This window comes from Microtus pennsylvanicus, chromosome X, assembly GCF_037038515.1.
Source record: "Microtus pennsylvanicus isolate mMicPen1 chromosome X, mMicPen1.hap1, whole genome shotgun sequence".
NCBI lineage: Eukaryota > Metazoa > Chordata > Mammalia > Rodentia > Cricetidae > Microtus > Microtus pennsylvanicus.
In genome coordinates this window covers 131968885-132257242 of record NC_134601.1, presented here as the reverse complement: position 1 = coordinate 132257242, position 288358 = coordinate 131968885, and the positions used below count along the sequence as shown (strand labels likewise).

At 43.0% G+C, this 288358-nt stretch overlaps 3 protein-coding genes across 3 annotated transcripts in view; 1 reads left to right on the top strand and 2 right to left on the bottom strand.

Moving 5' to 3' along the window:
* Nucleotides 1-6161, bottom strand: part of Akap4 (A-kinase anchoring protein 4) — a 13514-nt gene extending 7353 nt beyond the window's left edge. The window contains exons 1-2 of the mRNA XM_075958083.1: nt 6135-6161; nt 3309-3404 (exon numbers count right to left, since the gene is read on the bottom strand). Coding sequence (XP_075814198.1) covers nt 3309-3404; nt 6135-6161 — 123 coding nt within the window. The remainder of the gene's footprint in view (nt 1-3308; nt 3405-6134) is intronic.
* Nucleotides 6162-68960: 62799 nt separating this feature from the next.
* On the top strand, nt 68961-93203 carry Ccnb3 (cyclin B3). The gene is made up of 9 exons (XM_075957014.1): nt 68961-69338; nt 69455-72028; nt 74413-74526; nt 80667-80759; nt 83322-83459; nt 87269-87424; nt 88779-88928; nt 92763-92893; nt 93128-93203. The coding sequence occupies exons 1-9, from the start codon at nt 68961-68963 to the stop codon at nt 93201-93203; spliced, it is 3810 nt and encodes a 1269-aa protein (XP_075813129.1).
* Nucleotides 93204-127257: 34054 nt separating this feature from the next.
* Nucleotides 127258-284707, bottom strand: Dgkk (diacylglycerol kinase kappa). The gene is made up of 28 exons (XM_075958021.1): nt 283879-284707; nt 200205-200315; nt 198326-198406; nt 196360-196464; nt 178874-179009; nt 178323-178429; nt 177896-178021; nt 176269-176371; nt 168979-169162; nt 168286-168394; nt 167780-167919; nt 166921-167002; nt 164286-164377; nt 151504-151603; nt 150055-150283; nt 147478-147585; nt 146933-147029; nt 145359-145466; nt 143796-143892; nt 143420-143527; nt 142653-142766; nt 142190-142324; nt 140950-141110; nt 140051-140192; nt 138391-138477; nt 134606-134716; nt 131953-132076; nt 127258-131061 (listed from the first exon to the last, which is right to left on the bottom strand). Exons 1-28 carry the CDS (start codon nt 284557-284559, stop codon nt 130982-130984), a joined length of 3858 nt encoding a protein of 1285 aa, XP_075814136.1. The 5' UTR covers nt 284560-284707; the 3' UTR covers nt 127258-130981.
* Nucleotides 284708-288358: the final 3651 nt, after the last annotated feature.

The following is a 288358-nucleotide window of genomic DNA, read 5'->3' as shown; positions in this document are numbered from 1 at the left end:
ACGCTCCCACTTAGGTTCCACCCCTTGGACCCCCTCTCCTCTTGGGCTCCTCTATCTTAGGCCCCTCCCACTGAGGTTCCACCTTTTAGGCCCCTCCCACTTAGCCTCCACCCCCTTTGCTCCTCCCCTTTTGGACTCCTCCTCTTAGTCCACTTCCTCCTCTTAGGCCCCTCCTACTTAGGTTCCACCCTTTAGACCCCTCCCACTTAGGCTCCACATCTTGAGCCCCCTCTCCTCTTGGGCTCCTCCATCTTAGGCTCCTCCCACTTAGGCTCTGCCCTTAGGTCCCCACTCCCCTTGGTCTCCCTCTCTCTTGACCCTCCCTCCTCTCAGGCCCCTCCCTCCTCTTAGATCTCCCCACTTAGGCTCTGTCCCTTTGGCTTCTCCCCTCTTGGGTTCCTCCCCCTTAGGCCACTCTTTCCTTTTGAGCGCCTCCCTTAGGCCCCTCCCACTTAGGCTCCACCCATTAGGCCCCCTTCTCCTTTTGGGCTCTTCCCTTTTAGGACCCTCCCTCCTCTTTGGCCCCTCCCACTTAGGCTCCATCCCTTGATACCCTCTCCTCTTGGGCTCCTCCCTCTTAGGCCCCTCCCACTTAGGATCTGCCCTTAGGTTCTCTCTCCCCTTGGTCACCCTCTCTGAGGCCTCTCACTACTCTCAGGCCCCTCCCTCCTCCAAGGTCCCCCCACTTAGGCTCTGCCCCTTTGGCCCCTCCCTTCTTGGGCTCCTCCCCAATAGGCCCCTTCACTCCTCTTAGGCCCCACCCTACTCTCAGGCCCCTCCCACTTAGACTCTACCCCTTAGGCCCTTCTCTTGGTCTCCTCCCTCTTAGGCCCCTCCTTCCTCTCAGGCCCCTCCCACTCATGTTCTACCCTTTAGACCCCTCCCACTTAGGCTCCACCACTTGGATCCCCTCTCCTCTTGGCCTCCTCCCTCTTAGGCCGCTCCCACCTTGGCCCCACCCCTTAGGTCCCCTTTCTCTTTGGCTCCACCCTCTTAGGCCCCTCCCACTTAGGCCCCCTTTTGACTCCTCCCTCTTAGGCCCCTCCCTTCTCTCAGGCCCTTCCCACTTAGGTTCTACCCTTTAGGACCCTCCCACTTAGGCTCCTCCCCTTAGGCCCCTCCCCTTTGGACATCTCCCTCTTAGGCCCCTCCCTCCTCTCAGGCCCCTCCCTCTTAGGTTCCATGCTTTAGGACCCTCCCACTTAGGCCCTGCCCCCTCAGGCCCCTCCCATTTAGATGCCTCCCTCTTAGGCCCCTCCCTCCTCTCAGGCCCCTCACACCTGGTTTCCACCCTTTAGAACCCTCCCACTTAGGTTTTACCCCTTGGACCCCCATCTCCTCTTGGGCTCCTCCCTCTTAGGCCCCTCCCACCTAGGCCCCACCCCTTAGGTCTACTTTCTCTTGGGCTCCTCCCTATTAGGCCCCCTCCCACTTAGGTCCCTCCCCTTTGGACTCTTCCCTCTTAGGCCCCTCCCTCCTCTCAGGCCCCTCCCACCTGGTTTCCACCTTTTAGAACCCTCCCACTTAGGTTTTACCCCTTGGACCCCCCCTCTCCTCTTGGGCTCCTCCCTCTTAGGCCCCTCCCACCTAGGCCCCACCCCTTAGGTCCACTTTCTCTTGGGCTCCTCCCTATTAGGCCCCCTCCCGCTTAGGTCCCTCCCCTTTTGACTCCTCCCTCTTAGGCCCCTCCCTTCTCTCAGGCCCCTCCCACTTAGGTTCTACCCTTTAGGACCCTCCTACTTAGGCTCCCCCCTTAGGCCCCTCCCCTTTGGACCCTTTCCTCTGGGCCCCTTCCTCCTCTCAGGCCCCCCCACTTAGGTTCTACCCTTTAGGACCCTCCCATTTAGGCTCCCCCTTAGGCCCCTCCTCTTTGGATACCTCCCTCTTAGGCCCCTCCCTCCTTTCAGGCCCCACCCACTTAGGTTCCACCCTTTAGGACCCTCCCACTTAGGCCCTGCCCCCTCTGGCCCCTCCCATTTAGATGCCTCCCTCTTAGGCCCCTCCCTCCTCTCAGGCCCCTCCCACCTGGTTTCTACCCTTTAGAACCCTCCCACTTAGGTTTCACCCCTTGGACCTCCCTCTCCTCTTGGGCTCCTCCCTCTTAGGCCCCTCCCACTTAGGCTCTGCCCTTAGATCCCCTCTCCTGTTGGTCTCCCTTTCTCAGCCCCTTCCACCTCTCAGGCCCCTCCCTTCTCTTAGATCTCCCCTCTTAGGTGTCTCCCCCTTGGGCCACTGTCTTTTTTTGGGCTCCTCCCTCTTAGGTCCCTCTCACTTAGGCTCTACCTCTTTAGCCCCCCTCCTCTTGGACTCTTCCCTCTTAGGCCCCTCCCACTTAGGCTCTGCCCCTTAGGCCCCTCCCCTCTTGGCCTCCTCTCTGAGGCCTCTCACTCCTCTCAGGCCCCTCCCTCCTCCTAGGTACCCCCACTTAGGCTCTGCCGCTTTGGCCCCTCCTCTCTTGGGCTCCTCCCTACTCAGGCCTCACCCCCTAAGGCCCCTCCCATTTGGATGCCTCCCTCTTAGGCCCCTCCCTCCTCTCAGGCCCCTCCCACATAGGTTCCACCCTTTAGAACCCTCCCACTTAGGCTCCACCCTCTAGGTGCCCCCTTTAGATGCCTCCCTCTTAAGCCCCTCCCTCCTCTCAGGCCCCTCCCACTTATGCTCCACCCTTTAAGCCCCTCCCACTTAGGCTCTGCCCCCTTGGCCACTCCCCTTTGGCCTCCTCCCTCTCAGGCCCCTTCCACTTAGGTTCCACCTTTTATGACCCTCCCACTTAGGCTCCACCCCTAGCCCCTTCCCCTTGATTCCACCCTTTAGGCCCCTCCCACTTAGGCTTCGCCCCTTGAACCACCTCCCTCGTAGGCCCCTCCCTCCTCTCAGGCCCTCCCACTTAGGTGCCACCCTTTAGAACCCTCCCACTTAGGCTCCACCCCTTGGACCTCCTCCCTCTTCAGCTCATCCACTTAAGACTCTACCCCTTTGGTCTTTCCCCTCTTAGGCCCCTCCCACTTAGGTTCTGCCCCTTTGCCTCCCTCTCCTCTTGGGCTCCTCCCTCTTAGGCCCCTCCCTCTCTTAGGCTCCTTCCCTCTTAGGCTCTCCTCCCTCCCCACTCCTCCCTCTCTCCAGTTGACTTACATCACTCCTCACTCTGCCCCTCCTCTGATTCACCCCTGTGTGATGTATACTTGTTCTGGACCCTGCAAGCCCTTACTGTGCTCAGATGCTTAGAGAAGCCACATATCAGCTTCCATGAGTTTATCTTGGGCTCCAGTATATACCCATATACTCCTTGAAGTCAGTTTGTATCTTACCACTTTTCGTTCTTGATCTTGTTGTCCTTTTGGGCTGTAAAGATCTACCTTGCACACGCCCCTGCGGCTGTGTAACCAGTCAATATCGTCAGACATCTTTAGAAAGAAGCAAAAGAATGTGAAATTCTTGTATGTGGTTTATAAAATGAAGTCAATTTAAACAAAACTCCTGGGGGTGGGGTGACTGATCCCATTTGCTTCATAGAGATTCAAGCTAAGAATCACAGAGAAGGAAGGATGTGAACGTGGGGAATGGTGCTAAAATTTTTAAGGCACAGGATCAATAACTTTTGTCTAAATATGTGGTACTAAGTATCGTGATCCATGGTAATATCACGTTGACATAAGACACCAGCAGGAAAAGTGGTGCATGAGGAAGCAAATTTAAGTTTAGAGACTAGGGGTTATATGTTGTAATCTATGTCTACCCAACTGAATGAGAGTTTTGGTGTCTGGGACTTGTATTTTCTCCAGAATTTAGTGAGATAAATTTCTTCTCCTAAGTATTAGAGGGCTGTGAAATTCATTTTTACACATATAAAAAATTTATTTTCTTCTTCAGTTTACTAGATTATTAGATCTTTCCTCTTCCCTCTAGCTCTTCAAACTAGTCTCACATTCTGTTCTTTCCCTCTGTCTCCTATTTCTTTCCCTCCTCCTGGCTCTCCTCTTTTCCCCTCCTCCCCCCTTCTTTCTCTGGTCTCCCTCCATGCTCCTGCCTCCCTCCTCTTCTCCCCTCCCCCTTCTCCCTCCTCCTTCTTTTCTCTGTCTTCCCCCATCTCCCTCCTGCCTCCTTTCCTCATCAATCCACCCTCCCTCCTTCTGCCTCTCTTGTCCTATTTCCCTCCCTCCCTCCCTCCCCCACTTCATCTTTCCATCCTAACTCCATTCCCTGTCCCTTGTTCCTCCCTCTTTCCCTCCTTTGAAATTCTCTCCCTCCCTCCTATCCTCACTCCTCCCCTTCCATTACTCATCATTATCCCTAGTCCCTCTCCTCCTCTCCACTTCCTCCCTCTCTCTCCTTCATCTCTTGCTTTTCTTCCCTCCAGTTCCCTCTCTCCTGCCCCTATCTTTCCTTTTCCCCCTCTCTTCTCCATTCTCCCTCCCCTTCTTTCTCTCCTTCACCCTCCATCTCTCTCCCTTCCTCCTTCTTCCCATTCTCCCCTCCCTCCTTTCTTCCCCTGAACATTCTCTGTACTTCCTCCCTCCTCCTTCCTTCCATTCTCCCTCCTCCCTATCTCTCCTCCCTCCACTCCCTCCTCCACTCCCTCCTCCCTCCCTTTATTCCCCATCCTCCACTCCCTCCTCCCTCCCTTTATTCCCCATCCTCCCTCCCTCCTCCCTCTCTTCAGCTCTCCTCCCTCTCTCCATCCCTCCTCTCTCCTCTCCATCTTTCCCTTCCTCCTCTCTTCCCTCCCTTTATTCTCTATCCTTCCTTCCTCTTCTCTGCTTCATCCCCTTTCCCTCCCCTCCCTCCCCTTTACCCTTCCTTCCCCATCCACCTTCCCTCCCACCTCCCTTCCTTTACTCTTTATCCTCCTTGGTTCCCCCTCTCTTCAACCTCTCTCCCCTTCCTCCTGTTCCCTCTCTATTTTCTCTTCCCTCCCTTCCCCATCCTCTGTGCCTTTCCACTCCTTTCTCCATCTAACCTACTTCCTCTAACTCCCTCCCTCCTCTATTTTCCTTCCTCTCTCAGGCCTCTTTCCCCTTCTCTCCCTTTTCTGCCCTCTTGCCTCCCTCCTTCCTTCTCCCCCATCTACAACTCTCCCTCTTCCATCTCCCTTCTTTTCCTCCCTCTTCTTTCTCCCTTCCTCTTTTCCTATCCTCTTTCCTCCTCCTTCTCTTCTTTCCCCATCTTTCCTTCCTCCCTCTTTCTCCCTGTGTCCCTTGACCTCTTTTTTTTAGTAAAAGTTATCATCTAGTGACAATCTTCTTATAAGGTACTTACTTTGATTGCTTCCCTAGAGATTTGGGGATGTTCCAATTAAGAAACTCTACAAAACTTTGAAAAGCTCTTAGAAAAGGGCTTCCTGTACCCTCAGATGAGAGGGTTTCTTTTTTGAAGAGCTAGTGAACAAGTACTAGCTTCAAAAAAGCCAGAGGCTAAGAGATCCCTTATGGGATTTGGATCTTAGAAAATTTGTAAAAGATAAAAGGTATAAACTCAGTACCTTGATGATGGAGTTCTTTTGGACCTTTGGCTGGATATGTGCCACCCAGAAGGGAGATGTGCCCCTTTAGATGGAAGTGGGCAGTGCCAAGTTCTTAGGCACTTGCAGCTGCCTGCCACCCCGGTCAGCTGTTGGACCAGACTGATGGCTCTGGCTGGCTCTGGCCCTGGGGTATGCTGAGGGGGCTTTGTTGGGTCACAATACCCAGTATGTTGCAACCTGAGCAAAGGCATGGCACACCCGGAAAGCTTAGTAACCATTTCATATCCAAAGTATGCTAACCTGCCTGCTGTAGGCCACATTTTCACTATGTCTTGTTGGGCACATGTGTTTCATAATATTTTACACAGTTCACAACCTCTCAGTATCAAGCATCCCGTTCCTTTCCCTACTAGACTTTGAGAATAATTTACACATACAGAACTGCTCCCAGGCTTTGTAAATGAAAGTTTTCCCAGTTCAGTGTACCTCTCTTTGAATTTCTCACTACAGTACCAGAGTTATATAGCAAGAGATCTGTAGATTTGTGTTGAAAGAGAGGAATTTTAACCAAAGTCACTCTTAGTTATCCCAAATAAAATGAAGAGTAAAAACTCAAGGCTGTTTTAGATACTAACAAGACACCTCCTATTCTAGCCAAAAAGGAAGCTTCTACCTTTACAGTTCCGAAGTAGGCAATCATTTGGGACGGTTGGGTGGTTCTTTTCTGGAGAATTCGGATGCTGCGATGACTCTTCCAGTCTGCCTCAAGATGGTATGGCTTTCCTCAACCCTCCATACTCTCCTAAAGCCTTACTTGCCAGCTGGTACTAGAACTTCAATTTCATGACATCACTGTTTCTATAGAGAACAATGGCAGTATAAAATGATGGCCTTTATTCTTAGGATTCTACTTACTCTAAGAGGTCCAGGAAACTTTGATATTCACGTTTATATCTTCAAACCATGAAAAACACTTAAGCACCACTTACTGTTCCCCATTCTGGCCAGGGTTTCATTACTGGCTACAGTATGTTTAGAGAATTAACCATTATCCATTAAGATACCTCCTGTTTAAACCAGTTTAAAAATATTAGCACCCACCAAAGGACTCTCTTTTGTGTCCAAATCATACTTTATATTAATTTGTCCTTTCTCCGTGTGTCCCTTATTTCACCAATTGAATGTGAATCCACTTAATGTCATTTGAGATGCTCCCCTAGATAGTAGAGTTGCCTATTGCAGTCGTGTCTTTACTTTTTTCTTATTGCATGATTTTTTTTTTCCCTGAAAAGAATCAAGCAAAGTTCTATTCAGTGCAGAGAGGGCACCCATGACAGATTAGGGAAATGATCTCGACAAAGTCTAGTTCAGTGAACCAATGAGTTTATTGGGGTTACATGTAGGAGCATAGATGAGAGGTTGCATGCAGGAGCAGAGATGGCTGCTTAGTGGCAGTTGTGTCGCCAGCATGTAACATGACGAGTGGGCATTGTGTTCCTGGAGCACCCTGAACAAAATTTGCAGATATTTTGGACAGCTGGACAGTACCCTCTTCTCAGAAATTGTGTCCCGGGTTTTCAATCTTGGGGGTGGGGTGAGTGTCCTTATAAATCTTGGAACTTTCGTGGGATTTCCTGAGGCTTCTAAATTTTGTTAGCATCCTGACTCATAGGTGCTTCCCTCCAAGAAGGTGTGTTTCAATGTGGTGAAAAGAGATGTGCACTGGTCAGTTGGGTTCTCTGACTTTTACATTTGTCACACCCTCTCCTGTGATGTTTTCTGAGCCTTGGAGAGGGCGATGGAGATGTCTGACGCCATTTGTTCATGTTTGTCTGAGCACTGGACACTATTTCACAGCAACACTCACTTCCATCTCGGGAATGTAACTGGTTATGAGTGTCTGTAAGACACAGCCTATTTCAAAACAAAGAAGTTTCTTTCTATGACAGACTAAACCTGACAATAATAGTAATATTATAGTACCTGGAAGTAGCTTTTTAAAAACCTATATGTAGCTGGGTGGTGGTGGCGCACGCCTTTAATCCCAGCACTTGGGAGGCAGAGGCAGGCGGATCTCTGTGAGTTCAAGACCAGCCTGGTCTACAAGAGCTAGTTCCAGGACAGACTCCAACGCTACAGAGAAACCCTGTCTCGAAACAAAACAAAACAAAAACCTACACGGTATCTTTGTTTAACATCAACTGATGTTTTCATTGTCCTTCCAAATGTTTCTATAGATATATAAGACACTCAAGAGTTACTAGCATTTAAGGAAACATTTTTACAAAGGGTGATTAGGATAGCTAAAGGCCCAAGATGATGGGTCGCTAAAAGTATGTACCAGTCAGAACTGGGCAGTTAGGAACGTACAAAAAGGAACTGTTTAAAATGTCAGATACAGCAGAAAATGCTCCCATACTGGTTACATTTGAACAGCTTGAAACAAACCTAGACATATCTGGGAAAAAGAAGGCTTGGTCAAGGTATTGCCTCCATCAGATCTACCAAGAGGCCTGTCTTAGTTCTTGTTCTATTGCTGTGAAGAGGCACCATTGCCAAGGCAGCTTCGAAAGGAAAACATTTCATTGGGAGCTTGCTTTCAGTTTTTTTTTTAGGTTGCTCTGCAGTTTTTTGCTTTTATTTTATTTCTTTGATTACTTAAAAAAATACCAATCCAAATTCTCACTCCCTCCCCTTTTCCACTCCCCTTCCTATCCCTCCACAAACCCTCTCACCCACCCCCTCAAATCCTAAGAGAAGGCCATGCACCCTGCCCTGTGGAAAGTCCAAGGCCCTCCCTACTATATCTAGGTTGAGCAAGGTTTACATCCAAAGAGAATAGGATCCCAAAAAGCCAGTGCATGCAGTAGAGACACATCCCAGTATGAGACACATCCCAGTGTCACTATCAGTGGCCCCTCAGTCAGCCCCAAATGTCAACCACATTCAGAGGCCTTGGTTGTTCCCATGCTCGTTCACTCCCAGTCCAGTTGGAGTTGATGAGCTATCATTAGCTCAAGTAAACTGTCTCAGTGGATGACCCCCTCATGGTCTTGACCTCTTTGCTCATACTCTTACTCCTTCCACTCTTCAACTGGATCTTGGGAGCTCAGTCCAGTGCTCTGATTTTCAGTTTTACAGGGTTTTTTTTTTTGTCTATCATGGTGGGGAGTATGGCAGCAGACATGGTGCCTGAGTGGCAGCTGTAAGTTTACATTTTATCAGCAAGTTGGAGGTGGGGGTGGCCAGAGTACAGCAAAGGAAGAAAAGAGGGATGGGGAGGGAGAGAGAAACTGGCATTGGCATTTGAAACCTCAAGCCCAGCCCTAGTGACACATCACCTCCAACAAAGCCACACCTCCTAAGCCTTCCCAACAGTCCACCAACTGTCAGCCAAATATTCAAATACATGAGCCTATGTGGGCCATGTTTATTCAAACCTCCACAATAAGTCCATAATTTTAATGATTTTCTTGGTTAATAATTGATGTGGGAGGGCCTAGCCTATCACCGCTGGTTCCACTTCTGGGTAGGAGGTCTTGGGAAAAGCAAAAAATGTAGCTGAACATGAGCCCAGGAAGAAAGCCAATAATCAGTATTCTTTCTGATTCAGTTCATGCCTCCAGGTTCCTGACTTGGCTTTTTTCGACGATGGGCTGTGTTGGGATGTATAAGTCAAACTATCCCCTTCTCCTCAAGTTGCTTTTGGTCATCATCTATCACAGTAAATGGAAAGCAAGCTAGGACACCTCCCACCACTTTTATCAATTATTTTGTCAAAAATCCTGTTTTGTGTAGTCTCATGGCTAGGAGACACTATTCCAAATAGCCAACAGTCGTTTTCTATGCACTATCCAGTCTCCTCATTCTGGGGTGCTACCGCTGCTCTAGGCTCCCTATAGGTTTGCCTACCCTGACAGTTGCTATTGAGCTAGCATTTGCTATTCAACCCAACTCAGGCTCAAGGGAAAGCAGGGCCACAGTCTAGCCTGACATACTCGCTTCTGGGACTAGCATTTTGGTTTTGACAGGCTTTGAGCCAGTACCATGGCCCTTCCCTTTTCAACAGTCCTAACTGCCCACTGAAAAGGCCTCAGACTGAGTCAACAGTGCTCACCTCAAGTATACTTTCTTTCAGGGGTGAAAATGTACACATATTATTCTAGGGATAGTAACAACCCAATCCTAGGACAAGTTTAATATTTACTTACAGTGTTTTGTTGTTTATGTCCTCTGTGAACCGTCACTCATCTTCTAAGCCTTTCAGAAACGCACCAATGTAGCATTTAGCTTTCTATCAGTTTTGTTCCCCAGAAATTCTACCTCAACACAAATCCTGCCACATTTGTCTGTGAGTGGCATAGAAAACTGATTGCTTTATAGCTTTAGGAATCCAATTTACATGTGTTTTAAACCATTTAGATGTGTCTATAGCCACACTTCCTTGTGAAGATCTCATCCCACTATGGGGCTCAGCAATACCACTCAGCCAAACCTCATGCCAGATTCATGGTATCTGCTCAATCAACACGAGTCTTTCAAAACCATTCATTTTTAATGAGGTCTACATATGTGTGCCTATGTGTAGGCTTGTGTACATATGAGTGCAGTGTCTCCAGAGCTCACATGAAGTACGCTATTCCCTGCGGCTAGATTCAGAGGTGGGTGTAAGCTACCTGATTCAGGTCCTCTGAATGGGACACAAGCTTTCTTAGTTATGAAGCTGTCTCTCCACTTCTCACCCTTTTTCTTAACTCTCCTGGGAAGACAGTTCTATCAGGCCTGGTGACATAAGCTTTAAGCACTATGTCTATTGTACCCAGGTCTCTCAGTAATGCCACTTTCCCATTTACTGTCATTTAATTCCTGATGAGGACCTCAACCCGAGAAAGCCAAGTACCCCTAAACAGTTTGTATAGCCAGTCTGTCAGAAACATCGGGGAGTATGATTTCTCTCCTATTTGCCTCAAATTATGCAGCCTTTGTCTCAAGGGACATTACTCCATTTCAATGGCATCCGAACTGGATCCACCCATCCCCACACCCTACAACCTTTTAAACTAAGCTAAGCTGTAAAGGGCTTTTGGCTTAAAAATTGTACCTTGTTCAAGCAGTTCGGATGCTATTTCTCCTGTTAACACAGTTTCCTGTGCTGAGCCAGTAAGCCCTCTATCTACATGCCAAACCATGGATTTTATTAAAAGTTTGGCCTGAGGAATATCTTCTAACACTTCTACTTCACTTTCTCTCCTTCATTGCTGCCCAATTCTTCTCACAGATTTCAGATTTTTGGATCGCAGGAAGGCTCTAACAAATATCCAACGTATCCCCTCTTTCTCTTGCATCCCTCCAGTGGTAAGAAATGCCACCGCCTGTTTATATGAACCCACTCCGTGTATGAAATTTTAAGGTTGGAATGTATTACTAAACCCGTCAGTTATTTGGGAGCATCACTGTGCTCACAAGGTGGACCTCACTCATCAAGGAGGCTTGTCTTTCCACCTTCCTTCCATAGAGGAAGACGGCCACTCTGTGATTCCCACCAAAGGATGCTCCACTCTGCGATGTAACTAAACTGAGCTACTCCACGGGCAGAAATAAATGTTTATCGGGGGCCAAAATGCCAAAGTTATCTTCCAGGAGGGAAGAGAGAAGCAATATGTTGAAAAGGCAAGCAGATTTTGTATGACAGTCAGTAAGGCGGAAGTCTTTGAACTGTTTGGATTTATTAGGAACTAGATGTCCTTGCCTGAGGAAGTTGAAATTTGGCGGTTGATTAAGGGAAGTCCTTGTAAACAGAAACCTGTCTTTAGCAGAACTGCTTTCATGGTAAGCAGAAACCCATCTTTCAAAAGATCACTGAGGGTGCTGAATTTAGGCTTCTGTTTATCCAATATCAATCCTTCTGTTTACCTGACCAAAGAACTGCCATTTTAGGGGCCCACTTTGGACCTAACATCCAGCCTTTTGTTGATGATAAAGAGTAATGATAGTCCTCTGGCTACTTCCTGCTGATTGGGGTCTTAAAAGGGGGGGTCTGGAATGTTGGTCCAAGGGGTTTAAGCTGGCAGGAGACCCCATGAAATACCATTAGAAGCATCTGGTTTACTGATTGTTGGATTATTTCATTAATCCTCTCCTAAAGGAACCAGGAGAGAAAAGGGGCAATCATTATGAGAAGATAAACAAAAATGGGCTGAGTAGGGGTAGAAGCCAAGACCCAGAGAGGACCATGGCAGTTGGTCCTGGAAGGCTGTAGTTTGTAAGCCAGTTTGTGTAAGCTTTTAATCCTGTATTCCACCGGGCAGATTGATCCACATAGTAGCAACATCATTGGCAGTTGCAGCTTGGTGAAAATCTGTTGAGCCAGATATAGGCTATGGAAAGAAGATAAAGTTAAGGAGCTTAAGAGGATCTTTGTCTTGAAACAGTTTGGGTGATAGGATCAGTAGAGGGTCGAGGGAGGACAAGATCAGCATGTTCCCAGAGAAGATGTTTACGCAGTGAGAGAAGGTACACAGTCATGGAGTGGGGCTGGCTCCAGAGGAGGTCACTTTCCCCAAAGAAGAGAATGGCTATACAGTAACCCAGGTGGGCTTGGATGTTCTGTGTGTGGTCTGAATGCAAATTAGGGCTAGAGGTAGGCTGTTAAGTCCAAGGAAGTTAAGGTTCAGAAGACAATTTAGATAGATGTGTCTTAATAAATCCACTAGCTCTTTCTACCTTTCCTGAAGATGAATAGAGATGGGTAGGCCATTATCCAACTGTATTGATTTAGGAAGTTCAGAGCTGATAAAAAAATATATTATTCATGAGATGGAAATGTTGCGAGGTATCCCCTAGAGAAGATTCAGACATGGGTTTAAGCCAATAGAAAGTCTTTATTAGCTGGCCAGCGGCTACGCTGGGTGTTCAGGATCCCAATGTAACCCCAAGCCTTCCTCAGGGTGAGATTTCAAGCATAAAAACCATGTTCTGGCTTGACATACTTCAGTTAACAAGACAGCTAGCTAGAAGCCAAAAAGCAAGTTAGTACATTTAGAGACTTTCCTAGAACTAAGGACTTTGATGGATTAGTCTTTGTTTTAGTTTTGGCAGATGGTTCTGTCTACATGATGCGTTTTATGGCCTGAATGACACGTCCATCATGGAGTTAGTTATGCTAAAGTCTGGGGGCCTTCTAAAGTCTGAGGCCCTGCTACATTCTACTCCGGTCTTAGTGGATGAGTCAAATCATGAACTCATAAAAAGGTGTATTTGGTTCTAAGGACCACCAATTTTACTGAACGCATACATAATTGTACATGTAGTTCAGGGGCCTTCTGTTGAACCAATCAGAATGAGAATTAAAGTCACAGTCAGTACTGACAGAGGAGCCAGGGGGAACAAGGGAACAGAGACTGGCATCTGATTTCTGGCTGGGAGTGATAAACTCTCTCCCCAGGGTCCCTTCCTGTGGCATGGAGTCTGTTTCCCCAGGTTTTTCCTGTTTCCCAAAGGTCAGAATCTTTTTAAAGGAATTTTCAGGAAGCCTCAGTTTTACAACCCCAGTTTTTACAATGGAAACTGCCTTGTTTCTGGAAACTAGGGAGCCCAGCCACAGGGCCTGCAGAGATTTGTAAACTTTGTATTCCTAGCTCAAAAGATAAATTCCCACATCGTCTCTTTCTCCAATACAACCAAACAGTTAAAGTGGGCATCAGTAAGTAAAGATCAAGATGGAATATGGGTTTCTGGTCTGTAATCACACCAGCTAATACCTTCCCTGTATCTGTCTTCTTTAGTTTCCAGTCCAGGCCCGAGGATGGACCATTCCCCTGTATTCATACCCACAGGGCAAAGCACAAGACTCAGGAAGAGGTAGAAGGGCAGGGAGTGGAAGGGCCTGGGCCCAGTGAAACCTTAATTTCAATGGGTCCAGAGTCCAGAGACAGTCCATTTGGCATAGTGGTCTATGACCTCTGCTCTCTTGACCTGAGTGTCCTGAGTGTGTTAGAACCTTGGTGTAATGCCAGTTACCTTCACAGCCATAGGAGTGGAGAGAGTCACTGTGTAGAATCCTTTCCAATTTGTACTTTGACTGCCTTTTTGACCCAGAAGGATTATTCGACTCAAACAAAAGGAAACTAGCAGTGGACTCTGAGGTTTGTTAGGTCTCTCAAATAGTCCAGTGAATAGTTTTTATGGAGGACTGGAGGTCCTTTAGTGACTTGAGAAAGGAATGATTAAGAAAGTTCTACCAACTGCTGCTCTCTGAGCCTGGGAAGCAGTTGGGGAGGTCTTTAAAATCTCTCATAGGAGATAGATCCCTCACAAAATGGGGTGCAGCTGGTTAAGCAAAGCAAAGGAAGGAGGCCTATCCATCCTTTGCTGAACTCTAATAAGAATTTTGTTCAAGTTTGTTTTAATGTCCTGTTTACTTTTTCTACCTGCCCAGAACTGTGAGGTCTAGATACACAATGTTTTTAATCTATGTCTAAAGCTTTAGCCATTGAGAGGTTTTAGCTATGAAAGCTGGGCTGTTGTTGGACCTCATTGCTAGGGGGAGGCCAAATCGGGGGACCAGTTTCTGGAGGAGCTTTTAAGCTACTATTTGAGCAGTTTCACTCCAGGTGGGTGACAGTTATAACTACCCAGGAAGGCTATAAAAACTATCAAGTATTTTATCTTCCCCCAGCCGGCCAGATCTAGGTGAAGTCAGTTTTACCAGTGTTTGCCCGGGTGTTGATGTCTCATTTGGGCCTTTCCTGGGTAAGGACTCTCTGTTTTCAGTTCACATGACCACAGACCTGGCATCGGCCTGAGACATCCACACTAGGCTGTCCAGTCTAGGAGTAACATACCTTGGTCTGAGCAACTCGGAAAGTTTTGTGGGCCCCAGTTGAGTAGGTTAAAGTCAGTTACCAGAATCCTGACACTTGTTTTGGGGAGAATCATCTTTCCCTCTGGTGTCCTCCATCACCCTGTGGGTTTGAGCTGTTCATTTCTTCTTTACCATGGAATCTCAGGCAGCTCTGGGTTGGGGAATATCATCAAAATATCAATAGGTCTCATTGGTCTTAGGGCTGTTATTGGGCAACCAGATCAGTGGCCTGGCAGTGAAGGACAGCAATTTGTAGGGGAAGCCAAATAACCTCTAAGAGGACCAAGATTTTTTTCTTTGTTTTTAATGTCCTTTCTACCATGGGTGAAAAACCCTCTTTCTCTAGTGGTCATACCATGGACTTGCACAGTAGTAAAAGCATAGTGATTGTCTGTGTATGTGGTGGTGGACTTTCCTTTTCCCTATATAAGAGCATGGGTCAGTTGATAAGTTCTGTTCTCTGGGCTGGAATACCTGGTTGGGGCCCAAATTTACTTTAGTTAAAGTAGCTACTGTAGCTTTCACGTGGCTGGTTCCACCTTTCATCTCGTGACAGTCATGGATAAGCACCTGTGGGTTATCATCAGGCAAAAGAGTAGAAGGATTGATGGAGGTGGGTTTCTCAAACTGGCCTGGAGGGTGGTTCTGGAGTATGGCCTGGTACTGGGTCACACCGTCATTAGACAGCCGGTGTTCTGGTGCTCGGAGAAGGAGGAGGGCCTCAGCCATGTCATGGGGTGTTGTGACTATAAGATACTGACCCAGAGCTAACGTGTTAGTTTCTTTCGTTAGACTAGCAGTAGCTGCCACAGCTCTCAGACAGGTCGGCCACCCTGTGGCTACAGAGTCAAATCGTTTGGACAGGTATGTTCCAGGATGATTCCAAGGTCCCAAAGTTTGGGCTAAAGCCCCCGTTGTCTTTTGTTTTGTGGACAAATAGATGAAAAGGGTTTGAGACATCTGGAAGTGCTAGGTCGGGAGCTGAAGTCAAAGCTGTTTTTCAAGCCTCAAATAAATGTCTTTTGTGTAGTGTATAGAGGCTTGGTGCCCCTCTTTGTGTTAGTGTGTAGAGGCCTTGCTATTTGCAGAAACTCTGGTATCCAGAGGCAGCAATATCCAGGGGCACCTAGGAACTCTTGACCCTGTCTCAGTCATTGGAGTTGGGATCTGAAGGATGGCAGCAATCCTACTCTGAGACAGGCTCCTTTTGCCCCCCCCCCTTGTTGGGTCCACAGGGGTTGTGCAAAGATGGGGACAGACTACCAAAGTCTAATAAATCAGAAGCAAACTTCATTCCAGGAAAAAAATAAAAATTAAAAAAAAATCTCCATGGACCACAAAAAGCTTATCAGCTAACGGAGACCACAACCAGAGATGGCTGTAGCCAAGCATTAGGCAATAACAAAAGAATTTTTACAATCTCAAGGTAAAACTCAGATACAAACTGTCCTTCCTTGCAATTTCAATTAACAGAGTTTTTCAGTTAGTGTTTGTATTCAGTCCATTGTCGTGCCCCCCCCCCCCCCCCGGCGTTCCCTGACAGTGTTTACCAAGGCTCTGCACCTCCCCTGACACTGTCAGTTTTACACAGCAGGGAAGGGTAGGGGACAATATAAAACCAAAAGGTCAAAAGTCACGTGCATCCCATCATTGAAAAGTTAGCTCACATCAATGTCTGATCATGAGTGGCCAGGGGAGGGGGGTATCTAAAAGCTGATCCTCAGTTTGCAGAGCCACCCTAAGTTTGCAGAAGGCTGCTTCAACCTTGCAAATAGAGCAATGGGTTGTAAAGTGGAGTACCCCACTGTTAATAGTTAACCCTTAAGCTGCTGAGAAAGCTGCTGACAGCCTGCTCTCATTCTCCTCGGTTTACAACAATCCCTCAGTGGCCCTTTCTCCCACCCCTGGAAAACCTCTGACAGAAGGCCTGGAGGTCAGCATTTAGTATCTCATTAGATAGGGTTAGAGAACTTCTAAATCCTCGTGGCAACCTGGTCCATGTAGACTGCCCATTGTAACCTCCTTCTGGGTCTGTACATTTAAAAGCAAAGATGGGTTGACTCACTTTGCCAATGGGAGAATGAAGAATGTGTTTTCTAGGTCCAAGACAATGTACATCCTTTTCTCTGGGAGAATCAGACTCGTGAGAAGCAGAGGTTCCAGATTTCTTCACAGGCAGAAGAGGAACTGGCAGGGCACCCAGGATGCCTGTCTCTTCAAGCCAGGCAGTTTGGAATCAGTTTCCCTCTCTGAGTTCAGGATCAATGGGTATTGTTTAATATGGACAGGGATAGCTGAACTGGTTAGATGAACAATTATAAGAAGTTGGTGTTGGGCCAGTCCTGAAGGCTTGATTTCTGTCTACACCCCCAGGAATCTTTGTTGTCAGTCTGAGAGGTAGTCCAGTTGTATTATATGATTGTAGGCAGAACTTTCAGCTAGGAGATATTCTTCTGACAAAGGGGAAGACACCAAAATTTTGCTGGGTATCTGTATGTCTAACTGTGTCTCATCAGCAGATGAAAACAGAACTGACAGAGACACATAGAAAGACACATAGGGACACACATACGCACAGAGACACATAGAAAGACACATAGAGACACACATACGCACAGAGACACATAGAAAGACACATAGAGACACACATACGCACACAGACACACAGGAAAGACACATAGACACACACATATGCACACACACACACACACAGGAAAGACACATAGACACACACATACGCACACAGACACATAGAACGACACATAGAGACACACATACGCACACAGACACACAGGAAAGACAACCAGGAGTGGCCACCACCGTACATCCATACAACTGAACGTGCAGAAGGATTCTGGTGACACTCACACAGGTTTCAGATACTGGATCAGGGGCTATGTCTGACCACTCTTATGTGTCCAAACAGAAGGTGCCTTAACCAGACTTACCTTCAGAGGTGACAGACCAGGTGACTTTCTAATTTGTTTCCTTTCGGGGTGGAGGTGTCAGATTCCTCTGAAATATTAGCTAGCAATTGATCAAAGGGAGTCTTGGGGACCTGGATCATCTGAGGTTATGAACCCCCTAGAAGATCCTTGTCAACCACACTGTGCTCTGAGGGGCTCTGAGACCCCTGATGTCTTGAGGTCTGGTCTCTAGGGATCTTGCCAGGGCCTTCAGAAATGTTGTGGGGTAACCACCAGAGAAGGTACTCAGACACAGGTTTAAGCCAATATCAAGTTGTTGTTAACCAGCTAGCAACTACACTGGGTGTTTGGGATCCTAGTGTAGCCCTGAGCCTTTTGTATGGTGAGTTTTTAAACAGCCTGTGTTGCCATACTTCAGTTAGCAAAAGCAGTTAGCCAGAAACAGAACTACGGGAGCCAAAAAGCAAGACTGGTACATTTAGACACTTTCCTAGAACTATGGGCTTTGATGAATTAGGGCTTTGTTTTAGTTTTGTCAGGTGGTGGTGTCAATCTGCTGAGTTTTACAGCCTGAATGGCACTTTCATCATGGAGTCAGTTGTGCTAAGGTCTGGGATAGAGTAAGGTCTGGGACCCTATTACTAAATCAGATCACTTCTAAAGTATCAGCAATAGTAGGAAAAGCATCTCCACTTCCTGAGAATGTGTCTACCACATTAAGAAGATATTTATGTTTCTTGTTCGGAGGCAAATGTGAAAATCTGTCAGTCTTCCCTCAGAAGATAATCCTGAAATTGATATTGGTTGAAGGAAGGAAGGAGTCCTGGTGTGGGGAGGTTTTTGTGCAGGTGGAACATTTCTGGGTGATAGCCTTAGGAAGGGCAGAAAGGATGTGATAGAAGAATAGATATTGAAGAAAGTGGGAAAGAGGTTGAGACTCAGTGTGAAAGGACGTGCGAATAACTGTCAGAAAGAGCTTTGCTTTAGCTTCAGGTAGACAGCTCCTGTCCCATAATAATCCAACCCTGACAGCTCATAAGGACTCCCGTAGCCTAGAGGGCCTGTCTCTGGGACTCAGAGTTAAGAGTGGAGGAGCTGCCCCAAAAGAAGAATAGAATGAGGGTAGGGTTTTTGGCTGGCCGCTTAAGCAGTCTCGACAGTAAAAGTATTTTCTAAGGCTATATTATTTGTTCAGGCCTGGTGACCTGACAGTGAATAACTGCCATCTGCTTGGGAAGATAAGAGGCTTCTAGCAGCTTTAATATTAGAAGCCCATTGGCAATCTGCGTGCCTTTGGTAGTAAGAAAGCCCCTTTTCTGTCAAATGGAAGTGTAGCGGCATAAGATGTGGAATGAATGTTTAGTATCTGTGTATATGTTGGCAGGTTCATACTGTGCTAAGGGGAGGGCTCTAGTGAAAGCTATGAGCTCTGCCTTCTGAGAAGCAGAGCCTGGTGGTAAAGGGGCAGACTCTACAACATATTCAGGGGAGAGCCAGAGCAGGAGCCAGGAGAGTTGGGTGATGAGCTTCCATCCACAAACTAAGTATCATCAGGCTGTGCCAGATGGGAAATGGAAAGCTTCAGATTTTTGTAGGGTTTCAAGCGACTGTAGGCAGGAATGGGTGAGGGTTGTGGCTTTGGCGAGGTGTCAGCATAGCTGGGTTGAGAAGAGGAAGGCAATCAAGTGAGATAGCAAGGATGTCCTCAGAAGGTGATGTGAAAAAGTTGCAGCTTAGAAGGGGACAAAGTCGAGAGGCTCTCGCTTGATAGAAGATCCTTGAGCCAATGCGAAGAAAGGGCACCAGGAGAAGCAAAGGCGGACTCAGGACTCCTCAGCCAGCAGGGAGGCTGCCATCGCCTAACTGTTCTAACTGTCTGGAAGGATTGGCAACAGGGGCAATGGTGGCTCCCCTCATTTGTCCCCAAGCCCCATTTTTAATAGTATACAGGATAAAGGGTTGGTCAAAGTCTGGGAGAGCAAGAACAGGGGTCTGTAGGAATGCCTCTCAGAGGTGAGAGAAAGCAGGTATGAGGAGTGAGTCTCAATTCTGTGGGTCATAACCCCTTTGGAGGTCAAACAATCCTTTCCCAGGGGTCATATATCAGATAGCCTTCATATCAGGTATTTACATTACAATTCGTAACAGTAGCAAAATGACAGTTATGAAGTAGCAACGAAAATCATTTTACGGTTAGGGTCACCACAGCATGAGGGACTGTATTAAAGGGTCACAGCATTGGGAAGGTTGGGGGCTACTGCTCTATAGGCTCAGTTACTGGGCCTTTGGCCGCTTTATAGATGTAATGAGCATGACGAGCGAAGTTCCTTGGTGGTTGGGGGTATGGGGGCCCACAGTTACTGTCTGGAGTTAAGAGTCAGTTCATAATTGCTAGACACAGCAGAAAACCTAGGTACTTGTCGGGAAAGGCAGAATGTTGAGCTTGGGGGGGGACCTCCCTATCATTTGTTTCCCAGAAAGTTAAGAGGCTAAGCAGTAAATTGTGAGAGCGAGAATGAGGGGCTGCATAACAGACAACCATTTACACATCAGATTAAGCAGATGGGAGACAGGTCAAAAGAAAGGTCAGTGCCCAGGAATGAGGGCTATCTCAGAACCCCTGGGTGAGGGGAACAATCCAAGTAAGTCAAGACATTGTTCTGGTGTCCGGGTCCTCCCAGATGAAGGCAAAGAGGTCATGTGGATCTGGATGTGAAGGAATGATGGACAAATTGTACTTGAGTCTGTAGCAGTGAAGTGAGAAACAGAGAAGGGAATCCGAGAATACAGAGCATAAGGGTTGGGTACTATCAGGAATATAGGAAGGAAAGCCACATCCATAATCCTGAGGGACCAAACTAGGGGATAGGAGTCAGTACATTTGAGGACATGCAAGATAGAGGTGTTACAGGATGAGGGAGTGGCCTTGAGAACACCTTTATTAAAAAGGCATTGTTTAACAGTTTTTAGGTCATGTCTATGTTTTAAGGAGATGTGGTATTGAGAATGACAGGAGTGGGACATGGAGAACCAGTGTAGGATATTAATGGGGCATGACGAGAAGCCACCAAAGGAGAGGTGTCCCATACGTTCGGGTCAACAAGGGGGTCTGGAAGAGAATATGGTAAAACATTAGTGTCAGCTGGTGGATAAGAAGGCTCTTGAGAGGCTAGAAGGCGAGTGAACATTCTGGAAGGAGTTGGATGAAAAGACAAAAAGGAAAAGTGTCGTGTAGCCATGATGTCCCTGTCAATAATGGAGTTGGGCAATTAGACATAATGAGGAAGGAATGAGCAGGTGACCCCAGAGGGACCAGAGGAGTGGACCTGTAGCCCTGGGCTTCTGAGGCAGGGTGATAGCACCCATCATGGTGATCTGAGTACGTACGTTTTACCAGAGTAAGCAGGAACTACAAACAGTGTAACTCGCAAATCTATTCAAAATAACAGACTTACCCCTTACTAAGACAGTCACCCTAGGCTCCTCTGAGGTTGTTGAGGCAACATCAGTCTTTGGCCACCATGCCAGGAAATTTAAAAAGTTTTTCTGTGGAGGAGGAACTTGAGGGCCTGGCCTATCTTGATCTAAAGCAGGAAGGGACAGTTGCTCCTCCAGGGTCTTGCCTGTCCATAGTTTGTGCAGGGTCCTGGTGGCAGGTAAGGTGGTTGTCACACTCAAAGCAAGCTCCAGATGGAGTCTGTTGATGCCTCTCTTTGTTTTTTTTATATTTTATTTTTTTTAATTGAGAAAAGGAAAAAAAAGTTTCCCCCTTCTCCCAGCCTCCCATTTCCCTCCCGCTCCTCCCATCCTTCTCCCCCTCCCCCCACTCCTCTCCCCCTCCCTCTCCAGTCCAAAGAGCTTGCTCATCTTCTCCCTCCTTCTGCTCCTCATTGGGACCTACGCTGCAGTAAAAAACAATGACTTCTCAAATTTTGCATGCAAATGGATGGAAATAGAAAACACTATATTGAGTGAGGTAACCCAGACCCAAAAAGATGAACATGGGATGTACTCACTCATAATTGGTTTCTAGCCATAAATAAGGGTCACGGAGTCTACAATTGGTGAACCTAAAGAAGCTAAATAAGAAGGTGAACCCAAGGAAAAACATATAGTTATCCTCTTGCCTATGGGAAGTAGACAAAACTGCCGGGGAGAAAAGTGGGATCTTGGGTGGGGTGGGTTGGGGGTAAGGGGAGATGGGGAGAGAAAAGTGAGAAGGGGAGGATGGGGGTAACTTGGGGAAACAGGATGATTGGGATAAAGGAAGGCTAGACAGGGGAGCACGGAAGCACAATTCTTAGTTAAGGGAGCCACCTTAGGGCTGGCAAGAGACTTGAACCTAGAGTGGCTCCCAGGAGCCCAAGGCGATGTCCCCAGTTAGTTCCTTGGGCAGATGAGGATAGGGAACCTGAAACGACCCTATCCTATAGCATTTCTGACGAATATCTTGCATATCACCATAGAACCTTCATCTGGTGATGGATGGAGATAGAGACAGAGACCCACACTGGAGCACTGGATGCCTCTCTTTGTAAGTGGCCTCACAGTTGCTGCCCGTGGCTAGTGTCTGTATCTATTATAGGAAACCCCTTCCAACTTTTTTCTGCTCCTCCCGTCCATGCCATATTCAACAGATCTCACTAGCGAATTTGTGACCCATCATCCAGTCTCTTAAGTTTTTTTATATACCTAATTTTGAAAATTCTTTTACATTAAATGAACTTTAAGTTTATTATAAACTTGTTTTCAGTTACTCGCAAGCTTAACCTTGTCAGTGTATACAGAAGACTATATGATGCGAGATACAAATTAGAGTCTTCCTCCAGCCTTGCTTCTGTAAATGAATTTCATTTGTACTTGGCATGACTACAGACATAGTTCTGAGCACTTTAAATAATCTGATCATTTGTAAGGTGACTTACCATTAACTTTTATATCTTCAAATAAACTTTAAACCGTAAATACAGTTCATAGAGAGATGGAAAACCTCATTTTTCTGATCCTTTTATACTGTACTTTTACAAAATATTACAGCTTTTAAAAATGCCTTACCTTTCCCAAAGAACTAAAGCTTAACAACATTAGCGAAGACATACGTAGTTAGAGATGTATCTTTAAGTAAAGTCAGTTTCTATTAGCTTGAATATGACATTATAGACTTAGGAGTTCATCACCTTTAATCAAACCTATTTTGTCAGTTAGTGAACCTTACCTTGTTCATGGTTTTGTCCTTTTCTGTTGTTTTTCACTCTTAGGACAAAAATCATCAAACAAAAATTATCCTTATCTGAAATATCTTAGAGTTCTGATGTTGCCTAATTAGTCTAGGGAAATAAAACCAAACCATCTTATAAAAATATCATTTTTAAACAAAAGTTGAATCCAAGTTATCTAAACATATGGTATACCACAGCATTAAGATTACTATACAGAGATTTTTAACTACCAACCCTTCACTGCAAGTTTTAAACTACCTTCTTCTCTGCTTGAGATTTTACAGATTTTTTTAACCACCCTCTCACAGTCTTACAAATCCTGAGATAAGAAAGTTTGTGTTTTTAACAAAAGCTTTAGAGGTATCTATGACCTTTAATGGACAGACTTTAGTAGACAAAACCAAGAAAGGGGACCCTAAGATAAGCAGTTCTGTTGGAAAGCACTGCTCAGCGCTCCCAAGTTCAAAGTGTCTTTTTTTTCTGGGATGTTTTGTTTTGTTCTCCTCCCTTTTTACAGAATCCGGTGGCCATCATGACGCAAAACAGAAGCTTTGGAGGAAACCTTTAAACAAGCATGCTAGGGTCTAGGGTAAGCCAAAAGCCCATCTCCAGGGCCGGCTGTTTAGTCGAGTAAAGGAACGTGAGACAAATTATCAATCTTATCCATACCCAAGACACATTTGTATAGTTAGTGGAAGACTGAATCCAGTGATCAGAGCGAGGGATGGGAGTGGAAAGTAAAGAAGTCAGAAGCACAAAATGAAACAAAGAAACAAAAAGCTTAGAAATAGTGGGGTTTTCGGTTATTTGCTTATACACTGGAAGTTCTCACAATATGTGAGAATTTGGAAATTGGGTGTGCCGTGTTTGGCCATGAAGGTATTATCAAATTTGTACTGAGGCTAAGTCATACTATTGCAAAACTTAAGGTGGCAAGACTTGATGGAATTCCTAAGCCTGAGAAAAGAAAGAGACTTAAGAAGACAGGATAAGGGGGATTGAAGACTTCAGTTTTCAGTGGGAAAAGCCCATGGTTAATTTGAGGAAGGAATGGAGACACCCTTAAGAGGATTGCAATCAAGAATTTCCAGGAACAGAACCAGAAGAAGGAGGGAGAGACTTAGGAAAGGGATTCAGAAATAGGAATGTCACCAGAGGGAGGATTGCAATGGCATAGGAGTAGAGATACAGGAAGGGAAATATTTGGTGTCATGGACATAGACTCTTAATCCAAGGACAACCCCAAAGGGAAATAAACTTATCAGAGAGATGCCCAGGATCTACTCTTTGTTGAGGCCCCAGCAAGCAGGAGGGACCAAGAAGAAAACTCCAAGAGGCAAAGAGAGAGATGAGTGGGTACACCAGGTGGAGGAGAGAAATGGCTGAAGAGACGAGCCCTAAAATTTTTATTATCCAATATGGTGTGTGGAAATGTTGTGCGGTATCCACCAGAGAAGACTGCTAGGACATGGGTTTAAGCCAGTAGAAAGTCTTTATGAGCTGGCTAACAACTACACTGGGTGTTCAGGAACCCAGTGTAACCCTGGGCCATTCTCAGGGTGAGCTTTAAAACACAAAAGCCATGTCCTAGACTGACATACTTCAGTTAACAAGAACAGTTAGCCAGAAGCAGAACTACAGAAGCCAAAAGCAAGGTTAGTACATTTAGAGGCTTCCCAGAACTATGGGCTTTGATAGATTAGGTCTTTGTTCTTTATTTTGCAACTGGTGTTGCTGTTGTGCTGAATTTTACAGCTTGAATGGCACTTCCATCATGGAGTCAGTTGTGCTACGATCTGGGGCTATGATACCATTCTCCATTAGTCTTAGAGAATGAGTCAAATCGTGGACTCATCCTGCTCTAAAGAGCTGGAGTTGGTTCTAAGGACCATTAATTTTACTGAGCTCATACATAATAATTAGACATATAGTTTGCGATTCAGGGGCCCTCTGTTGAACCAATCAGAATGAGAATTAAAGACACAGTGCTGACAGAGAAGCCAGGAGGACCAAGGGAACAGAGACTGGTATTAATTATTTGATTTATGCCTTTGGGGTTTTTTTTGAGATTTTCCTTAACTATGATAAGCTTTTTAAAATTACTTCTGACCAAGTGGAAATGCCTGGGTTAAAGATTTTGGCTATTAGACAAGTTTCAGCCCCTTGTAAGTCCTCAAACTTTAATTTGGGCTGAACCCAGTCACAGTGAGTTTTGTCAGTCAAAGGGTTGACAATAAAGGGGCCAGTTGTCTAAGCATAAGCAACAGTTCTGCCCGATTTTTGGCTATGAGTGATTAACTCTATTCTAAGGATGCCTTCCTGTGGCATGGAGTCTGATTTACCAGGTTTTTCCTGTTTCCCAAAGGCCAGAATATTTTCTAAGGAATTTTCAGGAAGCCTCAGTTTTACAACCCCAGTTTTTACAATGGAAACTCATTTGTTTCTGGAAATTAGGGGGCATGCATAGAATTGTAAACTCTGTATTCCTATCTCAGAAGATAATCTCCAACATCATTCATTTCTCCAACACAACCAGACACTTAAAGTGATCATCAGTAAGTAAAGGCCAAGATGGAATATGGGTTGTTGGTCGGTAGTCACACTAACTAATACCTTCCCTGTATCTGTCTTCTTCACTTTCCAGTTCAGGCCTGAGGGCAGTGGGGAGTTGGACCATTATCCTATATTCATATCCATAGTTTAGAACATAAGACTCTGAGGAGGTAGAGGGGCAGGGATTGGGAGGACCTGGGGCCCAATGAAACCTTAATTTCCATGCGTCCATAGTCCAGAGACAGTCCATTTGGCAGCAGCATCTGTGACTTCTGCTTTCTTGACCTGGGTGTGGTGGATCCATGGTGCGATGCCAGCTTCCTTCACTGCCATGGAGTTGGGGGAGTCACTGTGTAGGGTCCTTTTCAGGTTAGTTTTTGTGCCCCTTTGGCTACTCGCTTGACCTAGACAATCAGAGATGGCTGGATCTCTCAGGTATCCTGTGTGGAGGACTGGAGGGCCTGTAGTGACTTGAGAATGGAATGGTTAGAGAGTTCCACCAACTGCTGCTCTCTGAGCCTGGGAAGCAGTGGGGAAGTCTTCCAAACATAGTCTCATAGTGGGTAAATCCCTCCGTATATGGGGTGCAGCAGGCTTAGCAAAGCAAAGGAAGGAGGCCTATCGTTCCTTTGCTGGACTCTAATGAGAGTTTTGTTAGGGTTTCCTTTAATGTCCTGTTTATTTTTATTAACGTGCCCAGAACTATGAGGTCTATATATGCAGTGTTTTTAATCTATGTCTAAAGCTTTAGCCGTTAAGTGAGAGGTTTTGGCTATAAAATCTGGGCCATTGTTGCTAGGAGGAGTCCAAATCAGGGACCAGTTCCTGGATGATCTTTTAAGCTTCTATTTGGGCAGTTTCAGTCTGCATGGGGAATGCTTTCACCTACCCTGAAAACTTATCTTTAAAAACTGGCAAGTACCCCAGCAGGCCGGATCATGGTGAAGTCTGTTTTCCCAATGTTTGCTTGGATGTTTGTCTCTTATTTGGGCCTTTCCTCAGTAAGGGCTCTCTGATTGGATTCACTTGAGCACAAACCTGGTATCTGACTGAGACATCCACACTAGGCTGTCTAGTCTAAGTATAATATACCTTAGTCTGAGCACCAAAGAAAGTTTTATGGGCCCCAGATGAGTAGCCTAGGGAAGGTCGGTTACCAGAGTCCTGCCAGTTGTTTCTGGAGAATGATCTTTCTCTCTGCTGTCCTCCATTCACCTGTGGGTTTGAGCTGTCCATTTCTTCTTTACCACGGAGTCTCAGGCAGCACTGAGTTAGGGGTATGTCATCAGAATAGCAATAGGCCCCACTGATCTTAGGGCCCTTTGTTTAGCATCCAAGACAGAAGCCCTATAGTGGAGGACATCAGTTTGTAGGGGAAGCCAAACAGCATCTAGGAAGGCCGATATTTTTTAAAGTCCCCCTTTCCTGTAGTGAGAAACCCTCTTTTTCTACAGACATGCCCAGTAGTAAAAACATACTGACTAAAAGTCCGTGTATATGGTAGCAGACTTCTCTTTTCCCCATCTGAGATCCAGTGTCAGATCAATTCGTTTTGCTGTCTGGGCTGAGCTACCTTGCTTGGGTCCAAATTATTTCAGTTGAAGTAGCTACTATAGTTTCCTACATACCTGATTTCATCTTTTATCTCCTGATAGTCGTGGAGGAGCACCTGTGTCATCAGATGGGGGAGGGGTAGCCAAACTGATGGCGGTGGCAGTTGGTTTCTCAAATCAGACTCAATGAAGTGCTAGGAGTAGGGCCTAGTAGTGGGTCATGCAGTCAGTGAAACAGCCATTAAACAGCCAGTGTTCTGGGGCTCCTCGGAGGAGGGTCTCGATCATGTCATGGGGTGCTGTGACTATAGGATCCTGACCCAGAGCTAACTTGTTTATTAAACTAGTAGTAGCCACCACAGTTCTTACGTTGGGCCATCCTGTGGTGACAGGGTCCAGTCATGTGGATAGGTATATCCCACAGTGTTTCCCTGGCCCCAAAGTTTGAGTTAAAACCCCATTTATGTTTTGTTTCATGAACAAACAGATGAAAAAGCTTTAAAGATATTTGGAAGTGTTAGGGCTAGAGCCAAAGTCAGCTGTTTTAAAATCTTGAATGCTTTGGTTTAGTCTCAGGCCAGATTAGGAGCTTAGTACCCCGCTTTGTGCTAATATATAGAAGTCACGCTATTTCCATACAAACTCTGGTGTTCAGAGGCAGCAATATCCAGCTGAACCTAGGAATGCTTGACCCTCTCTCTTAGTCTTTGGAGTTGGGATCTGAAGGATGGCAGCAATCCTACTCTGAGACAGGCTCCTTTTGCCTCCCCTCAGCTGGTAGCCGAGACCCTCAGTGGCCCTTTTATAATTTATTTTTCTAGGAAACATGTGATAGAAGGGCAGGAAGCCTGCATTTAGTGTCTTTAAATCCAGGGACAACCTGGTCCAGGTATATTACCCACTGTAACTTACCTCTGGGTCTGTCCATTTAAAAGTGAAGATGGATTGACTCGCATTTGCCAATGGGAGACTGAAAAATGCATCTTTCTGGTCCAAGACAGTGTACACCTGTTTCTCTGGGAGACTCAGACCCACGAGAATCAGAGGTCCCAGGTGTCTTCAGAGGCAGGAGAGCTGTATTCCAGGGTTACTGGCAGTGCACCAGGATCCCTGACTCTTCAAGCCAGGCAATATAGATTGTCATTTCCCCTTTTGCGTCGATGGTCACTGGGTATTGTTTAATCTGGACAGGGATAGTTTAACTGGTTAGTTGAACAATTATAGGAGCCTGGTGTTTGGCCAGCCCTGGGGGTCTTGGTTTTCTGCCCATACCCCTGGGAATTATTGTTGTCAATTTAGGAAATAGCTTAACTGTATCTTTTGAATGGAGGCAGAACTTTCAGCTAGGAGGTATTCTCCTGATAGAGGGCAGGACACCAACATTTTCCTGGGTATCTGTAAGTCTGTGTCTCATCAGAGAAGGGGATGATGACTTTCAATTTATGCAAAATATCTTGTCCTAATCAGTTCTCTGTTGTTAAACACCCTTTTTAGGTACCTCTACCAACTGGGACCTAATTATTCCTTTAAAAATTTTAAATTTTTATAACTTTTTTTCTAATATCTGTGGCTGAGTCTCAAAAGAGATATTTTTGGCAGCTGCCTTTTAATTTCTTAAAAAGGACCTAGAAAAAGTTGCTTTTTTGGTCAGTGTTCAACAGAAGGGACAATCTATCCTGTCTGGGCTGCATTGCCTGGCAGTGGCTGCCCTGCTCCACCCCTAAGGGAGCTTATTTTGAAACTTTTTTCAGAGAATGGTGGGTTGTTACAAGGAGAGGCTGCTTGTTCATCCTCGCCACCTGGCTAGCTTAGCCCCAAAATAACAACACAGAATCTGTATTAATTAAATCACTGCTTGGCCCATTAGTTCTAGTTTCTTCTTGGCTAATTCTTACATCTAAATTTAACCCATTTCAATTAATCTGCATATTGCCACATGGCAGTGGCTTACTGGGTAAAATTCCCAGTGTCTGTCTCTGGTGGAGCCATGGCATCTCTCTGACTCTGCTTTCTTCCCCCCAGAGTTCAGTTCTGTCTTCCCCACCTACCTAAGTTCTGTCCTATCAGGTCAAGGCAGTTTCTTTATTTATTAACCAATGAAAGCAACACATAAAACAGAGGGCCTGCTACACCAGTGGGTTTCATGGATCATTGTTTAAAAGGAAGATATAACTCATGAATGAAAAAGACATGGAATTTTCTTCTTTCCTTCAGGCTCAGCCAAGCAGAACTTTTTCCCTTCCTCTGGTCTGTTTAGAGCAGGCCCAGAGCGAAAAGAATGCTTACCTAGGAGAACTATTTCTCCCTTCCTGTATGTATTCCACTAAGATGAAAGTGGCCTTGGATGAGAGGCCTGATCTCTCCCCACCAACCCTGTTCATGAGCAGGAGCCGAACAACAAAACTCCTGCTCCCAGAATGAGACAGGTGGAGATTTTTTTTTTAGATTTCTCTAAGAGACCTGACATAGCCGAACGGAAGCTGGGTCTGGGGGAGGGTTTCTTACCAAAGAAAACCACTGGCCAACACAGAAAAACAAAACTAACAGAAACACACGCGCACACACACACATACTAAAAACAACCACTGGTAGCTACTATACATTCATACACTTGAACAGACATGGGAAGCTCAGGATGTCTCAAATGGAGCCATGATATGGGATCAGTAGCCATGATACGGGATCAGCAGCCATGTCCAATCTCTCTCTAAACAGAGGGCACCTTAGCCAGACTTACCTCCAGAGGTGACAGACCAGGAGACTTTCTAATTTGTTTCCTTTTGGGGTGGAGGTATCAGACCCTTCTGAAGCGTTATGCAGCTATAGATCAAAGGGAGCCCTGGGACCTGGAACATCTCAGGCTGTTCACCCCCAGGAGTCCCCTGATCATTGCACTCTTCCTCACTCCAAGGGGCTCTGAGACCCCAGTGTCTTGAGATCTGGTCTCTGGGACCTCGGTGGAACCTCCTGAAATGCTGTGGGGTATTCACCAGAGAAGACTGCTCAGACATGGGTTTAAGTCAATAGAAAGTCTTTATTAGGGCGCCAACTACACTGGGTGTTCAGGATCCCAGTGTAGCCCTGATCCTTTCTCAGGGTGAGCTTTCAAGCACAAAAGCCATGTCCTGGGTTGACATACTTCAGCTAACAAGAACAATTAGCCAGAAGCGGAACTACAGAAGTCAAAAGCAAGGTTAGTACATTTTGAGTCTTTCCCAGAACTATATGGACCTTGATGGATTAAGTTTTTGCTTTCATTTTGGCAGGTGGTGCTGTCTATGTGCTGACTTTTATGACCTGACTGGTACTTCCATCATGGAGCCACTTGTGCTAAAGTCTTGGGGCCTATTAAGTCTGGGACCCTGTTACAGCAGGAGCCAGTATAACTAAATGATCTGCACCTGGAAAGGCCAAATCAGCAGTTTGGCGAGGAGGGGCCCTTTGGAAAGGGTCCTCGTGTTCTGATCTGAGTTTCAGCATCAACTGTGAGGGCGTATTGAAACCACCAAACTGAACTACTAAGTAAAAAGAAAGGTTTATTGGGGACCCAAACTGCCAAGGCTATCTCTTGAGGGGAGGCAAATGGTGGAAAATCAAGCAGGCTTTGATGATAATTAGCAGGGTTGGGGTCTTTGAGCTCATACAGGCTGTTTACATTGACCAGGAACTAGATGTTCTTGCCCAAGGTAGTTGAACCATGGGAGTGGATTAAAGGAAGTCCTGGTAAACAGAAACCCGAACTTTGGATTCCTCGGGAATGTTGTATTTAGGCTTCTGTTTCCTCAGTAACAATCTTTCCATTTCCCTGGCCAGAGTATTTCTGCTTAGAATATTGTTGTCAGCACTGCCATTTTGCGGGCTCACATTGGACCTTACAGTTCTATGTTTTACCATTTATTGAGGGAACAAACCACTGCTATTGTAACAAATAAAGCTATCACCTAATTAACACTCATTAGGAGGAGAGGTAGCTATATCAGAATGGCTCCTACAGACCTCTCACCCTTAGACATATTAGCTCCGATGGAGAGCCCAAGCAACTGCTCTTTTTCTCTTAAATTCTTCTTTAGTTCTGCTAGTTTCTGTTCAACTGCCAATCATGTTGTGTGATTTTCTAAAGAGATGTGGAACCGCTATTTATCATACCAAGACAGGGTACCAATGATAGACCAAAGAAATAATTCCATCTAAGTATAGCTTGCTGCGTGGTATGTTTATTTTGGTTACTTACAGGAGCATGGGTGACCACCAGTTGCTTACAGAAACATTGTTGACACAAAGGCATCTGTATCACCCCCAAACAAAATCTTCAACCCTGGTGTGCCCTGCAGGACATGAGACAGCTTGGCTAGCCAGAGAGCCCCCGGATTCAACAATTAATACTGCTTATGTTACCTTGTGAATCTTAAAATTTTTACCTCGGGTGCTTTTTAGTTGTTGTAGATTTCATTTGCTTCCTGAGCCTTGAAAGGTTTGTTGTCCTTCTTGACTTGCTTCCTCTTTTAAACCTCTCTCTTTGATATTGAGGTGGATGTTTCAATTTGGGGGAAAGAACTACATAATATCCTGGTTGCCCTCTCAGACTCCATGTCTGAACGAGTTTTTATCTTGTTAGTTCACAGTGTCAACGTGAATTATAGCCAGATGTTTGATCCAGGGTAGAAAGACAGATTTTATTCAGGCTAGCACAGCAGAGGAGAGATTTTAGACGAATGAATAGAGCACAGCATCACCAAGACAAAAGCCGGCCCATCTTAAAAGTACTAAGTAACTTTGTAGGTGAGATCAACCAATATGATTAGCACGTCTTTGTTTACTGACTGGGGATAATGAGTTTGGCTTTTCCCATCTGTCTTAGTTTAGGTTTCCATTGCTGTGAAGAGACGCCATGACCACAGCAACTCTTACAAGAAAAAAATTTATGTGGGGTGGCTCGCTTACAATTTCAGAGGTTCAGTCCATTATCCTCATGGCAGGGAGCATAGTGGCATGCGTGCATGCAGACATGGTGCTGGAGCCGAGAGTCTGTACATTTTGACTGAAGGGCAACAGGAAGTTGACTGACTGTCACATTGAGGGAAGCTTGAGTGAAAGAGGCCTCAAAGTCTGTACCCACAGTAACACAATTTCTCCAACAAGGCCACACCTCCTAATAGTGCCACTCCCTTTGGGGGCCATTTTCTTTCAAACCACTACACTTTTTCAAGGAGTCGGGGAGACACTGACTTTACCTTTTTCAATGATTACAGTTCAAAGGCACGACTCTCAGGTCCTTGAGAAAGATTTTGCTATATTGTAGAAGATAACATCTCAATGAGATAGAGAAAGATTTTATAACTGTAGTTTTTTAAAGTATATATTCTTGGGAAAGGGAGTTAGTGTCTGTAGTAAGATACAGAAGGAAAAAACAGTAAATTCCTTTGGCAGCATTAAGCTTTCTTAGGCAGAATTTTAGGGGACTTTGGTTTTCATTAAATTAGGAACGTAGTCTTGTACTTATATAACCAAATTATTTGTTCAAGCATCTGTGTATGTGTGCAGTGTGGTAGTGAAATAATTTGTCCTGAAAGTTTCAGTTCTTATATATCAATGTTGAGGCCTACTTGAGGAGAGGCCTCAAAGGAGCCTGACTAAAAATTTGATCATGAAGAGAATCAGTATTGGTCAGTCAACATTCACAAACAGGACTGCTCCACCCCCGTGGCATTCTTTTCTTAGAGGGATTATTTTCTTACTCATCATTTCTTTATGCTAAAAGTATTTAAATATTTTCTTCTAGTTTATTGAAATATATAATGTATTGTTGCTATCCATAGCCATTCTGTTGTACAATGGCATATCAGAACATTTTACTCCTGTTTAACTCTAACTTACTCCCCTTTAGTCAATCTTCTTTATCCTTACCTCCTCTAGTCTCTATGGTCTCTACCCTGAACCTCTATGAGAACAATTTTTCGGATTCCACATTAATGGGATTAAAAGGTACTTGTATTTCTATGCTTGGATTAGTTCCCTTAAATTAATATTCCACAGTCCTATCCATATCATACCAAATGACAGGATTTCATCTTTTCATGACTAAGTAGTATCTCACGATATATATGTACTTCTCATTTCTTTATTCATTCATTTACCTGATAGACAAAGGTTTGTTTTCCATATCTTGGCTACTGTGATTAATGTTGCATCTAAGAGGGAAGTACAGACTCCTCTTAAACATGATGAATCCATTTCCTGTGGATATATACCCAGTAGTGGAATATCTGGGTCATAGAGTAGTTCAATTTTTTATTTTCGAAAGACCCCCCATATAAATTTCCATAGAGACTAAATTATTTTACTTTCTTATTAGCCATGTGCTCTTCACCAGCACTTTAGATTTTTGTATTAATTATGATAACTATTTTGATTTGTATTTCTTTGGTGAATACTGATGTGCATTTTTATATGCTTGTTGGCCATTTATATATCTTGTTTTGAGAAATGTCTGTTTTAACCAATGGTGATGGTAAAATTGCCTGTGTTGTGCAGAAGAATGAAATAAGAACATTATCTCTCACCAACTAGAAGAATATATTACAAATTGATTAAATAACTAAATATAAGTCTGAAAAAATGAAGTTAGATATATAACTGTTTCACGATATTGGAGTGGGTAGGGACTTTCTTAGAGAAAGCTCAGAAAAGAAAAGCAAACATCTGATTTAAAGGTTTAATGTGTAAGAGGTAAAGATACAAGCTACATAATAGGAGGAAATATTTAAATTACATATATAACAAGAGTTTAATATGTAGATATACAAGTGACTCCAAACAGAGAACTTTTGGTGATTAAACACAAAATTGGGTCTCCTATGTCTGTTATTCTTTGTGGAATAAGAAACAAAGGCAGAAAATATTTATATGTTCTCTACATACAGCTATATATACATACACACACATATCCCTAAGAATAAAACTTGATGTCTTTTGGACCAGAAGGAGGGAACCACCAGTATCTTTGTGTGGGCAATGTCTTATCAATTCCCCAAGTGACAAAGAGAACTGTAGACAATAGAACACTTTCCAATGATATCCTGAATCTGTCATCCTGGAGTCTAACTAGAAACAGACAGTAACAGTATTTGAATATGAGACCAATAATGAAAGGGTAGGAAAAGAATCAATGCAACTACTGCTTCTTCTTTGTCTGAGTTGCTCAAGTTCTCAAAATGGCTTTTACTGACGATGGGGTGGGTACAGAAGGAGAGGAGATCTATTCAAAGACTAAAAATAAAGACTATGCTGTGTTAATGAATGAATACCTGTGGGTAATATATACTTAAATAATACATCTATATTGCAAGTCTGGAAATCAAATTGTTTGTGTTGTCTTCCTTGTATGTACCACAATTATAGGCATACAATTGAGGGTCAAGAAATAAACACCAGTTTTGAAATTTAGTCAGGAAGCATAATTGAGAAGCCACAGAGTCATGGGATTTGCAAAAAGTTATAAAATAAAGTTTGTTCATTTACCCAAGTGGGAAAAATTGTTCCCAAAACACTGAATGTCATACTTTAGGGCATATGCGAGTCATCTGGCAGCCACTTAGAACAAGATATTTGAGCTCCATTCCTGGCTTTCTAATTTTTAAAAATAGGCTTGTAACATCTACAAAACATTCATGCACCTAAGGTTCAGGAAACACTGTGGAAGAGAGTCTGGAAAGATTGCAAGAGCTGAAAGGTCAGGAAGTTTGCTGTGAGAAGCTACATCTATAGAGTCTCACCAACATGAGCGCCAAATGTGGGCTGAATAAGGATGCCACCAATGAGCATGGCAAACTGGATGAGGAAAAGCCCAGGAGGCCTCAACCATACACAAAGAACTCTAGGCAACTGAGGAGCTGGGAGCAGGAGAAGTGGTCTTCCCCAGGGAAGAGTAGCACACCGATTGGTTATCAAGTACCAGACCATCAGCCCTGAAAACATGCATTCAGGCAGAACTATAGGTATCGAACAAGTTTCTATTTAGAAATATATATATGTATACACAAATACTTATATGTATGCAATAACAATTAGTAAAAAAGAATGTATGTTATTATGTTATATATTATATACACATGTCCTTTTCCATGATCAAGAGTTGAAGGAAAAAATAAAGACTTAAATACTGAAGTGACTAAGGTATTACCACTGTGTTCTGACTTTATTTTGTGTCTACTTAGACACATCTAGGTCTCCCATCCCCCAGTAGCCACATCCACCTTGGCAAGGATTTTGAGACTGTCTAGGACCCTGGTTATGGTCCCTCCATGTTAACCAAAGTAATTAATGCTTGTGTGAGCTAAAACAGAAAATAAAAATAATTAGAGAAAACGTAAATCAAAAATAATTGTCATGCTGTGTCTGGAAAATACTGCTAATCTCTGCAAAAAGACAGATGTCACAAGGTTGCTCCAGTCCCCTGGAACACTAATGTAATTGTGCTCTTAAAGTTTTTGTTTTGTTTTTGTCTTTTCAAGTGCTCCGAGCATTAACCTACTCTTGGTCTGGTCATTATTAAAGGGCTCTTATACTCTTAATTGACTTAATTAGCATGGTTGTCAGTAACTATCCAGCATGGGTCATTTCAATATCTCTAAACATTCTCATTTATTGTTTCAATTTTATAGGGAAACTGTTAAAGATAAACATAAATTCTCCACAGTCAGAGGCTCAATTAAACAACTAAGGACTGCTGTATTCCCTTAAGAGGCAGGTTTGGTTTGGCAGTAGAATTTGAAAAAGAGTGGCGAGGAGTATATGACAAGGTTTGCAGGGAGGAAAGGCAAAGGAAAAATGTTGTAATTATATTATAATCTCAAATAAATTAAGGTTTAGACCATTAATAAAGTAATAAACTCCTTATAAGAAAGAAAAAAGAAAAGTCTTCTGCTAGGCTAAGGTTATGGGCTAGTTGCAGACCATCCTGAGATATTTAGGAAGACCTTGCCTTGAAAAAAGGTCCAAATCAGGAGCAGAAGGAGACGGAGCACGAGCAAGGAACTCAGGACCGTGAGGGGTGCACCCACACACTGAGACAATGGGGATGTTCTATCGGGAACTCACCAAGGCCAGCTGGCCTGGGTCTGAAAAAGCCTGAGATAAAACCGGACTCGCTGAACATAGCAGACAATGAGGACTACTGAGAAGTCAAGAACAATGGCACTGGGTTTTGATCCTATTGCACGTACTGGCTTTGGGGGAGCCTAGGCAGTTTGGATGTCCACCTTAGGAGACCTGGATAGAGGTGGGCGGTCCTTGGGCTTCCCACAGGTCAAGGAACCCTGACTGCTCTTCGGGCTGATGAGGGAGGGTGACTTGATCGGGGGAGGGGGAGGGAAATGGGAGGCGGTTGCTGGGAGGAGGCAGAAATCCTTAATAAATAAATAAATTTAATAAAAAAAAAGAAATGGAAAAAAAAACCCACTCCAGAACGGTCTTGACAAGCTATCTCATCTAGTCATGCAATTGTCCTGAAAAATCATCTCTTCTAGTCGCCCTCTTACTCAATATCATGCTATGATTCATATTCTTCCTAATTGTAAATTGGCTAAAACAGGTATTATTTTATTCTGAAATATAGTCTTTTGGTAATGTTGGAATTCGAACCCACATCTCTCCTGGAGTTACGTCATCAGAACCTTAACCTCCATTTTAAAACTCGAGGGCTAACACGTCGACGGGGTGTGGGGGGCGTGGTTTGTTTCTGGACGCGTCCATTGTGTTGAAGCTGGCAGGGGTGTACTGGTGCGTTTGGAGATTCGTAAGTCTTTTATTTCCTCTAGACTTTGGAGATTCGGGCCAGAAATAATTTGACCAAACTTTAAAAACTCACTGCTGCGATCTTTTGACCCCATCGCTTGGTTTAAAGCCCTGTGAGGGGAGCGCGGACTCCGCGTCTCCCCCACCCCCGCGTCCCGGGCGCTGAAAATGGCGGGTAGTCGGCAGTTGTTCTTCCCGCCTTTTAGCAGTTGCTGACAGTTGGTAGCGGTTTGCCGGTGCCGCCATTGGTACCGGAAGGTCTTCGAGGCAGTGATTCTCCCTGTCCAGGTAGGCCCCCAACGTATTTTTATTTTAATTCCGGTTGAGGCTCCCGCCATTTTCAATTTGTAGATGACGTGGGTTCCCCCCCACACAGATTGGAACGTTCCCAGCGTTCCAGCGATTTATGGTTCTTTACCTTAGTACAAATACTTGTTTTATTGTCTGTTAAAATCCCCTTTGCCTCACATTTTTATGAGTATATTTTGGTATGAGGAATAAAGATGCTGGAGGAGATTTTGGCTGACAGAACTAGCGATTTCATGGATACGTTTTTTCTGTCAAACCATCAAATTTGAACACTGATAGGAGAAAAAGGTTTTAAAAGTACTTAGATGTGCTATTACTTGGTGTTAAAACCTTTATTTTCAGTTTATATAATGTCATCTTTGTTAGCCGTAAGCGACGGTAAAGCGTTTCGCGCCCCCCCCCCCCCCCCAGTACTTTGGCCAGGCTCCATGGAACGTAGGCCCGGAAGATGGCCTCCAGCTTGCCCCAGGCCTTGACTGGCACTCCAACGGCGAGGTGACCTGTCAGCCACAGACCGCCAGTGTTTGGCACCCACAAATCAGGGTCCTGACTAGAGACCTATATGGTTACTAGAGATAGCAGCTTTTAGAAAAATGTTTCCTCAAAGAGTACATTTTGAGGAGTTGCTCCTTGACAGGGAATTTGGTAATTCCTTCCTAATAGTATTCCCCATTCAGAAAACCGTAAATGTTGTATTTGACAGGGAATTTGGTAATTCCTTCCTAATAGTATTCCCCATTCAGAAAACCGTAAATGTTGTATTTGACAGGGAATTTGGTAATTCCTTCCTAATAGTATTCCCCATTCAGAAAACCGTAAATGTTGTATTTGACAGGGAATTTGGTAATTCCTTCCTAATAGTATTCCCCATTCAGAAAACCGTAAATGTTGTATTTGACAGGGAATTTGGTAATTCCTTCCTAATAGTATTCCCCATTCAGAAAACCGTAAATGTTGTATTTGACAGGGAATTTGGTAATTCCTTCCTAATAGTATTCCCCATTCAAAAAACCGTAAATGTTGTATTTGTTAAATTTTCTTAGTTTTCATTTTTTAAAAATACAGATGGTTGAGTGAAGGCATAACGTATCCAGCTTTGTAATAGAATTTAGCGCACCCTTAGTCCCCCAGCGATTCCTTATGGTAAGCTTTGAATGCACTTCTTTGGCTAAGTTGATTCTTAATGATGCCATTGTAAATAGAATTTTTTTCTTAATTTAATTTTCAGATAATTCCCTGTAAGGGTATAGACGTTTAATTGATGTGTTTGTTGTTATTGTATCCCAAAACCTTAAACTTTAGCGCTAATCATCCTTTCTGTAGGTTTCTTTTTAACTTATCTGTATATGTAATAGTTTATATATATTTAATTTTTGGAATAAGTCTCATGTCCTTGCAATAAGCTCATTTGTTAGTGGTATTTTTGTTCTTGTATTTTTTGAGACAGGGTTTCTCTGTGTAACAGTCCTGGCTGTCCTGGAACTCACTTTGCAGACCAGGCCGGCCTGAACTCACAGAGATCCGCCTGCCTCTGCCTCTGCCTCCAGAGTGCTGGGATTAAAGGTGAGTGCCACCACTGCCTGGCCAGTGGTATTTTTTAAATATATTGCTAAAATATATTTGCTAGTATCTTAGGGATTTTTCTTCAATCACATGTTGGCCTGTAATTTTTTTGTGTGTTGTCTTTGAATTGTTTCAGTATCACCAAGTTGGGGTGTTACCTCCTGAGGTTTTGTTGTTTTTTTTTTTTTTGAGATAAGCATAGAACTAACATTAAATATTCTTTAAATGCTTAGTTTACCTCTCAATTTAAAGTACCTGAGTCTGAAGATTAATTTTATGAGTAATTATAAATTAAAATTTTAATTTTTAACTGGGGCTTACAGCCCTGTGTATACATTAAATATTTGCTTCTATTGTATGAGTGATGTTGGCCTGAAGTTTTCCTATTTTGTGCTTGTCTTTGGGTGGTTTTTGTATCGCTGAATTGCCATGTTACTTCCTGAGGGTGTTTTTTCTTTTAGATAGGCATAGAACTAATGTTAACATAGGCAGCAGTAATTGGACTCAGGGAGTTATTAATAATAAAATTTAAAAACAGGATTTGGAACTTGGAGGGATAAGAGATAGAAAGACACTGGGGAGAGTTGGAAGGAGGTAGTGACAGGTTGATCTGATCAGTAAACATTGTATAAATGTATTGAAATTTTCAAAAGGAAAATTGTTTTTAAAACTTCATTCAAATTGTTTCATATTGGGTATACTATGGATATTTGTTATTTCCAAGGAATTGCTATGTTTTATTTAAGTTGACAGATTGTTTGCAAGTATTCACGGATACTTTTGATGTCAGTAGAGACTGTGGTGATATGCTCTGTTTGGTATCCCATTTTAAATAGTTTTATTAAAACATAATTAAAATGTAGAACCTTTAAATATTTAATATGCATTATTTGATGATTTTAGTTATATGTAATATCTGTGATAACATCCCTGCAGCTTAGGTATTCTTTTTATTCTTGATGTTTTTATTTATTTTGTCTTTATCTCTTTCCCCCAACCCCTTGTTTATTTTTTGAGACAGGGGGCTGTATATGTAGCCCAGGCTGGCTTTGAACTAACTATTCATTATAAGTGTATGCCACCATACCCCGGGCCACTGAGATCTACTTTGTTGAATTTGGAAGTTAGCAATATCTACCACATTATTGAGTCTAGTCACTGTTGTATAGAATACCTCTATAATTTATGCCTGTCTCTTATTTTTATTAAGTGTGAGAGTGCACACGTGTGCATTGCATGTATGCCATGTGAATACCCTGGAGTCCAAAAGAGGGATGAATCCCTTGTAACTGGAATTACAGGCGTTGTGAGTAGGGGCTGGAAACTGAGTGTGAGTTCTCTGTGAGAGCAACAGGTGCTTCTAACTTCTGCACCATCTCTCTAGCTTGCCTCTGTGTCTTTTTAAATACTAATTCCCCTTTTTTCCTTGTCTGTCTTGCTAGAGCTTGTCAAATGTTTCAGCTATTGAAGTTCAGCTTTTTGCTTTATATTTTTGCTAATTTGTTTTTGTTTTCCTTCTCATTGTCAGGCGCCCTGGAACTGGAGTTGCAAGCAGCTGTGAACTGCCATGAGCCCGTGTGCTAGGAACTGAACCCAGGTCCTTTGCGAGAATAGTAAGCGCCCTTAACCGCCAAGCTAGCTCCCTAGCCCTGCATTAGTGCTCACTCTTATCATTGTTTTTCTTGGTGTTCCAGTACTCTCACTATTACCTTTCTTGTTTTAAAAATTGTTTGTTTATTTGTTTTGCTATTCTATGAACACTCTGTTTGTAGATTATTGGTTTCCCATACTCTGAGAAACACTTGATTTCTTCCCTTACTCCTAAAGTAGATTGTCTCTGCCTATATATTTCTAAATTGGCAGACCTCTACCTTCAGTTATTGGAAAATGCTGTGCTACTCCTTCTGGCCTCGTGGTACCTGATGAGAAATCCATGGTCATTCACAAATTTTTACTCCAACTTGGAGGGTGCTATTTCTCCTTTGCAGCTCTCAAGGGGATTCTTTGCTGTTAATTTTCGAATTTTTCTCTAAAGTTATAAAAATATTCTTTCATTTTTATCTATACTCCCCTGGCTTCATTTTCACATTTAAGTCGTGGATCCATCCAGAATACATTTTAATGTGAGATAGATAATAGCTTTTTCTACTGGGGTTTAATATAGGGTGTAGGGAGGGAAAGAAAGGATAGTTCATATTGTGTGCCTGGGAGTGGTCTATTGGAAGACAAGGAAGTTAAGGGATATCGCCTCTTCCTACATGTTCTTTTTGCTTACTCCCCTAAGGGAAGGTTAAATGAACTTGAGGCATGAGGCTAAGAGAAAAATTAATTTTTAAGTTTCAGAAAGAGTCAATCTTGGTGGTTCATTCCATTTTCGTTGGAAAATGAGGTATAACTATCTTGAATTTGAAGCCAGCTCAGGCTTTATAGTGAAGTTTTATATCAAAACCAAAATGATATTTTTAAAAACACCTTTTACTAAGTTACTGTTTGTTTTGTTTTGTCTTATGATGAGCTAGAAGGCAATAGGTAAACCTGAATTACTTCTTTTGTGATTTTTATGTTGCTTTTGATTGGTGAGCCTTTTCTTCCGGTGACTGAAGAACAGTGACTCATATGAATTTTTAATCCTTGTGAGACACGGTTATGCACAGTGATGACGCTTGCGATCTGTCATATGGATGGGAGATTATGAAAAGGAGAGGACCTGGGATCATATTGATATCTCTAATGTGGACATTGAGAGAGACTGTCAGGAATACCAATGAGGGTAGGGATGGGGTTCTGTGGTAGTGTACTTCCTGTATGCAGGTGAAGTCAAGATTTGACCCTAGCATCCCTGTTTTCTCTTTGTCTCCTCAGAGGATTAGGCAGATGATAAATTCCATAAACTTTCTGTCAATTTTTCCTCCATACTTTCCAGTTTGGGGAACTAAGTCCCTGCTCTTTAAGTAATTTGTTAAACAACTACATTAATATATAAATGAAATAAATGAGAACATCTGTATTATAGAGTTGCCATGCCTCAGTGTAGCTTTGTGATACTGGGCACTTAGCAAGCTGCATTTTGTCATCTGTAAAATGGGAATAATAAAAGGACCTATCTTTTTGTCCAGTATTTAAAGCAATTAAAATTTTTCTAGCTGGTATAGCACTAGGACTGAATTAATTTTAATTTCTATTAGCTTTCTGCACTTCAGGTGCTCGTTCATAAAATAGGGGATGCACTTTATGTCCTGTTTCTCCTACAGAGTCATTTGTAAAGCCTTAGGACTTTAATACTGCACTCTGTAAGGCTTGTTAAGTGTTTGAATTGCCATGACACTACACTATTCAGTAGTTCTTTCTCCATCATCCAGGAGGACTGAAATATGTCTTTGCAGAGACACATTACTACTCCCCAAGCTTGATCTAACACAAAACCACAACCCAATGACAGGTCCATTAGCCCAGGCCCAGGAGTTCTTGTTTCCAGGGAATCATAGTAGCTGAGTATGCTGATTGGCACCCTGTTAACCAATCAGCATTTTCTTTCCTCCTGACGCAAACTCTAGGTAGGCCCTATAAAGGGAAAGCTCAGGACTGGTTGAGACAGGCTGGGTAGGTAAGGACACTTATCTTTATTCTTTCTAGTCTTCTTTTGTTTTATTTTTTATCTTGTTTTTTTTTGAGACAGGGTTTCTCTGTAGCTTTGAAGCCTGTCCTGGAACTTGCTCTGTAGACAAGGTTGGTCTCAAACTCAGAGATATGCCTGCCTCTGCCTCCTCTGCCTCCTGAGTGCTGGGATCAAAGGTTTGCACCACTACTGCCTGGCTCTTTATTATTTTTTCGTGGTCCTTCTTGCTCTGTCTTAATCTTTGTGTGAGATAGATACCTTTGGTTTCCACTGTCAACTCAAGTATCTCGCACTGTTACCTGCTACTCTACTTGTTACACCCTGTCTTCTCTTGTTGGAATGTACAGTATCCCTGCAAGGAAATATTGGTCTCCTGTCAGTTAAAACTCTTTGGAGTGAACCCTGCACAAAGTTGGGTAAGGAATGTTTAATGGGGAAGTAGGTAGAAAAGCTAATGGTAGTGGGTTCCAATTCGGATGATCCATTACACATGGCCGCAGCCAGAGTATTTTCACATGGGGCCTTTCCCAAGTGAGGTTGATTTCATGCACAAGTGCCGTGAGATCTACTGGATTCCTAAGACAGAATGATTCTTGAAAATGTGTTTGGAATTACAGATTACAGGGCAGAACTTGCCTGGTACTGCCTCTTCCTCAGCCTTCTTCAACACTGGTTTTCCTATGGATATCTTCTGCTGAGATTCACTTAGGAGTCTTTGAAAGTGAGAGGCCCAGGAACTGCAGAGTAGTAGCTCTTAAACTTTAAAATGCATGCACAACACCTGGAGATGCTTAGTTGCATACTGGGATTTTGTAACTCTCCCAGGTTTTATTAATGCTGCATGCCATCGATGACACTTTGAATAAGGAGATAGCCGTGGTCATGTTACCTTATTTTATGAGTTGGAAAATCAAAGTTCAGATTGCCCAGTGTCATCCGAACAGATACTGACAGGGTCAAAGCTACATTCAGCATTTTTCTACCCCAGTGCTGCTTTCACTGGTACTATGCTGTGCCCTTTTCAGTGTTTTGCTGCATCCAGCCACCTTTTATGTGAAATGATGCTGATACTCATTCCTGTAATCTGTTTAGATCAGATTAATTCTGCTCCCCTGTGTAGGTTAGAATGTACTGTATAGAACCCAACAATTAGCAGCATAAATTGGGGAGATGGAAAATCTGGAAAGGGGAAAGTATTCGATTTTATTTTCCTCTAAAGAAGGTTTGAGGTTTTGTAGGTGGTAGAAATCAAGAGTACCCTTTCATGGTTTTTTATTTTATTTTCTGTACACACACACACACACACACACACACACACACACACACACACACACACGAGTAAGAACAGAGATCAACGTGCAAGTGCCTTCCTTAAGTGATCTCCGCTTTATTTTTTGCAACAAGCTACTGAACGTGGAACTCACAGACTGTTTAGACTGAATGGCCAAGGAGTGCCTAGGCTCTATCTGTCTCCACCCTTCTCTTCCAGTTATGGGGTTATGGGCACGTGCCATTATGCCAGGCTTTTTCATGAGTAATGTGGATCCAAACTCAGGTCTTGATACTTGTAGAGCAAGCCCTTTACCCACTGAAGTATCTCCCTAGCCCCAAAGCATCCATTTATAAAAGAATGTTTTAGAGAGTGTTGGTCCCTCCTTCTCTGTCTCTTGTGGCTGGGGAATTAGTTTACTTAAGTGCATGTATGTAGCCCTCAAAGCAGATGCTTTGTATTCAGATAATGAATAGTTTTATTTTCCCCGGGGTTTAGTGTGTACTCATCAACTGAGAATTTTTTAGTCTCTTGACTCCCTGTGTCTTCTTTCCTTTTGAAGGGTAAAGGTTTCATATCATAGGTCTCTTCTACGTGATAAATAATGTATTTGAAACAAGAATGATGATAGTGGTATAAGTGATTTCATACAGCATACTGAATAATAGGTGCATCCAATATAACTTTATTGCTGCTTGGCTGAGTATTTTGGGGGGGGTGAGATAAAAAATTGATTTAGATTTGAGAAGAGAGTAGGATTTAACATTTATCGAGCACCTACGATTCATGCTTTATACGTATGGATTTCTATTTGAGCTGCATGACTCCCCTTTATGTAAGTAGCATTATAGATGTTTTGCAAACGAGGTCCCTGAGACCCACGGATGGTAAATTAGCTGATTTAGAAGCCTGATTACTCAAACTCTAAAACCTGTGTCTGTTCTCCCTCTTTAATACTGCAACCTTTCAATTTTAGAAATGTTTTTTAAACATGATCAGAAAGACTATATAGTACTTTTAGAAAGTGCTTGGTAATCTGTGTTACTTAATATTTTCCTTGGGGGTAGTAATTCACTTAACTCATTTGGTACTGTAAAATGGAAATTGAATGTGAGTGGGTTTGCTAGGGCAGCTCTGTCAGTCGAAAAGATCTCTTGTGTAGCAAAGTAACAATTAATTTTAATAATAATGAAGCCACTTGTAAGGTTCATATGTGTATCTATTTTTTAAAATTGATACAGGGTTTCTCTGTGTAGCCCTGGCTGTTCTGGAACTCACTTTGTAGACCAGGCTGGCCTTGAACTCAGAGATTTGCCTGCCTCTGCCTCCCTAGTACTGAGATTAAAGATGTGTGCCACCATTGCCCAGCTTATGTGTATCATAACTACTGAGGATTCACAAACTAAAAGAACCTTCTAGACTATAAACTAAAATCCCATACTGATATTGGCAAAGCTAGAACTCTCCTAAGGGACTGTTAAATTCTTATCACATATTATTTCCAATAATCCATTTCCTTTTGCTCTTATCTTTTCTATTTATTTTCTCACCTAGGTTCTAGACAAGATACCTAGATACAGAGTTAGATTATTGTCTCTTCTAATTAAATGCCAGCTTTGGCTACAGTCCTGCCTGTCATGCATACATGGCTATATGTAGTCATTCTCCTGTATTTTTGAGTAGTGTCATAATTTCTGTGGCCAGGACTTTAAAAATATCATCAAGTCCACCAGGTAGTAACTATGCTGTATGAGCTGTCATGTATTTGATTGTTTCAGTGTGCAACTCTTATGTAAATTTGTGTATAGTATTTCTGAATCTAAATTAGGGACTAAGCCACAGCTGTGGCACTTATAGAGGGTGGCATGTCTCAGTTAAAAGATCCTGTAGCTAGAAATAAGTATAACTGCATCTTTTATAAGCAAGGCAGCTGAAGCCCAGGTTAAGTCATTTCCTCAGGGTTAATTGCGGTAGAACCAAGCTTTCTACCCAGATCTACTCAATCGTAAGGTATACGTTTTCCTGGAGATGGCTATAGAAAAAAAACAAAGTTTTCTTACGAGTATCTACAAAATTTTGTGGTACTCTGGTGAGTGATATAAAGAATTTTTTCTTCTGATTGCAGCTCTGCCGTGGATGAAACACTGCTGAATCTGCACTAAGATGCCACGACCACCACTACCCAAAAGCTCCAGACTGGAGACTAAGAAAGCCCAGGCTAGCATGATCATGCCCAGCAAGGAAGACCAACCTGAAGAGGTTAAAGCAAATTATCTCTTCCAATTGTGTCTTATGTAGTCTCTTTAGGCATTGCTTTGGTGCTTATCCTGACCTCTGAATATTTATGGTGCTTGTATTATTCTGAGAAAGTGGGTATTTCTATCAATCTTTGTAGCTGAAGAATACCAGAAGTTGGAACATGGGGCTAGGAATTAAAATTTGGTTCAGGGTTGAGCCCTTGTCTAACGTGTGCAAGGCCTTAGGTTCTGTCCCAGCCATCAACCCTAAGTAACTTGAACAAAAGGTATAGATTCTACTCATACTTCAATATGTATGGATGAAGTCAAGGCCATTTTCTACATCTTTCAAAGCCAAACAATAGTGAGTTCTCATTAATGATCATGTCTATACTTTTATATTCTTTTAGAAAGCTCCAGGAGGCTGTAGTACATTCTTGGTAGTACATTTTGTCAGTAAGAATATCATCATACTTTTTAAATATTCAGATTGAGTATCCCTAATTTGAAAATCCAATATTAAAAATTTTCAAAGTCTTTAAATTCTTTGAGTGCTGACCTAATTCTGCAAGCAGAAAGTCCCATATTTAGTCTCAATCAATGGAGTTTACAGTCAGACTGCAGGCATACTAATGGCAGCGAGATTGTGCAGTGATGGAAGGAGTTACAAGCACAAGGACCAGTTTGAAGACCTAGCATTCATATAAATGCTGAGTGGGTATGACAGCTTGCCAGTAATTCTAGTGCTCAGAAGGCAAAAACAGGATCCATGGAGCAGGCTGGCTAGTCACACCGGCTGTATAGGCAAACTCTAGATTCAGCTGAGTAACACTGCCTCAGTGAATAATGTGAGAGCAAAGAAAGAGATCTCTGATATCAGCCTTAGACTTCCACATGCAAGGCACACATTTGCACATGTACACACTTGCACACATATGTATACATACGCATATGCAAACCTGCATATATATGCATGCATGCAAACAACATACATACAAAAATTCAGATCCACTAAAAATATTGTATAAATTGCCTTCAAGGTATTTTTTTTTTTGGTTTTTCGAGACAGGGTTTCTTTGTGTAGCTCTGAGCCTGTTCTGGTACTCACTCTGTAGCCCAGGCTGGCCTCGAACTCAATATCTGTAAGCCACCCATATTTGTGGTTGAGAGCTTTTGCTGCTCTTCGAGAGGATTGAAGTTCAGTCCAGAACCCATATCTGGTGGCTTCCAACAGCTTGAAGCTCCAGCTCCAGCTCCAGGGTATCTGAAGCCCTCTTCTGGCTTCTGTGGGTACCCACATTTACGTGCACATACCCACATGCAGCAGCACACACATGCACATAATTAAAATAAATTTTGATGCTGAAAAGATTGCTTGGATTTTTAGAGGGTGTGTTGCTTTTCCAGATGATCCATGTTCAATTTACAGCACCCGAGTGGGTCCGGGTGGGACAGGGTGGGACAGGGTGGGACGTATATCTGTGTGAATGGAGATGACCGTGACTTTGTCACTTGTGTGGGTGAGACCACAGGGGGTTGTCCTCCCAGGGCACACATCTGAGCCTCAGCCTCCTTGTGCATGTTTCATGGTCACATCTCCTCCTGCCTCTTGCTCATCCTCGCCTGAGCAACTTGCTTCGTGGAATCCCATGCCTCTGGTCTCCATGGGCACATGTAGTCATGTGCCCATACCAAAGCATATGCAATACATATACATAATTAAAGTAGTAATAAATGTTTCAAAAAAGAATTAAAAAGATATATCCCTGGGTCCCATCCTGAAGATATTTAATTACGTATATGTCAATATTTCAAATGTGAAAAAACTGAAAACCAAGAAACAGCTAGTCCCAAACATGTTAGATATAGAATACTCAACCAGTATTAAATTTTCCTGATTTAACATTGACATTCTGACCCTATTGTGTGCTATATTCATCACCATATATTTTAACAAGAGTTATATTAACAGTCATAAATTTTCATTGAGAGAGTTTCTTGAAGCAGACAACATTAGGCCTTATGCTTTCTTTGACTGTGCCTGCGCTTTTCTGTGTTCAAACTCTAGCACTGCAGACTCTGGTGTTCTATATGTGCAGTGTTGGGAGCAGTGAACCCCCAGATCCTGAAACAACTTGTTTTCCCCTGATCTGAGTGCCTACAGCTGCTCTGAGCACGAGGCCCTCAGAAGTTCCTGATGGCAGGAGAGTGATTGCTGGTGGGTTTGGCTGGGGCGTGGCTATCAGTTAAGGATCCCTATATAAGCTGCCCTGGAACACAATAAAGGGGGCATTCTTGGGGCATTCCTGTTTCAAGGATGATCCGTGTCTCTGTCTGTGTGTGTTTGTGTGTTTCAATCTCCAGCCCCTTGCCCAGCTCGGGAACTGTATGACGGTGCATAGATGGGCATCGTTTCTATTAATTTTTACTTTGAGTAAAATGATTTTCATGGAGGGAATCATGGATTTTTCTCATGTTAACTTATCAGGAAAGATTTAATACCTTGATTGAGCTTTCATTTGTATCAAATGTTCTGATTGTAGTTATGACATTGTATGTTTTCTTTTATGGCTATTATTTTTTCCAACCCCAACTTTCTTTGGCCACAGTTTGTAAGGATGAGTTTTATTGAGTTCAGTTTCCATTGTTAATTTTATATGGAGGAGATTATTTCTAACAGTAATACTAAGTAAGAACTAGAAGATAAACTGACAATTTAAAAAAAAAAGCTTGAAAGAAAAGTACTGTTTTATTATTTGCTAATTATTTGTACTAGGATTATTTATCACAAATAAGATAAAGATGAATGGTTTACTTTTTAACTGAAGTAATTCTTAGTTCCCCTAGACTTGCAGTCTTTTTCTGGAATAGTGTGTTGTGTCATGAATACAATTCTCCAAGATTTTGAGCACTTATAGCATCATATACTGTTAATGATGTAGCTAGCACAAAGCAAGTGGTCCTATCCCAGTGTTCTGTTTAATAATTGTAAGAAATTTCTTTTATGGGTAAGACGGAGTTTGTTCTTAGAATTTTAAGAGAGAAATCTGACATTTGATAGATATTCACCAAATAGGAACTGTTAAAGGAGAGAAAAAATTGCTACAAGAGTAATTTCTCTCAACTTCTAACTCCATATTTAAGGGGACACCCACACAACAGGGGCTTCCTCCTGGACCCTGGATTAGGCACAAACCACACCCAAACAAACACCTGTTTTCACAGAGCGATCCCTTATTAAGCAGGGAAGAGAAGTTAAAAAGTGGCTGCTTTCTGACTCAGGCAGAAAAGAGCAGCAAATGGCCTTGCAGGTGGAATTTTAAGAGAAGAAGAAGGGGAGGTCTGTGTTACAAGGGCCAGGACACTGTGGTAAAGGAGATAGGAATGAGGGAGAAGGGGAAGGGCACAAGGGAAAGGGAGAAGGAGTATTTGTCTCAGAGGACAAAGGACTGCCTCTGGACAGAGGGGAGACAGACATGGCACATAGGCAAAAGGTGGTTTATAAAGGTAAAGGGGGAAAGCCCATGTTAGGATGAGGTATTTAATTGAGCGTGTTAATTAGGTGAGCCAAAGGGGGCTTTTGATTGCTGTACTTTGGTAGGCCTCAGGAGGAGGAAGTGGCCAAATAAGGGAATAGACCTCGGTGGCTAGCTTTAGGAAAATAATCGAATAGATATAGCAAGGTAGAGGGAATGGGGAGTAGGGCAAGGCCTGCAGAGTCACACGTTCAAGTGGGCTGGCGCCCCTTCACTGTAGTCTTAATCGCTTTGGAGTGGGGTAAGGCATGTACAGATGTATGTATCTAGAAAGAAAACCCTTGTTGCTTAAAGTATGCAGCTCCCTCCTCTCCGTAGTCACATCCCTTCTCCCCCCATAAGTCTCACAGATCAGATAAGAGAGGTAATCTGGATTAACAAACTGTTTTCCTATAATAAAAGTTCTCTTGGTATGTTTACAAGCTTTCAGGATTACATAGTTGTGTCTCTGTGTGTGTGTTTTCCGAGACAGGGTTTCTCTGTGGTTTTGGAGCCTGTCCTGGAACTAGCTCTTGTAGACCAGGCTGACCTCAAACTCACAGATAGCCGCCTGCCTCTGCCTCCCGAGTGCTGGGATTAAAGGCGTGCGCCACCACCACCTGACTAGAACTACATGGTTATAAAGTGATATTTCTTTCTATTTACAATTTATACAGACTGAAAAATGTATTTTATTATAGAAAATTTACTTATGATATACAGGACTCTGGGTTTCATCTTTAGCACAGTTACAGCAAAATAACTTTCAAAAGTATGTTCTCTTTTGTAATCCATAAAGTCTCTGTAATTTGGGTTATCATTCTAATTTCATTGATAAGAAAATTGAGTCTCACAGATTGAATGACTCTTCCAAGGTCAATATGTAGTAGAGAGCTGATTGTACACTATTGTCCTTATTGAATAAATATTAAACAAGTGCATTTAGTATAAGAGGCACTTACTTGGTTTATTTAACTAACTTACTTGGAGGTAGCCCTTTTGAAAGAATCACTTAGTAGTGTTGATAGTTAAACTTGAATTGTATAACCATAACTTCGGGAAGAGAAAGAGAATAAATTAGCTTCACCAAGCTGTTTTACCCATTTTGAAATTTTTGCTGAGGCTCATCTAGTCTCTTCGTCGTTTGTCCCTGTCATCAAAGACTATATTCTTCAGTGACTGTAAACATCTTCAGGTACCCAAAATAAACTTTCATTGTACATCATAAGATTTAGTATACATATTTTGGAGTTTATTCAAGCCCTGAATATGACCTAAAGTTCCAAAGGGATTATATACACTTGGCCATGCTCTTTTGCCTCTTATTTTTACAGAGTGGGGAGGATGACCATACAACATTTTCACCTTCATCTCCAGACACAGAAAAAAAGAGATCAGCTTTTGAAGACCTTACTAATGTGAGTATGCTATTCCCATTCTTTTCTGTAGTTTTACATATTTTTACATAAAATTACATGTTTACATAAAATACATATTTTTTATCTTTATCTTGAGCAATCTTTCTTGTTTACCAGCAGACCTTGACACTCTCAGAATGTTGACAGCAGAATTTATTTGGACATACAGTGACACAATTTCACAAACTTTTTACTGGAACATACCATTTAGGTCAATTTATATGTTCCCTGGAGACATTAAGCAGTGACTAGTATATGAATTGTAAATAACTATCAAAACTATGGGAGATTATGTTTACCTAAGATCTAGAGATGGCTCCCTCAACTTTGGAAATGTTATAATAGAATAATTGTAGTTCAGAGTAGCTTTACAAATTCAAGCACTATGAGAGTTTTGGGTAAGACCATTTTTTCTTTTCTGTAAGGTTGACCTCACCCATCACTTCTGTATCCCAGGATTTAAATTCTATAATTAGCCTAGTCATAGTGACAATCAAAATTACCTCATGTCTATCAAACTTCAAAGGGTCAGACCTGTAGCTGCAGACTGGTGGAGCCAGCCATCAATACCCATCACAGAGGTATGAGGGGGATAACTTACTGGAGGAAATGGGAAGTATGGACCAAACGGCCTCCATAGCAATTAAAATGAGTCTTGTCCATTGTTGCATGAGTTCTAATTGGTCTTAATAATAAAAACCTGGAGCCAGATATCAAGGTAAATGCTGGAAAATTAGAGAGAGGAAGGAGTATGCCACAGCTAACTCTTACCTTGCTAACTCCCCAGCCGAAAAAGGGCCAAACTACTGTCTCCTCCCACTTTATATTCCTCTCTCTGCCCAGCCATATCACTTTCTGTCTGTCTGTACAGACCTCCAGACCTCTATGATTAACTAGTGGCTAGCTCTGTCTTTTGATCTTCAGGCAAGCTTTATATTTGTTAGAATATAAACAAGATATACCCACAGCCCACTATCTAACCAGTTACCCTAGGCTCCTCCATGGTAATTTTGATGATTTTGTTGGGGGTTAAGGTCCCAGGGCATTACCAGTTTTCAGCCACCAGGCCCAGAAAACCTGAGAGATCTTCCAGCGGAGGAGGAGCTTGGAGGACTAACCTACTTTGATGAGACAAAGAGAGACAGTGTCCTGCATGTCCACAGATTGGGGAGGGTTCTGGCGGAGGGTGAAGTGAGGTGCCATTCTTCATCCAGTGACTGGTGTTGCCACATTTGAACCAGGTTTTGGGTGAAGTCTGCTGGTGCCCAGTTTTTTTAGAAGTGGCCTCAGGGCTGCTTCCACAAGCAGTTATTTCCATCTATCATTGGAAGCTTTTGGGGTCTTTCTTGCTCCCCCCTTTCATTAAACACCTTAAATGCCATATTTAGCAGATCTCTGGGAGGTTTGAGGACCATTTAAAAAATTTTAAATTTATTTTAAACTTGATTTCAGTTACTTGTTTCAGGCTTAACTTTGACAATATATATACAGAAGATTATATAATGGGAGATAAAAATTGGTTTCTCCCTCCATGCTTGTGATTGTAAACAAATTACATTTGTGTTTAGCATGACTACAAACATGGTTTTGAGCACATTAAAGAATTTGATCATTGGGCTGGAGAGATGGCTCAATGGTTAAGAGCACTGTCTGCTCTTCCAGAGGTCCTGAGTTCAATTCTCAGCAACCATATGGTGGCTCACAACCATCTGTAATGAGATCTGGCATATATGCAGGCAGAATACTATATACATAATAAAAATTAAAAAAAGAATTTGATCATTTATAAGGTGATTGATCATTAATTTGTATGTTTTAATTATCTTTGACAGTTTACAATATGTATATTTTATAAGATTAGGATTTCATAATCTTTTCTTTATCAAGTTTTAGCTTTAAAATTTATAACATTTTAAAATGAAGATCCTTTAGTATGAAAATAAACTTTAAACAATAAATACATTTCAAAGAGAGACTAAGAACCTTGTTTTTCTGATCATTTTATAATGTATATTTACAAAATATTGCAGTTTTTTATGACATGGTTTTTCTAAATAGCTAAAGCCTAACAAAGTTAGCAAAGAGATAAGTGATTAGACGTATGTTTTAAATCAGTTTCTGTTAAACTGAATAGACCATTATACTCTTAGAAAATTATAAACCTTAATCATCAAACATATGTTGTTCCTAAATCATATTTTCTGTAACTCTAGTTCATGGTTTTGTCCTCATGTGTTGTTTTCCACTCTTAGGACAAAAATCATCATACAAAGTTCATCCTTAGCTGGGTGATGGTGGTGCACGCCTTTAATACTGGAACTTTGGAGGCAGAGGGATCTCTGAGTTCAAGGCTAGCCTGGTCTACAGAACAAGTTCCAGTACAGCCAGGGTTACATAGAGAAACCCTGTCTCAAAAAAAATCCTAAAAGATTCATCCTTATGCAAAATATCTTAGAACCTGGTGTTGCCTCCTTAACCTAAGGAAAATAAAATAAAAACAAACCATCTTGGAGGCCTGGTATTGCCTCCTTAGTCTAATTTAAAAATCAATTTTCCTAAATAAAAGTTGATTCTAAGTAACATCTGTGGTATGGTATAGCAAATTAAGAATACCTATACATAGATTTTTAATTGCCAACCCTTTTTGTTACAAGATTTAACATACCTTTTGCTCTGCTGGGATTTTACAGAATTTTAAAACCATACTCCCAATGATCTTAACAGATCCCAGGACAAAGAAAGCTTACATTTCTGCAGAAGCTTCAAAGATATCCATGACTTTGCAGAACATTTTAAACAAAACCAAGAAAAGGGGAGTGGTATTCAGAGAGCTAAACATGTGATTACATTTAACCATATTAATTTTATAAATAAAGTTCTCTTGAGTAAAACATTTAAATACCATGGGATAAACAACAGTAACATCTGCTGAATATAGTTTTTTTTTTTTTAGATATTCTCAAGCACATAGTATCTCTTTCCTGGTCTGTCCTGTTGTGGTTCTTTTCCCTGTCACAGGGTCAGAGGGCAGCCTGACCCAGGACAGGCAGGCCTTGGAGACAAACATGCTTGTCTAAAGTGTGCGGGCCAAATCCCATTCCCACAGCCAGCTTTTTAGTAGAGTAAAACAGCATGTGAAACTATTTCAATATTACCCATACCCCAAAGGCATTTGAATCTCTGTAACACTGAACCCAGTGATCAGAAGGAGAGAGGAGAGGGGGAAGCAAAGAAGATTTAGAGATAAATTATTTCAGACCATCTGCTTGTTCCATGGTAGAAATTGTCACAGTCTGTGAGAATTTAGAAATCCAGTGTGCCATTTTCTTGCCATTGAGACTGGTATCCTGTTAAATAATGGCTCTAGGAATTTGGCTGAAACAAGGTAGGTACACAAATTAGAAAAGCGGTCTGTCTTAGTTTAACTTCCCTTGGTCCTTTTCATTCAGAATCCCTAATGGGAATGTGTGGAATGGGACAATGTAGTTGTTTTTTTCTCTTTGCTCTTTGGGGGCTCACTGCTCAACTCCCAAATAAATACATGGAGACTTATATTTAGTATTATTCCAAGCTACTTCCAGCTGGTTGGGGGCACTGATAATCTTAAAGGGACCTAAAGAAAATTCAGAATTAATCAAGTTCTGACTGGAGTATCCAGTGAGTCTTGATCACCTCAGGCAGCAGTCTTGAATCTGTTCTGGATGTAGAACTCTGATGTCAGGCCATCTGTTCCTACCAGAGATTTCTCAGGTGGTCTTCCTTTATCAAACCTGATTTTCTTAACTCAGAATGAACCCACAGCCTCTCATTTCCTGTGGAAACAAAAGCAAAATCTCTTCTCCAAAGTAACATACTTTTTGACTTCAATTTTGAAGTCAAGGTATTTTCAAAATACCTATCTTAGATTAATTCAGCAGCATTTATAAGCAAATATCTTTTAGCAGTTGTTGCTCCTTCCTCAGCAGTCAAACAATTCAAAGAGAGCATAATAGCATACAGTATCAAAATTCTCTGTGTATTTTTCATCTTTATGTGGATTTACTTTAACCTCTGTTTCTTTTATTTTTACTTTTAACTTTTGGCTTTTTGAGACAGGTTCTCTGTGTATCTTTGTCCTGGAATTCACTCTATAGATCAGGCTGTCCTTGAACTAGCAGAGGTCCCTCTGTCTCTGCCACCCCAGTGCTGGGATTAAAGGTGTCTGCCACCACACCTTGAACTCACAGAGATCTGTCTGCCTCTGCCTCCCAAGCTTTGGAATTAAAGGCGTGTGTACTACCACATCTTGAACTCACAGAGATCTGTCTGCCTCTGCCTCTCAGGCATTGGGATTAAAGGTGTGTACCACCACACCCAACTACTCTTGTTTTTTTTAAAGACTTTAACCTTTAGCCTGTATATATTTTTAACACACTGTAAACCATTTAGAGGTTTTTTTCATCTCTGAATCTATCTTTACTGTATATCTCTCTCTTTTTCTGACCACATGAGTCTTTAATTTGCTAAGCAATATGGGTAGGATTAAAGCCATGGCTTTGCCGGCTGGATCCAGCCCATTCCTTAGCTTTCTGCTATTCCAGCCTTGTGGCTGAGGTACAGGCCAGAGCCGTGTTTATTGCCACAACTCTACAGTGTTTCAAGGTCCCTGCCAGCAAACAAGCTGCAGCATTCTGCTCACAGACCACACTCAGTTGGAATGCTTGCCTGAAAGAGTCAGAGTTTGCCCTGGCAGGACGGCCCAGAAAGCTGGCATTTTAAAACGGCGCAGCTTTTTTCCTGCTATGGCTGAAACCCGAAAAGCATGTGGTCAGCTTTTCATCAACACTATTTAAGTGTTTCTTGGCAGGACCTCTAAAAAGAGCTGCAAGGTTTTGCAGCTAAAGCTGAGTCAGGAAGCCTCTCTTAGATGAGAGCGCTTGCTTGCCTCTAGCAAGCAGAGCAGACCCAAGAAATTTCTGCTACCAAGAAAACATGCTTTAGTCTATTCTTTCCCAAGCTTTCTCAGGCTTTCTGTGGAAGCAGTTATCCATGTGGGTGCCATTCTGAAGATGGATGCCCCAACGGTACAAAAGAACTTTAGGTGACTGTACAGGTAGCGAGATGTCTCTGTCATTTCTGGAGTTTTGGAAGTTGCTTACTTCTTGTTTACTTAGGTAATATTATATCCTTCTGGAGTCTTTGATGGAGTTAAAGAATGGTTAGTGATAGTTTTCCTTTGTTATGATTAAAGATAAAATAGAAATATTGTAACTGTAATTCTTGCTTTTTAACTGTTTTGCTATATGTAATTTTACTATGTTAAAGGCTTTTTTTTTGTTTAAACAGAAAAAGGGGAAATGGAGTAGAAGGGTTTTCTGTCTATGTGTTACTTTCATCGGTTAAATAAAGAAACTGCCTAGGCATTTTGATAGGACAGCAGCTTAGATAGGTGGAGTAGACAGAACAGAATGCTGGGAGAAAGAAAGCAGAGTCAGGGAGATGCCATGACTCTTCTCTCTGAGACAGATGTAGGTTAGACTCATCCCAGTAAGCCACAGTCATGTGGTGATATACAGATTATTACAAATGGGTTAATTAAGATGTGAGAGTTAGCCAAGAAGAGGCTGGATATAATGGGCCAGGCAGTGTTTAAATGAATATAGTTTCCTTGTAATTATTTTGGGAAAAGCTAGCAGGAAGCAGGGCAGCTGGAAGCAGACTGCTGCTCTTTTTACAACAGTGTATAGGTGTTTCATTTTCATGGTTATGTGGTGCCTGCAGAGGCCAGAAGAGGTCACATACCCTGGAACTGAAGTTCAAACAGTATGAGCTGCCATGTGGGTGCTGAGGATCTAACCCAGGTGCTCTGGAGAGCAACATATGTTTTTACTCACTAATCCATCTCTCCAGCCCCAACATTAGAAATTCATTATGTACAGTTCTAGAAGCTAGGAAATCCAAAATGAAGATGCCAGTAGATTTGGCATTGGGTTGGGGACCATTCCTCATAGATGCTATTTTCTATCTGTGTCCTCGTATAGCAGAAAGGCAAGAAAATTCCCTATGGTATCACAAATAAGGGCACTAATCCCAGATCATCAAGACATTTACTCAACATTGTAATGCAGCACTTTCAAAGCAGCACTTTCATATTTATGTCACAAAACAAAGCTAATAAACAGTGTTTCATATTTATTCACTATATCCACTCCTTGGATATCCATCCTGACTGAGGATATACAGTCAAGTAATGTACTTATAAATTACTTAGATTAGTTGATTCTTGTATTTTTGTTTTTTCATTTAATGTAATTATAATAATAGTATTTATTTGAAATATAATTAGGCTCATTTGTAGATGGAAGTTTCTGTCCTGCCTGATCCCACAGCCATTCAGTCCTAAATAAACACATTAATATGAGTCATAATTATAAACTGTTTGGCCTGTTGCTCAGACTTATTATTAAGTAGCTCTTACAACTCAAATTAACTCATAATTCTTATATATGTTCAACCACATGGCTTGGTACCTTTTCTCAGTCAGGCATTCTCATCTTACTTCCTCTGAATGCATCTGCTTCTCTGCCTATCCTCTTCCTAGAATTCTTCTAGTCTTGTTGCTCCACCTATATTTCCTGCCTGGCTACTGGCCAATCAGGGTTTTATTAAACCAATTTGAGTGACAAATCTTTACAGTGTACAAGAGCATTATCCCACAGCACTTATTTTAAAGGCATAACCTTTAAGTTGACTTTTTGCTGACATTATTCAGATTAATGATTTCTCCTACTGTTTAATAGAGTAGTCAAGATTAGTGTAGGGCATATTCTTGAGAGACAAATATTAAATAAATATCACTTGACAAAATAGAATGGTGGTATTTTAAGTAGATGTGTCTTAAAGGTCTAGCCCGAGTAGCTAGTTGTTCTTGGCAAAACTAGACAATAAAATTAGTTGTATTTCTTGTGTCCTCTATGCATTTTAAGTCAAAACATAAGACAAACTAAACTATCTTGTTAGTTATTCATGAGCCAGTATGCTTGGCATGGAAATTAAAATTGTGTCCTACATCTCTTGGGAACACTTGGGGCTGCTGTTTTTTATGTGTACCAGTATTATTGTGCTTATTGTAGCTCCCACTGTGGTTGGTTGGTCCAGTGCCATATGTTTTATGAAAATTTTAGATTTTGACTTCTGCGAATATCCAAATAAGCTGTCTAGGATGGTGAACCTGCCTTGAGTTTCTTATAAAAATCAATTATTGGATGATATGTGATTCTCTTAATTTGCTGTCTTTTTTGTAGACTTCTCAAAGTCAAACTGTGCAGTCAAAGAAGGAAGATGATACAGAGCATAGGAGCCATGCTTCCAAGAGGACAAGCAAGGGAGCTGCTAAAATTTCTCTGAGAAAAAGGTAAGATTCAACTGGCGTTGTCTCATATTATAAAGGAGAGACTGTGACATCATTTTCTCTCCATTAAGAATATTTTTAGTGAGGCACAGTGGTGACTGCCACATTACCTCTTGGTGCTGGTGGAAGACCATCTGTGGTTGATGGAGTTATAGGCCTCTTTTCTCTTTATTTTTCCATGGATTGTGTGTGTTAGTGCATAAATTGAAAATGCTATCATCATTGCAGAATTGATTAAAATCACATATTTGATTTAGCCCCTGTTTGAGATAGTCTCTATGGGGGGAGCATGGAATCAGCCTAACTTTTCCTGAAATCTAAGCAGCTAGCTAATAGCACATAAGTTCACTTATACAATTAGAAACTTTGGGAGATATTCCTCTTGCTACTTGGAGGGAAATTACTATCTCCTTGCACCCCAAACATGTGCCTTCCAGCTATTAGAGGTTTTACAGCTAGATTAGAAAAAATAATTTACTCTTAGGAAAGCTTTGACTCAAAGAACACTGAAAAGTTACTGTGAGGCCTTTCTACATTCTCTTCTCAGTCCTTCTTAATGTAGCTAGCAATAAAAATTTATTAAACACATATCTCTACTCCTGACTTTATACAATGTATGTTGTTTTGTTTATACTTCCAGGACAGAGTTGATTTATCAACTTTTCTTTGAAACTTGGGTTTTATTATGTTGCCCACACTGGCCTTGAAATCATGATCCTCCTGCTTCAGCCTCTCATATGTTGGCAATGCCACACTTGTTTGTTTGTTTGTTACTTTACAGAAAAAGTGTTGACTCCTTCCTATCAGAATTATTTGTTCTTGCTCTCTCCTAAATCTTCAAATGTGGTTGGGAATTTACAGTTATCATTTCACTGTTTTTTTTTAATTTTATTTTTTAAGTAAACATACAAAGTAGTAAGATTTCCTATGGTTTATTTATGCCTATGTGAGTATATTTTGTTCTAATTCATCATCCTTACCCATTACCTTCCTTTGTGTCTCATGTGGTTTCAGGCTGCTCCTTTCCCTAACCAAGTAGGTCTCCCCTTCTGCTTTCATGTCACATGTATCTATTACCCTTTCTTTCCTTCCCTCTCCTTTAAGCGTTTCTCTTTATTCAAATTGCATCTTTAGGGCTTGACAAATATGGACTTAATTAAATTAGACAGAGGACTGAAACAGAGCTAAGCATAACTTCTAATGAGTAAGGTAAAAAGTTGGACATTCCAGAAATTAACCAGCATAACACATGGGCACATTGTCATTTAACCAGTAGGGAGAAATAAAACTAAAAGATTCACATTTATTCTTACTTAGTTTGTGGCTTAAATTAAATTCCTTGGGTGTGCCTACAATATTTGACCTTAATTCATTATGTTATTTTCTTTTGACTATCTTTTATTATTCCAACTTTACCAGGAAACAAACATTCTTCTTTTTCTTCAGGGGCTAGTGGAACAGACCCAATAATGATACTAGAATTAGTAATACCTACCATTTGCTGAGACTTCACTATAATCACATAGCATTCTATGTCTTTAATTTTTTTATTTTAAGTAGAATATAATTATATCATTTCCTTCTTTCTCTCCCCAAAATCTTTCTATGCTCCACCTTTTCTTAAATTCATATCCTATTTTTCTTTGATTAGTATTGTTATATATATATGCTGAACCCATTTAGTGTTGCTTATGTGTATGTAGTTTGAGGGCTGACCACTTGGTATTGGATAACCAATTAGGGGGCTCATCTCTGAGAAAGACGAATTCTTCCTCTCTCAGCGGTTAGTAATTGCCTGTAGTTCTTTATGTAGGAGTGGGGCTTGTGAGATTCCCCTTCCACATTCGCATGTCTGTTGGCATTGCCATCGTTCAGGTTTTGTTGAGGCAGCCACACTGTTGAGATTTCATGGACACAGGTTTCCTGTCATTTCTAGGAGACACATCTCACAGCAGCTTTCCTGGTCCTCTGTCTCTTACAGTCTTTCCTTCCCTCCTCCCACAATATTCCCCAAACCTTATGCGCAGGATATACAGCTTTGTGCTATACATATCAGCTGGGGGTAGGCACCCTGTGATCATTTGATTTCTGCACCTTGACCATTTATGGTTTTCTCTAATGCTGTCCACGTGCTGCAAAGGGAAGCTTCTTAGATGAAAGGTGATAATTACACTGATCTGTGGGCATAAGGATAAGTTTTAGCGTGCAGTTAGGAATTATGCCAGTCTAGTAAAGCAGCATAGGTTCTTAGGTTCTTCTCTAAGATCAGTAACCTCACTAGCTCTGGGAAGTTGGCTGGCTTTCCAGTAGCAGACATTATGTTCTTCCTGTTGAAGGGCCTTAAGTCTAATTAGACAGCTGTTGCTTATCACGAAGATAGGACTGTCACTATTATACTTTTAGGGATCTCGTGCCATGCTGGTTGTTGTTTTGGTTTACAGAAATCCTAGCTGGGTAGACTGTTGGGTGCTTCCCTCCTTTGGCAGTTTTCATGACACTTTTTAGTACCAGGAAAGCTAGACATGGGGAAGAAAGCTTTCAGTTCAGGCCCAGCTTGAATCCTTCCTTCAAGTCTTTGTCCAAGGTATATGGTGTCTTCAGTGTAATGATTATTAAAAATTGCTGTGGATCCCCGAGTAGCTTGCTGCAGGATCCCCTGCAGGCAGGGGGCAGCAGGTCCTGAGAGCAGCCAGTCCCAGGCAGGGCTGGGGCATGAGACCACACAACAGGTCTCCAAAGGTGGTTGGTCCCTGGCAGCATTCCCGGTGCTAGCCATGTGGGCGGCAGCCAGGTGAGAGACAGACAGATAGGCACACCATGCAGAGTGAAGTTGGACATTTATTAGATGGGTTATGGAGGGGAAGAGAAAGGGGGAGAAGAGGAGAGAAGGGGGGAAGGTGAGAGAGAGAGAGGCAGAAGCTGCCTCCTCCAGAGGAAGATGGAGAAGAGAGACCAAGGCTGCAAGCAGTGAAGGGGTGGGCGTGGCTTGCCTCTTAAAGAGACAAAACAACCATTACATTCCCATCTCTTTTTTATAATACAAAGGCACCACAGGTTAAAGGAATTGGGGCAGCAGATTTCAAGGCTTCTTCCTGCTTATTTGTGGGTGTTATCTTTGGGGGGAACCTGAGAAGGCTGGGTGCTGGTCACCTCCTGGCATAGTTGGTCTCTTTGCTCCTGTCCAGTGTTTGTGGTATGGAAATGTATGGTGTCTCTTACACCTGTTTAAGATATTGGCAGAACAGAGGACAAAGTTAAGGAAAAAAATTTTTTAGGACTAGGGAATTGAGGGGGATGTATCTGACCTGTTTAAGGTGGATCCTTCAATTCAGCTCCCTGGAACTCACAAGAATTCTTTGAGTTTGTGAAAACAGAAGTTTTAGACATACACATTGTATAAACAGTGGCATGTTTATGTCAGAATGACTGTGACAGATTATTTTTTGCACAATGAAAAGTATTTTTAAGACTATGGAAGGCAGCATGAGAAAGAAGTTTAATAACTTGTATTTGCCCTCATACCTTTATAACTTGCAGGTCTTGTATTTTTATTTTACTGAAATTTGTTTGGTGAGGTTTTCCTTTTAAACTGATAGAACCTCTCAGCTGTCAAACTGCATCAGAGATCTTTGAGAAGGATAAAATTTTACCTGAGTTACTGATTTAAAAAATGACAGAGAATTTACTTGGTTGGCACCAAGAGCTACTCCTCTGGGTCCTCCATGGCTGCTGAAGGTCGCATTTGCCTTGTGCTGTTTAGTGCAGGGCCTGCCAGGCTCTAGAAGATCCTATGGGTTGAGAAATCTGTAGGAAGACAAGCCTACCTTGACCTGAGCAGCTAGGCTGTCAGTTTCAGTGATTCTGTCCATGTCAGGTGATCTTTAGTTTAGATAAAAAGCAGTTTTTTCCCCAGTGGTCAGCACTTGGCAGTTGCAGTGAATTGCAGATGGATGTTTTTCTGTGACCATTTGTGTTGAAGGAGTGGCGGGCTGTGATCCTGCCACCCGGTTCCCGGCCGCCTGGCTAGCTTATGACCTGAAATAACAACACACAAAATTGTATTCTTTTAAACACTGCTTGGCCCATTATATCTAGCCTTTTCTTAACTAACTCTCATATCTTGCTTAACCCATATTTAGTAATCTGTGTAGTACCACTAAGTGGTGGCTTACCAGAAAGAATTCTAGTATATGTCCATCTTGGGCTGGAGCTTCATCACGTCTGCCCCAGAGAGGAGAGGCATGACGTCTGGCTCACTTCCCTTCTTCCCAACATTCTGTTCTGTCTACTCCACCTACCTAATTTTCTGACCTATCAGACCAAGCAGTTTTCTTTATTGATTAACCAATGAAACAACAGATTGACAAATGACCTTCCCACATCACATTTGTCTTCTGTCTTCTTTGAAGGAAATAGAGTGCTGCTGCTAGAAGCCAACCTGTCTCTTTTTGTTATGAAAAGTTTTTAATGATTAAATATCTAAATGCCATATTCCCCAGATCTCTGAGCAGTTGAGTGCTGTTTATCAGGTACAGCTACAGTATAGAATCTGCCTGGAGAGCTGGGTCTAAGTTTGACCATACTGGCTCTCAACTTAACAGGTAAGGTTTACACTCATAAAAAGACAGAAGAAAAATCTGTTTGCAATAAAAGGTTAATAGCAGAACTAACAATAGCAGAGAACAGCTTAATATATTCTAAATGAGGGTTGGATTAAATATAAAGTATTTTTGCAAGAAACTTAAAAGTACATACCAGTTTAAAACATGAGACTTATTGTTTTTGTAGTCTGAACTGAGATGCAATGAACAATTATAACATTAAACATAGGTGCATTTAAGTTACATGTATGAACACACAGAGAGTGAACAGAAATTGGGCAAAGTGGATGCTCTTGGTGGGCCCTACCAAAGGCATGCCACTGAAGAAAACACATGCAACTAAGCCAATAAGAGGAATTTAATGAAAACTGGGGGACAAGGCAGGGTATACTTCAGTAAAGATGGGAGAACCTGGTCACCTGACCTGGCTTGGATGTAAGGTCACCCATGTAACAGAGTTAACACTGGAGAACCAGGCAGAGAATACCTCAGTAAAGATGGTGGAACTTAGTTACCTGACCTCTCTCTCAGCCAAGATGGTGGTGAAGTCACCTGACCCCAGTCAAAATGGTAGTGGTCACATGTTGTATGAAAAAGCCACAATTTTTGAGCTGAAGGGATTTTAAGCTTAATAAGGAGAAACCTAGAGGCATGATCCACCCTGTTGCTGAGCTGCCATGCCAAAAGACGCAGAGAGGAGCAAAAGGCTAGAACTGAAAAAGCTGCACCATGCCACAAGCCAAGGTTGGGAGCAAAAAGCTGAAATTGAATAAAGCCGCCTGGTGGATCCGACCAACCTTGTTGGCAGCAGTAATCATGGCAGGGTCTGTTTGCCTGTGTGCTGACAGTAGTTAGAAAGCTCCCACTGACAGTAGTCAGAAAGCTCCCATAAAAGTGGAGCTGGCAAGACACCAGCGGAGTGAGGGTAACAGCTAAAGAAGTAGGCTTGGGGTTTTTGGGCCTCTAAACGGCTTCCATCTCAGGGGAGACAGACATGGATGGCTTGCTACTTACTCAGCTGAAATTGTGAAAACCTGCCAAACACCACAAGGCCTATAATGGGACATGTCCCCCTATAGGCAGGGTGCAAATCGGCATGAACACTGCAGGACCCATGGCTGGGCGTCCCCTGACCCCAGGTAGGGTGCTATGGCCTGGCTGGATCTGGTCGGGGTGACTCAGAAGCCAGAGAGACCAGAGGCCATTCCAAGCAGCCTTTTACGGCAAGGGAAAAAAAGATAAAAGAAAAGAAATGGAAAAAGAAGAATCTGAGGGACTTGGGACACAGTCTAGCACAAGCAGACTGACCCCCCAGGTCAGTCCAAACACAGTTTTAGCTAAGAGAAGCAACCATAGCAGAATGGGGGAAACTCAGCAATCAAAGCTGGTGGTGTGAGTAGAAATCACACTGTAGAAATCTCACTCAGGCATATGGAACATGTGGTTGTAGAGAAAGAAAAATACCTGGTTAAGGATCCCGACCCTGGGAAGGGGTTTAAGTCAGGAGAGCTTCCTGAGTCTTGTGGCACCAATGTAATGATTATTAAAAATTGCTGTGGATCCCCGAGTAGCTTGCTGTGGGATCCCCTGCAGGCAGGGGGTAGCGGGCCCCGAGAGCATCCCATCCCAGGCACGAGACCACACGGCAGGTCTCTGAAGGTGGCTGGTCCCAAGTGGCTAGCCATGTGGGCGGTGGGCAGATGAGAGACAGACAGGCACACCATGCAGAGTGAAGTTGAACATTTATTAGGTGGGTTATAGGGAGAAGATGTAAGTGGGGAGAGGCAGAAGCTGCCTCCTCCAGACAAAGATGGAGAAGAGAGACCAAGGCTGCAAGCAGAGAGGGAATGGGCATGGCTTATCTCTTAAAGAGACAGAACAACCATTACATTCAGCAATAGGGACTTACCATCAACCTCTGGTAGGCAGCTAAGGGTAAGAGCAGTAGCTTATATTGTTTGGGGGCATCTCTGCAACTACCCTGACCAACATCTTGAAAGAAGGTTTCTCATACCTGGTTCTGTGTGGGTTTGTGGTTGTTGTTAGATAGTCTACAGCTTTTTCAGGGAGGAGGGGAACATCATCAGCCCAAGTGGCATAACTTTAAGTAAATAGAAATTTTAGGTAAATATAAAATAATATGACTCCTCAAGGCTTTTGTAAATATCCTTAGTGGCATTTGCCTCTCTTCCCTTTTTCTCTTCTGTATTGATCTCCTTCTCCACTCCCAAACTCAAGACCCCTCCCCATTTTTCCTTTATCTCCTTCATATCACCTGTGTCCTGATATTCCCCTCTTTAACCTCACCACCAATGGGATTTTCTCCCTTTTGTTTCTGTGGTTACTTCAGGTTATATATCACATCTGATTATTTAGAGACATGAAGCACAGATGATAGAAAAGATACAGCATTTTTCTTTATGTGTCTGAGTTACCTCAATCATCATAATATTTTCCAGTCTTGTCCATTTACCTTCAAATTTTCTGTACCATTATGTACATGTACTATATTTTCATCATCCATTCATCTGTTGAAGAGGCAGGCATCAGAATCCAGCAGCCGGCCACATTGACCCCTGTGCCCTGACTCCAATTCCCAGCCCCCAGCTCCAAGCCACAGGAGGGTCGAGAGGCTTTGGTCATCTGTACATACGCCTCCTTTGAAATTACTGTATTTAAGAAAACACCGCGAAGATGAATTGCCTTGATTTTCTTGTTTTCCTTTTTTGTACTTTGGAACAGCAAATCAAACAGAACTTGACCCTGAGCTTAAGTGACAAACTGTGCCAACTATTACTGGTGATGCCTAATTATGACTCCAACGTGTAACCAGTTATAAATACACATACATACATATAAAAAAATGAAAGGCATTTAAGTTGCTTGTATTTCCTACTTATTGTGAACTGAGGACAACAAACATAACTGAGAAAGATCTGTGCAGTAGAATGTTGAGTCCTTTGGACAAAGGAGTGGTGTAACTGGGTTATATGGTGTACTTATTCTTAACTTTTTAAAGATTCTCTATACTGATTTATAGATTGGCTTTTCTAGTTTGCATTCCTATCCATAATGAATGAGGGTTCCTCTTTCTCCACATTTAACCAGCATTTATTGTCAGATGTTTTTTTATTTATCTTAGCTTTTCTGACTAGGATGGGATGAAATCTCCAAGTTTTTTAATTTGTATTCCCCTAATTGCTACAGATGAAGAACCCTTTTGGAGATATTTCTTAGCTAATTTTTTTTTACTTCATTTGAGAACCCTTTATTTGTATCTTGACTTTTTTTTAGCTCTTTATGTATTCTGGACATTAATACTCTGTCAAATATATAGCTGATAGAGTGTCTGCTGCTCTGTGAGCCTTATCTTTCCTTGATTGTTTGTTTCATTAGCTGTGCAAAAGCCTTAAGTTTTATAAAGTTCTACTTTTCAATTGTTAGTTTTAATTCCTGAGCAAATGTAGTCCTATTTAGAAAGTCATTTCCTACCTCTATATCTTATAAGGTACAGAATATGTTTCTTTTAGCAGTTTTAGGTTTCAAACTGAAGCCATTGGTATACTTGGGTCTAATTTTTGTTCAGTGTGATAGATATAGGTCTAATTTTATTTTTCTTCATATGGGCATCCAGTTTTTCCAGAGCCATTTTCTTGAAGATGCAATGTATAATTTTGGCCTTTTTGTCTAATACCAAATGACTCTAATAGCATGTACACCTGTTTCTATTTTCTGTTTTGTTCCACTGGTCTACATGTCACTTTTTGTGCCAGTACCATATTATTTGTAGCCTGTAGCTGTACAATAGATCTTCATATCTGGAATGATAAGTTCTCTATTCTTTATGTATTGTCCTGAAATCTCGCTTAACTTATCTATTAGTTATAACTTTTGTGTTAATAATTTTGATAATTTGTTTCTAATAGGGATATCTTTATTTAATTTGATATATAATTGTCTTAGCTAGGATACTGGTAAAATAAGAGTTGGTCAATATTGCCATTGTGACCAATGTTAGGGGGAAGTCATTATTCTGTCACTATTAAATATGATAACTTTAGAGTTTATATTTGTCTTTTATCAGGTTCAAGAATCTCATTTCCTCTTTTAAATTTATTTTTGAGAATTTAATGCATAAGTGCACCATATCTGCATCTTTTCTAGCCCTTCTCTCCTATCAAACTCCTTATGAATCCCATCTTCCCAACCATCTAGAATCATGATCTTTTTATTTGTTTGTCTATTATCTATCTATCCATATAATCATTGGTCCATCCATCTGTCCATATGTCTTCTCTCAGACTGTGACTATTGGTCAGTCTAGCTTTCCCTATGTTTGTCTAAATAAACACACACATAAACACACACAAACAATTGTACACAAAAACCTTTTGATTCCAATTAGTGTTTGCTCTTTCTTTTAATTTTTTTTCACATTTGCACAAGTATGTATGTATGTGTGTATATATTCATCCCAGGGATCGAACTCAGGTCATCAGGCTGAGAAGCAAGCACCTTTACCTGCTTAGCCATCTTGCTAGCTCAAGAATCTCATTTCTATTTACAGTTTGCGGAATGGTTTTTATTATGAAAAAATGTTGAGTTTTGTCAAATGATTTTTATGGGTCTATTGATAATAATATCATTGTTTTTGTATAGTAGTACAGTATATTTGAATTTTGGATGTTAAAATAACTTTGTACTACTAGGGTATCTACTTGATTATGATGGATCATCCTTTAAAATGCATTTTTGTATTTATTATTCTAGTATTTTGTTGGGGATTTTTACATCTATAGCCATAAAAGGTAATAGTTTATAGTTTTCTTGTCCTGCAATACTATTGTTCTTTGGGTGTCATAATACCTCTGCCCTTAAAGTGTGAGTTGGAAACTTGTTTCCACCTTTCTTATTTTTTAAGAGAGTTTATGAGGAACTGGTTTTCATCTCTCTTTAAGTTTTTTTTTTTTTTTTTTTTTTTTTTTATAATTCACCAGGGAAGCCATCTGAGCCTGAACTCTTTTTTTGTGGTTAGTTTATTTAGTTGCTAATTCAATTCCTTTACGTGATAGAAGTCTAATTAAGTTTTTATTTTCTTCTTTAATGAACTTTGATAGTTTATAACTTTCTACAAATTTGTTCATTTTATCTAAATTATATAATTCCAGTGATCTGTTATGTAATTCTTTTGAGCTGTTCTTAACATTCCTCTAAGTGTCATTAGCATACTATTTTGTCAAATCTTCACAACAAGCTTATTAAAGAGATATTACTTTTATCCTCATATTATAGGTAGGAAACCTAAAACACTGAATTAATTTGCCCAAGATTACCTAGGTTCTAAATGAGGATATAGGATTTGAATCTTGACAAACTAGCTCCTGACAATGTATGTTCTTATTGTACCTAGATTATCTGAAGACCTGGAGATAACTTCTAAATGTCCTCATCAGGAAAGCCTGTTTTTGTTTTATTTTGTTTTTTGAGACAGGTTTCTCTGTTTAACAGCCCTAACTGTCCTGGAACTCACTCTGTAGGCCAGGCTGGCCTCGAACCCACAGAGATCCACCTACCTCTGCCTCCCGAGTGCTGGGATTAAAAGGCGTGTGCCACCACTTCCCAGCATGAAAACCTGTTTTGTTAAACAGAATCTTATAAGATATTTCCTTTTAATTAATTGTTATCTTTTATAATACAGTGGTTTAAAAAATGATTCTAGAGCTATTACCTCTTTGTAACTTTAAAAGGTGTCAACACCTTCAAGACAAACAATATCTAGGAGTTTACTTTCTAACTCTTCCTACACCGGTGGTTTGCAGCCTTCCTAATGCCGTGACCATTTAATACAGTTCCTCATGTTGTGGGCACCCCTAACCATGCAATTGTTTTGTTGCTACTCTATAACTGTAATTTTGTTACTGTTATGAATAATAATGTAAATATCTATGTTTTCTGATGGTCTTAGGTGACCCCTGTCAAACGATTGTTGAGTTGAGAATCACTGCCCTACACCCTAGAATCCTGTTTCATGTGAATTGAATTGTATGATATGTAATCTTTGGAGGCATTTATATCTGGTGTTCAGGATGGTGGTTTTACCTCCCTTTAGTTCTTATTTTTACTTGTATTCTTTGAATGACTTGATTATGGTGAGTTAATCACTGTCATTAATCATGAAGCCCTATTCAAAGCAGAGCTTTAGATCTGACATCCGTGACATGTTTCTGTTTTGATCTTACTATTCCCTTCTTTGAGAAAACATCTTCTGAATACTCCTTGGCACAGAGAATGTTGTTAGATATCATCAATGTTAATTACCAGCTTTCATCTCTCATTAGCCTTCAAACAAAAATAATTTCAACATGCATTTTGTCAATAGGCAAAGAGAAATAACTGTTTCTAGTGAGAGTGATCAATGCATGTGCAGGTAACTCATCCAATAAGTATTATAATAGAAACTTTGTACATGAATAATGATAGTAAATCATATGTGAGAAAGTATGACATGGATCTTATGGGAAAAGTAGAAAAGTGTAGGAGTGTAGGCATAGAAAATATATGGTGTGCTACTGACTTGATTTCGTATGGTGTGCATCTTTTTGTTACCCTCTGTGCTATCCTGGGGTTGAATGTCTTTGTCTTTCTTTAGTTAGTGGGGCAGCAGAATGGAACGATGTGTGAGGATTTAGGAATTGCATTCTTCTTACCCACACTTTGTTTCCTTTACAGTTCCAAGGTTGGACTTGTCACCTCACTGTCAAATGTGGAGAAACAGTTTATTCTGGATATACCCACCAAGTCTAAAACACTAACTACTAAGGAACCATCTGTCTTTCAAAAGACATTAGTTTTAAATAAGGAACCTGCTACGAAGGAGACAAGACTTTTGAAGAAGACATTACAGAGCCGTGAATGCCATCAGAAGACATTTCTAGTGGAGAAGCCACTAATCTTGCTGGAGGAGAGTGAAGACTACAATGAGTTTGATGCAGAGCCCATGACGACTTCTAAAAGGAAGAAGAAGCCAGAAGAAGCAGACATCACTGAGAAGGTAGTATCCTTAGGGAATCAGATATTTTTTTGTGATAAGTATTTTCAGAAATGTGGCTTCACCAGAAGGTATTGTTTAGGAAAGACTAAAATTCTCCTAATTATTTTCATCTATAGATGATTGATTTAAAGATGCCTTTCATCAGGAAGTTGACTGTCACCTTGAGTCCATTGCCTTTAAAGAATAAATATATTATACAAGAAGAGAAGTATACTGTTCAGGGGAAGAGTTTAGTCAGAAAGAAATCATTAGGATTAAAGGTGCCAGCTACTAGAGAGAAGTCAGTAATTGGAAAGCCATTTTTCAAGAAAAAGAATCCTACCACTGAAATGAAGTCTTTGTTACAGGAGCCATCTTTACTGCAAGAGAAATGGAACGTTCAAGGGGAGGCAAGCATCTTGAAGAAGCCACGGGTGTTACGAGAGAATACAAATTATAAAGATGACGCTTTAGCAGAGCCAGTTACTTCTAAGAGGAAACATAGTACCAAAGAAGCAACCCACACAAAAAAGCTATCCTCTTTTAAAAATAACCGTGACACTCAGGGGAAAGGCACCCATGAACATGAGCCATTGTCCTATAAGAACTCCAACACCAAGAAAGATTCCCATTTCCAGGGGCCGTCTGTATTGCCAGGCAAGTGCACTGCTCACGTGAAGGTATCGGCTGTGGAACAGTCCTTGGCTGTGCCAAAGCCTACCACTGAGGAAGAGGTGCAGCATATTCATGTAGCTCCAGCTTTGAAGAAGTGCCGGAGCATGGAAGAGGCTCCTTACTTGAAAAAACCTTCACCTTTAAAGAAGAAGCAGCGTCTCAGTAAAAGGGGATGTTTGTTCAATAGCCCTGTAGTACAAGAGCCAGTCACAAGTGAGCCACTGTCCTTTAAGACGTCTACCACTAAGAAAGAACCCCCTTTCCAGGGGCCATCTGCATTGCAAAAGAGGCACAGTAGTCCCGAGGTATTGTCCAAGTCGAAGAAGCTCTATGGTCCACAAAAGCGGCATATTAAGGAGAAGTCACATGTTCAGTTAGCTTCAGCTTTTAAGGAACCAGCCTCCACTCTGAAGCCTTTAACTTCAGAGATGCAGCAGACTTTTACTCAAGGGACAGTGTTCCATTTTCTAAACCCACGAGTACTATTGACAGACATTTCAAGAGCAGGGTCACTAAGAAAGGAGCCACCGCCCTTTAAGAAAGGAAATACAGCTTTACCGAAAAAAAAGTGTGCTACTCATATAATCCCCCTCTGGCCAGCACAGTCAGAGTGGCTGGAAAAAATTGATGAAACTAGGAACTTTCTCTCTAAAAAGCCTGGATCACTTAGGAATGAAACCATAACTAGGTTCCAACAGAATCCATCTTCATCGAATGAAAAATATTCCATTCCTCAGAAACTACCCCCTGCAATGCCATCTGTCTCAGAGGAGAAGACCACCAGTCAAGAAGGGGCATATAGTAATGAATCAGTGACTTTAAATGATGACAAGGAACTCTTCTCTCCAGAGCTATTTTCTCCTTATAGTTCTGCTGATGAAGATACATTGAAATTCCAGAAGTCTTTGGACTTTCAAGAAAAGACTGATAGAAAAAATGGCACACACACAAACCTGCCTGCCTCCCAGGACAGTGTTTCCGATGAAGAGTTGTTTTTAAGAAAGCTCTTTTGTAAGGACAGATACCCTTCCTCTGTGGAATCGAGCCAAGAGAAGGCTGCTGCTCTAGAGCAGGAGTTTGTCTTAAGAAAAGTGTTGGATGAGAACAGCAGTGGTGACAATAACGAGTCTCTTAGTCATCAGCCACCGTGCTTTCAAAACGACTCCAACACTAAGGAAGAGGCCTCGGAGGAACCTTTAAACATTCCAGAGAAGATGGCTGTCTGTATGGAGTCAACGATCACACAAGGTAATTCTATTAAAGAGGCTGCCGTCAAGATACACACCACTGACACAGAAACTCAGTCCAAAAAGTTCTTGACCTTGCAGGAGACAACCAGCATTGAGGAGGAAACTCTAAAAGAGCCCATAGATTCACAGGAGAAGCCCAGAGCTGAGTTGGTGACTGTTCTGAAGGAGCTACTGGTCGTTGTGAAGAATCCCAGTGTAGAGAAGATAACCTTGACCTCTCAGGAGAAACAACTCAGTAATGTAGAGGATCTCTTGAATGAAGTATTGGAATTGGTGGAGAAACCTACTGTGAAAGAATCTACTCTGGAGGAGCCCTTGATCTTGCAGGAGAACCCTAGCACTAAAACAGAGGCTAGCCTGAAGGAAGCATTGGCCTTGAAAGAGAATCCCAGCCCTGAGAAGGCAAGCTGCAAGGAGTCTTTGACCTTTGATCATAAGGCTGACATTGAGAAGGATGATGTAACCAGAAAGACACTAACTGTTGAGGAGTCCACAGTGACACTAGCATTGAATGAGGGACTCACTGCTGCAGACCAATTGTCCTTCTCAGGTCTACCACCTTTGGAAGACACTACTGTTATTGACGACGAGGAGTTTTCCAAATCATTCCTTATCTTTCCACCTGAGACTAACCCTAATGTGTCCAGCAATGCTTTAGCATCCAAACCAGACAATTCCAGTGCTGCCATGCCCTGTGTAGAAAACTTCAGTCCTCTCATGAGTTCTAGTCCATATGACTCTGACTCCGAAGACTCTCAGTCAACTCAGGGCATAAGACTTCCTGAGGTATTTATTTCTCTATTTCCTTAAATTAGATACGGTATTTTATCTAATTTAGGTAAGGTGCCTTATATAATTTGAGAAAAACTATCTTTTTGAAAGATAGTTTTTTATTTGGTTTTGGATATTGAAACTAGGGCAAAGCACATGCTCTGCCACAAGTTCACAACCCTAACCCCCAAAGGAATTATTTAAGAAATATTCTAATAAAGTGTATGTGTGTGTATGTGTCTGTCTGTCTGTCTATGCATGTGAGCTCACTTGCCTGTATAAGCCAGAAGCATTGAAAACCCCTCGAGTTGGAGTTATAGTCAGTTGTGAGCTGCCAAGAATGGGTGCTGGGAACTGAACTCGAGTTCTTTGCAAGAGCAGTGGGTGCTTTTAGCCACTGAGCCATCATTCAAATACCTCAAAAGTCTTCTTTTTATGTGCTGCTTAAGCAGCTAAGCAGTGTGTACTGTGTTGGGGAAGGAGCCTCCACTCAGTGAGAGATGATATTTCTTTGATTACCTTCTGATTTTATTTAATGAGAAGTAATACATAATCTCCTATTTCTCATCCTGAGGTTACTCACGAAATGGAAAAAATTACTAGGCGCTTTGAAATTCTCCTCTTATATCAAATTGATATTGTAGAATATCTTTAATTTCCAATTTTATAGTTATGAAGCTTATCAGTAAGAAAGTATTTATGCTTATTAAGACCAAGAATATTGAAATATATATCCCAAGGAGGGAAATATTTAAGTTATAAATTATAAGAAAGAAAGTTGATGGAGAAACATCCCCTATTCAGAAGCAAAGCAACTTAGATAAAGGTTTAGATGCAGGAAAAAGCTACTAAGATGAGGCAGAGCAGATCAAAGTATTGGAGCATAACATGAGATGTTAGAAAGCAGTTGACATAGCAGAAATAACAAAGTAAAACTGTCATAAGAGAGGCTTGCATTGGGGCTAGAGAGTTGGCTCAATAGTTAAGAATACTTGCTGCTTCTGTAGAGGACTCAGGTTTGGTTCCCAGCACCTACATGGCTTCTTCAACTGAATTAGATCTTCCAGGGAGATCTAATGCCTTCTGGCCTCCACAGACACTGCATGTACATGGTGCACATACACAGCATTCAGGCAAAACACCCAGATATAAAATAAATAAAAGAGAGACTCAAAGCCATATGTAAATAGAACAGGCATATATATCTAGGCAAATATTGATTGCTGGACAGTATGCAGATTGTAGGGCTAAGACATGATCTGTAATAGTCCAAAACACTTGAAACTTGGGGAACAATGGTAGAAGACAGTGAAGCAAAATGAGTAGGTATGAACTAAGCTTTATTTTAACTCTTTCCTAATGTCCTTTAGATAATTTATTCTTCTTTTTAAAAATTATTTATTATTATTATTTCTACCCTAACTGCTGTCTCCTCTCCCTTCTTTCCTCCCAGTTTCTGCCCCCACCCTCCCTATGCCCCCTCATCCACTCCTCCTCAGTTTCTATTCAGAAAATGTCAGGCCTCCCAAGAATATCAACCAGACATGTTATATCATGTTGCATGTCAACTAGGCACCTTGTCTCCTGTTGAGGCTGAACAAGGCAACACAGTAGAAAGGAAGGATCCCAAAAGCAGGCAAAAGAGTCAGAGACAGCCCCTGCTTCCACTGTTAGGAGTCCCACAAGAAGACTAAGGTACACAACTGTAACATGTGCAGAGGGCCTAGGTCAGGCCCACACAGGCTCCCTGGTTGTTGGTTCAGTCTCTGTGAGCCCAGGTTAGTTGATTCTGTGGGTTCTCTTGTGATGTCCTTGATCCCTCTGGCTCCCATAATCCTTCCTCCACTCTTCTGCAGGATTTCCCCTCAGCTCTGCCTAGTGTTTGGCTGTGAATCTCTGCATCTGTTTCTATTAGTTGCTGGGTGAAGCCTCTCTGATGACAACTGGGCTAGGCACCAATCTACGAGTATAGCAGAATATAGTTAGGCATCATTACATTGACATTTTTTCTAGTCATGTTTGATTCTAGAGGCCACCCAGCCTCTTGGTCCTGGCACTTAGGGCAGTATCAGGGGTGGGTTCCCTCTCATGGCATGGGTCTCAGGCTGAACCAGTCACTAGTTAGCCACTCCTACAATTTCTGTGCCATCTTTACTCCAGCACATCTTGTAGGCAGGGATGAAGGAGAGAATTTTTTAAGCTAAAATTGATATAGAGTAAAAATGCACAAATCATTAATACAAACAAATACATTAACATGCACAAAACATTTTCACTATCTACCCCTAGAAAGTTCCCTCTGACCCTTTTTAGTCTCCTGCCAAAATAATCATGGTTGAATGCCTGATAGATGGAACCATAGAACATGTGCTCAAAATGTTTGTCTTTTCTTCTAATAGATAATCACACTGGATGACAGTGACTCATTGGAAAGGATTGAAAGGGAAGACAGGAATCCCGCATGCAACTCTGTATATATCAAGGAAATCTTCTCTTACTTGAAGAAGAGAGAGGTGGGTCTGTAGGTTGCTGGAGGTGGACAGTGATTTCTATTTCTCATTTCCTCCAGCATATAAATTGAAGTGGGGTCTGATAATGATGTTGAAAATGACAATATCTGTGAATAACATCTATTGGTAGCTTATTGTAAGTTGATCATTACAGTAAAGAATTTGTAGACATTATCTAACTCTTCCAAAATTTCTTGATGGTACAGATTATTATCTCCTTTTAAAAATTTAAGAGAAACAACTCAGAGTCATCCATATTACATAGTAGAATTGAAATAGAAACAAATGTCTGATTACCATGAAGACCATGACCTTGCAACATCTAACTGCTGATCAGACAGTCTAAGATAGAAATCTTAGACTTAGCTTATCTCTGAGTAAGTTCTGTAAGAGATCGTTTTTCCTTGTTTTTCTGTGTTTCTGACATTATATGTAATAATCACATCCCTTGTTTCAACTTTTCAATTTGGTGCAGTATTCTTCGCCTTTGAAAATGAAAGCCTGCTTTAAATATTCATTAGTTCCAAATTTTCTTCTCTTTTTCAATGAAATAGGTAATGACAAGATTATCTACCAAATAGAAGTTTGAGCAGACTCTTTATATGATGGTGAATGAATATCTCAAACTCTCTCTAGAGAGAATTGATTATCTGAGTCCATGCCTTTTCTAATATGCAGATACCTCTTGACATATGAAGAAGATAACATCTAAGTAAACTCACTGTAAATTGAAATATACACTCCCAGCCACAATGTTCACTGTAAAATGTAGATTGATAAAGCTACCCCGTACTGAGAGAGAGATACAGAGGGGTGGAGGGAGAGAGAGAGAAGTTTGTATTACATATTTTTAGCCTTGAAAAAGATCAAAATTAAGAACCAGTAATTGTGTTTCTACTGAATGTGTGTTGCTTTACATCTAACATAAAGTTTAAAAATTAAGTTGAAATAATTCAGGACCATCTGTTCCTCAGAGAAACCAAGAGATAGCTCTGTTGTTGTTTTTTAAGTTGAGTCTTAGCTTAGCAGTATCAGATGAAATCTGAATTTTTTCCTGTTTCCTACTTGTTTTGAAAATAAATTTTTCATACATTATAGTCTTTTTAAAGTAATATAAGTTGTAATTTTTATTTCCTTAGGAATTAGAGTTGATTTTTTTCATCCAAAGCTGGTATAACATTTTGCAAAGCAGCAATTGCCCATTTCTCTAACACAACTACTCAACAGTTTGGTTAGATTCTGACACAGAGCCCCCAAATTTCATATCAGCTCCCTCAGATAAAGGGCTCATTTACACAGTAATGCACCAACTCCATAGTCAAACATAGACAAGGTGTGCAGGATGCCCATATTTCTACCCATTTGATAACAAATTTCACATTTCCCAGGATTTCTCATACTATTAATTGGATCTAGAATGTTCCACAAAGGTTCAGTTCCTAACTTGAAATGATACTGTGAGGTAGCATAACCTTTAGGAGATTCATTTTTAGATGAGATTCAGTGTCTAACACAAATGCCTCCTCTTATGGGAAACTTGCTCCATGATGCAAAAGAACACAGGTGTCACTTTGCTGTTGCTTTGTCAGTCTTTCCTGAGACCCTGTAGGTTCTATGACAGCAATAAAAAGTCTGTCTTATTTTTGTTCTCTGTGATAGGGCCCAGCATATTGTGTTGCTGAGCAAATGTTTGTTGAATGAGCCTCATTCTTATGAAGCTAAGTAAAAATGAAGACATTAGTAAGACCTGACTGGTGAAACTGAGGGGGAGGAAAGCTTCCAAAGGGAATAGGATGGATGGAAGTCAAGAAAAATCCTAAAGACTAAAGCATAAAGGAAAAGACTGGGCATGATACTAATGCTGTGTGGTATGATGATGTCACTGCTATGACACTGGCCACAGACAGTGGTTAAGATAGATACAGTATACTCTATGTAAGTCTCAGAATGATCTCTCTAGTTATAACACACTTTCCTGTCCTTTAATGGTCAGTTTCCACATTTCATTCTATGAGGGGCTGTTATCCAATTGGGAGATGTGCATTATTTATAATTATTTTTTATTTTTGTTTTGCTGGTGTAACTGTTTTGCATGCATGCAAAACATGTGTGTGCAGTGTCTGCCAAGCCAGAAGCAGGCGTTGGATCCCTTGGAGCTAGACTTATTTATTGGATTGTGAGCCACCATCACGCAGGTGCTGAGAATGGAACCTGAGTCTTCTGCAAGAGTAATAATTGTTCTTAACCACTGACAATAGCTCCAACCTCAAGATCTAAACTGCCTGTTGTTTGTTTCATTGGATATTGCTGTAGGCTGTTATCAGAACCTGTTATTGTACTATCTTTTCATTGTTCCTAATTGTAAAAAATCATACATACCATTAAAAAATCCATTGGTTACATTTTCTGCTCTTTATACAACTCATAAACTTTTTGTTAAAAAAAGAACACTTAGCAATGATGATTCATTTTAGAATTATGATGCAGTGAAAAAAAGTACAAATTTCTTGGTGTTTTCAAATTCTTAGTATGTTATTCTGAGATTGAGGGACTAAATAAATAAGTATTCTAAGATTAAAAAAAATAAGATGAGATTTGATTATCAAAAGAATGCTTGTAGAGGGCATTTTGGGACCATAGTTCCTTGGGTGTTTGTGCTTCCAGGCTGCTATATGTTCCTGGCATCATGGACTACTTTACCATGTCAATCATACTTCATACAGTATATTCTAGTCATGGTTTTCCCTTCATCATTTACTCCCAGGTCCTTCCTGCCTCCCTACCAACTCCATGCCTTCTTTCTCTTTCTCTGGAATTTTTTTTTTAATTTCATATATTTTATTAACTATTTGAGAATTTATTTTTTCTGTTTTAAAGGTTTTTATTATTTCAGAATTCCATGCATGCTATAATGCATTTTTTAAAACAATCTTTTCTCATTTTACATACCAATCTCAGTTGCCCCTCACCTCCTCCCATTCCCCCCACTTTCTCCCCACCACACATCCATCCACTCCTCAGAGAGGGTAAGGCTTCCCATGGGGAGTCAACAAAGTCTGGTACATCACTTTGAGGCAGAACCAAGACCCTCCTTCCTATATTTGGAGCCCAAAGAGAATGGGCTCCAAAAAGCCAGTTCAAGCACTAGGGATAAATGGTCCCACTGCCAGTGTGGCCCTACAGACTGCCTAAGCCACACAACTGTCACCCACATTCAGAGGGCCTAGTTGGGTCCTATGCAAGGTTCCCGGCTGTCAGTCCAGAGTCAGTCAGTGTGTTTTTGATCATATTTACACTCTTCCCAGCTCCTCCTAGATCCATCCCTACCTCCATAAGCACCAACTTTCTGTCTTCTTTTTCTGAGCCCATCAAGCCCCGTATGTGTTGCCCTAATATTATTTCTTGGCCACTCGTGGAGCGTAGTTGATATACCAAGAATCACATTCTTAAGAAAATTGACATTCCCTCTCCCAGAAGCTATAGGTTGTCAATAGTTCCTCAGCCGAGGTGGAATTTCATGCCCACTTTCTGCCTCCATGCTGGGATTTTATCTGGGTAGAGTTTGCGCAGGCCTTCTGCATGCCACCAAAACCACTAGCTATTAAGCCTGGAAAACACTGTTTCAATCATCCCTGACTCTTACAGTCTTTCTACCCTCTTTTCCATCCTTCCTTCCTTCCTTCCTTCCTTCCTTCCTTCCTTCCTTCCTTCCTTCCTTTCTTTCTTTCTTTCTCTCTTTCTTTCTTTCTTGAGACAGGGTTTCTCTGTAGTTTTTGGAGCCTGTCCTAGAACTAGCTCTTGTAGACCAGGCAGTCCTCGAACACATAGAGATCTTCCTGCCTCTGCCTCCTAAGTGCAAGAATTAAAGGCGTGCGCCACCACCACCTGGCTTCTACCCCCTTTTCACCAAGTATCATCTCTGAGCCATTTGGGACTGAGTATTCCACGGTGTCTTATTTTGGGCACATTGACCAGTTGTGGGTTTCAGTTAATTGCTTCCTACTAAAGGAAGAAACTTCTCTGATGAAGGTTGAGAGATGTATGTAATCTATGGATGTAGTAGTAAGTCCCTTCCCTGGTTTTTGGCCCCAAATAATGGTGCCAAGTATGGCTTCTGACTTGTGGAGCAGGCCTTAAAACCAATCAGAGCATGTTTGGTTACTTCCATAATATCCAGTCCACTATTGGGCCAGGTGAAATATCTTGCTGTTATTATTATGGCTTGCAAGGTTCTCAGTTGGGTAAGACTGATGAATAATTTTCTTCCCTGGTAATAGGCACACCACTTTCCAGAACTAGGAAAGCTGGCCAGTAGGGATGAAGCTTTAAGGTCACAATTTTTTTCATCTTCTATTATTATAGCATGACGTTTTTGTTTGTTTGTTTGTTTTTGTGATGTGACCTAGGTATCTGGAATTAAATGTTGGTGGTTTTTCTTGGTATAGATACGGGCTCTTATCTTTGTTGTGTGAGTATTTATTGCTACTACAATTTATCAGGTTATGGTTCAGCTGAGTGGTGTTTGGAACTCAGTATTGGGGCAACTCTGTTGATGTTTAAATGAGATGTCATAAGCAGTCCCATTTAAAGTAGAATAGGTACAACTTCTGAGCCCAGGAGAAGACCATCTGTAGCTAGAAGATTCTTATCGCTGATCTTTAGAAGTCTATGAGAGCTCACTCATCCAGTTCTACATGTTGTCCTTGGGTAGCAGAAACTGGAATCTCAATGGGAGTGGAAGGTGCTCCTTGAAGGTAGGGCGCAGAATGTTATGCCATTTTGGGTGGAGGTGGGTAGGATGTAGGCTGAACTGAAGTTCTATACCTGGGGCTGTACTCACAGGAGCCATGAGATCTCTAGGTAGCACAGTAGGTAGGGTGACTCATAGACTAGCTCTGTGTTTCATGCCTGAGTTTGAGCTCATAGGGTACCACCTAGTCCACAGAATTGCCAGTGGGGTAGCTGAAGGGTCAGGCAGGTAGGTAGACTGGTTCTGGTGGATCTCATTGGAAATTTTGACATAAATGTAGACACCAAGCTTAGTTTTCTAAATTAAAATATGAAGCTTTACAAGACATTTGAGTGAGTCCTACATATGTATATCAAAGTTGAAAAGCATTGGTCTGCACGACATGGTATTGTGTTTTAGACTGAATTGCAAAGAAGTATTGCAACTCTTTTAGTATTCCTTGGCAACCAAGGGTGGGTTCCCCTTTATCTCTTCTGAAACTTAATATCTTTTTATTTTATTTTATTTTTTCTTTATTTTACATTCCAACCACAGTTATCCCTCCTACTTCTCCTCCCACCCATCCCCATCCTCTCCTCCCAACAGGTAAGGGCTCCCATGGGTGGTGAACCTTGGACTATCTGAGGGGCTCCTGGCAGTAGAACCAGGAACTATTCCTAGTGCATGAACTAGCCTGTTGGAGCCCATTCCCTATGGTGGAATGCCATGCTCAGCCTTAATGCGCGCGGGGGTTGGGGGGTGGTCCTGACTTGACTTAATGTGCTAGACACTTAAATGATGGAGGAAGGTCATTGGTTAAATAAAAAGAAACTGCTTGGTCCTCATTGGTTAGAAGATAGGTGGGAGGAGTAAACAGAACAGAACGCTGGGAGGAAGAGGAAGTGAGCTCAGACTCCACAGCTCTCCTCTCCGGAGCAGATGCCTCAGAGAGACGCCATGCCCCAGCTCCGACCCAGGATGGACTTATGCTAGAATCTTCCCGGTAAGACCGGTGCTCACAGATTATTAGAGATGGGTTGATCAGTATATCAGAATTAGCCAGTAAGGGCTAAAGCTAAAGGGCCAAGCAGTGTTTAAAAGAATACCGTTTCCATGTAATTATTTCAGGTAAAGCTAGCCGTGCGGAGCTGGGTGGGAACGCAGCCCACCGCAGCTCCTAGCCATGGGGGCGGCCGGGTGCTGGGGACGCAGCCCCGCCGCTCCTATTACAACACTTAAATATCTTATATGTCCATTTCCCAAAGATAGTTTGAACTTGTTCAGAAAAGAACACTCTAATGTGCTCACATCTGATACCAGTTGAAAGTAGTGCATTAGAATCATGAAAAGGAGTTAATTGTTAAAATTTTGAAATATAAGAATAGTTTATTAACATTTTTTTCAACAATGCCAGGACAAGTTCATAGTTGGGAAATACATGGAGCGGCAGTTGGAGCTCACCAGTACGATGAGAGCCATTGTTGTGGACTGGCTGGTGGAAGTACAGGTACGCCTGGTAGCTGCTGCCTTAAGAAGCTGTTGTTCTCTTTTTTCAGTTCAAATCAAACATGCTAAAAACTTACTGGATCTGTAGAGCTGAAGAAACCATAGTGACTGAGTTCTAGAAATTTATTATGTAGATGCAAAATAAGACACAGACAAGTAAATACAATATAAAATCTGATGGCTGCTACTAGTATTTGGCTTATATGTTCATAATTTGGTAGATCAGCTTCTGATTGACTGTAAATTCAGCATCTTTGATTGACTGATACTCAGTCATTTGGTTACAAGGTGGGGTTGCAACATTTACAGGTTGTAGTTCACTATACAGAGAGTCTGCTTTAGCTAAACTTGTTCAAATACAGAGGATGGATTAAGGCCAATTACTTTGTTTCAGTATTCTCTAGGGGTAACAAGTATATGTTATTTGAAGTGTATCTTTCTAGACCATTTTCTGTATATTTTGTGGTTAAGGTTCTGCTGTCTCTTGTTTATGACAATAATACACATTCAACCTTAAACCTTAAATTCTTCTGCCTCAGCTTTCTGAGTATTGAGATCACAGGCCTGTGCTACTATATATACACCTGTGTTTCTTAAAAACAAGCAGATCCCACGATGAATGTTGTGGTACAAGCCTGTAGTCCCTATATTTGGGAGGTGGAGGCAGCAGATCAAGAGAGTAATGTCATCTTCAGCTTCACAGCAAGTTTGAAGTCAGTGTGGGCTATACGAAACCCCACCTCAAAACAGTTACACACACACACACACACACACACACACACACACACACACACATACACACACACACAATCCAAGTAATGTTTTCATATATATATATATAGTGCTCTTTTTAAAGGCTCTATGATTCTCTCATCAGTATAAAATCTTGATTTAGCTAACTAGCCTTTTAACATAACTGGTCTAATAACTTCCCCTAAGATAGGATTAAATAGTTAATATGTTTCAATTCACTTCTTTCTGCTTCTAATTTTAAAAATCTAAATGTTTAGGTCTATATTAGTCTTATCTAGTGTGTTGTATTACTTTTGAATTAAAAAGTCTCTGTGTAGCTCTGATTTCTATAATTATCTTGTAATATTGCAAGACCTTTAAATCTAAATTTTTACTCGTTGGCTCCAAGAATTTTTATCTTTTTTCTACCTTTTTTCTTCTGCTTTCTTGTTTAAAAACCTTGCATAAATGGCTGACTTTGAAGAGGCTGAAGAAAGCAATCAGCTCTGCTACCTATTAAACTCTCTCAGAAGCAGATTATCTGCAAATGGCTTAGCACTAGGTTTCATGGTGGAGCCAGCAGGAATGGAGCAGGAAAGAACTTGCTTTTACCTTCTGTTGCACCCCATTTCCTGGTATAGAAGGCTAGTAAATCCAAATGTGAGCATCCCAGTGGAACCCCAGCCTGCACACAAAAGGCTGAGCACGATAGTATGTCTGTAATCCCAGTACCGAAAGGGTGAGGAATGACAGATCTCTGTAGCTCACTGGTTACCTGGCCTAGCAGAATCAGCGAGCTGCAAATCCCATTGAGAGATAGTTTGAAAGACTAAGGTAGATGGCACCTGAGGACAATACCTGAGGTTGACCTCTGACCTCTACATGTGCACACATTGCACTACCTACATGTGCACTCATGCATATATGTGAAAACACACAGGACTATCATTCATATATTACCCATGTATTTATTTGTTGCCATTTAATACCAGCATGCAGGAACAGGTGTGTACGCAGGGAAGCATTGGCTGTGCCTTTTTCTCACAGAGACATTATCCTTAGATACTGCTTCCCATTTCTGTCATCATTTATTTATTTATGACTATCTGGTTTCAATTTGCTACTTAAGATTGTAGCCATTACTTTTCACCTAGATGAGCTCTTCCCATACCTATCTTAAGACATTCATTTAGATACTGTGAATAGCAAAATAAAATACCCATGTCAGAATGCCTAGAATATGTGAAAATGTTAAAGTTGCTAATCAGCTGAATTTAAGATAGGCCAATGATCTCAGATTATTAGAGTGAACCAAATGTATTTTCAGGCGTCCTTAAATGTGGAACAGGGAGATTGGGTGATATAATATGAGAAAGATTTGTCTGGTTATTCATAGGTTTGGGAGATAAAGGGGGCAACAGACCAAAAATTATGAGTTGCCTCTACAAACTAAAAAATAAAGACAATATATTCTTTACTAGAACTTCTAGAAAGTAAGATAGACCTGTTACAAACTTGACTTTTAGCGCTGTATCTGTATTAGAGATCAAGGAGGAAGAGGGTATATGGAGTCAAGACACTCACAACCACTGTCTAGCTTGTAAGGTTTATTATCTGTTTGAAGGATAATTACAGATAATTGCAAGGTCCTTAAAGAGGTTAGACAGCAGTATATTTCAGTACCTTTCTGAAGTAGTTTTCACATTCTTAGCAGAGTACAAACTGGCTAGGGTTATCCTTGATGCTCCAGACAGTCAAGGTTTCTAGCTCTATCTGGAGATGGCTCTTTGTTTGGAAAATATGCAAATTCCTATCTTATTTGTTCCTTCAGTCATCCTTTCAGATGAGTAATGAGACCCTGCATTTGGCAGTGAAGCTAATGGATTGCTACCTAATGAAGGCACAATGCAAGAAGGATAACCTACAGTTCCTTGGTTCCACTGTCTACATGATTGCAGCCAAATTTGAGGTGACTCTGAATCCTAAGGTCTGAGGGGAACTTGTCAAATATCTATCCTAAACAGAGAATGAGTATATATATGTAAACTTGTGCATATGAATCTCTATAAATTTATTTATATGTGTATATAAATATATGTATGTATGTGTGCAGATACTTTTCTCACCAAATGTTTGTCTATTTCCTCAACTCTGGAAAGTTCTTGGTTGTCTCTGGTGGTATATTTGCCCTGGGAGCAGCAAGGTTCACTTGTTTAGGCTTTAAAGATACCTTATGGGCACAGGTGCCTAATTTGATAGATAGTTCTGTTACAAACTTCCCGCTCAATTATGATTTTCTACCCTCTTCCCAAGCTTTTCTTGTTCCACCAGCTATATCCTTGTCTAAGGAAATCTATATGCATCTCTAATAAAACAAAGTAGAGTTTTATTAGACTAGTCTAGGAGGTAATAAATGTAAAATGGTTTGATATGGATTATAGTGAGTCTAAAATGGTTTAGGTGAAATAGTTATTTTTGAAGTAACAGTATAAAGACAACTGGCCTTTTCTTCATGACCATAATACATCTAGTTAACCTCACTAATTCTTTCATTTAGGAAGTAGCAATTTATGTTAAAAGGTTCAAAAACTTTGGAACTATTTTTTCTTTCGATGTGTCATTTGCCCCCCCTTTCATTTTTGTGCATCTGCTCCCTCTCCTCCATTTTCCTAGCTACCTACTTCCTTTTCTACCTTCTCTGTCCCTCCCTCCCTATCTTATTTCTTTCCTGCTGTAAGCACCCCTTAGTAATTATCATTAGAGATACTGTCCTGTACCTTTTTTTCAAAGCCTGGGCCTAGGTAGAGTAAGTCTGAGGGGAAAGGCAAAGGGGAGCGGCTTACTTTACCAAGCTTTGGAAGCCTAAGTACCCCTCTTCTTGTTGTCAGAACAGAAGGCATCGACTAAGGCCAATGGAAGAAGGGTGTCTTTCTCTTACAGCATTTAGAAATATTGGAAGATTTTAAAAAAGGATTTATTTCTATTTCCTAATAATCTGTATATGTCTGTATGGGAGGCTGCACATGTGAGGTAGGAATCCATGGAATCAATGGTGTCGTATGTCTTGGGAACTGAGTTTACAGGCAGATGTGAGCTGGTTGATGTGAATACTAAGAACCAAACATCGGTCTTCTGGAATAGCAGTAGGCACTCTTAACTACTGGGCCATTTTTTTCTACCCCCTGAAAGTGTTTTCAATTATAAAAATTGAATTCAAATGTAACATTATTTATCCACTCCCTTTTCTTCCTTAATCCCTCCAAACCCCTTTACTTCATTTCAAATTCATGTCCTCTTTTCCTTTGATTATTATTCTTGATATGCATATATGCATAAATATAAAAATACAGCCTGCTAATTCCATTTAATATTGCTTGTATATACGTGATTTCAGAGCTGACCACTTGGTATTGGATAACCTAATTAGGGGGCTCATTTCTGAGAAAGACGAATTCTCCCTCTCTCAGCAGTTAGTAATTGCCTGTAGTTCTTTGTGTAGGAGTGGGGCTTGTGAGATTCCCCTTCCACATTCGCATGTCTGTTGGCATTGCCATCATTCAGGTTTTGTTGAGGCAGCCACACTGTTGAGATTTCATGGACACAGGTTTCCTGTCATTTCTAGGAGACACATCTCACAGCAGCTTTCCTGGTCCTCTGTCTCTTACAGTCTTTCCTTCCCTCCTCCCACAATATTCCCCAAACCTTATGCGCAGGATATACAGCTTTGTGCTATACATATCAGCTGGGGGTAGGCACCCTGTGATCATTTGATTTCTGCATCTTGACCATTTATGGTTTTCTCTAATGCTGTCCACGTGCTGCAAAGGGAAGCTTCTTAGATGAAAGGTGATAATTACACTGATCTGTGGGCATAAGGATAAGTTTTAGCGTGCAGTTAGGAATTATGCCAGTCTAGTAAAGCAGCATAGGTTCTTAGGTTCTTCTCTAAGATCAGTAACCTCACTAGCTCTGGGAAGTTGGCTGGCTTTCCAGTAGCAGACATTATGTTCTTCCTGTTGAAGGGCCTTAAGTCTAATTAGACAGCTGTTGCTTATCATGAAGATAGGACTGTCACTATTATACTTTTAGGGATCTCGTGCCATGCTGGTTGTTGTTTTGGTTTACAGAAATCCTAGCTGGGTAGACTGTTGGGTGCTTCCCTCCTTTGGCAGTTTTCATGACACTTTTTAGTACCAGGAAAGCTAGACATGGGGAAGAAAGCTTTCAGTTCAGGCCCAGCTTGAATCTTTCCTTCAAGTCTTTGTCCAAGGTATGTGGTGTCTTCAGCAACAGGGATGTTGTTTCGGTCTCTGGGAGGTGGTCAAGCTTAACAGAAGTAGCTTGTGTTGACTTGGGAGTTTCCTGGATTACCCTGACCAACAGCTTCATGAAAGGTGGTTCTGGGAGATTTGCTAGATAGTCTGTGGCTGTCAGGGGAGCATTACAAAACAACTAACAATAAATACTAGTGAGGATGTGGGAAAGTGGAACCCTAGTTCACTGTTAATGAGAAGGCAAACTAGTACAACCATTCTAGAATTAAGCTGGGACAATCCTCAAATCGCTAAAAATAAATGAACCATACGACCCACCTATAATGCTCCTTGGCATATATCCAAAGAAATTTACATTCCTACTTCACAAATAATGTGTTCTGCAACATATATTGTGTCTCTATTCACAATAGTTAAGAAATGGAAGCAACCTAAATGTCTTTCAATAGATGAATAGGTACTGAAAATATAGCATGTATAAACAATGGAATACTATTCAGCTGTAAAGAAAAAATGAAATCGTGAAATTTGAAGGTAAATAGATGGGACTAGAAAATAGTAAACTGAGTGAGGTAACCCACACCAAGAAAGATAAATGCCACATATTCTCTGATTTGTGAGTTTCAGCTCCAAATCTTCAACTGTGAGTATATCCTGGAGTAACTGCAAAAATCAGGAATGTAAAAATTGACCATGGGAGGAGGGAACTAGAGTGGGGAATATCATGATACAGGTGACCTAAAGGAGTTTTTAAGGGAGATGTGGGAATGAGATTGTTGTGGAAGAAAGGGACAAGTGACATGGGAATATGCGAACCTGATGAAGTCATAAGTGGAGGAGGAATAGAGGGAATGGGAGAAAAACAGGAGGGAAGGACAGTAAGGAGGTAAAGAGGATAGTATGTCTGGAGTGGACAGTGAGCTCTAGGTTAAGTAAAAGCTTTGAAGGGTCTTTCTATATACTCATGATTTCCCAAACCATTGTTCAACCTTCAGAGAACAGAGGACGGGAGGTATTCCTCCAGAGATGGCGTGAAATATTCCAAGCACAGCATTTCGAACTCTCAGCTCTTCTCCATCCTACTATGAATAATTTCTCTAGCTCTAGCTCATTTTTCTTTGACTTCCTTCTGTTTCTTTCCCATAGCAAGGTTTAGATATCTCTATTCTCATTCCCGATTCCCACCCATCCTGATCTCAGAAGTTGTGTCATGTTAGGCTGCTTTTTGCATTGTAAGAGATCAAAATATTTAGACCCTTCATCTGCCTGATGTTGATACAGTTTAGGGACAAGCAACTATTCTTTTTCTATTTTGTTTTTTCTTTTTGTTGAGGAATTCAAATAAACTAACACTGACTCTTAGATCTGCCCTGAAAGTCTCTGTCTGGAAATGTGGCTGACTCCTACTTCTCCTTCCTTCACTTTCCTCCCCACCATCCTTTTATCATAAGCAGAGATGAAACAGATGTCTACATGGATGATAGTGTCTCCTTTTTATTCGCAGGAATCCTATCCACCTCCTCTGCAAGAGTTCCTTTTTATTTGTGAAGATCCTTATGAACCGCGTGATATGACTTCCTTGGAAATGAAGATCCTAAAAACTCTCGACTTTGACATCAATATTCCCACTGCATATCATTTTCTGCGTAGATATACTACGGTAACAGGACTGGGGTGGGGGAACAAAGCTTAGTTATTTTAACTTCTGGATTAATCCTTTATCCAGAGTGGCTGACAGACTTCTTGGTGAAAGGTTGTTTATTAGATACTGAGGTGGGACAAGTTATAAATTTCTGTGGATTACCTTTAAGATTTTGGGATAAGAGCAATGTAGGGATGAGGTAAAAATATTCTTTGATCAGGAGAAGATGCATATGCTTTGGGGAAATGTCAAATATTCTTTTTCTTAGTTATGATTATGCTGGAAATCACCTTTTAATCATTCATTGTTCCCTACAATTGTTTTGTATATGTTTTATGTGTGTTTTAAGTTAAATTGTTGAACATAAGAAAGAAGGGAATGGCCGGGCGGTGGTGGCGCACGCCTTTAATTCCAGCACTCAGGAGGCAGAGGCAGGCGGATCTCTGTGAGTTCGAGGCCAGCCTGGTCTACAAGAGCTAGTTCCAGGACAGGAACCAAAAAGCTACAGAGAAACCTTGTCTCGGAAAAAAAAAGAAAGAAGGGAATGTTTTGGAACATGAAGCATCTCCTAGAGTAGGACTATGACTATGTGCAGCTCACAGTTGGGAGACTTTGACCCTTCCGAGGATGATTACTCCAGTGAAGAGTCAAAGGGTACACGCATGGTGAGTTAGAATGACTTTAGGTCTTTGGTGACCTAAAGATAGCCATTCTCCATGCCAGTATCATAATCTTCTCTCAGAGTGCCTGCACTTTTGTAGGCAGTAGAAGTGTTAGAGCTCTGAGGGGAAAGGCTTCCTCAGTGAGAGCTCTGCTCTAGTGGGGGAAGGTTTTCCTCAAAGTGTTACAGTTTTGAAGGAAAAGGTATCCTGGCAGTCTGGAGCCAAGGAATACTGCAAAGTCACACCATACAACAAACCTCACACAAGAGATTTATTGGGAGGGAAAAACCCAAGAGGGTGGCCGCCTCTACTCAGGTGAGAAGCAACAGCAAATGGAGCAGAAGGTAGGGTTTATATAACGTTTCTTGGTCAGGAGAAGTTTTCCAGGGTGGGTATTGGTGGGTTTTCAAGTACAGAGCTTGGGTTTTTTACTCCATAGTGCGGGGGCTGAGACTGGCTATTAGGCCAATTAAGAGTGTTCTGTGGGTTAGGACCTGGCAGTTGGAGGTCCTCAAGGGAGGGACCTGGCTACTTGCATGCCTCAAGGGACTTACAGGCAGGAGTCTGTAAAAGGGGTCATGAAAGCAGAAGAAGTACTTTGTTTAAGCAGAGAACCATGTGGATTAGGGATGAGATAGCTTGAAAGGGATTCTTCTGCCTGATACTGTTTTTCTGAATTGATTGTTAACCCATCTTCTTATTTCCTTTAGTGTGCCCATGCTAGCATGAAGACACTAACTTTGTCCCGCTTCATCTGTGAGATAACCCTACCGGAATACGAATTTATCAAAGAGAAGCCATCAAAGCTAGCTGCAGCCTGCCTTGCCTTGGCCCTCTATATGCGGAATCTTGACAATTGTGTAAATGGATGGGGATGGGGTTGCTCAGTTGCTAAGAGCATGATGTTCTAAGTTCAAATCCCCAGTACTCATGTAAAAAGCTACTCATAGACATTTTTGATTGTACCGCTAGTCTGTGGACTGGCTGGGAGAGGTCAGAGCTGTCAATACAAGAGAATCATTGGGAACTTGCTGGCTGCCAACCTGACTCTAGGTTCAGTGAGAAACTCTGTCTCAAAGACTGAGATAGACAGTGGTAGCACAAGACAAGCAGACATTTTCCTCTGGCCTGTGCATGTACATGTACAGGTACATACACACATACACACATGCGCATGTTCATGTACAGGTACATACACACATACACACATGCGCATGTACATGCACAGGTACATACACACATACACACGTGTGCATGAATGTGCACACACCCCAGAACTACTTGGGGTAGATATTCATGATGGGTGGAGATGGAAATTAGGACTGTTGGAAGTTCTTGTAGCAAAATTGCTATGTTCCTGTAGCTATGGCTTCTTGATGACTTGCACAATATATGGACAAGATTTTCTACAGTGATTGATTAGTTTTTCTTAGACACAATACTGTAACACTTTTTGTTTCTAAAGAAAGCCTCCCAGAAAAGCCAAACTTGCAAAACAGACCAATATGAAGTCACTTTGGTTATCATAAGTGCTATTGTGGGATCACTTCCTATCCTTTACCCCATTCCATTCCTGTCCCTTGCAGTCTCCTTAGCAGAAGTGACCTCTTAAAGGATCTTGTTGGATAGGGTTTGAGAAACCTGACTCAGAGACTACAGAGTAGTGAAAGGATATGTTTGTGTGTGTAACAGGGCATGCCTGTAGTGCTATCATCTGAAGTAGAAGTTTCCTATAATTAAAATTCATATTTGATACTTTTCTCAATTTTATAAGATATTGTAGAGAAAAGCAACTGTAGAGAACATTTAATTCTTACTGATGTGTAACATATAATCAAATTAGAGACAATGTGGTAACAATGCCCTTGTTAAACAGCCATTTCTAAGGCCTCTTTATCTAGAAATTCTGAGCCAATCTTGATGAGCAAACCTAAATATTGAGGAAGTACCACACAGACACTTAGGTGAACCTGTGCTATTTGTGTTTATTTTTTTCTAGCAGTTTTAGTATTTCAGGTTTATGTTGATCTTTTGCCTTCTGTCTTGGATAAGATGGAATCTCAAAGTTTTATGTGCATTTTCCTAATGACTAGGGTTGCTGAACATTTTTGGAAGCATTTCTTACCCATGTTTTCTTCTTTTGAAAACTCTTCTGTTCAGGTCCTAAGTGCAATTTGTGAATGAGTCATTTGTTTTTGACTATTTGTTTTTTGACTTCTTTATATATTCTGGATATTAATCTTCTGTTAGATGTATAGCCGGCAAAGATTCTCTCCCATTCTGTAGACTTCCTCTCCTTTCAGGTGATTATTTCTTTAGCTGTGCAGAAGCTTTTTAGCTTTCTGAAGCACCACTTGTCAATTGTTGGCCTTAATTCTTGGGCAAATGCAGTCCTATTTAGGAAATCCTTTCCTACACACCTATAACATGTAAGGTACTACGTATGTTTTCTTCTAGAAGTTTCAGTGTTCTAGGTTCCATGTTTAGATCTTTGATCCATTTGGAGTTAGATTTTGGTCAAGGTGGTGGGTGGTGCCTTTACCTAGGGTTCCTAGATTCTACTTGGCCACTGGTAGTCTTCCAAAGTAGTAGCCTGGGATATGGAACCCAGGATTGGGAGTGCAGTGTAGGGTTCTTGGACCACTTAAAGAGGTTTAGCAGGTGGTGTGCAGTGTCTTACCTGGGGTCCCGAGGACCACTGTGACCTCCAGTAAGCTGCTGGAGCTGTGGAAATTTTATGTTTTATTCCATTGTGATCAGATAGGCTACAAGGAGTGATTCCAGTCTTTTTGAAGTTTTAAAGATTTGTATTGTGTTTCAGGATGTGGCCTATTTCAGAGAAGCTTCCGTGTGCTGCTAAGTAGAATGGATATTCTTTTGTGTTTGGGTAGAGTATTCTGTAAATAACTGTATTTGATGTGTGATGTCGCTTATTTCCAATTATTTTCTATTTAATTTTTGTCCAGATGATTAGTCTATTAGAGAAAGTGTAATATTGAAGACACATATAATTATTAGGATGAAGTTAATCTGTGTCTTTACATCCAATAGTATTTTTTAATGAAGTTGTACACCCCAGAGTTTGGTGCATATATTTTTAGGAAAGTAATGCCTTTGTAGTTAACTATTCCCTTAATTAGAATGAATTGTCCCTCTTTATCTCTTCTGATTACTTTTAGTGTGGAGACTGTTTTCTCAGCTATTAGGATAGCGATGTCTACTTGCTTTATGGTCCAACTTGATTAGAGTACTTTTGTCGATCTTTACTTTAAGGTGGTGACTGCCTTTCGATATAAAATGTGTTTCTTGAAAACAACAGATGGGTGGAGTTTCTTTTTCTGTTCAGCAAGCCAGTTTCTGTTAATTGGAAAATTGAAGCCATTAATACTTAAAGTTATTTTTGAAATGTGTATGAGTTAATTGTGATTATTGTGTCGTTGATTTTGGCATTGTTGTTTGTATTCTAAGTGCTACTTTGTATCTATCTTATTATTTATTCCTTTCTATTTGTTTCCTTGGTTTCTTGGCTATGCTCATTATTCTCTTCACCCCAAAGCATTGCTTCCTAGGTTTTCTTGAGATTTTGTTTGTTGAAAAAAATTTAAAACACTTATATCTTGGAAAATCTATCAATCTCCTTAAACTATAGCAGATGTTTTTGCTGGGTGTATTAATCAAGGTTGGTCATGGTCTTTCAGGAATTGCAATGTATTACTCCAGGCTCTTCTTGTTTTCAAATTTTCACTGAGAAGTCAGCTATTACTCTCATGGGTTTTCCTTTATATATGACTTTAGTTTTTGTTTTCCTTGCAGCTTTTAATATTCATTCTTTGTACTTTATCCTTAGTATTTTAGCTATGATAACTGTAAGGACTTTCTTTTCTGATGTTGTCTATTTGTTGTTATGTGTGTTTCTTATATCTATATGAGAATGTATTTCCTTATTTGGGGAGTGTTTTCTTCTGTGATCTTGCTGAAGAGCTGACCTATGCCATTGACTTGGGATTCTTCTCCTTTATTATGCCTGTAATTCAAAGGTCTTATTTTTCATGTTGTTTCACATTTTCTGTCTCTTCCTTTCCTGTGTTCAAAGTATTTTTTCATATTCCTTGTTTATTTGGTCTGTATGTTCTACTTTATCTTAAAGTCTGATATTTTATTTTCTGCTTTATTCATTGTATTTCTAAGGCTTTCCCTTTGAATTTTCTAGTGGATTTATTGAGTTTTTTCAATTCCATCTTCATTTCAGCTTGGGTCTTCTTCAGTATTTCTATGTCTTTGTTGAAGTCTACTTTCAAATCTTGGATTGTCTTTGTCATTTCTCTAAGATGTGGGCAAAGTAGTAACTGAAAAGATGTGAAGGTACTAAAGGAAAGAATACTGTGTATTTGGGGTAAAATTCTAAAACTAGTCCTATTCCTCAGGTCTTTAGTGGATTTTAGCATACATGAACACCTATAGCTAGGGCTAACATATAAATGATAATACTTGGACATAATCATCTTAGAAGTTTGTGTTTGAAACTTGAAACTTAATCTTTTAGGTGCTACCCTATAAATTACTAGTATCTGTACTGCATTAGTCTTTGAAATGTTTTGAGTATCTCCCCTGGGATGCTTGGACTTGAGTAGCATAGTTGGAGGCAAGGATATATTTTCAATAATATAAGTTGCTGGTGATTCTTCTTTTTTCAGATTCCTTTACTGGAACAGTACACTCACTACAAGATTAGGGAGCTTTACACCTTGGTCCTGAAGCTAAACAGTTTGGTGGCTTTCCAACCCAATTGTTGCCTCAAGAATGTGTATGCGAAGTATTCTGAAGAGTAAGTACCAAACTCCACTTAGAGTTTATGCTCATTCATGAAAATCTTTCAAACAGTGGGCCTAGAAAAATCTCACTTAAAAAAAAAGAGGATTCAGAAACTTTACACCTTCCTTTCTCTACTCTATAGTTAAAGCCAGATAGGAAACCAAGGGCTCTGATGTGCCATTTCCTCTGTGCAACCTCTTTTGCTTTGGCTTATTTTCCTCTAAGCAGACCACGTTTCCTTTTGCAGGAACTTCTTTGAAGTTGCCAAAATACCTCCTTTGGACATGAACTATCTAGAGGAGATTTTACAGTGTGCATTATAGAACTGAAGCCCTCAGGGAGCAGCTGCTGGGACAGGCACACGCATAGGCTGCATTTGTTTCTCTTATGTTTGAAATTTCATTAATGTTTTCTCTCTTTGTATTTTCATGAACTAATAGTGTTGTGAATATTTACATGTTTTATATTGCTTTTTATGAAAGAAAAGAAACTGTTATATTTGTTTTTAAAAAAAATTAATAAAAATGCAACGGTTTCTAGAATGGCTCATGTCCCCTTTCATTGCTGAGGTACCCCACATGTGTCAAGAAGGCTGTTCTCCCAGTGAAGCCTATTTCAGGATCTAACTTATCCAGTTTCCTTGTCTTTTTAGAGGTTTTCTCCTTAGAAGAAGAGGAATTCATCTGGTGTAAGCTGATAAATGAGTCTATGGCAGGATGCTCCTGGAAGAGTGGTACCTAGTTCAAGAAGGGCCCCCGGTTCTCCCCCAGGCAGGCCTCAGCAGTGCAGAGCCAGAGCAGCTAATAAGGAAGATAGAACAAACTCTTAGTAGTTCCAATCTCAGATTCTTTATTTACTTTTTCTTCAATGGTGAAAGATGGAGAAATAAGCCCACCCGCAAGGCAGCTCTTGACAGTCTAAATTTGAAAATGAAAACAACTTGTAAGGCTCATTGAAATCTTTTCTGAACCTTATTGTCTACCAAAAGAAGACATTTCTAGTTATAAAATCAAGATTTTCCATGAATGCAAACACCAACAAGTTCTTCAATCTTTTTTTTTTTTTGCATAAAACCGCAAGAAGTTCTTTTTTTCTCTTGCCTTATCTCTGAGGTAATGTGTACTGAAATGGTTACTTCATTTGCTAGGAAAGGAATTAAAAACTCCCTATGCCAAGAGCCTTTTTCTCAGTCTCTAGGACTTTCCCAAGTCTATCAAGAAGTATCTGCCACAGCAGACGACTACTCGGACTCTCATCTTTTTTTCTTTCCATTTTTGGTGGTACTAGGCATTGAATCTAAGATTTCATATAAGGCAGGCAAGTGTGCCACCATTGAACTATATTTATAGCCCTTATTTTATGCTTTGTTTGCCCTTTAATTAAGCTTTGTTGATTTCCTACATAAGTACTTCAACTTCCCTCTCCTATCCTAGAGGATATATACTAGACACGTCCTCGCATATCCCCCTCCCACCTTTATGTCTTCTCTCTATTTTGTAACCCAGTTAGTCCAATTAGTCTTGCCTATTGGACTGTTGACTGATTGTATTGGCTCAATTTTGTGCAGGTTTGTGCAGATAACTACGGATGCTCTAAGTTCAGGAGTGTAATGGCCATGTCATGTTCAGAAGTTAGCATCTCATAGCACTCCTCTCCATCCTCTGGCTCTTACATTTGTTTCACTTTCTCTTCTGCAATGTTCCCTGAGCCTTAAGAGGCTTGGAATAGATGTCCCATTTAGGGCTGAACATTTAGTGGTCACTTATTCTTAGAACTTTGACCAGTTGTGAGTCACTGCAAGAACTGCTATCCATGACAGAAAGAAGCTTCTCTGCCTAAGGTTAAGAGCAACACTAAACTATTGTTATAAGCATGAATGTTTAGAAGTCATTTTGACACCTAGCAAAGTAACAGTAATAAGTTTCCCCACTAGGCACTATGACTCCCTCACTCAGAAATTTTGACGAGGTTTATAGTATTAAGTGTGAGTTCCTTCCTGTATATCAGACCTCCAATTTAATCAGAAAGTAGTTGCTTATTCTGGTAACAGTCACGCCACTATTGCGCTAGTGAGCACATATTGACTGGAAGGTTGATATTGTAGCACTCAGGGTTTAGCAGTGATACCATTGATGACTTTTCTAGTCATCTTCCAGTACTATGAAAGTTAGCTAACAGAGAGGAAGTTTTCAGATCAGTCCCAGAATTATTTCTCTATGCCATACAACTGAAGTATGTTGTGTCTTAAGCAAAAGAGTCTCAACATCTAGTTATGAGAGGTAACCAAGAATGATGGCAATTACCTTTATTGGTGTAGATAGCTCTGGAGACTCTCTGAACAATAACTCATAGGTAGTCATCCTTCACATGGCACTGGGATTTTAATTTAATGATTTGTGTATTCTGGGGCAAGCACTGTCCATCCATACAGGGAACATGTGTTCCAAACTTCTCCATTCCATTATATTTTAAATTAGTTTTCACAGTAGTGTGTTTCCATAAGAGGTTTTCCTACATCCATAGTTTAGTTAACCCACCCTGTGGCGTCTGCACTGCAGGACGGTAGGCAAGCTGGGAAAGGGGCTGGGGATTTAAACACATACACACAGAGACATAGGGACATGGGTCATCCTTGAAACAAGAGCGCCAACTTTATTGTGCTCCAGGGAAGCTTATATGGGATCCTTAACTGATAGCCACACCCCAGATCCTGGAATTTTCAGCTGTAAAACCCACCAGAATTCACTTCCTTGCCATCAGGAACTCATCAGGGTCTTGTGCTCAGAGCAGCTGCCGGCACAGGAAAACAAGTTGTTTACTCCATTCACTCCAGCAGGCAAAGGGTCTGAGGCAGGCAAAGAAAGTCAAGGGGCCAGGGGTCTGCAGCCCCAAACAACTCTACTTCCTACTCTCCTCTATCCTACCACCAATCTCCATTTAAACATTTAACTCTTTACTATTAATCCAAGCTTTTATATCACATGTGTTCTACAATCATGTCACCTATTTTTGACTTTGAAATGATTTATTTTATTTTGTATTAATTAAATTTATTTAATTTTATATCCCAGCCAAAGTTTTCCCTCCCTCCTCACTTCCCAGTCCCTCCCACCACTTCCATTTTGCCACCCCCAATGTACCCCTTCTTCTGTTTCTGTTCAGAAAGGGGCAGGCCTCCCATGTATATCAACAAAGCATGGCATATCAAGCTGCAGTAAGACTAAGCACCTCCCTTGTATTAAGACTGGGCAAGGCAACCCAGTATAAAAATGGGTTCACAAAATCCAGCCAAAATACCAGGGACAGTTTCTGCTCCCACTGCTAGGAGTTCCATAAGTAGGCAAATCTACACAACTGAGCTCCTATGAGAAACTATTAGGTTAGTTGATTCTTTGGATTTTCTTGTTATGTCCTTGACACCTCTGGCTTATATACTCCTTCCTCCCACTCTTCAATAGGATTTCTGAGCTCTGCCTACTGTTTCACTATGGGCCTGTGCCATGCCAGCGCAGCCTGGATGCCGAGACTGGCAGGGTGCCGGGATTGAGACATGGAGGCTTCTTTTCAGGTGGAAGAACAGCAACATTTATTTTGCCCCAAGCTAAAGCCTTTTATACCTCTACTGCTTCTGTGGAAAACCACTGGCCAAAAAGAACACAAACATCCTTGCCAATTACAGACCACAAGGAAGTTCCACTGTCAGTCAGGGGGAGTGAGGGCAGCTAAATCACAACAACTCCCTCCCCCTGTTTTATTTTATAAAATAAATGGTGTCTGTCTTGTTACTTTGGGTGGAATAATTTGTTTGTCGTGAAGAATAGCCTTCTAATATTCCCAGCCTTAGGTGGCATCCTGCCCCCAATTATTGCCCTTTCGTGGCTACCCAGACACATAGCCCTAAACCAAGTATCCCCAGGACTGACAGCACCAATGAGCCAGACCAGTGCTGCAACCATCTAGCATGCACTAACTGGGTAGTAACATTAACAAAAGCAGTATTCCAAAGCCCTCTCATATGACAGTTGAGTTCCATAACAGTAGCAGAAGCATGCAATACAGTGCCAGGAGTAATGCACATAACATGATAAAAGCTAGAACATGTCAGCTGTTGAAAAGTCCAAAGATAGTCCACTTATTTCTGAACCAGAGCCACTTGTTGGTTCAAGGTCAATATGCCCAATTGAATATGTCCATTAAGATCATTTTGAATGTCCAAAGCATTGCTGACTTTCAGCCAGGTGGTTGACAGTCTCAGCCATCTGCACAGTCTGGGAGAGAGCATTTCCAGCAGCAGTATCTGCCATGGCAGAGATAGCAATAACGGCAATCACAGTTGCAGTGATTCCAAGGTCTCTCTTCTGCCTATCCTCTATGGTTGCCATATTTGTTGATACTCCCAACACCGCTGTGGTATCCCCCAGGCTGGGCGCTGACTGGGCCAGGGCAACATGCCTTTCACTGATGCCACCTATCAAAGCTCTGCTCCAGCTGCCTTCTGGCCCCAGATGCACTCTCTCTGGGTCCAAACTGCTGTGTGGAGCAGAGCAGAACTCAGGAAAGCAGGCTTGCTGCTCCTGATCCTGAACCACTGAAGGGGCCCCACTTTAACAATCCTTTAGGGAATTTGGGCATCATCAATCTATCTCCTGCTGAGCGGGGGTGCTGCATTCTTGGGGGTATTTTACATTAACATTTCAGGGGTCTCTGTGAATCAAAACCACATAAATTTGCAATGAATCCACAGGTTCTCATCCTCTGTGGAGACAAAAGCAGAACCTCTTTTCCAAAGTATCAAATCCTTAGGCCCATATTTTAAAATCAAAATACCTTTCTTAGCAGTTCCCAGAATCAAATGTCTTTCTCCAGTCCAGAACACAAAAGACAACACAATCAACATACTAACATACATTTATCTGTACATATTCTATCTTTTGGAGGCCCTCAATTCACCCTCCTGCCTCCTCTATATTACTTCCCTACTGGCCAGTCTTTCAGAGGGCATCCCTCAGAGCGTCTCTGGGATGAAGAAACACACTCCTTTTAATCTGTCTTGGCTTGTTCCCAGTCTGGAACATTTAAACCCCCTCCCATAATAAACCAGGGGCTAACTTGAGCTATTGTTTGTACAAAATCTTCCGCTATCTTCCTTGTTACTTCCGTGCTTTGTTGCTTTAAGAGTTTCAGTTACGTTTTGAGGCCTTCAATTCACCCTCCAACCTCTTCTTTATACTAGCTAGTCTTTTGGAGGGTGTCGCTCAGAGTATCTCTGGGGATTAAAAAAAAAAAAAACATTACCTTCCCCAATACACTCCTCGATTTAGCCAGTGGATGGAGCAACCCCGTTCACAAATCCCCACTTTCCAGATCTCATTAGAATCTCCACTTGTCTCTCAGCCTGAATGCCAAGACTGGTGGGGGGTGCCGGGATTGAGACATGGAGGCTTCTTTTCAGGTGGAAGAACAGCAACCTTTATTTTGCCCCAAGCTAAAGCCTTTTATACCTCTACTGCTTCTGTAGAAAAGCACCAGCCAGAAAGAACACAAGCATCCTTGTCAATTACAGACCACAAGGAAGTCAGGGGGAGTGAGGGCAGTTAGATCGCAACAGGCCTGCATCTGTTTCTATTAGTTGCTGGATGAAGCCTCTTTGATGAGAATTGGGCTAGGTACCAATCTATGAGTATAGCAGAATATCATTAGGCATCATTATGTTGATATTGTATTCTCCAATCATGTATAGTTCACTGTTAGGTCTCTGGGCCATCCAGCTTCTGGGTCCTGGTACTCCAAGCAGTGTGTAGATACTCTCTTAGTATAAGTCTCAGGCTGGACCAGTCATTGTTTAGCCACTCCTACAATCTCTGCATCACACTAACCCCAGCACATCCCATAGGCAGTATAGACTGTAGGTCAAAGGTTGTGTGTCTGGCTTGGTGTCCCAGTCCCTCCACTGGAAGTCTTGCCTGGTCACAGGAGATGGCCAGTTCAGGCTACCTATCCACTATTTCTAGAAGTCTTAGCCGAGGTCATCCTTGTAGATTCCTGGGAGTTTCCCTTGCACCAGCTTTCTCCCTGACCCCAAAATGCCCCCCTTTCTAGTCATTTCTTTTAGTACCCTTCTCCCCAAATTTCTGAAAGACTGCCATATTGTTTTCTCTAGTGGCTCACATGCAATAGAGGGAATATTCCCCTTGCTCCATATTTTTTTCCAGCATAAGCTGCCATTTGTATTTTTAATCTTTGCCATTCTGACAGGTGTAGGATGGAATCTCAGAGTTGTTTTGATTTGCATTTCCCTGATGGCTAAGGATATTGAACACCTTCTTTAAGTGTTTCTCAGCCATTTGAGATTCTACTACTGAGAATTCTGTTTAGGTCTGTATTCTGTTGTTAATTGGATTATTTGGTTTGTTGATGTCTAGTTTATTGAGTTCTTTATATATTTTGGAAATCAGCCCTCTGTCTGATGTGGGGTTGGTGAAGATTCTTTCCCATTCTGTAGGCTGCAGTTTTGTCCTATTGACAGCGTCCTTTGCCTTACATTTTAATAAGGTCCCATTTATTAACTGTTTATCTTAGTGTTGGTGCTACTGGTGTTCTATTCAGGAAGTTGTCTCATGCACCAATCTGTTCAAGGCTATTTCCCACTTTCTCTTCCATCAGGTTCAGTGTAACTGGATTTATGTTGAGGTATTTGACCCACTTGAACTTGAGTTTTGTGCAGGGTGATAGATGTGGATATATTTGCATTCTTCTACATGCTGACATCCGGTTATGCCAGCACCATTTGCTGAAGATGCTTCCTTTTTCTCCAGTATATAATTTTGGTTTCTTTCAAAAATCAGTTAGTCATAGGTGTGTGGATTTGTGTCATGGACTTTGATTTAATTCCATTGATCCACTTGTCTGTTTTTATGCTAAGAAGATGCTGTTTTGTTACTATAGCTCTGTAGTAGAGATTGAATACAGGAGTTGTTTTATTGTACAGGATTGTTTTAGCTATCCTGGGGTTTTTGTTTGTTTGTTTTTCCATATGAAGTTGAGTATTGTCCTTTCAAGGTCTGTAAAGAATTGTGTTAGGATTTTGATGGGGATTGTATTGAATATGTAGATTGTTTTAGTAGGATGGCCATTTTTTACTGTTAATCTTACCAATCCATGAGCACGAGAGATCTTTCCATCTTCTGATAACTTTTTCAATTTTCTTCTTCAAAGACTTGAAGTTATTGTCATACAGGGCTTTTGCTTGTTTGGTTAGAGTTACACCAAGATATTTTATATTGTTTGTGGATATTGTGAAGGTATCATTTCCCTGATTTCTTTCTCAGCCCGTTTATTGTTTGTATATAAGAGGGCTACTGATTTTTTTCTATCTAGCCACTTCACTAAAGCTGTTTATCAGCTGTAGTTCCCTGATAGAATTGTTAGTATACTATCATATCATCTGCAAATAGTGATACTTTGATGTCTTCCTTTCCAATTTGTAGCCCTTTAATCTCCTTTAGTTGTCTTATTTCTCTAACTAGAACTTTAAGTACTATATTGAATAGATATGGAAAGAGTGGACGGTCTTGTCTTATTCCTGATTTTAGTGGAATTGCTCTGTTTCTCTTCACTTAATTTGATATTGGTTGTTGATATTGGCTTGCTATATATTGCTTTTATTATTTTATATATTTCCCTTGTATCCTGATCTCCCCAAGATTCTTATCATGAAGGAATGTTAGATTTTGTTAAGGACTTTTTCAAAATTTAAAGCAGTGATCATGTGGGCTTTTTCTTTCAGTTTGTTTATATGGTGGATTACATAGACATATTTTCATATGCTGAGCCATCCATTTATCTCTGGCATGAAGCCTATGAAGCATGATTGGTCATGGTGGATGATCTTTTTGATGTTTTCTTGGATTCAGTTTGCCAGTATTTTGTTGAGCATTTTTACATCAATGTTCATGAGAGAAATTGGATTGTAATTCTCTTTCTTTGTTGAGTCACTGTGTAGTTTGAGTATCAAGGTGGTTGTGGCCTTATAAAATGAATTTGGCAATGTTCTTTCTGTTTCTATTTTGTGAAATAATTTGAGGATTATTGTTCTTCTTTGACAGTCTGATAAAATTCTGTGTTAAAACTCTCTGGCCCTGGGCTTATTTTGGTTGAGAGACTTTTAATGACTGCTTCTATTTCCTTAGGAGTTTTGGTAGATTTAAATTGTTCATATGATCTTGATTTAATTTTGGTATATGTCTACTCCTTTTAGATTTTCCAATTTTGTGGAGTATAGATTATTGAAGTATGACCTAGTGACTCTCTGTATTTCCTCAATGTCTGTTGTTATGTTCCTCTTTTTTTTCTAATTTTGTTAATTTGGATATTATCTCTCTCTGCCTTTTAGTTAGTTTGGATAGGCATTTATCTATTTTGTTGATTTTTTGGAAAGAATCAACTCTCTGTTTTATTTATTATTTGCATTGTTCTCTTTGATTCTATTTCATTGATTTCAGCCCTCAGTTTGATTATTTTCTGCCATCTACTCCTCTTGAGTGAGTTTGCTTCTTTTTTTCCTAGAACTTGCAGGTGTGCTGTTAAGTTGCTGGTGTGAGATGTCTCCAAATTCTTTATGTAGGTAGGCCCTTAATGCTGTGAACTTTCCTCTTAGCACCGCTTTCATTGTGTCTCATACATTTAGGTATGTTGTGCACTGGTTTCCATTACTTCTAGGAAGTCTTCAATTTCTTTCTTATTTATTCCTTGACACAATGGTATTTCCGTTTTAAGAATTGTTCAGTTTCCTTGAGTTTATAGGCTTTCTGTAGTTTCTGTTGTTGAACTCCAGCTTTAATTAATGGTAAACTGATAAGATAAAGGGGTTGTTTCAATTCTTTGTATCTGTTGAGACTTGTTTTGTGAGTATATTGGTCAATTTTGGAGAAGGTTCCATGAGGCACTGAGAAGAAATATATTCTTTTGTGTTTGGGTAAAATATCCTGTAGATATCTATTAGGTCCATTTAAGCCATAACATCTGTTAGTTCCATTATTTGTTCATTTAGTTTCTGTCTGCATAGTCTGTTTAATGGTGAGAGTGGGGTGTTAAAAGTCTCTCCCTATTATTGTGTGGGATTCTATGTGTGATTTAAGCTTTAGTAATGTTTCTTTTACAAATATGTGTTCTGTTGCTTTTGGGGAACAGATGTTCAGAATTGAGACATCATCTTGGTGGATTTTTCCTTTGATGAAATATCCTTTTCTATCTCTTTTGATTAATTTTGGCTTGAAGCCTATTTTGTTAGATATTAGAATAGCTACACCAGCTTGCTTCTTAGGTCTGTTTGATTGGAAAACCTTTTTCCAACCTCTTTTTATATCAATTATCTTAGCCTTTGTCTTTTTATTGTCAAACTGAGTACATTGATATTGAGAGAGATTAATGACAAGTTATTGCTAATTTCTGTTATTTTGTTGTCATTGGTGATGGTGGTGGTGGGAGAGAGAGAGAGCTTCTTTGGGTTTTGCTGGTGTGAGGTGTGAGATTTTCTATTGCCTGTGTTTTCGTGGATGTAGCTAACATCTTTAGTTGGAGTCTTCCTTCTAGTACCTTATATAAGATTGGATTTATGGATAGATATTGTTTAAATTTTACTTTGTTGTGAAACAACGTTTCTTTCTTCCATTTATGGTGGTTGAAAGTTGCTGGATATTGTAGTCTGGGCTGGCATCTGTTGTCTCTTAGAACTATAAAACATCTATCTAGACCCTTCTGGCTTTTTTAGCGTCCCTATTGAAAAGTCAGGTGTAATTTTGATAGGTCTTCCCTTATATGTTACTTGACCCTTTTCCTTTGCAGCTCTTAATATTCTTTATTCTGTATGTTTAGTGTTCTGATTATTATGTGGTGAGGGGACATTTTTTTTCTGGTCCAGTCTATTTGGTGTTCTGTAAGTTTCATGTATCTTTACAGTCATCTCCTTCTTTAGTTTTAGAGATTTTTCTTTTTCTTCTATGATTTTGTTGAGTATATTTCCTGGGCCTTTGATCTGGGATTCTTCTTCAATTCCTATTATTCTTAGGATTTTTTTCATATTGTCTCATATTTCTTAGATATTTTGTGTTTGGAATTTTTTGGTTTTAACATTTTCTTTGACTGATGACTCTATTTCCTCTATCATGTCTTCAATGCCTGAAATTCTATCTTCCATCTCTTGCATTCTGTTGGTGATGCTTGCATGTGTAGTTCCTGATTGCTTAGCCAGATTTTCCATTTCCATAATTCCCTGACTCTGTGTTTTCTTTATTGCTTCTATTTCTACTTTCAAGTTTTGAACCATTTCTGTCACCTTTTTTTCTTTGCTTTCAGGTCTTTCTTTAAAGGGATTTATATTAATTTCTTCCAATTTTTTGTTTGTCTTCTCTTCAATTTGTTTAAGGCATTTTTTCATTTCTTCTCTAATGTCCTATATCACCTTCATAAAGTTATTTTTAAGGCCATTTTCTTGTGTTTTAGCTGTGTTGGATTATTCAGGCCTTGCCTTGCTGTCATAAGATAGCTGGACTCTGCTGGTGCCATATTGCCCTTTCTGTTATTGATTGTGTGTGTTCTTACACTGATGTTTAGGCATCTGAATTTGTGATGCTTATAGGTCTAGGTGTTGCTTCTTGTGTTTGTATTTGTTGGGTGGGTATTTTGTTCCTTTGTTTCTGTTTTCTGTCTGGTCTTCTGGCCTAAGTGGCTAAGGGTTCTAGTGACTAGCAAGCCTTCAGGTCCAGTAGTGTATCTCCCCTGGGGCTTTGGGGATCATGGGTCCCTAGGTTAGGCCTGGCCTCTAGTAAAGCCAAAATCTTCTTCCAAAGATGTAGACAGAATTATGGACCACAGGAGAGGGAATGCAGTCTGGGGTTGTTGGGTAGGCTTTAAGGAATGTTAGTGGGCAGTGGGAGGTGCTTTACCTGGGCTCCCTAGAACCAACTTGGCCTCCAGTGAAGCTGTTGGGGCTGTGGACTGGAATATGGAGCCTGGAGTGGGGTACAGTCTAAGATTCTTGGGCGGGCTTTAAGGAGTGTTAGCCAGTGGCAGGGGGCATCTTACCTTGGGGCCCTATATCTGACCTGACCTCTGATAAAGCCTAACTCTTCTTCCAAATTGTAGTCAGGAATATGGAGCCTCGGAGAGGTGATATTGTGTCACCTCTAATAAAACCTTAGCTAATGGGCCCTTTCTAGCTTTTTAACCTCTACAGACACTCCAAATTAAACACAAATCTAAAAAGGAAAATCAATGCTAGCATTTGCATATGAGGGATAACATGGAACATTTATCTTTCTGGGCCTGGATTAACTCATTAGTGTGTCTTGCAATTCTATCCATTTCTTGAAAATCTCATAAATTTATACTTCTTTACAACTGAATAAAAGTCCATTATGTATAGGTACTACATATTTATTATCTATTCATCAGTTAATAGGTATCCAGGCTGATTCCATTTTCTGGCTACTATGAATAGAGAAGCAATGTGTTCAGGAAGATATGGAGTCCTTGGGTATGTGCCCAGGATTTATATAGAAGGATCATGTGGCAACTGTTTTTTATTTTTTGAGAAACCTCTACTTGATTTCCATAATGGTTATACCAAGTGTTCTTCTTACCTACATCCATGCCTACATTTGTTGTTATTTGTTTTCTTGATGACAGCCATTCTGATATGGGTGAGATGGACTCTCACGTAGTTTAAATGGGCATTTTCCTGATGGCTAATTGTGGTGAATATTTTTTTAAGTTTTTACTATCTATTTATATTTCTTCTTTCTAAAACTGTTCAGTTGTGCAACCCATTTTTGATTATATTGTTTCTTTTCATGACTTTTACTTTTTTTATATTCTGTGTATTAATCCTCTATCAGATATATAGTTGGCATGCATTTTCTCCCATTCTGGCTGGCTTGGTTTTTCTGAGGGGATATTTTTATCATCGAGGAGAAGGATCAAGAGACCTTGGATCTAAGGTATGGATGGGAACAGAAATGTCTACAGCCTTCACTTCCAGGTGAAGGGTGACTTTTTGAGAGAGGCCCTTGCCATTAGCTAACCATCTGAGGCCACAAGTTCGCTTTCCCCAGTTTGGAAGGTTTTGAAATTTGATTATGCCTACTATCCCTTGCTTTATCTGGTCTGCATCCTGATAGATATCCAGGGGATTCTCGCTATCAATTCAATATTGGAGGTCCTAATCCATCCACCAGTGGAACCATGCACCAGTGGGAGGCAAAAGTGTCTCAAGATTGGTACTACAGAAAGGGTTGTGACAGGCAAGTGTTGACAACGGCCAGCAGCAGGACAGCTACTTACCTGTTGCAGGACTGGAGAGTATTGTTTGCAGAATGCGAGCAGTCTGGGTGGAATAGGGAGCACGTGTGGGTAAAAACTTTGTGAAGAAGGGGAGGAGCTTGGGGTGCCTGCATTTCTAGTTCTTTCTACCTCTTGAGATCCAGGTGTGGGAAAGTAGCTTTCATGGTCCATATTATTATCTAGAGAGATGTATTGTCTATCCTTTTGTTGGTCCCTACAGTGTGCTATTGAGACTGTAGTAGGTAGCAAGACTGCCTCTAGGAGTTTCTGAGTGCTATTGGCAATGGGTGTTCCTCTTTGTGTTAGGAGCCCCTCTGTTTTCTGATTAGGATGTTGGAGTGGATTAATGTTAGAGGTATACTTGGAGTCAGATAAATGTTAATCTGTTCATTTTTTGGTTAGGGTGAGGGCTCTTGTTAGAGCTGTCAGTTCTGCCTGTGGAGAAGTGGTTTTCTGAGAAGGGCTGCTATCTCCCTCAGTGTGGGCCAGCTCAGCTATGGTGAACAGAGTAAGGAAGTAGGCAGAACAGCCATCCCTCTTACCACTTCCCTCAAGGGGGACATGCGTCCTGACCAAGTGTGTAGGAGGAAAAAGGACCAAGGCCTCCGGGGACATAGGGAGAGTCAAGAATGGAGGTGGAGAAGGACATTCTCATGAAGTAGTAGAGGGAGTAGGTATAGGTGATATGGAAGTGAAGAGGGAGATGGGGGACTGGGAAGGAGCATTGGAACTGGTGGAAGATCTGTAGGATGCTCATATGGTGTAGGATCATATGCAGGGTTGGAACTGGAGGGGAGGGGCATTTTGGAGGGGCGTGGTTACAACCAAGATTTCAGTGGCTGTGGTAGTTTGGAAGAAAATAGCCCCCAAAGGGAATAGCCCTATTAGGAGATGTGACCTTGTTGGAATAGGTGTGGTCTTGTTGGAGGAAGTATGTCACTGTGGAGGCAAGATTTGAGGTCTCAGATATGCTCAAGCCATGTCCAGTGAGACAGACCACTTCCTGTTGGTTGCCAATCAAGATGTAGGACTTTCTGCCCCAGCATGATATCTGCTTGCGTGCCACCATGTCCCACTATGATGATAATAGACTAAACCCCTGAAATTGTAAGAGACCCCATTAAAGATTTTTCCTTTATAAGAGTTACTATGGTCATGGTGTCTCTTCACAACAATATAAACCCCAACTAAGTCAGTGGCAGAGGAAAAGTTGATAAGCAGAGCAAGAATTACACAGATAGGGTCAGTCCAGAGAGCACCAAACCATGTACATAAGGGGCTTCAGACTATTTTCCATCCAGTTTTATGAAGCTATCTATATCAATTAAGATACTAAAACAAAGTTCTGAATTCCAGGCAACAAGATTTGCATTGAAAGGTGAAGCAAAGTTGCCAGTCTCAATTCTCCTAATTGGAGTTCCTTTAAGTTATCCCTCAAACAGTTTAAGGAGTGTCTTAGCATAGACAGTTTGGAACCCATAGCAGGTATGGAATCAAGATAATGACATAGGGCCCAAATCAGGACTTTTGAGGTATCCCTTGAGTTTGGGATTGACAAAACAAGCCTGGAAAGTAGGAGTAGGATTCCTAAAGTCATCCTTTCCTGAAGCCAAGAGACCATGGGAGCCTGGAAAGTTCCTGCAACTCTTGATTGAGCACATCTGATGGTGAGATGGAGGGGGATTTTTTGGAGTCCCTGACCCGAGCAAATCTCAAGACAAGACAGAGGGGAGCTCCCTCACCACCAAGACCTAACCAGGGCATTTTCAAGTTAGGTTCCACGATTCCTTTGTTCTGACATTTCACGAATTCCTTTGTTCTGACATTTGACTGTGTTAGGTGTATGCTCTGTGTTAGCTGTGGAGAACTAGCCTCTTATCTAGAGGTCAGACTATGTCAGAACAAAACAGAGAGATGTGGGAGAAGAAAATGTGAATGTTTTATAAGAAAAGGAGATATGATGGAGGATATATGTTAGCGAGAGTGGTGGATGGCCAGCTCTGTTAGTCAGGTGGGCTGGAAGGGGTTCAGCTAAGGTACTAGACAATCCTGGTTGCCAGAGCCAGAACCACCAGTCTCTCAAGGCCTTGACTACCAGGATGGGCCCCAAAGTTGGAACAAGACAGAGAAAGGTGCAAGGAGAGAGGAAGATGAAGGGATAGCTGCCTGGGAGAGAGGACTGGCCCTGGCAAGCCCATTTAGGCCCCAAACTAGGTTTATTTAAAAAAAACCTGCTCAAACATGTTTATTACTGCTCTATTCATGACAGTAAGAAACTGGAAACAAGGTAGATGTCCCTCAACAGAAGAATGGATAAAGAAAGTGTAGTTCATTTACACAATGGAGTATTCCTCAGCTATTAAAAATGGCACAATGGAATTTGCAGACAAATGAATGGAAGTAGAAAAAAATTATCCTGAGTGAGGTAGCCCAGACCCAGAAAGATAAATATGGTATCTATTCATTTATGTGTAGATATTAGCCATTAAATATATGATAGCCAGTTTACAATCCATAGACCCAGAGAAGTTAGGTATAGAGTAAGGGACTGGGGGTCACATGGATCTCTCTCAGAAGGGGAAATAGAATAGATTTTTATGGGTGGGGGTTTGAAAGAGGGAATGTATGGAGAGACAGTTGAATTTGAGGGGCAGTTGAAAACTATGGAAACCTAGTGCAGTGGAAACTTTCTGAAATATATGAAGACAATCTTATTGAGATCTAATGATGGAGCCAATTGCCTCATTTGATGACAAGAGATGGCATCCAATTGAGTTGTTCTTCAAGGGACTCCCATGGAAATCCCCAACAATCCAGGCTATTGTCACGACTATAGGCTTCCCTCCACAAACTGAAGGTGGACCCCATTACTGAGAACAACACCCACACAACTCATGGAACATGGACAAGTCAAGCAGGTACTTACCTGGAGTCTTAGCCTCTATACTCTAGTGTCTTCGGTGGGGAAGGTACCCTGAAGCTGCTGAAAGAAAAACATAAACGCCAACCCAGCCACAAAACCTTTGACCTACAATCTGTCCTGCCTGCAAGATAAGCTAGGATAATGGTAGCACAAAACTCCTGGGAATAGCTAATCGATATCTGATTTGACGTAAGGCCTACTCCACAAGACAGAACCCGTACCTGATACTGTAACCGAGAACCAGAGACTAGATACCCAGAGATCTAGGATAAAACCAAACACTACTGGTCTAAAAGAGTATCACTAAAATGACTTCTACTGGCATTCTGCTGTACTCATAGATCCTTGCTTTATTCAGGCATCATCAGAGAAGCTTCCTCCTGCAGCAGATGGGAGCAGATTCGAGACACACAGCCACAGCAAGACATTACAAGACAAGAGAGCCCTCGGATCACAGAGCTCTCAATGGGATGTCTCCATCAAATCCCTCTCCTCAAAGCTCAGGGAACCCAATGGAAAAGGAGTCAGAAAAAGTGTAAGGGACAGAGGGGATGGAAGATACCAGGAGAACACGGTCCTCCAAATCAACTGAGCAAAGGTCATATGAACTCACAGAGACTGAGGCAGCTTGCACAGGGCCTACACTGATCTGCACCAGGTCCTTTGCATATATACTATAGCTATCAGCTGTATTTTACTGAACTCCTCAGTGTGTGAATGAATGGGTCCCTGATTCTTGTGCTTTACCTTGGGGGCCCTTTTCCTTCTGTTGAATTGCCTTGTCCAGCCTTGATGTGATGGTTTCTGTTTTATATTTTATTTTGTTGTATTTTGTTAGTTCTTAGAAGCCTGTTTTTTTTTTCTAAAGAGACAGAAAGGGGATGTGTCCAGATGGGAGGAGAGGTGGGGAGGAATTGAAAGGAGTAGGGGAAAGGAAAACTGTGATCAGGATATGCTGTATGAGAAAAAAAAATCTATTTTCAATAAAAGGGGGAAAAAGAACTCCAATAAAGCCCCAAGATCCAAAGGTCTCATCCATAGGACCAGCAACAGTCACAGAGGCAAAGGCCCCAAAGACCAGGCATTTCTAGTAGAGTGGTGACTGTTTAGCTTTTATAGTGAACTCCTGAAAGAACAGGTCCCAAGAGTAGACAAGGATAAGAAGAAAGCAAACAGGTACCAGAGAGAGAGAGAGAGAGAGAGAGAGAGAGAGAGAGAGAGAGAGAGAGAGAGAGAGAGAGAGAGAGAGAGAGAGAGAGAGAGGAGGCACCCCCATCTGTGGGGCAGGAACCCCAGATGCTCTCTGGTTTCAGCACCAAACGTTAGCTTTTTGGGACAATTAAAGAGACAGAAGGCAGAAAAAGAGTCAGACTCCTGACTTCAACAGACAGGATTGTTTGAAAGAAAGAAGGACAGACACTTTTCTGTGGGAAAAGGAGTGCCTGTAAGGGGAGAAGGTTGCCTGCAACCCTTTCAGCGTGAGGGGCTTGAGGATGGGGAAGTTGTCACAGCCAACTTGCAGTTCTGCAGGCTTTCCTGGAATTGTCTGCTTCCCTCAATACAGGTCATCTTGGGAGATAGGTTGTCTCTTCAAATATTTCTTTCTGGGCTGACCAAGCTTCTGGAACTTTGAAGGGATCTTGTGAATCCTGTTTTACAACCGAGCACTCTGTCACTAGGTTTTTTCATTTATAGCATTTCAATTTGGGTTCTCGTTAGTGTTCTCCTTTGTTGAATTCCTCTCTTCATATCTTACCACCTTTCTTATTTCATTCAGCTGTTTGCTTGTGTTCTTTACCAAGAGCTGATTTTCTTTTATTTCTTTGAACAAACTTATAATCATTTGTCAGGGCTAAAGTTTTGTTTTACATTTAAATTTCTGTGCTTAGGAGATCTATGAAACGAAAATGTCTCTTACCTGTAAGCCCCACTTGCCCTAGGACAGATAACTTCCTGGAATACTGGGGGCTGTTGTTCAGGTACGATAAGAAGCCCCGTGTTCTCACTTTTGTAAGCAAGGTTAGTTGTCCTAACTGCACAGGATATGCTTGATCACACATAGGAGGGAGGTAAGAAGGTGTGAAGCACACAGCCTTATGGGTTTTGCCTTTGAAAGCACCAGACTAACATAATTCTCAGCTATTCTCTGGGAATTCTTGGCATGGGCCTGACCAATGTCCATCGTCCTGGTCAATATTTTAAAAAGCTTGCTTCAAATTTGTCTCAAAAATTGTGGTAGTGCTCTTATTTTCACCTGGTGGGGTTAACACATTCTTTGAATTCTTTGTCTAGGATTTCGTCTGACCATCAATCACCATATATCATTACTGTAGGATTAGTAAGTTTCCGAGGAGTTATGTTGCCTTGGTTTTACAAAAATTTATGCTTCTTGTGTTATTTGTTTGGTTGTTATTTTTTTAAATCAGATGTGTGTGTGTGTTTCACCTGAGGAATTTGTAATGTTCAAGTGGAACTTGGATGTTGTTTTTATCTAAGTCTCTGCTGTTCTATTTTATCAATAAAGACCTGGAGGTCAGATGCTGAGGTAAAAACCTGCTAGCCCAGAGAGGCAGAGAAAGCACCCAGCTGTTTTCTCTTCTGCTGTCATTCCAGAAAGAGATCTTTCTTCTAGCCTTCCCAAACAAAACTCAAACTAAATGTCCTTCCCTACTACTTTCTGTGCCCCCCTCTTACCTGTCCTCCTGACTTCCTTCTGTTCTCTATAGCTTTTTACTGACAACTGGTTGCTTGCTCTGCCTCTTGACCTGAGGTTGATTTTATTTAATCATGTTTAAAATATTCAAGCAAAAAGCTCTTGGATTATAGGTGTGTGCTAACACTGAGCCACACCACAGCTAGAAGCAGATTTTTTTTCTTACTAAATAACAAGAAGCAGGTTTTTCTAGTAAATAACACATTCTCAGGGTTCACAGTGTGATCAATATCCTGCAACACTTGGGTATGGTAGAGTTGAATGTGTAGTGTGAAGTTTGGAATATGGTTCCTTAGAACTAGAACTCAGGATATTTGATATAAACTAAATATTATTCCCTGTTTAGGACGTTGTCTGTTTGAGAAACCAAAACTGCTTCATATTACCCTGTACAGATATTGTACTAGCCAAATAATACAGTGGCTTCTTTGAATTCAATAAAAGTTGGAGTACAAATAATGAACTACAGTATGTAGCAAACTCACCATATTTTAGTTAATAACATTAGAACATAAATAGTGTGATTAGGTATAAGGATTATGCATTAGTTAATTTTCTGTTGCTTTGTTAATCCATGACCAAAAGCAACTTATAGAAGAAAAATAGGGATGGAGGCATAGTAGCAAATTATAGGCATGGTGGCAGGAGCAGGAAGCAGAGTGATCACATCTTCATCTATATCAAGAAAGCAGAGAGAGAAAACTGACATTAGGGTGAGGCTATGGATTCTTAAAACTTGTTTCCAGGGATATACTCCTCCACCAAGGCTATACCATGCCCCCAAGCAATGCTATTATTTGGGGACCAAGTGTTCAAATAGTTGAGCCTAAGAGAAACATTCTCATTCAAACCATCATATTCTACTCACTGACCCCCCACAGGCTCACGATCACGCCATGATGCAAATTACATTTAGTCTACCTTCAGAGTCCTGATACTCTTTCATAGGCTCAACACTGTTTAGAAGTCTAAAGTCCAAGGGTAATGGTGACACCAAGCTTGTGGGAGTAACCAACCAACTCTGGATTTGATTTAAGGCCCATTCCATGAAATGGAACCCATACCTGACAATGCTTGTGTGACCGAGAACCAGATACTAGAAGGCCCCGGAACCTAAGGTAAAAACAAATACTACAAAAAAAAATCAATCAAACAACAATGACAAAAACAAAACAAAACAAAAAAACTATAACGATAAAAAGACTTTGTCAGGTCCCAAAGAAACCTGACAAATCTCACTCTGTATCTGCTGTTCCTACCAACATCTCTCACCCAACCCCTACCCTGAACCTCTCCATTCTGGAGTCTGGGCTTTGTTTCCCTTCCCCAGCTTCTCATCCCTGTATAACTCAGCAATTTCTGCTGTGTGCTCTCTGGCTTCACATGTGTTCTTTTGATGTTCTTGGCCTCCTCCTCCCTCTCTCTTCTCAACCTCTCTGTCTCTCCCTCTCTCTCCCTCCTTTCATGGCCCCAGTCTATACCTGACCATGTTCAGTGTGAACTCGTTCAGATGCCTCTGACTGTTTTCTCCCTCCTTCTAAAATAAAACTTTTCTCCTCAGCCATACCTAGGAGTGGTTATATCTTCATTTTCATGTATTTGGTGCTGAAACCCAGGAGTGGCATATAAGGACTCCTTTTCAAGGGGCTCAGCCTCCCTGAACCAAAACTGATTTGACTTTTCTAACATCTATATGGCATTGGTCACTGCCATCTATCATATTTAACTGCAAATTCTATAGTCCACCTCTTCAGCCACCTCCTCCTCTCGCCTGCTCCATCTCTAGTCACCTACTGGGTAAGTGTCCTCTCTCTGGCTCCTGGAGTGTCCTACACCCTCCAGAGTGCCACCACATGGCAACTACCCACTAAGAGGCTTGGCTTCATTTGTTCTCAGCTCCTTCCTGGAGCTTTCTTGCTTCCAGCTAGGAACTTCATGCCCACAACTTCTCTACTCCCCTCATGGTCTCTATGATATTCAAATTCTTCCTCGGGTAGAGCTATTTATCCTTATCCTTAGTCCTCAGGGTGAGACTGTTCTCTGTCTCTCAGCTCTTGCTTGGAGCTTATTGGAACTTTCTCTCCAGGGGAGTTTTATTTTTGAGACCCTTTCTGGTTTTATCTTCAAACTCAAAGAGTTCATTGAAGTTTCAGTCTGTTGCTGTAAATGACTTGACATCAGCACAGCTCAATGGACAAAGATGACAGACACACTCGATTTCCAAGTTCTTGAATATTGTAATAACTTCTTGCTCCACACAAAGCAAATGATCCCAAAGTCTCTTATTGCTAAGATTTTTCAAATTTTCACTCTTTCAAATCTTTTATTCCTACAATTTCTCTGTGCTCTACTCTCAAGAAATCTTTGAAGACTATTGTGTAAACAGCCTTTACCTCAGAATTTGTAAATATACTGAGTGTGGTTAAAGAATCTGTAAAATCTGTAACCAAAAATTAGCTTAAAATTTGTAACAAAATGTTGAATCTGTAATTGCTGTATGTTATTCAACTCTTATTTAGAAAAGTTGATCTACTTTCTTGTATATATAACTTGAACTCAACTCTAGGAAAATAGATGTTTTTAAATAACAACTATGTGACTTGCCTGCATCTTGGCTGATGATCTCATCAGGATGGAAGCAACCATGTGGCTGGAAGTTATATTTAATAAAGTTAAAAAAGAGTACATGCAATATAACTTTACTACCATTCTTAGTAAGGTGACCACAATGCATAAAACAATTAAGGCAACAATCAAAAAATGTCTTTGTTTTTCAAGACAGGGTTTCTCTGTTGCTTTGGAACCAGTCCTGAAACTAGCTCTTGTAGACCAGGCTGGTCTCTAACTCACAGAGATCCACCTGCCTCTGCCTCCCGAGTGCTGGGATTAAAGGCATGTATCGGCAACAATCATAAAATGTCTTTATTATCGTATATCCTTTTTAGACTAAGGAGACAACTGGAGGTCTCAAATATTTTGGTTAGGATGGATTTTTGTGTGATGATAAATTCTTTTTCTAATTTTTTATTTTTATTTTGTGTGCATTGGCATTTTGCCATGGGTGTTAGGTCCCCTGGAACTGAAATTAAAGACAGTTGAAACTGCCTTGTTGCTGCTGTGAATTGAACCTGGGTCCTCTGGAAGAGCAGCCAGTGCTCTTAACCACTGAGCTATCTCTCCAACCCTGTGATGATAAATTCTTAATGTTATAAAAATATACTAAGGTTGACAGAAAGTGACTTAGAGGAGTATGTCTAGCTTCTTATGTTTCTAGTAACTGCGGAAAACCAGGCTTCTAGAAAAAATTTAAATAAGAAACAACGTAAGATATATTCAATAAATAAGGTTTACAAATTCCTAAGGCCTACTCAGGTTAACACCACATTTCCCCTTTTTTGTCTAAAATAAAAAAGAAGGTTATAACTAATATAAGAAAAACCATATGCAACAAGTACAATAACTATACATAATATATAGAGGCAATAATTATATTAACAATGTCTAATCCATTAGCATTTGACAAATTCAGAGAAAATACTCTATTATCTATCCTGTTTTGTTGATTCCAAAAGGTTATATCTAATTCATTTCCTATTCTAACTTGCATTACCACATTTCTCTATTTCCCATTTTCTTTTTACAATGAGATCACTGAATCTAATCTCCTTTCTTCAGCATTATTCTTGACCATTACCAATAACAACTTTTTTTATCTTGTGTAATTTTTTTATTGATAAAAGGAGAATAAAGAAAAAAAACAAATTTCCACCTCCTCCCAGCCTCCCATTTCCCTCCCCCTCCTTCCACTCTTCTCCCCCTCCTCCCACTCTTCTCCCCCTCCTCCCACCCCTCTCCCCTTCCCCCAACTCCTCTCCCCCTCCCTCTCCAGTCCTAGAGCAATACTGACGAATATCTTGCATATCATCCTAGAATCTACATCTGGTGATGGATGGAGATAGAGACAGAGACCCACACTGGAGCAATGGACTGAGCTCCCAAGGTCCCAATGAGGAGCAGAAGGAGGGAGAACATGAGCAAAGAAGTCGGGACCATGAGGGGTGCACCCACCCACTGAGACAGTGGAGCTGATCTACTGGGAGCTCACCAAGGCCAGCTGGACTGTTACCAAAAAAAGCATGGGATAAAACTGGACTCTCGGAACATGGCGGACAATGAGGGCTGATGAGACACCAATAACAACTTTTACCCAACCCCCTTAAATGATAATAAATATCCATGACCCATCTTTTGGGAATGTGGATGTAGTTCTCTAGATTACTTCCTATAGTATGGAGCAGCGGGCTGCGTTCCACCTGCCAGCTCCCGGCCACCGGCTAGCTTTACCCAAAATAATTACATGGAAACTGTATTCTTTTAAACACTGCTTGGCCCATTAGCTCTAGCCTCTTACTGGCTAATTCTCACATTGTGATTAACCCATCTCTAATAATCTGTGTAGCACCACGAGGGGGTGGCTTACCAGGAAGGATCTTAACCTGCGTCTGATGGAGGAGGGTCATCTTTTTATCTGTTGTTTCATTGGTTAAATAATAAAGAAACTGCTTGGTCTCTGATAGGACAGAAAATTAGGTAGGCGGAGTAGACAGAACAGAATGCTGGGAGAAAGAAGCTGAATCAAGGAGTCGCCATGATTCTCCCACTCCAGACAGACGCAGGTTAAGATCTTCCCTGGTAAGCCACCTCGTGGGCTACACAGATTATTAGAAATAGGTTAGATTAATATGTAAGAGATAGCCAATAAGAGGCTGGAACTAATGGGCCAGGCAGTGTTTAAAAGAATACAGTTTTTGTGTAATTATTTCAGGTATAAAGCTAGCTGTGCAGGTGGCTGGGAGCTCAGGTGCAGGAACGTAGCCCACTGCCCTTATTACAACATGCGTCCATCTTGGAGAGGAGAGCTATATCGTCTGCCTCACTGTCTTCTTCTTCCCAGCATTCTGTTCTGTCTACTTTGCCTACCTATGTTCTGCCCTATCAGGCCAAGCAGTTTTCTTTATTAAATTAACCAATGAAAGCAACAGATAGATAGAAGACCCACCTACATCAACTTCCTACTGGTTGGGATTCTGGTAATCTTTGGGGGACCCTGAGGAAATTCAGGAATATTGTAAAATCCTGACTGGAGAATTCTATGAGGCCGAATCATCTCAGTCAGCAGCCTTGAAGCCATTCTAGATGTTGAATTCAGAGGAAAACTGCAATATTGGATCATCTGGGCCATCTGTTCCCCTTGGAGATTTTTCAGGGAGTCTTTCTCAGTCAAACCTTATTTTTCTTAGAATGAATCTACAGCCTCTCATTTCCTGTGGTAACAAAAATACAACCTTTTTTCCAAAGTAACATAACTTTTGACTTAAAGTTTGAAATCAAGGCATTTCCAAAATATATATGTTGGATTAATCCAACAACTTCTATGATCAAATGTCTCTTAGCAGCTGTTGCTCCTTCATCCACAGCCAAACAATTCAAAGACAACATAAGAACAAACAGTATAAAGACTCTCGGTGTATTTTCTATCTTTACATGGCTTTATTTTTATTATTGCTTTACTCCCTGTTAAGGACTTTATTATTTTAAAACTGTATATTTCTTGTTTTATGACTGTCTATACCTTCTCTTTACTCTTGCAATCCTATGTATATTTTTAAACAAATTGTTTAGAGGTTTGTATTTTTTTTGTCTGAATATATCTTTACTGCATATTTCTATGTTTTTCTGGCCACATGTGTCTTTAAACTGCTAAGTGGTCTGACTAGAACTAAGGCAGTGGCTTTGGGGACTGATTCCACCCCACTCCTTGGTTCTCTGGGAGGTTAATCTCATGGGGGAAGTATGTTTACCTCCAGTTCCGGGAGCCATGATTACTGCCCCAACTCTGAGAAGCTTCTAGGTTCATGCCTCCACCAAGTAGCTTGCCATCCACTGCTCATAAACCTCATTTAAGTGTTTGGTAGCAGGGCCTCTTAAAAGAGCTGCCTGCTTTTGTCACTAATGCTAAGTCAGGACATCATCTCTTAAAGGTGCACTGCCTCTGCTTGCCACTAGCAAACAGAACCCAAGAAAAAGCAGTTCCCAAGAAGCCATGTTTGAATCCATTTTTGTGTGTTTAGAATCCTTTAAAAAGCTTTTTAACAGCTTTATGTGGAAATTTCAGCCCCATGTTGGAATGCCAGGTGTAGCATGAATTCTAATTGGTCTTATTAATAAAAATCTGGAGTCAGATACTAGGGGGTGAAAGCTGAAAGAACAGAGAAGCAGAGTGCCAGCCACTAGTTCTTTCCTTGATGAAATCTTCAGACTAAATGGGGTATCCTGCCTCTACAAGTTCTCAGACTGAATGTCATCTCTATGAAACCTCAGACTCAATCCTCATCTCCTGTCTCCCCTTGCCTTATATTCCTCTCTCCATCCAGCCATACCACTTACTGTCTCCACCCCACTAGTGCTGGAATTAAAGATGTGAGCCACCACAGCTTGGCTCTGTTTCTCTTTTAGACTGATTCAATCTCATGTAGCCCAAGGTGGCATTGAACTCAGAGATTTATCTGCCTCTGTCTCTGTACTGCTGGGATTAAAAGGTGTGTGCCACTGTTGCCTGGCCTCTGTGGCTAACTAGTGGCTTAGCTATGTACTCTGTTCTTCAGGCATGCTTTATTTGTTAGATCACGAAGAAAATATCACCACACTGACTTGAAGATATATGTCCAGCCTCTTTTGTCTTTGCTAACTTTATTAAAGGTTTAGCTATTTGGATAAACTGAACGTGGTAGCTTGAATGAAATTGACCCCCCACAATCTCATAGAGGAGCACTATTGCAGGCATGGCTTTGTTGGAGGACATGTGTCATTGTGGGGGTGGGCTTTGAGGTTTCCTATGTCCAGGATACTGCCCGGTATCTCAGTTAACTTCTTGTCACCTTCAAGATGTAGGATTCTCAGATACCATTCCAGCATCACATCTGCCTGCATGCCACCATACCTTCTGTCATGATGACAAGGGACTGAACCTCTGAAACTGTAAGTGAGCCACTTCAATTCAACATTTTCCTTTATAAGAGTTGCTGTGGTTATGGTATCTTTCCTCAGCAATAGAAACTAAGATGCTGAGTCTTATAAGAAACTGATATTCTGTAATGGTACACTATAAAAGGATCAGGAAATAAAGTTCCTAGTCTCTCTGCAGACAGTATTTATGATTTTATAAATTTCCCAGTTTCTTTGTAGACTTTATTTATGGTTTGAAGTTTTATTTTGATGCTAAAGGATCTTTGATTAAACCTTCAAATCAAAAATTTAAGGTTCAAAGTTAACAGGGATAAAATTATAAATTCATAACCTAAAAGCTACTGACTTGTAAACTGTTAAAGATAATTAAAACATGAAAGTAATTGGTCAGTCACATATAAATGATCAAATTTTCGATGTGCTCAGAAATCAAAATGTAATTAATTTACAGAGATAAGCTCTATTTAGTGTCTTCAGTAAGGTTTCTATTGCTGTGAAGAAACACAACTCTTATGAAGGAAAGCATTTAATTGGTGTTGACTTACAGTTCAGAGGTTTAGTCCAGTATCATCATGGTGGAGCATGGTGGAATGCAGGCAGACATGGTGCTGGAACTGAGAGTTCTACATCTTGATTGGCAGGCAACAGGAAGAGGTCTGCCTCTCTGGGTGTGGATTGAGCATATATAAGACCTCAAAGCCTGTCTTCACAGTGACATACTTCTTCCAACAAGACCACACCTGCTACAACAAGGCCATACCTCCTAATAGTGCCACTCCATATAAGCCTATGGGGGCCATTTTCTTTTAAACCACCACATTTAGCCTCCTGTATATGTCTTCAAGGTTAAGACTAAAGCAAGAAACTAAAAGCAAATAAGATTATTTTTAGCTCAGATATATTTAATAGATAATGGTCCTCAAACTATTCAGAGATCTGCCAATTAAAACTCCTGTAATAGACAGAAATGCCAGCTCCTATCAGTGACCCTACGGTCTCCAATGAAGATGATGGGACACAAACCACTCTACCTAGATTTGGTGATGCTAACTTCTGGGTCAAAGAACTGCGCCATGGCTCACCTGCTGCCTGAACCCTGGACAAACTATGGACACCATTGACTTGACTGCTCTACCCTGTCTCATCAAGATATATCAGTTTCCCCAAGTTCCCCCACCACAGGAAAATCTCTCAAACCTTGTCTGGTAGCCAAAAGCCAATGTTGTAATGCAGCAGGTGAAGATATAATGCTGTCTCGTGTGACTGTGGGACAGCCAAAGACCTATGACTTCTGCCTGCCATGCCCTCCATGAAGCCAGTGAGACCATCAAAAGCTAGGGTAACCATTCAGGTATCAGTAAATCTCTATCATTTTAATTGATGCATAGGCTATTGGGGTTCTACTCTCTGCTATAATTCATCCTCAGATCTCTAAAGGCATTGATGACTTGCTATGGAACAATGGTCTTTTATCCTGTCACTTATATTTTTTTTAATAAAATGCTGATTGGCCAGTAGCCAGGCAGGAAGTAGAGGCAAGGCAACCAGAACAGGAGAATTCTGGGAAGAGGAAAGTCAGTTTGCAGTCATCACCCATATACAGAGGACACAAGATGAGAATGCCTCACTGATAAAGGTACCAAGCCACATGGCTAACATAGACAAGAAAATGGGCTAATATAAGATGTAAGAAAGAGTTAATAAGAATCCTGAGCTAATATGCCAACCAGTTTATGATTAATGTAGACCTCTGTTTGTTTCTTTGGGACTGAATGGCTATGGGACCAGAGGGGACAAAATCCTCAGTCAACAATGACTAACTGTAGTTTTGCCAGTTTGACTGCAGCAGGCACCTAACTCCTAACCCCAAGGCTATAGCTGCTTGGTCAATTCATTTCATATGTAAAAATCAAGCCTCACTTTAAAGCTACTAGGTCTCCAGCTGAGAAAGGCATACATAGTTTATCTTGCCTGCAGACTTCATGCTAAAAGAGATAAACTCACAAAACAGGTTTTAATGTAACTTTTTATTATTCCTTTATTTGAAAAAACTTTCTTTGCAATGATTGCTTTCAATAATCAACCACTTGTGTCTTATTGCAAATAACTGGATGGAAAGAAAATACTTGTAATGGAGCTTTACTGACTTGCCTTCTTTCTCTCTCACACACTCTTCCAATCTATTATCTACTGCTTTTTAAAATCCCAAGCTTCACATAAGGAAAAAAATTAACTAATTGAATTATTTCCTCCATTTTCCAACTTCATCCTTTAGAGGTGCTAATGAAACCATCAGTTAGCTTTTTGCTGTTGCAAATGCTTTATAATTAATTTAAAGATTAATTATTACTTCAAAATTAGCATAGCTTTTGTAACTGGATCTTGTTATTTTGACCCTTATTGAAGAAACACAGTCATTTCTTTATCAAGGACTAGCTTTCATATTTTGATGGCTGTAGTCAATAGTCAATAATTTTCTGTGTAAGCCCATGGAGCAGTTACACTAAGATATTTCACATATCCTGTAATGTATCTAGATAAAGTGTGCATATGTGATTTTTTGGGGGGGGGTAGTCACATAGTTGTACACCCTTTATCACTATGTAATTCGGAAACATTTTTATCAGTCTCCAAAGAAACTCAGAATTGATTAACAGTCAGTCTTCATCTCCCACTCCCACTTTCAGTGAGCTTTGGGCAGTCAATTTACTTTCTGTCTCTATTGGAAAATTTTCCTGTCTGGAAATTTCATATAAATTGAATCATACAATATGTGGCCTTTCACATCTAATTTTTTTCACTGAGCATGATGTTGTCAAGGTTCATCTGTGTTGTAACATTTATTACTACTACATTTCCTCTTATTGCCAAGTATTTCATGGCATGAATATATAACATTTTGTTTATTTGTCATTGATTGTTGGACACTGGGTTGTTTGCACTTTTAGGCAATCATAAATTTAATTTTGAACTTATAATTCTGTGTGGGATTACTAAGCATCTCCTATATTTTGTCTCCTGCTGAATCAAGTAAGACCTGGAAAGAACACATGGTATAGGTATCTATCTGAGGATCTCAAAGTTAACATTATCCAGCCTATTAAAGAAGAGTCAGAATTTGAATAAGCAACATACTAGTAATGACATTCCTATTCTTTTTGATTCTTGGATTTCTCTGATCTGAAATTAATACAGTTTGGAAACTGAAAGTAAGCACTATGGCACAAACAAATACTTCCAGTAGAAATCTAGTTATGGCTTGGGAAAGGATAAAGATATTTCCTCAAGATTAGAAGAGGGAGAATCCAACTTATTCTCTTCTATATCCCACTCTTTATCTAATCATTCAGTGGCAACAGCACTGATAGCTGTAGAAGCCTTTCAGCCTTTCAGAATCAGTACTCTCAGGGACAGGATCCTTAATTTCTGTGTGATTAACCACAACAGAGGAGAGTCACACAACATTGCTTTTAAATCTCTCTGCTCTCCCACCACTCACTCATCTTAAGAGTTGAAAAACTGTAGAAGGAAACGGTTTCCAATTAGACAGTGAAGACAAAGCACCAGGAACTGGAAGGAATATGGAGAGGAAAGAACATCAGAAAACAACCTCATAAATGTCAATTTTTAACCCATTAAAAATGACTGAAATTAATGCACACTATGCTTTATAAGCACAATGAAATCAAACTAGAAACCAATACCGCAAAAATAATGATAAAACCTTGAAACACTTGGAAAATAGCACATTTCTATTTTTCTTTGTTGTTTTCAATATCTGGAGCTTGCAGCTGGCAAATAATTTCCTAAGGAACAAATAATTCATTACAACTTGGAAAAACCTGAAAAGCATTATGCTGAGTTTATGCTAAGTTAATTAATCCTGTCTCAAATGTTACATATTAGTTGACAGTTTCAAATGTCAAAAACCATGAAAAATTAGCCAGTGGTTAGGGACAGGGTTGAGGTGTGATTACAAATGAATAATATGAAAAACATGCATGAAAAAGTAGAAACCATTCTATATCCCAATAATGTTGGGGAAGAATCTATATATCTCTGTCTGTCTGTCTGTCTGTCTGTCTGTCTGTCTGTCTGTCTATTATATATGAACAGTCCTGGTAAAGAATATATAATACACCATGCACCAAAAGGGACAGAATTTTATTAAAGGGCAATTTAATTTTTTCTTTTGTTTAAAATTATAATCGTCTGCTTTATATAAATGGAGACTGGAGATTGCTCATTTGTTTCCCAGCTGCCTAGATCTGAATAATCACACAGAAACTATATTAGTTACAGCACTGCTTGGCCAATAGTTTAGGCATATTCCTGGCTAACACTTAAATCTTAAATTAACCCATTTCTATTAATCTGTGTATTGCCACAAGGCTGTGGCTTACAAGTGCCAGCATGTTACTCCTTTGGCAGTTACATGGTGTCTCCCTGACTCTGCCTACTCTCTTTATCTCTGTTCTGATTTTCTGTCTGGCTTTACTCTGCTAAGCTATTGGCCCAAAAGATTTATTTATCAACCAATAAAAGCAACACATATACACAAGGACATCCACATCAGCTTATATTATAGCTTCCAATTTAGTGTTGTTCTGGGGTTCTTGTTTGGTTGTTTGGTTGGTTGTTTGGTTGGTTTTTCGAGACAGGGTTTCTCTGTGTTGCTTTGGAGCCTGTCCTGGAACTAGCTCTGTAGACCAGGCTGGCCTGGAACTCACAGAGATCTGCCTGCCTCTGCCTCCCGAGTTCTGGGATTAAAGGCATATGCCACCACTTCCTGGCCTTCTGAGGTTCTTGAGTGTGTGAATGAGTGGGTCTCTGTTTCTTGTGTTTTCTCTTGGCTCTTTTCCTTCTGTTTACCTTGTCCAAATTTGATGTGATAGTTTTTGTTTTATTATATTTTATTTTGTTATTATTTTTAAAGAAGGAATGAATGAATGTAAACCTAGCCCCTAGGGTAAAGGTTAACAACTGAACTATCACTTATACCTGCTGCGAGAGGGAAAATCAGTTTCTCCAATGATATATGATGTGGGATGTCCTTTTGTATATATGCTGCTTTTATTGGTTAATAAAGAAGCTGCTTTGGCCTATGGCAGGGCAGGATAAAGCCAGGCAGAAAATCTGAACAGAAATATAGTTAGAGAGTAGGCAGAGTCAGAGAGAGGCCATGTAGCTGTCAAAGGAGAAATACGTCCAGAACCTTTACAGGTGAACCACACCCTTGTGGCAATATACAGGTTAATAAAGATGGGTTAATTTAAGATGTAAGAGCTAGCTAGAATCACGCCTAAGCCATTGACCAAATAATGTTGTAATTAATATAGTTTCTGTGTAATTATTTGGGTCTGGGCAGCCAAAAATGAATGAGCAGTCTTGGCTTACAGATATCCTGGGTGTATCAACCACTCCAGGGAAGATCTCATACTTTAGGAGTAATTGGCCAATAAATAATGAACTCCACACAATTACTTTGGTATGCTTAATTATTTTCTTACAGTTTGGTCTCTTGCCCTTTTTGGGCGATACGGTATTTTATTTTTTAGGATTTGGGCATTTTATTTTGTTCTTGGTTTGTTTTTTGAGAAAGAACTTAAAGTTGGATGGGTAGAGAGGAGAGAGAAGATCTGGATAAACTTGGAGGAAGGGAAGAATGTAATCAAAATAGATTTAAATTTAAAAATTGTTTTAAAAAATAAAAATATAAAATAAATGAGATTAGAGCAATTTTTATTTAATTAAAATATGATCCATGACATATTTTTCTTTAATTATTAGATATATAAATACTGTGTATATGTGTGTATACATAAATGGAAAATTCTGAGTCTGTTTAGTGTTGCTTGTGTGTATATGTTTTTTAAATATAAATCTTGTATGTATATGCTTATATTGAATAACCAACTAGGGGGTCTCATCCCTGGGGAAGACTGGTTCTTTTTCTTTCTCAGAAGTCATCTATCCGGGCAGTGTTGCTGCACACCTTTAATCTCAGCACTTGGGAGGCAGAGGCAGGTAGATCTCTGTGAGTTCAAGGCCAACCTGATCTACAAGAGCTAGTTCCAGGACAGTTAGGGCTGTTACACTGAGAAATCCTGTCTTGAAAAACCAAAAAAAAAAGTCATCCAGGGGTGGGGTCCCATGAGATTTCCCCTATCCATGTTGGCATATGCATTGGTGTTATTATTGTTCAGACAGTCGGGCGGTGGTGGCACACGCCTTTAATCCCAGCACTCAGGAGGCAGAGGCAGGCGGATCTTTGTGAGTTCGAGACCAGCCTGGTCTATAAGAGCTAGTTCCAGGACAAGCTCCAAAACCATAGAGAAACCCTGTCTCAAAAACAACAACAACAAAAAAATATTGTCCAGGTCTTGTTTAGGCAGTCCTGTTGTTGAGATTTTACGAATGTTATGTCATATCTAAAAGATAAAATCCTGCAGCAGACTTCTTGGCCATATATCCCTTACAGTCTTCCATTCCCCATTTTTACATTGTTTCCTGAGCCTTAGCTACAGAGGTTGTGTTGGAAATGCATCAACTGGAGCACACCACAGTCAGTTCTCTGAATTTTGAACTGCTGTGGCTTTCTGTAATGGTCTCTGTCTGCTTCAAAGAGAAGCTTTTCTTTGATGAGGGTTGAGAGCTGTGCTTTTCTGTCAGTATAAAAATGTACATTTAGAATGTAGTTATGAATTATACTGCTTTAGTAAAATAGCAATATTAGGTTGTCTTCTAAGGTCCATGACCTCAGCAGCCATGAGTAGTGGCCAAAGTTGATAGTACTAGACATGAATTCCCTTCTGTTGAATAGTCATTAAGTCCAACTAGCCGTTATTGTACCTTGTGGTGGTTTGAATAAGTGTGGCTCCCATAGGCTCATATAATTGGAAGCTTAGTTCCCAGTTGGTGGACTGTTGGAAAAGCTTAGGAGGTGTGGCTTTGTTGGAAGAGGTGTGTCACTGGGAGCTGGCTTTGAGGTTTCGAGAACCCACACCAGGCAGGGTCTATCTTTACCTGCTGATCAGGAAGGAAAGGTCTCAGCTATTTCTCCAGTGCCATGTCTGTCTATTTCCCACTATGATGATCCTGGACTAACCCTCTGAAGTGTAAGCAAGCTCCCAATTAAATTCTTTCTTTTATGAGTTGCCTTAGTCATGGTGTTTCTTCACAGCAATATAAGATTCACCTTTTGGGGTAACTTGCTGAGCTGGTTATTGTTGTGGTTCATAGGCATTACATTGTGCAGGAGTATTAACTGCAGTGTGCATATCACCTTCCAGTACTATAAAAGCTAGTCCTCAAGGAAGGGGGTTTCAGGTCAAATACAACTTGCATCCTGAGTCCTGTGTCTGAAGGGCATGGTATTTTCAGTTATAAGGACTTAAATTCAACCACTGGGAGGTAAGCAAAGGCTACAGCAATAGCCTAACTTGTTTTCTCTTGAACATCCCTGGCCAAAAACTTGAAAGGAAGCTTCTTCTGCCTGGTACTCTCTTTGTCACATAGTTTATGGCTCTTGGGGACAGCATCATCATCCCAAGTAGCATAACTTCATTTAAACTATATATTTATATCCACATATTTATATGTTATATGTAATTTTAGCTAAAACGAATATGACTATCTCTGACTATTTTAGACTATTTAGCATCTATCCTTTCTTCCCTTTCCTTTGTATTATCTCCCTCCCTCGTCCCAAATTAAACCCCACTCTCATTTTGTCTGTTTTCCTCTGTATATCACCTGTAACCTTCATCTTACTCTCTTGAGCTCTTTCCCCACCCATAATCTCTTTTTACTTCCATGGTTTATGTGGTTATTCTAGTTTATATCTAGTTGCCAAAGATTGGGAGATAGGATCACAGTGGAGAGGGAAATGCAGTATATGTCTTTCTGGGGCTTGATTGTCTCCCTCAGTATAATTTATTCTAGTTTCACCTGTTTATCCAGGAAGCTCATGATTTCATTTTTATGTACAGCTGAATTACCGGTATTCCATTGTGTGTATGTACCACACATTCAGTATCTATTTATCACTTGAAGGACATTTAGACTGGTTCCAGTTTCTAGCTATTGTGAACAGGACAGCTATGAACAAGTATTTGTGGAGTATGATGTCGAGTCCTTTGGGCATATGCCAAGGAGTGGAATAGTTGAGTAATGGTATATTTATATTTACCTTTCTGAGAACTCTCCACAGTGACTTCAGACTACCTTGACTAGTTTTCTATCCCAGCAAAGGTGAATGAGGGTTCCTGGCTCCCATCCTTGCCAACATTTTTTTTCAGTTGTTTTGTTGATCTTGGCTATTCTGACTGAGATGAGATGTTCAATTATAACAGTGTTTCAATAGTCTGCTATATGCAAAACAAAAGTCTTAATATGGATCACAGGGTCCAGCCTGCTATATCCTCCACAGCAGAACAGTTTACCACCCACCCACAAAGCCCAGGAGTTTAGATTGTTTTTTATAAGGATAGCCTGAAATGTGGGCCTGTTAAAAATGGATTGTCTCCAAATGAAAAATCATTTTTAGCATTTGGCCAGTTAAGGATTTATGACTTTAATTCTTACCCTTACTTTATGTAAATTCATGGTCTGCTATATCCCTAGTTGCCTGTGCAGTAAATGTAATTAACATCTGAATTCACAAGATGACTGCAACTATGTGCCAGGAATTAAAGCATTTTTATTACAGTGTGTGTGTGTGTGTGTGTGTGTGTGTGTGTGTGTGTGTGTGTGTGTGTATGTGTGTGTGTACACGGTGCAGCATATGTGTCAGATCAGAGGATAACATATGGGAGTCATGTGTGTTCTAGAGACTGAACTCAGATCATCAGACTTGGCAGCAAGCCCCTTTACCTGCTCTTCCATCTCAGTGACCCTACACTGTTTTCAGTTGTGGTTCTGAAGAGAATCCTCGCAACTTTAAACACCTTTGGAGAGGAGAGAAGCATTTATTGTTTGTGTTAGGAGAGCACACTGCATTTTAAAGTGCTTTCAAGCTGTCTTTGACTTCTTTATAGCAGTCTAGGGTATACTCCTTCATCTTACTCTGCCCCTCCACTACCTGACTTTCCTGAGATCTGTCTGTGTATCACAGAGAAGTGGCGTCTAGAGCAATAATGGCAACCCGTATTTTCCCACAGAAATATGCTACTTTGCAGCTAGGTTTTATAACCAGTTTCAGCAGCACCTTTAGGGCCAGTCTTGCTTTGTGTTTTGCTGCCTGGTCTTTCCTTCCACTGGTACCTGTAGGTGACCTATGGAGAGCTTGAAGGACCACCCCAGTCCACTAACTCACATCAAGTCCCATCTAACCGTTCCCCTACCCTGTCGAAAGAAATGATGAGATGTAGGTATTGGTGATATTTATCCATTTATTAAAACACTTTAAGAAGCAATCACTGAATTGACTTTGAGGACTGGTGTTCCATTTGATGAGGAGGGCTAAGAGGAATAGGCACGCTTTGTGGATCTTTTCCTTTTGTGTTTTCTTTTCTGTTATTCCATGACTATTCCAGCTTCCTCCTTTGACCAGGCCCTCGCCCTGCTACTATTTGCAGGGCCTCTGAGGAAACACAGAACACATAATAGTAAACAACAATGTGTTACAGATTAGCAAACAAATGCAACTCCACAAACCAGATAGCCAATCAAGTCCCTTATTCAGTGGAAAGATATGAATGGGGTCTGATGTTTTTGGTATTACTTTCTTTCTGTTATACAACTAAAATTCTACTGTGTCCAAAGAGAAGATGATGTTGATCCCCAGTTGTTTCTTCTGGTCAACGTTTAGTATGCTGAAAATATCCTCTTTATTCTTCCCTTGCCCTTTTGGGTGTAGTAGAGGACCTTGATGGATAGCTTTAGTCCTCTTACAGTATCGATGACAGAAGTTGGTGACAACTTAACTCTATTCAGATTTTTCATTTCCTGCTGTCCTTCTGGCCAAGAATTAGACACTCAATCAATTCTACAGACAGTGATACCAAAGATACAATCAAACCCCAGAGCTTTGATTCTTAATGATTTCTGTACGTAACTGTGGTGGATACTTGGTGTCGGGTCCCACCACCTGAGCAACTGTATTACTTCAAATAGTTAACAATGAAATCCTGAGAGGAGCCCATGTTCTCAAGGGCTAAGGAAACGAGAGAGAGAGAGAGAGAGAGAGAGAGAGAGAGAGAGAGAGAGAGAGAGAATGGGAGAGGGAGACAGAGAGAGACCTCTCTTCTTTTGTTTCCAAGTAGATGCGTGAACAAGTTCTTAGTATGCCAGCTTCCTTTTCAGGAAACAATTAGTAATAAACAATTTTGATGGCATCTGGAGCATTTTAAGAAGCCACACTCCTCGTTAGCTTATCAGTTTTGCTCCACATTTGCTTCTAGTCCCCATCCTATAGGTCTCCTTCAACGTTATTCTGACTCAAATGAGAGGACAGGGTGGGAAATGAGCAGGACTTCAGATGGTACAACAGAGCAACAGCAGCATCACAGTACGCAAATACCTACAACACTTCAGCAAAATAAGCACAGATGGATTCCTATTATGTTTGACTATCACTTGTGATCAAAATAATTACAAGACGTAGCCCTGCTTAGTCATTACCAAGGTAAGGTTACTCTTTCCCAAGATTTCCTTCCGTTTCTTTAAATTTGCTTATTTACAAATGATCCATTTTGGTAAAGACTTTTCTGAGAAAATTCAACACCGTTCCTAACTGTGTGAGTGTACTCTCGCACAGGCATTAGTTCCTGCTGCGAAGGAGGAACAATGACCTTGGTGGTTTGATCTGATAACTCCTCCTTCGAAGAAAGAGTGATAAGAGAAAACCAAAGATGTTGCAACTGCACACTCCACTTAAATATATACACTGTCATCATATTACACATTCTGATATTTAAGTTTGAAATGTTTGCTGTCATCTTTTCCCATTGAGTTTCTTCTCTAGCTGTATAGCTAGGACAGTTTTGTTTGGCAAAGCTATCAGACATTGGGGGGAATACCCCGTTGTTAGTCTCTTTTTCTCACCCTTGAAGAGGTGGAACACAGGCAGCTGGTTTAAGAGGGTTCGGCTGGTGGAATTGTACAAAGTTGAGAACCAGTGATCGGCCTCTGGATTGTGCACCTCAGTGAACCAGCCATTGGACTGAGTCAGATAATTGAGCACACTAAGTTTGACTGAGCAGTGAGAAGAGGGCAGTTGTCTGGATTTTTTTTCTTGAGAAGTGGGAAGGGACACTTTCCAAAAGGTATGACTTGAGGGTAGGGATGAGCAGCAGGCCCAAGACATTCTCTCTGAGCACTGGACTTTCATTAGATTTGCCTTACCGAGATTGTACACTTGAAAAGATTCAAATTAAGATTTGGAGCCATTTAGGCCTACTATGTTTTCATCAAAGACTTGGAAGCAGAACAGTAGGGAAGCTGAGGCTTTTAGCCTTTGATTCCCCAGATCCATCTTCCTTCCAGTCACCCTGACTGCCCTTTTTCTATTTGGGGGGAAAGGGGGCAAGACATGAGATTTGAAAGTAATTTAAAGAGTGACCCAACAGCCTACCCAATAGCTGCAGGCCCAAATTAAGCTTATGGAGAAGGGCACAGGCTGTGGTGGGTTAGTAGGCCCTAACTTAGTTATCTAAAGGGTGGGGCTCTTTGAAATTATTTTTACTGGGGAAGAGGGCATTAAAACTTGGGCAGTTGCTGATACAGAGCCAGGAGAAACAGAGAAAATGGCAGCATGCCAGCTTGGCCCCTCTGCAGGGCATTGGTGTTTTTGTTCCCTTTCTGTGACCTGGCTCAGTATTTTAAGTGGATGTTAGAATTAGCTGGGCTATCTGTAGACTCCAGCTACTTCTAAGACACTACAAATGCACCAAAAGTTTAGACGCTCCACCGAGAACTAGGGCAGTTGGTAGAGCTGTGTATTTGTGTAGGATAATAGGGAAGGGGAGGGATTACTGGGCTATCACAATAAATTAGAGGGTCACTTAGGTCGAGTTGTATTTTCAGTTCCTAAAAAAATATATATGTACATCTTTATGTCTCTGTATATAATCTATACTGCGACACAACGGGAAAACATTTAGTTAAAAAATCCAGCGAGAATGCAGGCAAGCACTCCATGGAGGCATGCAGGCTAGGATCAAGGTAAAAGGACAAGAGCCTGTATGGTTGCCATGAGGGGTGAGTTCCAACCAGTGGGCCCACCCAGCCACGAGAGCACCACCTCAACATGTGTGAAGACATATATGTACACATGGGAAAACATGAAGAGTCTATGGGGAAAGGGGAGGAAGCAGAAGTAGAGGAGAAGAAGGGGAGAGAGGGGAAACAAGATGGGATGGAAGGTTAGTGAGGAAGAGAAGAAAGGAGAGAAAATAAAAGGAAAGAGGAGTGGTGAGAAAGAGAAGAGAAGAGGAGAGGAGAGGAGAGGAGAGGAGAGGAGAGGAGAGGAGAGGAGAGGAGAGGAGAGGAGAGGAGAGGAGAGGAGAAAGGAGAGGCTCATATCTACAAGAAAATGTTCACATGATCATTTTAACATACAAATGGATAAGCCTCCAGGACCGTGTTCTCATCTTCTTGAGCCAACTAGGAGCCATCTTTTGAAATTTCCATTTGCATTTGGCAGGGATTGGAGGAGAAACACAACCAAGCCTGAATGCCCTGCCCCTTCATCTTTCTGAGAGTTGGTTACTCATTTCATTCCTTGGTGTCAGGAGTTTCTCTGCTAGTGAAAGAAACCCATTCCAACACTCCTAAAGAGGTGTACTACCACAATACTTATCGGTCCCAGGCTGTTCACAAAGAATCTATTCCTAATAAACAGTGTAGTTACTCAAGGTACACAAAGAGAAGGAGAACTGAGCAAAACAACTCGGAACAAGAATCTTTGGCCAACAAGAAAAATATAACCCTCTAAGGAGATCTGATTAAGTCCAGGGAAAATATATTAGTATAAGGATTTGGAGGGTCTTTCTTGGTGGTGCTCATTTTTGTTCTGATATAATATAGTTCAGTCTCTTTTGAGGTTTTGAGAGTTTTTAGTAAAATTCTCTGCTGAGAGTTCTTCCAGCTTTCAAGGACTACAGCCGAGAACTTGAAGGTGTTGAAGAGTCATCATTTTCTGCTTCATTGCCACGATTTCTGCGACGCCAGAACCTGCCTTCAGAGCCAAAGGGGGAGGGGGTAAGAGAAATAATGAAGTTAGTACTTTGCTAAATGCATAAATGTTCACGCCCGAGAGGGGGCAGAATACTAGGAGACATACTAGTTTGTTCCTACTGTAGTTACCATCTCTGAATCAAAGAGGAAGCCACTGGAGACCATACAAACTAAATGCAAATAGGATTAATTCTTAGAACCGATTATCTATGGCACTACTGTGCACTCATACCAGAGATTTCCAATTGTCAGATTCTTAAGGAATCAAACCAGTTGGACCATACCCAAGAAAAGATATAGTTAGGTCCAAAAGATTTTCTCTTGACATCAGAAAAAATAATCCTATTCATTAAAACTAAAACTGTTTTCACATGTCTGCTAATGCTATACTTTTGAAGCTTCCATGTTGCCTAAGCACATCAGAATTGGGACAACTGACAATTCTCGTAGAGTCTTCTTTTGAGTCCCATTCACATTTCTTTTCATGGTACTTTCCCATTCACAGTACTTCAGGCCAGTAATAAATAGAATGGCGTAAAAACAAAATTTATATAGTAGATTTGCATATCCAGGGACTCTAACAGGGAGAAGGAATTTTTGACAGGGCAAAACACCTTTCCCTAACATCTTAGGGATGTTAGGGATGAATGGGTCAAGCAGTCTGAATGCGGTTTTCCCTTTCCAGCCCACACAGCACCATTTCTTCTCAGGTTCATCCCTGACTAGCCAGTATCCATCTCATTCTCTAACTTACTTGGCATTATCTAATACTGGCTTCTTCCCAGAGCCTCCCTCTCTGACACACCCATGAACACTTCTGAGGGTACTTTCAGGTCTCTTGGAGGTATCCAAGCTGTCATTCATGCCCTCTACTTGTGTGTGATTGACTTACTGAGAAAACCAGGGAGTCTTGGCTTTGATTTCGACTTTTCTCCCCCTTCTCGTTTCTTCTTCCCCAACCTAGGGAATCTGTCTTTCAACCTGCGATATAGACTTCTGCGGTCAGAAGAGTGCGCCTGGAAAAGCATAGCAAGAGTCAGGTCAGAATGTTAGGTGACCTTCTGAAAGCATTTCTATGGGCTCTCTAATGTGATGGAGAAGGATGAGTTCGGAAAGCAGGCAGAGCTCCTCTCAGCTCAGGTAGGAGAGCTGTCCCTCCTCACTATTCATACGTCCTAATAAAGAGATTGAACTTCTGCAAGCACCCATTCTGGGCCCTCTGCCTTTCTGGATATATCAATAAATGCTTCTTACACAAACTCAAAACAACCTGGAAAATGAATACTATCATTTCTGGATTAGAAAAGCAGCAAGCAGCAAGTACTCAGAGTTAAGGCATGGCTGTGCAAACAAGGGTAGGGAAGGAGAAGGCAGTGGAGGAGGAGGAGGAGGAGGAGGAGGAGGAGGAGGAGGAGGAGGAGGAGGAGGAAGCAAACAAAGATGTACACTCTTCCAAGTTTGTTGAGAAAAAAAAGAAAGGAAGAACCAAAAAAGCATAGGTTCAGAGCTTGACCTTTGTATGTGAGGTCACCTGGATTGTTGAGGTCACTGTTGCTTGTATGACAGTTCTTTACAAATTAGGAAATGTCTTCCATTTTTCCCACCTCTAGTTGAGAGCCCCTATTTGTCCCTCAGCCCAGCCTCCTCATATAGGGAAGACACTGCCTCACAGGCGACCTGTTTTCTTGGCTGGAATGCAGAGGATTCTCTAAACAAACTTACTAATTTTGAATGTGAGTTCATTTGTGCAGACAATACAGGCTCTGTAATTCCAGTTCATTCTCCAACTTCTATCTTGTTTATGTAAAAGCATTCTTATTTTACTTCTGCTGCTAGCAAAACGATCCTGAAGTTGATTTATTGCCAGAAAATCTAGCCAAACACATTACAAGAAAGAGGTTTTGGAGTCATCTTCCTTTGAGGATTAGTTATGCCTCCAGTACCTTCCATCGGGGGAAGAGTCCAAATTTATCTTCCTCCTCTTCCTGCACTGACTCCCTTGCTTCTCTAATGCTGCTCCCAGCTGTATACCCTGACATCCAGAACTGCCCTGTATAAACAGCTTCAGGAATGAGCACAGGCCCTTACCCTCAGTTAGAGTCTTGAAAAGACCAATAATTGACTCTTGTCCTGATCTCCCCCAGAAAAGTGGGTCTGAACCTTCTGTAATCTCAAGGTAAGGGTATTTAGTGTGAGCAACATCTCCTTGGCTTCTGTTCAGTCTGCTTCCTTTCTCCAGGGCTTTGCTTCTCTGGAAATACTGGAGCTCAGAAAGGAGCTTTCTGTCCCGGGTGAGGAAGAGTCACATGGAAATCGGGACCCCAGGGTTTAGGCTGAATTTGTCTCATTTCTCTCGCTATCCAGTGAGTTTGCTTAGCTCGGGAGCTTAATGGGAATTAGCGGAGGCAGGTAGTAACGGAAAGAAGAGTGAGAATTTGCTTTTCTTATTGCCTAACAGACTGTTCCTTCCCCAGAAAGTTACTGATAAAAACCTGAATTACACCAGGCCTTGTAATCACCAAAGATTGGTAAACCTTTTAAGATAATGAGTGGTTCTCAGTCTTCCTAATGCTGTGACCCTTAAAAGTAGTTTTCTCGGTTTATGGTGACCCCCAACCATAAAAACATTTCTTTGCTACTTCATGAACTGTAATTTTGCTACTGCGATGAATCATAATGTGAACACCTGTGTTTTCTAATGGATTCTGTGGCCTCGACCCACAGGTTGAGAACCATTGTTTTTAAGACTTGAATTTGCATATGAATTTCCTTCTGAAAATAGTGGCCTTGCATCTGCACCATCCTAAACATGCCTGGCATTTGGGTTCAAAAAACAGATGTGAGAAGGCAGGCAGGGATCCTAAAATTTGGGATGAATATTTTTACAGTGAAAAAATTTTGAGACAATCTCTGTCAGATCATGAAGGGAATACTTTACTTTGTTATAGGTGGCCACCTTTGGGATATTTGGTTTATGAGTGAATATGAAAGTTTCCGATCTTAAAAGAGTACTCAAAGTAGTCCAAAACTGACAGCATCTCTGAAACTATATTATATTGGTTGCAATGTTTGATTTTCCTTTTATGCCACATATTAAATGTGAGATGCAATGGGGGTCAGGTAGCAACAGGAAGATGAGGTGTTTGGAAGACTCAACTATCAGTACGGCCTAGATATCAACCATTTACAACAGCTATCCGCAAACACCTGGTGTGTCTATGCTAGTATGTACCAGCTACGGTTTAGTTCTGGCAGCAGACACTGAGCAAGGAGAGCGTGTAGCCTAGACAGCAACATGAGCTTTCTCTATTTTTTTTCTTGCTTTAGAATGGTCTTCTTCCTGGTTATTTTTCCATGGTCACCTCCTTGTTCATTTTTGCTGCCTTGTTCTGTCCATTAATGGTGAGGGTATGGAGAGGAGGATGGTTCATTAATGCAGAAGCTAAAGGTTGCTGCATCAAGATGGGCCTCTGTAACATCCGTCCCATATACTGACCCCATCCTATGATTTTACACCAGAAAGTCCCATTCCCCAGGATACGCACCTCTGAAAGAAGGATTTGACCCAACCAGTCAATTGCTAATATCCTTTGCAGCTCCGTGTTCATGGCATCCAGGACAGTTTTTAGGGTGGCCTCATCCATAGCATCTCTCAGCTGGCATAGACAGGGAGAACAGTAAGTGCACATTTCTTAGAACTTTGCCTTAGACTCCACTCTGAGTCCATGCTAGTGACCAAGAGATCATGCAGGTAACAACACACTTAGAATGCTGACAAATTATAGCTCATTTGGCCTACAATCAGATTGTTTACTGATCAAAAATAATACTAGCTTTCGACGGCTCTCTTTTCAACAAGAAGACCCAGGAAATAGTCAGATGGCAGAGGTCTCTTTGGAGCTGGGCATGCTTGGTTTCACAAGTGAAGGTCTTTTGTCCAGCATGAATTAGCACCGTGATTTCTGCTTGAGCTTAATGTCTACAACAAGGGTCCCACTCTTGACTTCCAGTCTCTGAAGCCATACCAGCATCCTCCTAAGTAAGAGCTACCACTAAGTTCTGAGCAACTGTGTATATCAGGTACTGTGAATACATCATTCCTCTTCCTCTCCCCAATAGTCTCGCAATACCTTACAAGGGATGCTTTTTTTTAATTTCATAGGTAAGAAAGCATAATCAAAGAAGTTTAGCGTTCAAGATTACATGAAAAATGTTTGGTGGATAGCCCAGGGAGGCCTGCCCTTTTCTCAAGGGAAATGGAGGAGGAGAGGAAGGGGAGCGGAGAGCGACAAGGAGGAGAGGAGGAAGGGGAAACCATGGTTGGGATGTAATATTTGAGAGGCTAAATTAGTTTAAAAAAAAGGATTCCAGGGCTAGACAGAATCTGCCTAACTTAGTAGCCTCCCTTTTATACAATACTGTCCTGCAGGGTATGTAGAGTATCCGGATGCAAGAGGGAATAGTTATTATACACTATAATTTAAAAGTTTGTAAATCAAGGTGAGAAGATTAGGGAAAGACTGCCTCAACTTCTCCCTTCCAGGTAGAGGGTCTGCCTCTATAGGTTGTTCTGGAGCTTCTAGTTATTTCCATGATTAAGAAACATGTTTGCAAAAAATAAAAATAAAAAAAAGAAACATGTTTCCAAAAACATAAAAAAAGAAACGTGTTTGCAGACAGCTTGCCCTATATGTTTAAAAATCAAAACCTAAATGGTTACTGATAATAACCTCCCAGCATACACAAGATAAACTCTGTGTGGTGTATGGGAGACATAAGATTCTTTGGCGAGCCCCTCCACGTTCTAAATCAGCAGTACAGGGAGACCATTCCTATTTCACCAGGGAATAGTCTGGGAATAGTCTGGTGTGCATAGCCTTGAAAGCACACAGCAATCCAACCAGGACTCACCACTCCTCTCTACCATGCACTCTACTTCCAGTTTGGCATGTCTATCGTGGTCCCTTTCTATTTATGGAATGCTTACTGCTGTAGCAATAGCTAGTGCCAGAAACGTGTGGCAACTGGATAGGCAGAGAGTGGAATGGGAGGTTACGGCCAGGCAGAACATGACGTAAGACAGAAACAAATCAACACTAACAAATAATTTGTCCATCCTTACAACTTAAGACAATACAGCATGACTCAGATGGATATGCCAAACACATGCCAAATAAGGGAAGTGGGAATTACTGACTGGGATTCACATCATTTTTTTAAAGCAATATCCCTATTACAGTTTACCTAGAATGTTCTCTAAAGGCCCAGGTGTTATAGGCTTAAGTCTCAGACTGCTGCTATTGGGAGGTGGTGGAGCATTTAAGAAGTGTATCCCAGTCAGAAGTATTCTGGTCATTGTGACCATGCTTTTGAGAGAAACAGTGGGGCCTTAGTCACCCCTTTTCATTCCTAGCCATGAGCTGAGCAGCTTTAATCGACCACATGGTTTTCACCACATAGGCTGAAAGCAAAGGAGCAAACCATCGTGGTTGAGCCAAAACAAAGCTTTCTCTTTGGATGTTGATTATCTTGGGTGTTCATTACAGCAATGGGAGACATTCGACAGAGACAGCTCCTCTGCCAAAACTACTCTTTTTTACTGCCATACCTTCTTAAAAGGAGGAATAATCTCCAAATGAAACATGATTTGTACCCATCCCATGTCTGTGACAGCCTTCCTAGAGATGCACGGTCATACTGTGCATTGTCCCTGCTACCCTCATTTTGATGTGCACACAGATGTGAAGCCTCACAGGTCCCATAGAAAGGAAGCCTTCTGAGAGCCTCACTTCATGGTAGAGTATGTTCAAGTTGGGCTGCTGCCTAACATGGCCCAATTTTCAATCTATGAGCTTCAAGAAAGCCTAAATAGCCACAAGAGGCCAACTTCCCATATTTACTGATGATAAAATTGAGAATGACATTGAGTTCAGAATTCCAATTGAAATTGTCCAAAGCTAAAAGCCCCTAGGCTTGGGGCCCAGATGATGGAACGATGTGGTCTGAGTGTTTTAGCCATTCTGCTTCTGAGGCAGTGTGACAATTAGATATGTAAGGGAAAGAGGCAGTGGGTCTTCTTGCAATTCCAACCCAGAAGCTCTTCTTCAAATTAAACTTTAATTAGATCAAAAGCAAGTACAACACCTGCCTCAAGGACAACATCAAAGTGAGACAGTTATGAGCAGTGGATTTTATCAGAGTACCATCCCTTTGTGCCCGTGCATGAACATAACATTATGAGAAACATGCAGCTAATGCCGTCCTCAGAGTCATAGTTCATACCCCCAGTCCATCTTTTGAGCCACAGTTATGTACCGAGTACTGGTAGGCACTTAAGTTACAATACTTTGTTGTTTATATAAATCCTCAAAACAAACTGTAAAGGTAGGGGTTCTAATTCCTATCTTGGAGATAGGGGAAACGAATGCAAAGAGGTATAGCTACACTGCTAATGTTGTGGGTTGTGTTGTGTTCTTCTCAAGAGATACATTAAAATCCTATTCTCTACTACTTCAGAATGCACACTTATGTGAAATGATAGTCATTGAATTTATAACTCACTATTAATTTGAGGTCATACTAGACAGGGCAGGCCTTAGTCCATCACTATCAGTGACCCTGGCAGAATATGGCCATGTGAAGACAGAGACATTGCAGATGGAAAACAAGACAAGAGTGGAGTATTTATAAGGTAAGGATCAACAATGATTGCCAGAAACAAATGGCCAGAGCTAAGAAAAAGCAAAGAAAGTTTTTCCTCTAGGGCGTTTTAGAGGGATCATGAGCCTGCTTACAATTTGGGTTTGAATGTTGGAGTTTTCAGAATGATGAGATAGTAAGATTCTGTTATTTAAAGTCATACAGTACTTGGTACTTACCCATGGCAGCCTTAGGGAGATAATACGGTAGGTAGCTAATTTGTATTTGAGCTCAGAGCCCTCAGAACTTTCCCTACTTCCTGCTGTCTCCATGGAGAAGGTGACACTTACAGACCTGAGAGAAGAGCATCTCTGAGCTCACTCTTCTCACTTGAAGCTTTATCAGGTAGAATGAGAGCACCCTGAATCTGGTGGGCCTAGTCTTTCCCCAGGAGACACTGACCAATTTCATCTAAAATATGGTAGTCCCCATGGGTTGACATAACACAAACAGTAACACATTCAGGTAACAAATACTGGATGACAGCAATCACAACCAGGATGACTGGAATCACCAGGCAAGCACCTACTTACAATGATCATAAGCCTCTAGCATCATGGAAACCAATACAGAATGTGGCCATATTCAAAAGAGATGTTTTCCCTCCCATGCTCCAGCCCCCTGTACTCACCAAGTTTTCATCCAGGAAAGCTTTGGTGTCATCGTAGAGCCCTTTAAGACCAAATACAACATCTACTGCATCATTTCTGCTTAGAGTCTGAGAGGAGAAGAGAGGGAAAGGAGCGGAAGGGAAAGGACAAGATAGAAAGGAGCCGGTTAGTGAGCATGCAGCTGGCTTCTCCACGGGAAGGTAGGAGCAGACCAGCAGGACACGCCTGGAGGTGGAAACATCATATTAAAAATTCAGCACGGCTGGCCCAGCATGAGCACCAACCAATCCGAACTGACCCCAGCTGTCAATGGTCAACTGTCAACAATGTAGCTCTATTGCTGTCCCCTGCAAAGTGGGCATCACTGATTGTGTGCAGTGGGCAACAGGAAAATAGGGAATTTGCAAACCAGAGGGAAATTTGCAAATCAGGAGACTTGTCCCTAGGTTAAAAGTGCCTTTCCCATGGCACGCAGAAATAAATCTAACCATACACATCTCTTCTTGAAACTCACGGCCTTTGGACCTCCTTTGATTAGGACCTGGCCTAAAATAAAGTTAACTCATATTTGAACACATCCTGATCCATTGTATTTTTACTTATTAATGAAGTTCTACTCATCTTCTTCATCTCCCTTCTCTCCCTCCATCTCCCTACGTCTCTCTCCATCCTTTCCTCCCCTCCTTCCTTCCCTGCCCCTCCTGTGTGTGTGTGTGTGTGTGTGTGTGTCTGTGTGTCTGTGTGTCTCTGTGTGCATGTATATATTTACATATACCAAGGACCATATCCAAGGCCATTCTCTGTCACTAAGGTACATCTCCAAACCTAAAGTTACATTTTAAAAGAAGCACCCAAATCTTATGGCAGTGAGTATTGGCATGGGATGGCACATTTCATAGTAAATGTCTAATCTGGACCTGTCAAAAGGGAATTAAAAGCATCTTGGATCTCGGGTTCCGATGATAGGTATAACCTTAGATGATTATACAGGAAGTCAACTGGCATTAGGAAGGTCCAAAGACTACGCTTCTTTCCATTTATTAACTATTCCACTTTGAGTCTGATGTTGGGGCTAGCTACCAGGAACAATACTGTTTCTCAAAATGATAAAATTTGTCATGGCATTTCCCCAGCAGCCACCTTGGCCTTGGAACAATCCAAGGACTGCCCGCATTCTTATCCAGCATATCACTTTATTTTTCAATTTTTGTGTGGTTACATGTGTATGTGCATGTGTGTGTGTGTGTGTGTCTGTGTGTGTTCCGGTAGAAGCCAGAGATGGGTGTGAGATGTGTTTCTCAATTACCGTCCACCTTACATTTTTGAGACAGGGTCTGCCCCTGGGGCTGGAACTCACTGATATGACTAGACTGACTGGCTAGGGAGCCTCCAAGACTCTTCCGTCTCTGCTTCAGGTAAAGGGATTAAGATGCACGCTCCCATGCCTGACTGTTAATGTGGGCACTTGGGGTATAATTCAGCTATTCATGCTTGCGTGGCAAGCACTTCACCTAGGAATCCACAGTCCCAATCCCTATCTACTTTACCCATCAGTTTTCTACCCTATCACTTGCATATGTTCCTCATTTAATCTCATTTAATTTTGTTTCACTTTCCTTTTAACCCCTTTTCCTTTAAAGTTTGGCTTCTTTATTTCATTCGCTTCTTTTCCCTCCTTACCTCAATGGGAATACAGGAAGCTGCACCCGCCTCATTGGCACTGTCATGGCTATAAAAGACATCGTTCAGGATGTTAGCACTGGCATTCACAGAATCCATGAGGACAGACACATGCTGGTGGACCTTGCTCAGGTCAGTAAGTCTGTAAGAGAGCAAAAGCAGATGAGCTTGTCGCTATGGATTTATGGTGTGAGGAGCTGGCAGACTGGGATAAGAATCGAAACAAAAACCCTGGGTACTGGATTTGAACTCTTTCTTCCCTCTTGCTATTTCTGTTCTTCATTAGGTATCCGCTGAAGGAAATGTTGCTAATCTTCTCTAAGTAGTCACCTTTGTTCCTGTTTGTTTAATTGGATTTAGAGAGTGCTAGATTGATTAGAGTGAGAAATTAAAATAGAGGAGCGTGCCTGACTCTTGCTGAAACTTCAAGGTCTTTCTGATAGTTAAGGGCAAGAGCAAACTTTTGTTTGTTTGTGTATATTTGCACATACATGCCAGTGGGTGTCTCTGTGTGTGTAAGTTGCAGGAGTTGGCTCTATCTCTGTTTCTATCATGTGGGGCCCTAAGGATCAAACGTAGATGGCCAGGCTTGATGAGAAGCACCTCACTTCCTGAACCATTTTACTGGCCCAGAATAAACATCCTTATTCCTAATACCTGTTGGGTCTTGGAAAGCAGAGGGAAATAAAAATTCACCTCTGGCTTGAATGTGGAGTGTGAAAACTGCCTTATTGTTAAACACAAAGAATACTTCTTGCACAGCCTGTCAGGGCCCTAATTGTAAACACTTAGGTTTCTTTCTGAGGCTAAGCGCCCCAGTAGTCAATAGACACCAACTGACTGTGTCTCCCTATCCATGTTTAGGTTTCACAACCCTGTTTTAAGTTTAGTTCTCTTACCTGCTAATGAGGTTTTCTGCATGCCGAGCCAAGTGCTGCATCTGAGCATACTCGCTATCAGAGAGGCTATCTTGAGATTCCTGGAAGTCCAGGTGAGGTGGTGGGATAGCTCGGATTTCAGAATGCTTACATTCCCACGTTTTCATTGAGTTCTCAAAGTCCTACAGACGAATGTAAAGGCAAATCGTAATGATTGTTGTAGCTTTGAGGACATGTGGCAGATTTGTCAATGAGTATGGCATTCTGTAGGTATCATGGGGTATACATAGGTGGGAAAGAGAAGTGAAGACATCCCTATCCATTCATGTTCGGCACCTATTTACACATCTTCTTGTCTTTTTAGTCAGCGTATCTTCTTTGTAAGACAGTTTAGTTTTTATTGTTAGTACACTGGCTCATGGGACACCAGTCCTGAATGAAGCAAAATATTTGCCTTCTAGAAGCTATGAGAACATGGTGATGGATAAGACAGAAGAACACCTTTTCGGTTTCATTCTTTTCCAAAGGTATATATTATGTTGTGATGGGATTTAGATTCAGAAATACAAAATTTATTTTTTCAATCCTGTTGTTTTTTATTTACTAGATATGTGACTATGCATAAGGTATTTAAGCTCTCAACATGGAAGGAATTTTATCTTCCTTATAGGGGTTTTGGGAGGAACTATGTCAGACAATAGATGCAATGTGCCCAGCACCATATTGGCATTTTATTAGGTAGGTATTCCCTCCCTCCTACTGATATATTTATGTTCACAATTCAAAAGATAACCCCAAAGTTTGAACAAGTGATCAATAATGATATATTTGCTATCACTGTAGTTTTTTATTTAGAAGAAATGGGTGACATCCGTAAATGCAATATTAAGGAATCTTATGAAGCCCAAAGAGAACATATTCAATGAAGAGAGTAGTGTTCTCCACCACCATCGGTCTTTAGTTTTCTGCGCAGTGCAGGACAACAAGGACAACCTTGTTGAGAGACAGACAATGTCTTGCAACTTTTTACATTAGTAAAAATGTCTCGGGGAGCTTGTTTATAAATGCTAGCTCTTAGGAGTCACCTCTTTCCATTCAGTTCAGAGAGTTTGGTGTGGGACCTAGGAGTATGCACTTCTAACCGTCACTCAAGGTGCCTGATAAGGAAGGCACACAGAGCTCCCTTTGGGAAATTCTTGACTAGAAATGTGGTAGCTGTGGAGGAGGCAACGTAGGTGCTCAAGTAGAACTTTTCACTTACCCGATCTCTCATCAACATCTGGGCAGAATTCTTATATTTAATCTTGATAATGCCTGGCTTCTGAATCCAGGCTTCCCCATCCACCTGCACAGGGATACCTTCTTCACCAAAAATAGTTATCATCACCTCATGGCACTACCAGAAAAGGAGAGAGAGGACAAAAAGGAAAAAATGAGGAAAGTACTGTGGGCTAATCTGGTATTGGTCACAGTGTGTGTATTTGAAGAGACACTGGCAGAATATATGAATCAGATCATTCCAGAAAGGTGGATCATGTAATACCTATGAGCCTTTTGTGCTTTTGGTCCCTGCCACCTCTATCTTCACCACCTAACTGTCTAACAGATTGCCTACTTCCACTCCCCAGGAACTCCTACAACCAGGTGATTGCTAGGCTCGCCGCACATCCTTGGGCTGAAGAGAGACATTTCCTCCCCTTTACATCCGCCCAACCCTCACTTACCTGAGTGATTCGATGATGATTCATGTTGACGAGACGAGACATGGCCATCTGCATAGAACCATAGATTGCCACCACCTCTAGCTTCCCATCATCCATCGCAGGGGCCTCGTATTCCTAGGGAGGAAGAATCCTGTCACAATTCTCCCAAGAATCCATACTTTGTCTATAATAAATAAATGTGCTTTGAGGACTACTGGTAAAACTTTGTCTAGTATATCTAGTACAAGAAGAAGTGAAAAAACTCTATTAAAGGGGAAAAATAACGTGAGGAAGCCAAGGTTGGAAACAGGTATTGTGCTTGCAATACATGTGAGCTCCTGTGGAGATCACAAATTAGCCAATTCCTTCCCTGTCCAGTCCAGCATCATGAATCCCCAAGGCCACTCCTGTGAGTTTCCTGAACTTCTAAGATGAACTCAGAGCAAAGAGCTCATGGCTCGCTTCCCAGGAGATGTTTTTACTGACATTAAGGGATGAAGAACATGGCCTCTGGGGGTAATCTTCTGAGTGTCTTTTGGGCCTTAGTAAAGGGAAAGTCAAAACCCAGGAATCAAGTGACATAATTCTGAGGTTCCTGGTTGATTTTCGTGCTCTGGAATGGCAACTGTTTTAAAAAGCTGAACCTACAGACACTGCTAATACGGACTCAAAGCTTATCTCATCTTCCCCCACTGTCTAAGTGCATTCTAGCCAGTCCAGTAATCCTTTCTGAGACAACTTAGGAGAGTCATGTCTCCTTCCCACCCCGTTCCTCATCGCACACTCACCGCGGTTGCTGTGGTGCTTCCCCAGAAGTTGACACCTCCAGCATAGCTGGTAATATTGAGCACTACAATGCCTTGAAGGTTTGGCAAGGAGACGGGTTCTCCATCACACTGAAAGAGAAGAGTTGCTCTTACTGCCTGACTTTTCAGATACCAGCACAACGATCCTTTACAGAGATGAGGAGGAGCTTGGGCTTCTCTCCATACTATCATTTTCTTATCTACGACAGAAATAAAACCTCATGCCTTGTCGCCATGGCTGTCAGTGAGGCTCCCAGAGTTTAATTTGAGAAGAACTAAAGATATAGTGGGAAGGTGATTTCTGAGGTCACACGATTTCCTTTCTCCGTGCCCAGGAAACAGGCCCTTTTCTACTAACCTCCAGCTGTATTCTTTCTTCCAGCTTCCTGTAAGAGCGCTGCAGCAGTTCCTTGCTTCCCAGAATACCATACCACAATTTGTTCTTAATGCGACTACTACAGAGAGAGGAGTAGAAAAAGACAGTCAGAAGGTGGATGGTAGATAGGTTAGTGGGTAGGGAAAGACAGGAAGGGAAAACATCATATTTTCAAGTGCCTTTTGTTTTTTAAATTATACTTTAAATGTATTCTTTGAGAAATTCATGCATGCACCAATGTATTTCTATTATAGTCACCCTTTATTCTCCTCTCCAACCAATTCTTCTGGGATACACTTCACTTTTTTATCCTCTCTGGTAGGTTGCCCATGTTCTAATGTATGTATAGGTAACACAATTGATTGGGAAAATGGTAACTTTCTGAAAAATTATGATACTTTCATAAATGAGGTGTCTACAGTGGTTTGACTAAGAATGTCACCAATAGGCTCATATATTTGAATGCTTAGGGATGGGGGTGGAACACTTTGATAGGTTTAGAAAGATAGCAGGTATGGCCTTGTTGGAGGAGATGTGGCCTTGTTGGAAGAAGTGTATCACGGTGGTGGTGGGGGGGGGGGGTAGGTAGGCTTTGATGTTTTCAAAAACCCACACCCAGGCCAGTGTTTCTCTCTTTCATTTGGCCTGTGGATCAGGATACGGAACTCTCAGCTACTTCTTCAGCACCATGCTCCCTGCCAGGATGATAATGAACTAAAATTCTGAAACTGTAAGCAAGGCCCCAATTAAATGCTTTCTTTTGTAAGAGCCACCTTGGTAAATCACATATCTGGTAACATACTTTGTTCACATCCCAGGCTTTTTCAGAGAAAGAGATTCTAGTGGCAGCGGCAGTGGCAGGGGTGGGTCCTTTTTAAAAATATTTACTTGTTTGTTTTTATATTCCAACCAGTTTTCCCTCTCTCCTCTCTTCCCACTCCCGCCTCCCCTCTACCCCTCATTCACTTCTCTGTTTCTATTCAGATATTTATGCAGAGGGGCTAGGCCAGTCCCATGCAGGCTTGGGGTAGTCCTTTTAACTTACACATTTATAAGAACTGTGAAGCTGCCTTAAGGGATATCTGTAGGATAAAACTACCAGAAGGTGCCAGGTAGGGCAATACTAATCAGTGGGTCCACAGGACCCAATCTGGAATACCAAGAAGCAATAGAAGTATCTTAGATACTTTGAAGCCCTGTCAAGTAAAAATAGATCTGGAGCCCCCTACAAGGACTCAGTTAATCTCTTAGAAACACCATAAAGTTCAATGCAATCTATTCTCAACAACAGTAATAGAGGTAGCTATATTTATACAGAAATCTACATGGGTGAACTATTGAATGGAAGTACGGATGTATGATGTCAGGGTGATTATCACAGAGCAACCCAGCCTTCAGGATACACTGTCTGCACTAAGATAGTCTTGAGACCAACACATTTATTTCCCAAGGACCTCAGGCTTTTCATTGCTTGTTTGATGTAGAAATATGTATTGTATCATGATTGTATGTATTTATACAGAGAGCTGAGTCTCTTCCCCTTACTTGTATTCTCCTGGGTGTTCATCTCTTTTGGTATTGAACTCCAGAGAAATTTTTGCGTCTAGTCCAATTCCGAAGTAGTTGTTCATGACACACTTTTCTTTGAAGCGTCTGAAATTGGACAGGGAAGAAGGCAGATACTAAGACAGGAAAGAAATACTACGGCTACAGGCATCAGACTTCATCTGCATGACAAAAAAATCACCACCAAGGGAAGGCCTCCTCCACTGGGTACAAGCTATACAGTTCATGAAAAGTATATAGGGAGTCTTTCTGTGTCCAAGAGTAACTTGTTAGTTCTAAGGGAGAACACCCCTTAGAACTGGGACATGTCCCAGAACTGGAGAATGTCCCTTAGTCTGGAAGCTTTAGAGGGATATGGCTCACATTAAGGAAGCAAAATTTGCAATCTTATTTACATTTGTAGCCCTCAGATATGAGTCCTGTTTTTCCACATTCCCATAACTATTTTTTTGTGTGTCTTAGTTGCGAATGTATTTTGATGAGTATACATTAGTCTACGTGACTATTCTCAGGGATGCCTGACTCCGCTGTGGCACTTTCCCACCAGAAAATGTCTCACATTCGAGAGAAAAGTCTGGTAAAGGAGGGACAGCAACAGTGAAACAGGCAGTTTCCAGTCTCTTGTATTCATCTAGGGTGTCAATAGCAGCACTAGAATATTCTAGAACTAGTTGGCATCATCCCATGAAAACTGTGCATACTTATTCCCAATTTTGCACTCAAAGACATCTCCATTCTTGGACAAGGCCATGGTGGGAGGGCTCACACCAGGAATAAATCGGTCAGTCCTTTTGCACAGCTGGTGTTACACATTGGCCAGTGCACTGCTTATCCCAACCCACAAGGCAGACCCATGAGCCCTCAAACATGAATGATGAGATGAAGGATTTGGGGAGGGGACTGTCAGAGACCGGGGTAGAATTGTTTTCGTAAATAAACTACTTAAGGAACATTTGCTGTGTGTGTCCTTCTTTTGAGAAACTGAAAAGGGTACAGTTTGGCTGTTCAAGCATAGGGGGATTTAAAGGAATCACGAAACGTACATCAGTTTCACCTCGCTTGACCACAGTGAGAAATTAAGTTTTCCCTAATATCCCACCCCAGTGATCTAAGTGTGGTAGAATTTGGCTGCTGGGCTCTGTTGGAGAGGTAGGGCTTGGGGAATAAGTGTCCTTGGATTTTCGATCCAGTCCCCTACATGACCAGTTTTTGGTACCTTCAACCATTTACAGTTAAAAGTAACACTGAGAAAATAAGTTCTCTGAATAATAACTAACATGTTATGTGTTTATAATGATAGTAACTGCTAATACATACAGCACTTAAGTATGAGTATCAACTACACAGCACAGTGCAAGTACTTTTCACGTTTAGTGGCAACAAATGGAACAAGCTTATGTGGAGAATCCAGTAATTATTTTCATTCCATTTGAATTGGGTAGGTCACACAATTAGTTAAGTAGAATCAGAATTTGACTCTGGATATGGTGAGACTGTGTTACCAGCCAGAGAGACAGAAAAGCCATTAAAAGGTCATTCACTTGCATACTTACATCGTTTCGGGTGTAAAATGTAAGTGTTCTAAGTCAAGTTTTTTGAGGTCTTCGCTTTGGAGAGACAGCATAGACGATAAGATGCTACAATAAGAACCTAAACAGGAGAAACATTACCTTGGAGACAGATGCAAACAAAAAGCCTTTCTCCCCACTTGTAATTAGTTATGCTTCCCCAGGTGGGTTCGAGTCAAGCGTCATGGTTTTTATCTAAATAAATGTCAGGGTTCTCACACCACAGAGGCCCCTTCGATCCTTTTAGAAGGAGAGGGACTTTCACTGAGGAGAGGGTAAAGCTGAGGCACTTGCTGCCTGGCAGTAAAACCTAATTCACATCCCAACTCTCCTCAGAGCGCTAGTTTCCAAGTGTCTAACACGATCGTTGCTGTGGACGCTGGTGTGACCCAGCGCGGAGTTTGTAGACAAGAGTGAGGACTCCCCAGTACAGAGTGGGCTCACGTATAAAGTCCGATGCATGCAAACAGATTTCTTCCCTGGAAAGCAGGCAGCAGCAAAGGCTAGAATGGGAGAACCAAGATCCTTACGGTGTCGTGGGCTCATCTGACGGAACTCCTCTGAGTCATCTTCTCCCAGGTAGAAACTCGATGTGAAGTTCTTCACTGATAAGGACTGTCTGCTTTCTTCATCCAGAACTATCGAGGAAAAGCGGAAGGAAGAAATGGAGGGAAAGAGGGAGGGAGGGAAGCGGAGATGAAAAGATGGGAGACTGGTCACATTTATCGAACAGTTTCTGGGCATTTGCTATGTGGGTAGACTCCTTAGACTCCTCCCGCTTTCCATCAGGCTGCCTGTTCTGCTCACACACTCTTTATGGCATCATTTCCAAGTCTCTTAAGATCCATGCTAGAACATTCTATTTTCTCTGTTACTCTTTTTCTGTCATCCCCACAGCACACATAGTTGTGAGTAGATGCTTGGGAGGGGTGCTATGTTTTCCACACCTGGGTGGAAGGCACTCTCCCTGGCTACCTTCATTTTGTTAGCATATATACTCACATGCCATCTGTTCAGACTCGAACCTCTAGGACTATGCTATGCACGTGTGCGCATGTGTATGTGAAATGTGTGTATGCATGGTGAATGTGTATGATGTGTGTGTGTGCAGGCACTTGCATTCCACAACATACACGTGGAAGTCAGAGACAACATCAGACTCCGTTCTCATTTTCCACCTTTCTTGAGATAAGATAGCTCCTGTTGTTTATTGTTGCATACACCCAGCTAGCCCGCAAGCTTCCAGTGATTCTCCTGTCTCTTCTTCCCATTTCTCCCATAGAGGCACACTGAGTTTACAGATGTGTCTGTTACCACATCCTGCTTTTACATGGGTTCTGGGGATTCAAGCTTAGGTTGTTAGCTGTGCACAGTGAGTATACTCTGTGCTGAGCCATCTTCCTGGCCCAGTGCTCTTGGTTCAAATGTCTCACCCCACTACCCAGAACATTTGAGAGGTTACTATCTTTTTCATCAGCTCATGTGTGGCACAGCACATGGGTTCAGCATGTGTTGAGCCCCTATCTGGTACAGCTCATGTGTTCAGCTCGTGCCAAAGCTCACATGTTCATTCACTACCTTACTGCCAAGTCTTTATGTAACATGTATTAAGGGAACATGTAAAGATGGGTTATGACAGAGCCATGGGCAAGTCAAATTAATTTGATCTTCATTACTACAGAAAGAGAGACAAAATGATTGTTTAATCCCTGAAGACTAACTATAGAAACAGAAAAAGATTATTTAATTATTCCACTGTTGGCAGAGGCTGCTTGTTCATTCTGGCTACCCAGACCCGAAATAATTACACAGAAACTGTATTAACTACAACACCGCTTGGCCAATAGTTTAAGCATATTTCTGGATAACTCTTATAACTGAAATTAACCCATTTCTATTAATCTGTGTATTGCCACGTGGTTGTGGCCTTCCATCCAGTGTCTGCCTCCTCTGGTGGCTACATGGTGTCTCCCTGACTCGGCCTACTCTCTCCTCTTCTATCTGCTTGAAATTTTTCCTTGCCCTATTCTGTGCTGCAATAAGCCCAAAGCAGCTTCTTTATTAACAATGGTATTCGCAGCATACAGAGGGGAATCCCATATCATTTAACAGTACAAAGGGGAGCTGTCTATTCTTAGAAACATAGCTAAGGTTTCTTCTAAAGGTACCAAGGCAGGGGAAGGTGCCACGGATAAACACCAAAGGCTAGCAGGAAAGAATTCCGTATTCTGGGGGGACTTCCGCTTAATTCTAACAGCTCAGTTAGAACATAATTTATCTCACAGCATCTTCTTTATTTATTTTTCAAAGGAGCATTATGGAGATAAAGTGTCCATCAAAAATGCTAGATGAGGACGTTGGGCGAGTTTAGAACTTCATCCTAAGTTGCAAGTTTGGAGAGTGTCAAGAATTCTGGGTACAGGGCAGGGAACCCTGACTGCTCGTTGGACTGGAGAGGGAGGGGGAGAGGAGTGGAGGGAGGGGGAGAAGGGTGGGAGGAGGGGGAGAAGGGTGGGAGGAGGGGGAGGGAAATGGGAGGCTGGGGGGAGGTGGAAACTTGGTTTTTTTCTTCCTTTTCTCAATAAAAAGAAAAGAAAAAAAAAGAAAAAAAAGAATTCTAGGCAATGGCAATTACTGGCAAGCCAGTGGGACCAATCTCATGGTCTGATTACATGGTGCAGGACATGTAAACATGCACACCGTTTGCTTTTCAAATAGCCACAGGCTGCTGATTTGCCTTGGCGGCTGAAATGGCAGGAAAAGATAGAAAAGCTTCCATGGCCAGAAGTGAGGCTGACAGAGCTTTCAGCGGTGTTCCTTACATCATGTGTAGCTGTTAAGGATGAGTGTCAGCTCCCAAAATAGGTAAGTATGGGAACCGAAGGCTAGGGAAGGAGAAGTCAAAGAGACAGCATTATCTATACGGAGGCTTTTCAAATCAGCAGCCAGAGGACTGGTTTGGAAGGCAACCTGAACATCGAATCCGGCTAAGCGCTGTCAGTGAGACCAGTTGGCAAACCCAGACTAAAGAAGATCATTAAACCATTCATAGGCGAAACCTGCACTTTCCCCATCTTTCCTGATCCCGATAGCACTAAGAATTTTACCTTGTTCCACCTGGAATATGATGAGCTTCAAGGATTTCTGGAGGTCGTGAGCCTTTACAACCATCTCCAGCTTGGACCTCGTGACGTGGTCTAGTTGAGGGACGAAGGGCTCTGGATCTGTTTTCTCACGGGTTCTGTATGTTGAGGCTAGTCGCTCCACAGAGGCAAATTCCTCATCCTCAGTCAGGATATCAATAATGGTGCTGAGTTTATCATACATCAAGTCACTCTACAGAGCGGAGAAAAAAATGGGATATTGTTACGAAGGCCAGAATGAGGAACAGTGATGCTAAGGGGAAGGCTAGCCAGGAGTACTAGGCCAGAAACACTCAACCTAGAAATCCATAGAAATCCATATGTGAGGTGATGAAGTCCACACTGTACCAACACCCAAAGAGGATTAGGGGAGTAAGCATCAAGTCTTTGTTTCTGAGCAGCTTTGGGTACCTATGCATGTTTCACACAGCCTTTCTCATGTCGGGCTGGCCCCTTAATTTATGTGGAACATGGATAAAATGACGAAATAGACACATCTTCATGCAGGTGTATTCATAGGCATGCTCCTATGGATGCTGGTGTACCTCTGCATAGCGTCTGTGTCTGTCCTCACACGTACATATTTCAAGGACGTGCATTTGGGACATGATTTAAGCTTAACTTAGCTCAGTGGTCCTAAACCTTCCTAACGCTGCGTGTTAGGTACTATTACAGGAGGTGTGTGTTTTCCATTTTTAAATGTGTGCGTGGTGTGCGTGTTCATGTATGTGAGTGAGTGAGTGTTCGTGTGTGGGGGGAGAGTGGAGCCCTGAGGTCGCTGTCAGGATTATCCTCAAATCATTCTTCTACCAGATTCATTGAGCAAGATCTCTGTATCCAACTCCCAACTCCCTGATATTCATTGTCTCCAGCCAGATTGTTCTTGGGGTCCCTGTCTCCACTTTCTAGTGCTGGAATTATTATGTTTACCCTTACTGGGGATCCAAACCCCAGCTTTCATGTTTCCACAGGAAGTACTTTAGCTGTTGAGCCATATCCCAAGCCTGGCGTATTTCTAGCGTATGCATATATGCTGGGGCTCGAACCTGTGGCCTTATACATATGTGATAACTAGCATCTACTAACTGAGTTGCATTGCCACCCTTTGGGGGTTTAAATGCATAGATTTTCGTGCATGCTTTGGTATATTAACTCCACTCACTGATGCTTAATGTACACTTGTGTCTATTTATGGTCAGATTCTTGGCTTATACCTAGGTACATGGCGTGTGTGTATACATGCAAAGTACCAGTCTTCATTTGGCAAAGATGAAGGAAGGAGATTGGGCTTTCCTCATCACACAGATGTACCAGCTACTCGCCTTTGCCAATACTTGATGATTTCCCATTGTTTTACTCGAAAAAGTGAGTCCTGGCTCCCCCAGAGGTGAGACACTAGGAAAGGAAACTTACTTTCAAAATCACAGACTCCACTGCTGTATTGTTCTGTTTGATTTGGTCCCAGGCCTTTACAATATCAATCACAAAGTCTTCCACTGTTGAGCACAGGAACCTGGAAAAGCGAGGTAGACAGCATACGTGATAGAAACCATGAGACCTAGAGCCCTTATCTTTTACAGTAGCATCAACATTCATCTTCCCCCTCCTTCTGTCTCACTTTTGAAACATATCCTGCCTTCCCTGTCCTCTCTCCAACTACACATCCTTCTTTCTTTCTTTCTTTCTTTCTTTCTTTCTTTCTTTCTTTCTTTCTTTCATTTTCCCTGTACATATGATGAAATAGATCCTGTTCCCACTTGAGCCCCATTTCACCCCACTTCCCAAGTGATGGACTTGAAACAGGTTTACTAGCATTTCTTAGTGATAGGTATAAAAGAGAATTTACTTGGTTAGTGTTTTCACATTGGGTCAATCAGCTCTAGTTCAGGGGTAACCTAATACAATATAAATACAACGACACAAGAAAATGTCTTTTTGGGATTAGTCCTTCTCAGATGAGAGTGTAGTGGATGGGCCAAGAATCTTTGCTCCTAAGAGTACTAGGAAGAACAAATTACCCAAATATTTTGGAGGGGTGTGTTGCTTGGCTTATAAGACAGTAGACACCAGGTCCAAACTTCTGCCTTTCCAGGCACTGACAGGTAAGGCATCAGTCCCTGGGTCCTGAGCATTTGGCTATTCCCTGAGCTCTGTGTTAACAGGACCTAGGACCCCAAGCCCCCAGAAGAAACTTCTGTCATCCACTAGTTTCTGAAGCCCACAGGTAAGGAGTCCCCAGAGAGCCCCAGCCACATTTCTGTGGATCCCTTAACTCTTAGGCTTAAAATGTAGGCAATCTCTGGCGTATCGGCCCCCAGCCCATACTTCTAATTCAATGGACTAACTTCAGGTGCTCAAGTCTCAGTGCAGAAATATAAAAATAATGTGACAATCCAAGAAAACATATCTCCACAAAAATAACTCATCCCATACTACTGGACCCCAGTGGAACTGAGAAGAATTTCCAGAGAAAGAACTGGAAAGAAGGACTATAAGTGAGTCTACACATCTCAAAGAAGACAAGGATATGCGTCACAAGAGTGATGCATAAAATAAAAAGTCAGTACAGGACATAAAAATAGAATTTAATAAAGACATAAAATTAGTGAAGAAAAGCCACACTGAAATCATGCTGGAAATGAAAGCAATTAGAAAGCAGGACTTCCGGGTAAGATGGTGGATGAGAAGCGTGTGCAGCTTATCACAGTTAGGAATTAAAAGAATCGAAACATGTTATCATTTCATCAGTCAGCTTCTCCTCCAGTCCTGGTGTCTACTTGATTGGAACCTTAACAAAACTCAAATAACCATGGGAGCGACAGAATATCTCCACTGGTGACTTGGACTTGCTGCGATTAAACCAGTGCAGCTGCCACCACCGTGTGGACATTTCACTCCACGGAAAACAGGCTAAACAGACCCTACCAGGATATCCACAAAAGTGGTGTTGGTAGGCATTTCACAGAAGGACTTCTCAGTGACGGCTGCCAGAGCCACCATCACTGCCCCAATAGGAAAAGGTGAAGCCATGGAAGCTAAGCGAAGCTCTAACCGGTGCTGTAGGCATCACTCAGCCAGCAGCTGCTTTTGACTTTGTGTGAAGGCAGCGAGTATGGCTAGACGGAGTTTGCCTTAGCTACTCACAGTCCACAGAACAGAGGCAAGGAAAGTCTACATACAAGACGATCTAGGAGCCCACCAGGGAAGAACTGAACTGGTAAAAAAAAAAATCAACCCAGAACATGACCAGGGCCAGAACCAGGGAGAAAAAGCAGTGGCTGTGACAAAGAGAACACAAATCAACATTCAGGACCTCCATCCAACTCTCCTCCCTCTTCTCCGGCTAGTTCTTAGCTGTCGCAGTAGGCATTCTAGCAGGCCAACACTGTCCCCTACTGTTCACACCTTTTGCTGTTTTACACGCTCTTTTTCTTTTTTCCTTTTCCCCCATATCCATTCCTTAGGATTACATCTCCTAAAGCCCAGAGGCTGACCCTGTTTATGGCATTGGGATACACATCCTTACTGCCTCTTTTTAGGCTGCCATTAATCAGAACTCCCAAATATTAACCTCATTTTTTCTTTGTTCCAAATATTCCAACTCCGATGGATGCCCCTTCCTCTACTTCCAGTGTAACAAGAGAATACTCATCACTAGACCCAATGGGATTATTCACCTCTCCTCCTTTTCTTTTCCATTCTGCTCATACTAACATATCAGTATACACAGTATACTGTGAGGTTCCTTTATTCCCTAAAGTAATCAGTACTTAATAAGTGTCTGCTTTGTAGTCACGTTCTACTCCATTATCAGACTGCTTTAACTACTGGGTGGTGATTGGTGCTTCAGACAGTAGTCAACCCTCAGACTGGAGATAGAGTCTGACGCCTGGAACACTAGTCTAACCGATGAAAACATCCCACAACAGCAACAACCTAGTTTCTCCTGAGTATTGCAAACGAACTCACTGGAAGACAAGAGGCAACCAAATAAAAAACAGTGAATCTTAACCAACAATGTAACCCCCAAAAGGCTGATCCCAGTGCAAAAATCCAAGTAACATGAAAACCCAAAACAGCTTATCGCGCTCAAAAATAACCAACCCCATACAAATGACCCCTGGTCAAAATGAGTTGGACAAAACTCCAGGTGCAGAATTCAAAACAGTAATTATACATATGTAAAAATATCTCAAATAGGACTCAAATACTTTCCAATTGAACATGGACAGCTGAACGAAATGAGGCAATCAATACATGATATGAAAATAGAATTTAATAAAGAGATAGACATACCTAAGAAAATTCAAGCCAAAATAGTGATGGAAATGAAAAACACACTAGATCAAATAAAATTGTCAGCAAATCTTTCACCAATAGGATGATCATGTAGAAGATAGACTATCGGTGTATGAAGACAGAATAGAGCACTCAATCTCAAATTGAGAGGGATAGACACTCATTCAGGTATAAGACATCTACAAAGTACCAAACAGGACTAGAAAAGAAACATTTCTACAGTTGAAACACTAAGTGTACAGAACAAAGGAGGTTTACTGAAAGCTGCAAATGAGAAACGCCAAGTCACAAAGGCAGACCTGTGAGAATAATAACCCCTGACTTCTCAGCTAAACTGTAAAGAGAGTCATATCATCTGCAAGTAGGCAGACTCTGATTCTTCCTCTCATTTGCATCCCCTTGCTGCCTTTTACTTGTCTTTTTGCTCTAGCTAAGACTTCAGTACTATGTTAATAGAGAGGGGGGAGTGGACAATTTTGTCTCTTTCCTGATTTTAGTAGAAATGCTTTGAGGTTTTTCTCCAGCTAGGATGATGCTGGTTGTGAGATTCCTTTGTACTGCTTTTACCATGTTCCCCGTGCCCTTATTTTCTCCAGGACTTTTTTGTTTGTTGGTTTGTTTAACGAGAGAGGGTTTCTCTGTGTAACAGCCCTGGCTGTCCTGCAACTCAATTTGTAGATCAGGCTGGCCTCAAACTCACAAAGATCCACCTACCTCTGCCTCCTGTGTGCTAGAATTAAAGGTGCGTGCCACCACGTCTGGTTCAGTCACTTGAATTTTTATATAAGGATGTCAAAAATACACATGGAAAAAGATAACATCTTTAATGAAATATGTTGGGAAACTGGGATATATACATATAGAAGAATGAAACTTGGTCCTTCTGCACAAAAATCATTCGTAAATGGATTAGAATACAGATATTGGACCCAAAACTCCAAAACTTCTAAAAGAAAGAGTAGGGGATACACTTGAGGATATAGGCTCAGGCAAGGACTTTCTGAATAGAATTTCCAGTAAATCAGGACATAGGAGCAACAATCAAGAAGTGTGACTTCATAAATCTAGAAAGTTTCCTAACTGCAAAGGAGACTGTTAATCAATTGAAGAGGTAGGCTATAGAATGGAAAAGAGATCTTTGCCAGCTATATATACATCTGACAAAGCTATGAGTGTTTCGAATATACAATAAATCCTAAATACCAAAAGCAACACAATTAAACAGTGGGCTATGGACATGAAGAAAGTTTTCTCATGAAGGGAAATACAAATGGCTGACACAAAATTCAAAGTGTTTGCCACCATTAGCATCAGGAGAAGGCAAATCACAACTATATTGGGATTTCATTTTACCCAAGTCATATTAAAACAAAAGACAACAAATACTCTCGAAATGTAGGGAACCGGAAACCCAATGCACTGTTAATGCGAGTGCCAGTTGTTAGAGCCACCGTGGAAATCAGTGTGGCAGTTCTTCAAAAAACTACAACTAGGTGACAATCTGACCTAGCTAGACAACTTCTGAGTACATACCCTAAGGACCCTGTTCTCCACTCCAGGGACAAGTGCACATCCACATTCATAGTGTGCTCAACACAACAGCTGCTTCCTTTTCTGTTACTGTGATAACATATCATGACCCAAAGCAGCTTAATAAAGGGTTTATCTCGGATGATGGTTTGAGAAAGTTAGATGTCCATAATGGTAGAGAACTCAGGGTAGCAGGAGCAGGCAGCTGAAAGCACACACCTCAGGCATGCACAGGAAGCAGAGGAGGACAGCAGGAACTAAAGCTATAAAACCCCCAAAGCCCGTCCACAGAGATGTACTTCGTCTAGCCAGGCTCTTGCTTCTAAATGTTCCTTAGCATCCTCAGAAACACCAAATGGGACCAAGGGTTTAAGGGTATGAGTCTATGGGGAAATGTTTCTCATTCAAATCACAACAGCTAAGAAATGGAATTAATCTAGGTGTCCACCAATTGATAAGTGGATAGTGGAAATCTGGCCCCTAGGCACAATGGAATTTCATTTAGCAAGAAAAAAAAAAACCCCACGCTGCATGAGGTAACAAAGACCCAGAGAATCAAACATTTTCTTTGTGAATATTAACATAAAATCTTTAGATTTGTGTGTTTGACATGGAATACCCATGGAATCCAGAAAAGCAGAAAAGGGAACATTGGTGGGGAAGGGGAAGAATGGGTTTCAGGGAGGAAATTTCTTTAATTTGTATTCATCATAGAAGATTTTCATTTCTCCTTCAATTTTAATAGATAAGTTTTGTTGGTATAGTAGTCAGGGTTGACAGTTTTGGTTTTTCAGAACTTGAAATACATTTTTTCCAGTCCATTCTGAATTTAAATGTCAAACAATCAGGTGCTATTCTGATGTTTTTGCTTCTGTAAGTGACTTGACCTTTCTCTCTTAAAAGTCCCTTTCCATATCCTTTATTCTCTTCTTAATGTTTTAACTATAATATGTCCTAGGGAGTTTCTTTTCTGTCATGTCTATTTGGAGTGCTGTAGGCCTCTTGGACCTGCATGGGCCTCTTTTCAACTCTGAAGATTTTTCTTCTATGATTTTACTAAAATCTATTTTATGTGTTAGTATGATATTCTTCTCATTTTTAGTTAATATTATCTGAAGTTTAAGTGTTAGGAAAGTGATATGAAAGGGACAGAGAGAATAATAGAGAAGAAGACTTAGGTGGGGAGAATCTATATAAATTTAATTAGAGTTACCCTACATAGGGGAGAAGGCTTCTCCCAGAAGCCATAGGCTTCCAAACTAAAAAGGTGTATGAGATAATTCCTCTCTAGTTGTTGGTCATGGTTGTCCCAGAGAACCCCCCACCTCCAAAAAAGTACAGGGTATTGCTACTGACAGTTGATAGCTTCTACAGGAGTAAGATTCAGGTTTCTTTAATACTGTGGCCCCTGGTAGGTGACCATGTTCCAGTAGACCCTATATTCATTATAAATACTCAGCAGTACAAGTCAGGACCACGAGGGGTGCACCCACCCACTGAGACAGTGGGGCTGATCTATTGGGAGCTCACCAAGGCCAGCTGGACTGTGACTGAAAAAGCATGGGATAAAACCGGACTCTTTGAACATGGCAGACAATAAGGGCTGATGAGAAGCCAAAGGCAATGGCACTGGGTTTTGATCCTACTTCATGTTCTGGCTTTGTGGGAGCCTAGCCAGTATGGATGTTCACCTTCCTAGACCTGGATGGAGGGGGTAGGACCTTTGACTTTCCACAGGGCAGGGAACCCTGACTGCTCTTTGAACTGGAGAGGGAGGGGGAGAGGAGTGGGGGGAGGAGGAGAAGAATGGGAGGTGGGGGAGGGAAATGGGAGGCTGGGAGGAGGCGGAAATTTCTTTTTTTTTTCAATAAAAAAAAGAACACAAACAACAGCCAGGCCACATGTCACCACAGAAGTCCAGCCATCCCACTACAGCAAACCCTGAAAATTCCAACATAGCCGAAACACAAGAAAACTATCTTAAAACCATATGATGATGATAGCAGTCCTTAAAGAAGAGAAGAAAATAACAAATAAATAGAAGAAAAGACAATCAAAAATGGGAAGAAATCAATAAAGCTCTTAAATAATGTCAAGAAAACAAAGAAAAAACAAATAGTTGGCAGAAATGAATAATACTGTTCAGGAACCAAAAATGGAAATAGAAGCAATAATGAAAACACAAACTGGAATTCTGGAGATGGAAAATCTGGGTAAGTGAACAGGAACTACAGATGCAAGCATCACCAATAGAATACAAGAGAATGGAAAAGAGAATCTCAGGCATTGAAGAAGAAATAGATACATAGGTCAAAGAAAATGTTAAATCCAGAAAATTCCTGACACTAAACATCGAAGAAATCTGGAATACTATGAAAAGACCAAACACAAGAATAAAAGGAATAGAGGAATGAGAAGAAACCCAGCTCAAAGGCCTAGAAAATATATATTCAACACAATCATAGAAGAAAAAATTTCTAATCTAAAGAAGGAAACATGCCTATAAAGATACAAGAAGCTTACAGAACACCAATAGATTGGACCAGAAGAGAAAGACTTTTTGGTACATAATAATCAAAACACCAAACACATGGAACAAAGAAAGAATATTAAAAGCACCAGAGAGAAAAAGGCCAAATAACATATAAAGGTAGACCTATTAGAATTACACATGACTTGCCAAAATTAGGTGAACAATTTGAACTATATTCCCTAATAAAATAGAAGTATTCGTTAAAAGTCTCCCAACTAAAATAGCCCAGGGCCAAACTGAATCCAAGTACACTTCAAAAAGATCATCCACCATGACAAGTAGGCATCATAGACTTCATCCCAGAGATTTAGGGGTGGTTCAACATAGGAAAATCTGTCAATATAATCCATCATATAAAAAAACTGAAAGAAAAACCCCACATGATCATCACATTAAATGCTGAAAAAGCCTTTGACAAAATTTAAAACCCCTTCATGATAAAGGTCTTGGAGAGATCAGGGATACAAGGGACATACATAAACGTAATAAAAGCAATATATAGCAATCCAACAGCCAACAAAACAATTTCACTAAAATCAGGAACAAGACAGGTTGTCTACTCTCTTAGTATCTATTCAACATAGTACTCAAAGTTTTAGCTAGAGCAATAAGACAGCAAAAGGAGATCAAGGTGGTAAAATTGGAAAAGAAAAAGCCACAGTATCTTTTCTTGCAGATGATATGATAGTATACATAAGTAACCCTAAAAATACCACTGGGTAACTCCTAAAGCTGATAAACACTTTCAGTAAAGTAGCTGGATATAAAATTAAGTCACAAAAATCAGTAGCCCTTGGCAAACAACATCCTTCATAATAGGCACAAATAATATAAAATATCTTGGTGTAACTCTAACCAAGCAAGTGAAATACCTGTATGACAAGAACTTCAAGAGAAGATATAAGAAGATGGAAAGACCTCCCAAGTTCATGGACCACTGAGATTAACATAGTAAAAATAGCTATCCTACCAAAAGGAATATGCAGATTCAATGCAATTTCCATCAAAATTCCAACATAATTCTTCACAGAACTTGAAAGGACAATTCTCAACTTCATATGGAAAAGGAAAAAACACCAGGATAGCTAAAACTTGTATAGTAAAAGAGCTTCCAGAGGTACCACCATTCCTGTTTTCAAGCTCTACTACAGAGTTTAGAGCAATAAACACAACATGATATTGGCATTAAAAAAGGCAAGTTGATCAATGAAGTTGAAACCAAAGCCCAGACATAAAGCCATACATCTATGGACACCTGATTTTCAACAAAGAAGCCAAAATTATACAATGGAAAAAAGAAAACATTTTTAACAAATGATGCTGGTCTAACTGGATGTTGGCATGTAGAAGAATACAAATAGATCCATATCTATCACCCTGCACAAAACTCAAGTCCAAGTGGATCAAGATCTCAATATAAATCCAGATACACTGAAACTGATAGAAAAGAAAGTAAGAAATAGCTTTAAGTGCACTAGCATAGGAGACAACTTCCTGAACATCAACAGCACAGACAGGAAGATAGACGATTAATAAATGGGACCTTAAGATATTGAAAAGCTTCTGTAAGACAAAGGACACGGTCTAGGACAAAATAGCAGGTTCCAAAAAAGGAAAAGATCTTCGGCATCTCTACATCTAACAGAGGGCCGATTTTCAAAATACATAAAGAACTCAAGAAACTAGACAACAAACCAAATAATCCAATTAATAATAAAGTACAGATCTAAACAGAATTCTCAGCAGTAGAATCCCAAATGACAAAGAAACATGTAAGAAGATGTTCAACATTCTTAGCCATCAGTGAAATAAATGCAAATCAAAAAAACTCAGATTCTATCTTAGACCTGTCAGAATGGCTAATACTATCTATAAACACAAGTGACAGCTCATGGTGGAGAGGATGTTGTGGGAATGCAAACTTGTCCAGCCACTTTGGAAATCAGTATGGCAGTTTCTCAGAAAACTGGAAATTGAGTTACCTCAGGGCCCAGCTATACCACTTTTGGGCATATACTCAAAGGATGCTCAATCATACCACAAGGACACTTGCTCAGCTATGTTCATAGTAGCATTATTTATAATAGCCAGAACCTGGAAACAACCTAGATGTCCCTCAACCAAAGAATGGATAAAAAAAATGTAGTACATTTACAAAATGGAGTACTACTCAGCTACTAAAATCAATGAATGGAACTCAAAAAAAAATCATCCTGAGTGACACCCAGAAAGACAAACATGGCATGTACTCACTCATAAGAGGATACTAGCTGCCACAATCCACACACCCAGAGAGGCTAGGTAACAAGGAGGACCCAAGTGCGGACACTTGGACCTCCCTGGTAAGCAGAAATAGAAGAGATCTTGTGGGTGGACTAGGGACTGGTGGGGATGAGAACATGAGGGATCAAGTTGGGATGAGTTGGGGGAGAGAGTACTGAAAGAGAGGACTAGTAAGGGGATCATTTCAGGGTCAGGTGGAAGCTTGGTGCAGGGGAAATTCCCAGGAATCACCCCAGCTAAGGCCCCCCAGCAATAGGGAATACTTAACTGGAACTGGCCATCTCCTTTGCTCTGGCAAGGCTACCAGGAATTGGGAACCAACCCAGACACACAGCCTTCAACCTATAGTCTGTCCTACCTATGGCCATATAGGCTGGGATAAGAGACTGGAGTGGCCAACCAATGACTGGTCCAGCCTGAGTCTCATGACACAAGAGTGAGCCCACCTCTGACACTGCCTGGGGCACCAGGACCTAGAGGCTGGGTGGCCCAGAGACCTAGGATAGAACCAAACACAACTGAAGAAAAAAATGTCAAAGCAATGATATTCTGCTATACTCGTAGGTCGAGGCCTAGCTTAACTGCCATCAGAGAGGCTTCATCCAACTGATGGAAGCAGATGCAAACCTACAACCAAACTTTAGGTGGAGCTCAGGGAATTCTGCTGAAGAGAGGGAGGAAGGATTGTAGGAGCCAGAGAGGCAAGGAAACCACAAAGAAAAAAAAACACCCTACAGAGTCAACTAACCTGGGCTCATAGGGGCTCACACAGACTAAATCAACAACCAGGGATCCTGCATGGGCCTGACATAGGCACTAGGCATACATGAGGCAGTTGTATAGTTTGGCCTCGTTATGGATGTCCTAACAGCAGGAACAGGGGCTGTCTCTGACTCTTTTGATGGCTTTTTGGGAACCTATTCCTCATACTGAGTTGCTTTGTCCAACTTTAATACAGGAGAAGTGTTTAGTCCTGCCACAACTTGATATGCCATGTTTGTTTTCTAGCCATGGGAGGCCTGTCCTTTACCAAACAGAAATGGAGGAGGAGTGGATGGAGAGGGCAGAGGAGGGTGATAGGAGGAACAGGGAGGAGAGGAGGGAGGGGAAACTTTGGTCAGGATGTAAAATCAATCAATCAATAAATAAATAAATATTAAAAATAAGAATGAAATCAAGAAAAAACTTTTAAATCTTATAATTAAATGAAAATAAAAAAGACAAAAATAAATATAAAAATAGTAAAATATGGGAAGTAGAGGGGCTAAAAGATTAAAAGGGAACGAGGGTAAAAGATGGGACAGAGAAATGTGGTAGTGAGTAGGTTAAACAAACCTAAGGATGTTTGAAAAATATGGAAACCCACTTGTTAAAAATTAACATGATTTTAAAAAGAAACAATGGAATTCTCTTATATGGATAAACAATGTTTTTCCTGGGAGACAAGACTCATTATTTAAAATTTTATTGCAAGGCGTGAGCTACCTCCCTATGAGTTACTTACTGGTCAGGGAGCACCAGAGGTATCTAAAATAACACAAGCTATCACACTGCCCCTGGTTACCCACCATAACTACATGGTCAGACTCTATTCGGGAGAACACCATAGACTTTGGCTGCATGACACAGAGGAATCAATTTCAGACCACCTGGGAAGCTTTCTCCTGCTGGGTACCTTTCAGAGTGTCATAAGAGGTGGGCTGCTGGGGAAGGTAAGGCATCAATGATCTCATCCACTGTTGGGTCCTGCAGGCTACAGTCTCATTCTGTGAGGCAAAATGTGCCCACAGGTGCAGAAATGGTATGACTGTTATGGCGGTAGCTATGATTTTTGGTTGAATTTGAGGCCCTCTCCAGAGGAAGTGGGGCTAGAGAGATGGCTCAGCGGTTAAGAGCACTGCTTGCTCTTCCAAAGGTCCTGAGTTCAATTCCCAGCAACCACATGGTGGCTCACAGCCATCTGTAATGAGATCTGGTGCCCTCTTGAGGAAGAGACCTGATCAGTCATCCTCATCAGCTTAGACCGTGAAACCCAATATGGACAAGTTCAATAGAACCACCATATACGGGCTGCCCATGCATGCTTCAGCATTGCCAGGGCAGACATTTCATTCCTTTCTTTTTTTCATTTTCCACAGAAAGTCATTTCACACCTGTTACTGTGGCCTTCTCAAAAGCCCACAGGTTAGAAGGTCATAGGCCCTAGGGTATAACCTGCTGCTATTGGTTTGCTAAATGGTCATCTTGCCAAATTGCCTTCTAAATATTTGCTTAAGCCTCGTAGACCTGGGCCGCTCTCCACCTTGGTCAGAGAAGCTTCTTTTCGCAGCAAGTGGAAGCTAATGCACAGTCTTCTCACAACATTCAGTGAGGAGAATAAAAGATTGATTAATCGCACTGTGCCAAAGAAGACACTTACATTAATCCTACTACCACTAAAGCTCAGGGATATGGCAGAAGAGTGGAAAGATAGGAAAAGGCAGGATGTGTGCGGTCAAGTGCTGTCTTTTGGGCAGGACGTGGCCTCTGTATTTAGGCGCTCACAGTGGCTGTGGTTACCTTTAGAAGCTCAAGCCGGCCAAAATCCCAGCATAGACGGGGTAGATGATGGCCATGGCCCACCCCCTACTGAGATGCTATTGGTAGTAAAGCAGTTGCTGAAGGAGGGACAATCACTGCTTTTGAGGACATGGCCACTGATAGGTGTCCCATACTCTAGAGGTTGGTCACACACCCATGCATATGTGGGTAGCATTAACTGAAATAGTGGGTTATCAAAAAAGAAAGATATATATTTGGGGTAGTATGGGGAATATGTGAAAGTCTATGACTGAGTGAAAGGAGGGTAGATATAGTTACGTTTCATTGTATAAATACACATGAAATTTTCAAAACTAATATTTTAATAAGAAAAATCCTGATGTGTGGACAAGGAATGATTTTTAAGATATGGTGTTCAATGAATCAAACATTTTTATAAGGTGACAAGCATTATATGCTATTGTACATTTAAAATGATTGCTAAAGTTTGGGAAGAATTAAACTACAGGGATACCCAGCCACAAAGAGTTTTGACATTCCCAAAGGCATTCATGGGCGACACTTGTGCTTTTGATTTTGTACTGGGTAGATATGTAACCTATAAAAATGAATAGAGCTTAAATTGGCAAATAATACAAATTTGAAAATAAAAAGCAAACAAGCAAGCAGGTACCCTCAAGCACTGAAGAGACCTTTTCCAGAGCCAGCTCAGGTGTCTGTGCTGTTGGATTATCTAGAATGTTTTGTGTGCCTTCAGTTGCCTTCTTTCCAAATAGCTGCTCGCAATTTTGCCTGATTTTTTAAGCAGCATGACTCCTCCCTCCAGCCTCATATTTTTTTACCTTTAACATTCGACTCAGGAAATCAGAGTTGAGTGAAAATGATTAGAAAAGGCAAATACATACTTTCCTTGGCCTTGAAACCTCAGACTTTCAAAGTGAGCCTCATATCGCATCACCTTAGAACAGCCTAGGACACCCCAGAGGATGAGAAGCAAAGGAAGACTTACCTACAGGAGATGACAACCTCGGTCTCATAGTTGGACTTCAGGATTCTGTTCAGCTCATTGTTTGCATCCTCTAAATGGCGGATGGCAGCAGCCTAGGGGTAGACAGAGGGGTCAGATTCTGAAGCTGAGCTCTGTGACTTACCATACCCCATCTCTTCACAAGCCCACCCCCAACATCTTTACCAGAAACTCAACTGCCTTTCTGGAAATAAATTATTTTGAGTCTCAAATCATTCTAAAAATGAGAGGCACTCTCTGTAAAATGTCATATTCTACAGATAGTAAATAATAAATCTGTAATTCTGATTCATAACTTTCCAATACCAGAAGTTTACCTTTTCAAGAAGGTTACTAAGAATACAGTATCCACTCATGTAGTACTGAATATGTGACTGATTGTGTTCTAAGTTATATGTACTTATCATTTTTATGTACTCTCAATATCTACGCTGAGAGGTAAAGATTGATTTTATGCCCATTTCACAGAAGAGAAAACTGAGGCACGGGAAAGGAATTAATCAGTAGCACTACTTAGATTTGATTTCAGGTAGCCTGACTCTTGAGTCTGTATTCCTAATTATAAGTTTTAGCCCTGCCTATCACTGCCAAGTTCAAGCATCTACCAAGTGCATATACTTATATGTTTTCAGTATCTTTCAAGGTTTACTGAGTCACAAACCTAAATCAGGATCATCTCTAGTCTGAATAATGTCAGCACCTCCCAGTTTTGCTCCTTGCCTCTGACCTTTAATCATTGTGTTGCCTCCTCACACACCCCGGGCTACAGCTCAATGATGGCTGAGCAAACTTAATGAGATGTTAGTGGTGGACACTCACATTTCAGCTTCCTAACGTGTTTGGAAATTTCTGTATTAAGTAAGGGGGGAAAAGATGGCTGGGAGATGGCTCCGTTGATAGAGCACTTGCACCAAAAGAATGAAGACTTGAGTTTGAGTCCCCAGAACCCACATAAAAAAAGCCTAGCATAGTAATCCCAGTGATGTACATGAGATAGGAGTCAGAGACAGGCAGAGCCCCAGAATCTTGTCAGCTAGCTGGCCTTCCTAGGCTGTGATGTTCCAGGCCAATGAAAGACTCTAACAGAAAGATGGAAGGTGCCAAGGACCACAAACCAGAATTCATCCTCTGGTCTCTGAACACAATTGTATGCTGTGCACATGGACATCTACCCCCTACACACACAAACACATTCCCCCAAACTCTTCTAGAATTCTCATTACTCTCAGGATTAAAATCCAAATTTTCTACTGTGCTTTATTAATTAGCCTTTCTTGGGTTGATTATTTCTCTAGTCTCTCATTTTGTATGTTCCATCCTTGATCAACATGCCCTGGACATTATGAACATGTTTCAGTTTTGTTAATATTATACAGCCTTTATTGTCTTTGGGACAGCATAAAAACAGGTCTTGTGATGGTTTGAGGAAGAATGGCCACCATGGGTTCATATATTTAAGTGATTAAGGAGTAGCACTGTTTGAAAGAATTAGGAGGTGTTGATGGAGGAAGGTCATTGGTTAAGTAATAAAGAAACTGCTTGGCCTCATAGGTTAAAACATAGGTGGGAGGAGTAAACAGAACAGAATGCTGGGAGGAAGAGGAAGTGAGCTCAGACTCGACAGCTCTGCTCTCTGGAGAGACGCCATGCTCCTCGCTCCCAGACAGACACGCTATGAAGCTCCGACCCAGGATGGATGTAGGCTAGAATCTTCCCGGTAAGCGCACCTCGGTGCTACACATTATTAGAAATGGGCTAGTCCAGGTGCGAGAGTTAGCCGAGAAGAGGCTAGATATAATGGGCCAAGCAGTGTTTAAAAAAATACAGTGTCCGTGTAATTATTTCGGGGCATAAGCTAGTAGGCGGCCGGGGTGCTGGGGACGCAGCCCCGCCACTCCTATTACTACAAGGTGTGGCCTTGTTGGGGGAAGTATGTCACTGGGCGTGGGCTATAAGGTTTCAGAGGCCCAAGCCATGCCCACTGTCTCTTCCTGCTGCCTGAGCATCAACATGTAGAACTCTCAGCTCCTTCTCCAGCTCCACGTCTGCCTGTGCGCCACCATGACAATAATTGGCTAAACTTCTGAAACTATAAGTCAGTCCCAAATTTTCTAAGAGGTGCTGTGGTCATGGCATCTCTTTAGCAATAGAGCAAAGACTAAGACAGGCCTCCTTTGTCATTTTTCTCCTGGTTATTGTTATTTCTCAGGTCTAAGTTGAAATGAGACTCATTCTGTATGTTTTCCATGACATCTCACATGTAGCACTTTATTAAAATGTTACCTTGTCTACCTTTAAATAGCCTCTGGGCTCTGCGCAACAGGGGCTATATAATTTTTCTCTAGCTACTAACGTGTAAGAACATTTCCTAATACAGTACCTCATATACAGTAGTTATTCCACAAACAATTTTGAATGAATGAATGAATAACTAAAGTGACTCATTTCCCTAATGCCAAATGTATTTGCAGTGAATAGCTGCTGACTGATATCTCCTGTCCTCAGAGAGCTCAGCCTCATGGAGTCCATAGACGTACTTCATATTCTTTCTAGGCTTTTCTTCATATTTCACTTGTGCTAAAGTGATTGCTCTAAGTTATAGCTGAACAATAATCACCTCAAATCTTGGTATGTCCATTTTCACCTGTCCTTTTAGCAGTGGGAATTGTTTGGGGTTCTCACGGATCATCACGCTCCATCTAAAATGAAATTTAAACACAAATGTTATTTAGGTCTCTGCTAATTACAAGTGAAATCAGAGTTCAAGAAAGAAGTCAAAGCATTCATGTGCTTGGGGAAGTGGCCTGTAGGGTGAACTCAAGCAGTATACATAACCTCAAAGCATACATAAGAGGGGGTTCTGTTTCACGACATCCCTAGGTGAGTATGATGGAAGGAATTTTTCTCAGAAATCTCAGAAATCAGTGTTTGTTAACCAGAGGTAGCATCATGAGCTCAAGAAATATTTTTATGGAGTATTTATGCTAGATCCTTGCCCAAGAACTAAGGAATAAGAATCCTTGTAATGGCCCCAGATTTGTATCTTGAAACCCCACACCTGACTTATAGTCCTATTTCTCAGATTATAGGATGATGATAAAAAATATCTGGAGCAGAGAAAATATAAGCCAGCTGGCACTGAATCTCCTCCCCTGCTCCCCTTTTAAAGTTTCTCTGAGGGCCTGCTAATACTATAGATGATTTCTCAAGAGTCAGTATGCTTCCACTGGACAACTGACTATGCACTTTGAAGGACACTCAGCAAACCCTTGAAACCTGTCCACAAAGCCCCTGCTCTATGATCTTTCAGGGGGGAAGTGGGGCTTCTACAATATTGCAGGGCTACATGGCTCTCTGGTTTCTCAATGGACAAGACCTTCCAAGTGAGCCCGCCCTTCCATCACAAGGGAGCTGGGTTCAGGACTAAGATGATATAAATAGAAGAGGCGCAAGGACACGGCCTTTTAGTCACTCACCTGTCTAGAATTCTCACGTTAGCCTGCTCTATTCTGCTGAGAATATCCAGTACAGACTTGTTTTTATTCCAGAACGATCCCCAGCCAAGGACCCGAGCGAGATCGTTACCAGTTCCAAGCGGGATGACTGCCAGCTGACACTGCAAGAAAAATAGAGACGCTCTTTCAGATGGTCCTTCCACCATGTTCCACTCGCTGAAGGACTTTGAGGGTGCTCTTTGGGAAGGAATGGGCAGGAATTGGCCTTACAGCCAGGGGTTTTTAAAGAACTGCTTTATAGCAAGAGAAACAAGAGGGTATTTGGAGTTGAATGATATTTTCTCAAAGGAATTGGACCCCATTCTAATAACGGGAAGAACATGTTTAGATTGGTCAAGTTAACCATTAAGCTTGTAAAAGACACATTTATAGATTGGATGAGTGCAGACTTGGGACTTCTTGGACTAGACAGCTCCACATCCCCATTCTTTCTAGCAACAGTTAAACGGACTCAGCCAGACACTCACCCTATCATGCACGTCAAAGGCGTCAATCGTGGATAAGACCCAGCTCACGCTGCCATCTCCACCACAAACCAGCACGCGAAAACGACTAAAGTTCTTGAACATACAGATCCTGCAAGGAAGAAGGGGAAAGGGAAATCATTTCATGACGAATTGGAATTTCTGTTTCTCCCAGTCTATCAGGACCTAAGAACTCCTGTTTAGCACCCTGCTAACGGGCCACTCTGCCTTCTCTTTCCATTAGCCTCGTACTCTCTGTTGATTTGGGACCACAGCTTCACAAGGCAATCTCAGAAATGAGATCTTGCCTCGACCCATCTTATTTTATGCTTAGCTTTGCTCTGGAAGCCACTAATAATCTAGTCGTATGCTGAGTCTCAAGAAGAATACTTTGCATGGTTGTTAGTGGCTCCCAAAAACCAGCACTGAATTGGCACAAGATCCCATAGTAAAATAGGTCTGTAGTGAAATCCCTTTTCTTCGTCCTCTGATGTCAGAGGGCATAGTTTTCTGTTTTGCCAGTCAGAAAAAGTGAAGCAAGTGTGGGAGCAGGAATAGAGACTGAAGTGATTTCTGGGAAAGAGTCATATATTTGTGTATCTGCCGGGGTACAAAAACTAATCATTCTAGCCTAGAATGTGAATTGGTAGTAGACTGTTGTGTAAACCCAACCATACCTCTTTAGCCCATACTTACCCTGCTTCAGGTCCACCCTTCGCCAGGTCAAATACTTGAGACGGATTAAGATACTGCTTGAATTTTCGGAGGAAGACGATTCCTTGATGATCTCCACTTTTGGAGTTGACGAAGACAAGCAAGGGGCAGGAACAAGTCAATGGCCAATCGAGGCTCCAGAAGTCAGGCGATACCACTAATTGGCCTGATAGACACAAAAAAGAAAAAGAAAAAGCGCAATTGAGACGAGATAAGATATGACCTACATCACATTTTACAGAGACTCACTCTTATGTAAGATGGGTAGGGATGCTGAACTTTTAAAAACAGTGTTGTGCCTGGCAAAATCGAAGGCAGCTCCCACTAATTGACTGGTGGTTCGGAAGGCATTCTAAGCAGTTCTGCACATTTTCAACTGGCAACTACAAGGGAAATCGATTATCTTTCCTTAGCAGTATAACTTGGATATAATTATCTCCCATAAACAAATGAAATACCATTATCAACAATTTTTAATGAAAGGTAAAATGGTATCATAATAGCAGTTTTTCCACATTAATTCATTCATTCATGCATGCATGCATTCATTCATTCAACAAATATGCATTGAGGATGTTCTCTGTGCCAGTTCTTATTTATATTGGTGAACAAAATATGATTCTTATTTTAATAAAGGTAAAGTTCAAGCCCCCATCTCTCTGATTCTTGATCTGCACTGAAGTGCGCAAGCTCATATGTTGCTGCCACTATGGAGTCACTTGCTGCCACACTTTTCCCACCATGATGAACTAGACTGTATTTTTTCAAACTGCGAAATACATCCTTCTTACTTTAAGTTGCCTCTTGTGAAGCATATGTTCAGAGCAATGAGAAAAGTAACTAATTCACTAACTGAGGAGAGGGATATAGGAAACTGAAATCAGAGATGCAAGATTTTCCTACAAAGAATTTGCATTATTTTTAAAGAAAACTATTGGCCTATGTAAATATATTTTCCAGTAGAGAATTAAGAAATAGGAATTGTGCTTCCGTGCTCCCCTATCCAACCTTCTTTTATCCCAATCCTCCTTTTTCCCCTAGTTCCCCCCATCCTCCCCTTCTCCCTTTTCTCTCCCCGTCTCCCCTTACCCCCATCCCACCCCACCCCCAAGATCCCAATTTTCTCCCCGGCAATTTTGTCTACTTCCCATAGCCAAAAGGATAACTATATGTTTTTCCTTTGGTACACCTTCTTACTTAGTTTCTTTAGGATCACCAATTGTAGACTCCGTGACCCTTATTTATGGCTAGAAACCAATTATGAGTGAGTACATCCCATATTCATCTTTTTGGGTCTGGGCTACCTCACTCAGAATAGTGTTTTCTATTTCCATCCATCTGTATGCAAAATTCGAGAAGTCATTGTTTTTTACTGCAGCGTAGTACTCTAATGTGTAGATATTTCACACTTTCTTCATCCATTCTTCCATTGAGGGGCATCTAGGTTGTTTCCAGGTTCTGGCTATTACAAATAATACTGCTATGAACATGGTTGAACAAATGCTCTTGTCATATGATAGGGCATCTCTTGGGTATATTCCCAGGAGTGGTATTGCTGGGTCCAGGGGTAGGTTGATCCCGAATTTCCTGAGAAACCGAAACACTGATTTCCAAAGTGGTTGCACAAGATTGCATTCCCACCAGCAATGGATGAGGGTACCCCTTCCTCCACAGCCTCTCCAGCAAAGGCTATCATTGGAGTTTTTTATTTTAGCCATTCTGACAGGTGTAAGATATCTCAAAGTTGTTTTGATTTGCATTTCCCTGATCACTAAGGAGGTTGAGCATGACCTTAAGTGTCTTTTGGCCATTTGAACTTCCTCTGCTGAGAATTCTCTGTTCAGTTCAGTGGCCCATTTTTAATTGGGTTATTTAGCATTTTAAAATCTAGTTTCCTGAGTTCTCTATATATTTTGGAGATCAGACCTTTGTCTGTTGTGGGGTTGGTGAAGATCTTCTCCCAGTCAGTAGGTTGCCTTTTTGTCTTGGTGACAGTGTCCTTTGCTTTACAGAAGCTTCTCAGTTTTAGTAGGTCCCATTTATTCAATGTTGCCCTTAATGTCTGTGCTGTTGGGGTTACACATAGGAAGCGATCTCCTGTGCCCATCTGTTGTAGGGTACTTCCCACTTTCTCTTCTATTAGGTTCAATGTGTTGACTGATAGTGAGGTCTTTAATCCATTTGGACTTGAGTTTTGTGCATGGAGATAGATATGGGTCTATTTTCATTCTTCTACAGGTTGACATCCAGTTCTGCCAGCACCATTTGTTGAAGATGCTTTCTTTCTTCCATTGTATACTTTTGGCTCCTTTATCAAAAATGAGGTGTTCATAGGTTTGTGGGTTAAAATTCGGGTCTTCTATATGATTCCGTTGGTCGACTTTAGTTAAGGGAGCCACCTTAGGGTTGGCAAGAGACTTGAACCTAGAGTGGCTCCCAGGAGCCCAAGCCGAGGTCCCCAGTTAGTTCCTTGGGCAGCTGAGGATAGGGAACCTGAAATGACCCTAGCCTATAGCAATACTGATGAATATCTTGCATATCATCATAGAACCTTCATCTGGTGATGGATGGAGATAGAGACAGAGACCCACACTGGAGCACTGGACTGAGCTCCCAAGGTCCCAATGAGGAGCAGAAGGAGGGAGAACATGAGCAAAGAAGTCGGGACCACGAGGAGTGCACCCACCCACTGAGACAGTGGAGCTGATCTACTGGGAGCTCACCAAGGCCAGCTGGACTGTGACTAAAAAAGCATGGGTTAAAACTGGACTCTCTAAACATAGCGAACAATGAGGGCTGATGAGAAACCAAGGACAATGGCACGAGGTTTTGATCCTACGCAATGTGCTGGCTTTGTGGGAGCCTAGCCAGTTTGGATGTTCACCTTCCTAGATATGGACAGAGGGGGGAGGACCTAGGACTTACCACAGGGCAAGGAACCCTGACTGCTCTTTGAACTGGAGAGGGAGGGGGAGAGGAGTGGGAGGAGAGGGAGAAGGGGGTGAGGAGGGGGAGAAGGGTGGGAGGAGGGGGAGGGAAATGGGAGGCTGGGAGGAGGTGGAAACTTGTTTTTTTTCTTCCTTTTCTCAATAAAAAATAAATAAAAATTAAAAAAAAGAAATAGGAAAATGAAAATTATGTTAATATTACTTACAAGTTAAATAACCATGAGAGCAGAATGGAAATGATTGTTCTAAAATCGTCTTGCAACTTTGGGCACAGTATACTATACTATACCTTGTAGTATATTTCTATGTGAGAGACAGGTAGCTGTATGCTACAGTTGATTGCCCCCTCCCCAGTTAATTCATTAAACTACAGGAACATCTTAAGTTCTCTAAGGGTGCATCTTCTCGTATGAATAATAGCAGCATGTTGCAAAGATGAATGCATCGTGATCTGGGCTGCAGAAATGATAGATTCATACTCAGGTATCCAGGCTGACTCATAAGGTTGCTTTGAAGTGGCCGATGTCCTGTACCATTTCACAAGTTTATTCTGTAGTTCAGATGAGAGCACAGAAACCTGGCCTGTAAAGTATGAAGTACCCCAGAGTCGAGAAAGAGCTACTGGATGATGAAAATCAAGAGCAGAAAATGGCCTCAACTGCCATATGAGTCAGAGTAAACAGGTGGGTAAGTGTGCACCTTTGTCTTCATGTTCAGGCTCAAGGACATAAATTACGCTGTGATAGAACAATAGAGACTTAACTTGGCAGATTCAAGTGGGAAAGAGCACAGGGGCTTTAGGATATGAGTCAACACCCTGAAGAGCCTCTTAAGAAGAGCTCATGCTTTTGTTCGGCTGCACTAATCCAGTCGCCTAAGCCAGGGGACCACTAGTCTCACTGCTGTTCACTGTCTTCGCGCCACAGAAGGATGCTAAATTGGCGTAAGTCCTGCTTCCTGTTGCCTTTCCTATACTATTAAAAGTCATCTTTACTGATGTTTAAATAAATTTAACCTTTGTAATGGACCTGAGCATTTCTACATCTGTAGAAAGAAGTGACAAATGACACCATGAGCTAGGCCCACCCTTCCTGCTTGAAGAAGGTTATGGAGAATGAGTTCTCAACACTACGTGGTAGCAAACACGTCTAGGAGATACTGTGAGGATTTGCTGTCTTTATGAACGCTGTGATATGATCACCGAGTTTGTGGACATGGCAGCTGGTAGACAGCAGAATAATAGCAGAATGGTGGTCATACAATAAAATAGTGTCATGGCAGAAGCTTCATTAGGGCCTGCTTTCCTAGGTCATCAAAACTGAGTCATGCACATTTCTGTATTACATGTTTTGTTAAAGAAACTTTAGTAACAGTGGGAAAATGAGGAATAGAAACACATTAAATAACTTGTCTAAGATCGCGCAGTAAATGATAGGGCATGTTCAGAGGACTAGCAGTATAGAAAGCATTAGGGAACTTCTCAGAAATGCTTCTCACCCAGGTGTGCTGAGTCAAAACCTCTGAGGGTGGGGCCCAAAACGCTGTGTTTTAATAAATTATTCCTGATGCATGCTTATGTTTAATAACTACTGTGTGAGTTCCTACTTTACTGTCCAGGAAGTAATTAACTTGGGGAAGTGGGAAGAGACCATTTGAGAAGTAATAGAAGGTAATACTTGATTTGAGCTATACCCTAAAGGAACTTATTAAAGACTAAGTAGAGAAAAGTGGGTAATTGGAGGTCTTGACAATTAATCGGAGCCCCTTGATGGAATCAATGAATGCAGGAATGAATGCGCAGCAGCACTGTCAAAGGCCACCGCAGAAGGTCACCATCTGCTTGCTGGAGAAAAGCTTTCTAGCTTGACTGGGAGGCTGGAGTGGATTAACCACAATACCACCACTAAGATTCTGTGACCGAGAAACACAGAAGAAGATTCCCCTCGAATGGAACATCACATAGGGAATCCTACTCCTTTGAGGGCTTATTTGTTGAGGTTAAGAAGCCCAGGAAGAGTTGAGAAGAAAGGGAGTTTTTAAAGCCCTTTTTGAGGAAGTCCAGGTTATGTAATGCACGGTAGAAAAAAAGGGTTGTCAGTGTGATATCCAAGTGGACCAAGATTGCTGCTACATGAAAGCCAAAATTAAAAGATGCTTCATTGCACACTAGATGACACAAAATAACAGCCTAGTCCAGGCACTTCTATGTAAGGGAAAGCAATGCCATTAGCTGATGATCCATAACAAGAATCAGACGTGCTGTAGGACAAAAATAACCTCACAGTTGATATAAACAATAAACTTCTACAAGGACAGAAAGCTCAGAACATGCTTGACTTGGGCACAAATAGTTACCATCCCCATTAATATACAGTTGGGATGATCTTGTGGGATACTATCTCTAGGTAATAGTGAAGGAAACAGGAGCACAAAACCTAAGATTTTAGCCTGAATTCCATCATCAGAGAACTTCCTCTTGCAGCAGATGGAAACAAGTACAGGGACCCTCAGCCAGATATTATGGAGAGAGAGGGGGGAGGGAGGGAGGGAGGGAGGGAGGGAGGGAGGGAGGGAGGGAGGAAGGGAGGGAGAGAGAGAGAGAGATCTTGAACACACACAAAACCTAAGGTTTTAGCTTGAATTCCATCATCAGAGAAACTTCCTCTTGCACTCTTGCTGCAGATGGAAATAAGTACAGGGACCCTCAGCCAGATATGAGAGTATGAGAGTATGAGAGAGAGAGAGAGAGAGAGAGAGAGAGAGAGAGAGAGAGAGAGAGAGAGAGATCTTGAACACACAGTTCCAAATGAGATTTCTCCGTCAAATCCCTCCCATCAGGATTCAGGGACCCCATAGAAGGGAGGCAAAAAGAGTGTAAGAGCCAGAAGAGATGGAGGACAACAGGAGAACATGGTCCTCTAAATCAACATGAGCAAAGCTCAAATAAACTCGGCACATGTATAGGTCCTTCATGTATATATTATAGCTTTCAGTTTAGTATTTTTATGGAAGTCTTGAATGTCTGTACGAGTGGGTCTCTGCCTTCTGCCTTCTTTTGTGACTCCTTTACTTCTGTAGGTTTGTCTTGTTCAAACTCAGTGTAATGTTTTTGTTTCATCTTATCCTGTTTTATTTTGTTATGTTTTATTGTTATCTCTTAGAGACAGAAAAGGAGTGAATCTAGATAGCAGGGGAAGTGATAAGGAACTGGGAGGAGTGGAGGGAGGGGAAACTATAATCAAGACATATTGTATGAAAAAACAATCTATTTTCAATAAAAGGGGAGAAATGAATGAATGGTAGTGATGCAAGAAAAAAGTAGTTTGACTTGGTGAGCAGCCTGAATTTGTTCAGGTGATTAGCTTGTTACTTTTCTCCATGTATCAATTCCATTTTCCCTAAATCTCTTCATTCTTTTTTTCTAGTCAATCATCTCTCATTGATAAAGTTATCAATTTCTTCTCCTCTTTAGTCGATTGTCTAGTAGGTGATGTTATGAAGATAATATTTGAATAGATCTGAGAATAATATATTTATGCATCTCTGAATGAATTAGTTTTTGTTTCTTTATATGGTACTATGAGGCACATGCTTACACTTGCTTCAGACACCTCTGGAAATGGCTCACTCAATAGCCTGATGCTTGTCTGCACCCATATTTTTTGTCAATATTTTTGACACTTACCTGATATCCAAGTGTCTCTATTATTGCTTTGATACTTAAAATATGCACCATTCAATTGTTGGTAGTGATGTTATACCAAGACCCTGAATTCATCATGATTACTTACTGTATAATGTCTAATTTAGAACTCAAGAACCTTGTGAAAATAACTTTTAATAAATTCCTATTGACCATAAAGTGACAAATTATCAGTGAAGAGTACTGGAGCAAAAACCATGCTAGTCTCATATTTGGTAAAAATTCTGATGTTAGTTTCCATTTTAAACATAATATAACCTAGGTTTTCCATAGGTTTTAAACCATTGGATCAAAAATCTATGAGATTTATTTCCTAGAATAGGTAGTATTTGAAAATCTTTTCAAAAAGTTAATAAAATTGAAATTAATTTTGAAAAGTCAGAAAGAATTTTGACAGTCTACAGAGAACATGCCCATACACAATACACATACACCAGAGCACTATACTTGTCACTAAAATGTTTGAAGGCTTAACAGTTAGCTTTTTGATGCACACATGCAAATTCACATTTACCCCAGATAATTTGCTAGTTGTGGAGAATAATTCATGTCATCCTTCCCAGCCTTTATACCTTCCCTCCCTCCCCAGTGTATTTCTGAAGTAAAGGTTAACCTACTCACCATCGCCCCGAGGGTCGCACAGCGCCGTAGGTGGTACGATCGATGCGCGACGACTTCCACAGGAACATTCCTTGGAAAACCACCTCTGGCAGGCGCCGTGCACCTGAAACGATAAGAGCACAAGAGAAAAAGGAGGGGGAGAGAGAAGAAGAAAAGATTGATTAGTCTTCGGTTCCATCCCAAGAATTGGGCCTTTTCTATTTCAAGTCTCCTTTTCTGACACTGGTACTATCTACATAAACCTTAACTCACCTGACACCACCCCACCCCATTCTACTGTGAAACTCCAATATCACTTAGGGTGTAGAACTATGGTCCTTTCAAAGGTGTCTTTCCGAAGATTCTCAACTACAGCTACTGCACTGTCACCAGCCTTAGTAGCCTGCAGAATGGGAAATGTCATTGTATTTCAAAAGTCCTAATCCTGATAGGATGTTTATACTTCAATCTTTAGAACAACTGTATGTAGTGGGGAAAGCATCACTAAGCTCATTTTAGACACGAGCATATGCGAAAGCCCACAGAGGTCAAGGGTCTTAGTCAAGGTCAAATAGCTGGGAAGTGTCAAAGCAGACTTCCGGGCAAGCTGCCACTTTTCCTGGATGTCAAACCTCTTTAAGCTCCACATTCTAAACAATTGCACTTTCTAGGGACATGAGCCTGGCATGGCTATTCAAAGGGAATTAAAAAGAGGCCAGTGGACATAATACTCAGGGAAGAAGCTCACTTCCGTTTCTTCTTATCTTAGAAAACTCAGTTTGAGAGAAACATCTAACCTTAGAAAGTTAAGATCATAGTCTCTCGATCTCTGTAATATTGATTGTTTTTGGCTCTGTAATATTGATTGTTCCTTGTTATAAAATACTACCCTGTGCATTGTAAGTTTTGAAGAGTCTACGAGATACAAGTTGCATCCTTCCCGTTCAGTCCAGGTTTGGCCATCAAAAATGTCTCTGGATATTGGAAAATGTCTACTGGAGCAAAAATTATCCTCAGTTGAGGTCTAATGTTTCCAAGACATGTATATTATTATAGTTAGAATTATGTTCTTATTAGAATTATTTATTAATCAAGACTTTATTTTTGCTGGCCATATGACCTTGGGTCTATCTTTTTGAGCTCCACATTACTCATATGTAAAATGGGGACAATGAGGCTTAGTTCAATGTTGTTCTAATGATTGAGATCATGAATAGAAAATATTTATTACGCAGTGGCAATGATAATTTTTAGATCATTGTTATTAACCATTAATAAAGATTATAAGTTTCTAGGAAATAATGAATGAGGGAGGAATCTTTTCTTAAGGATAGACTCCAGAATTTATTTCTAGTTGTTCATATAGTCATTTGAGAATTCAGCTTTTCTCATTGACAGAATGGCTTCATTAATAATAAGCATCAGATTATGAACACTTTAAATCTTTCTCTCAAAGACTCCCTCGTCGTATACAAAAGGGAAGTTACTGAGCTCTGTACTATGGAATCTATATAATGCATTTTGTTGTAAGGGTCTCTGAGATACATATCTATTTACTTATTTATCCCTGTATAGCTATAGACAGTCCCCAATCTACCTCTTCTCTAGGAATAAGCTTCAAGTATCAAAGCTATGAAAAGAGACTCACCGTAGACGCGCACCAGAGGCAGCGAAAATCCAGAAGCCTTTGATGACTGCTGAAGCTCTCATGACATACTGCACAACGAGAGTCGGCAGGTATGTTTCCTTCTACCAACTGATGGGGCATTGTTTGCTAAAGTGGAAAAAGGCAAAAGACAGAAATTAGTGATCAAAGAAGTAAGACTGGGCCTAATTATACTCCACACAGAGAACATGAGCTAAGAGTCTCTTGGCCCTGCCCTCAATGCTACTGACCAATGAAAGGTGGCAGTTGGGGCTTAACTCAATGATATTCATTGGGTCATTGGATCCTATGGAAGAGGAAGAGACTGCTGTGCTGGTCTAGTGACTGGAAGAATTCTTCCGTTCCCTGTGTGTCATGACTTTAAATGAGTCGGAGAAGGTGTCCGTGGGAGGATATGGCTGGTACTTACTATTTCATCAGCAGGTAGAAAGAGGTCATCGGTTACGGACAAAGTATTCCACTTGCAGTCTTTGCTCGCTCTCAGTGCACAAAATTTGTGTGATTTCACCTTGCAGACTGTGAAAGGAGGAAGGAGAAAATAGGTGAGAGTCTAGTAACAATGAGAACTCTAATTCCATTCCTTAAGCTTCTCTAAAGGTTAGAATCCAAGCACTTTCCATATAGTTTTGACCTACTTCCAAAGGTCTACTTCTATGTAAACCAGTTCCTTTTGATTCTTGGCTAGCTAGGCTTCCTGTTACCCATTTTACATTAAAATAAATAGTAGGAAAGAACTAATTTCTGTCTTTTCAATCCTTCTGACCATATAGTCCCATCTTCATATATCCAACCCTCCGTTTTTATTCATGAGAACACCCCTTCAAGCAAGTTTCTTTTTCCCTCCCACAGGATTAACTTCACACAAAGACTTAGATTGGGTCTGCAATACTAGGCAATAGGAGACCCTTCGTGCCTAGCTCTCTCCAGTGAGCTCTGCTTTCTAATGGAACAGAAAGGTACCTTCACAGATGATGGTATCTCGAGATAAGGCAGGGATGTTCCGGCGACAAACATTGCAGAACTGTGTCCGAGGACTATGGCTGGAATACCAGTAGTGCATTCCGATAAGGTAAGGATTGTTTTCGGCTGCAGGTATCTAAAGCAAATCAAAGAGAAGAAAAAAATGGAGGTTAACCACAGAGGTGGACTCGGGAAGACCACAAATTCTGCTGTAGGGCTAATATAGCCCTAATGTAGGTGACAAAGCATGTGAAAGAGAGGGCCGGTAGGTACAGCTCCCAATTTTTGTTTTAATTTCTTTTGATTACTGGCTTCAGAAGGGAAAAAATTAGATGGGAATTATTTCAAATAGGGACTTAACACAGAAGCAAGGGTCTTTCTTTATCTTGCTCAACCACTATATTAGTTTAGTCCAAGCAAAACTTGTTGATTGGTCTTGGCTCTCTTTAAATAGAAAGCAGAATAAAGAGGTTGAGCTGGAAATTGAGGGCTATCCAAATGCTCAGACAAAGCAAGGCAGGTGCAAGGCTCACACACAGAACTCGGCAATACCTGCAAGGCTTTCGCTTTCTTCTTAATACAGCTGCCAAGTGAGCAGAACATTACTCTACTTGGACAACACTTGAAAGACCTTTAAATCCTCTTTGCATGAGCTCTTTCCTTTTTTGAAATCCATGCTTTGACTGCCTACAGCAGTTTCTTGGTTAATCATTTTAATTCATCCAATAAGTTATTAAACAAATACTTCCTGAATCACTATTACATGCTTGCAACTTTTCAAAGCATTTGAGATATAATCATTAACAAGACACAGTCCTTGTCCTTATGGTGACATTTTGCTTACTGTCTTCTTTCATACTAATCACTTTAACCTTTTTGTTATCATGCCTGTGAACACAGCATCTGCATATCGCAGCCTGACATTCACAACTACAGGAAAGGCATAGCCTAGCCATGTATCAGCAATGATTTGAGTTGCATGGATGTATAGACACTGGATCCCCCTGACTTTGTTCTGTGTTTATTTTCACAGGACTTCCCCTGTCTTTTCTCTAGTTCCTATGAATGTCTCAGTTTCTACTGCCTTTTTTTTTAAAAAAAAAAAAAGTTTAGGCATAGACTCACAAAGGTTTCTTTTTTATTTTTGTCATTATTATAATGGGTTGTGCGTATAAAGGTATGGTAAGATTTTGAAAGAACAATACATTCTCTCAGATGTAAGGTGACAATAGTCCCTTAAAAGGGTTGCTGTTGAGGGCTCAGACTTAAGTTCGCACTTAGTCCATTTATTGAAATTGGCCAACCAAGACATAGATTGCAGATAATGCTTTCTGATCTCTATTCCCCACGGGTATGCTGGCGATGTGGGAAACTACTGTTGAACTGAAGCGGAAGTTTTTTTGGTAATAAAAAAAAAGCTACTCTCATGATCTCGTAATTTGGAATTGCTTTGCGATGGGAAGTTTATCATACAGTGACACATGAAAAGCTCTAGGTCTAGAAACACCAGACTGGAAGGCACAGAGGATTGACACTGGCACTCTGAGCTCACAGTTCCTTTCTATTCCCAAGGCTGCTGTCTATAACTAAACAAGCCCCTTTCCTCCTCCCATTTTCCTTCTCTTCCCTCCAAATTACCAGGAACCTATGACCGTATGTTGTGTAACATAATAAGCACTGGAGCTACAGAGATCAGTAAGTCACATAGATAAAGGAACTCTACTGAAGGAAACTAACTCTCAAACAGATAGTCACAACATGGTGACAATACATTTTTAAAGACTGTACAAGGCTCTACAGGAGCAAGCAGGAGAAATGAAAAACTCTTGATTATGTATAATTGATTATGATATGTATGGAATTCATATTTAATGGACATTGCTTGGGTTCAGTTGTTAAGAGAGTGGGATTTAGATCTCTCATGTTCATCTTATTCTGTGAAAAAAGTTTGATGCAACCAGTCCTGGATGAGTATGTGTGGTAGTTTGAATTGTATGTCCTCCAAAATCCATTCAAATCCTAACCTTTGGTACCTGAGAACATGACCTTATTGGGAACCACTCTCCTAACAGATGTAACCAAGTGGGACTTAATTCAAGGACTTGTGTCTTTCTAAGAATAAGAAAGTATGGAAAGAGATGCATCAAAGAGGAGAACACCTTGTGATAATATACGGTATACAGACATCACGTGACAGTGGGTGCAGAGAGTCAATAATCCACCTGCAAGCCAAGAAATATTAAGGTTTGTCTGTCATCACCAGACTGTAGGAAGAGGCAAAGAAAGATCCTCTTTCTAGAGCCTTCAAAGAGACTCGGACCCTTTCGTGAACTCAAATCCAGATCTCTACCTGCTAGAAACATGAGAACATAACTGCTGTTCAGTCCACCCAGGTTCTGGTTGTTCCAGCAAGCCTGGAAAAGGAAGAAAGATTTTCAAATCGAGATGCAGATGTTTCTGTATCCGGCACTAACGAGAGGAGAGTGCTGTGACAGTTGTCTAGTATATCAATACTATGAGTTTTGAGACAGATGATCTTGAGAAGACTACACTGCCTTGAGTAGAGTGCTATTAGGAATACGAACTGCTTCTGGAACAGTCTCCAATGCAAACAAGAGGCATTAGAAGAGGGTGGCAGAAAGGACACTTTTTAGAGTGGAAGAGAACCATTTCATTGCCCTGTTGGATGAAAGCAGTGTGTTCAAATGGTGAACTTGAACCTTTGGCTGTCAAAACTTTCAAGCAAAGTATGAAGGTACAGTCTGTTTTCTTTGTGCTGCTTATAGAAAATAAATGAGGAAAGAGATATGTTGCTGTGGAAACCGTTCTTAGTCTACTTGGCTTTCCATATACAGAGTGGGTGGCTTAAACAATGGAAAGCTATCTTCTCACTGCTTGGAGATGGGGAAGCTCAAAACAAACAATCAACCAATGTACTTCCCAAGGCCTCCTTCATAGCATGGATGTGGCCACTTTCTCTATCTGCTTGCATGGTTTTTACTTAATACAGAAATATGAAGAAAGTGATCCTTGGTTGTTTTTTTTTTCTCATGAGGCCATCAGCCCTACTGGATTTAGTCCCCATGTTTATGGCTACACTTGACATTAATCACATCCTTCAAGTCTTATTTCTAAGCACAGTCACATTTGGAGCTTAAGCTTCAACATATGAATTTGGGGTAGGGTTACAGTTCAACTCATAAAAGAATTACTAAGTAAAAAGTGGGCAGACCTTGAAGATTTGGCAACTTCTCAATCTATTTGTATTTCAAGCACAAAATAGTCACTCTGGTGTCAACATCCAGGGTATGGGTAGACAAAGCTTTTCTGGGAAGATTCAGTATGGGACACTAGATTTAAATCAGTGATCTCAGCAGAATACGGTTGCCGTAGACTGAAAAGCTCAAGACACAAGACTCAATGAAAGGAGGTTATAAGACTACTGAGACTCTGCAGCAGCCAAGTGATGAAGAAAGCTATCCTGCTGTGGGTTTGCATTGTTCCTTCGGGAAAACAGAATAATGGGTTCCAGTGATGACTTGGAGGCCAGCAATGCTGGTGAGAGACTCCAGTTTGTTATTTTGGCCAACATGGGAGTATGGGCCTATTGAAGGAAGTCATTGCCTCTTTCGTTCCAGAGGGTGGGGTTGCCTCCTAGATTCCAGAAGGTGGGGTTGCCTCCTAGATTCCAGAAGGTGGGGTTGCTTATTTTTGTTACAGAGAGAAGATACCACTCAGGTGGGCTGAAAGAATGAAGTCAGGCGACAACACTGAGCCACAGAAAATTAGCTGTAGGCCTATAAGCCTAATGAAACTTGCCTTTCTGGATCGCCAGCTGTCTTTAGATAAGCAGCCCTTTTAGTCCTTCTATTTTCTCCATTTCAGAATGGGAATATCTGTCCTCCACTACTTCCAATGCAGAAATTTCAAAGCAGATATATGGTTTTGGAGGTGTCACATGCCCACAGGTAGAGGAGAAATATCGCCCCCGAAAGGAACATACACAGAGTCTAGAAAGGAACATGCAAAAAGTCTTTCTGGTACCTCACTGGTATTCTTAGAAAAAGAGAAATTTGAGTACAGACAAAGAGAGAACAACCTGGGAAGCTACAATAAATAAATAAATAAATAAATAAATAAATAAATAAATGCACAGGAAAGCACAATGTGATGGCCCAGGCAGAGACTGGAATAGTACATGGCAAGTCCAAGAACACCAAGGATTTCCAGTAACCACCAAAACCTCGGAAGGGGCAAAGGATTCCTCCTGAAGGCCGTCAGAGAGACATGACTATACTCACACTCTGATTTTGGGCTTTGAGCCTCCAAGATAAGAGAAGACATTTTTGTTTTTGTTTTTTACATTTCTCCAATGTAAGAGAATACATTTCTGTTTTTTGTTTTGATTTAAATCAGGGTTTCATGTAACCCAGACTGTCCTCAAATTTGCTAGTTAGCCGAGGATGATCTTGACCTTCTCTTAAGTAATAAGAATATAGGGATTTATAAATTACACCCAGTTTGTAAATTTGTGTCTTTTAAGTCCCAAAGTTTTTTGGTAATGTGTTATAGCAGCAATGGGTTGGCATAGGATGTCACTACAGGTATTTCTATTTGCTGATATGGATTTTTAAAAATCAAATTTGACAGTAACTGATGGAAGCAGATACAAAGATCCACAACTAAGCCCTGGACTGAGCTCCTGGAGTCCAGTAGAAGAAAGGGAGGAGAGATAATATGAGCAAAGGGATCAAGACCATGATGGAGAAACCCACGGCAACAGCTGACCTGAGCTAGTGGGAGCTCACTGAGTCTGGACTGACAGCTGGGGATCCTGTATAGGAGACTGAACTAGGCCCTCTGAATGTGGGTGGCAGTTGTGTGGCTTGGGCAATTTGTGGGACCACTGGCAGTGGAACCAATATTTATCTCTATGGCATGAAATGGCTCTTTGGAGCCCATTCCCTTTGAAGGGATACCTTGTTCAGTCTAGATACGGGGGGGGGGGCAGGGAGGTGCGTGGGGGCATGCAGGGAGCAGGGGGCTTGGTCCTGTCTCGAATGATGTGACAGACTTTGTTGACTCCCCATGGGAGGCCTCACCCTCTCTGAGGAGTGGATGGGGGTGGCGTGGGGAGAAGGAGGGAGAAGCAGGAGGGAAAGTGGACTGAGGTTGATATGTAAAATAAAAAGACTGCTTTTTTTTTTAAAAAAAAGAATACATAAATAAATCAAATTTGAAGACAGATTCAAAACTGTAGCAGGCATACAAATTGCTAAGAAAGGTTAGTTGGCCTAAACTTCTCAGGGCCTAATTGTTGGATATTTGGGTTTGACTTTTATCATCTCTAAAATACACGCTCCACTGCTCCGATCAGACTCTTACTCTCAATGGATTGAATAGCTGTGTAACTCCCCACCACACACACACACACACACACACACACACACTCTACTGAAAGCCCAGCTCTCAATGTGGCTGTATTACCAGAGAGCCTTTGAGAAATGACTATGTTCTCAGGGTGGAGCCATAATGAATAATATTAGTTCCTATATAAGAACCTTCAGAATTGTCTCCCTTTTCCATTGTCATGTGAAGAGACAGCACAAAACCTGTGCAATGGAAAGTAGGCCTTTGTCAAACAGAGTTTATCAGTAACATCACCTCCAATAAGAAGCAGATGAATCAAGTCCAAGATATGTACACCCTAGTAAGACTGAATCATGAATAAGAGAAAATCAGAGAGGAACAATGACAAGTAATGAAATGCATAGATAATAAAAAGTCATTCACCAAAGAGCATCCCAGGGCCAGAAAACGTCACTGCCTAATTCTATCAAATATTTAAAATAGAAAGAAGGGATGTAGCTGTAATTCAGTGGTAAATTTATTGCCTTGAGTGCATGAAGCATGAGTTTGTGCTTCAGAACCACAAGAAATACTAAACAAGTTGCTTAAAATCATCTATAGAATCAAAGAATGAATGATACTCAGAAACTCGCGCTACAAGGCTTGCATTTCCTTGACGCTAAAATAATAGAAAGACTATTATAAAAAATAAATTAACTTACAGGCCAATATCTCTGATGATGATAGATGCAAAAATCCTCAACAAAATGCAAAAAACTGAGTTTGATAACCACAATCAAGTGGAATTTTTTTCACTGGGATTCAAAGTAGTTTAGCATATTCATATCAACAAATGTGCTATATATTATTTTAACAAATTCAAGTAAAAATTAGTAGGACCATCTCAACAGATGCAAAGAAAGCATTCGACAAAATGCAGCATCCCTGCTAGCTAGATCTCAATAGGTTATATGCAAGAGGAGCATACCCAAACATAACAAAGGCCATTGATGACGAATCCATAGATAACACAGCTCTCAACAGTGAAGAGCGGAAAGCTTTCTCTCTATGATCAAGGACAAAACAGATTGCCAAATGTCACTCCTTTTCAGCACAGTACTGGAAGTCCTAGCAGAGCAATTGGGGAAGAGAGAGAACTAAGAACCATTCTAATAGAAAAGGAAAATGTAAAATTGTCTCTATTTGCTGATGATTCTATTATATCCATTGTCCTTAGACTAGAAAAAACATTAAAAATGTTGAGTTATGTAAAGTTGTGGGATACAAAATCAGAATCCAAAATCATTTGTGTTTCTGTATGCTAATAATTATCTACCAAAAATATTAAGAAAATAATCATACTTATAAAAGCAAGTTTAAAGTTTAGTTCTTACATATAAATATAACCAAGGATATAAGGGATCTATATAGTGAAAAGTATTACACAGTAGTGAAATAAATCAAAGAAACAGAAATAAATTAAAAGATACATGTTTTTAGGTTAGAGAATTAATACTATGAAAATGTCAATAATACACAGTCTATAGATTCAACACAATATCTATGGAAATTTAAACATTACATCCACAGAGCTGGAATAAACTACTTTAAACTTGTATGGAGCCCAAAAATAATTTTGAAACAAAGAACAAAGCTAGCGGCATCATACTCCTTGATTTGAAAACATAAAGTGATTATAATCAAAACAGCATGGCACTGGCATTAAAAATATAAACCAATAAAACAGGAAACCCAAAAATAGACCCCATGCACTTATGATCAAGTTTCGGCAAAGTTTTTTTAGAACACAATATGGAGAAAGGGCATCTTAACTATATATCAATCAATATGCAGAGGAATAGAATTAGACATTTCTATCATATGCAAAAATTAAGTCAAGTCTAAATAAGTAAAAGAAGCAAATAAAAGACCCAAAACTATAAAATTACTAAAACCCTAGAAGACACAGCATGATTTTGGACATCATCTTTCTTTACATGACCTTGACAGCACAGGTAAGCAAAGAAAAATAGACTAATGGGATGATATGAAACTAAAGCTTCAACATAGCAGAATAAACCAAGTGAGTGAAAGTGGACAAAATGGGAGAAAATATTTGTAAATCTGAGGAGGAGATAATACCCAAAATATTTAAGAAGTTCAATTAAAAGCAAAGAAAACAAGTGTAGCACTAGAGAGGAATATAAAATGATACAAGTGACATGGAAGGGGAAGGTAGATCAAATGAGGGTCTGTTAATTGTAATGGGGGAAGGAGATCAATGCAAAAGGAGAGGGAGGGAGGGAGGAGGATAAATAACATCAAGGAGGTCTAAAAAGCCATATGGAATTGTATTACTATTAATTTACTTAAATCACACACAATACAAGTAAGTCTATGTATATACATAATTCAAATGACGTTATTTTACTCAAGCAGACAATATTCCCTGCAAGAGCTATAGACTAACAACACAACTTCTACATCCAAGGCTCAAGATACATTCAGGAAGAGGAGGTGGAAAGATGGGGAAAATTTTTTAAGAGCTAAAGGATCAGAAAATCTACTGTGAGATTGCATTTCCCAGAAAAGACAGGGAAGCTCACCCCTGATGGCTCAATAATATGGCTGCCTAAACAAAACCTGAGCAATAACAGCACCAATAGAAACGGGAAATCTTGTGAGGCCCCACCCATAAACAAAGACCCACAGGCAACTAAGAACTGCTGAGAACAGGAGAAATAATCTTAGCCAAGGATTAAACCCTAATTAGTTATCTAATACTAACTATCCAGCTCTGAAATCATATACAAATTAGCAACCCTAAATTTTCTGATATATGTAGTTAGAAAGATGGATAGATGATCTAATCCTACTATATCCATTGCCCTTAGACTAGAAAAAAAAACATTAAAAATGGTGAGTTATGTAAAGTTGTGGGATATAAAGTTAGAATACAAGAATCATTTGTGTTTCTATATGCTAATAATGATCTATCAAAAATATTAAGAAAAATATTAAGAAAATAACCCTATATGTGTGTATATATACACACAAACACACACGCATATATAATAGCCATATATATATAAGAAGCAAGGTGGGGTACAAAAGATGATGATTTCTGGGAGGAAATAAAAGGGGAAAACAATGTAATTATATTTTAGTTCCCTAAAAGAAACTAATAAAAAATAAAATAAAAAATAAAACACAGTCATTTAAAAGGTCAACAGACCTGAACAGACCTTTTTGTGAAGGTCAATTGAAAATGCTCCGTATCACTAATCACTAAATGCAAATCAAACCCTGGTAAGATAGCATCCTATTCTTGTTAGAATGCCCTGATCAAAAGAAATGAGAGATACAAAGTATTGGAAATATATTGAACAAAGGGAGTTTTGAAAAGTCATTTATTAAAATGCAAATTAAGATAACCAGTTTGAAAAACAGCATAGAGATTTCTCAAAAAGTTAAAAGCAGAACTACCATATAGTGTTAAGTTATTGAGACTGGGAGTATAGGGCTTTAGTATCAGTTTCTATGGAGACTGGAATATCACAAGTCTAAGGTCTGTCTAGGCTACCAAATGAATTCAAGGCTAGCCTGGGCAGCTTGGTAAGCTCCTGATCAAAAATTTAAAAAAAAATAATAATTATTATTTCTTTTATTTCTTGAGATCATATTATAATTACATCAATATCCCTTTCTCTGTCCTCCTTCCAAGCCCCTCCTTGATCTTTTTCAAATACATAGCTTCTCTTTTCATGAAATAATGTCGTTACATGCACATATACATATCTTAATTGTGCAAGAGGTGGGGAAAAGTTTTTAAGAGCCAAAGGACAGGGAGTTTGCTGTGGGATTATGTTTCCTAGGAATGGAAGAAGCTACACCCATAAAGTCTCACCAGGACTGTCAAATCTTAGCTGAATTGCCAACAAGGTAATGTGGACAAGGTAGGAAAGCCCAAGAGGCCTCAATCCTATATAAAGAACTATAGACAACCACAGAATGCTGGGGGGGATAGTCTTTTTAGGTCCATATGCATGGAAAATATTTTTCCAACCCTGTGCCCTGAAGTAATGTCTAGTCTTGATGTTGAAGTGTGTTTCTTGCCTGCAGCAGGAGGATGGATTCTGTTTTGCATTCATTCTGTTAGTCTGTGTCTTTTTATTGAGGAATTAAGACCATTGATATTGAGAGGTATCAATGACCAATGATTGTTGATTCCTGTTGTTTTGTTGTTGCTGTAGGTGGGGGCGGCAATTGTGGTGGTAGTGGTGTGTGTTAGTATGTGTGTGTGTGTTTCTCCTCTTTTTAATATACTGGTCTGGTCTGAGATTATTCATTCCCTGTGTTTTCTTGGAAGCAGTAATGTCTATAGGTTGGAGTTTATCTCATAGCAACTGTTGTAAGGCTGGATTTGTAGGCATTGCTTAAATTTGGTTTATCATGGAATATCTTATTTTCTCCATCTATAGTGATTCAAAGTTTTACTGGGTATAGTAGTCTCAGCTGGCAGGTGTGGTCTTTTAGAGTCTGCAACACATCTGTCCTGGTCTTTCTGGCTTTTAGAGTCACCAATGAGATATCAGGTGTAACTCTAAAAGGTCTTTTTTTGGTTGCAGCTTTTAATATTATTCCTTTGTTATGTAAGTTTTGATTATTATGTGCTGAAGGCACTTCCTTTTCTTGTGAAAACTATTTGGTAACCTGTATCCTTCTTGTACCTTTATAGGCATCTCCTTCTTTAGGTTAGTATAATTTTCTTAAAAATATTTCCTGGAACCTGAGCTGTGTTTCTTCTTTCTCTATTCCCATTATTCTTAGATTTTTGTCTTTTCACTGTGTCCCAGATTTCCTGGACATTTTGTGTCAGGAGATTTTTAGATTTAATATTTTCTTTGGCCAATGTACCTTTCTTCTCTCACACTTGCAACACTAGAGATTCCCTCTTCCATCTATTGTGTTCTGTTGGTGAACTTTGTCTCTATAGTTCCTGCTTGAATTCAGAAATTCTTTCATTGTCAGAATTCTATCTGTTTGGATTTTCCTTGTTGATTCTATTTCCATTTTTTAGGTCTTGAATGGTGTTATTCATTTCTATGTACCTCTCTCTCTCTCTCTCTCTCTCTCTCTCTCTCTCTCTCTCTCTCTCTTTCTGTGTGTGTGTGTTTCTGGATTTCTTTAAGGTATTTATTCAGTTTTCTCTTTAAGGTCTTCTATCATCCTCATATGGACTGTTTTAAGATCTTTTTCTTATTCTACAGTTATACTGGAATACTCAGGTCCTGCTGTATTAGGGTTTCTGCTGATTGTGTTTTTGCTGGTGACTAGGCATCTGAGATTGAGATGATTCCAGTTCTAGATACTGATACAGATATCAGTTTTGTTTCTGTTGGGTGGGTGTTTTTTTCTTTGGTTTCTGTTTCTTCTCTGGTTTTTAGGAGAGTATGGTGGCTCTATGTCTCCTCTTAGGAAGTTTTCTGTGAACCTGACAGGTGTGGCTACTGCGGGTTCCAGGCAAATGAACCTAAGGAAAAAGCTGATGTAGCTATTTTAACATGACAAGATAGACACAATCAAAACTAGTGAGAAGAGATAGAGAAGGACACTACATAGTCATCAAAGGAAAAATCCCCCAAGAGGACACTGCAATTCTAAACATCTATGCCCAAAACGCAAGGGCACCCAAGTTTGTAAATGAAACACTACTACAGCTCAATTCACACACTGACCCTCACACACTGATAGTGGGAGACTTCAATACCCTATGCTGAACAGACAGATCATCTAACCAAAAACTAAACAGAAATGCTTAAGCTAACTAATGTTATAAACCAAATGGACCTAACAGATATTTACAAAGCATTTCACTCAAACACAAAAGAGTATGCCTTCTTTCTCTGTGCCTCATGAAACTTTCTCCAAAATAGACCAAATACTCAAATACCAAGCCAGTCACATCAGATACAAGAAAACTGAAATAACAGCCTGTTTCCTATCATACTACCACAGACTAAAGTTGGACATCAACAACAACAGAAACGACAGAAAGCTTACAATCTCATGGAAACTGAACAACTCACTACTGAGTGAAAATTGGTTCAATACAAAAATAAAGAAAGAAATTAAAGATTTTCTAGAATTGGATGAAAATGAACATAAAATATATATCCAAATTTATGGGACACATGAAAGCCATTGCAAGAGACAAGTTCATAGCACTAAGTGCCTACATAGAAAAGAAAAACCAATGGAGAGCTCTCACACTAGTAACTTAGCAGCCTGCCTGGAGAGTCTAGAACAAAAGAAGAAATCAGTCTCAAAAGGAATGGATGGCTAAAAGTAATCAAACTGAGGGCTGAAATCGATAAAATAGAAACAAATAGAACAATACAAAGACTCAATGATATAAACAGTTGATTCTTTGAGAAAATTCAACAAGATAGACAAACCTTTATCCGAACTAACTAAAAGACAGAGTGAGAAAATCTAACAAAATCAGAAATTAAAGGAGAGACATAACAACAGACACCGAGGAAATCCAGAGAATCATAAGGCATATTTTTTGTTTTTTTAAGGATATAGTTTAAAAACCTATATTCCACCGAATTGGAAAATCTAAAAGAAATGGATAATTTTCCTGATAGATACCACTTACCAAACTTAAATCAGGATCAGATAGACAATTTAAACAGACATATTATTCTCAGTGAAATAGAAAGTCATTAATTTTTTTCAGTCATAAAAAGCTCAGAGCCTAATTGTTTTAACATAGAATTCTACCAGGCTTTCAAAAAAGAGTTAACACCAATACTCCTCAAATTATTGAATAAAATAGAAACATAAAGAACATTGACAATTCATTTTATGAGACCACAGTTACTCTGATACCCAAACCATATAAAAACACAAGAAAGAAAGAGCATATATACAAAAATACTCAATAAAATACTAGTAAGCCACATCTAAAAACACATCAAAAAGATCATCAACCATGATCAAGCTTTATCCCAGAGATGCAGGGATGCTTCCTGTAATCTACCATATAACATAATCCAACATATAAATGTTATCCACCATATAAAATTCTGAAAGACAAAAAACATATGATAATCTCATCAGATGTAGAAATGGTCCTTGACAAAATCTAACACACCATCATGATAAAAGTCCCAGGAGTGATCAGGGATACAAGGGGTAGTCATCAACATAATAAAGGTAGTTCACAGTAAGCCCATAGCCAACAACAAATTAAGTGGAAAGAAACTCAAAGCAATTCCACTTAAGTCAGAAACAAGACAAAGTTGTCCATTCTCTTCATAACTAGCCAATATAGTACTTGAAGTCTTAGCTAAAGCAATAAGAAAGTTGAAGGAGGTAATGGGGACACAAATTCAAAAGGAAAAGGTCAAATATCTTTATTTGTAGATAATATGATAGTATACACAAGTGATCCAAAAAATTCCACCAGAAAATGTCCACAGTTGATAACTTCCAGCAAAGTAGCTCAATTCAAAATTAACTCACAAAAATCAGTAGCCCTCCTATATACAAATGACAAATGGACTGAGAAAGAAATAAGGGAAGTAACACCTGTAAATAATATACAATATAATAATATTAAATGTATATATATGCCTGTAAATAATATATAATATACCTGTAAATAATATATTTTTATATTATAATAATATAAAAATAGATTGGGATAACTCTAACCAAGAAAGTTAAAGACTTGCATGATAAAAACTTCAAGTCTTTGAAGAAAATGTAAGATGGAAAGGTCTCCCATGCTCATAGATTAACATAGTAAAAATGGCCATTCTACCAAAAGCAATCTACAGATTCAATGCAGTCTCCATCAAAATACCTATACAATTCCTCATAGATCTTGATAAGCTAATTCTCAACTCCATATGGAAACACAAAATACCCTGGATAGCTAAAACAATCCTGAACAATAAAAGAACTTCTAGAGGTATCATTATTTCCGATTTCAAAATTCATTATAGAGCTATAGTAACAAAACCAACATGGTATTGATTCAAAAACAGGCATGTTGATCCATGGAATGGAATTGAAGACCCAGACATCTAGTCAAACAACCATTGACAACTGAGTTTTGATGAAGAAGCCAGAAAGTCACATTGGAGAAAAGACAGTGTCTTCAACAAATGGTGCTGGTTAAACCAGATGGCCACATGAACAAGAAGTCAAACAGATCCATACTTACCACCCTGCACAAAACTCAAGTTTAAGTGTATCAAAGACCTCAACATAAAACCAGACACATGGAACCTGATAGAAGATAAAGTGGGGGATAGCTTTGAATGCACTGGAACAGAAAAAGATTTTCTGAATAGAACAACATTAGTGCAGGCACTAAGATGGACAATTAATAAATGGGACTTCTTGAAACTAAAAGCTTCTACATGGCAAAGGTCAATGCTATATGGACAAAGTGGCAGCCTACAGAATGGCAAAGAAATTTATCATTCAATAGAAGACTAATTTCCTATCTATCTATCTATCTATCTATCTATCTATCTATCTATCCTCAAGAAACTAGATATCAAAAAACAATTAATCCAATAAAAATGGGGTACAAATCTAAACAGAATTGTTAATGGAGGAAACTCAAATGGCTGAGAATCACTTCAATGTTCAATATTGTGCAAGGAGAGACCTTGGATGACTCAGCTCTAGATGAGATATCGCCATCACATCTCTCTCTGCAAAGCTCAGGCAACCCCACAGAAGAGGAGGTGGAAAGAGTGTGAGAGCCAGAGGGGATGGAGGACACCAGGAGAACACTGCCCTCTAAATCAACTGAGCAAAGCTCATATGCACTCACAGAGCCCAAAGCAGCAAGCATTGGACTGCATCAGTTCCTCTGTGTATATTTTATGGTTTTTGGTTTAGTGTTTTTACGGGACTGTTGAGTATGTGAATAAGTAGGTCTCTAATTCTTATGCCTTCTCTTGGGCTCTTTTCTTCTGCTGTTTGTTTTGTCCAACTTAGGTGTTATGTTTTTTTGGGGGGAGGGGGCTTTAGAACATCGTTGGAATCTTACTTCCCTGTCCAAAACGCTTTTCCTACCATATGCCTTCAATGCTGGAGATGAAACCAAAAGCCTCTCACATGGTGTGTTCTACCACTGACTTCCATCCCTAGCCCACTTTGGCTTTTTCTTGTATTTAGCTTCTCTTCTTACTCCACTATATATTCTAGCATCCTTCTGGGACTTAACTTTGTCTTGCTTGAGGTGATATATAGCTTCCTCCCTGAAGTTCTAGCCTCTAGTTTTCCCCTTGTCTAATCCCTTCTGTGTTTTGTGTATGTGTGTGTGGTGTACACGTTTGTACATATGTGGCACACATATACATGCAGGTGTACCTGTGTGCAAATGTGGAGGAGGCCATCATGTATCTACATGTATAGTGCTCCCTAACTTATTTTGTGAGACAGGGTCTCTCACTCAACCTAAGCATTGCCGTCTTAGCTACACTGGTTGGTGAATTAACTCCTGGGATTCAGTTGCCTCTGCACCTCTAAGTTGACAGAATATACTGCAATGTCAGACATTTTATGTGAGTCCTGGTATCCAAATTCAAGTTCTCACATTCATTAGCAAGCTTTAGCCACTGAGCAATCTCCCCAGCGGCTCCAGTCTGTATTTCTAAAGTGAACAACTCTCTCTCTTCAATCTTTCCATTGAAATGTTATCCTATTGTAAGTCTTCCATCCTTCGCCTGGCATGGAAGAACATCTGCCATTAGCACCAGTTCACCTCTTTGACCCTGCTTGCCGTGGCCATATTCCCAAACATTTCCCAGCCATGTTTCATTGTATTTTAAGAAGATTCTCTTTTCCTGGTAATTAGTTTTTTTCTTATAGCAGTTTCCATGTTCAGGACTCCCTGGTGACCCAAACCCTTGCCACTAATTAAGTCCCTTTTATCTTTCAGGGTCAGACTCAAGTTTTTTCTCTACTAATTCTTCCCAGAAGACATGCACATCCATTCCTCTTCTGCATCCCTATACTGCTTTAATATCTGTTTAGCTGAGAACTAACTTCAGTACTAGCATGTTTGTGTATATCTTGTCTCCCTAACTACCTAAACACTCACTGGACTCAGGAACCAGAATTCTATCTTTTTTCCAACACATTTGACACCAGAACTGAAATATATATATATGGAATAGTTTCCAATGCTTAGCCAACCACTTTGCCACTACTTTAATAGCTCACTAAACCCATGGTTAACCTTTTGTCACCATCACCACAAATGTCAGGCACTGTTGGCAACAGAAGACAGAAAAGACTGTCAGAGATAAGGTGCATACAAAAGAAAAACATTCCCTGTTTAAGCTTCAAGCAAGATGAAATACTAAAGTAGTCAGAATGCTCTAGCAGCTGAAAGTGTTCCTCAATATATTTAGGTCCCTGAGGCAACTCCACAGATTTGAATTAGGTCCTTATACAGTTCTTCTAAGAGAGTCAGTAGGCCAATTATTCTTTTCTTTTCTAGTGTGGGCTGGGTTGTTAATAGCCAGGTGTTGAATTCAATGGCGTCAATAATGACACATCTATTTTCTGATGGTTTTTCTCCAGGATTTTTGCATTCCTAAACTAATAATTAAAATTCAAAATAATCTACATGACCTTTTGTGAAACTGAAAATACGACGTGATATGTCAGAAACATTCCAGTTTGACCAGAAGTAAGCCGAGAGAAAGGTATTGTTCCCCAAGAATGAGAAAGAGTGAGCAGTAAGGAATGAATAACTCTTTGCTGCTGCCCTCAGTGCCACAGAAGAGATGTATTACTCCATCGGGAAAGGGAGAAGAGCAAAGTAGTTAAATACTAAATGCCAAGTCACACAAAGGCGTATTAGCAGATGCTATGCGGATGACTCTCAATTAAGCACTACACATTGTAGGCCTATCAGAAGGCTTCATGATATGTTGAAGGCTCCAGCTTAGTCATGTTGCCATGTTACTCCCATCATAGTCATGAGCAGCTGGACGTATAGTGACAGCATCAAGTGGTCAAAAATCCCCAAATATCTTAAAAGTGTGTGCAAAGATGATTCTTCTTAAAGGCATTATTTTTCATTTCTAAACCTCATTATTACTGAGCACACTGCTCCAGCCGTAATACCCAAAACCATCCTCTATCTTTGTTAGTTATTTAAGACATTAAGCATCTTTTGGGGTTATATTTTCTTCTGAATTAATTTTTTTTAATTATACTGAAGATTTTTTAAAGACTATATTCATTTTGCTCCTCTATTGCTATGACTTTCAGGGAAGAATCTTGCTTTAGGATGGATGGACTTTGTATCAATCGCACTCAAAACTGACTTCAAAATTTCCCTTCGATTTACAGTAATATTTATTCAAAAATTTTACTTGACATCTCTATAATATAGACATTTTCTAAGTAAATAAATGCCACGATCCTTTCCATCATACAACTTCCATAGATTATAATTATGGTAGATTTACAGAAGGGCTACCCAAGGCCAGATCTCACAGTCTGAATAGTAGCCCTGATTATTTTAGAGACAGTGAAGGAGAAAAAGGCCCCTGATGAGCTGTGGGGGATAAGCTTCTTCTCCTGACTTCTACATTTCTTTTGTGATAGATAGAAAACAGAGGTGGACTGATTACATAGCCTGGAGTTCTTTTTAAATAGAGTGCTTATTTCTCCTTGATCTGATTCCTTCCTCTTTCTGAGCTTCACTTTCCTGAAGTGTTATTATTATTCTTCTGAAGACAGGAATTAAAACTGCTAATTGCAACTTTTTTAACAATTACGGGACGTTTAAGTTAACTGCATAAATACATGTCATGGATTTCATTTACTGGATGTAACATGACATATCTACCAATACAGAGGAGTCTAAGCTACATGCTTACCAGAGTCTCAGCCCAACTGAATTTTTCCTATTTGTGTGAGGAGTTCTCAACAGGTTTCCAAATGATGTCTATCTACTTCCCGGTTGGCCAGTCTCTGCTCCCAGTTGAGCAGGTCTGTGCTTGAGAACCGACTTCCCTAATGTAGTCCCTTGAGACTACCTACACACTCTGCCCAGAGCTGTGTGTATTCGCCACCAGTTGCCTTACCTTATGGATTTCTCCCTGCTGGACAGTTTTTATGACGTTAATCCAATCTTCCATGTCTTTCCGACTGGGTGCAATCAGGGAGATTTTTCGATTTGGTGTGATAATCTAAACAAAACATCATATTATTAGCTGCTTTTCACCAACAAAGCTCCCTGCCCTGAGTCTGCCAATTCTCCACAAAATTAGACATAGGTACCAAGTATATTCCCAGCCACTGCTTGAATATAAGACCTAAGTTTCCAGAGCCACCCTCAGCTGCTCTCAGAACTATTCAAGACAGTAATAATTAAAATAGTAATAATCAATACTTTAATGCCACCTCATGTGTGCCAAACACTATTCTGATGCATTTTTAGGAATATTCTTTCAGTCTTTATTATAGTCCCATGAGATGGACATTGCATTTCTTCCCCTTTCGTGGCTAGGAAAACGAAAATAAGGGCAGTTAAATAACTAAAGTCATCCAGAAGTTAAAAAATGAAAGCAGATTCTTTGACTCTTGAGTCCATGCTCTTAAACACTAAGCTACAGGTCATCCATTTCTCAAAGGAGCTTGCCTAAAGTGTTTACTTGCTCACTGCTGTTCTATGGAAAGTAGGGAAAGTGTATTTACTTCAATCGAGTTCCTCTCTTTCTGTTTGTGCACCATACCAGATGTCAAAAAAATCCAGCTTCTTCCTTTATCATTGGCAGGGAGAAATAAGTGGAAGAACCTTGCCAGGAATAGTATCAAAGCCACACTGAAGGTCATATTTTATCTATTTATCTACGTATCTATCTATCTATCTATCTATCTATCTATCTATCTATCTATCTATCTATCTATCATTGTGTGTGTGAATGATGTGCACATGTATGTATGTGAGTGTAGGTGTATATGTGGCAAAGACCATGTGTGAAGGCCAATTTTTTTAGGAGTTGGTTCTCTCCTTCCTCGACGGGATCCAGGGATTGAGTTCAGATCATTGAGCTTGCATGGCAAACTCTTTTGCCTGGTGAGCCACCTCACTGCTTCAGTTCTGAAAGTCTTAATGATGCAGCCAGAAGCAGAACTTGTATTTTTTGCAGATAGTAAGAGAGAATACAATTGGCTATCATGTCAGTCATTGCTTCAGGGTCTCTGCTTGTTATTTTATGATGAATGCCTCAAACTGATGCTAGGGATAACCATACTAACATGCAATTTTGGTCTCCTTTTGCAGGTAGTGCTTGATTTTGCGGCAGATAGACATAGGAGCTGGTTAGGACAATGAATAACCTCAGTCACTCCTTTGTTTTCAATCCAATTCTTAGTTGATCTGCTGGGCAGCAGCCCTGTACTTTCACTAAGATAAAGGGTAGCCTAGCCTCAAGCTGAACCCTAATGGAACCAACTGATGGGGCTGGCAAAAACAATTTTGGAGACGGTGGGAAGGAGCATTCAGGGCTAATGGACTTGATGCTTTGAAGTGATTATTCTGGTTTAGATATACGTGAATGACCAAAGCGGTACAACGGCCCAGGGACACTAAGCCGTGAAAACTTCTGCTTTCTTCGAAGTACTCTCATCCGTAACCTCACCATGGACTAGATTTTACTGCGGATGACCTACCATGCCAGGGGAAATTATGTCATGCACCTTGGTTATTCTATTTTTTCCTATGGCTTATCAGTCTCTCGAAACTCTCCCCAATGATACTTCTAAACCACCTTTACCAAGAAGACTGATTGAATGCCACAGTAGTCAAAGGCCCCTTGTCCCCTGAAGTCAGCTTGGCTTTATAGCAGCCTTTAATGGAGAGCATGGTTAGTACTCACTGTCCTCGCCATCATCAGGCTAGTGGAAATTTGTATAAATAATAACATTTTGCAATCAAAGAAGACTTGTTAACCCTAATGTTCCCCAAAATGGAACAAACAGATAGAACAACTCTATTTGTTAGCTAGCCCCGCCCGTGCACATCCAGCCATTCTCCATCTTACTTACACAGAAACTGTGGTAAAGATTTCTCCAGCTGCTTTCTGCCAAGACAACTTGTGACAGATCAATTGTTTCAAAGTGCGCAAACTGGAAGATAGAGAAGGAGAACGGTAAGAAGCCATCTGACTAATTAGGCAAACAGACATTAAAAGGTACACACACACACACATACACTGACAAACATTCTTGGCAGTTATGATCTAACCATTTGTTTGTCTTGAGGGTTAAGATTTATATAGGCACACGATTTCTGTAGACAGGGCATGTGGCAAGTATAAAACAAATGAACTAGAAACACAACTTTCCAAAAACTTTTCGGTAGACTTGGAGCAAGGCTTGGGCTGCTCAGCAGACTTGCCCAAATATAAACTTAGTGCTGGATAAGATAACAAAATACACCCTGCCTGGGCAATTTGCAGTATAAATATTATCAAGCCCTAATTTATTGGGTGGCAGCCTTTGACTATGTCCTTGTCATAGCCAGTCTGGAGGCTGTGTCTCCTGGTAGATCTGATGCGGTAGAGATTGCTCAGCTAGCAGCAGAGCATCAGTACCGTCAATACAGACAAGGCTAGTTGATCACTATGTAACCTGTGATGGCATTTAAGACTCCATGCTCAGAACAGCCTAGGATTTGGTCTAAAGCTTTGCTATCGCCACCTTTAAATCCCTGATCATTTGAGTTTGGGGTTTGTGTTTTGTAAATAAAGCCCAATAAGACCATGGGCTGTGACATGAATACAGGAAGCCTATGTCACCTGCACGTTCACTCCCGTTTTGTCATTCTAATTGTATTATCATATGTCTGCACTTAGAATTCCAGTGAATCCCATCATGGTGGTAAGGCAAGTACAAAGTATGCTGTGTCTATGACTGAGCAGCTGTGGGTATTGCCAGTCTACACGTTCTATTGGAGCCACGACTTGCTACAAACACGAATCAAACGCAGTTTTTTTTTAAGAAACAAACAACTGGGGAGCCCTATTCTATTCATTCTTATTCCTCGCCTGTCCTTGTATTATGCAACCATTAATGCTGAAAAGGATGGCACTGAAGGACTAGGAAAGCTGGGGCAAACAACTGTGCCTTTTCCATTTACTCAGAAAGTGTTGGCAGAATGTGAACATATAAAAAAATAGAAAAGAAAGAGCTAGTTTTGTATACTGCTGGAAACAAAATATACATGCATGTAAGAGCTACTAACACAAATTATATAACGATGGTGGCTCTTTTTATAAGTTAAATGCTCTTATATTTACATTTAAAAACTGGAATGGTGCAAAAGAAAATTAAATGGCAAGCTTTATACAAATTATCTTCTAGAATAACATTAAATCCCAAAATAAAACACCATAAGCCAATGCTTTATATTTTGGTATAAATATGAAACATTTTGTGTTCGTACCATTAATGATATTTTTCCTGGTTTTTGAGTAAAGGGTTCCGCATTTTTATTTTGCACTGGGCCCCACAAATTTTGTAGGCCACTCTGCATACAGAAACTAACCAGGGCTGGGCAGTGGCAGTGGTGGCACATGCCTTTAATCCCAGCACTGGGGAGGCAGAGGCAGGCGGATCTCTGTGAGTTCGAGGCCAGCCTTTTCTACAAGAGCTAGTTCCAGGATAGACTCCAAAACCACAGAGAAACCCTGTCTCAAAAAAACAAAAACAAAAACAAAGCAAAACAGAAAATAACTGGGGAATCCACGAAAATGAAGAGACATAGGAACGGGGAAAGATAAAAATACACCACTCATTTGGTCCAAAGGGATTAGTTACAGGAAGAATAGATGCTTTCAACTTCTCCTTTATTGATGACCTTCTCCGCACTCACACATTCCTTGGCACCCAGCCACTAATGCAGATGAAAGGATTCTATAATTACCGAAGGGTGGTGTGCAAAGAGGAGCTTCTGTCCTTGAATCATACAATATCTTAGCTTCCATCTCTTGAAGGAGTTACAGTTCTTAAGCAGCTGTCCTTCCTTCACGATCTTCTGGAAGATACAAGCATAGCAGGAGAAAAGTTAGATGAACTTGCGAGATTGTTTATTTGTTCTCTCAGATGGGAAAATTACTTATCTGGAAAATTCTATCTCTGCTACCTAGCTGATGAATAATAGCCTGTAGGCCAGGCAAGAACACAAGGAAATTAGTTCCACCAGAAAAGGCATTGGTTTCTTTTCTCTAAAACGCTCACAGTGGCATAGCCTTCAAGTTTCTTAGGATATATTACTCAAAAGCAGTGAAGAACATCTCCATTTGTGGTGAGGGGAGAGAGAAGAAAGGCATGCCTGTATAAATACAAAAATGACAATCCTGAGAAAGTACAAGTAGTGGTGGAAACGGCTAAGTTCAAGAAAGGTAGATTTTCCTTAACTGTCAAGGTTGTAGCCCCAGAGAGAACCTTCCAATCAGCTCTTCCTGAGGATTCTTCTTAGCATATTAAGTTAGATTGTGTCTCTTCACTGATCACAAGCCTCCAATAGCTTACTAATATTTTTAGAAGCAAATATAAATTCCTTATCAAGGCCTTCAGGGGATTCATGAACTGGTGACGGAGCAAGCATGAAAAGGACTCCAAAAGACAATGACCTTCTGATTACTTTCTTTATTTAGCACATGCTCTGGCCGATGATTTTCCACTTATTGCACAACAGACTGATCCTACCGGATACAGAGACTACTTATCATTTTCACCACTGAAGACACTCTTGGTTATGTTATAGAGAACAAACCAACATAAAGACTGCAGAAGTACTCACACTAATCGGGAACCAAACCTATAAATTATGGGACAAAGAGCCAGACAATTAAATTCACCAAATCAAGGCTCTTTCTTTCCTTTTTTTTTTCCTGTGCCATCACCTTCATCAGAATGAGGATTTACTATTAAGTGGCCAAAGTGTTTTATTTAGCCTAACTAGTATATCCTAAACATTTTTAATTAATTGATAATGTTTAAAAGACAAATGTCCAGAAATGCAGGTACTTATTTCTTTTTATTTATTTTTAAGCAGAACATCTGGAAAAGTAGGCCTACGTTCTTGCATGGCAACACTTAGCTGGAACCATGTAGCCACTGCCATCTTCAGATGAGAGCATGTGACTTCATCAAACATTTGAATTTGAGATTCTGATGTAAACTGGTGTTGGGAGGGTATATTTCTCAGTGCAGAGAGCTTGCCAGAGAGAGCAAGGAGAGGGGAGATTTCTTGAGGTTAAAAGTTTGAATGTGGGGGCCTGGTGAAATGGCTCAGAGGTTAAGAGCATTGCCTGCTCTCCCAAAGGTCCTGAGTTCAATTCCCAGCAACCACATGGTGGCTCACAACCATCTGTACTGGGGTCTGGTGCCCTCTTCTGGCCTTCAGACATACACACAGACAGAACATTGTATACATAATTAATAAATAAATATTTATTTTAAAAAAGTTTGGATGTGGATAGAGGAATTGGTGATAGAAGACAACCGTGGGTGGGCTATCCAAACTAAGGATATCTGAAGAAACTTTACAGAAATTCACTAGTTTACAAGTTAATCACAAATATAACATACAGAAGGAGACTAAGCAGAAGGAACCTGCATAGGTGGACGATGATTACTCCCAGAAGGCCCAAGTTATTAAATGAAAGCCTCGGTGCTAGGCACTGAATACTGTCCTGCAAGTTAACGGCCAAAGAGGCTCCAGAGGCACCCTAAATGGATGGTAAGACCCTATTGCTAACGACATCATTCACTTTGGAAACAAGACATAGAGAAATCAACCTCAAGTGGCCAGGAAATACACATTTCCCCTCACTGCTGTTGAGCTTACATGTTGTTAAAAGGAGCTATGAAAGCTGCTGGGGAGAAAAAGACACCAACAGTCTAATCCTGCACTAGGACTCTGCATACTATAATAGTGACCTGCATGGCAGAATGTGTCTGCTACTGCAGTAGTGGCATTAAGGTTACACAGCTAACCCAGCCACTTTCTGATTAGACTTGAGGCCTGTTCCACAGGAGGGAATTTACACGCGGTACTCTAAATCTATTGACTATTTTCCCTTCCCTTATTTTTAAAGACCTGTAACTGAGATGACCAGGTATCTAAACACCTACTTTCTCTTGTGAAAGACACCTTCACTTTAAAAATGCGCTATTAAACCTAGAATTTTTTGCTTTGTAACTTGACCATATATCTCAAGAGAATTCATATTTAGTTCAGGCATTTACCAGCTATTTTATGATATAACTATAAGCAAGAAGAAAATTTAATTATCCTTTTCAAATTCCTATTTTATCTATCTTTATACCACATCCTTTCCTTTTGCACATGATCATGAATACAGTGGTTACTCAGGAGCCTATGTTAGTGCTGGGAACTGGATTTGGCTCCTCTGGATAAAGTACTCTTCATTGTGAGCCATCTCTCCACCTTAATAACCGAACATGCAACCCCACTTGAGAGACTATCAAACTCCACTATTAAGGAGACATTAGAGTTACAAAGTCTATGTAGGAGTAAAGTTTCTCCATGTCATATAGAGTATATATCACTATAAATCAGAAATGGATTCTGGTAAGTTAGGATGTATATTGTAATCTTATTCAGCAAGCATGAAGAAAATAATTTTAAATTTTATCTATACATATATTACATATGGACTAGAATGGCTAAAATTCGAAAGACCAATAACATCAACTAGTGCTAAGGATGTGCAGTAATAAGAACTCTCATTCATTTTTTGTTAGAAATGTAAAATGCTACAGGCACTCTGTAAGACAGATTGTCAGTTTCTTGTAAATCAAAGTATGATCCAACAATTGCAATCCTTGAAATGTACCTAGTTCGCTGAAAACCTAAAACATTGCAAATCTGCACACAATTTTTATAGAAGCTTTATTCATAATTTCAAGCCCTGGTTTATTATATGAAGTTTTGCAATTTTTCAATGTAAGCAGATAATGGAAAAAACTTTTTAAGGCAAAGAAAACAGTTTGCAAGCTATGGCTAGCTGCCAGGCAAAGAGTTCACAGTATCTGAATTGTGGCTGCTAACACTCAGAGGAGTTACAGTAAGTTTAGAGCACATGGATAAGGAGTCCATTCATGTAAGACACACGCTACCAAGTTGGAGGCAGATAATGTCAACGTAATTTATGTACAGTAGAGATAATGTCTCAGTAAGGATTTCTTACTGACTGTCTAAATACAGGCTCTAGCTCGTCAGCTGTTGAACATATATGAATACCCAAACCCGGATGTCTAAGAACTAAAAGTGGCCATGGTCCTTTTCTTCACAAACTCTGTTCCCTTCAGAGAAGCTTACCATAGTAACCCAATCATTGCTTTAAAATAAACTGATGCATATTTTTAAGGCAGCCTCGAGATGATAGAAGAGGTAGAAGCAAATTTCATTGGATTTCTACAAGCCAATGAGATAGATGCATTGAAAATGGCTTTACCTGTTTGGGGTTACTAAACTGAACCAAAGGCCCGTGAGGAAATGAGGAGAGGCAAAGCTAGCCTTCAGAGAGATGTGGTCAGGGGTGAGCTCTACCTAGGCCCCAGGAGAACTCCCCAGTGCTTCTGGGCCGTTCCCCGTTTGTGGACCACAAACCTCACAGCCCTCTCCGGGCAGCCATGCACTGTGCTGTCTGTTACTGCCAGACAGCAAACCTGAAGGCTGCGACATTCTCCACTACTTTTCTCAACCTGCAATTATAAATGGTTGCTGGACTCTGCTTTGTCTCCCTCTGACAAGAAAAGTGGGAAGGCCTGGTTAATTAGTACGCATACGACAGAGTGAGCACAAACCCCACCCAACCCCCACTAAACTTTGCCCTAAAAGACATGACCACAGATAGCTGAGAATTAGATTGTGTTCTGTGAACAGCTCTGAAGAGTCATTAGCAGATCTGCGCTAATGAGCTTCCCCGCAAGGGGCAACTAGCCATCCTTATCATTCTAGAGACACAGTGTTCCATGGTGAGCATGAAGAAAGTTCTGCTTCTTTTTTTTTTTTTAAAAAAAATAACAATCCAAGGGTGACTGGAAGAGTAATTAGAATTCATATTTATGTAACACTGTCTAGCTTAATTCTGTCATATGGGAAAAGAAAATCTTTGAACTTAATTTCTTTGTTACTTTTACTTTTTATTGAAAATATTTTTTCCACACTTTAAATGATTTATCAAGGTATTTTTCTTCTTAAAACATCATCAAATAAGTTGGCATTTTTCCTGTTAAATAATATTCTGCTTTGTAAACCTTTTGAGATTGTAGCATCCTGGGACTGAAATTGTTGTCAGAAAAACACATCTGTAAGGTACTTACAAAAGGAACAAAGGGATGGGACAGTAAATAACAAAATCTTCTTGATGACCAGATTTACAGGAACATCACTGATTTCATAAAATGGAGCCTAGTCATAATCCTCCTTGTCTAATCTGTCATATTCTTGTTGTGAATATCTGTGTTGTACCCAGTAGGCAGACATTAGGGTTAAAGAGGTCCTCGTACGTACTGACAAGGCCCACCACCCACCACGTGACGCTTCTTGACCTGAGCGCACAGCAGCCAGGCCTCCTAGTCTTTCCGGCCAGCTGTAATATGAAAAACCAGAGAACTCAAGGGGGACTGCACTGTAGGGGGACTATTTAGGTTGTTGATGCATCTCTAGCCCCACAGTTCAATCACCACAAATGCACTAAGTTTCACTCAAATCCCAGGAGTGCAGGATTCAGAAGCATAGGTAAGCAGGGCCTGTATTGGGAAACTTAGCTTCACTTCATTTTGGATTCCTGTCTGGTAAGCCAACCCCTAAATCCATTACTTCTAGAAACTCCCACACCCAGGCCCAGGGAGATTTTCTTCCTCACACTCTCAAAGGCTCGGCGCATATAAATGAATTGTCAATACCATAGTTAGAAAACATCTAAAATCCCTCAATGGGCTCCTGATTACCGACAGGCAATTAGCTGCTGCCTGATGTTTAATTGAGAAAGGGCAAGCACAGCTGTGGCCATGACCTTTTCTTATCTTCCTCCCAAGTCCCCAAAGCTTCTGCTAGCTGCTCAGTCTCTTCAGCTCTGGCTTGTAAGGCTCTGGGGGAACTATTTACCCTTTCCTCATAAAATGAGCCCCTATTGCATAGCCAAATTGAATTGCCCACCCGCCCAATCAAACAGTAGCCAAACATCCATCACGCCACGCAGCAGTACCTGTTGGTAGCTAGCTACTCTTCTGTTTGCTCGCCTTGCTCTTGGGAAGGAGGCTGGCTGGAGTTGATAGATGATGACTCCCCAAATAAGAGCCGGACTCTCACTAGGAGGACAGCTTCAGAGGCTATCTTTTTGTCTCCTTCGGTCTCCAAACCTAGAACGTCTATTCTCTTTGTTTTGGGGGTGGGGGTAATGGGAAGGAATCCGTTTCTCAACATGGCCCTGCCAAAGTTGATTCAGAGCCACAGTGTTTGATTTAGTTAAAATGCAACTCTGGGTGCTTTAGGGCTTTAAGAAAGGCCAGATCCAGTGTTTCTCTGAAAGCTTTACATTCCCCAGGGTCTTGTTGACGGGGCAGGAGTCAGACAGACTGGCTCCAGCACTTACTAGCTGTGTGACCTTGGGCAAATCACTTAACCTCTCTGAGCCTCATTTTCCTTGTCAGTTAGATGAGGATACCCTGCAAAGCATATAGCTGCCACTCAGCGTTACTTGTGCCCTGCGAGAACTGTGAGGCTGAGACTCTATTCACACCACCTTTGAGATCTTTAGTTCATGGCTGGCTCAGTGCTATAGCAGAGGGATGAGAAACAGGGAGACGTACTGCCTTTTTTTTTCCTAGGAGTTGCAGCCCTAAATTCAGGATAGCCACAGACAAACATGTTGATCATCCTAGTACTGACAAGGCTTCCCTTCCTGCTGCCCGGGACTGTGGAGACTACTGTGAATCTACTTCTGCTGCATTTGATGCTAAGGAGGAAATGTTGAGAATCATCCAGATTTCTATTCTTTGCCGGTAAAATATAGAAAAGACTAGGATGATGTTATATTTATTTAGTTTTCCTAAGCAGGTAAAAACTTTAACTAGTCCTTTGCACATCACTCAAAAGATAGTTTATAAACATGTGCAAATGTATGATACACATCTAGTCTTATTCTGGGTGTAATTCATAGTGTTCTGAGTACAGTGTTTCTTGGATTTTTAAATTTAATGTATTGGGGGGCCTTGCAAGCTCAGTGTATGCATTGCATCCTCATTTCTTTTTACAATTGCATAACATTTCATTGTATCAATAGAATGTTATTTATAGGGTTTACTATTGATGAATAGTGCTTTCAGATCTTATTCCATTAAACAATTCTCTGCATGGAAGTGTCATTCCCTGACATGAGAGCATCAGTAAGACGAGTATCAAGGATTGGTGACAAAAATGAGTCCACTGGGATATTAAAGCTGAAACACTTAGAAATGAAATCGTGAGCAGGGAATCCAGTGACAGGAACCGTGTGAAGGGAGAGCACAGCTTGTAAGTCTCCTCAGATCTCTGGCTCATCCCTCTTTTCTTTTTGTTTAATTACTGGAGTTTTCTAAGAAGGGCAAGCACTACTAATTACTTAAGGGGTGGGGAAGAGGTAAACAGTTCGGGCCCTGGTTGACAAAGTCCAGAAAGTGGTACCTTGGCTTTTGATAATTGGCTTGGGTCTAACAACAACTGAGAAGAATGAAGAGCTCAGCAGAACCCCCCAGACCTGCACGCCCTTGTTGTGTTAATGATTGTTTTGTTGCGGAGTGGCTTGGGCTCTTGGCTAAGCCATCTCAATACTATGGGTTTGTTGACAGGGATAGGGATGTGAATACTGAACTACAGAGCTCAAAGTCTACTCTCACCACAAAGCTACCTTTTAACTTTCTGGGCTAAGCCTACCCTGTTGGAGGTGATGAAAATCAGGACCCAAGAGGGGCTGCATGGATCCAAATCAAATGGTAAATGAATGGAAGAACCTGGATTGGGCTTTAAGGCATCTTCTTTCAGGTGTTGAGGCTCTTTAACAACTTCTCTAAGGTGAATGAGGGTTTCGTGTAACCACAGCTATTGCATTTGCTCCCCGTTAACAGAATCTCCTGAAACCTGTGCAGAGTTCCGGGACTCATTGAGAATCATGGGAACAGAGAGAAGACCAGCAGAAAAATGGCTTGACTTTAAGAATGTTCCTCAGAGGGAGAACTGGGTTAGAGACCTGGACGTTTGTGGAGAAGATTGGCTTTGTCTGGAAATACACAGAAGTGAAGACTACCCGCGAGAAAAGGAAGATCATTTTTAAGCTGTGAGAGGAGACTCAAAGTTTATAATTGTTCTGGAAAGATGGGAAAGTAATAATGTAAGTGAAAGTTTAGTAGGAGCCCCTGATGCGCTAATAGTGCTTCCTTGCTGAAAAGAAGGGAGTTCTAGGGTCAGAGAAAGTCTCTAAGGAAAATACCAGAATATTTTGGACCTTGGCTTCAATTTGTCCAGGATCAGAGAGGCCAGAATGCAGGACGACAAAGCTATATCTGCTTCTAACTGCTTTCTCCTTCACCCTTCCACCTGATTATCAGCTTTCAAAGATGAAATTTCTATCATTTTTCTCCTCTCAGGACTCTGCCAAAGCTTTTCAAATTGTAAGCTGCCAGCAGCAAGCCATATGGCCTCTTATCTCAACCATGTCGTCTAAGACCCCTGGGTCCTACTGAGACTCGTGTGATGGTCTCATTAGAAGCAGGAAAGAAAAGAGAATTTCTCCCCCAAGTTTCAGTTTGACCATTCTCATCCACAGAAAGAGTTGATTCTTGCCACCAAGCACCTCTTTTCCCCTGGCTTTGCTGGCATTATTTCATTGAAGGTGAAAGTAGGAAGCGTCTGATGAAGGGGAAGGATAGCGGAGACTCAAAGAAGTCAACAAGCAGTTCTAAGTCAGAGTGGGTATCAGAGCTCGGGTGTGAACCATGATCCGTGTGACTCTACTTGCATGTCCCCCATCTAAGATTTCTAGTATAGTAATCACGATGGGTGTCAGGCCCAACTTCAAGATCACCTCAGCCCACTTCTTTTTCTACTGAAGGGAAAAGAATGAAGCAGCAATTCTTGCAAAGAGTGTAGTTAAATTTCTTGAAAAAAATCAGGTTCTACAAATGATTTCACAAACAGGGAAGAAAAAGGAAACAGTCCTTTGGTCAGGTAACTAAAATGCCATAGTCCTCAATTCTTCGTCTGTTTTCATGTTTCACCTTGTAACAACATGCTAGACCAACTGGGAATTCCTAAATCTACAGACTCTTGCTTCTAATAGGTATAGTAAATATTTAAAAGATATTTTGATGTGCTCTCAACCCAAGACCAAAGAGAACCTTTGCAAATATGTGCTTCATCTAGTTACAACTCATTCAAACAGAAGAACACTGACGATTCGACTTCTTTTCTGGCTGGGCTCCAATTTGTCCAACTATGGCTTTAAATGTCTCTCAGAATGTGGAGGTGGTAAGTCATATCACCTAACCACAGGTTCTTGGGAAGTACATGTTAACTTCTGATTTGGGAAGATTGCCTTATTACTAAACTGGCCATCTGACAAGCTGTCCTTGATACAGTGATTAGATAATAAAGAGGGGACATTTGGATTTCAGGATATTCTTAGCCTTAATGAATGGCACAGAAAATAATTATGAATGGGGTGGACAGAATTGGGTGCTAAACCACTTTGAGTCTACTTGCTTCTTGTGGCACTGGTAGTCTAGGAAAGGTGAAATTGGTGAACTCACTAGTGTTTGTGTGTGACTGCTTAAAATGGGAGGAGGTGGAGGAGGAAAAGGGAGGGAAGGAGAGGAGGTGCAAGAGAGACTGAGTTATGAGGGAGATACTTTGCTCCACCTCATCAGTTTGGGAGAGACTAGAGTAAAATTTAAGGGCAACTCAAGGGTAGGACTGCGTTGGGGTGTGGTGCATGGAAATACATACATGAAAGTATCCTCTGCTCAATCCCTGAAGCTGTGGATAGTCTTGTTATCTTTACAAATTTGCCTTACAGACAGTTTAGCAGTTCTACAGACCACTAAACCTGGGGAGGAAAGGGGGAAGGGCAATGGTTGTTGACGTGTCAAAGAAAAATTGGTTATGGGCCTTAGTTCCAGATAGATTACTGACTAGGTAACAAAAGCAAAAATCTCTAGAAAAAGAAGCTGTCTCTCTCAAGCCTCTTGGAGTAACAACAACAGAGCAATAATAAGAACTGCTAATTTTTGCTGAGCCCTCACTATGGAGAAAGCTTTTGCTAATATTATATGAGTTATCTTTTAACTCCGAAAACAATTCTAAAAGGTAGATGTTATGGTAATCCTACTTTATAGATGGAAACACTGAGTCTTGGAAAGATTAAGTACTTTTTCTACAGGATTAATAAGTGGGAAAGCTAAAACTCCTTGTGAACGACTAGTTACTTCTTCAAGGGAACAACAACAACAAAAATATCTCAATACCATACTTGAAGTCAAATGATAGAAGGATTGTTGGTATAAATCAAAACTTGTTGGCTTTGTGTTGCCTTTGATTTTAATATTAAAAGCTAAAGTAATTAAGTAATCATTATTTAACTTTCATAACATTTTGTAGGCTGATCTTGAGGACCCTTATTTGATTCTGAAGTCAACTTTAGGGGATAAGCAAGGCAAGAAATACTATTGACTTTTGTTTTTGGATAAACATGACTCATGGAAGTGATGTACATAGGGTCATTCGATAAAATGGTACAAGTCTCATTTTTACTTCATCTCCAGATTTTTGTGCGCTTTCTTTTTACCTGTTTTAACAAGCAATCAGAAAGGAATCAGAAGCTGATTTCTACTTTCTTGCCACTCTGTAATGGGATCGTATGACTTCACTGCTGGTCAGAAGTAGGGGGCAATCCAACGGGCCACCGGCAGACATCCTCTGGTTAATAAACAAAATGCCATGCTGGACCCAAAGGGAAATATTTGTGTGATTTGAATGACTCCTCATAACATTTTCAAAATAACTTGGTCATGCAACTGATGCACAAAACCATCCCAGAAAGCTCTTACTGAAACATATTGGCGTGCTTGTCATCCTGCTGAATCCCCCTCCCAGGAGCCACTTCTCACAGCTGCTTCTGAGGCTTGACCCTAAGGCTCGCTGCTCCCCCTTTCACAGCTTCTGAAACCCTGTCTAGATCTGCAACTTACTCAAAATGTCTCCCTGTGGGCAAACACCTTGTGAAATCATCCCCACTGCTCTCTAGTCAGGCTGTATTTAAGAGACTAAGGCTGTTCCTAAATAGTCACTGGCTACAGTGATCAAATCCACACTGCTAAGGCCTTAAAGCAAGGCTGACTGCCGTCTGAATTTTGTGCTATTCAACTCATGAGAGCCTATCCAAAAAAAAATGGTGACCAAAAAAGTACAAATAAACTACTAAGGAAGGAAAGAGGACAGGGGAGGGAGAACCAGTAGAACTAGATCACTAAGAGAGCTGGAAAGAGGGGGAAGAAGCAAAGCAAAGAAACAATAATAGGACATTTCTATTCCATGGGAGGCTTAGCTGGGGATAGCAGCAAACACGCACAGACTTGTAAATGACAAGAGATGTTCATTCCCCTCCCAGTGATGCATAGGGTTCCCACTGTCCTGTAACAATCTCTATACCATCGTTTGGTTGGTGCTTGCATTATACCCTGATCAATGTGTGCAGCTCTCTGGGACAAAGCAGCAGCCACTGAAAATGGGAAGAGGGCTGTTATCAGCTGCAATCTGAAGAATTGAATCTTGTGCACACACAAAATAAACAGTTGGCAATTTTGATCTGGTAGAGAAGGGGGGGACTTTAATTGGGAACAGGGTTTAAGAAATGGAGGGGACAAGGGAGGGTCCAGTTTAAAACAAACTCACTAATGACAATGTGCACAGAGAAAAAAACCTAATGCATGGAGAAACACAGATACTCAGCTGTGCCCTTATTGTCACTTTTATCTCTTTATTCATATCAATAAAAGTACTGTTCTAACTGTGTCTGACATCTGCATATTTTCTGAAATATCCTGCTAGGTACTCTGTATTCATTAGTGCTAACACAACACAGAAAGGCAATGTTATCTCTCTTCTATTACAGACAGGGCATGGGACTCATAGCACAGTGGACTCACTTCGGCAAGATCATACACTGTTCCAAAGAGTGAAGAGTTTGAACTCAAGCCTGCCTGAGTCTAAAGCCTACACGAATTTCTTGACATTCCATGCTGCAGCCAATGCCTCTCTTCTGAAAACTCAAGATCAGTTTGTGGGTGGGAGGGTAGATAGTTTGGGAAGCTACAAGAGAATAGTGTGACTGAACCTCATAGAGGAGAAAGTGGGACGTAAACTTGAATGCATTGGTACAGGAGAACACTTCCTAATTATAACCCCAGCAACACAGATACTGAAAGAAACAATTAATAAATTGGACCTCCTGAAACTGAGAAACTTCTGTAAAGCAAAGGACACAGTCAAGACAAAACAGCAGCCTACAGAATGGGAAAAGATCTTCACCAACCCACACCAAACAGAGGGCTGATCTCCAAAATATACAAAGAACTCAAGAAATTGGTCATCAAAAAACCCAATTAATCCAATAAAAATATGGGGTGTAGACCTAAACATAGAACTCTCAACAGAAGAATCTAAAATGGCCGAAAGACACAAGGAAATGCTCAACATCCTTAGGCATCAGAGAAATGTAAATCAAAATAACTCTGAGATTCCATCTTACACCTGAGAGAATGGCCAAGAGTTTGTGGGGTAAAGGGAACACTTCTGCATTGCTGGTGGGCGTGTAAGCTGATACAGCCTCTTTGGATATCAGTATGGTTATTTCTCAGAAAATTAGGAAACAACCTATCTCAAGACCCAGTAATACCACTTTTGGGTATATACCCAAAGGGTGTTCAATTATGCCACAAGGACATGTATTCAACTATGTTTATAGCAGCATTGTTTGTCATAGGCAAAACTGGGAAACAACCTAAATGTCCCTCGACCAAAGAATGGATAAGGAAAATGTGGTACATTTACACAATGGAGTACTACACAGCAGAAAAAATAATGACACCCTGAAATTTGCAGGCAAATGGATGAATCTAGAAAACATCATATTAAGTGAGGTAACCCAGACCAAAAAAACAATTTTCTTAATTGAAAATGAAGTCACTTGATCTTACATAACTATATTTCAATGAATGTGCAAGACATTTTACAGGTTAAGTATAAATGTATTATCACTAGTCATGGCACAATTGTGAACCAATTACCACAAAATCTTGAACAAACAGTCCTATGACATAATGCATAAAAGGCATTATGTCAGGATATATGATCACCAAAAAAGTGTTGAGCTATTCCTTTTGACTTTTCTTCTTTCTCAAACTGATGAGATGGGTTCTAGCAGGTCTGTGTGGATTATGGCCTCTGATCTAGGTAGGGCTCTACAGAGGACTGATGTACAGGTTTCCATCGCTGAGTAACATGTTACTACCAATGTAGCCATAACTTCAATTTGTTACCTTGTTACCCCCAGTTTCTGTAGGTTAGAAGTCCAGCTTGGGTGAATCATCTACTTCAGGTGCTCACCATTCTGTGGACTAAATGCCTGACAAGACGGAGGTCTGTCTCATCAGTGGTGGGGCTGCTGGCCTACTTCCAAGCTCTCTCAAGTTGTTGGGAGAATTCAGTTTCTTGTGGTTTTCAGCACAAGACTTCAGTTACATGCTAGAAGTCCTGCTCACAGTATATAAGTTAGCCACAGTTTCTTGCTATATAGCTTCCCCAACATGACTTATCTCATTGGTTGTTTATCTATAAAGCTAATTAAGTGGAAAGAGTCTGCCTAGCTTACTTGCTAGCAACATTATCATTGAAGTGATATTCCATGTTGTGTTAAATAGAAAATAGACTCACTGAAATAGATTACCCTGAAGTTGAAGGGATTATACAAAGGAGAAAATACTAGGAGATAAAAAAAAATCACTGGAGGCCACTTTTTAGCGTCTATTTCCCACAACATATCAATGATTCTACCCACAAGAAACTCCAAATCCAATCCAGGAGCACATATATTCTCTCTTTGATACCTCTGCATGTGAGAATTAAAAATCTTTATGTCATGGGCTCTACTAATTTTTATTCATATACTACTATATACTTATAGTTTTAAGGGCAAAACTGCCTGATATGACTAAATAGGAATTCTTCTTTTTTTTTTTTTGGTTTTTCGAGACAGGGTTGCTCTGTGGTTTTGGAGCCTGTCCTGGAACTAGCTCTTGTACACCAGGCTGGTCTCGAGCACACAGAGATCCGCCTGCCTCTGCCTCCCAAGTGCTGGGATTAAAGGTGTGCGCCACCATCGCCTGGCTAGGAATTCATTTTTATATACAAAGCAAAACACACATCATTCAGAAAAGTTACTGTTGAGTTTGAAATGAAATGTTTATGGACTCACAAATAATAAGTATGCAAGGAAATCCCAGGTGTCCTTCACCCAGTTCCCCCAGATATCTTGTATAATTACAATACAATAACAAAAGCAGAATATTGGCATTGATACATACAGTCCACCAACTTATTCAGATTTTACCAGTTACATGAATAGTGTGTGTGTTTGTGTGTGTGTGGTTCTATAAAATTTAACCATGTGAGCTGGGCAGTGGTGGCGCTTTCCTTTAATCCCAGCACTGGGAGGCGGAGACAAGCAGATCTCTGTGAGTGTGAGACCAGCCCGATGTGGGTTTTCCCTCTATATGCTGTGATTAACATTAATGAATAAAGAAACTGCTTTGGGCCTATAGCAGAGCTATAGGGAAACAGAGCTAGGCGGGAAAAACTAAATGGAATGCTGGGAGAAAGGAGGAGGAATTAAAGAGAAGCCCCACGAAGCGGGACAGAACTTTAGCCAGTAAGCCACAGCCACATGGTGATACACAGATTACTAGAAATGGATTAAATTAAGTTATAAGAGTTAGCAAATAAGAAGCTAGAGCTAATGGGCCAAGCAGTGTTTTATATAATATAGTTTCTGTGTGATTATTTCAGGGCTAAACAGCTGGGAACTAAGTAGCGGCCTTCTTACAACACCAGCCTAGTCTACAGAACTAGTTCCAGGACAGTTAGGACTGTTAGACAGAGAAACCTTGTCTTGAAAAAAAAATAACCATGTATGTAGTGGCTAACTGTTACCACATCAAGATACTGAATCATATCACTACAAGACTCCCTCAAACTGTCTGCTTATAGCCATTCTCATTCTTTCTCCCCCATCTACTCCCTAAGCAGTGACTACCACCATCTCTAGAACTTGGTTCCCTATTCTTATAGGAATTGAATCAATCAGTATACATCCTCTGGAAACTGGCTTTTACACTTGGGCTCATTACAGTCATTATGTTGTTCAGAGTATTCTATTGCACAGATTCATCACAATTTGTGTAACTGTTCACTCACTGAATGACATTTGGTCAGTTTCTAGTATTTGGTTATTATAAATAAAGTCCCTAAGGACATCTGAACACACATTTATGCATGAAAATAAATTCTTAACTTTTCGGAGGATGTGTCCAATGGTGTAGCTTCTGGGTCACACAGTTTGAAATTTTAAAAATAATTTATCAAATTATTTTTCAGAGTAGCTGTATTAGCCTAAACTTTCTCCAGCCATATGTGTGAAATGTAGCTTCTATATATACTTCTCAGCGAGCAATAATGCCACTATGTTTTATTTTTTGATATTCTACTAAGTATGTAGTAGTATCTTACTATAGTCTTAGTTTGCATTATACTAATTGTTAATGATGGCCCACATTTCTTTTGTTTTATTTGTTATCTATATATCCTCTTAGATGAAGTCTGTACAGAGGTGTCTGTCTTTTTTCTACTTTCTCATTGGAAAATTTCCTTTTTTATTGCTGAAATTTTAGAGTTCTTTATAGACTCTAGAAACAAGTCCTCTGTTGGATAAGTAATTTGAAGATATTTTCTCCTAATCTGCAATTCATATGTTCATTCTTTTAACAGCCATTCACAGGAAGTAGAAATGCTTTATATTTTTATGAGGATTATTTTACCAATTTTTGTCTTAAATTTTTTTATGTATTTTCTTAGGTATGAATGCTCTGTCTGAATGTGTGCCTGCAGGCCAGAAGAGGGCATCAGATAGCATTATAGATGGTAGTGAGCCACCATGTGGTTGCTGGCAATTGAATTCGGGCCTTCTGGAGAGCCGCTAGTGATCTTAACCGCTGAACCATCTCTCCAACCCTCAATTTTTATTTTTATGGATTATGATTTTTAATATCATAATGTTATGTAGTATTTATATGATACTTTTGGAGAAATATTCCCCATGGAGTTCTTTCTGTTGTTCACATCTTTTGAAGTGTTTATGCGGATGCATACATGTATGTAGCTCTGTGTGTGTGCATGCACATACATGCTTACACATGTGTGTACACACACTGCCTGGTCTAATTAGAAGAATTAGAGCTTACTGCTCTGATTAAACTTGTGCATAATTATTAATTCATCACTTAATGGAAATACATAATCCAGCTAGTTTATCACACTTGCTGTGAGCAGAAGAGAAATAACTCAGAAAGCTATGAATCCTCTTCACATTATGCTGCCCTCTATGTAGATTAAAGAAGGAAGCATGACTACTGTATGTACAAGGTTATATGAATCTGTGGAATGTCTACTTTGGTAAGACACCAACATGAGTCAAAACCACGTGAAACTCACAGGGGAAGACTGATTACATGGTTTTACAAGGAAAATCAGATTCAGATTCAGTTTATATCACCAAGCAGTGACTAATTATCATATTTGCCAACTTTTGAGGCTCAACTTAGGCTATAGCATAACAGGTTTTCTGATGCCATATCTTGGTCTGTGCTAATACTTAACTGCTAATTCCTGTTACTTTCACAATAATCATTTGTATTCAGGACAAAGAGTCCAAATGACTTGCTTGGATTTACAGTGGGAATTTCTCTCAAGAATTATTGTACAGAGGCCCAGTTTTTCTGTATCCAGTTTTGAAAAGCTTCTGGGCTTACATGATAGACGTGGCATCATGGTGATGTAAAAATAAGTACTGAACATACTATGTGTACCGAGTCCATTTCCAGGTAAATATTGTAAGAAGTTTATTACTGCGATCAAGATAGAACTTTGACCCTTCATTAAATGCAAAATGAATAATGTTTCTAGCCTCTGGATTGCTCAAATCCAAGAATTATTTGTGTATTTTCAACTTTGAGAGACAAATTAGGCATGGAGCAGGGATTATGGTATCCTTTTTAAGAAAGAGGATCTTTGGAAGGTTTTACTAAATTTCCTTTGTCTCTTTCCACCTCATCCCCAGGATCTCCATCTGTGGCCCTAATACATTTTCCTAGAGTCTAAATGGATGATCTTAAATCAGGCTAGTTAATCTTCTGGGAGCTCCCTAAAGTGTTTTTGATTTGAATTGGCCCCCTTTTTTGGGTAATCAGCACAGTATGCTTAGGGACATCTGGAGGTGGGAAGCACTTTCTAAACAAATTGCTGTCCTAATTCTCCTGAGAATGTTCCTCACAGGATTTGACTAAAATAAATACAATGCTAAACTCCTACATAGAAACAACAAATTCATAGTGGAAGGAAGAGCACTATCAGGGGTAAATCTAGCTGAATGTGCATTAGAATACATAAAGTCTGCTTCCAAATAGATTCACTTCGCTCTTTCGAAGGTCTGTAAAAATCTTAACTGTAAAGCGCCCACAATGAGCACCAGATGACACCACTCCCTTTCTAGTGGTAACAAAGATCAGGTGCAATAGGTAAGTCACAGTCCAAGGAATACCAAAGGTGGTGAAGGCGGACTCCACAAAAGCTAAGGCTCTACTCCCTGACCTGGAACTCCCCCTGCAGGATTTTCTAGGAATAAGAGTTTTAGCTGCCCTAGACCAACTGGGCTATGTATTTGCTCTGCCAAAATAATTGTTAGATTATGAGTATGAACTAGAGCCATCTATACATATAATGAGTGTTTGACCCTTTTATTTTATAACAGAGGAGAGTAAAGGAGAGATCTCTGTTGTCAGTACTAATCCCATCAATTCAACGTGTCAAGTATCAGGTGCCCTCTACTAGAGAGGTCACCAGTACAGTGAAGGTGCTTGGCAGGAAGTCCAAGTTTCAATGTGAGAATTACAACATGGTTTCATCAAAAACAAGAAACACGTGCCTCTTATGGTGGTAGCCTAGAGAGGAGATCAGTGACGTGAAAGCTACTGTTTTTCGCCACACCTTGCATTCTTCCCCTCCACAAATGAAGACTGGAAAGGGTCCTCTCAAAGTCTGAAATACTCAGATGCCCCATCAATAAGCAAACAGTAAATGGGATGCCTGCTGTGGGAGAAACCACCAAAACTGGTAAGGAAGAGCTCCATTATGGGACTAGAAGATACTGATGAGAGAGAAGGCTAGATGCTTAGACCATTTGTTTGTTTTTCTTCTCTATGCCCAGAGATAAAAAAGCCACATACCGGAGAGCAGATACTCTATGATACTTATGAGAAAGAATGTGTTGGGTCATGCCCAGACCTGAATGTCCAGGCTCCTCAGAAAGAAAAGCCAGTAGGAGACTACTCTGATATTATGAGTTAAACTGATTGACTACTATTCCTATTTTGCAGTTGACAAAACTGGCCCGCTGCCTACTATTGCTCAGCCATACATCCAAAGGGGCATCCAACATCCCCTACGACCGAACTGACGTCCTCAGGGCTGATTTCTGAGACTACATTCCTGTAACTTTCCTCCACAAATCTGCCTGAAAAATCAAGGTTCCTTTTGTAGACTTGACTTTGACCTAGAGTTGAGCTTTACAGGTTTTTTCCCCCTAAGATCATGGAAAATGTATCTTCTGTGCTACAGACAGATAAGTGCCAATGCTACACACAAATCTTAGCCTTGAAGCCCCTCTAGCCCATTATTCACAACACCTGTTTTCTTTCAACAAAGATTTGGATTTGGCTAGCTGTGTAAAATAGCCACTTGTTTCTGAATGCACATGGCATGAATCCCCGCACATTTACTGCTGCTATGTTACAATGCCGTGCTGGGTTCCAGAGGTGGTTCTTCATCTCCTAAGCTTCCCGCGCTCTCGTCTCCTCACACAGCAGCTGTTCCCTTTGTACTCATTGTTTTTGTCTATATGACACTAACTCAGGTGGGGGGAGTGCCGGTGAGAACTTGGATGCTGTTGCCCATTCGTCTGACCTTGCTCCACTGGTGGGCTCGAAGAAGCAGCTTTTCACTGGGTGACATCTGGAGAGAACCTGATCCTGCTGTAGGGCCACACAGAAGCTGGCTCTACTTCACACTTTCCACAAGTACTTTGCTGCCTCTATACAACTATTTATAACCATTTGCCTCAACTCCGAGCTGTGTTTAGAAAATATGACCATTGAAAAGCAGCACTGTCTACCATAATAAGCCTGGGTGATATGAAGGGGGAAATAGGGAAAATCGGACAGATGCTTTTACTGAGTTGGGGATGAAAACACAAAGAGAAAGAAAAAGAGGAACGAAGGATTAATAACACTAATGATGTTTGAAAAGCCATAAAGAATTAGATTATTTTATATTTGCCTGAAATATTATTATATATTATATAAATATGTATATAGATATATGCATATATAGTGAAGCTGGGCATTTGGGGAGAGAATTCCTCTCACCCAAAGAGCTATAGAAAACATAAAAGAAAGGTCAGTGCCAGGCATTAGAAACCCCCTTTTGAGTTGCTGGTTGGGGGAGTCCAAATAATCCCTCCAAACAATATAGACTATTGCCTTTGTCATTTGTCAAATCAGAAGGTAAGTCTATTGCTAAAGACATCATACACTTCAGACATATTACTAAGAAGAATCAGACAGGAAGCTTTCTCCCTGAGGACTAGCTTTCAACAGAACAAAAGGGACATAAAAGTTCCCAAGGGAGAAAACAAATCAATAGTTAGTCCTACCTTGCTATGACATCTATTAGCCACCAAAAAATGACGATACAGCTAGAATGATATCTCTAAAGGTGCAATAGTGGCACTTATATCTTGGCAATAACCAATGACTGTTTGCTTGGACTTAAGGCCTTATCAATAGGAGAGAATTCATGCCTGCATTGTAAATCTAGCCTGCTCTCCATGGCTGGTGAGGTCATGGAACCTTGAGGAAAAAGTATACCTGCCACTTTCCTAAACCAGAATAATTCCAGCTGCGTTCTAAATACTCATCCTTATACCCACAGACAAGTGTAGCTCTCACTTCTTATCCAAGAAGCTTCTTTCGCACCAGATGGAGACCATCACAGAAATCCACAACTAGTCAAAATATGAGGATGACTGACTGTGGGGAGCCCACCGCAGCTCACACAGCTATGGCACAAACTACAGGTGCTCCAAGGCTCAGGAAACCTCACAGAAGGCAGTGGAAAATATTTTTAAGAACCAGAGAACCAGGACATGTACTGTAAGATTGTGTCTTCTCTATATGATAGAAAAGCTACACCCATGTGCTCTCAACAATTTGGTTGCTTAAACAAGACCTGAACGATGACATCAATTGACATGCTACTGTGGATGAAGGAGATGTCATGGAGCCTCAACCCCTAGATAGGAGCTATAGGTAATTAAAGACTTCTGAGACAGGGAGAATTAGTCTTCTACAGGAATGAATTCCTTTATTAGTTAATTCAATACCAAGTATTCAGCCTTAAACACACATGCACATACATACACATGCACAACGCACATACACGTGTGCCTGTGTATGTTTGCAACACCAAATGGAATCAGAAGGCTGTATTTACATATTTCTTCATTTGTTTATAAATGCGTGCATGTGTATTAATAATAAAGAAAAAGAAGTCATGAATTTGAGGCATGGAGGGGTTGAAGAGAGAAGAGGGTGCTGAAAGTTATGTAAATACAATATGAATATATGCAAATTAAAAAATTAACTTTAAAATTCCTTGAATTTAAATGCCACCTTATTTTTTTTAAGACCAAGTCTCATGTAGCCCAGGCTATCCTTGAACATGTTATGTAGTCAAAACTGGCTTTAAACTTCCTGATCTTCCAGACTTTACTTCCGGTACGCTAGAATTACAGGCGTGCAGCACCACACCTAGTTATACGTGGTAGTATGGCTAAGACTGTAAATTTCACGCGTGCTGGCAAAGCACTCTATCAACTGTTCTACATCCTCAGCCATGCAATGCCAATGTTAAGCTACCAAGTCTAAGAATTTCCAGAAGACCAGCGACATGCTCTGCCGTGAGCTTCCTCTATGACATCTCAAATATGCCACGGGCTAAATACCTACATCTTTGTTTATTTCCCTTACCAATGAAGAATTCATTCTGCAAGTATCATCTAATGAAAGGAGTTTCAGGATCATAGATAACTAGTTAAGGAAGAAATGCAATAAAGAAAACCTTCTTCATTACCATAGAAAATTTCCTCTTATTGATAATAGCCATCTTAGTGATATACCACTCAAATCAATATCCTGTGAGATGATTCAGACTGTTGTGAAAATCTTACATAGGGCAGAGATGGAAGCAAAACATAGTCCTGAGCTGATTAAAGAGTAATAGTCTTTGTTCTAACCATGTCTTAATATACTTGTTTATTTATTCATTTGTACACTGTCATTCTGGAAACTTCGAGCATAGAATTTAAAATGCTTTCTGAATATCTTGATTAAAAATATGTTTATTTACAAATATGAAGTAAAAGTTTAAAAGGTTTGCCTCAAATCACAAAGGCATAGCATAATAGAATCAATCACTTATATCTCAACTCTGGGATAATATCACTAGACTAGAATGTTCATAAACAAGATATATTTATTTTTATTCTATGTGTACAGGTATTTTTGCCTACATGTATGTCTGTCTGCTACCTGTGTGCAATCCCTGAAATGGTCAGAAGAGGGCATTAGATCCTTTGGAAGTATAGTCACAGATGGTTGTTAGGCACTATGTAGGTGCTAGGAATCAAGCGGGGCTCCATTCTTAATTGATGAGCCATCTTTCCAGTTCCAAAGAATAGTATGATTTTAATCTCAAAAACTGAAGACCTTTTTGAGAATTTTCATCTCAGGCATTACCAAAAGATTTAAATGATGAATCATTTGCAAGAATTTAGAGTTAGCTTTAATAAGTCATTACAACTACCTTAAAACCACATATCACCTTAAGCCTCTGGGTTTGGTTAGCTTTAAAGACTGTCCTAAAATGAAGGCAGGTATCTTCTATTATCTTTTTATTTACTTTATTTAATTAATATTTTTCATTCATTTTACATACCGACTAGCTCAGCAGTTACTTCGACATTGTATCAACTCCATTACCTTAGTTTGGATAATTTTTTGTGATCAAGGGAACTATCCTGGGCTAAGTAGGTGGACTGAAGATTTATTCTGAAGTTGAGCATCTTGAACTTGAACTTTGGTGCTGTGGAATAATCCCCTTGTACACTGTGAAGTTTTGTCATTGTGATTGTCTTAATAAATAAGCGGAGTGGCCAATAGCTGAACAGGATAACGTTAGGCAGGAGAGGCAGACTAGGAGAATACTGGGAGGAAAAAAGGGCAGAATTTGGGTCACCATCCAGGTAAAGAACGAGTTGAACACACAAAATGGGATAGAGGTAAAAGTCACAAACATCAGTGCAGCACATGGATTAACTGAACGGGCTAAGTTGCGAGACTTAGTCAGTAAAAAACCTATGTACATATGAATTCATATGATATGAAAGCAGAAGGACGAGTCTATGGAGGAACAGGACTAGTGAGAAAAAAGGGTGGGGAGAGGGGATAAATAAGAGCAAGATACAGTGATATAGTCATGAAATATAGTAGTGAAATTCCTTATTTTGTATACTAAGTTAGAAAAACACTGATGACAACTTATGCTGGAGAGGTTGTGGAGTAAAGGGAACACTCCTCCATTGCTGCTGGGAGTGCAAGCTGGTATAGCCCCTCTGGAAGTCAATGTGGTGATTTCTCAGAAAATTAGGAAAAAACCTTCCTCGAGACCCAATAAAACCACTTTTGGGTGTATATCCAAAGGATGCTCAATCATGTCACAAGAATATATGCTCAACTATGTTTATAGCAGCATTGTTTGTCATAGCCAGAACCTGGAAACAACCTAAATGCCCCTCGGTTGAAGATTGGATAAGAAAAATGTGGTACATTTACACAATGGAGTACTACACAGCAGAAAAAATGACATCTTGAAAATGGATGGAACTAGAAAACATCATATTGAGTGAGGTAACCCAGACCCAGAAAGACAAATATCATATTACTCATAAGTGGCTTTTAGACAGAAAGCAAAGAAAAAACAGTCCCAATTCCAAACAACATAGATAACAAAGAAGACCCTAAAAGAGACATATGTGGATCTAATCTAAATGAGAAGTAGAAAAAGACAAGATCTCCTGAGTACATTGGGAGCATGGGGATTATGAGAGAGGGTAGAAAAAGAGGGGAGAGAGTAGGGGGGGAGAGGACAAAAATATATTGCTCAATAAAAACAATTCAAAATTTTTTTTTAAAAAAGACAGTCGTACATAGGCACCACCCCATCACCTATTGGTAAGGCATGTGAAACTACAAAGTCCATTGTGCAGAGTCAGATATATTAAAATTTACCTGCATACCTAAGCATCAAAACTGGTCATAAGTAAATATCATGCCACACATATGAATGATAGTGCAATAAATCATCATTTGCACGTTCCTATTTTTATGTGTGTCTAATTCTCTAGTAAAATTCCTGAGGTGACAGATAGGCCAATTCCTCTGATCTGATCATTATATACTCTATCTAGCTATTGGAAATCCAACTATCCCACATATATATTTTCAACATATGTCAATTAGAGATAGAAGATTGAAATCTACTTTTTGATCCAGCTGTTACTGTGTTCTTCTAAGGGAGTTCTGCTGCTGTTATGATCCAGCTGCCCTCACTCCCCCTGACTGACAGCAGAACTTCCTTGTGGTCTGTAATTGACAAGGATGTTTGTGTTCTTTCTGGCCGGTGGGTCTCCACAGAAGCAGTAGAGATATAAAAGATTGCTGGGCAAAATAAGGGTTGCTGTTCTTCCACCTGAAAAGAAGCCTCCGTGTGTCAATCCCAGCACACACACACACACACACACACACACACACACACGCCAATCTTGGCATCCATGCTGCGCTGGCTGCAGCATGCTGCCATTTGTGGAATGGCAAACAGTAGCTGAGCTCCAAAGCCCTTATCCTTGCAGACTTCAAACTCTTGAACCTCAGGCTACATGGTACCATGGAGCACTAATGTGCTTCACAGTAGGACAAACTAAAATATTAGAAAACCGCAGGCATACTGAAGTAAGCCAAGCCCACAGCCATCTAGGACAACTAATTAACACCCATGCCACATTCTTGGCAGCGGCCTGTGTGCCCTCGTGGTGTGGATGCTACAACTTGCTATAGGAAGATGTACTGCATAAAATGAGTCAGCTCAAATTCCCTCAAAGGGGACTAAATCTTCCAGATCATTCCTGAAAGTCCCCTCACCAGCAAACGCAGCAGAACAAAAGTCCTCCTAATTGAATTTGTAATTCATGTTATACCTAGCATGCATGCATTAAATCTCATATTCAACTGCTTTGAATTAGTTTTGCCATGTGTTTATTTGTGCAGAATAGCCCTCTTTTATTGTACTTGGTTTTGTAAGCTATTTCATATTATTTTTGAATGCAGACAGAGTGAAAATTCTAGATCAATAGTAAATAGCACATCCAATTTATGTACAATTGGCTCTTTTATATGCTTCATATACAGTTTATAGCACACTGGGGCCGCTTATAAAAATCAATGTGTATTCTACACTTAGGCCCATTTTTATAGGACTTAAAACAACTTTTCTGCCTTAAATATTTACAGAGGCTTACAACTTTATGCTGGCTTTTTTATGCATTTGTAGTCACTTCTACGGTTTACCTGGTGTGATGTCTTTGCTCAGGAACACAACTCTGAGCAATTACGTTCCTATCACTAAAAGTAGTGCTATGAAAATGTATTTTATAAAATACTTGTAACATATTCTGGAGTGGGAGATGGCCATATTGCCATGAAAGTATTATCTATCTCAGAATATAGTAAGCTAAATGTTAAAATCTAACTTGCTTCTTTTTTTCTATTTAATGTATTGTATTGCCAACTTCTTTATTAAAGATCCAATAATAAATTAGGTCTGGAAATTCATGGTCATATCAGCCTAATATAAATAACTTAGAAGGCCATTTGGTTACAAATTCATTTTTAGTATACAAGAGTAGTAAAGAATCATTATTTATTTTATCTTAATATCAGACTTTCCTTTATGATTTCATTAATAAAACTACAAGATTCTATTACTAAAATGTTTTTTTTCAAACACTGACTTAAGTGATTGCCAAAGTCACTCTCTAACATATTCTATGAGTCTGTAATACTGCAGATGGTAGGAGGCTTTACTGGATTCTAAACATGATTTCTTATTCTCACTATATAAAACAATGTGATGTGGGGATTGGAGAGATGGCACAAATGTTAAGATCACTCCATGCTCGTCCAGAGGACAAGAGTTCTGTTCCCAACAGCCATGTCAGGAGGCACTCACTACCACCTGTAACTCCAGCTCCAATGGATCTGGCACCCCCTTCTGGTCTCCATGGACACCTGCAGTCATGTGTACATTCACACACATGCATACACACAGAGAGATAAATAAAAGTAAAATAGTATTAAAAATTTAATGTGGGAGATTTAATAGAGAAAGTAGTCCAGACTTATGAAAGTTGGAATGCAGATTAAAGACGGCCTGAAACAGTAAACATACAAACACAAACAAGCAAAACTTGTCAGTTTTAGCTTTAATAGGTTCAAGTGGCATGCAAAGACATTGGTAGTGGTTCCATGGACTCACTTTACATTTCAACCAGGACCATTAATCAGTAGCCCTGTGATGGCCACATATCAATATGATGTATGTTTGTTAGTTGCCTTTCTAATTTCAGTAATCCATGCCTCATCGACTTTATTTTCTACAATATTTCAGTGTATGTCCTAAAAGTCTACCAAAGTGGCCCTTTTACTAGCACAGGGTCTCACTCTTCTGTCTCCATGACCCTGCTAGAAATCAAGTTTAATGTCACTTCTGCAGATACTTTTGATTGTCACCATCTATTTGGGAAGGAATTGCTGTAGTGTCCTCACTTAACTCAAACAAATCCATCATGTTATCCTCCTAAACCTTTTATATCAATGTGAATCTGTTATCAGGAAATCCTTCATGACTGAATGCAGTTCACTCCTCAAAACCAGGCAGATAATGAATTTTGGAAACTAGAAGTCTTTGTTCTTTTATTTATATTGAAAGAGTAATAGTGTACTTGTATTGTATATCTAAAAAAATCCACAGTCAATTTTTTTCAGGTATTATTAAATGTTCTTAAACAGCCATGCAATACCTCCATATAATACCATCCAGTACTTAAAGTGGCTTAATTGTCATACATAATCAGCTAATGATGTTGTACTACATTGGATAAAAGACACTGCTGTAGCAGTCTGAATTGAAATGCCCCCCACAGTCTCAAGGGGAATGGCACTACTAGGAGGTATGGCCTTGTTGAAATAGGTGTGACTTTGTTGGAGGTAGGATATCACTGGGAGTGGACTTTGAGGTTTCAGAAGTGCAAGCCATACCCAGTCTCTCTATCTTCCTACTGCCTTCTTATTGGGATGTTGATCTCTCAGTTCCTTCTCCAGCATCATGTCTGATGGTATGCCACCATGTCCTCCTGTACAATAATGGACTAAACCTCTGAACTTTAAGTCAGCCCCAATTAAATATTTAACTTTGTAAGAGTTTCCATGGACATGGTTACTTTTTACAGTAACATTGAAGAAGACAGAACTTGGTACGAAGGACTGGAGTATTGTTGTGATAGACCTAACCTTGTTTCTTGGCAGGATGTAGACTTTGGGATTTTGGATTAGTGGGTCATACTAATAGGAGCATGGAAGCCAATGGTGTTGAGGGTGATTTGAACTGTGGAAACCTGTCCCAAGAAGTTCCAGGAAAGAAGAATATTTGTATGTGGCCTAGAGACTATTCTTGTGATATTTTGACAAAGAATGTGGCTGCTTTCTGTCCTTGTCCAAAAAAGATCTGCCTGAGACTACATTGAACAGTTTTGGATGAACAGCTTTGACAGAGGAGATTTCCAGACAGCCTAGTATTGACTGTTTCACATGGTTATTGATGGCCTAACATATGCAGATCTACAAAGAAAAGGAGAATGCTGAAAAGCTAATGAAAGAAAAATAGAAAATGTACAGTTTGAGGAGAAAAGAAGCCCCAGGAAGTATAATAGAGTCAAGTCCAGTGCTCAAGGAGATAAAAAAAGTTTAAAGAAAAACCTGATTCTAAATGGAATAAAGGGATGGTGACCTCAGAGAAAGACCTCACCCAGCTAAGCTTCCAACTTGTGAAAGGATTTTTTAAAAAAAAGTTTAGGGTCAAGTGTGATGGTAAATGTCTTTAACCCCAGCATTCAGGAGACAGAGGCAAACAGATCTCTGAGTTTGCGGCCAGTCTGGTCTATAGATTGAGTTCCAGGACAGCAAAATTTAGGTAGTAAAGGAAGCCATCAAAGACAGAAAGCTGGTGAAGATGAATGTATTTGAACAAGGGGGTTATATTCCAGCCCCAGCTAGCAGCAGAATTTGGTAGCTTCAGCCACATGGTTCTGCTTTTGGAGTCAAGGATAAAAGAAAGGGTTTATGAAATCTCCCTTCATCACTAAGAAAAGCCGCTGAGGCCAGACATGGAGGCCTAGAGAAGCCATTGTGTGAAGCTGTGATGGTAAAGCCTGCATTGCCTGAGAAACCCCAGGATACTCAAAATGCCAGAGCCATGGGATACCTGCTGAGGAAAGCTGCTAACTGTGTAGAAACAACACAACAAAGCTGAAAGGAGTTAGAGATCTGAAGAGCATTTTGACATCTGATATGGAGATGCTGAGTTTGGCGTCTGCCCAGCTGTGTTTGGGGAGCAGAATGTGGTGGTTTGAAAGAAAATGGCCCCCACAGGCTCAAAGGGAGTGGCACTATTAGGACTAAGACTAAGACACCTCGGCAATGTACTTAGCTTTATTTTCTACTGTTAGAAGAATATTCAAGAAATTTTTGAGAAGTCAGGTGCTGTTGGGAAGGGAAAGTAAAGCTCCTTTGGAAGTTCTCCAAAAAAGATTCAAAGGAACCACAGAAACCAAAAATGTACTTTTATTTGCCTCAAATCTGATAGGAGGGAAATTTTCAGTCAAAGAAAGTATTTGTATGTTTGTGAGAAGGGTACCAATTTGATAAGATTTTAAAAGAAAGAATTCTGTTGTTCTGGCTAGGCATCGTGATTCATACCTGTAATTCCAGAACTTGGGAGGCAGAAGCAGGAAGATCACCATCACCCTACATTCAAAACTATCCAAAGCACAGAGTGAGATTCTGTCTCAAAAACCCAAGACAACAAAAAACAATCTCTTTACTGCTTATGTTCAAATGTATCAATAAAATTATACCACATTATTTTTCATATTGCAAGGAATATGTATAGCGAGGTAAATAAATGACGGGATAGTAACTGCAGATGATGCTTATCAAGGGGAATTAACTCTAAAGTTCTTTATAAAATAGCACTCAGAGACTACTATTAGAGTCAGGGTTTAGGAGTGGAGACTTCTCCAGCTCCAGGAGTTTGACAGAGCACAGGGTTAAAGGAAACATTCCCTGACTTTCGGGCCTTTCTACTCAAGTTTTGTTCACCAGGTTCTTTTTATTTCCCGCCTCAAGCTTCAAAATTGCAGAAGAGAACAGGTAGAGACACTATCTGCAGGAGAAAACGAATAAATACTGAAGCTTCGAATTTGTTATTGTTGTTATTATCAGGATCGCGCTGTGCAGTCCTGGCTGGCCTGAACTTTCCTATGCACCCCAGACTGGCCTCAAACGTGTAGCAATCCTGTTGCCTTTGCCTCGCAAGAGCTGGGATTACAAATGTACATCACCAGTTGGGTGGTGGTGGTGCACACATTTAATCCCAGCACTCAGGAGGCAGAGGCAGGTGGATCTCTGTGAGTTCAAGGCCAGCCTGGTCTACAGAATGAGTTCCAGGGCAGGATCCAAAGCACCAAAGCTATAGAGAAACCCTGTCTCAAAAAACCAAACCAAACCAAACAAAAACAAATGCACATCAACATGCCAAGCTCAAGGTTAGAAACATAGTCAGTTGATTCTGATAAACAGTGCTCTATGAATGTTAGTGCGTATCATTCTCCCAGCCCACTACATCTCATTTCAGAGGGATTCTGCAAAGCTTTAGGTATTGATTAGGAGTCTCTGTCCCTGGTCCTGTGCTGAGGAAAAAAAAATCCTTGTCCCTGGGAACCAATAATCCCTTTTATAGGATCATTAAGGCAAAAGGCTTAAATAGTAAATGTTATAATGCTTTGGAAGATGAAAATTATGAAGTGCTACAGACAAGACTGAAGATTATTCTCATCTTAATAATTCATTACAGTTGCCTTTTAAATTTCCAATTCAAACTTGTTTCAATTGCATATAGTTTATTAATTCTAAATTGTCTACCACATTTGGTTAATGAAACCTGGATGGATTGGATCTGCTATTTCTTCACAATTGTTGATAATATCATCATATCATCACATGTAAGATACATTTTCTTTACCAGTCAGTGGTATCTAATTGAATATGAAACATAACTGTATATTGCAGACAAAGGCATCAGTTGTATTTTCTGAAATTAGTATACCTTCCTGCATTACATTGGTTTACTTTTTGTTTGCGAAAAAGGATGCCGAGAGAATTAGCTATTAACACGATGACTACTTTAACAAAGCATGTGGTAAACAGATAATCTCCACCCACAGTTTTGTCTGGGCATCTAGGTATCTCATTTGCCAGCTTACTCAAAGTAAGTCTCATTTTTAGTTTGCATATGGTGAAAAGTGGTCCAATAAAGTTGCAAAATTTTAGATTTTTCTTTTGCGAACTTACATGAGGAACAGAGTGGAGTTTTTTTTCTGCTCATTTTCTTCAAGAAAAAAAATGCAAAAGCTAGCTGAACAAATAAATTTGAATAGCTACCAGAGTGTTAAAAGTAAATCTGAGATGGAAACTGCCATTTGATACAGAAGCAATCATAACAATTGTTCTTTACAGGATGGAGCAAATATTATCTCAGTTGCATTTCAAATGCATGCATGTCAATCATATCATAGAGAAGCTCAACTAGACAAAATTTAAGTTAAAATTATTATGTGTTTCCTAAAAACAATTAACACAATGTAATAACTGTGTGTGCCGAGGGATGATTGAGAAGGGGAAGGGAAGACATAGTTGCACATTCATTGAAGTCTCACTATGTAGAATGCATGAATATATTCAGTGAAATAAATAGAAAAATGTAGCAAGGTATTAACAACTATTATTTCTCAGTGGAGTGTTAGAAGAATTTCATTTAATTTTAGAAGCTTTCTTGTTTTTGCACTTTCTCAGAAATTAGCACACCTTTATGATGCTGATTTTTGTTTGCTTGCTTATTTGAAATGAGGTATGCTGAGACAATTGGATATTCACAGTGAATACCTTGTCAAAGCATGTGGCAGCCAGATCAATCATTTATCACTTTTGCTAAATGTAAGTCTCATCCATGTGATCTTTTGAACAGGGAAAGAATCTTCGATTTTTAGCACAATTCTCAGCACATAAAACACACAAAGCAAACACTCAATTATTTTCTAAGAAAAAGTGAATTCAAACTTCTTTCATTTTATAAATACTATCTTATGAATCCATGAAAAGCAAACTCTGCAAGAGAAGACACTGAAAGCAGAACATGGTAAGAGGACAACTCAGTGGTGTCTGAAAGGCCCCATGATGAGACTGGGGGAGGGTTACTCCTGCTAGGTGTCTGTCTTACTGGAAATTGCTAGGAAGAATGTTACTGTCTTATATTCTATTTTGAACTCTAGATTCTCTGTGATATTACATGAAATAACGATGCAGTCATTAGCCAAGTCACGTTGGTTTGATTTGGGAAGGAAGTCTATTTTTTTTAATAGGTTTACCTTACTACTAGTTTTTTTTTGTTTGTTTGTTTAGATAGGATCTGCCTTTCTGAACCTTCAGTTTTCCTGGATGATGGGGTATGTTGCCAAAATTATTTTGGGGAGAGGAATGCCAGGTTGGGATTAAATTTGTACAGCCTTTTAGCCTTTTATGTTATATCTGAGGTTCACTGGCATGGTTCCAAAAGGATATTTATTGTCTTTTCTTTTATATTTCTGGGTCTGTGGAGGGAACTGGGTGGAAAGGTTGCTTTTTATTTTCAGATGTCAACCTGAAAAAGAGAATTTTTACTTTTTTCTTTGTTTGGAAAAAAATCTCTTTATTTGCAGTTCCCTGATGGCTAAGGATGTTGAACATTTCCTTAAGTGTCATTTGGCCATTTGTGATTCTTCTGTTGAGAATTCTCTGTTTAGTTCTGTTCTTCATTTTTAATTGGGTTATTTTGAATTTTGATGTCTAATTTCTTGAGTTCTTTATATATTTTACACCAGTCAGACTGGCTAAGATAAAAAACACCAATGATAGTTTATGCTGGAGAGGATGTGGAGTAAGGGGAACATTCATTGCTGGTGGGAATGCAAACTTGTACAACCACCTTGGAAATCAGTATGGCAGTTTCTCAGAAAACTGGGAATCAACCTACCTCAGGATCCAGCAATACCATTCTTTGGCATCTACCCAAAAGATGCTCAATCGTACTACAAAGACATTTGTTGAAGTATGTTCATAGCAGCAGTATTTATAATAGCCAGAACCTGGAAACAACCTAGATGCCCCTCAACTGAAGAATGGATAAAGAAAAATGGGTACATTTACACAATGGAGTACTACTCAGTGGTAAAAAAAAACAATGACATCTTGAAATTTGCATGCAAATGGATACAACTAGAAAACACCATCCTTACTGAGGTAACCCACACCCAAAAGATAAATACGGTATGTATTCACTCATAAGTGGATACTAAGCCTATAGTTCATGATCCTAGAGAGGCTAAGTAGCAAGGTGAACCCTATGAAAAACATATATAGATCCACCTGGAAAGTCAAAATAGACAAGGTCACCAGACAAACTTGGGAACATGGGTGTGGGGGAACATGGGAGTATGGGGGAAAAAGGGAGAGGGGAAGATTGGCGGTGTGTGTGTGTGTGTGTGTGTGTGTGTGTGTGTGTGTGTGTGTGTGTGCTGGGATTGACACACGGAGGCTTCTTTTCAGGTGGAAGAACAGCAACCCTTATTTTGCCCAGCAACCTTTTATACCTCTACTGCTTCTGTGGAGACCTACCAACCAGAAAGAACACAAACATCCTTGTCAATTACAGACCACAAGGAAGTTCTGCTGTCAGTCAGGGGGAGTGAGGGCAGCTGGATCACAACAGCAGCAGAACTCCCTTAGAAGAACACAGTAACAGCTGGATCAAAAAGTAGATTTCAGTCTTCTATCTTTAATTGACATATGTTGGGATAGTTGGATTTCTAATAGCTAGATAGCCAAAATTAAGGGTAGATGAAAATGCCACATTTAAATCTATCACCTCATCTAGCAACTTAAAAACCAATATTTTCAGAGGATAGAAAGATGGCTCAGTGGGTAAAAGTACTTGCTACTTTTGCATAGGGCCTGGGTTCAGTAATAAAGCTGTTAGGTTTAAGTGAATGTGGGTCAGTTCCCACTAGAAATTTTAATTCTTTAATTTTTCCATCTTTAAAAAAATTGGGTCAGTAAGATGACTCAGTGGGGGAAAGTGTTTACCAACAAACATGATGAGCAGAGATCAATTCCTAGGACTCCCATGATGTACGGGGAAAAGCGACTCCCCCAAAAGTGTTCTCTGGATGTTAAAAGCACTGTGGAATAGGTTTGTGCATGTGTACACACATGTGCACACACACAATCAATCAATAGAACTGTATTTTTTAAATGTACTCTGAGCTGGGTGGAGGTGGCACATGCCTTTAATCCCAGCACTCGGGAGGCAGAGGCAGGCGGATCTCTGTGAGTTCGAGGCCAGCCTGGTCTACAGAGCTAGTTCCAGGACAGGCTCCAAAACCACAGAGAAACCCTGTCTCGAAAAACAAAAAAAAATGTATTTTGGCAGAAAAGAAGTGGTTTTATTTCTCTAACTCTAGCCTCTCCACCATCACATGCTCCATTTGGAGAGGTAACTTAAGGTGTAAAGTGTTTGTAGTGCAAGTATGAAAACCCACATGGAAAAATCCAGGAGTGATGGTGTATACTTGTAATTCCACTACAGGGGAGACTGTCTCTGGGGTGTATCTCTGGGGTTTGCTGACCAGGTGGCTTAGACTAATCAGCAAGGCTCGTCTTCCAGTGAGAGCTGGAAGCATCATAAGCACACAGAAATTTTACTTTTTGAGTAAGTTTTTGGGGGCTGGCGAGATATGGCATAGATATTAAGACCACTTGCTGTGTCAGAGTTAAATTTCCAGCACTCATATTAGGTGGTTCACAACCATCTGTAGTTCCAGCTTCAGGGGATCTGATGCCCTCTTCTGGCCTTTATGGGAAGCTACATGTACACGTGTGCATACACATACACACATATTCGCGTGCACACACACAGCTTTAAAAATGAAATCCCAAGGTCCAAATCAGGAGCAGAAGGAGAGAGAGCACAAGCAAGGAACTCAGGACCGCGAGGTGTGCACCCACACACTGAGAGAATGGGGATGTTCTATCGGGAACTCACCAAGGCCAGCTGGCCCGGGTCTGAAAGTATTTCATTTTTAAAGCTTTATCCTTCTGCTCCTGATTTGGACCTTGGGATTTCAGTCCAATGCTCCAATGTGGGACTCTGTTTCCTTTCATCGCCTGATGAAGGTTAATATCCAGGAGGATGACTATATGTTTTTCTTTGGGTTCACCTTCTTATTTCGCTTCTCTAGGATCACGAATTATAGGCTCAATGTCCTTTATTTATGGCTAGAAACCATATATGGGATAAAACCGGACTCACTGAACATAGCGGACAATGAGGACTGCTGAGAAGTCAAGAACAATGGCACTGGGTTTTGATCCTACTGCACGTACTGGCTTTGTGGGAGCCTAAGATAGAAATCTTTAATAAATAAAAAATGAAATATTTTTTTAATTATTTAAAAGACTAGGCACCTGTGCTTTGGTCAGCTGGAAACAGTTGTTATTTCTTTTATTTTTCTTTTCATTTCCCTGGAAATTAAACATTTGTATGATCAGGGAATCTTTCTCTTAATATTTATTTAAGTGAAATGCATAGGGTTAACATGTTGGAGGTCCAACATGATAGAGGCAAAGGCACGGAGATTGGCACGAATTTGAGGCTAGCATTATATACATAATTAGGTCACATAGGTGTACATAGTGAGACTCTGGAATAGGAGAAGCAAATTCATACATAAAAAGACAATACATCCCACTGATAGGGGATTTTGAGAGTATTAACCCTTTAAAAATACTTTCCATTTTTAAAAATAAAGTTAAACACTGGGGATGAGAGTGAATAAGGCGGTTTTTGTTTTTCTTTTTTGGTGAAGTTAAGAGAATCTCTGATTTAAAAAATTCCTTTAATTTTGCAATTTCCTTCTTTATGCATTAGTAGGGGATAGCAATTCATTGCCTTAAGGTTGGAGGATGATAGTCTACCTTTCTTTGTCTTTGAAAATTACAGATGTGGGGGCTGGAGAGATGGCTCAGTGGTTAAGAGCACTGAGTGCTCTTCCAGAGGTCCTGAGTTCAATTCCCAGCAACCACATGGTGGCTCACAACCATCTATGATAAAATCTGGTGCCCTCTTCTGGTGTGCAGACATACATGCAAGCTGTATACATAATAAATAAATTTAAAAGAAAATTTACAGATGTGCTCAGCAGTGGTGGCGCACGCCTTTAATCCCAGCTCTTGGGAGGCAGAGGCAGGCAGATCTCTGTGAGTTCAAGGCCAGCCTGGTCTACAGAGTGAGTTCCAGGACAGCCAGGACTGTTTGTTACACAGAGAAACCCTATCTTGAAAAAAACAAAAACAAAATCCAAACCTCCCAAAAGGACCAATTTAAAAAAAAAACATGTAATTCACTTATCATGGGATTAATCATTTTAAGGTGTATAATCTTGTGGGTTAGAGTGTGTTCGAAAAGCAGCATTAACTAAATCTCAAATGTTTGTCCCTCCTAAATGAAGTCCCATACACCTTAATCTCCTCTCCATCCTTCCTCCTGACAGCCACTCACCTCCTTTCTGTCTTAAGGACTTGCTTTGTCCTGGAACTGGAAGAAACAATGCAGAGCAACCTACAGGCGGCTAGAGATTTCAATTGGAGGACTGGTTTTTGCCTCCATAATTTGCATCAGAGAACAGGCATGGGCTATAGGGTGCATGTAAGATTTATAAATTCCATGATCTTTTAGAGTCCAAATACTGGTTAAGATGGTGTCTCCTTTTTTTCAGTTCCACAGTAGCTTCGTGGGTCTGGACAATGACTAAAAAACAATTCTTTCAATTCTTTTTAGACTTCCTTTTGATGAATTTTAGATTAGGGGATCAATTTTATAACTAAGGTACTTGTATCTCTATTTTTTAAGTAGTAAAGAAGTTACTAACACAGACAAAATCATTCTATAAATTGTAAAGAAACATATGAGCAGAAAAAATTGCAAGCCTTCCTATAATGCTCTTTGGCCTCTGTAGGTTTTTTTTCTCTTTTCTTGGGAGGTATTGTGGGTAAAAGTTCTGCCCTTCGTTTTGACAGACCTGCAGAAGCCCCAGCTGGAGATCTTTACAAATACATATAAATTCTACATTCAGAAAGAAAAGATGCGCTGACTAAATACCTCATTAATTTTCTGAGGACATCCTGCAGCGAATACTCAAGAGCTCTCAGAATATAGCAAATAAATGGTAACAGAACCTAAGAGGAAAGAAAATAATTTCGCTCTGACCTTCAACAGGTTAAATACCTGAATCCGTAATTCTAAAGTTGTTTATGGCTACTGAAGATATTCTGGGCACTTAAGAAAAGAAGTATTACCCCTGAAACCAGTGACATCACCCATTAGGCTGCTGCTGCTGGGATAAGGACACTGTTTAGGTATTTAAAAATTGTTAGTAATATTTCTCTTAATTGTATTTTCAATGTCAATTCTGAATAATAGTAAGTTGACTTCATTTAGTTAAGGGATATATATGTTTGTGTGTGTATTCATATGCATGTGTACATAATATTCCATATATTAGGTATTTAATATATTATCAAGTTGACTTAATTTCTTTAAGGGATATACATACACACACACATATATATCAGGCTGTTTAAATAAGTATTTAATTCTCACTGATGAAAATGTATTTTCATTTATTTTAGCAGCAAGTGCTTATTGAACAAAGCCAAGGAGTACTGCATTGCACCAGCTACTGGAAAAGGTAGTCCCTACTTTTGAAAAACTCAGAAACAGGTAAGCTAATAAAAATCAAGTAAGACTTACCCAATATCATATATGATAAATATTTGCTGTTTTGATGGTTCCAAATCTTAGTTTATTTTTATTTTATTTTCAGGAAATATAAAAAATTATTTTCATAATAAATAAACACACGATGATAAAATTTGGAAAAATTCTGTGTTTTATAAGAAAATATGTGCTCAAAACATCAGCTCTGTGGGCAAAGACTGTACTTGTATAGCTTTGTGGTGATGGTAATTACTACAGACATTACCAGGGATCCACAAACCCCTCCACCCACAAATCACGGCCACAAATGTGTGCTTCGCCCCACATTTTCATCACTTATACAGTGTGATCATAATTTTATAACTGCTCAAAATCCATCAAATAAAAAAATACAAACTGACTTTCTTCAGGCCCAACTGATGAGAGAGAAACAAATGTGATCAACTTCACAGAAGTCCCATGCCCCCCAAGAGAGTCAGAGTGAATGAAAGAGCCAATTCACACACCCTTTATTTACATTTACTGCCACCAGGTGGGAGAGCAAAGCTCACTTCCTGGGAGTCAGAACAGTTTAGAAGGGAAGGAGCAGATAGGTTTGGTTCACACACTGTAACCCTGGGAGCTATTGGGAAAGAAAACAGGAGGCTCCTTTTAGCAGTCTCTAGTGTCTGCATAGAACTGCAGCTAGTAGGTCCGGAAACCTTACTGAATGCTCCAAACAGAACAGAGTACAGGCAGGAAGATTCTTATCATTTATTGATTTGTTGGTTTGATTATTGAAATATCAGCTAGCAATATTACCTGAGAAAACTTGCAGTCATGTTCTCAGCCTCTTGCTTTCTCCTCTACTGTTAAATTTTTAAGCTAGTTCCACGCTTGCTATGAAGGATTTCTGTGGATACTGAGACTTGTACTGTTTGAAACGGTGCGTGGGGTGGGGTGGGGGTGGGTGGATGGGTGTGTGGAGGATGAAGTGGTGTGGGTGGGTGGGTGGATGTGGGGGGTATGGGAGAATGAGAGTCTGTGTATGTGTTGTGGGTGGTTGGGTGTGTGTGGGTGGGATGGGTGGGTGGATGAGTGTGTGTCGTGTGTAGGTTGTGTGTGTGTGTTTTGTGTGTGGAAGTTGGGGGGTAGGTGGCTGGGTGGATGAGTGTGTATGTTGTGGGGGGATGGGTGTGTGGAGGTGGGTGGCTGGATGGGTGTGTGTGTTGTGGAGGGGTTGGGTGTGGGGGGTAGATGGGTGTGTGTGTTGTGGGAGGAGTTAAGTGTGTGTGTTGTGGGGGGATTGGGGGTGTGTGTGTAGGAGTGAGTGGATGGGTGTGTGTGTTGTGGAGGGAGTTGGATGTGTGTGGGTAGGTGGGTGTGTGTGTGTTGTGGGAGTGGTTTGGGTGTGTGTGGGTGGGTGGATGGGTATGTGTGTTTTGGGTGGGTTGGGTGTGGGGGTGAGTGGGTGTGTGTTGTGGGGGGTTGAGTGTGGGTGGGTGGATGGGTGGGTGTGTTGTGGGGGAGTTGGGTTTGTGTGGGTAGGTGAGAGAATGGGTGTGTGTGTTGTATGGGAGGACATTGGATGTAGGGGGTGGGGGTGAATAGGTGTATGTGTTGTGGGGGAGTTGGGTGTGTGGGTGTGGGGGTGGGGGGTTAGGTGTCAGTTAGTTGGTGGATGAGTGTGTGTGTTGTGTGGGGAGTTGGGTGTGGGGGGATGGATGTGTGTGTGTTGTGGGAGGGGGTTGGGTGGGTGGGTAGATGGGTGTATGTGTTGTGGGGGAGTTAAGTTTGTGAGTGTGTGTTGTGGGGGATTGGGTGTGTGTTTGAGGGGGAGGGTGTGTGTGTAGTGGGGGATCAAGTGTGTTTGTGGGTGGGCAGATGGGTGTGTGTTGTAGTGGGGTTGGGTTTGGGGGGTAGATGAGTGTGTGTGTGTTATGGGAGGGGGTTTGGTTGTGGGGGTGGGTGGGTGGATAGGTGTATGTATTATGGGTGGGTTGTGTGTCTATGGGGTGAGTGTGTGTGTGTTGTATGTGGGGTTGGGCGTGTCTGTCTGGGTGGATGGGTGTGTGTGTTGTGGAGGGGGTTGGGTGTGTGGGGGTGTGTAGGTAGATGGGTGTATGTTGTGTGGGGCAGTTGGGTGTATGGGGTAGATAGGTAGATGTATGTGTGTTGTGTCGGAGGGGGTTGGGTGTGTGTGCGTGGGTGGGTGGATAAATGTGTGTGTTGTGGGGGGATTGTGTGTATGTGTGTAGCTGCGTTGTGGGGGCGTGTGAAGGGGTGGGGGTGGGCGGATGTGTGTGTGTTGTGTGTGGGGTTAGGTGTAGCATGGGGGTGGGTGGATGAATGTGTGTGTTGTGGGAGGGTATTGGATGTGTGAGGGTGAGTGGGTGGATGGGTTGTGTGCTGTGGGTGGGTTGTGTGTATGTGTATGTTGTGTGTGTGTTGTGGGGGTAGGAGGGTGGGTGTATGACTATGTGTGTTATGGAGGGTTGGGTGTGTGGAGGTGGGTGGATGAGTGTGTGTGTTGTGGGTGTGGGTTGGGTGTGGGGGATAGATGGATGTGTGCTGTGGGGGAGGTTGAGTGTGTGTGTGTGTTTTGGAAGGGTTGGGTGTGTGGAGGTGGGTGGGTGGATGGGTGTGTATGTGTTGTGGGTGGGTGGATGGGTGTGTGTTTTGCTGGGGGTTTGGGTGTGTGTCTGGGGGTGGGTGGATATGTGTGTGCTGTGGGGGATTGGGTATGTGTGTGAGGGGTGTGTGTGTGTAGTGGGGAGGGGGTTGGGTGTGTGTAAGTGGGTGGGCAGATGGGTGTGTATGTTGTATGTGGGGGTTGGGTGTGGGTGGGTGGGTGTGTATGTAGTGGGAGGGGGTTGTGTGGGGGGTAGATGGGTGTGTGTGTTGTGGGGGGAGTTGAGTGTATTTGTGTGTGTTGTGGGCAGTTGGGTGTGTGTGAGGATGTGTGGGTAGATGTGTGTGTTGTGGGGATTGGGTGTGTGTAAGGAGTGTGTGTGTGTAAGTGGGGGATTGGGTGTGCATGTGGGGATGGGCTAATGGGTGTGTTGGGGGGTTGGGTGTGTGGGGGTGGGTGGATGTGTGTGTGTGTTGTGGGGGGTTGGTGTGTGGGTGGATGGGTGTGTGTGTTGTGAGGCAGAGTTGGATAAATGTGTGGGTGGGTGGATGGGTGTGTGTGTTGTGTGTGGGGGTGTTGGTGTGGGGGTTGGGTGGGTGGATAGGTTGTGTTGTGGGTAGGTTAGGTGGGTGGGGGTGTGTTGTGAATGGGTTGGGTGTGTGGATGAATGGTCAGATGGGTATGTGTTGTGGGGGGGTTGGGGGTGTGGGGGTGTGGGTGGATGGGTGTGTGTGTTGTGGGAGCAGATTGAGTGAGTGGTAGTGGGTGGTGGATTGGTGTGTATGTTGTGGGTGGGTGGATGGGTGTGTGTGTTTTGGGGGGGTTGGGTATGTGGAGTTAGGTGGGTTGATAGGTGTGTGTGTTGGAGAGTACTGGATTGTGGAGTTCGGTGGGTGGATGGGTGTGTGTGTTGTGGGGGGGTTGGGTGTGTGTTGGGGTGGTGGATGGGTATGTATATATTGTGTGGAAGGGGTTTGGGTGTATGGGGGTGTGTGGGTGAATAAGTGTATGTGATGTGGTCATTGGGTGTGTGTATGCAGTGGGGGGGGTTGGGTGTCGGGGGTGGGCAGATGGGTGTGTATGTTGTATGTGGGGGTTGGGTGTGGGGGGGCGGGTGGGTGGATGGGTGTGTGTGTTGTGAGAGGAGGTTGGGAATGTGTGGGTGGGTGGGTGGGTGTTGTGAGTAGACCAGGTGTGTGTGGGGTGAGTGGGTGTGTGTTGTGTGGGGGATTGGGTTGTGTTGGTGAATGAATGGGTGTGTGTGTTGTGTGGGAGTGGGTTGGGTGTGGGGGTAGGTGGGTGGATAGGTGTGTGTGTTGTGGGTAGTTTGGTGTGTGTTGTGGGAGGTGGCTGAGTGTGTGTGTATGGGTGAGTGGATGGGTGGGTGGGAGTGTGTGTGTGTTGTGGATGGGTTGTGTGTGTGTAGTGTGCTGTGGGGGGTAGATGGGTGGGTGGATGGGTGTGTGTGTTGTGGGGAGGGTTGGATGTGTGGAGGTGGGTGGATGGGTGTGTGTGTTGGGGAGGGTTGGGTGGGGGGGGGTTATGGGTGTGTGCTGTGGGAAGAGTTGAGGGTGTGTGTTGTGGTAGGGTTGGGTGTGTGTGTGTGTTGTGTACGGGGGGTTGGGTGTGTGGGAGTTGGTGGGTGGATAGGTGTGTGTTGTGGGGTGTTGAATGTGTATGAGGGGTGTGTTGTAGTGTGGGGGGTTGGTGTGTGGGTATGGGTTGGCGGAAAGGTGTGTGTGTTGTGGGTGGGTTGGGTGTGGGGGGTGAGTGGGTGTGTGTTTTGTGTAGAGGTTGAGTGTGTCTGTGTGGGTAGATAGGTGTGTGTGTTGTGTAGGAGGGGTTTGGATGTGTGGGAGTTGGTGGGTAAATAGGTCTGTGTGTTGTAGTGTGTTGGATGTGTGTGAGGGGTGTGTGTGTATTGTAGGAGGGGGTTGGGCTGTGGGGGTGGGGTGTGGATGGGTATGTGTGTAGTGGGTAGGTTGAGTGTGTATGGGATGAGTATGTGTTGTGTGTGGGGATTTGTGTGTCTGTGGGTGGATGAGTATGGGATGAGTATGTGTGTGTGTGTGTGTTGGGGGGAGTTGGGTGTGGGGGGGATGGGTGGATGGGTGTGTATTGTGGGGAATTGGGTGTGTTTGAGGGGTGTGTGTAGTGGGGAGGGGGTTGGGTTTTGTAAGTGGGTGGGCAGATGGGTGTGTATGTTGTATTGGGGGTTGGGTGTAGGTGTGTGGGTGGATGTGTGTGCATTTTGTTGGAGGGGGTTGGAAGTGTGGCAGGATAGATGGGTGTGTGTATTGTGGGGGGAGTTGAGTGTGTGTATTTGTGTGTTGTATGGGGTTGGGTGTGTGTGGGGATGTGGGGGTGGATGTGTGTGTTGTGAGGGGTGGGTGTGTGTAGTGTGGGGGGAGTTGAGTGTGTGTGTGTTGTGGTAGGACTGGGTAAGTGTGGGTGTGTGGGTATGTGTGTTGTAGGTGGGTTGTGTGTGTGTTGTGTGTTTGTTGTGTGTATGGGGGTAGATGGGTATGTTGCTGTAGGGGGAGTTGAGTGTGCGTTTCGGTGGGGTTGGGTGTGTGTGGATGTGTGTGTGTGTGATTTGTTGGAGGGGGTTGAGTGTGTGGGGGTGGGTGGATGTATGTGTATTGTGGGGAAGTTCGGGGTGTGTGTGAGGGATGTGTGTGTGCAGTGGGGAGGTTGGTGTATATGTGTGTGGGGGCAGATGGATGTGTGTGTTGTGGGGGGTTGGGTGTGTGGGGGTGGGTAGATGGGTGTGTGTGTATTGTGGCAGGAGGTTGGTGTGTGGGGGTTGGGGGTGGAAGCGTGTATATGTTGTGAGTAGGCTGTGTGTGTGTATGTGTGTTGTGTGTGGGGTTGGGTTGTGTGGGTGGGTGGATGGTTGTGTGTGTTGCGTGTGTCCCTTGGGTATATGTGTGCGGGTAGATGGATGTGTGTGTGTGCGTGTTGTGTTGAGGGGGTTGGGTTTGTGGGGGTTTCTGTGTTTTGAGGGGGTGAGTATGTGTGGGTGAGTGGGTGACTGGGTCTATGTGTGTGTTGTAGGATGTAGTTGGGTGTGTGTGTGGGTGAGTGGGTGAATGGGTGTGTACATTGTGGGTGGATTGGGTGTCTGTGTGTGTTGTGTGTATGGATGTAGATGAGTGGGTGGATCGGTGTGTGTGTTGTGGGGTGGCTGGGTGTGTGGAGGTGGGTGGGTGCATGGGTGTGTGTGTTGTGGGTGGGTTGGGTAGGTGTTGTGGTAGATGGGTGTGTGTGGGTGTGTGGGTGGATGTGTGTGTTGTGGGCGTGTTGTGTGTGTTGTGTGTATGTGCGTAGATGGGTGAATGGATGGGTGTGTCTGTTGTGAGGCGGTTGAGTTTTGTGGGTAAGTGGGAAGATGGGTGTGTGTGTTGCAGAGGGATGGATGGGTTTGTGTGTTGTGGGAGAGGGTTGGGTGTGGGAGGGTGGATGGGTGTTTGTGTAGTAGGTGGGTTGTGTGTTTGTTGTGTGTGTTGTGTGTGTTTGGGTAGATGGGTGGGTGGGTGGGTGGGTGTCGTTGGGAGGATTGGATGTGTGGAGGTGTGTGTGTGTGGATAGGTGTGTGTGTTGTGGGGTAGTTGAGTATGGGGGGATAGATGCATGTGTATACTGTGAGGGGAGTTGAGTGTGTGTGTGTTGTGGTAGGGTTGGCTGTGGGGAGGTAAATGAGTGGATGGGTGTGTTGTAGGGGGTTGGGTGTGTGGGGTAGATGGGTATGTGTGCTGTGGGGGGAGATAAATGTGTGTGTGTTGGAGGGGTAGGTGTGTGTGGGGCGTGGGTGTGTCAATAAGTGTGTGTGTTGTGGGGGGTTGGTTGTGTGTGAGGAGTGTGTGTGCAGTGTGGGGGGTGATTTAAGGTTTGGTGTGGGTGGGTAGGTAGGCAGATGGGTGTGTTTTGTGAAGGGGTTGGGTGTGTATGGGTGGATGGATGGGTTTGTGTGTGTTGTGGTAGAAGGCTGGGTGTGTGGGGGTGGGGGGTTGGATGGGTGTGTGTGTGTGTATGGGTGGATGTGTGTGTGTTGTAAGTGGATTGGGTGTGTGAATGTGTGTTGTGTATGTATGGGTAGATGTGTGGTTGGATGGGTGTGTGTTGTGGGGGGGCTGTGTGTGGGGAGGTGGGTGGATGGATGGGTGTGTGTTGTGGGGAGTTGAGTGTGGAAGCGGTATATGGGTGTATGTGCTGGTGGGGAGTTAAGTGTGTGTGTGTGTTTTGCGTGGGTTGGTTGTGTGTGTTGTGTGTATGTGGGTAAATAGGTGGATGGATGGGTGTGTGTATTGTGGGGGGGCTGTGTGTGTGGAGGGGGGTGGGTGTATGGGTGTGTTGTGGGGTATTGGGTGTGGTTGTTAGATGGGTGTGTATGCTGTGGGGAGAGTTGAGTGTGTGTGTGTTGTGCTAGGGTTGGATGTGTGGGGGTGTGTGGTTGGATGGGTGTGTGTGTTCTAGGTGTGTTGTGTGTTTGTTATGTGTATGCAGGTAGATGGGTATGTGTGCTGTGGAGGGAATTGAATGCGTGTGTGTTTTGGTAAGATTGGGTTTGTGGGTGGGTGTATGGGTGTGTGTATTTTATTGGAGGGGGTTGGATTGTGGGGGTCGGTGGATGTGTGTGCTGTGGAGGGATTCGGGGTGTGTGTGAGTGGTGTGTGTGTGCAGTGGGGAGGTTGGTTTTGTGTGGGTGGGCGGAAGGGTGTGTGTGTTGTGGGGGGTTGGGTGTGTGAGGGTGGGTAGATGGGTGTGTGTGTATTGTGGCAGGAGGTTGGGTGTGGGGGGTGGGGGAGTGGATGTGTGTTTTGTGAGTGGGCTGGGTGTGGGTGTGTGTGTGTTGTGGGGGGTTGTGTTGTGTGGGTGGGTGGATAAAATGTGTATGTTGCATGTGTGGATTGGGTGTATGTGTGCGGGTGGATAGATGTGTGTGTGTTGTATTGAGGGGGTTGGGTTTGTAGGGGTAAGTGGATAAGTGTGTGTGTTGTAGGGGGTGGGTTTGTGTGGGTGAGTGGGTGGATGGGTGTGAATGTTGTGGGTGGGTTGGGTGTGTGTGTTGTGTGTATGGGGATAGATGAGTGGGTGGATGGGTGTGTGTGTTGTAGATGGGTTGGATGGGTGTTGCGGTAGATGGGTGTATGTGCTGTGGGGGGACTTGAGTGTGTATGTGTTGTGGTAGGGTTCGGTGTGAGGTGTGTGGGTTGATGTATGTGTTGTGGGCGTTGTGTGTATGGGGGTAGATGGGTGGGTGGATGGTTGTGTCTGTTGTGGGGGGTTGGGTGTGTGGGGGTAGGTGGGCAGATGGGTATGTGTTGTGGAGGGGTGGAGGGGTGTGTGTGTTGTGGGAGAGGGTTGGATTTAGGGGGGTGAGTAGGTGAACGGGTTGTGTGATGTGGGTCAGTTATGTGTGTGTTATCTGTGTGTTGTGTGTGTTGGGATAGATGGGTGGGTGGATGGGTGTGTGTGTTGTGAGGAGGGTTGGATTGTGGAGGTTTATGGGTATGTGTGCTGTGGGGGGAGTTAAGCATGTGTGTTTTGTCGGAGGGTTGGGTGTGTGTAGGGTGTGGGTGGTACAATAATTGTGTGAATTGTGGGGGCTTCGGTGTGTGTGAGGAGTGTGTGCAGTGTGGGTGGTTTGGTGTGGAGGTTTGGTGTGGGTGGGTGGGTGGGAAGATGAGTGTGTGTTGTATGGGGGTGTTGGGTGTGTGAGGGTGGATGTATCTGTTATGTGTGTTGTGGGAGGAGGTTGAGTGTGTTGGGGTGGGTAGGTGGATGGGTGTGTGTTGTGAGTGTGCTGTGTGTGTTTTGAGTGGGTGGGTGTTGTGTCGGGGGTTGGGTGTGTGTAGGTTAGTGGGCAGATATGTGTATGTACTGTTGTGGGGGCTGGGTGTCTGTGGGTCGGTGGGTGGATGGGTGTGGGTGGGTGGATGAGTTTGTGTTGTAAGTGGGTTGGGTGTGTGGCTTGAGTGGGTGTATGTGGGTAAATGGGTGGGTGGATGCGTGTGTCTGTTATGGGGGTATAGGTGTGGGGAGGTAGGTGGATGGATGGGTGTGTGTTGTGGGGAGTTGACTGTGGAAGGGGTAGATGGGTGTGTATGCTGGTGGGGAGTTAAGTGTGTGTGTTGTGGGAGGGTTGGGTATGTGCGGGGCTGGGTGGATGGGTGTGTGTATTGTGGGTGGGTTAGGTGTGTGTATTGTTTGTATGGGGTAGATGTGTGGGTGGATGTGTCTGTGTTGTGGGGGTATTGTGTGTGGGGTGGAGATGGGTGTGTGTGTTGTGCGAGGGTTGGGTGTGGGTGGGTTGGTGGGTGGTTGGATGGGTGTGTGTGTTGTGGGTGGGTTGGGTGTGTGTGTGTTGTATGTATGGGGGTAGATGGGTGGTTGGATGGGTGTGTGTGTTGTGGGGGTGTTGGGTGTATGTGGGGTAGATGTGTGTGTGCTGTGGAGGGAGTTGAGTGTGTGTTGTGGTAGGGCTGGGTGTATGTGGGTGAATGAGTGTGTTGTAGGGGGTTAGATGTGTGTGTGAGGTATGTGTGTGTGTGAGTGGGGAAGTTCCTGTGTGTGGGGGGCATATGGGTATGTGTGTTGTGGGGGAGTTGGGTGTTGAGGGTGGGTGTTTGTGTATTGTGGCAGGAATTTGGGTGTGTGTGGGTGGGTTGGTGGAGCTTGTATGTGTTGTGAGTGGTCTGGGTGTGTGTGGGGTGTGTGGGTGTGTATTGTGGGGGGGTTGGGTTGTGTCGGTGGGTGGATGGTTGTGTATGTTGTGTGTGTTGTGTGTGTGGTTTGGGTGTATGTGTGCAGGTGGATGCATGTTTGTATGTGGTGTGTTGAGACGGTTGGGTTTGTCGGGATAGATGGGTGGATAAATGTGTGTTGTGAAAGGTGGTTGGGTGTGTGGGGGTGAGTGGATGTTTGGGTGTGTGTTGTGGGTGTGTTTGTTGTGTGTATGGGGGTAGATGGATGGGTGGATGGGTGTGTGTGTTGTGGGGGTGTTGGGTGTATGTGGAGTAGGTGGGTGTGTTGCTGCGGGGGTGTTGAGTGTGTGTGTTGTGGTAGAGTTGGGTTGTGAGGATGAACGGGTGTGTTGTAGAGGGTTATGGTGTGTGTGAGGTGTGTGTGTGTGCCGTGGGGAAGTTGGTATGTGTGTGTGTGGGCAGATGTGTGTGTTGTGGGGGGTTGGATATGTGACGGTGGATAGATGGGTGTGTGTATTGTGGCAGGAATTTGGGTGTGTGGAGGTGGGTGGATGCGTGTATGTGTTGTGAGTGGGCTGTGTGGGGGGGGGGTGTGGGGGGGTGTTGTGGGGCGGTTGGGTTGTGTGGGTAGGTAGATGGTTTTGTGTGTTGTGTATGTGGTTTGGGTGTATGTGTGTGGGTGGATGCATGTTTGTGTGTGGTATGTTGAGGGGGTTGGGTTTGTGCAGGTAGATGGGTGGATAAGTGTGTGCTGTGAGAGGTGGTTGGGTTGTGGGGGTGAGTGGGTGGTTCGGTGTGTGTTGTGGGTGGGTTGGGTGTGTGGGTTTGTTGTGTGTATGGGGTAGATGGGTCTGTGGATGGGTGTGTCTGTTGTCGGGGGCCGGGTGTGTGGAGGTGGGTGGGTACATGGGTGTGTGTGTGTTGTGGTGGGGTTGGGTGGGTGTTGTGGTAGATGGGTGTGTGTGCTGTGGGAGGAGTTGAGCGTGTACGTGTTGTGGTAGTGTTCAGTGTGGGTGGGTGGATGTGTGTGTTGTGGGTGTGTTGTGTGTATGGGGGTAGATGGGTGGGTGGATGAGTGTGTGTGTTGTGGGGCGGTTGAGTTTTGTGGGTAAGTGGGAAGATGGGTGTGTGTGTTGTGGAGGGTTGGATAGGTGTGTGTGTTGTGGGAGAGGGTTGGGTGTGGGGGTAGATGGGTGTGTGTGTTGTAGGTGGGTTGTGTGTATGTTATGTGTGTTGTGTGTATTTGGGTAGATGGGTGGGTGGATGGGTGTGTGTTTGTGGGGAGGGTTGGATGTGTGGAGATGTGTGGGTGGATGGGTGTGTATGTTGGGGGAGGGTTGAGTACAGGGACGTTGATGGGTGTGTGTGCTCGGGGAGGAGTTGAGTGTGTGTGTGTTGTGGTAGGGTTGGATGTGGAGAGGTAGGTGGGTGGATGGTTGTGTGTACTGTAGCGGGTTGGGTGTATGGGTGTTGCAATAGATGCGGCGGGGCTGCATCCACAGCACCCTGGCCTCCTGGCTAGCTTATGCCCCGAAATAACAACACACAAACTGTATTCTTTTAAACACTGCCTGGCCCATTAGTTTCAGCCTCTTAACCCATTTCTAATAATCTGTGTAGCCCACGAGGTGGCTTACCAGGGAGATTCTAGCCTACGTCCATCCTGGGTCAGAGCTTCATTGTGTGTACCTCAGAGAGCAGAGCTATCGTCTGCCCGGGAGAGAGGAGCATGCTGTCTCTGAGCTCACTTCCTCTTCCTCCCAGCATTTTGTTCTGTTTACTCCTCCCACCTATGTTTTAATCTATCAGGGCCAAGCAGTTTCTTTATTACTTAACCAATGAAATCAACAGATTGATATATGACACTCCCACATCATATAAGGTAGAGGGTATATGTGCTGTGAGGGGAGTTAAGTATGTGTGTTGTATGAGGGTTGTGTGTGGGGTGTGTGTGTGGGGGTCAATAAGTGTGTGTTGTGAGGGATTGGGTGTGTGTGAAGAGTGTGTGTGTGCGCATGCAGTGTGGGGGGTTTGGTGTGGTGGTTTGGTGTGGGTGGGTGGGCAGATGGATGTGTGTTGTGGGGGGGTTGGGTGTGTGTTGGTGAATGGATGGTTTTTTGTGTGTTGTGGGTGGAGGTAGGGTGTGTAGGGGTGGGTCGGTGGATGGGTGGAAGTGCTGTCGGGGGGGTTGGGTGTCTATAGATCAGTGGGTGGATGGGTTGTGTAGGTGGGTGGGTAGATGAGTGTGTGTGTCGTAAGTGGGTTGGGTGTATGTGTTGTTTGTGTGGGTAGATGGGTGGGTGGATGCGTGTGTCTGTTATGGGGGGATGGGTGTGGGGAGGTAGGTGGATGGATGGGTGTGTGTTGTGGGGAGTTAAGTGTGGAAGGGGTAGATGGGTGTGTATGCTGGTGGGGAGTTAAGTGTGTGTGTTGTGGGAGGGTTGGATGTGTGTGTTGTGCAGGAGGAGGTTGTTTGGGTGGGGGTGGGTGGATAGGTGTGTATTGCTGGGGGATTGGGTTTGTGTGGGGGTAGATGGGTGTGTGTGTGTTGCGGGTAGGTTGGGTGTGGGGGGGTGAGTTTGTAAGTCGTGGGGATTTGAGTGTGGAAGGGGTAGATGGGTGTGTATGCTGCTGGAGAGTTAAGTGTGTTTGTTGTGGAAGGGTTGGATGTGTGTGTTGTGCGGGAGGAGGTTTTTTGGGTGGGGGGTGGATGGGTGTGTGTGTTGGGGGGATTGGTTATGTGGGTGTGTGTTTTGGGTTGGGTGTGTGGGGGTGGTTTGTTGCATGGGTGTGTGGAGGTAGGTGGGAGGATGGGTGTGTGTGGGTGGGTGGATGGGTGTGTATGGTGTGGGGAGGGTTGAGTACAGGGGGGTCGATGGGTGTGTGTGCTGTGGGGGGAGCTGAGTGTGTGTGTTGTGGTAGGGTTGGATGTGGGGAGGTAGGTAGGTAGATGGGTGTGTGTACTGTAGGGGGTTGGGTGTGTGGGGCAGATGGGTATATGTGCTGTGAGGGGAGTTAAGTGTGTGTTGTCGGAGGGTTGGTTGTGTGTAGGGCATGGGTGGGTCGATAAGTGTGTGGTGTTGTGAGGGATTGGGTGTGTGTGAAGAGTGTATGTGTGTGTGCAGTGTGGGGGTTTGGTGTGGAGTTTTGGTGTGGGTGGGTGGGCAGATGGATGTGTGTTGTGGGGGGGATTGGGTGTGTGTGGGTGGATGGATGGGTTTGTGTGTGTTGTGGGAGGAGGTAGGGTGTGTGGGGGTGGATGGGTGGATAGGTGTGCGTGTTGTCAGTGTGCTGTGTGTGTAGTTTGAGTGTGTGTGTTTTGGGTGGGGTTGGGTTATGTGGGTAGGTGGGCAGATGTTCGTATGTCCTGTCGTGGGGGTGGTGTCTGTGGATCGGTAAGTGGATGGGTGTGTATGGGTGGGTGGGTAGATGAGTGTGTGTGTTGTAAGTGGGTTGGGTGTGTGTGTGTTGTGTGTGTGGGTAGTTGGGTGGGTGGATGGGTGTGTCTGTTATGGCGGGATGGGTTTGGGGAAGTAGGTGGATGGATGGGTGTGTGTTGTAAGTGGGTTGGGTGTGTGTGTTGTGTATGTGGGTAGATGGGTGGGTAGATGCATGTGTCTGTTATGTGGGAATGGGTGTGGGGAGGTTGGTGGATGGATGGGTGTGTGTTGTGGGGAGTTGAGTGTAGAAGGGATAGATGGGTGTGTATGCTGGTGGGGAGTTAAGTGTGTGTGTTGTGGGAGGGTTGGGTATGTGGAGGGGTGGGTGGTTGGGTGTGTGTGTTGTGGATGGGTTAGGTGTGTGTATTGTTTGTATGGGGATAGATGTGTGGGTGGATGTATGTGTTGTGGGGGTATTGTATGTGGGGTGTAGATGGATGTGTGTGCTGTGGGGGGAGTTGAGAGTGTGTGGGTGTGTTGTGAGAGCTTTGGGTTTGTGGAGGTGGGTGGATGGATGGATTGTGTTGTAGGTGGGTTGGGTGTGTGTGTGTTGTATGTATGGGGGTAGATGGGTGGGTGGATATGTGTGTGTGTTGTGGGGGCATTAGGTGTGTGTGGGGTAGATGGGTATGTCTGTTGTGGGGGGAGTTGAGTGTGTGTGTTGTAGTATGTTTGGGTATTGTGGGTGTGTGGGTGGATGGGTGTGTTTTTGTTGTGTGTCTGTTGTACGTCTGTTGTTTGTATGTTGTGTATATGGGTATAGATGGGTGTGTGTGCACTGGGGGGGAGTTGAGTATATGTGTGTGTTTTGGGGGTTGGGTGTGTGGGTGGGTGGTTGGATGGGTATGTGTGTTGTGTTAGTGGGGGTTGGGTGTGTGGGTCTTGGTGGGTGGATAGGTGTGTGTTGTGGGGTTTGGGTCTGTGTCAGGGGTTTGTGTGTAGGGTGTGGGGGTTGGTGTGTGGGAGTGGGTGAGCCGATGAGTGTGTGTATTGTGTGTGTGGGTTGGGTGTATGTGGATTTGGATGGGTATTGTGTTGTGGGAGAGAGTTGGCTGTCGGGTGGTGGGTGGGTGCATGTGTGTGTGTTGTGGGTGTGTTGGGTTGTGTTTGGTGAGTGGGTTTGTGTTTTGTGTGGGTTGGGTGTGTGGGTGTGTCTATGGGTGTGTGTGTTGTATGTGGGAGTTGGGTGTGTGTGGGAGGGTGGATGGGTGTGTTTTGAGAAGATTGTGCGTGGGTGTGTGTGTGGATGGGTGTGTGTGTTGTATGTAGGGGTTGGCTTTATGGCGGTGGGTGGGTAGTTTGATGGGTGTGTTTTTTGTGGGGGGTCGGGTTGTGGAGGTGGGTGGGTGGATGGGTGTGTGTCTATATTGTGGGGAGTTTCGTTTCGGGGGTAGATGGTTGTTCGTTCTGTGGGGGAGTTGAGTGTTTGTGTTGTGAGGAGTTGGGTGTGGGGGGGAATGGGTGTGTGTGTTGTGTGGAAGGGTGTTGGGTGTGGGGGTGGGTAGGTGGTAGGTTTGTGTGTTCTGGGGGATTGGGTGTGTTTGTGAGGGGTGTGTGTGTGTAGTGTGGGCGTTGGTGTGGGGAGGGGCAGATAGGTGTGTTTCTTGTCAGAGGAGGTTGGGTGTCGAGGGGTGTGTGTGTGTTGTGGATAGATTGGGTTTGTGTGGGGTAAGTGGGTGTGTGTTGTGTGTGTAGGGGTTGGGTTGTGTGGGTGTGTGGATGGGTGTGTGGTGAGGGTGAGTTTGGTGTGTGTGTGTGTAGGTGGGTGGATGTGTGTGTAGTGTGGGTGGGTTTTGGGTTGTGTTGTGGGAGTTTTGGGTGTAGGGGTGTTGTGGGGGGTTATGTGTGGGGTAAGAGGGTGTGTGTTGTCTTGTGTGGGTTGGGTGTGGGTGGGTGGGTAGTTAGGTTTGTCTTGTGGGGGTTTTGGGTGTGGTGGGGTGTTGTGGAAGGGTTGTGTGTGGGGTAAGTGGGTGTGTGTTGTCTGTGTGTGGGTTGGGTGTGTGGTTGGGTTGTGTGTTGTGGGGGAGGGTTTGGTGTCTGTGTGGAGTGGGAGGGGTTTGGGTGTGTGGGGGTGGGTGGATAGTGTGTGTTGTGGGGGGGTTGGGTTGTGTGGGTGACTTGATGGATGGCTGTGTGTGTTATGTGGGGGGGTAGATGGGTGTGTGTTGTGGATTGTTTGGGTGTAAGGGGTAAGTGGGTGTGTGTTGTGTGGGTGTGTTGGGGGCGGTGGATGCGTGTGTATTGTAGGGGGGTTTGGGTGTGTGTGTAGGTGGGTGAATGGGTGTGTGTGTTATGTGGGGGGTTGGGTGGGGGGTAAGTGGGTGTGTATTGTGTGTTGGGTGTGTGTGGGTGTGTTGGGGTTGGGTGTGTGTGTGAATGGTTGTATATGTTGTAGGGGGGTTGGGTGTGTATGTAGGTGGATAGATGGGTATGTGTGTTGTGTGGGAGGGGGTTGGGTGGGTGGGGGTGGGGGGATAGGTGTGTGTATTGTTGGGGGATTGGGTGGGGGGTAGATGGGTGTGTGTGGGGTGAGTGTGTGTGTCGTGAGCAGGTTGGGTGTTTATGGGTGTGTGGGTGGATGGGTGTGTGTATGTTGGGGGGTGGTTATGTGGGTGTGTGTGTTGGGTTGGGTGTTTGGGAGTGGTTTGTTGCATGGGTGTGTGGAGGTGGGTGGGAGGATGGGTTTATGTGGGATGAGTGTGTTGTGTGTGTGTGAGTTGGGTGTGTGTGTGGGTGGATGGGTGTGTGTGTTGTGGGGAGGGTTGGATTGTGGAGATGTGTGGGTAGATGGGTGTGTGTGCTGTGGGGGGAGTTGAGTGTGTGTGTGTTGTGGTAGGGTTGGGTGTGGGGAGGTAGCTGGGTGAATGTGTGTGTGTATTGTAGGGGGTTGGGTGTGTGGGGTAGATGGTTATGTGTGCTGTGGGGGGAGTTAAGTGTGTGTGTATTGTCTAGGGTTGGGTGGGGGGCATGGGTGGGTCAATAAGTGTGTGTTGTGGGGGGCTGGGTGTGTGTGAAGAGTGTGTGTCTGTGCAGTGTGGGGGTTTGGTGTGGGGTTTTGGTGTGGGTGGGTGGGCATATGGATGTGTGTTGTGGGGGGATTGGGTGTGTGTGGGTGGATGGATGGGTTTGTGTGTGTTGTGGGAGGTTGGGTGTGTGGGGGTGGGTGGGTCGATGGGTGTGTGTGTTGGATGGGTTTGTGTGTGTTGTGGGAGGTTGGGTGTGTTGGGGTGGGTTTGTCGATGGGTGTTGTCAGTGTGCTGTGTGTGTAGTTTGAGTGTGTGTGTGTTTTGGGTGGGGTTGGGTTGTGTGGATTAGTGGGCAGATGTGCGTATGTGCTGTCGGGGGGGTTGTTGTCTGTGGATCGGTGGGTGGATGCGTGTGGGTGGGTGGATAGATGAGTGTGTGTGTTGTAAGTGGGTTGGGTGTGTGTATGTTGTGTGTATGTGTAGATGAGTGGTTGGATGGGTTTGTCTGTTATGGGGGTATGGGTGTGGGGAGGTAGGTGGATGGATGAATGTGTGTTGTGGGAAGTTGACTGTGGAAGGGGTAGATGGGTGTGTATGCTGGTGGGGAATTGTGTGTGTGTGTTGGGGGAGGGTTGGATGTGTGTGTGCTGTGGGTGGGTTAGGTGTATGTATTGTGTGTATGGGGGTAGATGGGTGGGTGGATGTGTGTGTGTTGTTGTGGTATTGTGTGGGGGTGTAGATGGGTGTGTGCTGTGGGGGGATTTGAGAGTGTGTGTGTGTTGTGGTAGGGTTGGATAAGTGTGGGTGGATAGGTGTGTGTTGTAGGTGTGTTGTGTGTGTTGTGTGTTTGTTGTGTGTATGGGGGTAGATGGGTCTGTGTGCTGTAGGGGGAGTTGAGTATGTGTGTTTTGATGGGGTTGGGTGTGTGGGTGTGTGCATGTGTGTGTGTGTTTTGTTGGAGTGGGTTGAGTGTGTGCTGGTGGGTAGATGTGTGTGTATTGTGGGGGGCTTCAGAGTGTGTGTGAGGGGTGTGTGTGTGCAGTGGGGAGGTTGGTGTGTATGTGTGTATGTGGGCAGATTGGTGTGTCTGTTGTGGGGCGGTTGGGTTGTGTGGGTAGGTGGGAAGACGGGTGTGTGTGTTCTGGAGGGGTGGATGGGTGTGTGTTGTGGGAGAGGGTTGGGTGTGGGACGGTGGATGGGTGTTTGTGTTGTAGGTGGGTTGTGTGTATGTTGTCTGTGTTTGGGTAGATGGGTGGGTGGATGGTTGTGTGTGTTGTGGGGAGGGTTGGATGTGTGGAGCTGTGTGGATGGATGAGTGTGTGTGTTGTGGGGGGTTGGGTGGGGGGTAGATGGGTGTGTGTGCTTTGGGGGAAGTTGAGTATGTATGTGTTGTGGTCAAGTTGGGTGTGTGCGGGTGTGTGAGTGGATGGGTGTATGTGTTGTAGGGGATTGGGTGTGTATGGGGGTAGATGGGTATGTGTGCTGTGGGGGGAGTTACGTGTGTGTGTGTCGGATGGGAGGGTGTGTATGGGGCATGGGTGGGTCGATAAGTATGTGTTTTGTGGGGGGTTGGATGTGTGTGTGGAGTGTGTGTGTGCAGTGTGCGGGGGTGGTCGGAGGTTTGGTGTGGGTTGGTGAGCAGATGGGTGTGTATTGTGTGTGGGCGGTTGGGTGTGTGTGGGTGGGTGGATGGGTATGTGTGTGTGGATAAGTGGATGTGTGTGTGTGTTGTAAGTAGATTGGGTGTGTGAATGTGTGTTGTTTATGTAGGGGTAGATGTGTGGTTGGATGGGTGTGTGGAGGTGGGTTCATGGATGTGTTTGTGTTATAGGGGGGTTGGTTGTGTGGGGGTAGGTGGGTAGGTGGATGGATGTGTATTGTGGGGAGTTGAGTATGGAAGGGGTATATGGGTGTGTGTGCTTGTTGGGAGTTAAGTGTGTGTCTGTTTTGGGTGGGTTGATTGTGTGTGTGTTGTGTGTATGGGGGTAGATGGATGGATGGATGGATGGATGGATGGATGGATGGATGGATAGATGGGTGTGTGTGTTGTGGGGGGGCTGTTTGTGTGGAGGTGGGTGGGTGGATAGCTGTGTTGTTGTCGGGTGTTGGGTGTGGGGGGTAGATGGGTGTGTGTGCTGTGGGGAGAGTTAAGTGTGTGTGTTGTGGTAGGGTTGGATGTGTGTGGGTGTGTGGGTGGATGGGTGTGTGTGTTGTAGATGGGTTGGATGGGTGTTGCGGTAGATGGGTGTATGTGCTATGGGGGAACTTGAGTGTGTATGTGTTGTGATAGGGTTCGGTGTGTGGGTGTGTAGGTTGATGTATGTGTTGTGGGTGTTGTGGGGGGGGGTAGATAGGTGGGTGGATGGGTGTGTCTGTTGTGGGGGGTTGGGTGTATGTGGATAGGTGGGTAGATGGGTGTGTGTTTTGGGACAGGGTTGGGTGTGGGGGGGTGAGTGGGTAGATGGGTGTGTGTGTTATGGGTCGGTTGTGTGTGTGTTATCTGTGTTTTGTGTGTGTTGGGATAGATGGGTGGGTGGATGGGTGTGTGTGTTGTGAGGAGGGTTGGATGTGTGAAGGTTTCTGGGTGGATGGTTATGTGTGTTGTGGGGTGGTTGACTATGGGGGGGTAGATGCGTGTGTGTGCTGTGGGGGGAGTTGAGTGTGTGTTGTGGTAGGATTGGGTGTGGGGAGGTAGGTAGGTGGATGCGTGTGTTGTAGGGGGTTGGGTGTGGAGGGGTAGATGTGTATGTGTGCTGTGGGGGGAGTTAAGTATGTTGTGTTGTGGGTGGGTTGCATGTGTGTGTTGTGTGTATAGGGGTAGATGGGTGGGTGGATGGGTGTGTGTGTTGTGGGGGGATGAGTGTGTGGGTTGATGTGTGTGTATTGAGGGAGTGTTGGGTGTGAGGGGGTTGGTGGGTGTGTCTGCTGTGGGGGGAGTTGAGAGTGTGTGTTTGTTGTGGGAGTGTTGGCTGTGGGCTCGTGGGTGGGTAGATGGGTGGGTGTGTGTTGTGGGTAGGTTGGGTGTATGTGTATGGGGGTAGATGCGTGGGTGGATTGGTGTGTTTGTTGTGGGGGTGTTGGTTGTGTGTGCTGTGGGAGGAGTTGAGTGTGTGTTTGTGTTGTGGTAGGGTTGGTGTGTGCGTGTGTGTATGGGTGTGTTTGTGTTGTGTGTCGGCTGTGTGTGTATGTTGTGTGTATGGGGGTAGATGGGTGTCTGTGCAGTGGGGGGTGTTGAGTGTGTGTGTTTTGGTGGGGTTGGGTGTGTGGGTGGGTAGATGTGTGTGTGTTGTGGAAGGTTGCGTGTGTGTGAGGTGTCTGTGTGTTTGCAGTGTGGGGGTTGCTGTGTGTGGGCGGGTCTACAGATGTGTGTGTGTGTGTAGGTTGGGTGTGTGGGGTTGGGTAGATAGGTGTGTGTGTATTGTGGAAAGAGGTTGGGTGTGTGGGGGTGGGTGGACGGATGCGTGTGTGTGTTGTGTGTGGGGGTTGGTTTGTATGGGTGGGTAGATGGTTGTGTGTCATGTGTGTGTGTGGTGTGTATGTGTGTGGGTGGATGGATGTGTGTGTTGTGTTAAAGTGGGTTGGGTTTGTGGGGGTGAGTGGGTGGATAAGTGTGTGTGTTGTGGGAGGTGGTTGGCTGTGTGGGGGTGTGTTGTAGGGGGTTGGGTGGGTGTGAGGTGTGTATTGTGCAGTGGAGGGTTGGTGTGTGTGTGTGGAGGTGGGTAGATGGGTATGTGTATATTGTGGGTGGAGGTTGGGTGTGTAGGGTGGGTGGGTGGATGCATGTTTGTTCTGAGTTGGCTGGGTGTTTGGGGGATGTGTGGATGTGTGTTGTGTGGGGGTTGGATTGTGTGGGTGTGTGTATGGTTGTGTGTGTTGTGTGTGTGGGTTGGGTTATGTGTATGGGTTGATGGGTGTGTGTGTGTGTTGTGTTGAGAGGGTTGGGTTTGTGGGGGTCAGTTCGTGGATAAGTGTGTGTTGTGGGGGGTTATGTGTAGGTGAGTGGGTAGATGGGTGTATTTGTGTGTTGTGGGAGGTGGTTGGGTGTGTATGGGTGAGTGGATGGATGGGTGTGTGTGTTGTGGGGTGGCTGGGTATGTGCAGGTGGGTGGAACATGGGGGTGTGTGTTGTGGGTGGGTTGGGTGGGTGTTGTGGTAGATGGGTGTGTGTGCTGTGGGGGGTGTTGAGTGTGTATGTGTTGTGGTATGGTTCAGTGTGTGTGGCTGTGTGGGTGGATGTGGGTGTGTTGGGTGTGTTGTGTGTATAGGGGTAGATGGGTGGATGGATGGTTGTGTGTGTGGTGGGGAGTTAGGTGTGTATGGGTAGGTGGGCAGATGAGTTTGTGTGTTGTAGGAGAGGGTTGGGTGTGGGGGTGGATGGGTGTTTGTGTTGTAGGTGGTTTGTGTGGGTGTTATGTGTGTGTGTGTTGGGGTAGATGGGTGGGTGGATTGGTGTGTATGTTGTAGGGGGGTTGATTATGGGGGTAGATGGGTATGTGGGGGGGAGCTGAGTATGTGTGTGTATTGTGGTAGGGTTGGGTGTGGAGAGGTAGGTGGATGGGTGTTTGTATTTTAGGGGGTTGGGTGTGGGGGGTAGATGGGTATGTGTACTGTGGGTGGAGTTAAGTGTGTGTGTGTGTTGTAGGAGGGTTGGGTTGTGTGGGGCGTGGGTGGGTCGATAAGTGTGTATGTTGTGCGGGTTTGGGTGTGTGATGAGTGTGTGTGTGTAGTGTGGGGGTTTGGTGTGGGTGGGTGGGCAGATGGGTGTGTGTTGTGTATGGGGGGTTGGGTTGTGTGGGTGGATGGATGGGTTTGTGTGTGTTGTGAGAGAAGATTGGGTGTGTGGGGGTGGGTGGGTGGATGGGGGGGTGAGTGCATGTGTGTTGTGTGTGTGGGGTTGGGTATGTGTTGGTAGATGGGCAGATGTGTGTGTGTGCTGTGGGGGCGTTGGGTTTTGTGGGTGGGTGAGTGGATGGGTGTGTGTGGATAAGTGGATGTGTGTGTAGTAAGTAGATTGTGTGTGTGTTATGTGTGTGGGTAGATATGTGGTTGGATGGGTATGTGCTATGGGGGGCTGGGTGTGTGTAGGTGGGTTGGTGGATGTGTTTGTGTTGTGGGTGGGTTGGTTGTATGGTTGTTGGTGGGTGGGTGGGTGGATGGGTGTGTGTTGTGGGGGTTTGGGTGTGGGGAGGTAGGTGGATGGATGGGTGTGTATTGTGGGGATTTGAGTGTAGAAGGAATAGATGGGTGTGTATGCTGGTGGGGAGTTAAGTGTGTTTGTGTGTTGTGGGTGGGTTGGTTGTTTGTGTGTTGTGTGTAAGGGTGTAGATGGGTGGGTGGATGGGTGTGTGTGTTGTGGGAGGGATGGGTGTGTGGAGGTGGGTGGGTGGATGGGTGTGTGTTTTGTGGGAGGGATGGGTGTATGATGAATGTGGGTGGGTGGATGGGTGTGGGCGGGTAAATGGGTGTGTGTGCTGTGGGGGTAGTTGAGTGTGTGTGTGTTGTGGTAGGGTTGGGTGTGTGTGGGTGAATGGGTGTGTATTGTGTGTTTCTTGTGTGTATGGGGGTAGATGGGTGTCTGTGCTGTGGGGGAGTAGAGTATGTTTTGATGGCGTTGGGTGTGTGGGTGTATGGATGTGTGTGTGTTGTTGTGTTGGAAGGGGTTGGGTTTGTATGGGTGGGTGGATGTGTGTGTTCTGGGGGGTTATAAATGTGTGTGAGGTGTGTTTGTGTGTGCCATGTGGAAGTTGGTGTGTGTGTGTGGTGGTAGATGGGTGTGTGTGTTTTGGGGGTGTATGTGTGGGTGGCTGGATGGATGCGGGTATGTGTTGTGAGTGGGTTGGGTGTGTGTGGGTGTGTGCTGTGTGGGGGATTTGGTTGTGTGGATGGGTGGATGGTTGTGTGTGTTTTGTGTATGGCTTGGGTGTATGTGTGCGGGTGGATGCATGTTTGTGTGTGGTGTGTTGAGGGGGTTGGGTTTTGGTGGTAGGTAGGTGGATAAGAGTATGTGTTGTGAGAGGTGGTTGGGTGTGTGGTGGTGAGTGGGTGGATGTGTGTGTGTTGTGGGTTGGTTGTGTGTGTGTATGTTGTGGTAGGGTTCGGTGTGTGTGGGTGTGTGGGCGGATGTGTGTGTTGTGGGTGTGTTGTGTCGTTGTGTGTATGGACGTAGATGGGTGGATGGATGGGTGTGTCTGTTGTGGGGCGGTTGGGTTTTGTGGGTAGGTGGGAAGATGGGTGTATTTGTTGTGGAGGGGTAGATGGGTTTGTGTGTTGTGGGAGAGGGTTGGGTGTGGGAGGGTGGATGGGTGTTTGTATAGTAGGTGGGTTGTGTGTTTGTTATGTGTGTGTTGTGTGTGTTTGGGTAGATGGGTGGGTGAATGGGTGTGTGTTGTTGGGAGGGTTGGATGTGTGGAGGTGTGTGGATGGATGGGTGTGTGTGTTGTGGGGTAGTTGAGTATGGGGGATAGATGCGTGTGTATACTGTGGGGGGAGTTGAGTATGTGTGTGTTGTGGTAGGGTTGGGTGTGGGGAGGTAGGTGGGTGGATGTGTGTGTTGTAGGGGGTTGGGTGTGTGGGGTAGATGGGTATGTGTGCTGTGGGGGGAGATGTGTGTGTGTTGGAGGGGTAGGTGTGTGTGGGGCGTGGGTGGGTCAGTAAGTGTGTGTGTTGTGGGGGGTTGGTTGTGTGTGAGGAGTGTGTGTGCAGTGTGGGGGGGTGGTTTGAGGTTTGGTGTGGGTGGGTAGGTAGGCAGAGGGGTGTGTTTTGTGGGGGGGTTGGGTGTGTAAGGGTGGATGGATGGGTGGAGGATGAAGTGGTGTGGGTTGGTGGGTGAATGTGGGAGGTATGGGGGGATGAGAGTCTGTGTATGTGTTGTGGGTGGTTGGGTGTGTGTGTGTTGGATGGGTGGGTGATAGGTGTGTCTTGTGTGTAGGTTGGGTATGTGTGTGTGATTTGTGTGTGGAAGTTGCGGGGCTAGGTGGCTGGGTAGATGGGTGTGTGTTGTGGGGGTGTTGGGTGTGTGGAGGTGGGTGGCTGGATGGGTGTGTATGTTGTGGGTGGCTGGGTGTGTGGAGGTGGGTGGCTGGATGGGTGTGTATGTTGTGGGGGGATGGGTGTGTGGAGGTGGGTGGCTAAATGGGTGTGTATGTTGTGGGGGGATGGGTGTGTATCGGTCTGTGGCTGGATGGGTGTGTGTGTTGTGGAGGGGTTGGGTGTGTTGTGGGAGGAGTTAAGTGTGTGTGTTGTGGGGGGATTGGGTGGGTGTGTGTGTTGTGGAGGGAGTTGGATGTGTGTGGGTAGGTGGGGGGGTGTGTTGTGGGAGGGGTTTTGGTGTGTGTGTGTGGATGGGTATGTGTGTTTTGGGTAGGTTAGTGTGTGTGGGGTGAGTGGGTGTGTGTTATGGGGGGTTGAGTGTCGGTGGGTGGATGGGTGTTTGTGGGGGGGGGTTGGGTTTGTGTGGGTAGGTGAGAGAATGGGTGTGTGTTGTATGGGAGGACATTGAGTGTAGGGGGTGGGGGTGAATAGGTGTATGTATTGTGGGGGAGTGGGGTGTGTGGGGGTGGGGGGGTTAGGTGTCAGTGAGTTGGTGGATGGGTGTGTGTGTTGTGTGAGGAGTTGTGTGTGTGTGTTGTGGGAGGGGATTGGGTGGCGGGGGTAGATGGGTGTATGTGTTGTGGGGGGAGTTAAGTTTGTGAGTGTGTGTTGTGGGGGGGTTGTGTGTGGATGTGGGTGGGTGGATGGGTGTGTGTGTTGTGAGGGATTGGGTGTATGTTTGAGGGGGAGGGTGTGTGTGTAGTGGGGGATTAAGTGGGGATGGGCAGATGGGTGTGTGTTGTAGTGGGGTTGGGTTTGGGGGTAGATGAGTGTGTTATGGGAGGGGGTTTGGTTGTGGGGGTGGGTGGATAGGTGTGTGTATTATGGGTGGGTTGTGTGTCTGTGGGGTGAGTGTGCGTGTGTTGTATGTGGGGGTTGGGCGTGTCTGTCTGGGTGGATAGGTGTGTGTGTTGTGGAGGGGGTTGGGTGTGTGGGGGTGTGTAGGTAGATGGGTATGTGTTGTGTGGAGCAGTTGGGTGTGTGGGGTAGATAGGTAGATGTGTGTGTGTTGTGTCGGAGGGGGTTGGGTGTGTGTGAGGAGTATGTGTGTGTAGTGTGGGGGGTGGCTTGAGGTTTGGTGTGGGTGGGTAGGTAGGCAGATGGGTGTGTTTTGTGAAGGGGTTGGGTGTGTATGGGTGGATGGATGGGTTTGTGTGTGTTGTGGTAGAAGGCTGGGTGTGGGGGAGTGGGTAGATGGGTGTGTGTGTGTGGATGGGTGGATGTGTGTGTGTTGTAAGTGGATTGGGTGTGTGAATGTGTGTTATGTATGGGTAGATGTGTGGTTGGATGGGTGTGTGTTGTGGGTGGGGCTGTGTGTGGGGAGGTGAGTGTTGTGGGTGGGGCTGTGTGTGGGGAGGTGGGTGGATGGATGGGTGTGTGTTGTGGGGAGTTGAATGTGGAAGCGGTATATGGGTGTATGTGCTGGTGGGGAGTTAAGTGTGTGTGAGTGTTTTGGGTGGGTTAGTTTTGTGTGTGGTGTGTGTATGGGGGTAGATAGGTGGATGGATGGGTGTGTGTATTGTGGGGGGCTGTGTGTGTGGAGGGGACCGGGTGTATGGGTGTGTTGTTGTGGGGTATTGGGTGTGGGGGTTGGATGGGTGTGTGTACTGTGGGGATAGTTGAGTGTGTGTGTATTGTGGTAGGGTTAAATGTGTGTGGGTGTGTGGGTGGATGGGTGTGTGTGTTGTGGGTGGGTTGGTGTGTGTGTTGTGTGTATGGGGGTAGATGAGTGGGTGGATGGGTGTGTGTGTGTTGTCAGTGGGTTGGATGGGTGTTGCGGTAGATGGGTGTATGTGCTGTGGGGGTTATTGAGTGTGTATGTGTTGTGGTAGGGTTCGGTGGTTGGGTGTGTATGGGTAGGTGGGCAGATGGGTATGTGTTGTGGAGGGGTGAAGGGGTGTGTGTGTTGTGGGAGAGGGTTGGATTTAGGGGGGTGAGTAGGTGAATGGGTTGTGTGATGTGGGTCAGTTGTGTGTGTGTTATCTGTGTGTTGTGTGTGTTGGGATAGATGGGTGGGTGGATGGGTGTGTGTGTTGTGAAGAGGGTTGTATGTGTGGAGGTTAATGGGTGGATGGTTATGTGTATTGTTGGGCGGTTGACTATGAGGGGGTAGATGCATATGTGTGTTGTGGGGGGAGTTGAGTGTGAGTGTTGTGGTAGGATTGGGTGTGGGGAGGTAGTTAGGTGGATGGGTGTGTGTGTGTTGTAGGGGGTTGGGTATGTGTGGGGGTAGATGGGTATGTGTGCTGTGGGGGGAATTAAGCATGTGTGTGTTGTCGGAGGGTTGGGTGTGTGTAGGGCGTGGGTGGTACGATAATTGTGTCTATTGTGGGGGCTTCGGTGTGTGTGAGGAGTGTGTGTGTGTGTAGTGTGGGTGGTTTGGTGTGGAGGTTTGGTGTGTGTGTGGGTGTGGGTGTGTGGGAAGAAGAGTGTGTGTTGTATGGGGGTGTTGAGTGTGTGAGGGTGGATGTATCTGTTATGTGTGTTGTGGGAGGAGGTTGAGTGTGTGGGGGTGGGTAGGTGGATGGGTGTGTGTGTTGTGAGTGTGCTGTGTGTGTGTTTTGAGTGGGAGTGTGTTGTGTCGGGGTTTGGTTGCGTGTGGGTTAGTGGGAAGATATGTGTATATACTTCCAGGGGGGTTGGGTGTCTGTGGGTCAGTGGGTGGATGGGTGTGGGTGGGTGGAGGAGTATGTGTTGTAAGTGGGTTTGGTGTGTGGTTTGAGTGGGTGTGTGTCGGTAAATGGGTGGGTGGATGTGTGTGTCTGTTATGGGGGTATAGGTGTGGGGAGGTAGGTGGATGGATGGGTGTGTGTTGTGGGGAGTTGACTGTGGAAGGTGTAGATGGGTGTGTATGCTGGTGGGGAGTTAAGTGTGTGTGTTGTGGGAGGGTTGGGTATGTGCGGGGCTGGGTGGATGGGTGTGTGTATTGTGGGTGGGTTAGGTGTGTGTATTGTTTGTATGGGGGTAGATGTGTGGGTGGATGTGTCTGTGTTGTGGGGGTATTGTGTGTGGAGTGTAGATGGGTGTGTGTGTGTTGTGGGAGGGTTGGGTGTGGGTGGGTGGGTGGTTGGATGGATTTGTGTATTGTGGGTGGGTTGGGTGTGTGTGTGTGTTGTATGTATGGGGGTAGATGGGTGGTTGGATGGGTGTGTGTGTTGTGGGGGTGTTGGGTGTATGTGGGATAGATGTGTGTGTGTGCTGTGGGGGGAGTTGAGTGTGTCTTGTGGTAGGGCTGCGTGTATGTGGGTGAATGGGTGTGTTGTAGGGGGTTAGAGGTGTGTGTGAGGTGTGTGTGTGTGCGGGGGGAAGTTGGTGTGGGGGGCATAGGGTTATGTGTGTTGTGGGGGGGGTTGGGTGTTGAAGGTGGGTGTTTGTGTATTGTGGCAGGAATTTGGGTGTGTGTGGGTGGTGTGGGTGTGTATTGTGGGGGGTTGGGTTGTCTGGGTGGATGGATGTTTGTGTGTGTTGTGTGTGTGGTTTGGGTGTATGTGTGCAGGTGGATGCATGTTTGTGTGTGGTGTGTTGAAGGGGTTGGGTTTGTGCGGGTAGATGGGTGGATAAGTGTTGTGAGAGGTGGTTGGGTGTGTGTGGGTGAGTGGGTGGTTTGGTGTTTGTTGTGGGTGGGTTGGCTGTGTGTGTTTGTTGTGTGTATGGGGGTAGATGGGTGGGTGGATGCGTGTGTGTTGTGGTTGGGTTGGATGGGTGTTGTGGTAGATGGGTGTGTGTGCTGTGGGGGGAGTTGAGTGTGTATGTGTTTTGGTAGGTTTCAGTGTGTGGGAATGTGGGGGATGAATGTGTTGTGGTTGTGTTGTGTGTATGGGAGTAGATGGGTGGGTGGATAAGTGTGTGTGTTGTGGGGCGATTGGGTTTGCGTGGGTAGGTGGGCAGATGGGTTTGTGTGTTGTGGAGGGTTGGATAGGTGTGTGTGTGTTGTGGGAAATGGTTGGGTGTGGGGAGTGGATGGGTGTATGTGTTGTAGGTGGGTTGTGTGTATGTTATCTGTGTTGTGTGTGTTGGGGTAGATGGGTGGGTGGATAGGTGTGTGTTTTGTGGGGAGGGTTGGATGTGTTTAGATGTGTGGGTGGATGGGTGTGTATGTTGTGGGGGGTTGAGTACAGGGGGGTCAATGGGTGTCTGTGCCTTGGGAGGAGTTGAGTGTGTGTGTGTTGTGGTAGGGTTGGGTGTGGAGAGGTAGGTAGGTAGATGGGTGTGTGTACTGTAGTGGGTTGGGTGTATGAGGTAGATAGGTATATGTGCTGTGAGGGGAGTTAAGTATGTGTGTTGTATGAGGGTTGGGTGTGGGGGTGTGGGGGGGTCGATAAGTGTGTGTGTTGTGAGAAATTGTGTGTGTGTGAAGAGTGTGTGTGTGCGCATGCAGTGTGGGGGTTTGGTGTGGGGGTTTGGTGTGGGTGGGTGGGCAGATGGATGTGTCTTGTGGGGGGAGTTGTGTGTGTGTTGGTGACTGGATAGGTTTGTGTGTGTTGAGGGAGGAGGTAGGGTGTGTTGGGGTGGGTGGGTGGATGGGTGTATATGCTATCGGGGGGGTTGGTGTCTGTGGATTGGTGGGTGGATGGGTTGTGTAGGTGGGTGGGTAGATGAGTGTGTGTGTTGTAAGTGGGTTGGGTGTGTGTGTTGTTTGTGTGGGTAGATGGGTGGGTGGATGCGTGTGTCTGTTATGGGGCGATGGGTGTGGGGAGGTAGGTAGATGGATGGGTGTGTGTTGTGGGGAGTTAAGTGTGTTTGTTGTGGGAGGGTTGGATGTGTGTGTTGTGTGGGAGGAGGTTGTTTGGGTGGGGGTGGGTGGATAGGTGTGTATATTGCTGTGGGATTGGGTTTGTGTGGGTGTAGATGGGTGTGTGTGTTGTGGGTAGGTTGGGTTGTGGGGGCTGAGTTTGTGTGTCATGGGGATTTGAGTGTGGAAGGGGTAGATGGGTGTGTATGCTGGTGGGGAGTTAAGTGTGTTTGTTGTGGGAGGGTTGGATGTGTGTGTTGTGCGGGAGGAGGTTGTTTGGGTGGGGGGTGGATGGGTGTGTGTGTTGGGTTGGGTGTGTGGGGGTGGTTTGTTGCATGGGTGTGTGGAGGTAGGTGGGAGGATGGGTGTATGTGGGATGAGTGTGTGTTGTGTGTGTCAGTTGGGTGTGTGTGGGTGGGTGGATGGGTGTGTGTGTTGTGGGGAGGGTTGGATTGTGGAGATGTGTGGGTCGATGGGTATGTGTGCTGTGGGGGGAGCTGAGTTTGTGTGTTGTGGTAGGGTTGGATGTGGGGAGGTAGGTAGGTGGATGGGTGTGTGTGTTGGGGGGATTGGTTATGTGGGTGTGTGTTTTGGGTTGGGTGTGGGGGGGTGGATTGTTGCATGGGTGTGTGGAGGTAGGTGGGAGGATGGGTGTGTGTGGGTGGGTGGATGGGTGTGTATGGTGTGGGGAGGGTTGAGTACAGGGGGGTCGATGGGTATGTGTGCTGTGGGGGGAGCTGAGTGTGTGTGTTGTGGTAGGGCTGGATGTGGGGAGGTAGGTAGGTAGATGGGTGTGTGTATTGTAGGGGGTTGGGTGTGTGGGGCAGATGGGTATATGTGCTGTGAGGGGAGTTAAGTGTGTGTTGTCGGAGGGTTGGTTGTGTGTAGGGCATGAGTGGGTCGATAAGTGTGTGGTGTTGTGAGGGGTTGGGTGTGTGTGAAGAGTGTGTGTGTGCGTGCGCAGTGTGGGGGTTTGGTGTGGGGTTTTGGTGTGGGTGGGTGGGCATATGGATGTGTGTGTTGTGGGAGGAGGTAGGGTGTGTGGGTGGGTGGATGGGTGTGTGTGTTGTCAGTGTGCCGTGTGTGTAGTTTGAGTGTGTGTGTTTTGGGTGGGGTTGGGTTACGTGGGTAGGTGGGCAGATGTTCGTATGTCCTGTCGTGGGGGTGGTGTCTGTGGATTGGTAAGTGGATGGGTGTGTATGGGTGGGTGGGTAGATTAGTGTGTGTGTTGTAAGTGGGTTGGGTGTGTGTGTTGTGTATGTGGGTAGATAGGTGGGTAGATGCATGTGTCTGTTATGTGGGGATGGGTGTGGGGAGGTTGGTGGATGGATGGGTGTGTGTTGTGGGGAGTTGAGTATAGAAGTGATAGATGGGTGTGTATGCTGGTGGGGAGTTAAGTGTGTGTGTTGTGGGAGGGTTGGGTGTGTGGAGGGGTGGGTGGATGGGTGTGTGTGTTGTGGATGGGTTAGGAGTGTGTATTGTTTGTATGGGGGTAGATGGGTGGGTGGATGTGTGTGTGTTGTGAGGGTATTGTGTGTGGGGTGTAGATGGGTGTGTGTGCTGTGGGGGGAGCTGAGAGTGTGTGGGTGTGTTGTGGGAGCTTTGGGTGTGTGGAGTTGGGTGGATTGATGGATGTGTGTTGTAGGTGGGTTGGGTGTGTGTGTGTTGTATATATATAGAAGTAGATGCGTGGGTGGATATGTGTGTGTTGTGGGGGCGTTGGGTGTGGGGGGGGTAGATGGGTGTGTGCGCTGTGGGGGGAGTTGAATGTGTGTGTTGTGGTAGGTTTGGGTATGTGTGGGTGTGTGGGTGGATGTGTTTGTTTTGTTGTGTGTCTGTTCTACGTCTGTTGAGTGTATGTTGTGTATATGGGTATAGATGGGTGTGTGTGCACTGGGGGAATTGAGTATGTGTGTGTTTTGGGGGGTTGGGTGTGTGGGTGCGTGGTTGAATGGGGGTGTGTGTTGTGGTGGTGGGGGGTTGAGTGTGTGTGGGTGGGTGGGTGGATAGGTGTGTGTGTTGTGGGGTTTGGGTCTGTGTTCAGGGGTTTATGTGTAGTGTGTGGGGGTTGGTGTGTGGGAGTGGGTGAGCCGATGAGTGCGTGTATTGTGTGGGGGGGTTTGGTGTGTGTGGATGTGGATGGGTATTGTGTTGTGGGAGAGAGTTGGCTGTCGGGTGGTGGGTGCGTGCATGTGTGTGTGTGTTGTGGGTGTGTTGGGTTGTGTTTGGTGAGTGGGTTTGTGTTTTGTGTGGGTTGGGTGTGTGGGTGTGTCGATGGGTGTGTGTGTTGTATGTGGGAGTTGGGTGTGGGTGGATGGGTGTGTGTGTTTTGAAAAGGTTGTGTGTGTGTGTGGATGGGTGTGTGTGTTGTATGTGGGGGTTGGGTGTGGGTGGGTGAATGGGTGTGTGTGTGTTGTGGGAGGGTTTTGGCCCTGTGGCGGTGGGTGGGTAGTTTGATGGGTGTGTTTTTTGTGGGGGGTCGGGTTGTGGAGGTGGGTGGGTGGATGGGTGTGTGTCTATATTGTGGGGAGTTTTGTTTCGGGGGTAGATGGTTGTTCGTGCTGTGGGGGAGTTGAGTGTTTGTGTTGTGAGGAGTTGGGTGTGTATGGGGAGATGGGTGTGTGTGTTGTGTGGAAGGGTGTTGGGTGTGGGGGTGGGTAGGTGGTAGGTTTGTGTGTTCTGGTGGATTGGGTTTGTTTTTGAGGGGTGTGTGTGTAGTGTGGGGGTTGGTGTGGGGAGGGGCAGATGGGTGTGTTTGTTGTCAGAGGAGGTTGGGTGTCGAGGGGTGGGTGGGTGGATGGGTGGGTGTGTTTTGTGGGTGATTTGGTTTTGTGTGTGGTAAGTGGGTGTGTGTTGTGTGTGTAGGGGTTGTGTTGTGTGGGTGTGTGGATGGGTGTGTGTGGTGAGGGTGAGTTTGGTGTGTGTGTAGGTGGGTGGATGTGTGTGTAGTGTGGGAGAGGTTTGGGTGTGTTTTGTGGGGGTTTTGGGTGTAGGGGTTGTTGTGGGGGTTACATGTGGGGTAAGTGGGTGTGTGTTGTCTGTGTGTGGGTTGGGTGTGTGGATGGGTGTGTGTGTTGTAGGGGTGGGTTTGTTGTCAGTGTGGAGTGGGAGGGGTTTGGGTGTGTGTGGGTGGGTGGATAGTATGTGTGTTGTGGGGGGTTTGGGTTTTTGTGGGTGGGTTGATGGATGGCTGTGTGTGTTATGGGGGGGTAGATGGGTGTGTGTTGTGGGTTGGTTAGGTGTGAGGAGTATAGGTGGGTGTGTGTTGTGTGGGTGTGTGTCTGGGGGCGGTGGATGGGTGTGTGTTGGTTTGTGTGTTGTAGGGGGATTTGGGTGTGTGTGTAGGTGGGTGGATGGGTGTGTGTGTTATGTGGGGGTTAGGTGTGGGGGGTGGATGGGTTGTGTGTTGTGGGTAGGTTGGGTGGGGGATAAGTGGGTGTGTGTTGTGTGTTGTGTGTTGGGTGTGTGGGGGTGTGCTGGGTTTGGGTGTGTGGGTGTGGGTGAATAGTTGTGTGTGTTGTAGGAGGGTTGGGTGTGTGTGTAGGTGGGTGGATGGGTATGTGTGTTGTGTGGGAGGGGGTTGGTTGGGTGGGGGTGGGTGGATAGGTGTGTGTATTGTTGGGGGATTGGATGGGGGTAGGTTAGGGTGTGTGTGTTGTGGGTAGGTTGGGTGTGTGTGGGGTGAGTTTGTTTGTCGTGGGGGAAATGGGTGTTTATGGGTGTGTGGGTGGATGGGTGTGTGTGTTGGGGAATTTGGTTATGTGGGTATGTGTGTGTTGGGTTGGTTGTGTGGGGGTGGTTTGTTGCATGGGTGTGTGGAGGTGGGTGGGAGGATGGGTGTTTGTGGGATGAGTGTGTGTTGTGTGTGTGTGTGAGTTGTGTGTGTGTGGGTGGATGGATGGGTGTGTGTTGTGGGGAGGGTTGGATTGTGGAGATGTGTGGGTGGATGGGAGTGTATATTGTGGGGGGTTGAGTACGGGGGATCGATGGGTGTGTATGCTGTGGGGGGAGTTGAGTGTGTGTGTATTGTGGTAGGGTTGGGTGTGGGGAGGTAGCTGGGCGGATGTGTGTGTATATTGTAGGGGGTTGGGTGTGTGGGGTAGATGGGTATGTGTGCTGTGGGGGGAGTTAAGTGTGTGTGTATTGTCAGATGGTTGGTTGTGTGTGGGGCATGGGTGGGTCGATACGTGTGTGGTGTTTTGAGGGTTTGGGTGTGTGTGAAGAGTGTATGTGTGTGTGTGCAGTGTGGGGGTTTGGTGTGGGGGTTTGGTGTGGGTGGGTGAGCATATGGATGTGAGTGTGGGGGGGTTGGGTGTGTGTGGGTGGATCGATGGGTTTGTGTGTGTTGTGGGAGGAGGTTGGGTGTGTGGGGGTGGGTGGATGGGTGTGTGTGTTGTCAGTGTGCTGTGTGTGTGGTTTGAGTGGGTGTTTGTTGTGGGTGGGGTTGGATTGTGTGGGTTAGTGGTCAGATGTGTGTATGTGCTGTCAGGGGGGTGGTTGTCTGTGGATCGGTGGGTGGATGGTTGTGGGTGGGTGGATAGATGAGTGTGTGTGTTGTAAGTGGGTTGGGTGTGTGTATGTTGTTTGTGTGTGTAGATGGGTGGTTGGATTGGTTCGTCTGTTATGGAGGTATGGGTGTGGGGAGGTAGGTAGATGGATGGGTGTGTGTTGTGGGGAGTTGACTGTGAAAGGGGTAGATGGGTGTGTATGCTGGTGGGGAATTAAGTGTGTGTGTTGTGGGAGGGTTGGATGTGGGGGTTGATGTGTGTGTGTTGTGGGTGAGTTAGGTGTATGTATTGTGTGTATGGGGGTAGATGGGTGGGTGGATGCATGTGTGTGTTGTTGGGGTATTGTGTGGGGGTGTAGATGGGTGTGTGTGCTGTGGGGGTAGTTGAGAGTGTGTGTGTGTTGTGGTAGGATTGGATAAGTGTGGGTGGATGGGTGTGTGTTGTAGGCGTGTTACGTGTGTTGTGTGTTTGTTGTGTGTATGGGGGTAGATGGGTCTTGTGCTGTAGGGGGAGTTGAGTGTGTGTGTGTTTTGGTTGGGTTGGGTGTGTGCTGGTGGGTGGATGTGTGTTATTGTGGGGGGCTTCAGTGTGTGAGGGGTGTGTGTGTGCAGTGGGGAGGTTGGTGTGTATGTGTGTGTGGGCAGACTGGTGTGTGTGTTGTGGGTGGGTAGATATGTGTGTGTGTATTGTGGCAGGAGGTTGGGTCTGTGGGGGTGGGTGGGTGATGCGTGTATGTGTTGTGAGTGGTCTGGGTGTGTGTGGGGTGTGTGGGGGTGTGTTGTGTGTGGGGTTGGGTTGTGTGGGTGGGTGGATGGTTGTGTGTGTTGCATGTGTGCCTTAAGTATATGTGTGCAGGTGGATGGATGTGTGTGTGCGTGTTGTGTTGGGTTTGTGGGGGTTGCTGGGTGGATAAGTGTGTGTGTTTTGTGGGGGTGAGTATGTGTGGGTTAGTGGGTGATTGGGTGTATGTGTGTGTTGTAGGATGTGGTTGGGTGTGTGTGGGTGAGTGGGTGAATGGGTGTGTATGTTGTGAGTGGGTTGGGTGTCTTGTGTGTTGTGTATATGGCGGTAGATGAGTGGGTGGATCAGTGTGTGTGTTGTGGGGTGGCTGGGTGTGTGGAGGTGGGTGGGTGCATGGGTGTGTGTGTTGTGGATGGGTTGGGTGGGTGTTGAGGTAAATGGGTGTGTGTGCTGTGGGGGGAGTTGAGTGTACGTGTTGTGGTAGGGTTCGGTGTGTGTGTGGGGTGGATGTGTTTGTTGTGGGTGTGTTGTGTGTTGTGTGTATGGGGTAGATGGGTGGGTGGATGGGTGTGTCTGTTGTGGGGCGGTTGGGTTGTGTGGGTAGGTGGGAAGATGGGTGTGTGTGTTGTGGAGTTGTGGATGGGTTTGTGTGTTGTGGGAGAGGGCTGGGTGTGGGAGAGTGGATGGGTATTTGTGTAGTAGGTGGGTTGTGTGTATGTTATGTGTGTGTTGTGTATATTTGGGTAGATGGGTGGGTGGATGGTTGTGTGTGTTGTGGGGAGGATTGGATTGTGGAGGTGTGTGGGTGAATGAGTGTGTGTGTTGTGGGGGTTGGGTGAGGGGGTAGATGGGTGTGTGTGCTTTGGGGGAAGTTGAGTATGTATGTGTTGTGGTCAAGTTGGGTGTGTGTGGGTGTGTGAGTGAATGGGTGTGTGTGTTGTAGGGGGTTGGGTGTGTATGAGGGTAGATGGGTATGTGTGCTGTGGGGGGAGTTACATGTGTGTGTGTTGGATGGGAGGGTGTGTATGGGGCGTGGGTGGGTCGATAAGTGTGTTTTGTTGGGGGTTGGGTGTGTGTGAGGAGTGTGTGTGTGTGCAGTGGGGGGGTGGTCGGAGATTTGGTGTGGGTGGTTGGGTGGGCAGATGGATGTGTGTTGTGTGTGGGCGGTTGGGTGTGTATGGGTGGATGGATGGGTTTTTGTGTGTTGTGGTAGAAGATTGGGTGTGAGGTGGTTGGTGGGTGGATGGGTATGTGTGAGTGGATGAGTGGATGTGTGTGTTGTAAGTAGATTGGGTGTGTGAATGTGTGTTGTGTATGTACGGGTAGATGTGTGGTTGGATGGGTGTGTGTTGTGGGTGGGCTGGGTGTGTGGAGGTGGGTTCGTGGATGTTTGTGTTATGGGGGGTTGGTTGTGTGGGGGTAGGTGGGTGAGTGAATGGGTGTGAGTTGTGGGGAGTTGAGTGTGGAAGGGGTATATGGGTGTGTGTGCTTGTGGGGAGTTAAGTGTGGGTCTGTTTTGGGTTGGTTGGTTGTGTGTGTGTTGTGTGTATGGGGGTAGATAGATGGATGGGTGTGTGTGTTGTGGGGGGGCTGTTTGTGTGGAGGTGGGTGGGTGGATAGCTGTGTTGTTGTCGGGTGTTGGGTGTGGGGGGTAGATGGGTGTGTGTGCTGTGGGGAGAGTTAAGTGTGTGTGTTGTGGTAGGGTTGGATGTGTGTGGGTGAGTGGGTGGATGGGTGTGTGTGTTGTAGATGGGTTGGATGGGTGTTGCGGTAGATGGGTGTATGTGCTGTGGGGGGAGTTGAGTGTGTATGTGTTGTGGTAGGGTTCGGTGTGTGGGTGTGTAGGTTGATGTATGTGTTGTGGGTGTTGTGTATATGCGGGTAGATGGGTGGGTGGATGGGTGTGTCTGTTGTGGGGGGTTGGGTGTATGTGGGTAGGTGGGTAGATGGGTGTGTGTTGTGAGAGAGGGTTGGGTGTGGGGGGGTGAGTGGGTAGATGGGTGTGTGTGTTGTGGGTCAGTTGTGTGTGTGTTATCTGTGTTTTGTGTGTGTTGGGATAGATGGGTGGATGGATGGGTGTGTGTGTTGTGAGGAGGGTTGGATGTGTGGAGGTTTATGGGTGGATGGTTATATGTGTTGTGGGTTGGTTGACTATGGGGGGTAGATGCGTGTGTGTGCTGTGGGGGGAGTTGAGTGTGAGTGTTGTGGTAGGATTGGGTGTGGGGAGGTAGGTAGGTGGATGCGTGTGTGTTGTAGGGGGTTTGGTGTGTGTGGGGGTAGATGGGTATGTGTGCTGTGGGGGGAGTTAAGTATGTGTGTGTTGTGGGTGGGTTGCATGTGTGTGTTGTGTGTATAGGGGTAGATGGGTGGGTGGATGGGTTTGTGTGTTGTGGGGGATGAGTGTGTGGGTTGATGTGTTTGTGTATTGAGGGAGTGTTGGGTGTGAGGGGGTAGATGGGTGTGTCTGCTATGGAGGGAGTTGAGAGTGTGTGTTTGTTGTGGGAATGTTGGTTGTGGGCTCGTGGGTGGGTGGATGGGTGTGTGTGTTGTGGGTAGGTTGGGTGTATGTGTATGGGGGTAGATGCATGGGTGGATGGGTGTGTTTGTTGTGGGGGTGTTGGTTGTGTGTGCTGTGGGAGGAGTTGAGTGTGTGTTTGTGTTGTGGTAGGGTTGGGTGTGTGCGTGTATGTATGGGTGTGTTTGTGTTGTGTGTCGGTTGTGTGTGTATGTTGTGTGTATGGGGGTAGATGGGTGTCTGTGCAGTTGGGGGTGTTGAGTGTGTGTGTTTTGGTGGGGTTGGGTGTGTGGGTGGGTATATAGGTTTGTGTGTGTTGCATTGGAGGGGATTGGGTGTGTGGTGGTGGGTAGATGTGTATGTGTTTTGGAAGGTTGCGTGTGTGAGAGGGGTCTGTGTGTTTGCAGTGTGGGGGCTGGTGTGTGTGTCCAGGTGGATAGATGGGTGTGTGTGTTGTGTGTGTAGGTTGGGTGTGTGGGGTTGGGTAGATGGGTGTGTGTGTATTGTGGAAAGAGGTTGGGTCTGTGGGAGTGGGTGGTGGATGCGTGTGTGTGTTATGGGGGCTTGGTTTGTGTGGGTGGGTAGATGGCTGTGTGTGTCGCGTGTGTGTGGTATGTATGTGTGCGTGTGGATGGATGTGTGTATTGTGTTGAGGGGGTTGAGTTTGTGGGGGTGAGTGGGTGGATAAGTGTGTGTTTTGTGGGAAGTGGTTGGCTGTGTGGGGGTGGGTAGATGAGTGTGTGTTGTAGGGGGTTGGGTGGGTGTGAGGTGTGTATTGTGCAGTGGAGGGTTGGTGTGTGTGTGGAGGTGGGTAGATGGGTATGTGTGTATTGTGGGTGGAAGTTGGGTGTGTAGGGTGTGTGGAAGTTGGGTGTGTAGGGTGGGTGGGTGGATGCATGTTTGTTCTGAGTGGGCTGGGTGTTTGGGGGATGTGTGGGTATGTGTTGTGTGTGGGGGTTGGGTTTGGTGTGTGTGTGTATGGTTGTGTGTGTTGCGTGTGTGGGCTGGGTTATGTGTATGGGTGGATGGGTGTGTGTGTGTTTTGTTGAGGGGGTTGGGTTTGTGGGGGTCAGTTCATGGATAAGTGTGTGTTGGGGGGTATGTGTAGGTGAGTGTGTAGATGGGTGCATGTGTGTGTTGTGAGAGGTGGTTGGGTGTGTATGGGTGAGTGGATGGATGGGTATGTGTGTTGTGGGGTGGCTGGGTGGGTGTTGTGGTAGATGGGTGTGTGTGCTGTGGGGGGAGTTGAGTGTGTATGTGTTGTGGTAGGGTTCGGTGTGTGGGGGTGTGTGAGTGGATGTGGGTGTGTTGTGTGTGTTGTGTGTGTTCTGTGTATAGGGGTAGATGGGTGGATGGATGGTTGTGTGTGTTGTGGTGAGTTGGGTGTGTATGGGTAGGTGGGCAGATGAGTTTGTGTGTTGTAGGAGAGGGTTGGGTGTGGGGGGTGGATGGGTGTTTGTGTTGTAGGTGGTTTGTGTGGGTGTTATGTGTGTGTGTGTAGGGGTAGATGGGTGGGTGGATTGGTGTGTATGTTGTTGGGGGGTTGATTATGGGGGTAGATGGGTGTGTGTGCTGTGGGGGGAGCTGAGTGTGTGTGTGTATTGTGGTAGGGTTGGGTGTGGGGAGGTAGGTAGGTGGATGGGTGTGTATATTGTAGGGGGTTGTGTGTTTGCGGGGGTAGATGGGTATGTATGCTGTGGGGGGAGTTAAGTGTGTGTGTGTTGTAGGAGGGTTGGGTTGTGTGGGGCGTGGATGGGTCGATAAGTATGTGTGTTGTGCGGGTTTGGGTGTGTGAGGAGTGTGTGTGTGTGTGTGTGTAGTGTGGAGGTTTTGTGTGGGGGTTTGGTGTGGGTGGGTGGGCAGATGGGTGTGTGTTGTGTATGGGGGGTTGGGTTGTGTGGGTGGATGGATGGGTTTGTGTGTGTTGTGAGAGAAGATTGGGTGTGTGGGGGTGGGTGGGTGGATGGGTGTGGTGGGTGAGTGTGTGTGTGTTGTGTGCTTGGGTTTGGGTGTGTGTTGGTAGATGGGCAGATGTGTGTGTGTGCTGTGGGGGCGTTGGGTTTTGTGGGTGGGTGAGTGGATGGGTGTGTGTGGATAAGTGGATGTGTGTGTTGCAAGTAGATTGTGTGTGTCTTGTGTGTGTGGGTAGATATGTGGTTGGATGGGTGTGTGCTATGGGGGGCTGGGTGTGTGTAGGTGGGTTGGTGGATGTGTTTGTGTTGTGGGTGGGTGGATGGGTGTGTGTTGTGGGGGTTTGGGTGTGGGGAGGTAGGTGGATGGATGGGTGTGTGTTGTGGGAAGTTGAGTGTAGAAGGAATAGATGGGTGTGTATGCTGATGGGGAGTTAAGTGTGTTTGTGTGTTGTGGGTGGTTTGGTTGTTTGTGTGTTGTGTGTAAGGGTGTAGATGGGTGGGTGGATGTGTGTGTGTGTTGTGGGAGGGATGGGTGTGTGGAGGTGGGTGGGTGGATGGGTGTGTGTGTTGTCGGGGTGTTGGGTGTGGGCAGGTAGATGGGTGTGTGTGCTGTGGGGGGAGTTGAGTGTGTGTGTGTTGTGGTAGGGTTGTGTGTGTGTGTGGGTGTGTGGGTGAATGGGTGTTGTGTTGTAGGTGGGTTGTGTGTTGTGTGTTTCTTGTGTGTATAGGGGTAGATGGGTGTATGTGCTCTGGGGGGAGTTGAGTTTATGTTTTGATGGGGTTGGGTGTGTGGGTGTATGGATGTGTGTGTGTTGTGTTGGAAGGGGTTGGGTTTGTATGGATGGGTGGATGTGTGTGCCGTGGGGAAGTTGCTGTGGGGGGGGAGCAGATGGGTGTGTGTGTTGTGGGTGGGTGGGTGTGTGAGGGTGGGTAGATGGGTGTGTGTGTATTGCGGCAGGACTTTGTGTGTGTGGGGGTGCGTGGGTGGATGCGTGTATGTGTTGTGAGTGGGCTTGGTGTGTGTGGGGTGTGGGGTGTGTGCTGTGTGGGGGATTGGGTTGTGTGGGTGGGTGGTTGTGTGTGTTGTGTGTGTGGCTTGGGTGTATGTGTGCGGGTGGATGCATGTTTGTGTGTGGTGTGTTGAGGGGTTTGGGTTGTTGTGGCAGGTAGGTGGATATGTGTTGTAAGAGGTGGTTGGGTGTGTGGTGGTGAGTGGGTGGATGTGTGTATGTTGTGGGTTGGTTGGTTGTGTTGTGTTATGGGGGTAGATGGGTGGGTGAATGGGTGTGTGTGTTGTGGGGGGCTGGGTGTTTGGAGGTGGGTGTGTGCGTGGGTGTGTGCGTGGGTGTGTGCATGGGTATGTGTTGTGGGTGGGTTGGGTGGGTGTTGTGATAGATGGGTTTGTATGCTGTGGGGGGTGTTGAGTGTGTATGTGTTGTGATAGGGTTCAGTGTGTGTGTGTGTCGATGTGTGTTGTGGGTGTGTTGTGTGTGTTGTGTGTATGGGGATAGATGGGCTGGTTGATGGGTGTATGTGTTGTGGGGCGGTTGGGTGTGTGTGGGTATGAGGGCAGATGGGTATGTGTTGTGGAGGGTTGGATGGGTTTGTGTGTTGTGGGAGAGGGTTGGGTGTGGGGGGGTGGATGGGTGTGTGTGTTGTATGTGGGTTGTGTGTATGTTACGTGTGTGTTGTGTGTGTTGGGGTAGATGGGTGGGTGGATGGGTGTGTGTTTTGTGGGGAGGTTGAGTACGGGGGCTCAATGGGTGTGTGTGCTGGGGGAGGAGTTGAGTGTGTGTGTGTTGTGGTAGGGTTGGGTGTGGGGAGGTAGGTCGGTGGATGGGTATGTGTATTGTAGGGGGTTGGGTATGTGGGTTAGATGGGTATGTGTGCTGTGGGGGGAGTTAAGTGTGTGTGTGTTGTCTGAGGGTTGGTTGTGTGTGGGATGTGGATGGGTTGATCGGTGTGTGTGGTGGGGGGTGGGTGTGTGTGAAGAGTGTGTGTGTGCGCGTGCAGTGTGGGGGGTTTGGTGTGGGGGTTTGGTGTGGGTGCGTGAGCAGATGTATTGTGTCTTGTGGGGGGTGTTGGGTGTGGGGGTTGATGGATGGGTTTGTGTGTGTTATGGGAGGATGCTGGGTGTGTGGGGGTGGGTGGGTGGTTGGGTGTGTGTGTTGGGTGTGTATGTGTTGTTTGTGTGTGTAGATGGGTGGGTAGATGCATGTGCCTGTTATGTGGGGATGGGTGTGGGGAGGTAGGTGGATGGATGGGTGTGTGTTGTGGGGAGTTGACTGTGGAAGGGGTAGATGGGTGTGTATGCTGGTGGGGAGTTAAGTGTGTGTTGTGGTAGGGTTGGGTGTGTGGAGGGGTGGTGGATGGGTGTGAGTGTTGTGGGTGGGTTAGGTGTGTGTATTGTGTGTAAGGGGGAAGATGTGTGTGTGGATGTGTGTGTTGTGGGGCTATTGTGTGTGGGGTGTAGATGGGTGTGTGTGCTGTGGGGGGAGTTGAGTGTGTGTGTTGTGGGATGGTTGGGTGTGGGTGGATGGTCGGGTGGATGGGTGTGTGTTGTGGGTGGGTTGTGGGTGTCTGTGTGTTGTAGGTATGTGGGTAGATGGGTGGGTGGATGGTTGTGTATGTTGCTGGGGTGTTCGGTGTATGTGGCGTAGATGGGTGTGTGTGCTGCAGGGGGAGTTGAGTGTGTGTGTGGTGGTAGAGTTGGGTTGTGAGGGTGGTTAATGGGTGTGTTGTAGAGGGTTAGGGTGTGTGTGAGGTGTGTGTGTGTGCTGTGGGGAAGTTGGTATGTGTGTGGGGGGGCAGATGTGTGTGTGGGGGCAGATGTGTGTGTGTTGTGGGGGGTTGGATGTGTGAGGGTGGGTAGATGGGTGTGTGTGTATTGTGGCAGGAATTTGGGTGTGTGGAGGTGGGTGGGTGGATGCGTGTATGTGTTGTGAGTGGTCTGGCTGTGTGTGGGGTGTGTGGGTGTGTGTTGTGGTGGGGTTTGGGTTGTGTGGGTAGGTGGATGGTTTTGTGTGTTGTTTATGTGGTTTGGGTGTATGTGGGTGGGTGGATGCATGTTTGTGTGTGGTGTGTTGAGGGGTTTGGGTTTGTGGGGGTAGGTGTGTGGATAAGTGTGTGTTGTGAGAGGTGGTTGGGTTGTGGGCGTGAGTGGGTGTTTGGGTGTATGTTGTGGGTGAGTTGGGTGTGTGTGTTTGTTGTGTGTGGGGGGGGGGGTAGATGGGTCTGTGGATGGGTGTGTCTCTTGTCGGGGGCCGGGTGTGTGGAGGTGGGTGGGTACATGGGTGTGTGTGTTGTAGGTGGGTTGGGTGGGTGTTGTGGTAGATGTGTGTGTGTGTGCTGTGGGAGGATTTGAGTGTGTATGTGTTGCAGTAGGGTTCAGTATGTGTGGGTGTGTTAGTGGATGTGTGTGTTGTGGGTGTGTTGTGTGTATGGGGGTAGATGGGTGTGTGTGTTGTGGGGCGATTGGGTTTGCGTGGGTAGGTGGGTAGATGGGTGTGTGTGTTGTGGAGGGTTGGATAGGTGTGTGTGTTGTGGTAGGGTTGGGTGTGGGGGGTGGATGGGTGTGTGTACTGTAGCAGGTTCGGTTTGTGGGGTAGATGGGTATGTGTGCTGTGGGGGGAGTTAAGTGTGTGTGTGTTGTCGGAGGGTTGGTTGTGGGGGGGCATGGGGGGTCGATAAATGTGTGTGTTGTGGGGGGTTGGGTGTGTGTGAAGAGTGTGTGTGTGCGTGCGCAGTGTGGGGGTTTGGTATGGGTGGGCAGATGGATGTGTCTTGTGGGGGGGTAGGGTGTGTGTGGGTGAATGGATGGGTTTGTGTGTGTGGGAAGATGTTGGGTGTGTGTGGGTAGGTGGGCAGATGTGTGTATGTGCTGTCGGTGGGTTGTGTGTCTGTGGATCAGTGGGTGGATGGGTGTGTGTGGGGGGGTGGGTAGATGAGTGTGTTGTAAGTGGGTTGTGTGTGTGTGGGTAGATGGGTGGGTGGATGCATGTGTCTGTTATGTGGGGATGGGTGTGGGGAGGTTGGTGGATGGATGGGTGTGTGTTGTGGGGAGTTGAGTGTGGAAGGGGTAGATGGGTGTGTATGCTGGTGGGGAGTTAAGTGTGTTTGTTGTGCGAGGGTTGGGTGTGTATGGGGTCTTGGAGGATGGGTTGTGTGTTGTGGGTGTGTCTGTGTGTGCGATAAGTGGGTGTGTGTTGTGTGTTGGGGGTGTGTGGATGTGTTGGGGTTGGGTGTGTGTGTAGGTGGTTGGATGGGTATGTGTGTTGTGTGGGAGGGCGTTGGTTGGGTGGGGGTGGATGGATAGGTGTGTGTATTCCTGGGGGATTTGGTGTGGGGGAGTAGATGTGTGTGTGTTGTGCGTAGGTTGGGTGTGGGGGTGAATTTGTGTGTCGTTGGGGCTTGGGTGTTTGTGTGTGTGTTGGGGGTTGGTTATGTGGGTGTGTGTGTTGGGTTGGGTGTTTGGGGGTGGGTTGTTGCATGGGTGTGTGGAGGTGGGTGGGAGGATGGGTGTATGTGGGATGAGTGTGTGTTGTGTGTGTGTTTTGTGGGTGTGGGTGGGTGGATGGTTGTGTATGTTGTGGGGAAGGTTGGATGTGTGCAGATGTGTGGGTGGATGGGTATGTATGTTGTGGGGGCTTGAGTACAGGGTCGTTGATGGGTGTTGCTGGGGGAGGAGTTGAGTGTGTGTGTGTTGTGGGGGGTTGGGTGTGGGGAGGTAGGTAGATGGATGGGTGTGTATACTGTAGGGGGTTGGGTGTGTGGAGTAGATGGGTATGTGTGCTGTGGGGGGAGTTAAGTGTGTGTGTTGTCGGAGGGTTGGTTGTGTGTGGGGCTTGGGTGGGTCGTTAAGTGTGTGATGTTGTGGGGGGTTGGGTGTGTGTGAAGAGTGTATGTGTATGTGTATGTGTGCAGTGTGGGGTTGATTTAGGTGGTTGGTGTGGGTGGGTGGACAGATGGATGTGTCTGGTGGGGGGGTTGGGTGTGTGTGGGTGAATGGATGGGTTTGTCTGTGTTGTGGGAGGATGTAGGGTGTTGGGGGGTCGGTGGGTGGATGGGTGTATGTGCTGTCAGGGGGGTTGGGTGTCTGTGGATCGGTGGGTGGATGCATGTGGGTGGGTGAGTAGATGAGCACGTGTGTTGGAAGTGGGTTGTGTGTGTGTGTGTTGTTTGTATGGGTAGATTGGTGGGTAGATATATGTGTCTGTTATGGGGGTATAGGTGTGGGGAGGTAGGTGGATGGATGGGTGTGTGTTGTGGGGAGTTGACTGTGGAAGGGGTAGATGGGTGTGTATGCTGGTGGGGAGTTAAGTGTGTGTGTTGTGGGAGGGTTGGGTGTGGGGGTGGTGGTGGATGGGTGTGTGTGTTGTGGGTAGGTTAGATGTGTGTATTGTGTGGATGGGGGTAGATAGGTGGGTGGATGTGTGTGTTGTGGGGGTATTGTGTGTGGGGTGTAGATGGGTGTGTGTGCTGTGGGGGGAGTTGAGAGTGTGTGTGTGTTGTGGTAGGGTTGGGTGTGTGTGTGTGGGTTTGTGTGTGTGTTATGGGTAGGTTGGGTGTGTATTTGTATGTATGTGGCTGGATGGGTGGGTGGATTGGTGTGTGTTGTGGGGTGTTGAGTGTGGGGGGGGAGATGGGTGTGTGTGCTGTGGGGGGATTTGAGTGTGTGTGTATGTTGTGGTAGGGTTGGGTGTGTGTGGGTGGATGATTGTGTTTGTGTTCTGTGTCAGTTGTGTGTGTTGTGTGTATGTTTTGTATATGGGTGTAGGTGTGTGTGTGTTCTGGGGGGAGTTGAGTGTATGTGTGTGTTTTGGGGGGTTGGGTGTGTGTGTGGGTGGTTGGATGGGTGTGTGTGTTGTCTTGGTGGAGGTTGGCTGTGTGGGAGTGGGTGGGCGGATAGGTGTGTGTGTTGTGGGGTGTTGGGTCTGTGTATGAGGGTTTTGTGTGTAGTGTGTGGGTGTTGGTGTGTCGGTGTGGGTGAGCGGATGAGTGTGTGTGTTGTATGTGGGGGTTGGGTGTGTGTGGATGTGGATGGGTATTGTGTTGTAGGAGGGGCTTGTCTGTCAGGTGGTGGGTGCATGTGTGTGTGTGTTGTGGGTGTGTTGCATTATGTGTGGTGAGTGGGTGTGTGTTTTATGTAGGGGTTGGGTGTGTGGGTGTGTCGATGGGTGTGTGTGTTGTGTGGGAGGGTTGGGTGTGTGGGCATTGGTGCATGGGTGTGGTATGGGTAAGTTGTGTGTGCATGTGTGTTTTGAGAGTGTCGTGTGTGTGTAGGTGTGTGTTGTGTCTGGGTGTTGGGTGTGGGTGGGTGGATGTGTGTGTGTGTTGTGGGAGAGGACTGTGGGGGGGTGGTTTGATGGGTGTGTTTGTTGTGGGAAGGTCGGGTTGTGGAGGTGGGTGGATCTGTGTGTCTGTGTTGTGGGGAGGTTCGTTTGGGGGGGTAGATGGGTGTTCGTGCTGTCGGGGGAGTTGAGTGTGTTGTGAGGGGCTGGGTGTGTGTGTGTTGTGTGGGAGGGTGTTGGGCAGGTGTTGGGTGTGTGGGGGTGGGTAGTTGGTAGGTTTGTGTGTTGGGGGGTTGAGTGTGTTTGTGAGGGGTGTGTGTAGTGTGGGGGTTGGTGTGTGTGTGGGGGCAGATGGGTGTGTTTGTTGTCAGAGGAGGTTTGGTGTCGAGGGGTGGGTGGGTGGATGGGTATGTGTGTGTTGTGGGTGGGTTGGGTTTGTGTGGGGTAAGTGGGTGTGTGTTGCGTGTGTAGGGGTTGGGTTGTGTGGGTGTGTTGATGGGTGGGTGTGTGGTGGGGGTGAGTTTGGAGTGTGTGTAGGTGGGTGGACGTTTGTGTGTAGTGTGGCAGTGGGTTGTGTGTGTGTTGTGGGGGTTTTGGGTGTGGGGGGTGTTGGGGGGTTATGTGTGGGGTAAGTGGGTGTGTGTTCTCTGTGTGTGGGTTGGGTTTGGCTGGGTAGATAGGTTTGTGTTGTGGGGGTTTTGGGTGTGGCGGGGTGTTGGGGGTTGTGTGTGGGGAAAGTGTGTGTGTGTTGTCTGTGTGTGGGTTGGGTGTGGGGATGGGTGTGTGTGTTGTGGGGGTGGGTTTGGTTTCTGTGTAGTGTGGGAGGAGTTTGGGTGTGGGGGGTGGGTGGATAGTGTGTGTTATGGGGAGTTTGGTTTGTGCGGGTGGGTTGATGGATGGCTGTGTGTGTTATGTGGGGGGTTGGATGGGGAGTAGATGGGTGTGTGTGTTGTGGGTCGGTTGGGTGTGTGTGTGGGGTAAGTGGGTGTGTGTTGTGTGTGGGGGTTGAGTGGGGGGGGTGGATGGTGTGTGTGTTGGTATGTGATTGTAGGTGGTGTTGGGTGTATGTGTAGGTGGGTGGATGGGTGTGTGTGTTATGTGGGGAGTTGTGTGTGTGGGTGAATGGGTTGTGTGTTGTGGGTGTGGGGGGTAAGTGGGTGTGTGTTGTGTGTTGGCTGTGTGTGGGTGTGTTGGGGTTAGGTGTGTGTGTGTGTGGATGTGTGTGTGTGTTGTGTGGAGGGAGTTGGTTGGGTGGGGGTAGGTGTATAGGTGTATGTATTGTTGGGGGATTGGGTGTGGGGGGGTTGATGGGTGTGTGTGTGTTGTGGATAGATTGAGTGTGGTGGGGTGAGTGTGTGTGTAGTGAGGGGTTGGGTGTTTGTGGGTGGGTGGATGGGTGTGTGTGTGTGTTGGGGGGTTGGTTATGTGGGTTGTGTGTGTTGGGTTGGTTGTGTGGGGGTGGGTTGTTGCATGGGTGTGTGGAGGTGTGTGGGAGGATGGGTGTATGTGGGATGAGTGTGTGTTGTGGGAGGGGTGGCTGTGTGTGCGTGGGTGGATGGGTGTGTGTGTTTAGGAGGGGTTCAGTGTGGGTGGGTGTGTGGATGTGTGTGTTGTGGGGGATTAGGTGTGAGGGTGTGAGTGGGTGCACTGTTGTGTGTGTTGTGTGGGAGGGGTTTGGGTGTAGGTGGGTAGGTGGATGGGTGGGGGGTTGGGTGTGGGTGGATGTGTGTGTTGTGGGGGGTTGGGTGTGGGGGGGTGGATGTGTGTGTGTGTTTTGTGGGGGCTTGAATGTGTTTGTGTGTGTTGTATATGTGTGGGTTGGGTGTGAGGGGAGTGGGTGGATGTTGTCTGTGTGTTGTTGGGGGGTTGGGTGTGGGGAGGTGGATAAGTGTGTGTGTAGAATGGGAGGGGGTTGGGTGTGGGGGTGGGAGGAGGTTGGGTGTGTCGGTGTGTGTGGATGTGTGTGTGTGTGTTGTGGGGCATTGTGGGGGGGGTGAATGGGTGGGTGGGTGGATGTATGTGTGTGTTGTGTGGCGCAGGTTGGGTGTGGGGGGTGGATGTGTGCTATTGTGGCGGGGGTAGGGGTGGGGGGTGTATGTGTGTATTTTCCCAAGCTTTCCTCAAGGAGGCAGTATTTGAGAATACTTACCCCAGGTAATAAGGCAATCTATTTGTACGGAATGTTAAGATACAAGGCAGCTGTTTGTAGCTGCTACTTGCTTGAAATAATGCAGAAGAAAATGACCCTGTGACTGAATATCTGGTGTTGCCAGCTGCACCAGAGGGCAATTGCTGTTCTACTTGGAAGATATTGGAGAACTGAACTCCTTTATGATGTGAGCATTTACCTAGATCTTTTGCATCCTTGGGACCTCCAGGAGCCTTTAGTAGTTTATCTACAGGTTCTTCTTGATGGACAGTCAGGATTCCTGATCGGTTGTACAAATATGTAGGTTAACAAATGCTTGACTCTTTCCAGGGCAAAGGCAGCCCCCTGGGGTCTTTGTCTCCTATGAAAGCCGTTACAGGCCAGTGAGCCACCCAGGCAGTATATGTGAACTGTTACAATATAAAGGAGACTACCCTGAGCCCCCTTGCCTTGATCCTCCATATCTGGCAGCAGGCATTTTCCAGTCAAGTTGGTAGAATATGCTTTCAGAGAATGATTTTCACTGGGGATTGGAAAAGGGGTCCTGCCCCCCTCCCCCATCTGTCTTCCTGATGCCTTTGCGGACCACCCAGGTAATTAAGGGGCTAGGCCAATAGGTATTCAGCCTGGTTCCTCAAATTTCACTTAAGATGGGCACAGGTCAGATGATTTTTGCTCATCTCCCACTCAACAGCTTAATGCAAACCCTTCCAAAAGAGACAACGGCTAGTCTCAGGCGTATGATAATCAAGGGGTTTAGCTACCCACCCTCCCTTTCTTGAGATCTCCCCAAGGTGGGTATCTGCAGGAAGGGGAAATCTCCATCCCTGATTTTGAGTTGTTCAAGTCACTATCATTTCATTTTATTTATTGAAATAAACGGCCACCCCTTTGTCTTCTTTGAAACTTTCACTGCAGACTTTATCACTGCAGATATTTGGAAAGCTATTTCATGATGCCGGTTCTACCCCCAAACCCCTGCATTCTGCATTCTACAAGTGTGCAGTTCACAGCAGCAGGATTTCCAAGACATGTCCCTAGCCCTGCCAAGGGGCAAGGAGAGGCTGCCGTTGTTGGCATGTTGTGTTATTTGCTTGTGCTAAGGTGAAGCACGCGCATTATTGTGATTTTCACGGTTTTCCGTGGTGGGAACCAGAACAGAGAGAAAATCAGGTAGACGGGAGATAGACATTGAAAATCTTCCTCCCTCTTCTGACTTGGATTAGTGCCAGAGGACCCTTCATTCATCTCCCCGCCCCCGCCCCGCGCCCCTTAGTTAAGTGCGGTGTTTCATAAGGAATTGCTGTAGAGCATAGAGATGAAAGTTGCGGTTCACACACTCTGCTCACAAACCCCAACTCATGTTTTCACGTCTCTAAACAAGGACTGCAGTACTATTCCAACTGGTCCTGGCTCGGGAGACAGTGGCCCGCTTGTGACGCCTCGCGTCACTGTATCACTGTGTTTGCACCTACCTGCTGGGAAATCCTGCAGACAGAACGGTGGCTTCAACACACGCAGCCCCCCACCCCCCAGCGAACCTTGCCCTTCCCCTGCAGTGCGCGTGGGCGCCGCCCTTCCCCTTGCCTCTGCCTGGAGTACCAGTGCCCAGCAGTGGACAGAGGCACCAGGGACCTCCCTAGAGTGTCTTCAGCAGCATCTTAGTTGATATACCCCCTCTTCCTCAGTGGCAGGGAGGGGGGCTAGCGGGCAGAGGCTCTGCAGCTTGGGCCTCTGCGGCAGTGAGTGTGGCAGAGGTGTGTCCCATCACCCTCCCCCCCTCAGGCTCATCCACTTAAGTACCTTGAGCCAGCCCCAAATACTTCAGGTATCTTGCGTTCCCTGAGGGCACCTCTCACGGCTTTTTAAAGATATAGAAGCCCACTGCACTGTCACTTCCTCCCATGGGGAAAACTGCTTTGACTCCCACTTTGGCTTTCCCCTCTTTTCCTAACCCCAAGCAACCTACTCTTTTTTCCCACATGTTGCTTCCCGCCTCCCAACCACTTCCCGCTTCCTTGACACTTCTCGCTTCCCCAGGCTCTCCCATCTTTCTGGCCAGTGAGTGGAAGCCAAAAGGATCCAAGGGATGCCTGGAGTCCCGCAAACTCCATAGCCATCCGACCTCACCTTGCCACCCCCTCCCCCAAGGGGTCTTTTTCTTACCTTTACTTTGGACCAAGTTACTGGCGTTCTGGGCGATGGCAATGGAGATGGAGATGACTTTTGACCACTCTCTCCAGGGTCTATCTGACATTGCAACAGTTGGAGTGCTAAACTCATCCTTGGACTCTCTGAAGTTGGCTCAGGGCGCGACTTTGGGGCCCTCTTCCTGGCAGGTTTTGGGGCTGACTCTAGGACCAGCCCTATGTCAAGATCTGTGGTAGGCTCTCTAGTCGTTTTGGGGGCCAACGCTGATGTTGGACCCAGGTCAGGTTCTGGGACCGGCTCTGAGGCCGGCTCTGGGGCAAATTCTGGGGCCGGCTCCTGGGCCGGCTCTGGGACAAGTTCTGGGTCCGGCTTTGATTCCGGCTCTGAGTCTGGTCCTGGGTCCGGCTTTGGGGCCGGCTCTGGGGTTGACTTTGCATCTGTTTCTGTGTCTGGTTCTGGAGTCGGCTCTGGACAGGGTCCCAGAGCAGGTTCTGGTTCTGGTTCTGGTGGAGGAGCCGGCGGCGGAGGAGCCGGTGGTGGAGGAGCCGGCGGCGGAGGAGCCGGTGGTGGAGGAGCCGGCGGCGGAGGAGCCGGCGGCGGAGCGGGAGGCGGCGGTGGCGGCTCTGGGGACTCGGCCGGCTCCTCTCCATCCTGAGCTTGGGCAGTGCCCTGGGCCGCTGAATCTACCCCGTCCATTGTAGCACACCGTCTGGGGTCCAGGCAGCCAGCGACCCTAAGATTGGAAGGCTGAAGAGCCCTCGGGCGGTCCGCCCACTCTTATCTGACATCCCTTTGCGGGGTGCCAAACTTTGCACCCGCTTCGCTCCATGGCTAGCGCAGCTCTGATCTAACCCAGGGGCGCGCAGCGTCTCCCGGAGCTGGAACACGCCCCTTGGTGAGCGCACACCTCTTCGTAAGCAGCCACGGGTTTGATGGGCGGGAAAGAGTAAGGCTTGAGAATGCGACTGGGCAGAGCGCTTGATGACCTCTAAGCGACGTGCGCGGGAAGGGAGGGGGCAAAAAAAGAGGAGGGGGAGTGGAGTGCCTGGTGGGGAGGATTTGGAGCCCGGCCGGGGTTAACTCTTTAGTGACATGACTGAGAGAGAGACAGACAGACAGACAGACAGACAGACAGACAGAGAGAGACAGAGAGACAGAGAGACAGAGACAGACACAGAGAGACACAGAGAGGGAGAGAGACAGATAGAGAAGTTGAGGGTCTTTGCAATTCTTCTACGCTCTACGGAGCCGCTGCTGGTCTTAACAGCTTCCATAAGGTAGTTGCCCTCTCACTTCAGCAGCAGGTGGATCTAGCCTGGGACCAACCTCTTGCCCTCCCTATCTACTTCTCCCAATCTCCAAGTCAGGATGGATAAATAATCCCTTTTATTTAATTTAACCCAGGAAAAGAAATTAAGATGCAAAGATTGGAAAAAGAGGAGACGGGGGTGCGGGGGTTGAGGTCGGGGAGACCCTCCTCCAAGTGTCTCCGGAGTCTTGGGTTTATTTTAGTTTATTTTGTCTAAATCAGAATAGTTGAGGAGGTTGCTGTTCCGTACCGGGTTTGCGGCTCGTTGGGAAAGCAGCGTTATGAGGGAGAACTGGAGCCCTGGCTTTCTGCAGCCTGCAGATGCAGCCCAGCGTGCCAGACATCAAGGCGAGAGAGTGCCCTGGCAGTGGTTGGTGGCTAGGCTGCGAGCTCAGCGGCAGAGGTTATGCTGCTCTCCGCAGCTATCTGGCATCTGTCTGGCTAGGCTTCGCTATAGGAGAGACTGTCTTCTGCTTTTACCAGGACTTTATAAGCATCTGCGGGACTTCATAAGCGTCTGCGGGACTTCTAATCTAACTTGTGTGTGTGTGTGTGTGTGTGTGTGTGTGTGTGTGCGCGCGCGCGCGCTAGCGCGAACGCCTCTGTGTGTGTGTGTGTGTGTGTGTCTGTGTAAATGAGCATGTCCTAGACTGAGAAAAATATTTTACACCCATACCTCTTTTTTTTAAAAAAAAAAAAGCCTCCGGAAGCACTCTGACATTAGGAAAAATGTGTTGCAAAAAGGACAGGTTGCTGCTGCAGCTCTCGTCCCTCCAGCGACATTAGGAGACTTGAGAAGCGCTGTCCTGGTTAGTCATGTGCATGTACCTACAAACCATCATCTTAGACCTCGACTTTAGACGCCAATATGCTGCCATATAGAATGAAAATTTGAGAAGTCTTCCCATCAGCCACAACCGGGTGGGGGAGGAATACCTATAAAGCTAATTTGAAATATGACAAGTGAATTTATCTCGCACACAGAGAATGCTGCAGTTTGGATGGCAGTGCTCCATCTCCAGCCCCTCTTCCAGCCATCTTTTTTCAGAGTACAACATTGGCTGGTTCCTATTTCTTTGTTAGCTGATATTCACCAATAATTTCCTAGAATCTGCAGTAGTTTTCTGTTCTCGACACCATGTCTTAGCAATGAATACCACTGAAGACAATCTGGTATACCCCCCTCCAAAGACCAGAATCTATGATGCAGTCAGCATCTCTCTTGACACTTGCTGCAGCATCTTTACTTAAATCTATTATTCGGAATACATGTCACACTGCTTGACAATAACAAAGTCCAGCACAGGGACCAACTCTAACCTCTAGAATGGGAGAAACCCAGAGGTGCTGAGCCCTTCACCTTTCTCACTTAACAGCCCTCTTTCTTTCTACCTTATGTGCCTACCTGCTTCCCGCTCTTTGGGGTTTTTCTTCCCTCTCTGATCCCATACTCAAAAACAAACAGAACAAAACAAACTAACAAACAAAACAACAAGCTGTGTTAACCTTGTGTGTTCATAACTGAAAGCCACGTGTGTCACATCGAACCAGTTCTAACCCAGGCTTGGGGTCACTTTTCAGTGTTTTACACCCCGGTGAAAATGAAACAACCCCAAAAACACCCTTCAAAGGAACGTGTGTCCCACATTTAAATGTTTCTTTTACAAAGCTTCAACATGGAGTCAGACAGGCTGATGGGTAGGCAGTCACAGAAGAAGATGGCCTCTCAGGTTTTGACACAGATGATTTGGTCATCAAGCATGACAAGTAGGAGGAGACAACTTGGAATTATCACTGTATGTATATTCAAAGAACTCTTGTTTGTAGTTCTCTCTATGCTCAGTCCCGATGTGCCTAAAATTTATGGTGTGATCTCTTGCTCCAAGTTCATTTGGGTGTTGTGTACAGTGTTTGCTCCACTAGGGTAGGTTGCTGGGTCTATACACTGCCGGGATTGTATTCTGGTTATTATGATTATTATGTATTATGGTTAGCTTTGAGTCTTCTAAAATTATTTCTCAGTGCTTCCAAAGATGTCTGTTCCAGTTGGAGAGCAAGGGCTGACTGTTTTTTGTCTGCAACTAGTATACTTCCTCTCCCCACATAACCTGTTTTTAGTAAAAGCAAAACCAGTACAAGTTTGCATAGAATAGATGCTAGAATGCTAGTGTGTCTTCTTCAGGCTCTACTCCAGCGATGAGACCAGAGTAAGATTTAAGACGTGTTTGTTAATCAGCTCATGCATTACAGGTTACTGGGCAGGGTAATTTTTTTTCTGCAGTGATTTTCAGCAGAATTTAGTATTTCAGATAGCCAAGGATCATTTAAGAAGAGGCCAGAGATCCATCACAACATTGAAACTCATCTTTTTCTCATTTCGTTTTCATTATTGAATGTGAGCTATAATGCACTGCTAGAGGGGCCCCTTGACCCTGGACCAATAGTTTTACGTTTCTTAAGTCCCCTGTTTTACAGAAATTTTAAAGGGAATTCATTACCTTTCAACGAGTCTTAGCAGCTGCCTACCTTTCCCACATTGCCACCTTGGCAATATTCAAAGCCAAAATAGAATCTTTTATAATAATCTTCTAAGTAAAGTAAAGAGATGGAGTGATGAACAACACATAGCTGAGTCTGATAATTTAGACGGGATCAGAATGCAAACCTGTTATCCTTTACTCAGTTTGGTTTCTTAGGGTTTAAGAGATATGGAGTTGTAGATTTAGAAAGTTGCGTTCATACAATGTGTTTTGACTTCTAAACTACATCTAAATACGTTATCTCTCTTGAGTCTCATAACAAATGTGTAAGAAAGAAAGTCTGGACTGCCACTGTACATTCCTACCCCTGGACTTTTATAGACAAGAATGAGATTAAACACCATGTCTTAGGTCACAGAGATAATTGGTGGTTGAACAGCTATCTACAACGTGTGTCTCTCAACTCCCACTTGAGAAAAACCAGAGCACAGTGCTGATTTGGGGACTGTAAAACAATGGCTGTGTAAATTTTTCTGTACCTCTGTGTATTCCGTCACCAAATACCAAATGGTGCTATGAGTGAAGTGGGGATGACTTCTTGAAAATATCTTGAAGTAGGTCTTGATGGGTAGTTAACAAAGATCAGCACGGAGGAAGCATAATATATATTGTCAGGCAAAGAGAAAGAAAGCAATGGAAAATCATA

Bases quoted from the DNA above. Each gene is read 5' to 3' on its own strand.
- Ccnb3 (XM_075957014.1), top strand. From the start codon at position 68,961: ATGTGTGAGGATTTAGGAATTGCATTCTTCTTACCCACACTTTGTTTC. The intron at 88,929-92,762 runs GTAAATGGATGG...TTCTTTTTTCAG, and splicing joins TGCGGAATCTTGACAATTGT to ATTCCTTTACTGGAACAGTA. The intron at 92,894-93,127 runs GTAAGTACCAAA...TTCCTTTTGCAG, and splicing joins TATGCGAAGTATTCTGAAGA to GAACTTCTTTGAAGTTGCCA.
- Dgkk (XM_075958021.1), bottom strand. From the start codon at position 284,559: ATGGACGGGGTAGATTCAGCGGCCCAGGGCACTGCCCAAGCTCAGGAT. The intron at 142,325-142,652 runs GTAAGTGAGGGT...CTTTTCTGGTAG, and splicing joins ATCATCATCGAATCACTCAG to TGCCATGAGGTGATGATAAC. The intron at 138,478-140,050 runs GTAAGGAGGGAA...TTCTCCTCTCAG, and splicing joins CTTCCTGTATTCCCATTGAG to ACTCTAAGCAGAAATGATGC.